This window comes from Homo sapiens, chromosome 11 (genome assembly GCF_000001405.40).
Source record: "Homo sapiens chromosome 11, GRCh38.p14 Primary Assembly".
Classification (NCBI taxonomy): Eukaryota; Metazoa; Chordata; class Mammalia; order Primates; family Hominidae; genus Homo; species Homo sapiens.
Genome location: NC_000011.10, coordinates 15,087,849 through 15,376,206, shown reverse-complemented (window position 1 = coordinate 15,376,206; position 288,358 = coordinate 15,087,849). Strand labels below are relative to the sequence as shown.

The 288,358-nt window shown below is 42.1% G+C and overlaps 1 protein-coding gene across 11 annotated transcripts, besides 9 other annotated features; it reads right to left on the bottom strand.

The window, feature by feature from the left end:
• Positions 34,135-34,730: an enhancer, noted in NCBI's record as "NANOG hESC enhancer chr11:15363023-15363618 (GRCh37/hg19 assembly coordinates)". NCBI's record gives its function as "activates a minimal SCP1, AML or CMV promoter by ChIP-STARR-seq in naive H9 embryonic stem cells {active_cell/tissue: H9 hESC(naive)}" and the evidence as "EXISTENCE:reporter gene assay evidence [ECO:0000049][PMID:30033119]".
• Positions 106,531-264,791, bottom strand: INSC (INSC spindle orientation adaptor protein). 11 transcript variants are annotated; one of them, XM_006718227.3, is made up of 14 exons: positions 264,650-264,791; positions 228,262-228,314; positions 226,977-227,077; positions 200,121-200,466; positions 199,044-199,096; positions 197,760-197,883; positions 185,393-185,506; positions 175,258-175,383; positions 154,559-154,730; positions 150,379-150,557; positions 140,539-140,605; positions 137,133-137,288; positions 135,684-135,760; positions 128,999-130,295 (listed from the first exon to the last, which is right to left on the bottom strand). In XM_006718227.3, exons 3-14 carry the CDS (start codon positions 227,030-227,032, stop codon positions 130,167-130,169), a joined length of 1,599 nt encoding a protein of 532 aa, XP_006718290.1. In that variant the 5' UTR covers positions 227,033-227,077; positions 228,262-228,314; positions 264,650-264,791; the 3' UTR covers positions 128,999-130,166. The 11 variants fall into 11 exon arrangements, with proteins under 11 accessions (XP_016873187.1, XP_006718290.1, XP_016873186.1 ...); XM_017017697.2 differs by lacking the exons at positions 228,262-228,314; positions 264,650-264,791 and adding exons at positions 241,404-241,436; positions 261,204-261,284; XM_011520086.2 differs by lacking the exons at positions 228,262-228,314; positions 264,650-264,791 and adding exons at positions 134,562-134,640; positions 261,204-261,284.
• Positions 136,709-137,208: an enhancer, noted in NCBI's record as "H3K4me1 hESC enhancer chr11:15260545-15261044 (GRCh37/hg19 assembly coordinates)". NCBI's record gives its function as "activates a minimal SCP1, AML or CMV promoter by ChIP-STARR-seq in naive and primed H9 embryonic stem cells {active_cell/tissue: H9 hESC(naive and primed)}" and the evidence as "EXISTENCE:reporter gene assay evidence [ECO:0000049][PMID:30033119]".
• Positions 137,209-137,710: an enhancer, noted in NCBI's record as "H3K4me1 hESC enhancer chr11:15260043-15260544 (GRCh37/hg19 assembly coordinates)". NCBI's record gives its function as "activates a minimal SCP1, AML or CMV promoter by ChIP-STARR-seq in naive H9 embryonic stem cells {active_cell/tissue: H9 hESC(naive)}" and the evidence as "EXISTENCE:reporter gene assay evidence [ECO:0000049][PMID:30033119]".
• Positions 167,397-167,446: a silencer, noted in NCBI's record as "silent region_3178". NCBI's record gives its function as "represses an Ori minimal core promoter by ATAC-STARR-seq in GM12878 lymphoblastoid cells {active_cell/tissue: GM12878}" and the evidence as "EXISTENCE:reporter gene assay evidence [ECO:0000049][PMID:35858748]".
• Positions 199,743-200,264: an enhancer, noted in NCBI's record as "H3K4me1 hESC enhancer chr11:15197489-15198010 (GRCh37/hg19 assembly coordinates)". NCBI's record gives its function as "activates a minimal SCP1, AML or CMV promoter by ChIP-STARR-seq in naive H9 embryonic stem cells {active_cell/tissue: H9 hESC(naive)}" and the evidence as "EXISTENCE:reporter gene assay evidence [ECO:0000049][PMID:30033119]".
• Positions 200,265-200,788: an enhancer, noted in NCBI's record as "H3K4me1 hESC enhancer chr11:15196965-15197488 (GRCh37/hg19 assembly coordinates)". NCBI's record gives its function as "activates a minimal SCP1, AML or CMV promoter by ChIP-STARR-seq in naive H9 embryonic stem cells {active_cell/tissue: H9 hESC(naive)}" and the evidence as "EXISTENCE:reporter gene assay evidence [ECO:0000049][PMID:30033119]".
• Positions 261,577-262,110: an enhancer, noted in NCBI's record as "H3K4me1 hESC enhancer chr11:15135643-15136176 (GRCh37/hg19 assembly coordinates)". NCBI's record gives its function as "activates a minimal SCP1, AML or CMV promoter by ChIP-STARR-seq in primed H9 embryonic stem cells {active_cell/tissue: H9 hESC(primed)}" and the evidence as "EXISTENCE:reporter gene assay evidence [ECO:0000049][PMID:30033119]".
• Positions 262,762-262,811: an enhancer, noted in NCBI's record as "active region_4478". NCBI's record gives its function as "activates an Ori minimal core promoter by ATAC-STARR-seq in GM12878 lymphoblastoid cells {active_cell/tissue: GM12878}" and the evidence as "EXISTENCE:reporter gene assay evidence [ECO:0000049][PMID:35858748]".
• Positions 274,951-275,000: a silencer, noted in NCBI's record as "silent region_3177". NCBI's record gives its function as "represses an Ori minimal core promoter by ATAC-STARR-seq in GM12878 lymphoblastoid cells {active_cell/tissue: GM12878}" and the evidence as "EXISTENCE:reporter gene assay evidence [ECO:0000049][PMID:35858748]".

The following is a 288,358-nucleotide window of genomic DNA, read 5'->3' as shown; positions in this document are numbered from 1 at the left end:
GGCCTCTCCTGCCACTTCCACTTTCTTATCCACTGGACCACCCTTAAAAGTGTGACTATACATACTGTCATCTTAAAATCTTCCTGTTCTTTAAGAAAATCCCCTTTTCCCATGACCATTCCCTGCCCCATTACCAGAGAGATCAGTTTGCTCAGTCAGGTACTTTTTACTTTTGGTTACTTTAATAAATGGACGTTTAAAGGAAGTACAATTAGGCTTAATGGGGGCCAGGAATTCATTTGGCAAATTTTCTCTGTCTCACTTTCTCTCTCCAGTGGTTACTCATCTCTGCTTGGATCTGCTTCTTGTTGCTTCATGGCTTCCTCTGGTTTCACACTTCCCATTCTCCCTTCACAAGGACAGATGACCTTGCCATGGCACCTGCTCTCACCTTGACCCTGTGTGACCTGTTAGCTTTACTGTTAGACCCCACCACTAATTTGTTTCCTTCTCTTAGCACAGAGTCTTACAATAGAGAATCTGATTGGCTTGACCCACTTCCTGAATTGATTAGTGCTGAACCAATCATCTATTGCTAGGGTCCTATGATACATTTACAAATGTCTAGACCCATCCCTTTGGCAGAGACCATAATGAAGCTGTAATTTCAAAGATGAAGGTATAGGAGCACAGTTTGAGACACCTATAGGAATCTCTGATGAGACTACAAGGCTTAAGGAAAACAGATTAGAAGGTGAAAGAAGGGCCAGGCAGGGTGGCTCAAGCCTGTAATCCCAGCACTTTGGGAGGCTTAGGCGGGCGGATCACGAGGTCAGGAGATTGAGACCATCCTGGCTAACACGGTGAAACCCCGTCTCTACTAAAAATACAAAAAATTAGCCGGGTGCGGTGGCGTGCGCCTGTAGTCCCAGCTACTCGGGAGGCTGAGGCAGGAGAATGGCGTGAACCCGGGAGGCGGAGCTTGCAGTGAGCCGAGATGGCGCCACTGCACTCCAGCCTGGGGACAGAGCGAGACTCCGTCTCAAAAAAAAAAAAGAAGGTGAAAGAAGGAAGAGAGAGAGGGAGGAACTAAGAAAGGGAGGAACAGAGGGAGGAAACCTAAAATGTTTTGAACCTCTGCTATGTGCTAAATACAAGTTAGGCTCCAAAACTTATTGCTGTTGAAAGTAATGGCAAAAAACACAATTACATTTGCACCAACCTAATACATCATCCTACTTTAACTACACAATAATTCTTCCAAATAACTATCATTAGCTCCTCTTTCCATATCAAGAAATTCCACTCAGAAAAGTGAAGTCATGTGCCCAGAGTCATCCTGTAGTTAGTGGAAAGACAATGATTTGCACTGGGGAATTTCTGATTTCAGAACTCAAGCCTTAGCATAGTTTCTCCAGAGGTGGAAGTTCTGTGTGATATATTTGAAGAAATAACAGCAAAAACACTTTCCTTTAAAACAATCAAAACAAAGAGAGTTTATTGAAGAATGTTAATTGATATCTCACTGCACTGGTTACTTCTGCTTGATGGTTTAATTATTAGTAGCTCAGTGAGTTTCATTAGAGACCTATTGTGCCGCTGTTGGCAAAACAACACTAGTATCTCATGTTCAATAATTAAAAGCAGGAAAAAACAAACATTCTTTTTGGAGCCCTGAGTTTATAAATAGCAGTGGTATGTGATTCCTTTAATCAATAACTAGGCTATCCAGCCTGGCTTGGACAATGGAGACGATGGGCCTTCTTGCCTCTTAGTTTTCTTTGTCCAGCTCTGGATTTATACAATCCAACTAAGCAGGGACTGGCCTTATTGCACAGCCATCTTATCCTGAACCCTGCCTTTTACCACATGGCTGTTAAAAGATAATTTTCTAAAAAAGGAAAAATCATGACTCTCATATGTTAGTAAATATACAATATAAAATAAAAGTATGTAAAAGAAAAATGGGAAAAGATGCTACAACCTGTTCAAAGGAGAAATCAAAGAACCACATGTTTATATAAAAAAATTAAAATGAATTTACAAATAGATATGAAACTGGGTAGGGGGAGAATCAATTAAACCTACACTGGACAAAATTTATTTACATCTCTATAGACAAGCATTATTTTGCATTGCTATCATTTATCTACAATTTACACTGTAAGTAGTTCAAGGACAATGAAAGGCTAAAATCAGACAAACTTCAAGTGTACGTTCTAAACAATGTATAGTTTTCCATTGAATCCATTCAGTCATCTTTCTTGCTTGTTGCAAATTTCCTTACGTGTTATGTGCTTTATGGTCAAATCTAGGCTCAAATGAACTCTACTGCTCATTTGCTGTGAGTGACCTTGCGTGGGTAACTAAATCCCTCTGAACCTGTTTCTTCCTCATAAAATAAGGGCAAAACTCTCACTCCTTAGGTTTAAGATGAGGATCAAGTTAATAACTAAGAGCTTAACATAGTATTTGACATAAAGTAGTGCTCAGTAAATGTTCATTCCCATAGGACTTTTCTACCAACTCAGTAGCCCACAGACTCCAGAAATCAGCCTCCAGTTGGTGGCTGACAGGAAAGCTGAGTTAATTAAGTGGACGCTGCTCACCCCAGTGTCCCCATGTGTCTCTGGCCCTTGGCAAAATTATACAGAACCATCACGATGAAGGGTCTTCTTCAGCCTAGGAGCTGAGCTGAAATTTATTAAATTTTAATTTAATAATCAAATGCCACTGGAGACTGCAATCCGTAAGTAACAAGAAGGAAGAGAAGCAGAAAGATCACCAACCTCTCTCCTACAGGCCTTCCAAGGCCCTCTAGGTCCTCAAAGCTAATACACAAAGGAGTCATATCTGGGGAGGAGGAACATGGAAGAGAATGGAAGCCCACCTGATGTGTTAACCTAGTGACTCTGAGAGAACTAAATGGCAGTGCTGACAGTAAATTTGTCACCAGCACCATTCCATTCAACAAATATGTATTGACCAACTACTATAAGACTAAAGTCATAGGTGTTGTGGAGGGACTGCAGCAAGTGGTCCTGACCACAGACTTTGGAAACACACAGACCTAGACCGAATCCTAATTCTGCCACTGATTGGCCTGTGATCTTAGGTGAGTTCATTCACCTCTAGCCTCAAGTTCATCATTGGTTAAAAAAAAAAAGAATGACAGTCTGGGTGCAGTGGCTCATGCCTATAATCCCAGCACTTTGGGAGGCAGAGGGAGGCAGATCACAAGGTCAGGAGTTCGAGACCAGCCTGACCAACATGGTGAAACCCAGTCTCTACTAAAAATACAAAAATTAGCCGGGCATGGTGGCACATGCCTGTAATCCCAGCTACTCAGGAGGCTGAGACGGGAGAACCGCTTGAACCTCGGAGGCAGAGATTGCAGCTGAGCTGAGATCCCTCCACTGCACTCTAGCCTGGGCGACAGAGCGAGACTCCATTGAAAGAAAGGAAGGAAGAAAGAAAGAAAAGAAAAGAAAAGAAAGAAAGAAAGGAAAGAAAGAAAGAAAGGAAAGAAAGAAAGAAAGAAAGAGAAAGAAAGAAAGAAAGAAAGAAAGAAAGAAAGAAAGAAAGAAGAGAGAGAAAGACAGAAAGAAAGAAAGAAAGAAAGAAAGAAAGAAAGAAAGAAAGAAAGAAAGAAAGAAAAGAATGACAATAGGAACTTGATTAAGGTATTATTTTCAGGATTAATGGGATAGTATTTATGATGGGCTTAGCAATTAGGGGAACAATAAACAGTAGCTAAAATAAATAAACTGGAGAGGGAAGCTTTGCTCCACACTGGTCTGTATTTACTCTCATTAAGGAGTGTTTATCCACTAAGCTGATGGCAGGACCTTAAAATCTGAGGTAGGGAGAACTAAAACAAGGAGAACCTCTGCCACCTATGCATTTACTCACCTATTCACATCCAATGAGTTGGTCTAGTGGCTAAGATACAAGCTCTCAGTTATTCAGAGGGGATGTGACCATAGATATATAGCCTATGTCAGCCCTGGGCCAACCTGGGTATTCCAAAGGTGCACACAGGAGCTGTGGGCTGCATCTTCCTTCTACAACCACTGAACAGGTATTAGTTCTTGGTCCCCACCAGAAAAGAGGTAGAGGTAGTGCAAATGCTTGTACCCATGTGTGAACCTCAAGCCATCAGTCCCCTGTGGGGAATCCTAATTTAATTTTCACTCTCCTAAGCCACCAATATTGAGAAGCATCCTGCCAAGGTATCAGCTAGCTTGGATTTTCTGTGCTCTGCTGTCAGCATTAGGGGCTTTGAGGACCTCTTCCTGTGCCTGCCTCCCCACTGCCATGTGAATCACTTGTCCTTCCTTCTGGAACTTCATATGTAGACTTCCCCCTTTTACCTAAAAGCTGTACTGCTCTCTGGCTACCCCATGATTGCTGAGGAGCTAGTCTAGGTAACAAACCCTCTGAGTGCTAATTGACTATGACCTTCTTGGCAGCTTTGCCTCTCCCTCCCCTGGACCAACCAGAGCCTATGTTCTCTTAGGGAGATTACCAGGGGCTGACTCCCCATGTATGCTGAGGGAAGATATGTGAGCCATTCCTTCCAATCCCTGCTGCTTTAACAAGCTGCAAGCGTTCTGCCTCCTCATTCTCCTTGATTATGGTCCAAGACCCTTGAATGCCAGAGTGAGGTATGTACCCCCTAATTCTGCAATTCCTGGGGAGATAGTGAAGTTTCCTCACCTGAAGATTGGTACAATTTGAATAGGGTTTTGCATGTTAGTGTAACAGACCTGTTTCAACAAAAAGAAAGGAAGAAAATTATTATAGGTATTAAAAGAGGAATTAGAAGGCTGTAAATGGGGCTTATTCTGTTATTCTGAAAAGAGACCACAGAAATTTAAATGAAGGATGTTTCGCACAATATAAAACAGGAAGTATTTTTGGAAATAGGTGGGTAAGTATGACTTATTTCTTTTTCTTATGTATTTGACAAAACGTGCCGGGAGACCCATGATAGAACAATGAACCATTTTCCTAAACCAAAACGCCAGGGAGAAAAATAGGCAACAGATTTCAGAATGGACATCTCCTCCAGGGGCTGAGCCCCAGAAACTGGTCCAAAAGGCCAGACAACTCACCTCCTTTTCCCTGAGCCCTGGTCTCCCTTTGCTGCCCAGCCCAGTGGGTGTCTGTGGATGAGTGATAAGTTAAGCAAAGCTAATGTCAGATCAGGCATGATGGAGAGTGTATATCCCTTCTTGAGACTCTTTATCACTCAGAGTGAATGTTTTATAGCCCTGCATAGAGGTTGCCATAAAACACCATTTTAAGGAGCTGGAGGCCATATTTCATCCATTAACGTCTTCTTGCCCCAAGAGGCAAAACAAACTAGCAGGTGGCTTAGGATTAACATCTTTATTACAGATGACCTCACTATTGTGTTCTCTATAAAGAAAAAATATTACAAAGCATTAACGCACTTTAACTATTAAATTAATACAGATTTACGGCTCATATCCGGATCTAAATTTCTTGGCTTTGCGGGGTCATTATTTTTCTGTGATTTTTTTTTGACAACATTGCTAATGGGGACCAGAGCAAAATTGATATGAACTGTGATGGTGAATGCATGAATTCAGGGAGGCAGCAGGTTATGTCTCCACATAAATCACTCCAATGGCAGTTTTGCACTAGAACTTACACAAGTATTTTCAATATTTGAGCAACAGCCACAGAAGGATATTTAGCCAAGAAGATGCAAGTAGTAAGATTCCAGTATTTACTTTGTTCTGACAAATGGCAAAACATGAAGACTGTGCTTTAATTACGTGGGGAAGCTTTGGTGCATAAATCCCCCTTCTCTGCCCACCCCTGCTCTTTCCAACGCGTAAAGTTGCCATTACTTATTTCATTTCAATGTGTCTCTAGTGAATGTTGCTTGTGTTTATACATGCTATGGATTAAAACTGCCTTCATTTCTACTCCCTTCTGGGGTTCCAAGTGATGGTCTGCCATGGTCACTAGTCAAACCAAACAGAAAGCAAAGTATTGGTCATATTATTAATGGACACAAGTATCTAAAGCCCTAACATTTGGTAAAAATGGATTGTAAAACAGAGCTTAAGACTAAGGCTAAACAAAAGCTTTCTCCTGCTTTCCTAATCTAAAACCTGGGGACTCCAGTCATTCATGTCTTAAGAGAGTGAAAGAGAGAAATGGTTGCCTAATACCACAATCATCACATGGTGAGGAAGAGGCAGAAAGCTTAAGAGAAGGCAAGAACTTAAGAAGGCATTTACACGAGCCCTGATCCTGAACACAGAGGTGATTTCCATGGGAAGATATGGACCCCAAATGTAAGGTTTCTACACTTGGGTTAGTGACTTCTCCTGTGTAGGGGAGATGTGAGCATGCAATGTGTGGAGGAGCAAAGGTGCCCCCTCCTGCACCCCGGGAAAGGACAGGAGAGTCCCCTTAAAAGAAAAGTCTGTACTCCCTATGGACTCAGTAAAAAACCCTAGGACAAGGTAAAAAGTTGAGTCTCTGATTATTTCAGAGGATTTGCCACGTTATTTATATCTAGTCCAAGTTTCATGTATCATTTGAGTTGAGATAATATCTTGACACATGGGCTCTGAAAATACGTAAACCATGCCTTGGCTCAGTGAATCCCACCCTGGAAAATCTTTGAAAGAAATATATGCCCAGGAAACAACAGCAAAGCATTTTAATGTGAGAGCAAATCTGTTTTTTGATACTAGCAATGGCTAGGGCCCAATGTTGAACTCTAATAGGCTAGCCTTACACGTGTATACATGTGCATGTGTACCCTAGAACTTAAAGTATAATAAAAATAATGATAATAATTGGAAGAAGTTCACCAGTAGAAATTATTTTGGCATAAGTAATTGATTTTGAAATGCCAAATTGTGAATTTAAAAAAAGGTACTAAATTTTTAAAGAATGTCTGAAAATATGGAGAAATAAAATGATCTACTTTGATTTAAAAAGAAAAAATAAGCTAGCCTTGGAGGAAGAACATTTCAGTTAACCTCAGACCAACCCCCAAACTGGCTGCCCAGAGATCAAGGTATATCCACACATCACAATGAGAGCAGAGAATATGTATCTTAGGGATGAAGTTGAGGAGGCAGCTTCCCCAGGGTCCCTCTATAAGTCATGAAACCCCTTCAAAATTGCCATACCTGAAAAACAAAAAAGGATACTTTAAAAATAAGATGTGAGAAGAAGACAGGGTTTGTTTAGCCAAAATCTAATTTATGGAAAGGAAACAAAATGTGAGGGATAGGAACAAGTGTCTAGGAAGCAGTAGGGCTTTCATCAACGCCAAAACCACCCTGGGCAGTAGCTGCCATCTAAAAAGCCTAAATCTCAACTGCAGTAGTTTCAGATCATGGAGTTCTTCTCCCTGCACTATCAAGATCTATAATCCCTCTTTTCTTTTTTTCTATCCCCATAATGAGGAGCAAAGAGACCAATCAGAAGAGAGAGCCCCAGAAAATATTTCAGCCCATCCAAAGAAAACTCAAGTCCCAGCAGGAGGACAGGTGCATATCCCTGATATGTCCCAATAGCTTTGGATCATGGTATTAGGAGGCCAAATGAAAAAGTAATAATAATAAGAGAGAAAGTAGTGATGTGAAAAACCACTGGCCTTGATATTCCTTAATCTCTTCCATGACATAATTCTAAGAAACATGAGCTAGTTCTCTTCCCTTCGTCCTCTATTACGTGGATGTTCATTGGCTTATGGTCAGCAGCCATGCTCACAGGTTTAAGTGTGCATGTATGGATGTGCATGTGTGAGCATATGCTACAGTGTATATTCTGTGCATGTATGTATAATCAGATGTATGTATGCTGTGCTTGCACATACACACTGTGAATTGTGAGACACACGTATGTATACCTGTGCATCAGTAATTAATGTATGCATGTGCATGCAGATATTTTGTGTGTATCTTGCACATGAATCTGCATGTGTACACACCCAGGTGCATTATACATGATCTGGAAAGCATGTCGTATGTATGTACAAGTGCACGTGTGAGTCCTGTGTCAGTGTGTTTGTATGAGTCTGGGCTCTTAAGCCCTACCATGCACCAGGCTGTTTGCAGCCAATGTTGAGCCGCTAATGATTTTAATGAGAGTGCCTTCTGGATTCATATTTTTTTAATAAAATACATCACACTAAAACCAAATCAATGAGAAACATTAATTAGGGCCTTTGTAGATGCCTTCTGTGGTGGTGTTTTTCTTTTGAGAAGCACCAGACGAAGAATGCTGGGCTTTATTTAAGCTAAGTTGTTTGACATTTAGATGAGAGAAAAAAGGGGAAGAAACTAGCCAGCCCAGGAACCGTTTTTGACAGCTCTTTGTCATGCAAGGGAGAAAAGAGGCGCCGGCTGTGAGATTCTACTTTGAAGCCCTGGAAATTTGTAATGAAAAATTTAAGATACAAGAGAGGCAGAAAGATGAGCTATTCACGGGGCTCTGCATATATTAACACTTGTAATGCAAACTAAAGGTTTGCTATGTGTTTTTATAATTTGGCCGCTAATAAATATCTTCCAGAAGTGCTTTGATTTTTCTAAGCTCGGGTATGGAGTTCGATTCCATTAAAAAGTAAAAGAAACAATTGGCATTGGACTCCAGTCCCTGATTAGGCACATCAATTATTACAGGCAGACCGCTGACTGATTTCAAAGAATGCTGGAAGCCCTTGCGTGCTTGGAGGAAGCCATGCATCTGCGGACAACTCCTCCACTGCCACCGTCTGCCATGCCAACCTCCAGGTCTATGCATTCCAAGTACTTGACCCCGCCTCTTCTTTGATCTCCTGGGCATAGTTACTTGACAGTTCTCCAGGGACAGGCAGATGCCAGGGATACACTGAGGAAATTCCCCAAAAGCATCATCTTCACTATTGAAAAGGTTGAGTTTCTATGATGTCAAAACGACTCTAGCAAATTTGAGATCCTAAGGCAAAATCAGTCCCATCCACCCATTGCCTCCTTGTGACCCTTGGTTACTCTTCTCCTCCCCAGCATCTTTAATGACTGATTCTTCTGCCAAGGCCAGCCCAAGGCATCTTTGGTTGTTCTCTATTTTCTAGATTTCCCAATGTCTTCCTCCTCTTTTACCCCTTTCTTCTGTGTATTTGAAACTTCTATTACCTGGTTAACAAAACCAAACATCTTCACACTCTTCTCAAAATTCTCTTCTCTTTGCCCAATGAGCAAATAAGCTACTTGAGTGGAAAAAGTGTGGGTGGGCTTGTCAGTTGGATGGTCTCATGTTCCAATCCCTAGTCTTTTATTTAATTGTGTGATTTAGGATGAGGCTTCTAACTTTTCTGATTCTTGTTCTTCACGTTTGTATAAAATGAAAATATAAGCACCCACCTCTTGACTGTAGTGCAGTTTCTATAAACTTTCTAGTATGCAGTAGGCATGCACACATGCACACACAAACACAAAGTGGTAGCAAGTATTAATATTAACTGAAACTTGGTCTTCCCTTGAAAAATACCACTTCCCTATAAACTTTGGCAATTAAGTTCTGTCTTTCTTCCACCCCACATACCTGTGGGGCCAGGAGGTAGTTTAAGCATTCCTCCAGCTTCTCATCAACACTACTAAACTATATGAAGGGTTTTGCACAGAGGCCAAGGCGTATGGTAAAAACAGAATAGCAGATTATAGTTCTGTAACCTCCATGCAAAACCCTTCATGCACTGGAGCTTATGCCATCAGACTAGATTTCTGTCCCTCCTTGTCATTACCATCAATTGCTTTGTTTCCTGGATCACATAAGTGGCCCCAATATCCATGTGGATTTCCCAGGCAAAGCCATAACTTCACAGCCTCTTGTCCTTCTTAGCTGCCTTTAGTCTTCACTGAGCCTTATCTCCACTCCCTTCATGTTAACCACTCATATTGCTGCAATATATGGTCTGTTACTGGTCCCACTCCTCAAAACCCTCAAATTAGCAAAACCCAATTTTTTTTTATCCCAATCCTCTGGCTCTCTCATGTTCTTCTTACTCTCATTTCATGGGATATTTGGACTCATAGTTACTTCAGGCCCTTGGCTGCCCAGCTTCCTCCCTGCCCATCAGTAATAATTGTTACAGCCACCATTACACTAAACACACTCTGGGCAGACAGTATGGTATTCCTTACAACATTAAGAAATAGGCATTACTACCATCCTTATTCTTTAGATTTAAAAAATGAGGCTCCAAAAGGTTACAAAACTTGCCAAAGGTCACTAAAGTAATGAGTTACAGAAATCTGAATCCAAATGTTTCTGACTTCAATACTCACTCTTTCAACTCTTGTATTTGCTGGTTCCTACAGTGTTTTTTAAAATGTACCTTGAACTTTGTGGATGAGCATCTGAACTGCTCTCTCTACATTCCTTGGTTCTGCCATACCTGCCTTACAAATCGCCCTTTGATAGATTCCCCAAATCACCTAACCTCCCACAAACAATCTTCATTTACAAGATGGTTTAAGTTATTTTAATCATGACCTATATAACTCCTTACAGCACCATCTGAGCCATCAATGGAAGAATAAACCATTTTCAATTGAGAAAACAGGCCCTTTCCACAGGCAGAGGTAAGAATGGGAGATATACCAAGCCAGAAGCTAGCCAGCATCTTCTAGAAGCGCAAATAGCTTCCATGTGTTAAAGGGAGAAAACCTGGCTTCAAGATTCCCAAGGGAGCTGTCAGACCCACCTACGTGGTAAGTGTCAGGCCTCTGAGCCCAAGCTAAGCCATCATAATCCCTGTGACCTGCACGTACACATCCAGATCGCCGGTTCCTGCCTTAACTGATGACATTCCACCACAAAAGAAGTGAAAATGGCCTGTTCCTGCCTTAACTGATAACACTGTCTGGTGAAATTCCTTCTCCTGGCTCATCCTGGCTCAAAAGCTCCCCCACTGAGTACCTTGTGACCCACACTCTGCCCGCCAGAGAATAACCCCCCCTTTGACTGTAATTTTCCTTTACCTACCCACATTCTATAAAACGGCCCTACCCCTATCTCCCTTAGCTGACTCTCTTTTCAGACTCAGCCCACCTGCACCCAGGTGAAATAAACAACCATGTTGCTCACACAAAGCCTGTTTGGTGGTCTCTTCACACGGACTCGCATGAAAGTAAGAAACTGTCTTCCATGGCAACCCTCTCCCCCATAAGAACCATTATTGATAGTATGGCCATAAAGAAACACTTGTCAATCCCCAACTTGTTCCAGAAAATGGCCATCTACAGAAAATCTCCCACTGCTAACACTGAATAATACTTCCTGTTTTGAAAGGTCCCCAGATTGTTTTTTCAACCTATTAAATCTACCGGAAGACCAGTTAAAAGGTCTTCTCTGCTTCCAAAAATCCTATTTTAATAGAATGCTTGACAATCAGAGTCCACCTCAGTCTTTTTTTTTTTTAAACTCTGTAAGTCTTGCTTTTCTTTCTAACACTAATTCTATGCTGAAATGAAAGTGACCATAAATGAATTTCCTCGCTGCAAGTTTAAGAATAAACAGCCTTGGTTAAATTGTCTCAGATTTAGTTTTGTCTTTCACAATGGACAAGTAATGTGATGAAGATGCAGAGAATCATTGTCATCTGGGGACTATGTGCACAGTATCTACATTTCCAGAAACACCACAACAGGAGACTAATCCTGCTTCAGAATCCCCATGAGAAAGGATATATGAAATGTTCAGCAAGACACTCCCATTCCATGTGTCCAGAGTGTAAATGGCAGTTGGCCTCAAGAAGCAGACCTAAAGCCTACATGTCAGGAAGCCTCCTTTCTCCTTCTCAAATCCAAATACTCTCATCTTAAATACATACATACATACATAAATACAAAATTGAGGGTGATAGGGCACAGAGGCCAAGGAGTGTGGTAAAAACAGGATATCAGGTTTTTGCATGAGCTCTAAGTTTCGGCCCCCACACCGATGTGGCTCTGGTAGCATTGACATTTGGTGCTCAGGGGCCTCATCTCTGAGGTCCGATGCTCAGGGCCACTTCCTTGGCCTCCTGCTCTGGCTACACTAATTTTGGTCTCCCTTAGAGGAATTTTCACCCAGAATACTCTGAATCACTGAATCTAACAGATCAATTCCAAAAGATACTCTCACAGGTTTCTTCTGATCCCTCAAGCAGAAACAAAACACTGTTTGGGATTTCTCAACCTTTGCTTTATTTATATTTGGAGCCAGATAATTTGTTATTGTAGGGAATTTCTCGATGCGTTGTAGGATGTTTGGCATCATCCTTGGCCTCTACCCTCTGGATGCCAGCAGCATACCCCTCAGATTGGGGCAATAAAAAATGTCTATGGACATGGCCATTTGTTCCCTTGGGGAAAAAGTCACTGCAGTTGAGAATAATTGCACTAGATAATTCACTGAGCAATTGTGAGAAAACAATGCTAATGAAAGTACTTTGTAGAGTCACTGAGATGTGAGTTATTACCACTTGTCCTACTTGAATTAGCCCACCAGCTGATTAGGTCCCCAAACTCAGGCACCTGTGTTCCAGCCTCACAACTCCAAAGACTCAGAGTGTGCCTGTCTCCACTGAAGACAAGACGTGGAAGCTTCTGTCTCTCCATGCTATTAGTTAACATGTTTTTATTGTTCCAAAATGGACAAGCCCAAGTGACTTGTGGGCCCATTCGACTGTTCCCATGAGACCCAATGTGCCTTCCCAGGAGACCTGTGCATTCAGGATTCAGGCACTGTCCTTATTAAGCATAGTCATGGTTTGTAAAGCTGGAGAAAAATGACCAAAGGGCATGACCTGGAAAGAGTGGCATCAGTCAGGGACCTAGAAGCAAAGGGACAGCACATTGCAACTGGTAACTAAAGGAGGATTTAACAAAAGAACTCTTTTTAAGGGTGTGGGCAGAGTTTAAGGAAAAGGGCTAGTGCAGTACTCTAGACCTGATAACAGCTAAGAGCCACTATCATCTCTAGGCCATAAGAGAAAAGGGAAGGGAGTGATTAATCAAAAAGCATGGCTCCATGGAGACAGTCTTTTGAGAAGAGGAATGGAAAGCAGCCCACCTACCTCCATCCAGAAGGGAGGATCAGGGAATAAATCTCTGACCCCACTCTCCTCTTGCTTCATTCCTGCCTCCAGAAGCAAGGGAGCTGTTGCAGTTTCGATGGGCCAGACCCCCAGAGAACAGAGTGGAGTGGAGGGAGAGGTGAGTAGATCAAGAAGCAATAGAAGATATTTAGGCCAGTGAAAAAAAAGAAGAGGTGAAAGGCATCCAACAGAGCTGACTGCCTTTTTTTTCTAGGCAGTCAGCTAGAGCCCTAGCACAAACTGCCTCCACCAAGTCTTTGGGGATGCCTGGAATCCCAGATTAAAAACATTCATTGTGCTTTTACCCTGATCTTAGTATGATGATGGTCACTGAGAGACCTTAGAGATAATTTATTACTTTGAAAGGATTATCATCCAGCAGAAAAGATTTAAAAATTATGTTTAAATTGGCCCAAAGCAGACAGGGACTGGTGAGGGGAGTTCAAAAGAGAGACCTCCCTTGCAGATAGGCATGAGTGACAATGAGGTGGAGGTTGGAGTGGGCAGATCCAGGAAGGAGGAGAAGGGGACCCTTAAGCCACCCTTCCCTTATGAACAGACTCTTATCAGTGGGGATGGCCTCATCTTCTGAGTCCTATTCAATGTGCAAGACTTTCTTCACTCCCCTCCTGCTATCTTTCTTCCTGTTTATGATCACCAGAACAATTTTAGGAAGAAATTGTTCTGGCAATGTTGGTTAAATAGCTCCATCTCTGGTTCTCTATTTGAAGCCGACTTCTTAATTATGCACCATTGCTTGGACATAAATGCATTTATATTAATTTTTGCTCCACTTAGCAGAGTGGTCACTTAATTAAATGTCTTCAGTTGTTTTATTGGGAAAAAAATAACCCATCCCTCCCCCCATGGCATCCCTCCTTCCCACTTAGCTCCTCTGTTGTGCCGTGAATTTAAACACACTATTTGTTGCTTTTCATTCAGCTCATTTGCAACCCTGATGCCAATGCATTTGTAGGAACTGATATTAAAAAGTAATATCCGAGACTAAAGTCGCTAGACTGTTTAGTAGATTTTCAAATTGAAACAAAAATTATACAGATTTTTCATTCTGATAATTCCACCAATTCACTAATTCTTTAATCTTTACAGGTCATTGAACAGTTCTACATTAATGAGATCTAGTTAAGAACAAATTTTTTCCTTTTTCCTTTTTTTTTCTTGAAAAATGTTTCCTATCATTTGTAAATTAGAAAGAACTTGTTCCATTTATGGTCCATTTATTTAAAATAATCGAATGCATGGGATCTGACTGAACACTGTGTGTAATGATGTTTTAAACAAATTACCACTTATTTATAAGCAAGAAATAGACTTTTAAAAAGCACCCAGACTTGGCTGCATTATTAATGGTATTCTCCAGGCCCAACAGCTCTGGGGTGTATATGTGTATGTACAGCACAAGCCCGCAGATATGGATTCTACTCCAGTGGGAAAGTTAAGGATTTGGGAGTAAAACCAAAAAACAAAAAACATTCTAGAAAAGCAGCATGCTTTTCCTTTTCAGAAAATTGCAAACATTGGTGAAATCCAGACACAACGACCCATTCATTCCAAAATCTTCACTGTAAGCATGTGACTGTCATCATGAAGCAACCAGAGCTAAACGTAGAGTCAGCCCTAACACAGTCTGTTCAGTGTGCCAGGCTGAGGATATGGAACAAACAAAAATTCATCTCAGCTAAGGCATGTGAGGATGAAACACCCACCTCTTGCACCAGTGCCCTGAGAGTTCCCACTTAAATAATAATTGCCATTTCATGCTGGAAATCCTGGAGAGTTAATGGCTTGGATGCAAGTATTATAAATTACTATTATCCTTTACTGCACACCACTACAGGGAGGGAAATGTTTATCCTATTAATTGTTATTTAAAGAGTGTGAGTTGCAGAGAACCAAGGGAAATGGCTAACTATGCTAAGAATTAATGGAGAGAGATTATTCTGGCTTCATCAGCTTTGGTCCTATCCATTTACAAGACAGTTTTCATTCCATTTTCCTATCCCTTTTTGACCAATTGAACAATAAATAAATAATAGATGGTGCCTGAGACTTCCAATATTTAATCCTAGTCCCACTTCATCCCCATTTCCAGCAAGTGTGCAATCCTCAGAGATCCCTTGCCAACTCTAGCAACGCCAACTGATTAGCCCTGTTCCCAGATATTGGGAAGGGAGTCTCCAAGCCTGAAAGGGGTTAAGGAAGAAAAGAAAGTATGGGGAAAAGAAAATGAGAGAGAAAGAAGAAAGGATGAAAAGAGATAGAAGGTGGAGGAAAGAAACCATAAGGCTATGATGCCAGAAGAATCAAAGCTGCCAACCAGAGCCAGTGATACAAAGCCTCCAAGCCTTGGAGAATATGTGGATGGAACTACTTCCTGTCAGTGTTTTTCAAGAAATCATAAAAAAAAAATAAAAATGAAAGGTGCTTAACGATAAGATGAATGAAGACAATGATAACACTTGTATTGTATTGCCAAGAACAGTACGTGACATATAACAGGCACACAATAAATATTTGTTGAGTAAATACATGCATGCACAAATGATGTTGTGCTGGTTTTATAAAAAGGCAGAAGGCAGATTTAGAAACTAGAAGCTAGTTAATCAACCACTAGTAAAGCAATAATTGATTATTAAATCAATGGTTTTGAAAGCTGAGAAAATAAGCAACAATGGCCAGGTCCCACAAAGACAACTCTTATCAAATAAATTTCATGTTTTTTTTTTTAATTGAGTTATCAATAGAACAAGTCTAGCTTATTTTCAGTCAGGTGTGTGACAAAGTATATTGTGGTATGTCTGCAATCTAGAAACAGTGGGAATTTGCTCAGTAGCTGGTTAAACATCTTTATTGATAGTGATAATGACTATCAGATAAAAATCTCTAGCTGAATGCTATGGCCGTTGACTTTTGTTCTGTACCAGTAAATGAAGATAACAGAACAGAGTATTTGTGCTTGGGACCACCATTTAAACGGACATTGAATTTTGTGGTCATTCTTAGCAATAGGGCTCTGTCCTCGGCCCTAATCTATTTAATATTTTTTTCAGTATCTTAAACACACAGACAACATGTTCATCAAGATATGTGGATGACAAAAAGTTGGGAGGGTAGCCAGATGACTGAATGAAATATAGGTCAGTATCAACTGACAGGGATAAATGTGAAGTTTTCAAAAGATTCAAAAAGTCAACTACTCATAGGTAGACGTGGGGAATGCCTAGGTAAATAGTCGCTGTGAGGAAAAAAATAAGCTTAAGCTGTTTTAGTTAACTATAAGCTTGATAGGCAACACTATATGATGTGATTGCCAAATGATCCAAGGTTGTTGGTGTTTGATCCACAGGCACTGGCACCGGCAGATGGTAACTGGTAGAAGGAAATGAGAGAGGATGTGATATTACATAGAGAAGATGAGACTTGGCAGGATATGGCTGTTGCTTTTAAATAGTGAAGGGCTGTCTTTTGGGAAAGAAAGAAGTCACGTTTTTTGCTGTCCCACAGGAAAATTTCCGAAGTAGAAATGTCTACAAATGGCAGAGGATGTGTTGTGAGAAGTAATGAGCCTCCTATTCAATAAGTAATGGGATGTCCTTTGTAGGAGCTGCTGAAGAGATGACATAGCAGAGAGATTGTGCTTAGTGGCTAAAATCTAAAAAATTCTAAGATGACTTCATTCTCTGATCCATACAAACTCAGTATAACTAGTACTGCATTGTGTTACATAGACTTGGGAGCTGTAAGTATATGTGTGCCACTAAAATAAAAAACAATTAGGTTGGAGGAACTGATGCCAGGTTTTCAACTTTTTAATTTTTTATCTTAGTACATACATTCATATTTAATAATAAAGAAAAGCCACCAAATACTAATCTATCATTTCACAGAAGAATATTTTTATCACCAATCTCTAAGATGAATACAATTTCAAAAAAAGAATAATTTTTTAATTTTTGTAATTGACAAGTAAAATTTGTATGTATTTATAGTGTACAACATGATATTTTGATATATACATACATTGTGGAATGGCTAAATCAAGCTATTTAACATATGCACCTCACATCCTTATCTTTTTGTGGTGAGAACATGTAAAATCTACTCTTACAGTGATTTTAAAGTATACAATATATTATTATTAACTATAGTCACCGTGATGTATATTCACACATATTGTACATAGATCTCTTGAGTGTATTGATCCTGTCTAACTGAAATTTTGTGTTCTTTGACCAACATCTCTCCAATCTTCCCACTCCTCAGTCTCTGATAATCACCATCTACTTTTTCTATGAGTTCATCTTTTTTAGATTCCACATAAGAGATCAATGTGGTATTTATTTTCTGTGCCTAGCTTATTTCACATCACATAATGTCCTTAAGGTTCGTTCATGTTGTCAGAAAGGATAGTATTTACTTCTTCTAAAAGCTGAATAGCATTCCATTGTGTACATATACGACATTTTAAAAATTCATTCATCCATTGATGGACACTTAGGTTGATTCTATCTCTTGGCTATAGTGAATAATGCTGCAATGGACATGGAAGTGAAGATATCTCTTCAAAATACTGATTTCATATCCTTTGGATATATACCCAGTAGTGGGATTGCTGGATCATCTGATGATTCTGTTTTTAATTTTCTGAGGAACCTCTGTACTGTTTTCCATAATAGCTGTACTAATTTACATCCCCATCAACAGCCCACCAGGGTTCACTTTTCTCCATAGCCTCACCAACACTTGTTACATTTCCTCTTTTTGGTAACAGCCATTCTAACAGATGTGAGGTGATATCTCACTGTGGTTTTAATTTGAATTTCCTTGATGATTCATGATGTTGAGCATTTTTCAAATACCTATTGGCCATTTGTATATCTTGGAGAAACATCTACTCACATCTTGAAAAATGATAATTTTTTATATTGGATAAGATTTGCATTATGACAAACACTATTTGTCCTAACTTTTCCATTTTGCCACAGAGTAAACATTCTCTCATAGCCAACACCAGCATTTGGAAACCACGAATACAGGCAACATCAGTCAGGGTACCAGTGCCATTCAGCAGCATCATTCATAAAACTAGGATAAAAATGACAGGTCATCCAGAAAGAATAAGTTTGGTTTTCTCAGTGGGTCCCCTCTGCTGCTACCAACAGACCCTTTCCATAGACTTAGTTCTTTGCCTCAGTCCTCATCAAAGCAAATCAGCAGTTTCATGCTGTGTAGGGAAAACTCTCCTCAAACCATGTTTTTCCTCTGTTTTCACACCTCATCACACATCATCGACACAGAAGAAAACATCTGTGATTAAATGTGATTAAATATGTGGTCATCTCTCCCCATCACCAAGCAGCGGACACCAGCCAGGTATCATCCAATTCAGTTCTGACACTGTCTACCCGGAGATAGTTCCAGATCCCACAGATTGAGGGTTCAGTCCCCACAGTTGCCCCTCCACCCACACACACATAACAGTTGCCAGTCTGGGCCTCTGGAACTTCTGACCAACCAGCTTCAAGTTGGTGCTCCCACAACTTTCTCTTTGGGTTGGATTAATTTGCTGGAGCAGCTCACAGAACTCAGGAAACACTTTTGTTTACCAGTTTATTACAAAGGATATTGCAAAGGATACAGATGAAGAGATGTCTAGGGCTAGGTATAGGGGAAGGGGCATAGAGCTTCCATGCCCTACCTGGGCATGCCACCCTCCAAGAACCTCCATGTGTTTAGCTATTCAGAAGCTCACCAAACCCTTCCTCTTGGATTTTAATAGAGGTTTCATCACATCAACATTCCTTCCCCCAGGGTATAGGGTGGGACCCTCTCATGGACAATCAGAAAGGCAGGGGAACTTGAGAGTGAAAGGAGGGCAGGAGAGAGTCAGGGGCCTAACACACCCAACATCATAACAAAAGACTATAACAAGGGCTATGGGAGTTATGAGCCAGGCACCATGAATGAAAAACAACATATATCATAACACCACACATGCCTTGTCAGATATTTAGATCAAGAAATGGTGTGAGTCAGAAAAAAACACAATATCCAATGGAACCCTGACATTTTTTTCTCAAAAAAATTGGCAGATATCCCAACATTTAACCCTGTACTATTTATTGAAAAATCCATCTAATTACTCAGTGATTAGAAAAATCATGTTTATCATATACTAAGTTTTACTACTTACTTGGGTACATTTCTGAGATTCTATGTGGCCATTCTTATCATGGAATAAGAACCAAACCATTGAAACTATTATGATATTATACTTATTAATGTTTGGAAATGAAAGTTTACCTTTGTCATTCAAATTTTTCAAAATTTTCCTGGTATCCATCTATATACATTCTTCCAGGTGAACTGTGAAATAATTTGGTCAAGTTTCAGAAACAGAGCCCTCTCTTTCGTATTTGAATTTGAGCTAGTTAAACTTATAGATTAATTTTTAAAAAGTTGGCTCTTTTCCTATTGAATCTTCCTATCTAAGAACATAATGCTGTTCCATTTATTCAGAGCTTCTTTTATTCTCTTTAGTAAAGTTTTGTGGTTTCATTCACATATAAGGCCTGCAAAATTATTCTTAATATCACTTCTGGTCTTTTAAAGTTTTTCTTACTCTTGTGAATGGTAGCTCTTTTCACTACACTTTGTTCTGGTACCTAAGAAATCTATTTTCTCATATTATAACTGACCTTCTGTTGAAGATCTTTGTATTAATTTGAGTGGTATTTTTCATTTTTAGTTCATGAGTTTTCCAAGAATCTTTATTCTTTACTAATATTTATACTTATTTTTCTTTTATTGCTGCATGTTAGAACTTTTCAAACAAATGGAATAAGAGTGATGATAGTGAGCATTATTTTAGTATTCCTTATTTATTGGGGTAATTGAAGTGTTTCTCAACCAAGGGCTCATAACCTTTGGGAGGCTGCATAAAAAACTTTGGGGTTAGGGACATGAAAACAGAGTTATCATACTCCTCTCTCCATGAGATCTTGATAAGCTGTTCTCCAAGCTGTGTCACTCACAGTTTAGAATCATTGCATAATGATCCTCTATCAATAAAGCTTATTGTATCTTTCAGGCATATCTAAGCAGAAAAATATTGAGAAAATGAGAAACCTGTGTTGTCGTACTTCTCTGTCCATTTGATGTTTGTTTAGGGTAGATGTTTTACATGAATGTATCACTGTATACTTCATTACTAATAGGTCTTTATTCTTTTTCTTTTTTTTTAGTCTAAAATGGTTGTGAACTTTCATTAAATGTGTTTTGGAAATCTGATACAATTATATATTAAATGTTCAAATGATTAAAGTGTAGGCTCCTGTAGTAAGCTGGTGGTAGTATCTCCACTACACTATTGATCATAATTTGCCAACATTTTGTTGAGGAGTTTTGCAGCTTCAGTCATTTCTATAACCTTAATTACCACTAATCCCTTTGTGTACCCTCAGCTTCAGTCAAACTGACTGGATTCTGTGCTTTCAAATTTCTGCACCTTTACTCATCTTTTCCCTTACTTCTTCTTTCTTCATTTCCACCTGCCTAACCCCAAATCAAATGTCACTTCTTTCATGAAAATCTCCCCAGAATCTTCAATTAGATATGATCTCTATTCACCTTCCACAATTTCTATCCATGTTATAAATGTCAATTCACGTTATCTCTTCTGCTAGATAGTGAGATTTTTGTCTCTGCCTCTTTTTTTTTTTTTTTTTTGCTTTTTTTTTTTTTTTGAGACGGAATCTCGCTCTGTCGCCCAGGCTGGAGTGCAAAGGTGTGATCTCGGCTCACTGCAAGCTCTGCCTCCCGGGTTCACGCCATTCTCCTGCCTCAGCCTCCGGAGTAGCTGGGACTACCGGCGCCTGCCACCACGCCCGGCTAATTGTGTGTGTGTGTGTGTGTGTGTGTGTGTGTGTGTGTGTGTGTTTTAGTAGAGACGGGGTTTCAGCATGTTGGCCAGGATGGTCTGGATCTCTTGACCTCATGATCCACCTGCCTCGGCCTCCCAAAGTGCTGGGATTACAGGCGTGAGCCACCGCGCCTGGCCTGTCTCTGCCTCTTTCTAGCTTGCTGATCTTGAGTATGTTACTTCACTTTTCTTGCCCTCGGTTTTCTTTGTAAAATGGAGACATCAGTAGTACTGACCTTAGGGGGTTTCCATGAGAATAGTGAGGTAATATGCCTAAAGTACTTGAATAATGCCTAGCTTAAATTTAGCCCCCCAATATCTTTTATTTATTGTAAACTACTAGAATAAAAGCTTCATGCAGACAGGTGTTTCTTCTGTTTTGTCACCTGCTGATTCCTATCACTTAGCACAGTTCTTTGTACATAGTAGTCATTCAGTAAATATTTATTTAATAAAGGCTAAATGAATCAATAGATATATGGGTGGTAAAATTGTCTTCTGAGAGTTTGCACTCTCATGTTGGTTTCACTGCCCTGTTACTTCACCCAGAGAAAGTAAATCCCATATGTCACGGAACCCCCAAAGTTCCACCTCGTAATTCCCTTTTCTTAGAAGCTGGGTGCTATCCCTGAGATAAATATGCAACTGGGACAGAAGGAGAAGCAATTGAGGAGCCTCTGATAGCCTCCCAGGCAAAGCTAGTACCTGACTTCCAACTGTCAAATGAGGCATTTCTCTGGCAATCCATATATTTGTGGTTGCAATGAAAAAAAAAAAAAACCTCTCTTTTAAAAGTGTTAGATGGTTCACGTTATTCTGCTTTCTCTAAGTGCATACAGGATAAAAATAATGGCACAAAGGGAAAGAATAAGTCACGTACTAGGAGCAGAATATAATCCGTTTGTAACAAAGCAATGGTTAGGGTAAGAGCCTTTTAACAAAGACCTTTCTACTAACCTGTGAAGAGCTATACTGTGTGCTACTTCAGGATATTGGCATATAAAGTTACTCAAGAAATGCTTAACTTTCAAATGATAAAACTGGAATTCATAGGGTTCTACTAACATGTCCAATATCGCATAGCCAATAATTAGAATGGGTATAATACTTGGTTTATTTAAATATTAAAATTTTCAATGTTATCTTTTCTTACTCCTTTCCCTAAAAAAAATTGGTCCTCCTCTATCTTGGAAGATCACTATTTTATATTATTTGAGTACTTTTCAGAAGAATTTACCTAGAATGGGAAAAAAGAATAGAATTCCTGCCTCTATGTAAGATAAGTTAATCTTAGAAGAAAAAATTTGAGATAAAATATTTTGCCTAAATAACCAGTGCTTCTGACATATCAAGTACTTTTATATATACAAAATGTCTATATAAGTTTATAATTTATAATAATGAATTTTTTTACTTATGATACGTGTTATTGCTCTATTTTCTTCTCTTGACTCTGTATTTCCACGTAAGTATTAAAAAGAGTAGTATCTGAAATTAGACCACCCTGAGATTGAATCATATATAATCTTAGAAAAGTAGTTTCTATCCTCTAAGCTTCAATTTCCTCATGTCTAAATACCTACCTAGAATTACTAAAGTGACTAAATGAGATCAGTATAATCCTGGCCCAGACCTGGCACATAGTAGGTGTTTGCTAAATGTTAAGCCTTTCTTGTGTCTACCAATGTCACATTTTACCACCTTTATGTGTGACATATGCTCATGTTTCAGAAATTTCCTATCTATTGCTGGCATTATTATGTTTAAAAGATTATTCTAATTCAAAGTACTAGCTTTCAGTTGTAGCCATGGAGTATAAACTATATAATTTACCAGAAAGTTTTGCCTACAACTTTTGGGCTTACAAAAGCAATGGGTGATTTGTATGATCATTAATTACATTGCTTCTAGATGACACACAGGATAATTTTTCAAATACCCCTGATTTTTTTAATTGGCCATATTGAAAAAGACATCAATCTTCCTTTTGAGTCAATACAGCGTATTTTGAAACAAACAAATTTTTACATCCAATATACAAAAAATGTGTGGGATACAGCTAAAGTAGCCCTTAGAGCAAAATGTATAGCATTACAACGCAAAAGTTAGAAAATAAGGATAATCTAAATCAATAATCTAAGCTTCTAGCTTAAGAAACTAGAAAAAGAAGAACAAATCAAACCTAAAGTAAGTAGAATAAAGGAAATAACAAAGATCACAGTAAAAACCAATGACCTCATACCGAAAAAAAATAGAGAAAAAGATAATCAAATGCTCACTCTTTGAAAAGGCCAATTAAACTTTAGCCAAATAATCAAAAAATAAGAGAGAAGACAAAATAAATCTAAAACAGGAATAGATAAGAAAATAATATACACATTCTATAAACATTACAAGGAATCATAAGAGAATTTTAGAAACAACTTTATACCAATAAATTCTACAGCTTAGGTGAAATTTTAAAATTCCTTGGAAGGAAAACAAACAAAAAAAGCTCATTCAAGAAGAAATAGATAATCTAAATAGCTCTATACCTATTAGATGTACTGATAATTCTATCAAATATTTAAGGTAGAAAATAACCCAATTCTTCACAAACTCTATCAGAAAATAGAAGAAAGGGGTAATGCTTTTCAGATTATTTTATGAAGTCAATGTTACCTGAAAACAAAACCTGTCAAAGAAATTACTCAAAAAAGCCCCACAGATCAATATTTCTCATAAACAAATATATAAATCCTTTACTAAATCTTATCAAATCAAATACACCAACATATAAAGAGAACAATTCATCATGTCCAAGTGAGATTTATCATGAAAATGTAAGATTAGTTTAAAATTTTTAAATTAATCAGCATAATAATAAGAAAGCAAACAACCTATATAAAATAATGGGCAAAATATTTGAACAGATACTTTGCCAGAAATGATATACAAGTGGTAAGATAAGTGCATGAAAACATGCTCAACATAGTCACAAGGGAAATGTAAAGTAAATGCAAAATAAGATACCAATACATACCCTGTTGACGAAAATTAGAAAGACTCCTAACTAAGCGTTAGGAGTTCTAACACTTAGACGTAGTAAATGTTAGCTGTTAACAACTAGAATTCTCACATACAGCTGGTAGGAATGCAGAAAAATACAGACACTTTGGAAAAGAGTTTAGCAGTTTTTTAAAACTTATATACTTACTATATGACCCACCACTACTATTCCGCATATACCCCTAAGAGAAAGTAAAATATATATATATATATATATATATACACACACAAAGCCTCTTACATTAATGTTCATAGCAGCTTGATTCATAATAGCCAACAACCTGAAATCACCATCAACTGATAGATGAATAAACAAATTGTGGTATATCCATACAATGAAATGTTACTCAGCAATGAAAAACAAAAACTAACAGCTGATAGAGGAAAGGACATAGATGAATCTCAAGATTATTATGCTAAGTGACAGAAGTCAGACACAAAAGACCTTTGTGTATGACTTAATTTATATGAAATTCTAAAAAGATAAACGTATAGTTAGTTAAAACAGATATATGATTCCCTAAGACTGGGGGTCGAAATGAGGATCTACTATAAAGGGCACAAGGAAACTTTCTGAGGTGTTGCAAATGTTCTTGATATTGATTATGTTGGTGTTTACACAACAGTATTTGTCCAAATTAATCACATTGCACACTTAAAATGGGTGAGCTTTATACATTAATAAACTGATTATCAACATAAGTTAGATCACATCCGTCACATGCTCAAAATCCTCCATCTTCCTATCACGCTTATAATAAAATCCAAAATCCTTGCCATGCCCTATAATGCTGCACATAACCTGCAAATGACCTTGCTCCTGCACACTTCTCCAGATCCCACCTACCACTTCCCTCTAAGTCTTTTCTGCCCCAGTCACACTGTACTCTCTGGGGATCTTAGAATACACCAAGCATGTTCCTGCACCAGATCATTTATATGTGCTGTCTCTGCTGTCTCCTTTATCTGAGATATCCCTCTCCTTCATATATATTTCTCACTTCTTCCAGATCTCTGTTTAAATGTCAAGTTATCACTTCATCACTCTCCTTCTTCTCTCTATCATTGCCTGACATTATTTATTGACTTGATCATTTTCTTTTCCTCACCTGAATTAGCCCCATGAAGGCAGGAATTTCTAGCGACCATATCTCCAGCCACTAGTGTAATGTCTGGTACATCGTAAGACTCAATAAACACAGATTATTCAATGAATAAGGGAGAGTGGAATCTGTACATATTGGACCCATTGTAATACAGTCAGAAGTGTGCAGGCAAAAAGACTCATAATCGTACAACCTTATATTATTAAATGAGAATAAAATGAATGAATTAAGCACTAAATTAAACAAATTAAAAATAAAGTGAAATGAATCTGAATCACAGAAAAAAGAATTAGTAAAATAAAATAATGAATTAGTAACATAAAAATAGAAAGCAATAAATTAATTTATTAATTAATTAGTAAAATTAAACTAGAAAAAAGAATTAGTAAAATAAAAAGAATTAATTAGTAAAATAAAAATAGAACACAATAAATTAGAAAATAGAGTAGGAATTGAAGTAACAAAGACAAGAGCTATTTCTTTAGGGAAAAAAATTGGTAAGTCACTGGCTTACTTACTCCTGAATAAAATAAATAAAACACAATATAATACACAAAATTAGAAATAAAAATCAGGGGAATTAAAAGAGAAGGGAAAAATTTTTAACTTAAAAGATTTGCTAACTATGTCCATGTGATCTCATTGTTCAATTCCCACCTATGAGTGAGGATATGCGGTGTTTGGTTTTTTGTTCTTGCGATAGTTTACTGAGAATGATGATTTCCAATTTCATCCATGTCCCTACAAAGGACATGAACTCATCATTTTTTATGGCTGCATAGTATTCCATGGTGTATATGTGCCACATTTTCTTAATCCAGTCTATCATTGTTGGACATTTGGGTTGGTTCCAAGTCTTTGGACACAGGAAGGGGAATATCACACTCTGGGGACTGTGGTGGGGTGGGGGGAGGGGGGAGGGATAGCATTGGGAGATATACCTAATGCTAGATGACGAGTTAGTGGGTGCAGTGCACCAGCATGGCACATGTATACATATGTAACTAACCTGCACAATGTGCACATGTACCCTAAAACTTAAAGTATAATAAAAAAAAATGGTTTAATGTTCCCAGTATTAAAAAAAAAAAAAGATTTGCTAACTATTAGGCAAACATATTTGAAAACACAGAATTTCCTTTACCTCCAAACTTTACACTTGGTTTGACATTCTTTTGACCCCTTCCTAATCACTGGCTCCACATGACTTTATTCCTCATTGTGGTCTGTGGGCCCTGTCTCTGCAATAAGAGCCCATGAGGGAGAGCAGAGGACTAGGTGCCTTTCTCTGGGTGATGCATGACTGAGGGTGTCAATACAGCTAAGTTGGTAAGAGCTCAGGCTATTGGGTCTCAGACCATCCAAGCTCTGCCACTTACATAGCTACATCTATAAATCTTGGTGTCCTTATCTGTAAGTGGAAAAATGACAGGAGTGGCTAAGTGAGGTAATATAAGGTAAAGTGTTGTGCTCGTTAAATGTTAGCTGGTATTGGGTTGCAAGTGTAATAGCTGCAACTGGGCTCCTAGTCAGGGTGGCAAGGGCAACCTCTGAACTCTGGGGAGGTCTGACCACTGAACCACCAAAGGGAGATGTTATGAAGCCTGATTCACCAAACTTTCCTGGTCCTCTGACTCTTCAGTCAGTGTTGGCCAGACTGCCACTGCAAAAACATCCTGGAACTGTTTAACAGACATGGTCCTTGGTTTTGGCTAATGGTGGCCTCATCAGCTATGGCTTCTGCTCCCTGGGGAAATCGGCCTCCACAATTTGCAGACTACATTTACAAAGATGCTTTCTGGTGTAAACAATACTACAAGCTTTCTCTCTTGAATAGAGAGGAAAAACTCTCCTGAGAAATGCCTCATGAGAAAAGCCTGCCAAGAAGGAAAGCTTCCTTCATATTTACCCCCTGGACACTTCAGCTCACCAGTCCATGTACATTGGTTTTGGGCAGACTTGGGCACTCACAGATCTGGAAGAGGCACTTAGCATCCCACAGAGCTGCACAATATTCATTTGTGGGATGCTGTGCAAAAACTAAAGAGGAAGCTGGCCAAAGCTTTTAGAGATTGTTTCCAATCATGTCCAAGGAGAAACCAGTAGTGTAAATAGGCATGTCCTAAGGCAGGCTCACAGACCCCCTGAGTCTTCCAGAGCCTGAACCAGATGAAACATGCAAGGAAAATGCTTTCTCCAAACCAGGGAATTTGCGGCTGTGATGTTCCAAGTGGAACTGAGTTGACTGCTCTCTGAGAAAAAGCAGAGCAACAGCTCCAAAAGTGACACCCATTAAATGCAGTCACTCTCTCTTGAACTTGACATGCAGATTCTCAGGGAAGTTGATCATATGTTAAAACTCAGAATTTAAATGAATGAGAAAAGAGAAAACCAGACAGCTTCCTGTAATCCTCATCAAGGAGCCAGGGATCAGTCAATTAAGAACTTCAGCCTGTCTGAGGTGGAAGAAGCCTTGGAAACCACATCCTCCATGTTCCTCATTTTGTAACAGGGTGGGTGGGGCCAGAGAAGGGCCCTATCCAAGGTGCATGACAGTCAGGGGCAGGACTAGGATGAGAAACCAGCTCCTCCAGCCCTAGCACAGTGCTTCTCAAGTGTACCACACCACAGGCCTGCACCAACACAGCCCAAAAGCTGGAAATTGTGGATTCAAATGATCAAAACTGCTTGGGTAGTTGTGGGTACCAGATGTTTTACTCTCGTCCAGACATTGTTCAGCTTGTTAGAGGAAGATCTCAGGAGATCTTGTGATTAAGGACCTTTGAGGTGAAATAGAAACAGAAACGTGAATGGGGTGAATCTGATGGCTTGTGAATTTCAGGTGGCTGTGTACCTCAAGCAATCATGCAGTTTCTGGGTTGCCTCCAACTGTTTCTCATTCCCCTGCTGCTACCACCCTGGTGTGAGCCAGTCATCTCTAGTGAGTCTGGTAGGAAACTGGCAAATCTCAGTTTCTCACCATAATACCCTGCAACTGGTCTCCCTGCTTCCAATTCCTAACACAGTAATCAGAGTGGTCCTTTTCCAACATAAGTCAGCTTATATCATCAAAATCTTCCTGGAGAAAAGGGCACTCTTCTTTGGTCATGTTTATCCCACTGCTGGATGGGTTGCCTTGGTAGGATATTCAGTGTCCAACTCCATCCCCTTTTATGTTGATGATCTGTCTAGAAACATCAGCTGGCAGAGTCATCTCTTTCCCCTTCCATCTTGTTCATTACCTGATATCTAAGAGGCCAAGCAGAGACTGCCCTCAAAGAGTTGAGCAGAGGGCAAAAAGCCTGGGTTCCTGCTTTTGTGACCACATTTAATAACACAATGCATGGAACTCATGGCATCTACAGAATGGGGAAGAATTTTTCAACAATCTCAAAACCTACATGTGATCCTTTTCTGCCTAAAAATCCAAGATAGCTTATAAAAGCTCTCACTACCTGAGAATCAAAAAGAGAAAGGCAGGCCCACACTTGGGCACAGTTCCCCCTGATCAAGAGTGAAAGGGACAGAGGGAAGGGCAGAGACATCGCTATGGTCATAATCAGCAGACATTTTTCAGAATGAGGTCCCTAAGGAAGAAGAGCTTTAAATTCTATGCAGCAGAACCATCAAGAACAGGGGTAGCCACAGCTACAGCTAGAAACATGAAGCTAGACATCAATCAAGCAGCTGAAGGGAGAAAGACTAAGACTATCTGCAGTTAATAGCCATGTCTGTTACAATGAAGAAACAAGTTCAACTAGTTCGATAGAAGACACGGAACGGGAAGGGGCTTTTGAGATAACTGGATAAGATGGAAGCTTGCTGATAAAGTCAGCTGCTGCACACAGCAGAGATGTGTTGCTTCATCTAAGAGCTGGTTAACAGTTGGCTAAGAGTTCCACCAATTCCACAACAAGTGGGGTCTGGTGCCAAAACATGAATCATCTTGAGCTTCATTAGATCCTTAATGAGCCACATCCTTCAACTTTACAGTTATAGAATATACGTATTTGAGATGCTTCATGAAATGCAGATTCCTGGGCATGCCCAGACCAACCAAATCAGAATGTCTATTTCAGTCTGTACTGTTAACAGACAAACCAGGTGTTTCAGAGGCAGCTGGGCTTCATGTGGGTTGTCAGACTTTACCTTGAGAACCTCTGCTTTTGTGTTTGTTGTCCATTATATTAATAATGTGGCCTTGTGTATTCATCTATACCCTTACACAAATAATTGCTTTGAGGGAAACACCATCGAATAAATTGTTTTCAATGATTACCTTTAAAGACGGGATAAGGGGCAGAAAGGGAAATGGAAGGCTTTGCTTCAATAATTTCTGTTTAGTTCAACTTTTCCAATCTTATTTATGTATTACTCATATGGGGCAGTAGGGGTTATCTGGGTGTGGAACTTAGGGCTCATTTTTGTTTGGTTTCTTCTTTATACCCTAAAAATGGTACTAAATTTTAGATTTAATATTTAGTCATTCAAAAAAGATATTGAGTGCCTACTCTATGCCAGGCATTGCTCTAGGTACTTGAGATACAGCATTTGTGGACTAAATACACAATTGGACCTAAACTGTTTTTTGGGTGGTTTTTGTTTTGTTTTGCTTTGTTGCCCAGGCTTGAGTGAAATGGCATGATCTCAGCTCACTGCAACCTCTGCCTCCCGCGTTCAAGTGATTCTCTTGCCTCAGCTTCCCGAGTAGCTGGGATTACAGGCACCTGCTACCAAGCCTGGCTAATTTTTGTATTTTTAGTAGAGATGGGGGTTTCACCATGCTGGCCAGGCTGGTCTCAAACTGCTGACCTCAGGTGATCTGCCCACCTCGGCCTCCCAATGTGCTGGGATTACAGCCGTGAGCCACCGTGCCCGGCCTTTTTAAATTAAATATAATTCAACCCTTGTACATAGTCATTCATCACCATTTTTATTTTCCTTCTAGAGTCCTAAGTTAAAAGAACCCCTCCAGGTAGGTGGGCTGAGCCATCAAAATGGAGCGAGGCCAGCTGACGGGTGTAATTATGACCTAGGAGCCAAAGGTGTGCATAACAGGTGAGAGACGCCTTCTCCCACCCTGCTTTAGAAAATGAGGTATAGAAAGGGCTCATTTTTTCCTGCTGTGCTACATTTTATTCATACAGTAGAACAGAGCCTGGAGAATTGGAGTTAGAGACTTTTGGCTTTGGAACATATTGCACAAGGTAAAAGGGGGCAAAAAGTAAAATTGAGATGGGATATTAAGCAACTCACTTGAGATGCAAGTCTAAATTTTTCTTCCAGGATAGGCATTATTTTCTTTTCTTTAGAGAGAGGAACGAATAATGTAAGGTCAGGGGGAATATTTCTATTTGCAAGAGGTGCTGTTTCCTCAAAGGATACCCACCTTCAAAACCATGTAGCAAATTCTTCTAAGCAAGTAGAATTTGTAATAAGTGTTTTGTATTAAAAGAAATAACTTACAAAATCTACTTACATAATGCTATACATGAGGTTCATAGAAATAAATTAAAATATAAGTTATGAGTTAACAGAATACCCAGATATTATATTTAATTACTATTACTAATGATACCAATAATTATCATTTGAGCACTTCCCATGTGCAAGGCACTGTAATAAATGCATATGTATCACCTTATTTGACACTCAGGACCTTATAAGGTGAATATTATTATTATCTCCATTTTTTGGAGGAGGAAACTGAAATACAGAGAGGTTAATAGGTCCAAGACCACACAGGATACTCACCATCAACCCAATGGCTTGTCTCCAAAATCTGCAGTATTACCTATTCTTCATCTGTGCCTAATTTCTTCTGTAGTAACGAATCCAGACCATTCACTAATGTGTGTCCCAGGGTAGAAAGGATGGGTGGATGAACCCATATTGAAAAAAGAGAACAGATCTAACCATCAGTGTCCTCTTTCCTGGTCACAGCCAATTGAGCAGATAAGGCTTCAAGCAAGTCTTTACAAGATAAATCCAGCCTGTGGGCAATTATCATCACTAGGTTCCACGAGAAGCTTCCAGCTGCCAATCATCTGCCAGTAAAGCCCAGCACAATCTGAATTTTTTCCTGCAATTCAGAGTACCACTTCTTCCATCTCAAATGGTCATTTCTCTCTGTCTCTCTCTTTGTCTTTCCTTTCTGTTTTTCCTCTCTCTCCTCCCACCCATGCTCTCTCCTCCATCCTCTTCTTCATTTTTCCTGTATTCAAAGATCAAAGAATGTAAGTCAGCAAAAAGTTGTAACAGAACCTAAATTGTGGATTAACTACCTGTACTCCCTTTTGCCTTAGATATTTTTACCTGTCCTTTTAATTTAACTCAGCATTTCCCAAACTTCTATGGAACACAGTGCCACTAGGTGTGAATAGATATGTCCTGGGGTGACCCATGTTCAAATAGGTTTGAGAAATAAGTTATGCCAGCACCTCCTCTTGGAGCTTCACTACATATATTAGCATGATAAGCCTCTGGAAAGTCCTGCAGTAAAGAAACCTGGTTAAACTAGTTTAAGGCAACATTTCATTTAATAATAAATATTTTGAGTGCCTACTATGTGTCAGGACCTGTTTTAGATGCTGGAGCTGCAGTGGTAAAAAAAGACAAAGTCCCTCTTCTCATGGAGCTTCTATTACAGTAAATGTGACTTAATGGTGCACCAAACATTTTCTGTGACATTAATATCCTGGAAAGTGTGTCCTTTGGGTCTCTAGTTCAGGAAATGCCTTTCTACAGACATGTGGTATTTATGTACATTGAGTCTTATTCTCATCTGCTGATGCTCATATGGAAAAAGACATTAATCTAAGAAATATCCTTGGTCTTGGATTATCTGGATGAATTTTTTCTGTGCTCATAGACAAATAATATATTTTACAAAATGCAAAGTTTATAAAGAGAAAATCTTATCTATAAGACCTCAGTGAAGAAAAATCTTCAAATAAAGGGCAAAAATCATGTGTAGCCTTGCTTCATTTGTCTCTCCTTATAACTGTTCTACCATATGTTATAGAGGCAACTTATAGAAGCCTTTTCTCTCTCTTTTTTTTGTTTTGTTTTTGTTTTTGTTTGTTTGAGAAGGAGTTTTGTTCTTGTTGCCCAGGCTGGAGTGTAATGGCATGATCTCAGCTCACCGCAACCTCCGCCTCCTGACTTCAAGCGATTCTCCTGCCTCAGTGCCCCAAGTAGCTGGGATTACAGACATGCACCACCATACCTGGCTAATTTTGTATTTTTAGTAGAGATGGGGTTTCTCCATGTTGGTAAGGCTGGTCTCGAACTCCCGACCTCAGGTGATCTGCCCGCCTTGGCCTCCCAAAGTGCTGAGACTACAGGCATAAGCCACCGTGCCCGGCCCAGAAGCCTTTATTCTAATGGTATTTCTTGGAGCAAAACATGACATTGAGTTCTTGCACTGTGATTCCTACAGGCTCCATGAGGTCGATGACATTTCCTAAGAGCCTTTGAATTAGATTGGCCTAAGTCTCTCTCTCCGTTTTCTTTTATCTGGAAAAGTTTTTAGTTTCTAGGTTGAATAATGGTGAAATGCTTTACTATCTGCCACTTTGTTTAGATTGGTGCAAAGCAGTAAATCTGGGACTCCAGGCAGGGGGAGATGAGTATACAGCAAATTGTCTTTGGCAGCTAGCAATAAAAGAGGGTCACTGTCTACAAGAAGAATTGCTATAAAGGGTCATCAATTGATTAAAAGGGCAGCAAACACCCTTTTTATCTCTATCTGATAGTTAACATCTGTGCAAACCTCCGCAGCCCTAGGCTGGGACTCCCATATTCTCCAATGAGGAGTAAGTAGGGGATTTTCACCATTGGCACTTGCTTTTAAGACAGATCCTTCAGTATCTCCTCGGGAGAGGGATAAAGTGAACCTTAGCTAAGGCAGTGCAGTGGAAACAGAAGTGTCAGAATAGAGGCAGATGATATTTTAGAAATACAATTAAAGGGCTTCCCTGCTAAAGGAGGCTCTCAGGAGTTTCCTGTGTTCATGGCAATCATTCATTCAGTTGGCAGAGCACAAATGTATAACTGTTGAGTGTCCACTGAGTATCTCTTTCAGAAGCTTCCTGACACCCACATCTCAAACTTGAGGATAAGAGGATACCTTTTACGGTGCAGCCCCCTGAGTTCCAAATGCCTACATGTACCTGATGCATCCTGCCTTAGCTGGCTTCTGAGCCAGATTTCCCTGACCCACATAGCACTCACTCCAACTTGATCTACCAATTGGTAGCTTCCTCCAAAGTTGTATTAGAATCCTGAAAGAAAAACTAGACCGAGGAAAGCATAGCAGATGGAGGTGGCAGCCAAATTTTATATTCACTAATTCACTCAGTCATTCAAAAATATATGGAGCACCTGTTAGTGTCCAGCTACTCTTCCAGGTGCTGGCAATGTGGTGGTGAATAAAACAAGAAGATTCCCCCTTAGGAAGCTTACACTGAGTCAGGGCAGACATTAAGCAAATGAACAAACAAGACTATTTCAGAGAGTGACAAATGCTTTGAAAACAATCCAACAAGGAAAAGTGAAACAGAGTAACTGGATGGGTGGTTTCTACTTCAGAAAGGAGGGCATGTGCAGGCAGTGGGACCAGCAGGTGGGACTAACAGGGCTCTGAGATGAGAACAGGCCCTGCATGTTTAGAGACCAGAAAGAAACAAATGAACCAGAGCATGGATGAGGCTGGCCAAAGGGAAGGCGGGAAGTGGGCAGGGCCAGGTCGTTCAGGGCCCTGTTAAGGCCAAGGTGAGCCTCAGCTTGGCATTTATTGTAAGTACAGTGGGATGTCATTGGGAGATTTTTAATGGAGGATATGATATAATCTGTTTTATGTTTTTAAAAGACCACTCTGATTGCTCTGAAGAGAAGGGATAGTAGTACTGCAAGGGGTGTAACATACGAAAAGTTAGAAAGCCAATTTTTTTCTAATCTTCTCTGATTCTCTGACAAGATAAAGGTTGCCCTGAAAATAAAGTGAATTTCTTAATAAAAGAATACTGATAAGACTTTTAAAACATATAGATTCACACACACACATATGCACATTCAAATACTATAACACAACATTCATTGTATACCCATAAAGATAATACAATCTCTATTTTCTCCAAAGCATGTTTGCTCAAATATTGGTGGGTCTGATAAAAGGCATCATTAGCTATCATTTCCCTTGGATCTTTCCTGAATACTTCACTGGTAATTGCTCAGGTCCTTTCACAACAGGAAGAGGATTACCCAGCATGACATCCATTGCTGTTAGGAACACAGAAATTGCTGATATTGAAGAGATAAACGGGGTGAAAATCACTCCCACCACTGCCCCCCTGAAGGGGTGGATGGGCTTCCTCAGCTGTGAGGGCAAAAACAGACTTGGGAAAATATTATGAGACCTTTATGAGACCTTCAAGAAGGCAAAGGCCACTGTAGGAAGTCCAGAGCCTTGCACCTTCCAGATTTCATTAATTGCCCCTTAATATCAGGGATTGCCACAGTTCTTCACTTCAGGCACAATTGGAATTACAGAAGCTGTGAGTATAAATACACAATTATTTATTCCAAAACTTAGAGGAACCCCAGACTAGGGTAACTAAGGCTTGCCTAGTTTAAGTCCTTTCAAAACCTGTTTTAATGAATAAATAGCATGTCTGATAAATTTACTGATTTCATTCCATTTTTCCTCCTTCTCTTTCAAACAATAATTTAAAGTGGCTTCCAGTATTATATTTAAGTGGAAAAAAATAGCATTTCAAAAATCATGGGATTGGATCATCTTAAGGTGGTTCTTATGCTTATTCTTGATTCCTTTCACTTTTTTCATGTGGTTGGTCAGTCTTCAGAAACAATCAAAATGTAAATTCAGCTGTATTATAGTGCAAGTTCACTCCAATTCTGAATCTTTTCGAGTTCAAATTAATGAGGCATTGTAGTACTTATATTATTATGGTTACATATAGCTCCCATAGATTAGAGGTTCAGGATCTCTTGCATGTTTAGTAAGCATTAACTAAATGTAATGAAGCTGGCACATAATCCAGGAAGAAAGACCTGCCCAATAAAAGGGACTAATCCCCAGTGAGAAGCTGGCTGAAATGACAGAAATAGAATTCAGAATATGGATAGGAATGAAGATCATTGAGATTCAGGAGGATGAAATAACCCAATCCAAGGAAATTAAGAATTACAATAAAAAAATACAGGAGCTGAAGAACAAAATAGCTGGTATAAAGAAGAATCTAATGAATCTGACAGAGCTGAATAACACAATACAAGAATTTCACGATGCAATCACAAGTATTAACAGCAGAATAAACCAAGCAGAGAAAAGAATCTCAGAACTTGTAGACTGGCTCTCTGAAATAATATAGTCAGATAAAAATAAAGAAAAAAAAAACAAAGAGAAATGAACAAAACCTCCAAAATGTATGGAATTATGTAGAGGCTGAATCTATGTATCACTGGCATCCCTGTAAGGAGGGGGAGAAAGCAAACAACTTGGGAAACATTTCAGAATACTGTGTATGAAAACTTCTCCAACCTTGCCAGAGAGGCCAACAGTCAAACTCAAGAAATACAGAAACTCCTGCAAGATTCTACAAAAGAAGATCATCCCCAAGACACATAATCATCAGATTTTCCAAGGTCAAATGAAAGAAAGAATGTTAAAGGCAGCTAGAGAGAAAGGGCAGATCACCTACAAAGGGAACTTCATCAGGTTAACAGTGGACCTCTCAGCTGAAACCCTACAAGCAAGAAGAGATTGGGGGCCTATATTCAACATTCTTAAAAAAATCTTCAACCTGTAATTTCATATCCAGCCAAATTAAGCTTCCTAAGCAAAGGAGAAATAAGATCTTTTTCAAATAGGCAAATGTTGAGGGAGTTTGTTACCACCATACCTGCCTTACAAGAGATTTTGAAAGAAGTGCTAAATATAGAAAGAAAAGACCACTACCAGTTAATAAAAAACCCACTTAAACAGACAGACCGTGACATGATACAGCAACCAAACAAAAAGCCAACATAATAACCAGCTAACAGGCCGGGCGCGGTGGCTCACGCCTGTAATCCCAGCACTTTGGGAGGCCGAGGCGGGCGGATCACGAGGTCAGGAGATCGAGACCATCCTGGCTAAAACGGTGAAACCCCGTCTCTACTAAAAATACAAAAAAAAAATTAGCCGGGCGTAGTGGCGGGCGCCTGTAGTCCCAGCTACTTGGGAGGCTGAGGCAGGAGAATGGCGTGAATCCGGGAGGCGGAGCTTGCAGTGAGCCGAGATCCCGCCACTGCACTCCAGCCTGGGCGACAGAGCGAGACTCCGTCTCAAAAAAAAAAAAAAAATAAAAAAATAAAAAATAACCAGCTAACAACACAATGACAGGACCAAATGCACACATATCAGTACTAACCTTGAATGTAAACAGGCTAAATGCCCCACTTAAAAGGAACAGCATGGCAAGTTGGATAAAAAAGCAAGACCCAATGGTATGCTGTCTGCAAGAGACCCATCTCACATGTAATGACACCCATAGGCTCAAAATAAAGAGAGGGAGGGAAATCTAGCAAGCAAATGGAAAACAGAAAAAAGCAGGGGCTGTGATCCTAACTTCAGACAAAACATAGTTCAAACCAACAAAGATCAAAAAAGACAAAGAAGGGCATTACATAGTGGTAAAGGGTCCGATTCAACAAGAAGACCTAACTATACTAAATATATACACACCCAACAAAGAAGCACCCAGATTCAAGTTCTTAGGGACCTACAAAGAGGCATAAGCTCCCACACAAATATTTACTTATTGTTGGGGTGATATTAACATTTGTTCACAAGTTGTTTGATACTCCTCCCACTAGGAGGTGAGGTTTAATTCCGCTCCTTCTAAGAGTGAGCTGGACTTAGTGACTCTATTCTAACAAATGGAGCATGGAAGGAACTGTAGTAACTTCCTAATGAAGAAACCTGGCACACACAACCCTTGCCAAGTTATCAAGATTACACACACCAGTGATAAATCATGTTGAGATTATGTACCTCTGCTGAGTTGAGAGCACTCTGCCTTTGTGATATCCTTTTAAAAAAATTCATAACCTCAGTCTAATAAAGAGAAAACATCAGATCAACTCAAGTTGAGGAACAAAACAACTGGCCAGGACATTTAAAAGTTTCGGGGTCCTAGAAGGCAAAGAAAGACCAAGAAAATGTCCCAGAGTAGAAACTAGGGAGACATGACAACTAAATGTAACGTGATATTCTGGATTGGATTCTGGAAAAGAAAAAAGGACATTAGTAGGAAAACTGGTTCAGTCCAAATAAAGTCTGTAGTCTAGTTAATAGTACTGTTCTAATGTTAGTTTCTTAGTTTTGATAAATGCACCATGGTTATGTAGGATATTAACATTAGGTACATAATCTGGTGGGCTCAGTATAAAATGGAAATGTGTAGCTACTTGTTCAAAAAGTATTAAGATTTCAAGATGGCAACAGCAGAGAGTAAAACCAGTGGGCTCCATGCTCAAAAGGACACCTGTGCATTTGTGAAGTCTCACTGGGCCCCGTGCTCAGAAGGGCACATGATCTTTATATATAAGATCATGTCATCAGCAACTGGATATCCACATGCAAAAGAATAAAATTGAAACTGTACCTCACGCTACATACAGAAATCAACTAAAAATGAATTAAAGGCTTAAATATAAGAGCAGAAACTGTAAAACTACTACACTAAAACATAGGAGAGAAACTACCTGACATTGATCTATGCAATGATTTTTAGATTTGACCCCAAAAGCACAAGCAATGAGAGCAAAATTAGACAAATGAGATTACATCAAGATAAAAAGCTTCAGCACAGCAAAGGAAACAACAGAGTAAAGAGACAACCTACACATTGGGAGAAAATATTTGTAACTCATACATCTGATAACGAATTAATATCTAAAATACACAAGGAATTCAAACAACTCTATAGAAAGAAAACAAATAATCTGAATAAGAAATGGGCAAAGGACCTGAAGAGATATTTCTCAAAAGAAGACATATAAATGGCTAACAGACAAATGAAAAACTGCTAACATAATTAATCATTAAGATGCAAATTAAAACCACAATAAAATGTCACTTCACAACCAATAAAATGGTTATTATCCAAAAGACAAAAGATAACAAGTGTTGGGGAGTAGGTGGACAAAAGAGAAAACTTGTACATTAATACAGCCATTATGAAAAACAGTATAGAGTTTTCTCAAAAAAGCTGAGGGTGGGGAGAATGGGAAGATGATAATAAAACGATTCAAAGCCTCGGTTGGATGGAAGGACTAAGTTTGATTTTTTTTTTAGATCAATTGCATAGTGTTGTTAGTAATTGAGTACTGTACATTTTAATATCACCAAGAGAATGAATTTCAAATGCTCTAACCACAAAAAGTGTTAAATATTTGAGGTGATTGATATGTTAATTAGTTTGAGTCAGTCAGTCCACACTGTATTCAAAAGTCATAACATTACACCTTAAATACATACAACTATAATCTGTCAATATATAATTTTTAAGATATTCTCTAAATAGGTATAGAGGTTTCTAAAAAAACTAAAAATAGAATCACTATATGACCCAGCAATCCCACTTCTGGGTATTTACCCAAAAATATTGAAATTGGTATGTCAAAAAATGTCTGCATGCACATGTTAATTGCAGCATTATTCACAATAGCCAAGATCAACCTAAGTATTCATCAGAGGTTGAATGAATAAAGAAAATATAGTACATATACACAAAGACTTAAAAAAGGAAGAAATTCTGTCATTTGGGACAATGTGGATGGCATTGGAGAACATTATGTTAAGTGAAATAAGCCAAACACAGAAAGGCAAATACGACAATTTCTCACTTATATGTGGAATCTAAAACAATTGGAAGTCATAGAAGCAGAGAGTAGAATGGTAGCTACCAGAAGCTGAGGGTGGGGAGAATGGGAAGATAATAATAAAATGATTCAAAGCCTCAGTTGGATGGGAGGAATAGGTTTGATTGTTTTTAGATCAATTGCATAGTGTTGTTAATAATTGAGTACTGTACATTTTAATACCACCAAGAGAATAAATTTCAAATGCTCTAACCACATAAAGTGTTAAATATTTGAGGTGATTGATACGTTAATTAGTTTGAGCCAGTCGTTCCACATTGTATTCAAAAGTCAGAACATTACCCCTTAAATACACACAACTATAACCTGTCAATATATTCTCTCTATATATATATTCTCTATATAGGTTGTGGTGGTAGTTACATGGGTGTATATATTTGCCAAAAGTCACCATGCTATACTCTTAAAGTGAGTAAATTTTATTTGATGTATATTATATACCCATAAAGTTTATTTATATTTCATTAGGTAAAATTAAAAACTCAAATAGTCTAATTTCAGAGTGCTTGTTTTTAACAACTGTGCCATCTAACAAATGTGACATATGTGTTTTTAGATATCATATCAAATATTAAAAATATATAAAATCTTGGTTTATGTCAAGATAGTTGACTAGTTTTCTCTCCTTCCTCCAAAAAATATGAACACTGAAAAAATGGTGAAAGCAAGGGGAAAATATGGGTTCCAGGAAGTAACAACAACAAAAAAAGTGAGCCCTCTGGAACAGTTCCTGGAACTGGCATGTGCCAGGGAGTAGGGCAGCTTCAAGGGGTCCAGGACAGCGAGAGATGGTGCCAGCCAATGTGCAGGAGGGAATCTTTGAAATCCTGATCTCACCTTCCTTGGGACTGCCTCAGGCAAGCCGTTGCCTGCCCTTTCACAGCTCAGCCAGGCCAACACTAGAGCAGCAGGAAATCCCTGCTGGGATTAAGAGTTGATTAAAACAAAGTGGGTCTGTTCTGCTGCCCTTAGGCTTTCACACCTTCACCCTACCCCCTCCTAAACCCAGGGCTGGGGGACACAACCTAAAGGGACCACCCTCTCCCCTTGCCACTTCACCCTACAGTTTGAAAGCGAAACTCCAACCACTGGGCTTGTGTGGTCTTGGGCTTTCCGTACTAGGATTCATCTGTTCCCCTTTCTCCTTAAACCCATGGGGCCAGACAGACCCTTGACCTTGGTTCTTTCCCCAATACAGATTACCTAAGTAATTGGTTGAAAGCCCCAGGAAAACATCATTTTATAAACCAAAATAACTAGACATGCCACATAATGTTGGCACACATTTCCTCAAAATGGAATCCCAAGTTAAGAGGAGGTACCCTGAATTCCAGGTACCCAGAGAAGAGTCCTTTTATCCAGGAGGTAGATATTATTACTTCTACCTTGTAGGTAAAGAAATAAAATCTTAGAATGCTCAAGTGACTTGCTCAAGACCCCACAGCTATTCAAAGGCAGAGCTGAGATTCAGAGGAAGAGTAGGTTGGCTTCAGAGTCTAGGAGATAGAAACGGAACAAGACTAAGTGCTGAGTGTACCCAGCATTCATTCTCACTCTTGCCATCTCAAAGCCCAGTACTCAAAGCGGGTCAGGAGATAAAGCTCTATGTGCTCAGTCCTAAGAAGCATGAGAGTTGAAGTCAGCATTTGATGGGAAAGAGCAAGCCTAGGGCTGCAAGTCAGAACTGGGTCCCAGCCTGAGCTTTGCCACAACCTACATATAACCAAGTCACCTCTTCCTCTTTATGTCCTCATTCTCTCTGCATACGGAAGTTCTCTGGAATCCCATGTCTCTGTGCCTGTCAGAAGTCTTCCCTTAGACCCCAAGCCCCAACCACAAGGGCTGGAAGCATTCATTTATTTCCTCCCAATATCTTTCCTCTTCTCCACTTATACCAACCATTCCAGCTTGGGCATCCCAGCTGAGGGCCGGGTGTGGATTGTTTGAAAAGACATATGGCATCCCAGTGTAGCTGAGAGTCCAATCTCAAGGGGAAACCATTGTTCATTCATCTGGACCGAGTGACATTCTTTATGCAAGAATAACTCTTGATTAAAGGGTGAGTTTTAATGGAAACTAATTAGGCAAACTCTTTAGCCTGGGCATAATGATCAAATGAGCTGTCACATCATACCTGATACAATGATCTCACTCACTACAAGATTTTATTCCTTAGCAATTACACTCCCACATGGCACTGTGTGCCGTTATTGCCTGGAGCACACATGTCAAATTAAAGAGCAACTTATGCACCTGATATTTAATTATTGCCTAGTACTACAGACACCCAGGGAATGTCAAAGTGAGCAGTCCTGCTTGGGAGAAACGAAAACTGAAATCTTCTTCTGCAAAGGAGAAAAAAAAATAGGGATAAAACATGTATAGGCTACTATAGTTTCTTATTCAGCCATCTTACAATTCACAGTTACAAAACCTGCTCTCCCCAATCTTGAATAATTTACCATTTTTTTTCTTCATCCAGAAAAGTCAGCAGAAGGAAAGTTGCAGGTAAAGGCACTGGGGTCCTATTGGTATTTGCTTACTTATGTGATTAATGTGGTCAAGATCTGGTCAAAGTTGAGCTCTTCCTAGAAGTTATTCTTCCCCTAACAGGATTTGACAGGAAAGAGGGTGCCTCACGTGCCTCACCAGCCCAAAGGGAAACGTTTGCCCTCAAGGCTGAGCACTGAGGAAGCCCCATCTTGCACTTCAGTCACACTTGGTAACAAATTTGAAAAGTTGACCAAAGTTTCTCCCCAATGCATTTGTCTAAAAGTTGAGAAGGTGAAAAGTCACTGAGATGTAAGGATCAGTTCAAACTTTGGCTGTATATTAGACTAATCCAGAGAGCTTTCCAAACATACTGACACTCAGAATCTTATCTAATTGAATTAAATCAGGGGAGAGAGGCTGGGTAATTTTTTTAAATCTCCTCAGATGATTCTAGTGTTCATATAGGGTAGAGAGCCACTAGTCTGGATAGAAACCAGCCAGACATAAAGGTGTGCTTGGTGTTATAGGAGGTGCTTTCTATCTTCGAACTACCAGACTCCTGTGCCTTTGCACTTGCTGTTTTCTCCTCTGGAATGCCCTTCCCCATCCTCTCTTTCTACCTGGAAAAATCTCATTTATGCTTCAACACCAAGAGTAAATGTCACTTTCCCTATGAAGTCTCCCCTGGTTTCCTCAGGAAGTGTTGCTTCAGCATCCACCAGGAGCCAGATACAAAGCTCAAAGGACCATTAAATCAAACTATTCTCCTCAATGGAGGCTCTAGAAGGGAAGCTTCATGTCTTCAGCAACCATCTGTGTTCCCCAGCTGAGCAAATTCTGAGAGTGTCTATGTCCATTTTGCTCCAGATAAAGAAATTCAATTACCCCTTATCAACATTGCAACATTGTACTGCCTAATACTAAAATGCCTTAATATGAGTGCTTTAGTATTTAGTAAACTGCACAGCTTGCGAAAACCCCTCCAAACATCTGGCAGGAGGCCCAGGAGAGGTGAGGCTGGAACCTCTAATGATGGAAACATGTAAACAAGTGTTTTGTATCAACTGATAGTCATTAACTTCCAGTGTCAGCCTTATCCCCAGAGATCTGGTTCCTTAGCTTTGCAAAGGCTTCTGGGAAACAGCAGCTGGGGTGGGGCCTGGGCACACCCTGGGGTTGAGGGAGGACAGGCCTGTCACTGCCAACCTGGAGGTGATGCCTCTGATGAAAGAGAGTGGATCTAGGGACTCTTATCTTCCTTCCAGGGCCTTGGATGCTGTGTAAGGATTGATTCTCAACTGTGCCACTGGCTGGCTGTGTGACCTTGAACAGGAAACCTCAGTTTCTCTGTCTTTCAGGTGGAGTTAGCAAAGATCTCTACTTCACAGAGCAGTTGAGCTGTATGTATGAAAATCTGTGCCAGCAAGGCTTCTAGCATAGTACTGGCTTACAGAAGGCAGTCAATAAGGGAAATTTCTTTCTCCATTCTTCCCTTTAGACCTTCCTAACTAGAACCTAGACCTGTCAGATGACCCCCTTTCCTATGTGGCAAATAAAGGCTGCTTGATCTTATGATCCCTGGGCTACAGTTTGTGGTGTTTGTGTACATGAATACTGAAATAAAAACCCATAATGGAATAGCTGGATTTTTATTTTCTCTGACCATTATTAATAAATATTTGTCCAAATATCATTTTATTCAATAAAGATGAATTGAGTAACTACTATGTTCCAGGCACAATGTACACTGAGATTATTTAGAAGTGTGTCTGCACCTTGGATTCCCCAGAAGACACTCAACTGACAGACAGTGGGAGGCATTACTAAGGAGTACATTTAAGATCCACTCCTGTTAAAGGGAGTTATTATGGAGTGAACTATGTTCCCCCAAAATTCATATGCTGAAATCTTAGCCCCCAGTGATACTGTATTTGGAGTTAGGGCCTTCAAGGAGATAATTAAGGTTAAATAGGGTCATAAGAGTGAAGCCATAATCTGATAAGACTGGAGTCCCTATAAGAAGAGGAAGAGACACCAGAAATCTCTTTTCCCCGTGAACATAGAGGAAAAGCAACATGAGGATACAGCAAGAAGGCAGCCATCTGCAAGCCAGGAAAAGAGCCCTCATCAGAAACCAACCCTGCTGGTTGGTTTCAACCAAACTTGATGTTGGACTTCTAGCCTCCAGAACTGTAAGTAAATAAATTTCTGTTGTTTAAGCCACCTAGTTGGTGATATTTTGTTATGGTAGCCTGAGCTTACTAAGACAAGAAATGAAGGAAACATGAAGGGCAGAGGGAGACACTGAGCTGTAATGCAGTCCCAATTAAGACCTCACTTGGCCCCATAGAGAGCTCTGGAGCCTGGATGGTCACTCAGAGTCATCTCTAATGGTAGTGAGAGTCTGGGTCTTTATGCTCCCAGGTCATCAGACATTGGAATCAGGTTGCCCTTAAAAAGAGGCATAACCCTGGAAGAGATAGTTTTCTTCAGTTGGGCAAAACCCAAGAAGGCTGATGGGATCCATGCAACACAGCATCCACTCACAATGTAATTCTTCATGGGGCTAGTGAGCAGGGCCCTTTATCCAGTACCTACCGTGTGCCAGAAACTTCACTCATGACATTTTATTTGATGTTCACAATGCTCTCATGAGACAATACCTGTGTCACAGAGAATGTTAAATAACCTGCCCAAAGTCACAACGGTGATAAACAACATAGCTAGAATTGAAAAAAAGGCCTATCTTCCAAAGACCCTACTCTTGCCTTGACATGATGCTGCCACTCCATAGGTAACTTTCGTCTCCTGCAAGATGTACTTCCTGTCCTTGTCTAGCAGTTTCTTGTCCCCATGGCACCTTGTACATCTCCCTTGAAAGCCTACTTCACTTTACCTTATAACAACCTTATTAGTTGGCACTTATTTGTCATTTACAATGTCCCAGACACTGTGCTAGCTCTATTCTTATATTAATTCATTTAATCTTTCCAATGGCCCTCTGAAGCATTATTTTTGTCAGTCCCATTTTACTAATGAGAAGGCTAATAAGACACATAGCTGTTAAATAAATTTTCCAAAGACACCCAGCCAGGATTTGAACTCAGGAGGTCTGTTTCCAGATATAATGGCCATGCCTGCCTCCCTTCTGATCTGCATATACTTGGAGAAAGTGGCCAAGTCTTGTTCATCTTTTCTACCCCAGTGCCTTAGCTGGAACTAATGTATAGTAAGTTCTCTGTAAGATTTTCCCAAATAACTGAATGATGCCTTGCACATGAACATTTGGAAAATGATTTCACTTGATTTATATGGAAAAAGCCTAGAAGAAAAGACACAAAATCCATTTGCTCTGTTGAAATAATATCTTTTTAAGAGCTCAAAATTTGTGGTGGCAAACTATCTCTTCACTTCCTATCCCTGTTGTAAGAGCAGACATCTATTCCATTTCTGATTGCATTGCTGGTGGGATGAAGTTTTCCCTAGGTCCATGAGGATCTAATCCAGAAATATCCCAGGCATCACAGTATGGTGCTGGCTTTCCAAGGATCCTACAACCGATTCTACGATGAAAAAATCAAAATTCCCATCCCCACTGCAACTCTGAGGTGATATTGGAATTGAGACCCAAATAACAAGAAGTAGCCAACCTTGTGACAATTTGGGAGAGCAGCATTTCAGGCAAGGGGAGAAAGTGGGTGTGAAGACCCTGAAGCAGGGGAGAAAGTGGTGTGAAGACCCTGAGGAAGGACTAAGCTTGCCAATGTTTCCAGGGATAGAAAGAAGGTCAGTGTGCTTGAAGCAGTCGAGCAGTGGTCGAAGTAGTGGAGTAGAGAAGGATGGAAGAATGGTAAGTCTTAAGACCTAAGGCCTGAGAAGCAGGAGGGAGGACACAAACTGTCCAGACCCTTACAGGCCATAGAATAATGGGGAACCATTGAAAAGCTTTAAGACAGAGAGAAATGTAGTATGATTTCACAGATCACTGTGGCTGCTGAGTGAAGAATGAACTGTAGATAACAAAACTGGAAGCAGGGAGACTTCATTCACTTTCTTTTTTTCTTTCTTTCTTTTTTTTTTTTTTTTTTTGAGACTGAGTCTTACTCTGTTTACTGGTTTACCAATTTTGGCTCCTGATTCCAACCCCAGTGTTCCTACTGAGCAATTCAGTTTCCCCAGTTCCTTCCTCCCTCATCCGAGGCTCCCCAAGAATTGACCTGCCATGTTGTTAGCTACTTGGTCACCTGCCTAGCTGGCTCTGCGCAATTCGGGATCAGATGGGTAGTCTAGATCCCAAAATGGCAGTGATTTGATTCATAATTGTCACTTATAACCCCTAAAGGTGTTGACTGCAAGATCCATGAAGGCATAGCAAGAGTTGACACTGTTCATCGAGGCTTCTGTAATGCCACACAGAATGGGTGCCCCAAAGATGATGGTTGGGTGAACGGATGGCTATAGATGTCCTGGATGCTCACTGCCAGTCTGGGATGGAGGGAGCCTCCACTGATGGAGGAATCATGGGGAGGAGTTTCAAGAAAGCTGCGGTCCAGCAAACAGTGCTTATCTTGAAGGCTTTATGCTGGCTGGGTTGAAGCAGCGCAGAGGCCCTTCCTTGGACCAGGTAGGACCCACTAGGTTGCCAGACTGGTTCATTAGTGGCCTGACATTGCACATCTGCAACTGGGTAACTTTTATTTTAACTATGGCCTCCCAGCCGTAATGAGGGCTCATAACTATGTTTTATATAACACAGATTATGCGTTGGCATAGAGCTCATAAAGGGGCACTGATTATGAACTATGCTGGGGAGTCTGGGGTACACCATCCTGCTACCCAGTACAGAACACCCATCCATGTGGGATGGATTTGAATCAAAAAAGGATGGGTAATTTGGGAGGGAAGGGTGCTGTGAGTGCAGGACTCCTGGCAGACCAGGAAGGGTTTCTGGGATATGTCTGTCTCCTAAACCATCCTGGTACCAACCTGTTAGAATTCAAGACAAACCTGGGGCCTGATGAGAACACTAGGTGCAGGAGAAAGTCATTTTTTATTTTCTTAAATGCTTTCTTACTCCTTCATATTTATATATACATGTGCAAACATATACAATATTTGATTTTGCTTTCATTGAACTTATTTTATAAAGGTGGCCACCCTTCATTCCTGGACTTGGTAATGGGACAATAAAGGATTTCAGAGGACTGGCATAAGGTCTGAATCGAGACTTGGATTTTAGCATCATACCCGCTATTTGCTAGCTGTTACTTTGAATCATATATAATACACCAACTCCTTGGATCTCAGTTTTCTCATTCATAATATGGGAGCATCCTCTCTCCCATTTGGGGCAGGGTTGTTGTAAGATTTAAAGTGTAACAGTAACAACATGTATTGAGACATTAGTGTTAGGCACTTTATGTGTGTTAATTCATTTAAGCCTATCAACAACTCTCCCTGGTAGGCACACATGACATCTCTGACTTTAAAATGTGGAATCAGAGAGGTTAGGAATTTGGCTGTAGGTCACAGAGCTAGACAGTGAGGGAGGCAGACTTCAAGCCCAGGTAGTCTGACTCCAGAACTAAAGAACCCAGCCCAGTCCTTAGAGCAGAGTAAACGCAAACAAATGGTGGGGCTCACCATCATTTTTACCAGCTGCATACCAGTTGCATGCCTAAATCTCTGTGACCATCATCAGGCCTTGGGTATAGCTCAAGGTCCTTATTAAAGGGATGGAGACATCATTGAGTTCCTTGAAAAGGCAGAGTTGAGGCCTGGTGCCCCTGAGGCCTGATCCCCTGGTTACTGAGGAGGCAGGTAGAGCCCCTCCCCAAAGGTAAGATGGAAGCAATGACAGCAGGAAAAGAACACAGGGTAGAAGACAGGAGATCTGGACTCTACTCCCAGGCTGTCACCTGCCTGCTATCCTCGAGGTTCTGCCTAGGGGATGACAGGGCCTGTCTGGGCTGGCTTTGGGATCAAGATGTGAGGAGTGAAGTGCAAGAGGGAGAAGCCAAGAAGCGCCCACTGAATGCAGGTGAGACTAAGTAATGGGTCCTCAGCCCCATCTTGCGGGGCTTGCTTCCTGGAGGTCACCCATCATATTCAGGTGGTCCAGCTCCTTGTCCTGAGGAAGCCACAAGGCTCAAACACTCAAACCTTGGTAGGCAGCGTCAGGGAGCCAGAGCTCTGGCCCAGCCCAGCAAGGGTCTATGGCATACCTGGTTAGAGCCCCCATCCAGCCTCGGTTTATCCCATGAGTAAAATGAGGGGGGTTGACTAAACAAATTTTAGTGCCTCTAACATCTTGAAAATTCCACGTCCCCAAGCCTAACTTCATCCACAGCCATATACAATATCCTTAGGGCAGAGCAATTTCATTTACGTCAAATGATTTCCCTGCACATAAATAGGAGTGAAACAAAGGCCTCCTTTCTCTGAATCGTTAGTGCTCATGCAGACACACACACACTCACACACATGCTCGTACACCCTCATAATGCTTCTACAGCCCACCCCCACCCAGTCATGCACAAAGGCACACACACACTGGCACACAGAGGCACAAACACCTGGACTCTCTAGGCTGCTCCTTCCCCCACCCCCACTCCTGCTCATTCCCCACCCCAACCCTCTTCCAACACCCTTGCTGGGAAGCAAAGAGGCCTTGCCTGCCACTGTGAGTTACCTAACCTGATGGGCTGGTGCCACCCCATGGTCAGGATCAGAAGTGCATCCTTGTTTCCAAGACCCAAAACGGATTGGGAAGGGTCCCAGGCCATTTGGTCCATCCCCCTTCTCCCTCTAAGAAGGCTGTATCCCAAGATGCCCTACACAGATTAGGTTGTCTAGGGTCTTTAAAGCCTTTCAAACAAGGGTTCCTCACATGATGCCCCTAGTTCTTTCCAAAGGTCAGAGAATTGCCACTGATACTCTGGACACCCTTGAGCTAGAGCTGAAAAATATTGGGTGCAAACTGTGTGCTCACATCATTCTAGACGCTTTAGCTGCAATATCTTTTTAATCTTCGTAACTGCTCTTTTCAGGGCACATATTGTCTTCATTTTAAAAAGCTACAGTCAAGAAGAAATGGCACTAAGATATGACCCCAGCTCTGTCTGACTCCAAAGTCAGTGTTCTTTTCAGTAGCCACTTGGCCATCCTGGACTTCAGCTTCGTCATTTGTACATGATTAGTTCCAATCATTCAATTTTTCATTCATTCCTTCAATGAGCATGTATTGATGCCAATCATTCAATCATTTATTCCTTCAGTGAGGTTTGATTGAGCACCTATTATGAACCAGTATCTTGTTAGGGGCTGAGAATTCAGCAAGCACCAAGGTGTGGCCCTTGCCTTAAGGAGCACCCCGTCTTCTAGAATCAGTGACCACTCATGTCCTCCTAGGTCCCTGATTCTATGACTTTTCTTTGCCAAGTAGGACAAAGGCCCTGAGGAGAGGCCAGGGCAAGAAAAGTGAACAAGTTCTAGTCCAGAGTGATAAGGCTCTCAGCCCACAGAGGAGAAGAGCAGTCATGTCCTTACCCAAGTGTCCCCTGGTCCACACCCTGCTAGTCTGGGATTGCCTCAAGCCTGCCCAGGGCTTAGACCCACTTGAGATGGAAGGGGAAGAAACTGTGGTTATCTGGCTTCTGAGCAGTTGTTTCTGGGGGTACTCCAGCCAGGTTAGAGCCAGAAGCAGGGAAGCATGTCAGAAGCTGGAAGATGAAGTGATGGAACGAAGCTGTAAAAATTGTGTTTCTTACTACTGCTCATGATTCTGACATTCACAGCCCCTGTTTCCTGATTCCAACCTGTGTTCCTAGTCATCTGTCTCTCCAACTGTTTCCTCACTGATTCACACTGCCCTGTGCTCACTTTCTATGTCCAAACACCCCAATGTTTGCCAGCTCCTAACCATCACTCTTTCTCTTAATAATTAATGGACAAAGAGATAGAAGAATGGAATCCTGGAATGGCAAGCACTGAAAGAAATCACCTAGTCCAAACCTTGTGGATGAGGAAAATAGGCCCAGAGAGGGATAGGGACTTGTCCATGGTCACACAGCCAGTGCGTAGTATAGTATAGTATAGTATAGTATAGTATAGTATAGTATAGTATAGTATAGTATAGCCAATAGTACAACTGGGCTTGGATTTCAGGTATCCCTCTCTAGTGTGAGGGATTTTTTTCCATTTTTCTTCTTTCCCATCCATTTGCAATTTGACACTGATGAGTCTACTTCAATCCCGAAACATCTTTCTATCCTTCTCCTCTCCACTTCCCCAATTCAACCCCTACTATAGCATAACCCCCTTGAAGATAGAAAATATCTTTCCTTTCTTCAAAATCTTAATTTCTACCACAAAAATTTGCATGTAAATGCTTAAGATTGGAGGGATGGATGGACAGATGAATGAAAGAATGGATGAAAAAATGGGCAAAAGCATAGATGGGTAAATTATCTTAATGTCTGCACTCCCACCTTACCTAATTTTCCTATCTCCAATTTCACTACAATTTGGCCTATCCTGCACAAGGATATTAGAGTGACTGTTTTTAAAAATAAAACTGAATCATTCTCTTGCATGTGCAAAAGCATTTGAAGACATTTCTATCATCTAATGGACAAGTCAAGACCAGGTGTCATACAATATTATCTAAGTGGGCCTGTTACATGCCATCCCAACCTCATATGCTACTAACCACACAAACACATAAACATACACACTCTAAACTCTTAGGAACACCTGATAAGTTGCCATGCCCTGAATAAAGCATACATGCCCTCATCTCTAGGACATTTTTGTGCCATTCCCCTATCTTCAGATTCTTTTCTTCCTAGTACTAGAGTCTGTTAAAGTCCTAACCTTTCATCAAAGTCCAATTCAAATGTCACCTCCATGAAGTCTTCCCCAGTTTTCATGATGAAATTGCAATGCTCAGAGCAGGTAGTCCTTCAGGCTTTGGTAAGCATGGCACACCTCATTCTGCTCCTTCTAGAAATGGCCTTTCAAGACCTTTATCCTGGACATTGTAGTTTATCATTGTGTGTCCATATCTTCTAACAGACTCTTGGCCACAGATCTGACACACAAAGTTAGTGCTTATTTGGCATTTGTTGAGTAGATGTTCTTCTTTCTGTTCCATATGCTTAAATTGCCCCTAACAGTTCAGCTATATTTCATTCTAAAACCACTTAAGTTACTTCCTAGACCATTATAAACAGGAGCCCCATGGGAGCTGGATACAGTGTTTCCAAAGAGCCACAGCTTTTAGGGCAGGGACAGGAAGGGATTGCAAAGCTAAAAGCAATGTGTAAGCCAAAGTAGATCTCTTAAGGAAGAATGAGGGCTCAAGGAAAAGAACTAGCTCTCCTGGGTGGAAGACCCAACAAGTCAAATTTTGAATCAACATAAAGATCTTTTTCATGATTAGAGGTGTACAGCAATAAAACAGTCAGCCTCAGCAGGCAGTGTATCTAAGCAGTGGCTGTAGACCAACCCTGAGGACAAATCTGAGGACATGGGTTATTGTAAAGGGAATCTCCTCAATGGGAGTGAGGTCAAATCCCATGACTGGTAATGCCCACTCCAGCACTGAGAATCTGCGATTCCATCAGACATCCCAAGGGTGGCCCAAGCAAAATTACCAAAAGCTAAGTTTGACTTTTGTTGCCCATTTTCATCCCTCACTTCAGTGCTTCCTCTTACCTTGATCCCCCAAGATTTCTGCCACTGTAGAGTTTATGAGGGTAGGATAAGCTCTTATTGCCCCTCTGGTATCCCCTCAGCCCATCCTGGAGGTTACCTGTGTTCTCATATACATCAACCTCCCAGACGGTCCTGGTGGGGTTTAGGCCCAAGTGCCCACAGCAGTAACGCACACACAATAATGCAACTTCCACTGGCTTTTCTGCTTACCTTGTTCACTTTCCCAGTGTCTCACTGTTTCCTAAGATCATTTGCCAAATAATCGACTTGTACCCAAATTTTTGTCTTAGGGTCTGCATTGGAAGATCCAACCCACTCTTCACAATGAGGGACAAAAACAGAGAGTCCGCAGTTACTCAGCACTGTATAGGAAATCCATTTTGACCTTGAACAAGGTAATAAACCTCTCTGAACCTATTTTAACATGTTAACAGAGGTGAATAAGATCTAGTTCCCAGACTTTATAATATTGTGACATAGCTCTCTATAGACAATAAGTTGGAGATCTCAGGATAAGAACATTCTGCATTACCCAGGTAGGTCCTAAATCCAATGACAAATGTCCTTATGAGATACAGGATAGAAAAAGACACAGAGGAGAAGGCTACGTGAAGGAGGAGGCAGAGATGGGAGTGATGCAGTCACAAGCCAAGGAATGCCTGGCGCCATCCAAAGTTGGAAGAGGCAAGGGCAGATTCTCCTCTAGAGCCTTTAGAGGAAGCTCCCTTCTGCTGACACCTTGATTTTGAGTTTCTGGCCTCCAGAACTGTAAAGGAATACATTTCTGTTGTTTTAAAGCACTAAATTTGTGGTAATTTGTTATGGCATCCCTAGGAAACTAATACAAAGGTATTATTGTCCTTGTCTTACAGATAAGACGACCAAGGCTTACAAAAAAGTAGCCTATCCAGAGTCATTCAGTCAGAATATAACAGAGCTGGGATTTGAACCCAGGTCTACCTGATACCTTAGTAGCCACTCTTAATCAGCACATCAAATGAAATAAGTGAGGCAATATGCTTAGCACTGTGTCAGGCATGTGAGAGATGCTCAGAGAGTGTTAATTTGCTCACTCCATCTAAACTTTCCCTTTCTGTTGCTCATTATACCCACTGACCATAACTAGGTGGTCAAGGTTAATCAGATAACCCCATTCCTGCTAATCCATGAGTTAACTCATCACCTCTCCTGGAGTGGGCTTCCACCTGGGATAGAGTTACACGTGCCTAGAAGATTCTTAAGAATCAACTTGTCTGGTAAGTATTTCAACTTCATGGCAGCTGGTGGAAAAGATAGATGGGGGCCTGTGTCTTGAGTTAATGTCAGTCTGAATTGAAGATGTGCCAGCATCATCAGGACAGATTCTTTAATTAACCTGCTAATCCTGTCAGAGATTGGGTTCACTCTCTTTTTCCAGAAATGTGTTATGTGTCTCTTCTTTCACCACTTTGTCATTTGCTCTATTTCAGATTTAAGGTGTCCTTTAAGCTGTGCTTAAAAAGATTCTCCATCCTCCAAGGCAACAGCTGTTGGAGAAGTGGCCCCTCAAGCAGTCTCTCATTGCTTCACCATCACAGCTTTTCTTGCAGTGCCTGCTCATAGCAGAGAGTCAGCAATTTCTATGTAATAAATATATATTGAGTAAATATTGTGTGCCTGGCTTTATGCTATGCATTGAAAAAGACAAATAAATGAATGAGACCTGAGTCCTGCCTTCAAGCACCTGCTTTCAGAGAGGCATAAAATAAAACAGGTGACTATATTGTTTTCCAATCTTTTCACTTTACGGTGGGCGCAGAAAATGATTATTTTAAGAGTCGATGGAGATTAATTTACAAGGCTGTTTGTGGTCACAGGCAATCACCCCAGGGGTTCTAGCTCCCTAGTCCCCACCAAATCATCCCACAGACTGGGGGAACCACTATCTCCACACACTAATAATCCATTAATCCTGTACCATTTGAGAAAACATGCTATAGAAAACCAAAGTTCTCATATTTCCTCTTTGCAGGCATTTCACAAATGAATTCTGAAGCTAAAATCCAACATCAGCATTCTTTTCCAATTTGTAGAACACATATTAATGAGGAAATTCCTTTAGCTACAACCTTTCCTTCCCACATTTTTTCTTTACAATTTCAGACCCAGCTACCGCTGCACTGCTAGACTGGCCTCACAGGACACAAAATGAATGGGCAAAGAACAAGTTGTTAACAGGAAAACTCAGAAACAATGGATAATGTTTAGTTCAACAGCTTGTTTTGTTTCTTGTTTTGTTGTGAGCACTTGGGAGAGGGGAAAGCTTACACTTTGTTTTCTGGTATAGGCATTTAGAGAGGGCCTTTCAAAAATCCATAAAAAGGGTCCTGATTTCCAGGCATTCTACAACCTGAACAGTTTTTGGAAACCATTGAAACAAAGCAAAAACTAATATATCTGTTCTCCAAAGAAGAACAAATTGGTGCTCTGGAGATCATAAAATTGCTGTGTGTAATGAATGAATGGATGAAGACATGCATTTTCCTCTCAAAAGTTATCTTTAGCTGTACTCATTATTAACCTGTTGTTTTCATCTACCAATAGAGTGTGTTGGGCGAGAGGAACCTGGTGAGACAACCCAGTATCAGGCATGATGCACAGGAAAGGATACAGCCAACCTTAGAGGTTTCGTGCCAGAAAGGTACAACATGGCTCCAGTCACAAGAAAGCATCTGACAAATCAAAAATGAGGACAATCCACAAAACATATGACTTGTACTGTACTCTTTAAAATATCTCAATATCTGCAGATGAAGGGATCTTTCCAGGTAAAAGCAGATTAGAGATTCATGAAAATTAAATGCAGGACATAATCTTACATTGAATCCTGAATTGGTGGGGGGAGTGCTATAAAAGACATTATTGGACTAATTGGTGAAATTTAAATAATATCTATCAGTTAATATCAATGTTAAATATCTTGATTTTGATCATTGCACTGCAGTTACATAAGGAAATAACCTCATTCTTTGGAAAGCCACACTGAAATGTTTAAGAAGAAAAGAACATACATAATGATAAAATAAATGTGGTAAAATGTGACAAATCTTGACAATTGATGAACCTGGGTGAAAGACATATGAGAGCTCTTTCACTGTTATTGCAACTTTTTTGTAGGATTAAAATTATTTCGAGTTAAAAAGCTAAAAAGTTGGAGGGTTTGTATGCAAATCATGAAGAATTATATCTTGCATTTTCCATTGCTCCCCACTTTCTATATCCTTTACTCCCTTCCCCTATTGTTTTCACAACTTCCATTAAAAAAATCACAAAAAATAGGAAAATAAATCTGACATCCTATATCACAACAAGTATTACTAAGTAGGAAAAGTTCACTGATGCACTGCAAATTTGTTGGTTGAGGGACAAGCAGGGAATCATAGAAGCAAGAGTTTGGCTTCTTGTTGCCACATGTCCTTAATCATTATATATGGTCCTTTCTTCCTAAACATTTTCTAAACATTTTAAACATTCCTAAACATCCAAGTTTAGAGTGTTCTTCAAGAGGGATCACACATGGAGGTGACTGCATGACCTCTCAAAAATAGCTGCTAGTGCTGAGAAAGATCACATTTAAGCCTGGCCAAAACCATCTACCCTCTTGCCTAACAAGCAGCCTGGGTATTTACCTAAATTTGGTCCCCAGATTGCCCATGGTATTAGGTTGCTAGAGCTGCCATAGCAAAGTACCACAGACTTGGTGGTTTAAGCAATAGTATCTTGTAGTCATAGATTTCTGGAGGTTGAAGACACAAAGTCAAGGTGTTATTAGGGCTGGTTCTTTCTTAGGGATATGAAGGAAGAATCCAGTCAACATCTCTCTCCTTGGTTTGTACATGGTCATCCTCTGTGTCTTTTTATAACGTCTACCCTCTATGCCTGTCTCTGTGTCCAAAATTTTCCTTTCTTATAAAGACATCAGGTGTATTAGATTAGGGCCTACCCTAATGACATCATTTTAAGATTTTAGCTTGATTGCCTCTGTAAAAATCTTATCTTCAAATAAGGTCACATTTTGAGGTATTAGAGGTTAGGACTTCAAAATATGAATTAGTGTAGGAGGGATACAATGTAACCCATAACATCTACCTGTGAATTTGGAGTCCTGGACTTCATTATCTCTAAGAGTCTGTCTAGCATTAACACCTCATAGTTCGAGGAATCCACAATTCCCAATGTCCAATTAATGCATGTTGGCTGGCCAAAAGCTAGCTCTAATCCAATCCAAAGAGGTGGAATTTTACATTCCCTAACCTGCAGTTAACAAATAAACCAAACTTTGGAGAAAACACATTACCATCTCAGCTCCACCATCTTTTGAATTTTCAAGGTGGTATGATGGAGATGATGAACAAGACTATTGGGGCCTGATAGCCATCAATCCTTCTAGTTGTATATCTCATGTGGCTGAAAGTTGAAGGATTAGCAAATCCTTTCAATTGTCCTTTTTCATAAATACTTACCGAGTGCCTACTATGTATCAGGCACTGTGCTAGTACTGAAACAAAGGTAAACAAGACCAACATTCCAGTGGAGCTTTCAGTCTAGTGGGAGTGGTTGAAGGTCATGCTTATTGTCAACTAAACACTTCTGTTTAAATGGGATGAAGAAGAAAGGGGAGAAGATAGGGATACAGAGAGATAATTACTTAAACATGAGGCCATTCCACCTGCAATTTAGGTGTGCCCTGGAGGGAGCCTGAAATGGAAAATTACTGTGAATCCACTACTCCTTTGGCTCAGGAGTTCCTTTGGAACTCCAATTGGCTCAGTTCCCATAGGCCTTTTGTAATGGAGCTTCTTAACTCCCTTAAATGTAATTTGATGGGATTTTCAAGAGATTTTTTGATGTAAAGATTTTTGCCTGACACATTGGAATGATACACACACATTCTCTAAGGTGAAATCAATTAATGAAATAAACTAATGTGACCAGTTTATGGATGTATAATCAATCTCAAATTTGGTGGTTAAGGGTAAGAGAGTGGACAGTTCACAAGAAAGAGATAACAAACTAATAAACTCTCTTTCTGTTCCTCAATTCCCTACTAGTAGCTTCTTGTTTACTAAAGGAAACAAAGACCTGTGCTTAGAATAGAAGCTCCAGCTATCCTAGTGCTGAAGCACTTGACATTCTCAAGTATAATTACGACGTGTATGAAATGTAACCCTAACTATAAAGCCATACAAAGTTTGGATTAAAATGAAGTCCAGCTTTTTATCTCTAAGGCATCAGGGTTCTGCCCCAGTCCTGAGTCAATAATAAGCCCCCAATCAAAATCTATTGGTTAAAATAAAAATAAATAAATAAATAAACTACCTTTCATTATGATGCATTTCCTCATTTTTCTTCCATATTGAAAGTGACAATTTCCATTTGTGATAATCAGCCACAACATAGATGCAAATGTGCTAAGGAAAATTAGGTGTATCAGAGCAACTGTCTTATAAAAGACTGTTTTACATCCTAAACCAGCAAGCAGAGAATTACTCTGCTCTATGTACTATATGCAAATGCTCAGATTATAGCTAATTATATTGTTGCAAAGCAGAGCCAAGAAACTGCTACAATACTGTTAGTCTCATTGGGGAACACACCATGAAAAGAACTTTTTTTTCCCCTCTCTTTTGTAAATTACACTATGATATAATTGGGTCTCACTGTTCATGTAACACTCCGCTCAGGGATAGCGCAAGAGAAACGAACAATGTCTTAGTAAGTCCCTGTTAAGATCATTAAATGTAGATCACAACACACAAGCAGGCGCCCAAATCTTAATGTGTCACAGTAACAAAACCAGGAAAAGAAAAAAGTGACAAGTTGCGTCATATTATTTTTGTCTTACAATGGAGTTTAAGGTAATAAAGTGTTAATGAATTCGGCCCTGTGTAGTTGGCATTGTGAGAGAACTTTTTTTTATTTTTTACTACATTGTAGGAAAAATTGTCATATTCTGTTAGGCAGCTGTTTAGAGAAAAGCTTTGACAGTGTATAATTGACTCTATTTTTACTGCGTTTTCGTACGGCATTGTTAGGATTATATACTGTACTGAGTTCTGCTTTTCAGTTTTACACAGTAAGAAAATTTCCCCTTAGACACTTTTTCACTGGGGATGAACTAGAACCCAGCTAGCCAGTCAAAAGTGGCACATCCCCAGCTTCTCCTATTCCACACCTTGACAGGAGTTATTGAATTATTGTCAGAATGCTTTCAACCAGAAGGGACCTCTAAGATCAACCTGTCACCCAACAGACAGAGGAATATATAAACATATTTCTGAAAGTATGCAGAGCCATAAAAATGGTCACAGTAGTTCCCAAGGGTTTTCCCTAAGAGATAAGAATTTGAAAATTGTGCCTGTTTTTCCTTTTTAGATTTTTGTTTCATTTTATGTTATTTGCATTTACCAAAATTCTTTTGTCAATAGCATCTTTCTCATGGAGGACAGAAGTGTTTATAAGTCAGCTCCTCTGACTCATAGCCCAGTGCTCTTTCCCGTCCACCATGCTGATCAGGTGTTGCAAACATACTTGATGATCACTTTATTCCTAAGATCTTGTGCATTTTAAAGTTTAGTTTTATTTCTCTTTAGATTCAAATCAATGTGTCATAGATTGTAAGAAGATACCCTACGTTTGCCTCCTTTTTCCCTACCACTGATTGTAACAGTGTAGTATCACCTCATTGTTGGCAAGTAGTGGTAGTGGAATTATTCAACAGCCAGTATGATGGGGCCCCACCCATCAGAAAAGATGGTGGCTACAAATAATCCGTGCTGCCGTCCTGGTCCTGGCAGGTCCTGGCTGTACATCAGCTGCAGTTAAGACCATTTCCTTTTAGAGTCAGAAAGCTTCACATTTTAGTCTTGGCTCCATCATACACTGACCATGTGACCTCAGGCCAGTTAACCTCTTAAAGCCTGTTCAAATGGTACCAGCTTCTTAGGTTATTGTGAAAATTAAATAAGATAACGCATTCATAAAGCACTTAGAAAAAAACCCATGCATGGTGAGTATTCAATAAGTGATTGCTATAGCTGTTACAATCCATGACAGACAAGGACCCAGTGCATTAATTTTTTTAATAAAAGGGAGGCATTAATACTCTTGTCTTGACAAACTGTAAATTGATTCTCTGACTCTCCCACCGCCACCCCCTTTTGTGCACCTTCCCCTTGTCTATTCATATTTTTCCATGAACTTGTGCTTGCTGCCAAATGAGTATAGCAAAATGGGAACTCAATTTATTTGAAAATGCATGTGTCAATGTCACAACGTGAGGAAAAAAAAAAAACTCCATCACTCAGGCCATCACTTCCCATCATGCACACACAGACACACACGGAAAAAAATGCACAGTGTGTTTCTGGATTATTCTGTGGATCTCCAGGAGGGAAATGCCTTATTTCTCAATGTAGAAGTGATTACATGTAGATGTGAAATGATTACTTTTATAATAGTGATATTAATAGGTACTACTTGCATATAGCACTTACATGTTTTTAATATATGTGCTACATATTATCTGTATATTATATATCTATTAATGGCTTGAGCCCTCACTGCAGCCCTACATATAGGCAGTAGCATTATGCCTGTTTTACAGATGAGGAAGCTGAGGCACGGGGAAGATAAGTAACTTGCCCAAGATCACACGGAAAGTAAGGGGCTGAGCTGGGATTCATACCCCAAAATTCTGGCTTCAGAGAGTATACTGTTGCTATTCTTTTACAATCTAACATCTATCATTTATTGAACATGACCTCTGTATAAGGCACCCTGTTTATGATGTCTCATTTATCCACATTTATTTGATACCATGGATTTAGTAGAGAATAGAACCCAGCTCCAAACCCAGGCCTATCTGATTCCAAAGTCATGCTGTCGGCCTCTGGAATACACTAGGCCTTAAGTCAATGGTAGCTTTGAAAGAAACACTCAGAGACTCAACCTAAGGGCCACCTCCTTCAGAAATGTTAGCATCATCACGCACTTATAGTAATCTCACCTTGCTGGGAGCCCACACAACATTGAGCAACTGCAGCTCAAGGTTTGATGTCTTTGGGTTCCATAATTGTGTCACATGAGTTACTTGCAGCTCTCTGAGGAAAAACTTAAGACACTTGATAGTCAGACTCATATCTTTCCCCTCTCATATCCCTAAGCACCTGGCAAAGAAATTGGCACATAATGGGCACTCTCATTTGGGAGGACTTCACATGAAATCTAAAGAATGGAGGTACCACAGAAAAAGATATGGGCAATCTTTGTACCCAAAAATCTCACCCTTTGTTCATGATCCAATTATCTCTTCAGTAAGACACAACCTTGTCACTTTGTATCAATAGCAAAATTCTCAGAGCAGCAGAGACAATGTTATCCTCAGAATAACTTCTAATGAAACAAATGCGGCCTTGGGAGGCATCTCGACAAAAGTTTCATGGTAATTTTGTTAAAGGACTCATCAAACTAGAGCATGATTATGTGATTTGTAACTTCTGGATTTGATAATAATCTCATCCAATTCTCTCTTCAAAATCTCCATGGCCAGCCGGGTGTGGTTGTTCACTCCTGTAATCCTAGCACTTTGGAAGGCTGAGGTGGGTGGAACATCTGAGGTGAGGAGTTTGAGACAAGCCTGGCCAACATGGTGAAACCCTGTTCTACTAAAAATACAAAAATTAGCTGGGTATGGTGGCAGATACCTGTAATCCCAGCTACTTGGGAGGTTGAGGCAGGAGAATCACTTGAATTCAGGAGACAGAGGTTGCAATCAGCCGAGACCGTGCCATTGCACTCCAGCCTGGGCCAAAAGAGTGAAGCTCTATCTCAAAAAATAAAAAATAAAAAAAGCCCCATGGCCAGTGCTATTATTTTAGTAGTGGTTCTCATTAATTCTTCTAGTGGTCTTCCTGTCTCAGTCTATGACCTGTCCCTTCCATCCTGTCAATGGCAAAAACAAAAGGCTCTGTGACCATCAAATTTATTTCCTTTCCCTTCTAGGTGCACATATGGATAATATTCATAGCTCTTTGCAGTTAGCTAGGGCCATATGGCGGGGTTCAGTCAATCAAATGTAGGCCATCGCCATGCACGCCACTTCCAGTGTGATCTTCAACTCTCCCATTTCACAAAATGGCAGTACAAAATCAAAGAGCCTAGGTTCTTGAGTCACCATTTGGTAGAGAGCTGCCTGACGTGCACTGAACTGGGAAGAGAGAAAAATAGAACTCTTATTGAATTATGTCACTGATCTTCTGAGGTTGTTGCTTATAGCAGTTAGTTGTTCCTAACTCTAATCCACTCTCCATGATGGCAGATGAGTCAGCCTCAAGTGGAGCTTCAGTTGTATCATGTTCAGAATTTACTTGGCATTTTCTTTATTATTATTATACTTTAAGTTCTAGGGTACATGTGCACAATGTGCAGGTTTGTTACATAGGTATACATGTGCCACATTGGTTTGCTGCACCCATCAACTCGTCATTTACATTAAGTATTTCTCCTAATGCTATCCCTCCCCCAGCCTCCCATCCCTCAACAGGCCCCAGTGTGTGATGTTCCCTTCCCTGTGTCCATGTGTTCTCATTGTTCAACTCCCACTTACGAGTGAGAACACGCGGTGTTTGGTTTTCTGTCCTTGTGATATTTTGCTGAGAATGATGGTTTCCAGCTTCATCCATGTCCCTGCAAAGGACATGAACTCATCCTTTTTTATGGCTGCATAGTATTCCATGGTGTATATGTGCCACATTTTCTTTATCCAGTCTATTACTGATAGACGTTTGGGTTGGTTCCAAGTCTTTGCTTTTGTGAATAGTGCCACGAAAAACATACGTGTGCATGTATCTTTATAGTAGCATGATTTCTAATCCTTTGGGTATATACCCAGTAATGGGATTGCTGGGTTAAATGGTATTTCTAGTTCTAGATCCTTGAGGAATTGCCACACTGTCTTCCACAATGGTTCAACTAGTTTACACTCCCACCAACAGTGTAAAAGCGTTCCTATTTCTCCATATCCTCTCCAGCATTTGTTGTTTCCTGACTTTTTAATGATCGCCATTCTAACTGCTGTGAGATGGTATCTCATTATGGTTTTGATTTGCATTTCTCTGATGACCAGTAATGATGAGCATTTTTCATATGTCTGTTGGCTGCATAAATGTCTTCTTTTGAGAAGTGTCTGTTCATATCCTTTGCCCGCTTTTTGATGGGGTTGTTTGTTTCTTTCTTATAAATTTGTAGATTCTGGATATTAGCCCTTTGTCAGATGGATAGATTGCAAAAATTCTCTCCCATTCTGTAGGCTGCCTGTTCACTCTGATGATAGTTTCTTTTGCTGTGCAGAAGCTCTTTAGTTTAATTAGATCCCATTTGCCTGTTTTGGCTTTTGTTGCCATTGCTTTTGGTGTTTTAGTCATGAAGTCTTTGCCCATGCCTATGTCCTGAACGGTATTTGCCTAGGTTTTCTTCTAGGGTTTTTATGGTTTTAGGTCTTACATTTAAGTCTTTAATTCATCTTGAGTTAATTTTTGTATAAGGTGTAACGAAGGGATCCAGTTTCAGCTTTCTACATATGGCTAGCCAGTTTTCCCAGCACTATTTATTAAATAGTGAATTCTTTCCCCATTGCTTGTTTTTGTCAGGTTTGTTACTTGGCATTTTCTATCCAACATGAAAGAGTCTTCTGGCCAGGGTACATGTCTTGTACATCTCTGAACCCTCAGTACTTAACACGGGGTCTGACGCAAAGAAGCCAGCCAGCAAACCTCTTTCAGCAAATATTTAAGAATGTCTACTGTGTACCTGACATTCTTCCACTTTCAGTAAATATTTAAGAATGTCTACTGTGTACCTGACATTCTTCCAGGCACTAGAGAGAATAGGTGATCCAGATGAATTCCCTTATTTCCCAGAGCTTATATTCTAGTAAGGGAGACAGACCATAACATACAAACAAACACATATTTTAATATAATTTCAGATCCTTATGAGTATGATGAAAGAAATGAAGTGAAGCAGTGGTGTAGAGACCAACTTAGGGTGGAGGAATTTTGCCCATGATATGGTCTGAATGAGGCTTCTCCAAGGAGAAGACATTTAAATTAAGACTGAAATTTATTCTTACATTCATTTAACAAACATTTTTTGAGCACTTAATATGTATTATTCACTGTGCTAGGAGTGAGAAATTGAGAGATGTTTGCTGAGTGAAGTAAAATAAATTTAGCATGAAATCCCATTCTTTTGCTTGGCCTTGTTGGCCTAACTTCAATGTAACCTCAAAAAAAGAGAGAGAGAAGTCAAAACAGAGAAGGGAGAAAAAGACAGAGAAGGGAGAAAAAAACAGAGAAGAAAGGTCAGAGTTTTAGTCCATTCAGGCTGCTATAACAGAATACCTTAGACTGGATCAATTATAAACAACGGATATTTATTATTCATATTTTGGAAGCTGGGAAGCCCAAGACCCAGGTACCAGCAGATTTGGTGTCTGTCGAGGGCTCGCTCTCTGCTTCAATGATGGCACCTTCTTGCTGAGTTCTCACATGGTAGAAGAAACCAACAAGCTCCCCCAGGCCTCTTTTATAAGAGTACTAATCCCATTCATGAGGGTGGAGCTCATGATATATAATTACCCCCCAAAGGCCCCACCTTTTAATACTATCACCTTGGGGGTTGGGTTTCAACATATGAATTTTGGGGGGACACACACATTCAGACCATAGCATTCCACCCAGGCCCCCCAAAATTCATACCCTTCTCACATGCAAAATACATTTATTTCATCCCAACATCCCCAAAAGTCTTAATTTCTTCCAAAATCAATTTTAAAGTCTAAGTCTCATCTAAATATCAACCTATTCCAGATATGGATGAGACTCAAGGCGTGATTCATGCTGAAGCAAACTTCTCTCCACATACTCAACAATGTGAGCCTGTGAAACCAAAGTTATGTGCTTCCAAAATATAATGGTGGAATAGGCCTAGGATAGACATTCCTATTCCAAAATGGAAAAACAGGAAGGAAGAAAGAGGTAACTTGTCCCAAATAAGTCTAAAACCAACATTACAAACAACATGACATCTTAAGTTTTGAGAGTCATCTCCTTTGACTCCGTGTCCTGCCTTACAGATACATTGGAGTGGGATTGGGCCCCCAAGACTCTGGATGACCCCATCTCCATGGCTGTTCGGCCACAGCCTATACTGGAGCTCTCACAGGTCTGAGTCTTGTGCCCATGGCTCTCCCAGGCTGGAGTTGTACATTGGTGGCTCTACAGTTCTGGGTCTCAGGGGCAGTCCTCCTCCACCCACCCTGGCTCTCACTTTTGCTCTTTGTGCTCTCTCATTTCCACATGTTTGAATCTGCTGTTTCATTTCCTGGAGGCCTGCCCACCCACATCCTTTTTCCAGTTAACTTCTCATCCTATGGACCCAACTCCGTATCTCTCTTTTTTTTTTTTTTTTTTTTTTTTTTCAGACGGAGTCTCACTCTGTCGCCCAGGCTGGAGTGCAGTGGTGCAATCTTGGCTCACTGCAAGCTCTGCCTCCCGGGTTCACACCATTCTCCTGCCTCAGCCTTCCAAGTAGGTGGGACTACAGGGGCCCGCCACCAGGCTTAGCTAATGTTTTTGTATTTTTAGTAGAGACGGGATTTCACCGTATTAGTCAGGATGGTCTCAATCTCCTAACCTCGTGATCCGCCCACCTCGGCCTCCCAAAGTGCTGGGATTACAGGCGTGAGCCACCGCACCCAGCCGGTATCTCTTCTTTTGAGAAGCTTTATATAATCCCTCTAGATCAGGGTTTCTCCACAGCAACACTATGAACATTTTGGGTCAGATAACTATCTGTTGAAGGGGATTGTCCTGCCTGTTGTAGGATGTTTAACAGCATCCTCAGCCTCTACCCTTTAGATGCTAGTAACAAACCATCACTCCAGTTGTGATAACCAAATACGTCTCCAGACACTGTCAAATGTCCCCTAGGGGTCAAAAAATCACCTGTACTTGAAATGAATGAAGAAAGATGGAGAAGGATGATACTTCCCTGGGTCACCATGACATAGGAAATTACTGTGATACTCCCCACCCTATCTTAGCATTCTTCATACTGGATTATAAAGGCCAACTTCCCCCATGATACTGTAAAAACACAAGGATCTGTACCAGCACATTGCCTATGCCTGGCACATACTGGACTTCCAATAAATGTGAATGAATGAATGACCCAACCAGAGTTAGACACTCAGGAATAGTCAATGAACTTCATCTCCCCATAATTCCCTTCAGAGTTAGTCTCCCTCATCCAGATTCTAGATTTGTTGGTCTTTCTGAGAAGTTGGACTTCCATGATTACAATTACCACAGCTCCAGTGCAGACTTCTGTGTGGACTATCAACATCCCAGTTACCAAGAAAGTCAAGGTTTTTTGTTGTTGTTGTTGTAGTTGTTTCTTTCGTTCTAGGATTTAGTGTCAAATTTAAATTCAAGCTTAAAAACTGGTCAGCCCTCTCTCCAATTCCATAATGGCATAGTGCTCTTCCTAAAATCTCAGTTCCTTGGGAGCCATTGCCCTGTTTTATTCATTTTTGTAACTCTACCCACACCCAGTTTCCCAGCACTGTCTCCTGTGTGTACAGAGACATGAAGGAGGTCAGCAGGGTGATATTTGTTGAGTATGTGGCAAGCAGGCACCCCTCTAAACTCTGTGAAGACAAGGACCTGTTCACCACTGAATATCCCAAGCTTTTATCCTTCATAATAAAGGAATGAATGAATGAGTGGGTGGGTGGATGAAGCATCATTCTTAGTGTTTCTCATATGTGGTTTCCATCAACCCTCATGGAAAGCCCATGAGTCAGGTATGATTGCCCCTTGTAAATCTGATGAAAAAGAAAAGGAGCTCTGAATAATTGTCACTTGATATTAAATCAGACAACTAAGAAATGATAGATCAGAGTCCAAACTTAGGTTTGCTTGACTCCAAAGTCCATACTTTAAATATTTGTTGAATGAATTTAGTTGAACTGATTTGAACCTTCCAGAACTGATTTGAACCTTCCAGAACTGATGGTGACTGACCATCGTGGCAGGATTTGAGGGCCCCAGTAACTTTAGGGACTCTTCTTTACAAAGATCCCACTGGGTTTAAAGGTGCTTCAAGGACACACCTGGGGCATAACAAGTCTTTCCTGAAGTGCATTTTTATCTTGGACACACCTCACTAGGGAGGATAGGTCAACTGGGAGCCACATTTGAAGAGAGAAATTCACATGCTTGATTTGTCTGAAGAGGAAAACAGGAGAGAGAGGGAGCTCAAGGTCAGGGTAGGAAGGACTGAAGCTAAAGAGTCTGGAAAATACACCACTCTGGGGGCCACTAGCACCGACTTCGCACCTCTACAGGGCTGTCCCACAAGAGAAGGTTTGTGCTTGTTTCATATTGTCCCAAGTGGTTATCAGAACAAAAGATACAGGTGGAGCGTCAGTGATAATGAAGACAGAAGGGGAAAAGAGAGGAAAAAGAAAGAGTGGAACTGAGCTTTCTTGGGTGAATCTATACTCTCTGCAGCCTATCAAGCCTGACTCCAACAACTTCCTGAAAGGCTGGTAGGTGCTCACACAGAATAGCTGTTATTATAGTTACTGTAATTACAATTAATATTATTAGAGGAAATTTGAGCATGGGGTTAGGTTGAAGCAGTTGATCTTTAAAGTTCCTTCAACCCCAGGGGTCCCTGATTTTTACTCAGAAAGCCTGCAAGCATGATGCTTTCCTTCTTTGTAGTAATCTTGCCATCTCACCTCCACTGCCCTTCACTGCTGTCTCTTCAATCTTTCCACCTCACCAATTCAAAATACTCTCCTAACACATGACAATAAAGTGCAAATAGCAGAAATCAAATCCCAAGTTTCTGTCAAACCACCTAATCATAAAACTGCCGAAGTCAAATGCAGAAAGTCTGTTGATTAACACTCCCTGTTACAACAATGTAAGCCTCACTGAGAGCTTGAGCAGGTGGCTGGGAGTTACATCAGCCATCCTGACTCTGGACCTAAGCAGTCCTTCCAGAATATCCTCCTGAAACGCAGAACTTTCCCAGGCCTCCACAGTGGCTGTCCCAGCACCACGAGAGAGCAGCTGGGTGGGCCTATGCTTTTTTCTATTGTCTTGTCAGTGGATCAAGGGTGGATGAAGCCCAGCTAAGTAGATGCCCAAGGGGTAACCTGCAAACCCAATGTGTAAACCATTTGGGAGAAGTGGAAATATGCAGATCATCCCCACCACAAGTCCAAGTACAGTCAGGATATGTTCTAGCAGACTGTTACCATGTATAAACAATCCCTCCTCCCCACACAGTTTTTTCTTAGTCATTTATTGTGCAACAAATGTGAACATTCTGTTGTAATAGAGTATATTCATTCAGAAAATGTTTATTGAATACCTATTATTTGCCAAGCAAATTTACACACATACTCGTGTTCTATAAACTAACTATATGGCTGCATATGATTAACAGGACACACATAGACACACAAGGATACACAGACACACACATTTCGCAAATGGGGGAACATACATGAATAAACAAAAGTACATGTAGAAACATAGCAGTGTTTATACACACAAGGATATAGTCATACAAGAGCATGCATATTACATTAGTCTTTGTGCAAGTGACAGAAACCTACCTAACTCACATTGGCTTTCATTAAAAGGGGAATTCAGAATCAAGGTGAGGTGCGACAATGAAGATGAGGCAAAACAAGGATGTAACTTGGCCTCAGAGTCGCCTAATTCAGAACCATGGACTTTATTGACCTCTTTACTCACTTTGGTCTCTATTTCTCTGTGTGTTAGCTTCACACAAAAAGCAAATGTGCAGTCAAATATGGAAAACATGGCATTTCTCCATGTGTGGGAAACATAGCCACACACCTGCTGATCTCCAGCCACATGTCATGGTATATAGAAGCAGATACATGGCAGATAAATACAAGTGCTTTCTGGTTCCTAGGTCAAAAATCCAAGAGAAGGGACAATTGATTCCAGTGCCCATCTGTTTTAGTTAGTTTAGGATAAGTTATGCTACAGTAACAAAATTAAAAAACAACAACAACCAAACCTTAAAATCTTCATAGCTCATTCCTACAAGGTTTATTTTTCACTTCTGCTAAGGTTTATTATGGGCTGCCTATAGCTCTGCTCCATATCACCTCCTTTCTGGGAACCAGGATGACGGAACAGGCTTTATCTGAATACCATACGTCTCATGGCAGAGGGAAAGGAGAAAAGGTGGCAAGTTATGAAAGGGCTCTTAGAAGTCATACCCAAGTGTGACATGTGTCTGGACCCTCATTCCATTGGCAAAAGTAAGTTGTTCAGGCATCCTAACTTCAACAGAGGGAAGAGGGCAATAAATGTTCTGAAGAGTAACACAATCTACCACATTGTCTCCTGACCATCTGTGACCAGGTAAGTGGGTACTAGAAGTGACTCATTCCATGATAAGTTGATTAAGCCAGGAGGCAGGATCAGATTGAACTACTATTGTAGTTTTGGCAGTAATGCTGAGAATAACGAAAGGAAAAAGAATTGCCCCAAATGGGGGTTGATGGGCAGATAATAACATTGTATTATAGAGATATCTCAAATAAATGAAAGTACAAACATGTGCTAGGCCCAACAAACTATACAACATATACACGTACACACACTGATAACTCCCACACACTAATAGAGCACACATATGCAGATGTGTATACACATGTCCGCACATATGAATCATGCACATATGCATGAATTGTGCCTGTGTGTGCACACGTTGGTGTTCAGTCTACCCTTATTTACATGTTAACCCACACACAGCACATGCCACCCTCAGGCACATATGCACACTCTAGCTCAGCGGGAAGTGGCTGCTTCTGCCGCTGGAGAGATCAAAGGCAGCTGCTCCCTCTGCATATTTAAGGAACCCCTGCTGCTTCCCTGTAGCTCTTAGCTGAGCCCCTGCCTAGCCAAAGCCCCACTCTGGGAAATGCCTCCCACCCCCCAACTCCACCCCAGGGGAAAGACTTTGGAATCGAATCACTTCCTTCCCCAAACCTTTTGGGAAAGACCCAGAGAAAGTCCCTTGGCTGGCCTGGAGGATCAGCCTGGCTCTGGCTCCAGAGCCCACTGCTGCAGTGAGGGGTGTCAGGCTGAGCAGAGAGCCTCACTGGGGCAGCAAAGATCTGTCCCAGAAAAGGAAGGACTGATGCTGCCCATTCACCCAGAACTCGTATTTCCCCTGGAGGAACACTCATGCTGCCCAGAGGCTTGCAGTAGCATTTGAGTCTTTGTGGAACAAGCCCCAAACAGGGAGCCCAGCTTTACCAAAAACTTATTTGGACCAGTCACTTCTCCCCAGTAAGTTTCTAAGAACTGTAAAAATTCCAAGCTACTTGAGACCATCCAATCCAGGAAGGGCAAATACCTGGTACCCCTACCCCGGCCCCAGTTCATATCACGCCATGGCAGGCATCACTCATCTACCCTCTCCAGCCAACTCTGGATGTGGCTCTTCAATATTTTGTACAAGATACTTTTTATAGAGATACTAATTCATCAGAATAGACACATGAAAGGAAACCTTTCATCATACCTGATGTAATCCTAGGACTTCATTGAATCCATGAGAAAAATGAGACCCAGAGGGAAAAGGACTCTTCTAACCCCCCCAGAAGTAAATCAGGGGTGGAAATAGATGAACCCTCAGCCTTTGCCTCCCCCCGCCTCCCAGATTTCAACCAGACATGCCAAGTGGGTTTCATCTTATTTGCCACCTCTGATCAATTGACAATGGCTACATGAAACATGTGTTGAGAAGAATCTCAAGACTATGCCTGGACTTGGAAGGAAAGGGCATTATGATCAATGACCAACATTTTGCCATCAGCACAGGCAAGAGTTGGCATGCAGAGTTGGGCACATGCAGAGTTGGACATCAGGCCCCATTCTAGGATAAGCCATGTTTATATGGGGACAAATGATACACTTTTCTATACATGCAAGATAATAATCCTGACCTGCCTGCCTGCAAAAGGAAATGTGCTTTTTTCAGGAGTGAAGATGCTTTGGGTTGAAGTCTGTGGGAGCCTGTTTAAAATGTCACTGCCAGGGAAGAGAGGAGTCTTGGAATCAAGCATCAACCAGCATTTCTTATTACCCTTGGGAACTTGCAGAAGCCTATTTCTATGGCTGATTTGATCTGCTCATCAGAAAATATGAGCATAGCATTCAAACTCTCTTGATCCTTTAAGTGATACTAACAATACCAAAACACCAATAATAATAATGATGACAATTTATAGAGCACCTACCTTATGTCAGGTACTATGCTTGGCTCTTTACACGCTAATTCTCTCAACATTGTTGCAAGCTAGGCTGTATATCCATGCTATAAAGACAAAGAAATGGATGCTCAGAGATGTGATATTGACTTGCTCATTATCACTACGGTAGTAAGAGGTAGGGGATGAGCCCATATCTGTGTGATGCCAAAGACTTTTTTCTTTGTACTAAATAATGGTCAGGTCTGTTTTGGATCAAAATAAGAGACATGAGCTCTGTGAGTAACAAAGGCAATAGCTTTGGGGTGAGGGTGGAAGGAATGAGGTATTGGTTCCTAAATCTTAGTAATGTTTCTCCTGTCCCTCACTTCTTAAATTCTGTAACTACCTTTCTATGGAATTTAAAACTAGACCATCAGTATCAACCAGATTTCCAGGTTTCTACAAACAGGTTTTATAAAAATTTTATTTTAAATGCTGAATGCTGTTTAATATGGCTTATTCCTCTTTTTTTTTTCAACACTAAAAGCATCACACCACTAATGAAGAAAATGGAAAAAATACAAAGAAACATACAGAAGAAAATAAGAAATATCCCTAATTTCCTAACCTCTCTACCAGAAATAGCCATTGTTAACACTTTGGCATACAATCTTCCAAAACTTTTTCCATATATATTTTGTTTACATGGTGAATTCATACCACAATATTGTTTTTCTAGTCTACATTTTCTTTTAATGATATCTCATGATACTCATCTGCAGCCTCATTTTAACTCACTGGTTAGCAATCCATTGTGTGGATATATTTTATTTACCAATACCTATTATTGGCATTTAGGTTGTTTCCAATTAAATATCATTATCATTAAAAATATTATAACCAAACCTTTGCAAATCTTCATGGTACATGATTTTCTTAGAATACATTCCTAGAATTTGGGAATCAAATATATACATATTTTGAGGATTTTGTTACCTAATCCAAATTGTCTTATGGAAAAATTTGAATCAATTTACTAATTCTATCAGCTTCTTCATATCCTCACCAAAACTGGACATTTCACTTTTAAGTCTGACTGCTTCTTAACACTTGTGAACATGAAAACAGAGTGATGCACTTTGGAGGGGTCCCAGGGAGCATGCATGGGGCACAGGCATTGACTGTGGAAATGGACATGTTGATTTATTCAAGTGGACAAGTGTTAGTATCACTTGAAAAGAAGGTGGTGATATGCCCGGTCATGTGACAATGCTCCATACAACTGCACTGCATAGACCCAGATTTACCACACTGTGGAGTGCTGTCTTCCCAGCCAGAGAGCCAACCCTGTGAGGGCAGGGACTATCCCCTGTTTGTCTCTAAAACCTACACGGGTCTAGCACAGGGTCTCGCACACTGGTAGTAGCTCTAAATCAGTTGTCTTCATCTCTGTCAATACATAAAGCTCTGGAACTTAAAGCATCCAGCCTATGGTCCCACTAGGAAACTGGAAAGAGAGATGGCCTGGCTCAAGGGAGCAGGCATGGAGCTTGGATTCAAGAGTTCTGAGCTCAAGTCCTGGTTCCCCTGCTTATGTTGGACAAGTTCCTTAACTTCTCTGAATCTACTTGCCTCGTCTAGAAAAAAGGGATAATAATACAGACTCTACAGGCCTGAGTAATTAAGTCAGATATTGCAAGTGAAAAAGCCTTGCAAATAACAGACACTGCATTGATGCTTTTTGGACTATGGTCATAGCAAACACTTGGAGTTGTTTTATGTATGCTCCTCACCTGGGGCAAAAATGCAACCTCAGAATTCATCAGTTCAAATATTTCTCCTTTTTAAGGTCTGAATAAATGATCAGGGTTGGGGTGTTCAAGCAGACACACCTGAGTTTGAATCCTGGATTTACCACTTACTAGCTCTGTGACTTTGGGCAAGAAACCTAAATATTTTGAATCTAAGTTCTTCTTAACTATAAAATGGGGATAATAATGCTTACATCACAAAGGAAATAATATATCTGTTGTGAGGACTGAAGGAGATATTATAGTATAAGTGCTCAGCCCCAGTATAGTAGAAACTCAAGAAATATCCCCTTCTCCTCCCTAACAACTACAAGGAGGGCTCCCCTATCAATCAACCTCAGCTTTCTATCATCTTTTGTTGTGTAACAAATTACCTCAACATGTATTGGCTTAAAATAACAACCATGCATTTAGTTCAGAATTCTGTGGATCAGTAATTTGGGCTGGGATCAGCTGGGTGGTTCTTCTGCTGGCCTCTACTGAGCCCATTCATGTAGCTACAGTTAGCTAGCAGTCTGTAGCCTCATCCACATGTCTGGCAGATGGCTGAGTATCAGCAAGGGCAAAGGAGGTAACTGGATCTCGGGTCTCATCATCCAGCAGGCTCTCTGGGGCTCATTCAAATAAAGGTAAGTGCAGATTTCCAACAGCAGAAAGAGGGCTAGTCACTGGGCACAAGTTTGCTGATGCCCTTCTGGCCAAAACCAGATATATAGCCAAGTCTAAATTAATATGGTGAATAGACTGTACTTCTGGATGGGAGGGGCTCCAAAGTTTCATTATAAAGGGGTATTCATATCAGGATGGGAAGAATTTGTGGATATTTTTTGCAGTCTACCTCAGAGGTGAGTGCTTCTTCCAGGGCTATCTGTACCCTATGGTCTAATCACTCCCCTAGAAAGTAAATCTCCTCTATGCATGTCAGGAAAGTCTTCCATAACTTTCCCAGGGCACCCTGAAGTCAGTGCCAAAATGGTGCCATGATCCCCAGCCTAGAAGCCTGCAGAGCTAGAGACAAAAACAAAAGAACAAATGCTTAAATTATCTGATGAATGTCAGATACATTAAACTAATTTATGTAATAATGTAAGTATAGTGATGGGAAGGTAATATGAGAGACATAAATTATACATTATTATTGTCAGCTCTAGCACTTATCTTAGTAGCATGTCAAAATACATCCTGATATGTTAACATTTATAGAAATGAACAACAAGTTCTTGTGCTCAGGGATTCGGCAGTGAGAAGCTGGATGTCATTTGCATGTGTACACTAAGCCGTCGTCTTTCCTGGGACTGACAAGGTAAGAAGTGGATGCCCTGTGTGCTTAGCTAGAGAGCCCTCGGCTAGAATCCATCCTCCTGGCATGGGCTCCAGGGTATGGTTAATGTGGGAAGCCATGAAAGTGCATCCTCTTGGGATCAGACTCACAACTTACCAGCTCTTTGATCCAATTCATTGCTCCTCTACAAACCTCAGTTTCCACACCTGTGAAATGGGATTAATAAATCTGTCTTCAAAAGATTGTAATAGGATAAAATGAAATTATTTTGTTTTTCTTCTCACTGAGGTATCTCTTGGGTAGTGACAATAGGGGTATACATAAATCAATCTTAGACATTGGAAGTCTAAAGGAAGGCTGTCCCCTCATCCCAAGTACAGCTAAAGTCTGCCTGACTATTATTTTGTTTATTTATCTCCATTCTATCCATAAGTTACTGTCTGATGTTCACCATCCCTTGTTGTGTTATGGTCAGACTATAATTCTCATGTCCAGAGTATATATAGTACTGGAGAGTTCCTAATAGCAACATCCCAGGGCTGGCAAAAGTCTGCATGGAACTGCGGGTTGATCTTGGACACATCCAGGGCCTGGCCTCTAAGGCAGGCAAGACTCAGGGTCTGAGAGACTCAGAAAGCTCTAAACACCAGAGGAATCTGTAAGTAAGACAGCTCCCTCAGGGAAGTATGAACCTGGGAAGGGAATCTGACATACAGGGTCAGGCAGGTGGGTAGCCCTCATCAGGAGGGATGACCCAAGGATGACAGGCATGACCCAGGTACAACCCTGGCATCAGGACAAGGGGTGGGCCTCCAGCAAAACCAGAGGCAAGCCCTCAGCCTAGGCAACCTGAGGGCAGGGGAGCTGAGAGGAGAGGCAGGCTCAGCAGAGCACCCCCAGAGGGATACCACGCACAGCCCCCAGAAGCAAAGCAGAAGTAGATCAAAGCTGTTTCAATCCTGCCTGCCCGGTGTACCCATTGCTATGGGCATAAGAACAGGCTGAAACTACAGGGAGGAAAAGGGAGGCTGACACCGGAAGTGGGGAGTTGGAGAAGCAGGATCCAGAGATGGGGATGGGTGGTGTCAATGGTCCTGAGGCTGGAAACTAGTCCCGTGGATTCTGGCTTCTTTCTCCTCTTTCCTTAAGTTCCCACTTTCCAGGCCTATTATTCGTTCTACAGTTTGAACTTAGACAAGTCCAGATCTCCTTCTAGACTTCTGTTTTTCCATTTTTACTACGAGCCAAAGAGGCCAAAATTGCCATTCCTCTTAGTCTGTGCCACTTCCAGGCCAGCTGCCCAGGTCACTTCTCCTGAGATATTGCACCTTGGCTAGCCTGCCTTGCTTGCTTCTCAAACTTCATTCCACCCCATCCACTCCACTTCCCAGGGTCTAGGTGAGGTGTCCTGGGTTTGCAGCAATAAGTGTATTTGAAGTTTCCAGAGATACCCTCAAGGCCACGTGTGCCCTGCTGTAATACATCGCTAGACATCTAACTCAACAAGTCAAAATGAATACACCCTAACCCTATCATAGCAGATTCCAAAGAAGGAGCTCCACCATTAGAATGTGACCTCTTCAAGGTCAGGACACATTTTATAAACCATCTGTGTATCACCATTTGTCCAGTAATGCCTAGTGCTTTAGAGGAAAGTCAGAAAATGTTTGATGACTGAGAAGTCATGGGTCATTTTGAGGAGAAAATTAGCAGAGAAGAGACTCCCTTTTGTTGAATGTATTCTGGTTGCTATGGCCAGAACAACCCATGACATTCAACTAGAGCAGGAGTCAGCAAACTATGACCCCTGGGCCACCTCCTCCTCTTTCTGTAAATAAAATTTTATTGGAGCACACCTGATGTTTTGTTTGTTTTTTTTTTTGTTTTTTGTTTTTTTGTTTTTTAGCTATGGCTGCTTTCATATTACAATGTCAGAGTAGAGTGGCTGTGACAGACTGTCTGGTCCTTTACAGAAAAAGTTTGCCGAACTCTGAACTAGAGAATCATGGAATATAACACACGGTCAGGCACAGATTGCCATGCAAACAGACCCTACAACTCTCTCCATTGCCATTGCCATTTCCTTCCTCCACAATAGACACGGTGCCTTCCTCGGCTCAGTTTTCCTAGGCACTGTGTTGGCATAGTGACCACAGGTCTCTCACCACCTGAGAGAGCAAGAAAGTGGAGGTGCCCCAGAAGCAGGCTTCAGCTGGTAGGAAGGCCAATCCCCTCTTCATCTGATCTACAACCCCCCTGACACCCAACCAGCAATATCATTTTCCCCATCTCCTTGCAAAGCCAAGCAACTTTGCCCACCCATTTGCCATTCGACAAAGTCTTTTAAACAGATGACTTTTAATAAGTTAATCCATTCATTGTCTGGAGCTCTGAAAACTGACATAAAAGCACAATGACGCCTAATTAAACTTGTTCTGTGAAAACTAATTTGTCAAACCCAGAAGCACAGTTCATAGATAAATGCTAATATTTGAAAGTCAAATTAAAGTTGAAAAGGTTTGTAATAACAGTTAATTAACTCTTGTTTTGTTTTCCTTCACTGCAAACTTGAACCAACTGCGTTGCGGGCGCCTCTTTAACATTTTGGACCACAAAGATAAAATTCAAAGCTTTGAGATACGCCTTTGATGTTGGTATTCTCTGCAGATTCGATATTATTTTAAGTCTCTTTGTTTAAAAATTCATTTTTATTATCCCTGCATGAAATGCATGGCAATTCCCCAAATAACGAGCCATCAGTGCAATTAACATCGTCGATCGACACCAGCGTCCTGATAATTAATACAGACGCGCTGCCTCCCCAGCGAGAACTGTGAGGGCTTGATTTTTCAGAGCAACTGTTCATTTACAGACTCAGCTTCAACCTAATGAAAATGGATTGTGAAACTTTAATGAACAAGACTTTGCTGTCATAATAATAAAGACTTTGAAACAACGCAGAGGCCTCCATAGCAAGCGTCTGGCGCTGTGCTTGTTGCTACGGTACATCAAACCAATTAAGCCATATGATGAATATTTACACCGAGGTTTTTTTCAACTCTATGACATAAGATAAACTCGTAAAAGTGAGCATTAATTCTGCATCAACAGTTTCTGACATTACATTGCAGCAAAGACGCATCTGCCCAGCCAAGAGGCTGTGTGTGCCCACCTCTGTTTTGTCTTAATAAATGTCAACAAAGGATTAGAACATTCTGAAAATCCAATTTGCATACACAGGTCATGAATACAAGTGAGAGGAAAATCTCTTCCTTGAGGTGCGTGCGTGTGTATTTTGCTTGTGGGTATGTGTGTAATAGCTTATATGGGCCTGTATGTGAATGTGAGCATCTCTGTACTTGGTAGAGTGTGTGCCTGCTTTGTCCCTGTGAATCTATGGGTGTGTATAACAGCGCACAAGCTCATCTCTCTGTGCACATATCATATTTGTGTATACATTTATATCTTTGTGGGTGTGTTTATGAGAGTGATTTTGTGGGTTGGTTTGAGTTAGTGTAACCATTTCTTATATTCACTCAACAATGTTTATTGAGCATCTATTATGTACTACACAATGTGGAGTTATAATCGTTGTGAAATCTTTTAAAGCATCTCTACTCAGGGAGCTATGATCTTGTGAGGTTTCTATATGTTACTTAATAGCCAATCACAGTAAAACAGGATAAGTGCTAAGATCAGGAGAGGAGAGAGTATTTTTGGCATACATAGCAGGGACATATAAATCAAGAGAAATCAGAAAAGACTTCTCAGAGGAACAGGCACTTAAGCTAGGACCTGAAAATAAGGGAGAGTTAGCCAGACAAAGGAAAGAAGTCAGGTGAAGAAGAGGCACCTAGGTGCCTTTGTGTGCATATGTGTACCTGTGTGCAGGTCGATAGATTTTGTCCAGGGCCATGTGAATGCCTATGTGTGTGCTTTGAGCAATCCATGTGTGCATGAGCCTCTGTATACCCAGGCCTCAGTGTCTGGGAATCACAACACTCTCTGGCAGGAAATATCTCAAAACTAGACACTGTATTTTAAATGATCAATTGGAGAGCAAATGAATATGTCTTTGGCATGCTCTGGATTCCAAACAATTTTTGGAATCCAGCAACTCTGGATCTAACAGTCCATTGCCCCTATTTCTAATCTAACCCAAGTTTGCAAGTGAAGCTTTCATATACCTACTATATTGTCTGTAACTCTCATTTACAAAAGCATAGAAGGTACCAAAGGTTAATTGAAGATTGATTTACTCTCTGATTTTTGAGCATGAGCTCAGTGGTTTGGGCGTTTTTAAATCAGGGATTTACAGACAATCTTCTCCTAGAAGTAAGAATGTCAGATATAGGCAAGCCAACTGAACTACACTAATCTCTGAGCTTCATTGTATCCCAACCACACACAACTGTGTGTACAAAAGAGTAAGCCCTCACAATAGTATGGTAAAAAGAAAAAGAAAAAAAAAAAGAAGAAGAAAAATAGAAGCGAAGGAAGGAAGGAAGGAAGGAAGGAAGGAAGGGAGGGAGGGAGGGAGGGAGGGAGGGAGGGAGGGAAGGGAGGGAGGGAAAGAAGGGAGTTAGTGCTGCTCCTCGGCTGCCCCTGTGCTTCTGTGCTTCTTAGGCAAGCTATATAGGAGCAATGCAGGATTCCACAGTCTGTTTTCCAGTTGGAGAATAGGTCATCACTTATACTATCTCTGTCCAGAATGCACCCAGGTACAAGTAAGGAAGCAATCGAGATATGCCAGCCAAAAGAGCTGTCACAAACCCATCTGCTTTAACCATGGGCAGCCCTTCAGGGATTTGGAAACTCATTTTACTCACAAAATTCTTGGATGTTATTTTTCCAGCCTAAAGAAGAGGAGAGGCAGTCAATTAAATTTATTGAGAAAAACTACTATTTGCAGATGCAGCAATAGCCGTGATGAGGCAGAAGTTTGCTCTGGAGCCATTTATCACAGAGGCAAACAGTCCTACCCACCTTCCCAAGGACCTTACTAAGTAGTGGCTGGTGTTAATAGTGACAACCTAAGTCACCAAGTAAAGGTTAAATTATACTCATTTTCCCCCAGTGAAGAAGAATATAAAGATCTGTAGTAAAATACTATTTAAAAAAAATCTTAATATTTATAGCGTTAGCCCTTGGCCATGCAGAGAGTTCAACTCTCCAGATGCAGATTCACTAGCAAATATTGAGTGCCACCTAGGCATTGGCTAGATGTGTCCAACAGTCATCTTGTAGAATTCTCATCAAAATCCTCAGTAGAATTTATTAGCCGCATTTTACAGATGAGGAAATCAAAGCAGAGAGAGGTAGAGTAGTAAGGGGCAGAGACACGTTTTCTGGTTTGCACTCTTTCTGCTTTCTGATTCTTCTTCCAGAACAAGTAGATGCAGGGTTCCAGAGGTGGGAGATCTTACAACAGATGCTTAAAGTCTTCCTGAACATCAGTCAGCAGGTGCTGCCATCCATTTGGGAGGCTGTTTTCTCATTGCATTTATACAAATCCTCTGTCAACATTCTAGTCCCAGCTTAGCCTCCCCTCTCACTACCAGCAGAATAGGGGCTTCTGAAAGTAAAGCTTGAGGAACAATATTAGACTACTGAGAATGACATATCAGAGGACACAGCCTCCTTAACACACGAACAGGGCTTGGGGAAAGGAAAGTGACATTTAGGCTTTGCCATTTGTTCTCTCATCTAGCCTGCACAACTGTCCCATGTTTATATACTTTTATAATGTACATACGCTGACACACATTATAGAATTCACCTATGCTGTGCCAGGTACCATGCAAGTATTATCTCTACTCTTTACATTGGGTAACTAACATGATCTCCCAAAAGATCTAAGGTTCAGAGAGGTTTAGCAAGTTGCCCAAAGTAAAAACACTGTGAGCAGTACTGGGATTTAACGCAGAATGTCTGCCTCCAAGTTCAGTGTTTTGTTTTTGTTTTGTTTGTTTGTTTGTTTTTTCACTATATTATGCTGCCTCTGAGAATAAAGCCCTGGATCCCAAAGGGGCTAAGCCTATCACATCTGCAGAAGGTCCTTCTAATTTGGGGTCATGGTACAAAAAAAGAAGTTGGAAGTTGCTTGTCTCTTATCATGGACTAACTGGGCAACCCAGCTCCCTGGCTGGCATCTCCTGAGTCCCAAACAGTGTGAGTGGAAAACCTGGTTCTATGAACGCAAAAAGGCCTCATCAACCAGCCTGGAAACTTGAAACCTGAGAGTTCCAGGGATCTAGGGGCCCCAAGCATCATCCTCTCTAAAGGGCCCCTCTTTACAACATTCCCAGGGACCTCTACAAAAACTTCTTAGTGGCTGGGAATCTATCTCGATGATGAATTCTAACTTTGTAGAGAGTTTTTGCTCTATAGAATTAAACTACTGTTAAAATCTGCCTCTCTACAGCTTCCACTCACTGGGTCAACACTGGGTCCTTCCTCCATGGGATCCCCTTTTCATTCAGATAGTGGAAGCAGTGAGGACATGTGCTTCTCCTCAGGATGTACACCTGGGGTCTGTCGGTGGCTTCCATTCTCCCCAGTGAGCTTCAGTGGGTCTCAGAACTGCAGACTGTGGGCAGTCTACTGGCGCCAACCTCTGAAGGGATCTGACCAGCCCTCGGTGCAGCAGAGCTGAGAGGAGGGCATATGCTTGGGTCAGGCTTGAGTCTCAACAGCCTCTCTGTTTAAACCCCGCAGACAGGGCCCCATCCCATTAGATCATGCCTCCTCTCCATCCTCAACATTGTGGTCCAGGACCTTAGTGAATTATCACCTTCAGGGGCCTAAAGATTTGCAAAGTGCTTAGCAAAGTACCTTGGAGGAAGTGCCCATTTGGCATATGTTATTATTTATTATTTGTAGTATTGTTGTTCCCTAGCAATAATACCAGAGAATAATTAGCAGGGAGGAGGCACTGAGGCTCACCAAAGACCCTAAACTGCTTTTGATTAACATAAGTTGTGCTGATAAAGAAATCTGGGTTCTAATTATAGTTCCATCGTTAAAGATGAGAAGGAGGAGAAGAAGGAGGAGGAGGATTTTGATAATAAGAGCCACAGCAAGAGCAATCAACCATTTCTACCATGCTTATAAGCATGGTACACATTGAATTGAATGTTTACAGCAGCCCTGTAAAGTGGATATTATTGATTGTTCCCATTTTACAGATGAAGAAGCTGAGGCTTAGAGAGATTAAGTAACTTGCCAAGGTCACATAACTGGTAAGTGACAGGATTAAAATCCTGGTGATCCCCAAATCCCTGATCCCTGGCTGTTAATCACTATGTGATATTTTCTGTCACTAACTTGCTGTGTGAGTTTGGGCAAGACAATTACCCCTTCTTAAGCCTCAATTCCCCATCTCCCAGGGCTTTTATAGCTCCAGAAAGCAAAAGAATTGACTTGAGAAAGACAGTGAAGGTTCCTGGGGAAGCCAAATTTCCCCTTCTGGACACACCACCCTCCACCTTCCTGCATATGAATTCCCTCCCGGCTGCCAGGGCAGCTCTCAGGCTCATCTGAACATGTAAATCAGAATTAATTATTCAAGACTGGGCTTACTTTGCATACCAATTCCATTTTCTTCTGTGTGGGAAGGTTCTCACCCCTTTTAACAGTTTAGAATAATGTGCATCAGACCTCAAAAATGAAAACAAAAGTTAAAAAAAGTAGAAGAAGAAGGATAAGCTGGTTTCTTTTGCTGATTGTTCTCCCTGTCTAAGGCTGGGCTGGCTGGAAACCAGGAGGGCAGAGACCCCTGCAGTCTAGGATAGCCTTTGCTATTGACAGTGAACAAGGGGTTCTTGAATTTCTAGATCATGGATATTTTTTAGCTATGGACTCTTTCTTCCAGAAAAAAAAATGCAAAATGCAAAACTTGGCAAACAATCACAGAGTGTCCCTGAGAAACTGAAGTCCAGGACATGCGCCCCTTGTTAAGAAGCCTAGAATGGTTCAAATTAGAACTATTGTGGAGATGAAGGCCCATTGGATTCCTGGGCATGCAGGTACATCAGTGAGCATTAGGGAAAATGCCTAAGGCAGTGGCCCCCAACCTAGTCAAACACAATTCACCTGAGCTGCCTGAAGACTCCCTCTGTTCTTCATTAAGGCAAAGATGAACCAGGGCCCATCTCAAGGCACCAGAGCCTTGATTGGCTCACCTGAGAGTATGTGCTTAAAGGAAGATGTCTTCAACCATATTCCTGCAATAGATATTAAAATGTTATCACTTTTTTTTTTTTTTTTTTTTTTGAGACGGAGTCTCGCTCTGTTGCCCAGGCTAGAGTGCAGTGGTGCAATCTCGGCTCACTGAAAGCTCTGCCTCCCGGGTTCACGCCATTCTCCTGCCTCAGCCTCCCAAGTAGCTGGGACTACAGGCGCCCGCCACCACGCCTGGCTAATTTTTTTTTTTTTGTATTTTTAGTAGAGATGGGGTTTCACCATGTTAGCCAGGATGGTCTCGATCTCCTGACCTTGTGATCTGCCCACCTTGGCCTTCCAAAGTGCTGGGATTACAGGCTTGAGCCACTGCACCTGGCCTAAAATGTTATTTCTAAATTATAGTATATGACCAGTGCTATAAAAATAACCACAGAGAAACAAAGATGAGAAGAAAGTAATTTAACTTTGAGTGGTGTAATGATGAGTCCTATTTTTCTTTTTGCTGATATTTTGTTTTTGTCATTTCCCATAACAAAAAATTTTGTCTTATGATGGAAAACACAGAAAATTAACATTAGAAATTAAAAAGGAAGACCACTGGGTAGCCTGTGACTAGTCTCTGAGAGCAGAGACAAATGGGCTTTATCACGATATTAAAAACAAGAACAGCAAAGCCCAATAAAGCCTGGTTTATCATTTAAGAACAGCTATGATGAGCTGAATGCAAGCAGAGAAAAAAAATTGGCCAGAGGAGAAACAAAATAAACCACAGACTCAGAGAGAGGCAGAAGCAGAAACCAGGGTGCTAGTTCATTCCTCTCCAGAAAAAGAGAGAGAAAAAAGTCACACACACCCTTATTGCTGACTCCCATCCAGAGTTCTGTGACATAGCTTTAATTTTTCCAACAAATCTCCTTTTGGCCTAAGCTGCTTTAAGTGGGCTTAGTCTCATGCAACCAAATAATACCTAAGACAGTATGAAGCCCAACAGAACCAGTGGGCCTACCCTATGATTGAGTGTCTGGGACACCTGAGTAAGTGTGGGGGACATCTGAGAAATTATGTGTAACATCTGCATGGGTGTGTTTGTGTAACAGGCTGAGTGTGTGTAACAGCCAAGCATTTGTGACATCTTGAGAGAGTGTGTGTGTGAGATCAAAGTAAGTGTATGTAGCACTGGAATAAGTATGCATAGTTAGCTGGAGTCAATAAATGTTTAAATCTGTGACCTGTCAGTTATGATTTCTATCAATTTCCCCTCCACAATCTGGTCTTTTACTTAGCCCAAGGGTCCCATTTTTTTTGCGAATATCACCTGGGACCAGGGTAGGCTTTCTCTGGAAGGTTTGCTGTCCAGGTTCACAGATCGTCAGAGAGAAGGGCAGCCAGTCCAATGAATCCCCTCGCTGTGCTTCAGATAATGTCAGCTGATTCTCTGCAACCCCCTTCAGAAAACTTAAGCCCTAGGCCAAGGGGCAGTTCACCCTTGATCTTAGCTTCAGGCCAGGATTTCATCTGCTGCTCAAAACAACCCTTGGGTGTATTCAGGGCAGAGATTTCTATTTCTGTGTCACAGATTAGTAAAACTGAGGTCCATAGTAATGAAAGGACTTGTCCAAATCCTAGGAGCAGCTAGGATCTAAACTCTGTTCTCCCAACTCCGGAGTCTGTGTCCTTCCAATCAGGTCACACTTCCCAACTAGACTCTGCAGATAGAATGGCCAGTTTTTCTCAGACCACACTTGCTGTGGCTTTGAACCCACTGGCACAGGGGCTGGCATAGGAACAAAGAACACTGAGCCTGCAAAATGGCCAGGCCTATGCCTGAGAGCTGTCAGGAAAGCAGATTCATTCTGTTGGCTTCTTGGGATTGGTGTTATTTGGAGGACCAATGGCATAGAGATTGCTGCATCTCTGTGTTTCATCAAGGCAGACAGCAGAATCCAGAAAGCCCAGGAGATAGACATATGGACTGGTCAAGTACTTATTATAGCTGATATTTGTTTCTAAAACTCTACCAGGAAAATGGGGAGACTCTGGCAGAATCTAGTGGGCACTAAGAAGGCATCTTATTTGGCTGAAGCCTAGAAGAGTGTATTGTTGCACCACATACCGAGGCCACTGTAAAGGATAGCACTGATGGCTGACGTCGTTTAGTGCTGCTTCCTTCCCTGCTGGTCTCATGAGAACTGCTCAGCCCATAGGGCTGCCTGACATCTGTGAAGGCCAACAAAATTGATGGGCTAACTCCTAATCTATCCCCCAAACTATGTCTGCCTTTCCTAGATGTGAATTCCTACAACGAGGCTTGAAACTCCAATTAAATTTGCCCTCTAAAGGGAATCCTCTGGCTGTAGCCCCATCCCCACCCAGTGATCATCTCAAACAATATTCATCCTTGACACCTCACTAAATCAAACCATCAGAGTCTTTCCTGGGAGCAAGATTTTATGGGAAGGGTCTGGGAAGCATATACGTAACCTGACTAAGGTTAGGGAGAGGTGGTGAATGTTGAAACATAAAGATAGCAAGTTGAAAGTTGAGAAGATGAACTATTCCAGCATCTCAATTTGCAGAAAGCCTATCCACTCACATTCAAAGTGGTGATTCTTGTGACTGAACACTAATGCAATGATTTCCGTGTGTTGGGCATAGTTTTACGAACTTCATATGCATTAACTCTATCTCTTTTCTCTCCATTTCTTGGACTCACTGCTTTGCACAGATTAAGTAATTCATGGGCTGAAAGATAACCAAAATGGTTAAGATGGATATATGTGATAGTAAGGCAATAAGAAAAAAGAAATAGAATCATGTAGGGGTAACCCTTTTTGTTACTGGTATTAGTTTGGAAAACATTTTCCTGCCCCATATTCTCCATAAACTATTTTCAGTGGATCTATTTAACCCTGGCTGTCTTTTTCCCACTTGGCTGGGAAACCACCGAATGAAAAATGGTAGATTTCTATTAGAAATAGAAGACAAAATCACAAGCACCACTATTAATGAGGTGATTTAAAAATATATATATATTCAATCAAAAGTAATTGAGGCTGAGCATAGTAAGTCATGGAAAATTATAAACTATGCCCACTCTAGGGCATGACTGACTATTAAAATTTTTTTCACACCATTGCCTACAGAAAGCAGCTGGGCACCATGCCACCAGGGAGGTGGCAGCAGAATGACCTCATTCTCTAAACAGGCTTGCAAAAAAGAGAACAATCAGTTGGATTACTGAATAAAATTCAACTCATTTTATGCCATGCTAGGTGGATTTTTTGACAAAGAACAGCTAAGAGTTGACTTCTCAAGAGCAAGCCACAAAATGGCTTATTTATTTGAAAAACATTGAATACATTTCTTGAATACCCACTATTCACTTTTGCATTGGTTATCCTATTTAATTTTGTTTACAAAACAACTATTTGTAGGGTTATTTTACTCTCTCTAGTCTATAAAGGCAGAAACTGGAGTTCAGATAAGTCAAAGTGATGTGCCCAATGTCCCAGAGTTGACCCATAGCAGGGCTGCCATTGTGTATTTTGAGTCCACTCCCGAGCTTTTCTCATGGCCCCACAGATGCCTGGTTTCCTTGTTCTGCATCTTTCCCTTGCCCCACATCATGGTTCAATAGGGACCAACGTATCTCAGTTAACCAGAATTTCTAATACCCAGCAAATTTCTTTAAAGTCCTTTTCCATTTTACTCAGAGTTAAAAAGAAAACCCTTCTATTTCAACCTTGGTAGTTGGTAAGTGCGGAACAATGTCTGGATCTCTTTTCTGCTACTTGTAAGTCCAGAGAACATTAGAGTATTTCTTGGGAGGAACTACTTACAGAAGTGATCTCTTTGAAAGTATTTCTTACTGTCCAGGACTGTGAGTGAATTTGGAGGGAGGTTGGGAATCTCAGGATCCCAGAATGTCCAAGTTCTCTTATCCAACGCTCATCTTCTTGCTATCCCTTCCTTTTCCCCTGCTCACCCTCCTGCTGCCACAACCACCACCCACATTATAGATTAAGACCTAGAAGGAGGCAGAGATTTAGTTTACTTGGGTATAAGCTGATCCTAGCATATATCTGTTATTTCTTTCTAATGAATCCTTAATATGAGACAACTTCATTGTGTTGTCTCACAAGTAGAGGAAAGGTAAAATTCTATTTAGGTGAAATGTTTGATTAGCTAGGACCTATTTTGTCAAGATCTGAGGTTACATTGCATGATGAAAAGGACCCTGAACCAAAGATCATTTAACAAATATTCCAGCTTCAAATTCACTATCTATTACTGGTATGACCGAGGGATGTTTATTTAACCTCTGAGTCTCAATTTATTCAATTTCGAGTGGAAGTAATGACATTTATCTACTTTACAAGATGGTTGTGAAGATCAAGTAACATAATAAGTATGAAAGTATTTGAAACTTTTTAAAGTGCTGTAAAAATTGTATGTCTTGTTCTTGCAACTTGTTCCAACAGAATCCCAATCTCTGATCCATGCAATTGAAGCATTACCAGGACCATAAGTGGAGTAGCATGAAAATAGCAAAGGCTCTAGAATCAGAGTGAGGCTAGTTCCAATGGTAAATCCACACTTACTAGTTGAGTGCCCCGGAGCAAATTGATTTTCCTCACTGAATTTCTATTTTTCACCTATAAAATGAAAATAATAAACACTTTCCTCATTGAGTTGTAGAGAGAATTACAGTTGTGTGCTGATAAATATTTAACAACCAGATTTGCAGGCAACAACAACAAATAAAATACCTGGTTTTAGTGTTTGTGGGTTTTCATGGTATAAATACACTCAGTGAGGCTGGCTTCAAGTTACCAACATGGTGTCACTGAATGACAGATTGGGAAGAGACGTAAACAATTGGCTCGCACAAGACAGCCAGAGCCAGGCCATCCCCCAGATTACATGAGTTAATGAATATGAAGATAGGTTTCCCCTTACTAGGAAATCAGTAAATGTTCATTAACTGTATTTAATGCTTGGGTCTTATCCTCCAATGCTCACAATTTAAGGCAGACACTGAAGTAAGCTGAGGGGAAAAAAAAAATCTATGAACAAATTCATTGCTGGGGTAAAGGAGGCAATAACTAAAAGGAAGAGGCATCCTAGTGCCACTATGAGGACCAGATAACTAGGGGAAGAAAATCAGCAGAAAAAGAGAAATCTTTACGCCAAGCCTGGATACAGTGAAGGACCTGGAATTCATCCCTACTCAGTATTATCCAGATCCTCTTCACTCCACCATCACCTAGGTAACTGGGGCAGTGTGGAATTAGTTGCCTGGCAACGGTGTCCACCCGTCTACTCTCTACACCCATATGCCCTAACCTCTGGTGACATTTCCTCCCCACGGGCCACCACCTGTCCCAGGAACACATCTCTCTATTGCATCCACGGGCCCCAGGCTAAGCCAGGCCCAAGGCCACTTAACCTGAGTACACCTGCCCAGAAATTCACAATTCTGCTGGCTCTCATGGAAGAAAAATGAAAGACAAAGAGCCCAGGCTAGTAGCCAGGAGATTTGGAGTTTAGTTTCAGCTCCAGGCTGGACCAGATGCTGTGGGACCTTGGGAAGCTTGCTTGACTTCTCAGATTTTGTTTCTTCTTCCGCCAAATACAGATTCCTCTCAAATCTATACAATGGGGATTTTCTTTCATCTGCAAAATGGGGAATTATAATGCCTGCTGGGCCCCTGCACAGAGTTGTCTTCAAGTCCATGTATATGACAAGTGCTCTGAAATACATCAAGTGCAAGAGGAGATGAGGTAATTATTACTATGGCCAGCAGTGCTGGCTTGAACTAGACCTCCAGCCTCTCCAGACTTCCTCGAAGCTGGGCTGAGGACTTGGCACCAGGAAGCCAAGAGATGAATGAAGCCGAGTCTCTTCCAGGACAAAGCAGGTGACATGTTCTAATGGATTCTGAAGAGGGTTTGTGTTCCTGCCCTTAACCATTGTAGCGCCATTTGTACAGGCAGCCGGAATCCTGCCCAACAGCAAGAAGAAAATTGGCAGCCCAGGGAAGTGAGCAGCTCTCAGGTTGGACTTGATTAGGGACCAATTTGGGCCTGTTAGCCGAGCCTCCAGTATCATCTCAGCCAATTACTGGCCCAGCCTGGCCTGCAGCTGGCTGCTTCCTTCCAAGCTAGACACTTTTATTTCCAGCAGAGCTCTCCCTTATGCCTGAGGCAAGAGACCAGGGTGACTGTGGCCCATTAAAAAGATGGAGAGAGAAATAACTCACTCAGTAAGGTAATGGTGTGGGTGGGGCTTGAACTGGAGCTTTAATTAAAAAAAAAAAACCCCTCAATAAACAGTCTTGTGGCTTGTGTATAAGTATGAGAATTTATAAACTCTCCCCAGCTATGGGGCTCTGATGACTATTAAACTTCACGTCTGGCAGAGAAATTTTGGCCTGATGAGCTAACTGTGCTACTCCACCTCTGCCAAGCCAAACAGGCTGGCAACCTAAGAGGGAGGCCAGCGAAGCCATGCTCAGACTGCCCCTCGCCCTGCAAGAGCTCCTTGGATTGGGTCATCCTCCAATCAGAGCTGACCCTTAGGAAAACCAGCATCTGCCAAAGGACTCTCCTTCCTGCCCCTTTTCCAGCCTCTGCAGAAACCTGGAGCTTGCTCCTGCCTCCCTACAGTCAAAGTATTGTTCCCAGGAATGCAAAGGAGAAGGGTTAAGTCTCAGAACAACCTGTTGTCTCTTCCCTGGGGTGGTGCTGCCTTTTGTATTTAATAGACCTCACTCTTCAATATGGCGTTCAATGCCTCCCACAATCCAGCCCCTTCTTACCTCACTTCTTGCCACTGTCTGCTTCCCACTTACTCCTCCGTGTACTCTTCATATAGTTTCTTGCCTGTGGGTCCTTGATTATGCTGTTTCCTCTTCATAGTATATCCACTCCCTTATTCTTGCCTTATGTAGAAGAGTCATTGAGTGTCTGGACTCTAGGGCCAACTTAAAAATTTGAATCCCAGCTCTACTACTCAACAGCTAATCAACTTTGGGCAATTTTCTTCACCTGTTAGTGTCTTCAGTTCCTCAACTATAAAATGGAGATTAGGATACTTACTTCATAGGGTCATTGTGAGGATTAAATAAGTATATGTGTTTGCATATATATGTGTGTCTGTGTCTACACCATGTTTGGTATCTAGTAGGCATTATATAGCTAGCTATTTGTTATTATTTTGCTTTAAGACAATGTCGGCAAACTATGACCTCAGGCCAAATCCATCTGCCTGAGTTCATAAATAAAGTTTTACTGGAACAGAGCTACACCCATTTGTTTATCTATTGTCTATGACCTTTCTGCTACAATGGCAGTGTTGCACATTGGTGACAGTGACTGTATGGACCCCAAAGCCTAAACTATTTCCTACCTGCCTCTTTGTGGAACAATTCTGTTGTCCCCTACTTTAAGATTCAGTTTAAAAAGAGGTCAACTCTAACACCCCCCATCCCCAGGCTGCGTGAGGCACCTGTTCTTTATGCCCCCATCCCACCTCCCCATACCTTTACCTTTTGCATGCATATCAGTATTTCAGTGACCTGATTGGGTGCCTACTTCCACCATTGGACTGTGAGTTCTTTAAGAGAAGGAACCACATTGTCTTCATTTGTTTTTCTCCCACAGGTGATAGCTGAATGAATCATGAATAATGGATGACATAGCATGGGATTATACCTTGAGCCTCTAAGAGACCTAAGCACAAACTTAGTGAACTGAGCAATGCTGCCTGATTTGGAATGGAACAGACCAGCTCACTGAGTTGGGGCTCCTGTGACATTTACAGGAAGGACCTTGGCCTTGTCTAATTCTTATCTGTTCTCCCCAAGGCAAAGCCATTTTAGAATGAAATAGCTTCAAAAACATGAGCCGATGGGGGAGAAGAAAAGACAATCTTGGCATCCACACACGAGTTTTCATTATTATTAATTCTCAGTGCTTCAAAATCTCATTTCTTCTTCACTCTCTTTCACTGACATTAGTGCAGTGCTCAGAGGTGGCTTGCCAAGCTATTCACAAGAGATTTGAGGGAATGGTGGTGAAGAGGCAGGAATGGGGCTGAAACTCAAGAAACACAACAGGAAATAACAATCCCAAGCCATGTGAAGGCTGAGAAAGTGGGAAGATGGACATGTCTGAGGTTTTCTTGAACTTTCTTCAGCCTAACCTTTGGTTAAGAAAGGCAGGACATGTAAGCTTGAAGACAAAGGTGGTAGGAGGGAGAACGCTAAGACTTCGATGTGTACCTAATGTCACATTCATATAAGTGGGGCTACTGACTTGAAACTTGAAAGAAACAACTCAATCTTGACAGTACTGTGGAAAGTTTTCTATGTGCCATAAAGGAAGGAGGATATTTGGCCATGGGCAGGTGAACAAACAGACAAAAGAAGAACCTCAGTCCATGCCTTCAGGGAGACCTTCATTGGACAGCTTAAACCAGTAGAACTGTAATTGTCCTTGTAAATCTGAGTGAAAACCCAACCAACAATGTGTACAATGAACCCTAGAGACTGGATTGGATTCTATTACTGTGAAATCTCAGTTTAACCAAAGATTCCCAGCCAGTGACGCACTTACTGTAAGCAATATTTAAAACAATAAAATCTCCTGTAACAGGAAAAGAATTCAAAGAAGCCCTTGGGGTTCTTGTAAAACGGTTTGGCCTATATAAATACATGCTGTGTAAAGTGGGTACCCAAGAACAGCAAGCAAAAGATCAGGTGAGATGTAACTTTGACAGTTACCAAGAGGACCAAGGGCAGCAGAAATCCCAGGACTGGAACACGCCACAATCTCAGCGTTTTCTGAAGTGTACTCCTTGGGATGTTTCTAGATATTTTACCTACAAGTTGTTGTTTTCTTTTTTTTTTTAATGTCTGCAGTAGAATCCTTAGTATATTGTTGTACAATGTGACTTTTAGAAAGGGATAGAATATACATCATTTCTTGTATTGTCTCACATTTATTTGAACAGGAAACATCTTTTTTATAGAGAATTGCCCACCTCTCATGTCCTGCAAAGCACAATTAGAGATAAAGGACTTGGTAATATTGTGAGGTCTTTGAGGAAAGAATGGCTTTTCTTTTTTGGTATCACCAGTGCCTAGGACAGACCTTGGCACAGACAACATACTTAGAAAATGTTAGAGGATGGAAAAGACCTAAAGTAAGATCCTGATGTCCTGAGCGTGTCATGGACTATCCTAGCCTCAGGCCTGTATAGACATTCCATAACCCAGAGAGAGTAGAGAGAAGTTCAATGAGGATGCTTCTTCAGTTTCCAGATTCTAGCTAATCTAAACTAAGAACATGGGAGTTTTCCAAAAGAAACATAGATCACCCAGGTACTTGTCCCATCGGCTTTAGATAAAGATTACTTTTCCTTGAGAGATAATTGAATCAGATTCTTCTGAAATGGCAAAGGCCTATGGACTGCCTTTCAGTATTCCAGATGACCAAGCAGCTCAAGACTCCCTCAAAGTAGCCCACACAAGGAAAATGTCATGTGTCAATTTGATCTTGAATTGGCAGGTTTTCCAAGCTGGTAGCATTTTAGAGAATATTTTAGGAGCAATGCTCATGCCAGAGACAAATAAGTTTCCAGTAATTTCCATGAACAAAATTCTATAACACTCTTGCTGTACCCTTACATACTCTTTTAAAATGCCTGAAAATTATTGAAGTTATTTTATCAGCTACATTAATTTCCTCTTCAAACATCTCAACGTATCAACTTGAAATTAAGCATCAAAATTATGCAGTTGCATTTAAATATGTTAATAATCATAGGTAAACAAACTCAAGGCTGAAACTGTCCACAAAGAATGGAGGGAAGCTTGTTGGAAGTTCACAAACACAATGTAGGATAATTATATGCTAAAACACTTAACCCTGGGAATACGCAGAAAATTTACAAAGATCAATTGCTCATAAAAAAAGAAAAAAAATTTTAATCAAATGAGAGTTATCCAGTAAATGGTTAGAAAATTGATGGGAATTCCTTTGATAACACCATTTTGATTTGATTAGTTGTACTATTTTTATATCTTTAGTAAACAGAGTTTGATTATACCACTGAGCTCCTTTGCTACCGAAATATTACAAACCCATTTGTGGCTAAGAAGAAAATGGAGAAGGAGAATTCAAAAAACCCTTTAAAGGCTGGGCAGGGTGGCTCACGCCTGTAATCCCAGCACTTTGGGAGGCTGAGGTGGGTGGATCATGAGGTCAGGAGATCGAGGCCATCCTGGCCAACATGGTGAGACCCCCGTCTCTACTAAAAATACAACAACAACAATAAAAATTAGCCAAGTGTGCTAGCATGTGCCTGTAGTCTCAGCTACCTGGGAGGCTGAGGCAGGAGAATGGTGGCAGAGCTTGCAGTGAGCTGAGATCCCGCCACTGCACTCCAGCCTGGGCAACAGAGGGAGACTCCATCTCAACAACAACGACAACAACAACAACAACAACAACAACAACAACAAAAACTTATCTCCTGCTGTTTTCTAGTTGTATTAGTTTGTTAGGGTTGCCATAACAAGCATCACAGACAAGTGGGGGTTTAACAACAGAAATTTATTTTCTCACAATTCTAGAGGGCGATCAAGATGTCAGCAGGGTTGATTTCTTCTGAGGCCTCTCCTTGGCTTGTAGATGATGCTCTTCTCCCTGTGTCTTCAACAGTCTTCTTTCTGTGTCCAACGGTGTCCAAATTTCCTCTTCTTACAAGGACATCAGCCATATTAGATTAGGGCCCATCCTATTTGGGCATGGTGGGAGAACACAAGCCCATAACACTGTTGGACACTAACTTTCTCTTCCTCCATTTTGTAAAGACTATCGCTGCCTTAAAACATTTTTTTACTGTTAAAAATTTACATTTACACTATCCAAATCTATCCCACATATCAAATTACAAACATTTCTGTTGATTTTATCTCCTAAATTTATCTTTCATTTCTCTTTCTCAAGTCCTCATCAACCCTTGAAGCAGCTCTCTTCCTGACCTCTCTAGACAACCAGCAGCCAGAGTGAGCTTTCTACATAAAAATCTTATAGTTGCTACCCTGCTTAAAACCCATCCTGGATATTTAAACATCTAAAAGTTCCAAAAAGTTGTCAATAATATTTCTATAGATTTATCCAAAGGAAAGAATCAGAAAATTACACAAGTACATACTTGCAAAGATTTTTGTTACAGCATTATTTGCAACAGAGAAAATTGAAAATCACCCAAATTTCCAATAACAGAAGTCTGGTTAAATGAACTCCAGAGGTGGACCCATGCATTAAAGTACCATGTAGCCATAAAAAGGATGAGGCCAGGGAATATGTTCATTGGCTATGAACAAATGTTAAATTTTAAAAAATCCAAATAATTAATGAGATATATAGTCAGGCCTCTGTATTAGCAGGTTCCACCAACCAGATACTGAAACTATTTGAGGAAAAAAAAATAAAAATAACAATACAATAGTAAAAAAAAAAAAAGAAAGAAAACCATACAACAACTATTTACATAGCATTTATATTTTATTAGATATTAAAAGTAATCTAGAGATGATTTCAAGTATACAGGAGGGTGTATATAGGTTATATGCAAATACTATGCCATTTTACATAAGAGACTTGAGCATCCTCAGATTTTAGTATTCTTTTGGGGGCCCTGGAACAAATCCCCTGCAGATATGGGGAGATGAGTGTATGTGTGTGGGGGCTTATATACATACAGTGTTTATGTATGTGTGAGTGTGTATGTTTTTGTGTGTATAATGTTCTTATTTGTGAAAGAGGAATAGATTGAGAGGTGATAGATGATAGATAAATAGATATAGAATTTTGAAAACATATAGATCAAATTGTTACCAGTAGTTATCTTCAAGGTGGTACAGTTAAAAGTGATTATTTTTGTTTACTTATCTGTATTACCCAATTCTTCAAAAATAAATATATATATATATAGTTCATGTCATAAATAAATTAAAGTTTAAAAAGTCAAAACTCTGCTAATTCTCCCTTCCTCACAGATATAAGTTCAAGCTTCCTGGCATGACATCCAAAGTTCTTCACCCTGGAGACAGACTACTTTTCTGGGTGCGCCTCCTGTCACTCCATCCCACCATCCCTCACCCTCACTTCACCACTCCCTATTGCCCAGCATGTCATGCCTTCTCCTATCTCTGTGCCTTTTTATGTGTCTTTCTCTCTACTAGGCTGTCTTTTCTCATGCTCTTTGACTGACAAACTCCTATTCATCCTTTAAAACCCATATCAAACATCACCTCCTCTGTAAAGTTTTTCTATCCTTCAATACATAGCTGCTCTCTCTTCTGGACCCCAGAGTTTTTTTGTTTATGCTTCTATCATAGCAAGCAGGTTCTTCGATTTTGATCATTTTCTGTTTCTTTCACTACACTGTGGGAATTTCAAAGACTATATCAGGATCTTAGAGTTAAAAATCCCATGGAATGTTGGTTCCCTCTACTAATGTGATATCCTAGCTGTAGAGCAGAGCAGGAACACTAACTGAAGCCCACCACAAAAGTGGGAATTTAGGGCCCATCAAGTCCCTCCTAGTCACCTAATCTGTAGATTTTTCAGATTGTTCTCCAAGGAAGACTCACTAACACTGCATCCACTTTCTTCCATATCCAGTGGGGGAAGGAAAACAGGGCAGAAAAGCAGCCTCCTCCTGATCCAGTTTCTCCCCCTAACTCAGGGACAGTGAGCAGCACCTTCTATCCATCATCCACTCACATCTCACTACCCTGCCTCCAAGTCATGCAGCCCCATTGGATGAGAAATACACTCCCTAGCTGCTAGAAGTCCTTCCCTGACTCCATTCCTCACCTCCTGCCACCCTGTCCAACTTGCACAAACTCATTCCTGCCTTGCAAAATGAAGGAATTTTCTCATCATTTGCTCTTAAAAAGCCATATGGTTATTTGTCTTGTTCTTTGGTTGGTTGCAAACCTTTCCACAGAAACAAATGTTAGTACAGCTCATCACCTTGTGTCAAGGTGTCTGTATCCTAAATGTGCAAGGCTTCTCTTCCTGCTGCCTTTTTAAGCCTTCTTAAAATGAAAACACAAGAAAAGGATTTACTCACTGGAAACAGCATTGCAAAATCACCTCTTTGTTTCACCTGTGGACACCAAGAGGCCCAAAAAATCACTAGATCAATCCTTTGCCATCATGAAAGAAAATGGGGAGTTTTCCTCTCCCCTGGGTCAAGCAGCCTGCAGAGGCTCCTTCCACAGGTTATGGTTCCAGCTCTTCTCTAAAATGAAACTAAGCCAAAGCATCAGACACATTGCCTTGGCACTGGTATATAGGAGGCCTATAACCCATAAGGTGGCTGGGAACCAGAGAAGGCACCCTGGTATGCATGGTTTCAGAGGCCACTGGCAGTGGCTTCAGGCATGTTTAGGGGACCCCTTGGCTGCCTTTTGCCTCTCAGAAACAAGAAAACCATTTATTCCCCCAGTTCAACCACAGCATCTCTTCCCTCCCCAATGCCAGAAAATCAGGGTTGAGAGGTGCTGGTGGAGGAGAGATGCACTAGGAGTGGATGGGGTGGGAGTCACTGCCTGCACCATGTGAACTGGAGTGTGCAGGCATGGGGTTTCAGACCTAGAGAGGCACTCCCTTTGCTTTCTTCTCACCCTATGACCCTCTCTTCTCCAAACCTCCTTTAGGAAACCCATCAAAGCTTATTCAAGTTCACTGCCCTGACTCAAGGGAGAAGAAGCAAATGGGAATGGAGAGAGAGTCACGTTGCAACAACCCACACTGTTTTCCTCTCACTCCTCAGGGATCACCTCCCACCCCAGATGGATCCATCCTCTGGAACAAGAACACACACATACACACACACACACACACACACACACACACACACACACACATAAACTACACTGAGAACAACTGAATCCTAAAGGGAATTGGATGACAGTGAGAAAAAATATAAAGAAAGCCAGTTTCATGAAAAACAAAGAAAAGAAAAATAATGTATTGAGTAGCTGGTATGAAGCAGTCTCTATGGTAGGCATTTACACATATATGATTTCATTGAATCCCAATATCAACACTGTTAAGATATTGTTATTCCATGTTAGAAGTGAGGAAGCTGAGGCTTTAAAAAGTTATATCTCGATGTCCGCCTAACCAGAGTGGGTAGATGGAGACAAAATCCAGGATAACAGACTCAAAATCTCATTCTGTTTCTAGGTCCATGTTGGTGTTCAGACCAATTGGTCCAAGCAGCCACAAAGAGACTAGGTAACTACGATGACTTTGCAGGTATTCCTTGCTGGGGTCTAGGACTGACCCAGATCTGGTTCTACTTTAAAATCCTATGGGTCTTAGTGGAACTAACTCCTTGGTGGTGCATAATATTCAGCCACACTCTCTGCATCTCCTCCTTGTCCCTGGGTAGGGTAGCCCCCAACCAAGCCCTTTATGCTGCCCTAAACAACTGACTCAAGAGACTGTTGCTATGTTAGTTGTTGTAAGATATAGGCCAGGTGGCTGGGAGAAACAGTTTCCTAAGGCCTAGAATGGAGTTGCTCTGGTGAACATCAAAAGCAATGTATATGAGTCTTCCTTCTGAAACCCCTATGAAACCAGAGCAGGTCCCTTCAATGTGTATTCAACCACAGAGAAATCACTAAATGGCTCAAACTCAGCCACTGCTTCCTCCTGAAAAGGATACAGGCCAGGAAGCCTGACTGGGCATAGTGCAATGAATAAAATGTAGACCCAAGTTCAAATCCTGATGAATTCAAACCCTTTGTGACCCCAGGAATAAAAGCATTTCACCTCTTTATGTTTAATGTTCTCAAATGGTAATGGGAATGTTAATAATAGCTCCCTCAGGGGGTTATGTAGAGGCTCCAGTGAGACAAGATGTGAAAAATACCCAGGGCACTGGTCCCAGAGTAAAGGCTCATTAATGGAGGTTGTTATCTGGATATTAGAGGATGATTGAGCTCTGCATTTGGAAGCAAAAAAAGTTAGGATTCTCTTTGGAAAGTTGCTTATAGCAGCCCTTTTCTATAGAAAAATATAAGGGTGTTCCAATTATTTCTTTATTTCTTTGCAAAGAAATGGTGAATTGGAATAGCCTACCCCTTACAAACGACATGACCTTGGATGCTTATGTCATTGGCTTAGGCCACTCAGGCTGCTATAACAAATATCCATTGACTGGGTCTAAACAATGAAGATTTATTTCTTACAATTCTGGAGGCTGAGAAGCCCAAGATCAAGGCACAGGCAGATTCCATACCTGGAATCTGCCCCATTTTATAAATGGTGTTTTCTTGCTGCCTCCTCACTTGGCAGAAGGCAAAAGACAGATCTCTGGGACCCCTTTGAAAAGGACACTAATCCCGTTCATGAAGGCAGAGCTCCTGATCTAGTCATCTCCCAAAGTCCCCACCTCTTAATACCATCACTTTAGAGGTCAGGACTTCAACATATGAATTTGAAGAGGGTCATGCAAACATTCAGACCACAGCAGTCACCATTCTAGTCTCAATTTCCTAACTTGTAAAAAGCTCACACAGAAACAAAACCAAACCAAACGTCACAGGACTCTTTATTAACTTCTCTCATCCCCCCACTTCTTCATTGCAATCCAAGCTGCATCATCCCTCACCTCCACTGGTGCTACATCACCAAGCACACTGCTAGCATTCTGTGCCAGCGAGACTTTCTCCATGAAAAAAAGTCATCCATTGATTTGCATTCTGAAGGAAGCTTGCCCACTGGTAACAAACTGCTCACAGAGCAGCATCAGCCCGTGGACTTTACTTTCAGTGGTTTATTATACATTTAAAATGTGTCTATTGTATTTTTTCATGGAGTTAGATTGTACATTTAGTAAAGTATGTCAGGTGCACTAATCTTAAGCATACAACGTGATGAAATTTTACATACATATACACTGGTGTCACCGTCACCTGGAAATAGACATTTTCTAGCACCTCATAAGGTTCCTTTGTGCCCCATCCCAGTGAATACCAGCCCCCCTCAGAGATAACCACGGTCCTGACTCTGTCACCACAGATTAGTTTTACCTGTTCTTGAACTTAGTATAAATGAATTATACACTGTGCACGCTATTGTGTCTGGCTTCTTTTACTCAAGTTTAAGTCTGTGATATTCATCCGTGTTGCTGCATGTACAATAGCTCATTCTTTTTTAGAGTCTCTAAATTTGATTGCCTCACTCCTCTGCTCCCTCTCTGCAGTCTATCTGGTCTCATTTCTTCTCCAGGAATGTGCCACCCATCCTCCAGCTAAACACTTGCATATACTCTACCTTCTTGTTGGAATGTTCTCCCTTTTCCATCTCCCCTCACCCAACTCCATTTTATTCTTTAGACCTCAGATCCAATCCCCCTTCCTTAAGGCAAGCTTTTCCCAACTATCCCACTCTTGTCTGTGTTCAGTTCCATATTATATTCTTTGGTTGTTCCCTCCACTCGTTACTCTCAGCTTTCCCCTCAACACTAGTTTCTCTCTAAGAAGAGGATCCACAGCACAACCTTTGTATTCACCACTATATCCCCAGTGGCTATCATTACAGGGACTCAGATATTTCTTGAATAAATCAATAAGTGAGTAAAGCGTCCAGTTCACTGCCTGGCCCACAAAAGATGCCAGACCTGGCCTTCTCTTCCCCTTTCCACCTCGTGCTATTATGAAGTCCAAATACTCCACACTCTGTTCTCTGCCTCGGTAATCCCAACTCTTTAGATGAGGCCCTAGAAGAAATAAAATCACTACTTTTTTTCAGAATGTTTTCTGAAATATTTTCACCGAAGACATTCTCTGGAGGCTGAAGAAGCTCTGACTCATGCTTCATAATGGACTGTGACATTTCTCTGAGTTTTTTTTTTATGGCTCTCCGGAAAGGATTCCTTTCAGAACCATTAAGAAGATTGTGGACGAGGATATATGCACAGGAAAAAAGGCCCAGGAGAAAGTATAATAAAATGTTACCACTGGCTTCCTCAGGGTGATGGGATAGTGTAAGATATTTTTTTCTGTACTTTACTATAATTTCTAAATTTTCTATATTAAATATGCATTATTTTTAAGGAAAAGATACTCCTATTATGTTTGAAGTGACTCATAAGGACATGTCAAATTGCATTTTATCACTGATACATGCAGACCTAACCCCACAGTCTGGGAAAGTAAGCCCTGGTTGAACAACCCCGTGGGAGGCAAAGGAAGCTCAAATGATTGAGGGTCAGTCTTCTTCCCAGATAATGGAATTCCTGCCAGTCTTGGGACTGATCAGGAAACCTTGGCCCAAATAAGCCACAGAGCATCCCCCTGCTCAGGAAGTGTCCATAGGCAGGGGACTATCTGTGAAAGAAAGTTGCTGAACCTCCAGAGAAAGAGAGAGGTCTCAGAGTCTCTGCAAATATTTGAGAACAATTTTTCTGGCCTCCACTCTCGGGTTCTTTTGTTTTGTTTTTGCCAGACTAAACCCCCTCACTTGAACCAAATGGTTGCAATATGACCTTATTTCTATTACCCTCATCACCTGCATACGGGCAGCTCCAAATGTCAACTATCTCTTTAAATATATGATCCTATGAGTTGAACACAACCAGATCTGATTTGACTGTGGGAGGCTGTATTAGGGTCATCACCTCCTTTGTTTTGAACACTATACACTCATTAATTTTAAGATCTAGCTACTATAGAGAGATTAAGAGCTGAAAGTCTCGACCCAGACTGCCCTCTTCAAATCCCAGCTCTGACACTAGCTGTGTGATATTGACCAAGCCCTTTGACATCTCTGTACCCTGGATTCTTCATCTGTAAAACGCTGACAATAATAGTACCAACCCCAGAGGGTAGCTAGGAGGATTAACAGAGTTCATGCGTGCAAAGCACTTAGAACAGCACCTGGCACAAGGAGAGGGCTACACAATTGTTAACTGTTAATATTAATGTGGCCAAACGGCACTGATTTCACTTAGGCTTTTCTGTTTTGTTTTTGTGAGGAGTGAGGAGCTTAACTGCAAAAACTCCCCATTGACTGATATTCAAATTAAACTTAAAGCCTCTTAGATCCTTAACTCCCTCCATCTAGAAATTGTGCAACTGATTTTTGAACCTAGAGGCAGAAAAACAAATTTGCATTTTTTTCCCAGAGAAATTCCAGCGGGAAAGTAAGAGACAAAGTGAGAGAGGGGCAGAGAAAGAATAGTGACAGAGAGAGGCGACAGAGACATAGACAGAGAAACGTAACAGATTGAAACTGCTAGCCTGCATCAGAAATGAGGGCCTCGGAAAAGCTGTTCATTTCCCAGCTGGGTTTTGTTTTTGTGTGGGTTCTTTTTCCCCCCTTTTTCATTTGTGTTCACACTTCCCCCTCTTGTGGCTCATCAGAAAATCACAGGTGGTCCTTGCTTTTCAATGGATTTCAAAATTGGTGAACACTCAATGCTGGCAGTTCTGGCTGAGAAGATTGGGTCAACCCCTACCTGATCCCAGGAAGGGGAAGAGATAAGATGGGGAGAGGAGGCCAGGTTGTATAGTAATCATCACCTGCTCCTTATCCAAGAGTCATGTGAGCAGAAAAAGCTGTCTCTTCTCTTTCATTGATAAAGGGATGAAGGGCTCCAGAAATGACCCACAGTACTAGCCCTCTCAGGGATATTTTCTAAAAGGCTTTGGTAGGGGATGGATTCATTTAGGATCAGGCCAGTCAGATAGAAAAATAATACAAACAAGTCCAAAGGAGAACTGTATCTGTCATTGCTCATATTCACTCTGCTCCAAGCCAGTTCTATGCCTTTGCTCACACTATAACCTACACCAAAAGTGCCCATTCTTCAAGGATAGGGTAACTGCTACCCTATCCTTTCGTGATTCCTTTTACCAATCTGTCCCCAGACCCTTGCCTCTAGTAGAAATGTTTCTCTTCTCTCACTCCACAGTATCTTATTATGGCTCTAATGTGGCACTGGTGAAGTTTGCTTTCTACGCAATTAACAGCGTCTTTGTCTTATCATCCCACAAGATTAGTGAAGAGGAAAGGGAAGAGGCTGGGTTTCATACATCTCCAAAGACCCAGCCTCCGGCATAAGGGGTGGGGGGGTGGATAAGAGAGGGATGAAGGGGGGAAAAGAAGGAGGAGGAGAAAAAGAACAAGGAGAAGATGGCAAATGTAACAGTTGGTGAATCTATTAATAGTTACAGGGTATGTGAATATCCATCAGAACTTTCTATTTTTCTGTAGTTTTGAAATTTTTCAAAACAAAATGTTGAAAAAAATGAAAAAAAAATCACTTAATATGGCTTGCAAGTTTAAAAATCAGGTAAATGCCAGAGTAAGAAATAAAATCGGGACACAAATCAAAATTAGGCTTCTCAACCTCTAGAGACCACAAATTAGCTTTTAGGAGTTACAAACCTCAGGAAATTTTAAGTACAAGTTTTGTGTCAGTGCATTTTTCTAGGGAGAAAGGTTTTAACTCTTTCATCAGATTTTCAAGGGGTTTGTAACACCGCTATACACCCCCCAAAGTATTAAAATAGTAACCTAAAGAGAACTTGAAACAAAATGCTATTGCCAGACATGAGGATCAATGGCCATAGAATGATGGACTGAATTGATCAAATTTCAGAGACAAAAAAATACCTTGGTGATCATGTAGCCCAGAGCTCTACATCCAGAGGGGGAAACTAGGCCCAAAGAGAGGTCAGGGAGTTTGACTCCAACAAATTTAACATGTTTCACTGGCTCATAAATGACAACCAGGCCCACAATGTTCTCCTTGTGCCATGGGGAATTCTCCCCCCAGAAAAGCCATCCTGAAAAAACGTGATCAGACAATGGTCATCTTGTCAGCCCTCACAGACAAGAACATGCATCTTTGTTCTGAACCAAATGACCACATTCTTACAGCCTGATTGAAAAGAAGCCTTTGTTTAGGGGGGTATGGGTGTCTCGATGGGATCAGGGACACTCTCAGCTATAAGGTAGAAGGAGCAGGCCACTAACTAAGATTGATGGATGGTGCCAGCCCTGGCAGGCCAAACACAATGCAGGGATGGCCAAGTGGGGGAACAAAATTAGTTTGCAAGATTAGAACGTATTAACACAAGTCAGACAACTGTCATGTCACAGTTCTTCACCGTAATGCTGATTGGCAGGCAAGCATTTCTGATTCTGATGGCCACGGAGGCGAGGCATCTGCAATCTGTTTCGCATGACATCCCGCTGCTGGTAAATCCCCGCTGCTGGAGAAGCCAGCTTTTCTTAGAAAACTATGTCCCCTGGGTCTTGTTTGGCAGGTCCCCAGGCCAAAGGTGCTTGGCAAGGTGGGAGAGGGCAGGGAGGATGTGGCAGCTGTCAAGAACTTTAGCTGAAGAGGAAAAGAAGGCTTTCTGAGCTCAACACAACAAGTACCTGAGGATCACTCACAAGCCTGTTACCAGGATGAAGATGACAGGAAGGTGCAAGAAACATCATAATCCCAGCCTCAAGGAATGTTCAACCCCACTGGGGAGCCCAGACCTACACATGTGGCCAAGTTCAATAACGATGCAAAACAGTCCAGAGTCAGCAAGGCCATTCCTTGGCTGAGCACCATAGAGCTGATTCTAATGAATGCCCACTGCTCTACTTACTTTTCTCTTGACCCAACAGGTGGTCAATAGATCATCATGGTAATTTCATTACCAATCAAGCTAGAGAAATTTGGAAGTAGTCATGACCTACTTATACCCAAGTCCTGGGTGGTGCTCTTTCCTCATTGGTTTGTATTCTTTGAAATTTTTAGTGTGAGTCTTCTAACTTGATTTTGTTAAATATTGAATAAATATAACAGAGTATTTGTAAAAATACTTGTATTAGTCCAGGTTATTATACTGCAGTGACAAACAACCCTAAAATGGCCGTGACTTGGCACAATAAACATGGACTTCTCATCTCTGCAAAATCAGCTGCTGGCCTGGACACTTCTCCAGAGTTACCTCCAAGCAATGGCTCAGCAATTCAGACTGCTATGATCCTGTGGCTCCCCCATCTCAACATGAGGCTATGGAAGAGAAGGAGTTATCTGGAGGGTTATTCACTGACTTTTTCATGCTTTGGTCCAGAAGTAACACACACACACACACATACACACACACACACACACACACACACACATCAATCCTGACTACAACTTATTAGCTTGAACAAATTCCACGGCCTCGCCTAACTTCAAGGAGGTAGAAACTGGGAGGAAATAGATGGAATGCCTTTGACATAATATTTAAGCACAGAGCCAACATCCTTGTACTCATCAACGAGTTTAAGAGAGAGAACATTTTTATTACATTTGCTCTGTATTCTCTTATCAGATGCCAGTTCTTTTTCTTATCCTTCAGACATAACTACCTTCCAGAATTTTGTATTTATCACTTCTTCATTTTTCTTTATAATTGCATTACACATTTTTGTATCCTTAAACAACATACTGTTCAGTTTTGCACTTTTCAAATTTCATGTAAATAAAATCACACTGTATGCGTTTTGTGACTTTACTCCTTTTGCTCAGCCTTGTTTTATTAAGATTTATTCATTTTTTCCTGTACAACATCAGTTCATTAATTTTCATGGTTTTATAGATTTCCACTGAAGGAATATAACAAAATATTTATCCAGTATACTGTTGAATTGATGTGTGGGTTGTCCAGGTTTGGACATTATAGGGGGTGCTGATACATACATTCTTATACTTGTCTCCTGATGGATTTGACCAAACATTTCTCTACAGAAAGTTTTCTAAGATGGAATATTCAAGAAGAAGTAAAAATGACGAGCAAGTAAATTATTGAATATGTGAATCTAAACAAATTTTGACCATGTTAAACAAAATAACAATGTCTTATAAGTTAAAAAAAGGATAAATATACCAAAACAATAATATTCTCTGGTAAGGACTGATTGAAGATAAAATATTCTAAGATCCTTGCAATGTTTGGGAGGGTGGTAAATATACAGCTTACCTTTTGACTTTGAGAAATTAACCATGCATAACACATTTCCAAGGTAACCACCAAAAAAAGAGAAGTAAAGATAAAAAATACAAAGAAGGAAAAAATGTCCAATTCAAAAATCGGCAAGAGGTAATAAAGAAAGCATTAAAAGGTGATAGAAAATGAATGGTTACAATAAATGTAAGAAGGTTGGGCCAATTTAATGACAAGTATTGTCAGATTGATTTTAAAAAATCAAACAGACATCTTTGAATAGGAGGTGCCTCCAACAAGTAGTACAGTGTCCCCAGGCATGGCTCTTGGGGACTGAGATGTGACCCAAATGGGACATCTACCCTCAGTCTGTGAATCTGAGGCTCCCAAGATTTTGTTCTGAATACCACACTTATTTCTTGAAATAAATGGGATCTTTCCTTGTTTGTCCCTGGACTGAAATAGTTTCAGTGCTGTTGGACTCATTTTTTCTTTAAATCTTAGCTCCAACCCAGGTCTCAAACCATCTGTTTTTGTTGCAATTTATAAAGTTTTCTCATGAAGGTAGTAAAGAAAAGCCATGCCCAAAATAACTAAAATATGTGTTTAAATGGAAGTTGGAGATAAGCAGATTTGCTGTTGCATTGGCTATGGGTTATTTTTAAAAGGAAGAATTGGGTGCAGGTATTAATACAAGGCTTTTGGTCTGAGTAACTGGAAGGAGGGAATTGCCTCCATCTTAGATGAAGATGACTGTAGGAGTAAAGGACAAAACCCTCCCGGAGATGAAAAAGCATCCAGGCCATTGACTATAAAGGAATTTCATCTCTTGAAAAGCTTTATATGTAAGTCCTTGGTGAAGAATTACAGACAAGAAATTCAGGCTCTAGGGAATTTGAGGATAACCTGGCCCAAGGATGTGCATGGGATAACCCCAGGGGACACCATTTAACTATACCACATTTTGTAACACAGTGGCCCTGGCCTGACCAATCCTATTTGGAAGAGTTGTGTAGAGAGAAGAGTGAATCTGTGCAGGAATTACCTGTAATTAAAAGCTTCCCATATAAACAGAATCAAAGACAAAAACCACATGATTATCTCAATAGATGCAGAAAAGGCCTTCGACAAAATTCAACAACTCTTCATGCTAAAAACTCTCAATAAATTAGGTATTGATGGGACGTATCTCAAAATAATAAGAGCTATGTATGACAAACCCACAGCCAATATCATACTGAATAGGCAAAAACTGGAAGCATTCCCTTTGAAAACTGGCACAAGACAGGGATGCCCTCTCTCACCACTCCTATTCAACATAGTGTTCAAAGTTCTGGCCAGGGCAATTAGGCAGGAGAAGGAAATAAAGGGCATTCAATTAGGAAAAGAGGAAGTCAAATTGTCCCTGTTTGCAGATGACATGATTGTATATCTAGAAAACCCCATTGTCTCAGCACAAAATCTCCTCAAGCTGATAAGCAACTTCAGCAAAGTCTCAGGATACAAAATCAATGTACAAAAATCACAAGCATTCTTACACACCAATAACAGACAGAGAGCCAAATCATGAGTGAACTCTCATTCACAATTGCTTCAAAGAGAATAAAATACCTAGGAATCCAACTTACAAGGGACGTGAAGGACCTCTTCAAGGAGATCTACAAACCACTGCTCAAGGAAATAAAAGAGGATATGAACAAATGGAAGAACATTCCATGCTCATGGGTTGGAAGAATCAATATCGTGAAAATGGCCATACTGCCCAAGGTAATTTATAGATTCAATGCCATCCCCATCAAGCTACCAATGACTTTCTTCACAGAATTGGAAAAAACTACTTTAAAGTTCATATGGAATCAAAAAAGAGCCCACATCGCCAAGTCAATCCTAAGCCAAAAGAACAAATCCGGAGGCATCATGCTACCTGACTTCAAACTATACTACAAGGCTACAGTAACCAAAAGAGCATGGTACTGGTACCAAAACAGAGATACAGATCAATGGAACACAACAGAGCCCTCAGAAATAATGTCGCATATCTACAACTATCTGATCTTTGACAAACCTGAGAAAAACAAGCAATGGGGAAAGGATTCCCTATTTAATAAATGGTGCTGGGAAAACTGGCTAGTCATATGTAGAAAGCTGAAACTGGATCCCTTCCTTACACCTTATACAAAAATTAATTCAAGATGGATTAAAGACTTACATGTTAGACCTAAAACCATAAAAACCCTAGAAGAAAACCTAGGCAATATCATTCGGGACATAGGCATGGGCAAGGACTTCATGTCTAAAACACCAAAAGCAATGGCAACAAAAGCCAAAATTGACAAATGGGATCTAATTAAACTAAAGAGCTTCTGCACAGCAAAAGAAACTACCATCAGAGTGAACAGGCAACCTACAAAATGGGAGAAAATTTTCACAACCTACTCATCTGACAAAGGGCTAATATCCAGAATCTACAATGAACTCAAACAAATTTACAAGAAAAAAACAAACAACCCCATCAAAAAGTGGGCAAAGGATATGAACAGACACTTCTCAAAAGAAGACATTTATGCAGCCAAAAAACACATGAAAAAATGCTCATCATCACTGGCCATCAGAGAAATGCAAATCAAAACCACAATGAGATACCATCTCACACCAGTTAGAATGGCAATCATTAAAAAGTCAGGAAACAACAGGTGCTGGAGAGGATGTGGAGAAATAGGAACACTTTTACACTGTTGGTGGGACGGTAAACTAGTTCAACCATTGTGGAAGTCAGTGTGGCGATTCCTCAGGGATCTAGAACTAAAAATACCATTTGACCCAGCCATCCTATTACTGGGTATATACCCAAAGGATTATAAATCATGCTGCTATAAAGACATATGCACACGTATGTTTATTGCGGCACTATTCACAATAGCAAAGACTTGGAACCAACCCAAATGTCCAACAACGATAGATTGGATTAAGAAAATGTGGCACATATACACCATGGAATATTATGCAGCCATAAAAAATGATGAGTTCATGTCCTTTGTAAGGACATGGATGAAACTGGAAATCATCGTTCTCAGCAAACTATCGCAAGGACAAAAAACCAAACACCGCATGTTCTCACTCATAGGTGGGAATTGAACAATGAGAACACATGGACACAGGAAGGGGAACATCACACTCCAGGCACTGTTGTGGGGTGGGGGTGGGGGGAGGGATAGCATTAGGAGATATACCTAATGCTATATGACCAGTTAATGGGTGCAGTACACCAACATGGCACATGTATACATACGTAACAAACCTGCACATTGTGCACATGTACCCTAAAACTTAAAGGATAATAATAATAATAAAAAGGCTTCCTTTGTGAAAAGTGAACTGCCCTGTAGTAGAACTTGCCATGGTATCAAGTCTGATACTGGCTTAGAACCCAACCTAATCAATAATGTAAAAAAGTTGCTTCTTTATTCCTGTAAAACCATAAATATTAGATTTATGGGAAAAATATTGACTCCCATGGAGCTGAGCAATAAAGACTTGAACAGAGATAGACAAGATCATGTAGGATGCTATTCAAAAGATGATCTCACTTACCTAGTTCAGATCATCTTCTTTACACATGTTCCTCCTCACCACTGCCATTGAAGAAATTTCCATGTAAGTCTGTGAAGAAAAAGAAACAAACAAAAAAAAAACCATCAGGAATTCCAGTCAGCCATGGATGGATAAAAAAAAGTACCACATCACTGCCAAGGAAGGAAAACTGTCCTCTGGAAAATGGCGAAGTTGAAAGCATTACACCATAAGTGCCTAAAGATGGTTGGGAGACGTTGGTCATTTAATTTCAGATTAGGAAAAAGAGGCAATAGTATCTCAAAAAGAGTCTTGGAACATGTAGAAGAAGCCATGAAGTCTCATAACCATGACTAATTGAATATTTAATAGGCTACTTTAATATATAATAGGCAAAGATTTAATCAAAGTACCCATTCCAAAAGGATAACAGTATCTAAATGTTTGAGCACCTGGAAGGGGAAAAGTATTACTATATTAATAAAATAATAACTATTTAATGAAATAGATATACCTTTGAAAACAAAATTGTTGACATACTGAGTAGGGTAACATTGTTTGACAAGCAGTGACTGCAAGTTAATTGGATATTTTATCATAAGGAATTCAGATTCAAATAAACGCAAAAATGTAAAAATTGCAGAATACCTTGTATTTCTCTGTATCAATAACAGATGTTACATTTTCTATACCAATTTGAAGTTAATAATGTAGGTATTTAGAGTAATTCTTACTTTCAAACAGCATTTTTTCAAGAAACTAAAGCTACAAGAAAAACTGCTATAGTATCCATATAGTCTTATGAAACTTCAGCCTTTATGACCACTGCTAAGGATTAGGTTGAGGTTACAGTACTGTTCTAAAAATGCTGTGACTGAGGAACTGAAACATACATAGACAGACTCTGAATAATCAGATAATTTGGCCAATCCTGATGTGAACAACAAGTAGCATGGGGCTTAAAGTACTTAATTTCTTGATGCCATAGCAAATTCTTTCTCAGCAGCATTGTTTCTTCCAGACAAGTGAAGGCAAACACTTTTTATAGGTCAAGGAATTGCTGATATCTCAATTCATTTGTTTTAAAATATTATTTGTCATTTTAGAGACTATAACTTCTGCCATCTTGATTTTCAGATTCTTGAATCTAATTGTTTCCAGCATGAAAACAGTTAATGATCCTTCACTGATCGAGAATCATATCTATTTAAATGGAACAGTCTGAGTCTATTTCATAGTCATCACCTAAAACATGTCAATTAGATTTTTATTATGTGTTGAAAGACAATCTGAAAGCAAGAAAGGATTTTCTGACTAAAGTAGTTTCTTTATAGTCAGTGAATATCTGAGTTTTGTAATTAATAGAAGGGCAACTTCTGCTTTGGGCCAAGATGTAGTAACAGGGACTAGACTTGATTCTCACCTGAAGCAATTGAAATCTTGGAAAAATATACAAATCAATTGTTTTCAGACACTGGACATCATCAGTGTGGGACAGTAAATTCTCTCAGAAAGAGAAAACAAATTAAGTGAGACCTCTGATTGTACCATCTGACAACCTAATGAGTGTTTCCAGGCTACAGTGCAAGGAGGTGGAATGCAGGCAGAGGTTGGTAGTCTTCCTGAATTGAGAAGATGGTATTAGGAGTCCAAGAAGCCAAGGCAGCTAGAGTTGATAGGGCAGATTATCAGTGATGAGAGAGCTGCACAGAGAGAGAGCTCTGAAGATTATCAAACTGTTTTCAAATAACTTAACTACATCCCACACAAAGTTCAAAAATATTTATATGAAGATAAAATATCTAGTACCCCTAAAGCAAATTCACAATGTCTTGCATCCAATCAATAATTAGCCTTGCAAAGAAGCATGAAACTAGAACCCATAATAAGAAAACTCCATCAATAGAAACAGATCTGAAAATGGCATAGAAGATTGAATTAGCATAGAACAATATTAAAATAGTTACTACAAATATACACTATATCTTCAAGAAGGTAGAGTATGTTAAGAAGGTAGAAGAAAGAGCATGTGAAGACATGATAGGTATATTTTTAAAAGACCCAAATTGAACATCTAGAGATATAGCCCACAAAGTCTGAGATGAGAGTATATTAGATAGCACTAACAGCAGACTAGATAGTCCAGTAGAAAGTTTTAGTGAACCTGAAGACATAGCAATATAAATTATTCAAAATAAAATAAAATTTTAACAAAAACTGGGGGGAAATGAATAGAGTATGAGTGAGCTGTGGGAAATTTTCATTCAGCCCAATAGGCATGTAATTGGAGTCCTTGAGTGAGAGAAGAATGAGTGAATCAGAAATACATAGAGCATATTATAACCTAATTGCTTAAGACAGATCATGAAGAGAAATATTTTGAAACCACAAGTGATCAAAGACACATTATATAGAGGAGCAAAGATAAGAATGACAGCAGACTTCTCATCAGAAACAATACAAGCCAGAAGGCAGTGGAGCAAAACTGGCGCTAGAGGAATGGTGGACAAAAAAACTGTTAACCAAGAATTTTACATCCTGCAAGAAATAGTTTTTCAGACTCACAGAAGCTGAAAGAATTCAACACTGGTAGATGTATATGCTACAAGAAATTTTAAAAGGTCTTCAATCAGAAGAAAAATGATACTAAATAGAAATCCGAATTTACACAAAGGAATAAAACATGCAATAATAGCTTCTATTTTCTGCTTCACTGATTAATAGAGACTGATGTAGCATATAGCCCATCATCTCTGAGTGTCTTCCTATCTTCCACTCTTCAACCCAACCATGAAATCTTTCTTTTCTAAACTTACCTGGGAAACTTGCATGAAGTGGTTGGGAAAGTGGATTGGATGTTAAAATTGGAACTTCTGAAATATATGAAGAAAAATATACCTTTCTTCAGAGACCTTTTCCACTTTATGATGAAAGCAGTGTTCAAACTTTCCACTTTGTATGTGTGCTGGAGCATTTCATTGCTCACCAATCTTGGGTACAACTACAATCTTGGGTACAACTACAACTTCTACCAAAAAGATGTGCATAATAAGATAGCTTCTAATTTGGACACAGGATTTTATATAGTCTGCTATAGTAGCCAAGGTATATAGGAAAAATATTTGCCTTTCTTACAGCACCTCATTCTACCCACTTAAGAAATGTTTTTCTTGTCTTTACTAGTCTATTCTCTGTAAAATTTAGTAATTCATTCTTCACAGATGATGGACATAACCAAGAAGTCTCTATTTAGTAATAAGTGACCTTAAAGTTGCTAATAGATCCCTATGAAGGCCAATGCAGTTCCTAAGACATCTGGAAATGTTTTTATTCTGGTGCATGTCCTTGCAATTCAAATCCTGAATAACGTGCAAAGTGTTACTTTTTTTTTTTTGAGATCACATCATATTGATCTTGATCTTATTCTAGAAAGGTCTTTATTTTAACCTATTTTATTCTCTTCTCCAAAAATACAAATATTCCCTAAAAATAAAACTAACTCTTGGTTAGATTACTTCTTCTCCACATCTAAGAAGCATTTTGAGATTTCAATCCTATATTCTGCTTCATCATCCCCTATTCCTGGAAATCATGTCAAATCTTGAGCAAATATGCATGTGGTCTCAGGCTCAATGGACTTTGTCACTATGAGTATCTGCAGAAACTCCTAGCCTGAGAGAACCACAAGACTCTTGGAAAATTTCACTGAGGCAAAGGATTTCATGTACTTTTAAGTTTTAGGAAAATTTTACTATGATGACTGAAAAAAATGCTAAAATAGAAGGATACAGAAAGATTAAAAGTAAAAAAAAAAAAAAAAGCAAGAACAATTTAAAAACATATACCTGAAAATACCTACCATACCGAAAAATAAAGTTTTTTAATGAAATATAAAATTAACATATAATAGAGAGAATGTACAAAACCAAGAATTAGTACTTTAAATAAACTAGTAAAATTTACAAGCTTCTGGCAAGCTTGATCAATATAAACAATAAAAGCCCAAAAATACCAGAAATGAGTAATAGTACATAATTCAGACTCAGTAGAATTTAAAAGGTAATAAAGGGATATTTTGAAAGTTTTATGCTAATAAGTAATTGAAACACGAATTAAAATACAATTTACCCAAGCTGACTCTAGAAAAAAAAAAGGTGAATTGTGCAATAATCCCTAAATAAATTGAATTGGTACTTCTAAAAATCTTCCCATAAAGAACACTAGATGATCTTATTGAGAAATTTTACTGATTATTCAAAATATTTCTATCTTACAAATTATTCCAGAAACTTATATAACTTTTATTAAGAAGATAGCATGACTTTATTCCAAATCATAACATATATAAAATAAGAAATTTGATTGATGACCAGCAGACACTGCAGATGTCTTCTGCCTGAAGTACATTCTTCGCAATAAGTCTATTTGCATTCAAGGAACAAATATAAAGACCTTAGAATACATTTATTCCACTCAATTAAACATTATTGTCACATATTTTAATTTAAACTTATTTTTCTTAATCTACAAAGCATTTACTACTGATCTATACAATGCACAACACTTTTACCTTTCATTCCTTGTTGCATTTCAGACCTTTTTTCTTGGGTCACATTTTTTCTGCTTAAAACACATTCTTCAGCATTTTCTTTAGTGAGAGTTGTTTTGTGACAAATTCTCTTAGTTACTGCTAATGTAAAAGTGTCATTCTCCCTTTATTCTTGAAAAATATTTCCAAATAGTTACTTTCTGTTAGTTTGTGGTCAGCAGAATAATGCTGCCACCCCAAAGTTGTCCACACCCTCATGCCTGGAACCTATCAATAGGTTACATTACACGGCAAAAGAAAACTTGCAGATGTAATTAAGGCTACTAGTAGATGTAATTAAGCCTACTGACCTTTGAAAAAGAGTACCTTGGAGTATCCAGGTGGGTCCAATCTAACTAAAGGGGCCTTTCAAAGCAGAGAACTTCCTGTGCCTTCAGTCAGACATACGCAGCAGTAGCCGCAGCAGAATAGAGATACAGCAAAAGGGAAGATCAAAAGATTCCAAGCATGAGAAGAATTTGAGGTTCTATTGCTGGCTCTAGATAGAGGACCAGAGAGAGGCCTCCAGGATCTGATGGCTATCCCCCGCTGACAGCCAGCAAAGAAACAGGAACTTCAGTCTTACAGCTGCAAGGAATAATTAAGGCTACTGGTAGATGTAATTAAGGCTACTGACCTTTGAAAAAGAGTACCTTGGAGTATCCAGGTGGGTCCAATCTAACTAAAGGGGCCTTTCAAAGCAGAGAACTTCCTGTGCCTTCAGTCAGAGATACGCAGCAGCCGCCGCAGCAGAATAGAGATACAGCAAAAGGGAAGATCAAGATTCCAAGCATGAGAAGAATTTGAGGTTCTATTGCTGGCTCTAGATAGAGGACCAGAGAGAGGCCTCCAGGATCTGATGGCTATCCCCCGCTGACAGCCAGCAAAGAAACAGGAACTTCAGTCTTACTGCTGCAAGGAATAATTAAGGCTACTGGTAGATGTAATTAAGGCTACTGACCTTTGAAAAAGAGTACCTTGGAGTATCCAGGTGGGTCCAATCTAACTAAAGGGGCCTTTCAAAGCAGAGAACTTTCTGTGCCTTCAGTCAGAGATACGCAGCAGTAGCCGCAGCAGAATAGAGATACAGCAAAAGGGAAGATCAAAAGATTCCAAGCATGAGAAGAATTTGAGGTTCTATTGCTGGCTCTAGATAGAGGACCAGAGAGAGGCCTCCAGGATCTGATGGCTATCCCCCACTGACAGCCAGCAAAGAAACAGGAACTTCAGTCTTACAGCTGCAAGGAACTGGATTATGCCAACAACCATATGAGCTTGAAAGTGAATTCTTCCCAAAGCCTTCCGATAAGAGCCCAGCTGGCTGACAGCTTGATTTCAGCTTTGTGAAACTCAGAGCAGACAAACCAGTTGAGCCCACCTGGACTTCCTACCTACAGAACTGTAAGATACTACATTTGTGTGTTTTTAAGCTGAAAATTTTGTGATAACTTATTATAACAACAATAGAAAATGAATGTACGATACATTGACAGTATTTCACTTACAGCTTTCATTTTTGCTGTTAAGAAACTGGCTGTTGTTCCAACTATCATTTCTTTTAAAGTAATCTGGTTTTTTTCCTCTGTCTACCTTTAAGATCTTGTCATTGTCTTTGATGTTTTGCAGTCTCATTTTTATATCTACACATATGGATTTCTTTTTATTTATCCTACTGAGAAATCATCAAATCATCACAGTTTCTGAATGGGATAATGATGATGATGTCATTCACCAAAGTTGGAAGTTTTTGAGCCCTTACATCTTCAGATATGATCTCTGCCTGATTCTCTCCTCCTCTTCTGGAACTCCAGTTTCATACATATTAAACCTGTTAACGCTGTGTTCAATTTTTCTTAATCTTTCTTCTATATTGCCCACAAGTACTCTCAAATGTACACCTTTTCAGATATATCTTCCAGTTCATCAGTTCACTGTTTAGCTGCTTCTAATCTGCTTTTAAAAACATCTATTGGATTCTCATTTCAATTATTTTATTTTTTATTAACTTTAGAAGTTTCGTTGTTTCTATTTTAAATCTATCTGGTCATTTTTAATAGTTTTGCCCTTTGCAAATATTGTGAATTCACTTTGTATTTCTCTAAAAATTAAATATTCTTATTCATATTCTGTATCTGATGAGTCAGATACCTATATTCAGTGTAGGTCTAGCTCTTCTGATTTTTTTCCTCTGTTTCTCAGAGTGCTGTATTTCTCTTTGTTTCTCACTGGTATTTTGGACTGAGTTCCTATGTCTTTGAGCTTTGTCTGTGGAAATGCTTTGAGGCCTTGAAATTGTTTCTTCCATAGAGAACTGTGCTTTCAACTAATTAAAGAACCACTTTAATCAAAATTCTTGGGCTGGAGATACTGTTTGTGTGTGTGTGTGTGTGTGTGTGTGTGTGTGTTTATCACCCAGATAATGTAAATTAAGTCTGAAAACTCATGTGAGGGCCATCTTATGGCACAAATTCCCCTCTCTCTATTGGTGCCAAGAATCAAGACCTGCAGTTTTCCTTTCAGCCTTCTGGGTCAGATGACTGGGTTTATTTCTAACTTACCCTTATACTGAGGACAAAATCCTTTAGAGCTCCAACTTTTTGCTGGGGGCTTCTCTTCGGACTCAGTATGTCCAGCAGTCTCTGGACTTCGTTTTCATCCAAAAGTATTATGCAAGGCTGTTTTCCACCTGATTTATCAAATGCCTTTATGGTAAAAACTTGCCTCATGGATTTTCAGTTTTGCTTGGTTCATGGTTTTTTATTCTCTTGCCAGCTCATTAAAGTCTTTAATAAGATGTTGTATATAACTTATTCACTGTTTTCCATTGTTTTCAATGTGTGTCAGTCAGGGTACCTCATCTCTGTCTTATTATTGGAAAATGGAAGCTCCAGGCACCTTGCCCTTCTGCAAGATAAATTGTCCAAGGGGAGGCCAAGCTGCCACCTGCCTATTTTACTCTCTCTGGGATACCTTTTGAGGAACTAGGACCCAGAAAGGTGGGAGCCCTGTCTTGCACTCCAGTATTTTGATAGGCTTACTTGTCTGCTTCAGCCTGCTAGCTCTACTTGTCCCCTCCCTGAGGTCCAGTTCCACTGTTCCCACTAGGCCAGATATCCTGCCATGCCTGCTCTGCAGTTCTGATCTTCCTCACCTCCATTACGTGAACCTAAATCAGTCCAGCCTGATTCTCACACCTGCACAAAAGTATACAAGTGGATTAGATCCTAAGTCCCTGAGTGCACTTGATTTTTAATTGCTAATTTCTTTTCTGAGAGCTCTACCCCATTTTCCCGCTAATTTTCCCATCTTTCTCAATATTCTTCAAAGTTCTGTATCTTAACTTGTGCTAGAACCAAGTGCTGAAAACAATAAGTTCTAGCATGCAGCATGTAGTAAGAAAGGAAGAAGCTCAAACTTTGGACTCCAAAATACCAAAGTTTACATTTCAGATCTTCCACTTAGTAGTTACCACCTAACTTCCCTAAGCCTCTATTTCCTCATTTGTAAATATAACTTTGTCAGATTGTACCAGAGATAATAAAGTGTCTAATTCAAAATAGGTGCTTAATTTAAAATGCCTGAAGCAGTAAAACAAAGATTATGGAGTTTATGTGGTCAATATTGTGTTACTTTATACTTTAAAGATTAGAATTTAAGCAATTACAGAAAGAATGAGAAGTCCTTGCTGTTACATATCAGCTCTGATATAAGAAAGTGTTATAAACTAGCAAAGGCCAAAATATAACAGCAGCTAGTATGGGGTATAGAAAGAACTGAAAACCAGCACACAAAAACTAAAGCTAAAACTCAGAATATGGCAGAAAAAAACCTGGATCAGAACCAGGCATACACATGAAGACACTTAAAGGACAAGGAAGTTGAGGAACTTGTCCAGGATCAAGCAAGCAACAGAGCAGTGTGGCTCCACAAGCCAAGTTCTCAGTCTCTTGGATATGCTGCTTCTACAATGTGAGCAAACTTCTCTGCTCAGAATTTTCACTAACAAAGTCATGCAAGAACACACTATCAATTATCAGAGTTGATGCATGAAAGGAAACCTAATTTCCACCTTTGGCCCAGAGATTCCTGGCTTAGGGCCTAACCTTTGTGAGCCACTGGTGGATGCCACAGGCACCCAATATCTTTAGACTCTATATTAATTTGTAGCTCCTATATATAATTATATTTAAGCTAACTAATAGTAAACCATAAGAGGTGCTCCCAGAGCAGCTTGCCCTTACCTCATTCACAAAACCTTTCTCATCCCATCATCATGTGTTTATGCATCTGGCTCCAGGACTAGATGTGCATGTCTCAAAGGCAGGGAAAGTTTCCTATTCTTCCATTTATTTGTCCCCCAGGTCTATTATAATCTCTATTACCTCAATATAACACAATAACTATTTTAAATATAGGAATAACAAAACAATAATAAGTTGCATCTTGTTTTGTACCTTCAAGGTACTAGGCTCTGTGTTAGACACATCCCATATATTATTTCTAATTCTTACAACAACCATGTGAGCTTGATGTTATTCTCATTTCATAGATAAAGTACAGAGATATTAAATAATAGCCTCAGGTTAAATAGTAAGTGGCTGACTGAGATTTACATCCAGATCTAGATGACCCCCATACCTGTATTCTGTCTTATGACATCAAAAAAAGACACTAAATAAACATTTACAAAATGAATAAATTAGATCATTACATTTCATCGTAAGAGTGCTTCTCAACTGCATTCTACTGTTGTCTTTTCAGGTACCCAGTCAATAGCACAATAAATGGGTGGACCCAGATGACATTTACAGCCACTATCCTGTGTCCAGGGAAAGCAGGACTGGTTGGAAACTTGCCTTCAACATCTTTAAAAAAAACAAAAAAAACAAAAAACAGAGTGAGCAGGGCTCAGGGTTTTGTGGATGTGGGTCGGCCTCCCTCAGGCAGGCTGGGTTGGGTAAGATCCTCTCCACTGCTCCATGGCTGTTGGATCCATGCCTACCTTGGATATAAAACCAAAGTTCTATCAATTTGGCCTTCACTTTTTTTTCCCACTGATCATACTGCCATTTTCACCTTCAGATTCTCTCTCACATCAGAGTACAGAGAGGTGGTTCAAGTCTAAACACTGGGATTATGTGTACTTTCAATTGTTTAGGGACGCAAAGAAAATCTAAGTAAAATCTGGTAATTTTTCTTTTAACCCAGCAATTATAATCAGATGTAGACAATATTATGTAAGGGAAAGCAAACATAGGCTTTGAAGTCAGACCAAACTGAATTCCTATCCTGAATCTGCTGCTTAATAGTCATGAAATTTGGAGAAAAACATCTAATCTCTTTGAGAAAAAGTTTTGCATCTGTAGGATGGGCATAACAATATCTTGGAATGAAATTCAAAGATGCATGTAAACTGTCTCGCACGTCAGTAAATGTTTATCTCCTTCCCTCATCCTGTTTCTTCAACAGAAAGAATATGAGAACTAACTCTCATCTAAAAGTGGACAAAAATAATGAAAGTTGCTTAAAAATCCAATTTCAACTCAAGTCATACAACTCTTTCTTATATCAGGAGAGTATGGAGTAAAAGAGAAACATTTTATTATTTTGTCATAATAGTTCCTTTTTGGGAGAAAATATTTAACTCTATTATTATCTATAGAATAGCTTTCAACATGCATACCACAATAGAATTCTTTTAATTTTTTTCAGATAGTTCCACTCTTGGAAAAATTTTTCCTGTCAAACAAACTCCAGCTATTAACAATTTGCTTTCTTGTTTTTATTAAGCAGCAACAAAATCTAATGACTGCTAGAGCTTTTGATAGGGTGTATCCAACAAGCCCCAAACAAAGGAACTTGTTATCTTAGTTATCTGAGCTTCCTCCACTGGGCTCCTGGATCTCAATTTACATCTTTACAGACTCCCCCACAGATCCAGAGAACTGAGTTGTATTGGAATTTGATTCTGGAAAGATGTCCACACAGTAACTTTGTATCTAGAGCCCAGTGGACCAGGAGCTGACAAGATTTTCTTTCCTGCTACACAAAGAACAGAGCAGTTGCTGAGTTGAGCCCTGAAAACAAAGACCTTGTTTTGTATTGTTACCACATGGTCCCTTCCTCTCTCTTTGGAATTTGACAAGCAAATTGGCATTTGTGTTGCTGAGACTATCATAGAATAGTGATTGTTAATTATACCCTAGATGTCCTGCCTCATTCTGTCATGGTTGTATTATGCTAAACGTGTGCAGTGAGCAAAAGATCTTAAATTTGATTTCAAGTTGCATATCTCAGCATGCTGACACACCCGCCCCAGGTCAGAGAGTCCCTAAAGGGGCCTATTGGGAGTTCTCCTGCTCCAGAATTTCTGGTTCTAACTTACACCAGGAAGTATTCAAAGGGTCCAGCAGATGTCAGTATGAATTCTTGAGTCTCTCCTGGTTAAGTATTAACAGATCAAATTACATCACCCACTGCCCAGGCAAGCTGTCTTTAGACAGGATATTGTAGGAGCTTTAGCTTCAGAGACAGTCTTTTCTATGAAGATCTACTCCTCTAATTGGTAAAATTCTGACCTTACATCTCAACCCCAAAGCTGGATGAGCGATGCAGTCACAATTATAAAGAACCTTCAAGGGATGAGACAAGTGAATAAAGTGGCTGTTTCTAAAAATAAATCTCTCTCTATGCCAGCTATCTGTTTTCTTCTGCATAACTGGTCTTGATAGATTCTCAGCATCTTCAGTCTCTGACCCAGCAATCTCTTTCTTTATAACGAAAGAGAGGCAGGGCTTTAGGTTGATTACAGCTTTAGAACCAACAACCAGAGACAACACTGCTGTTCTTAGCTGTGCTGAGACACTCCTCTGAATATCTTTTTGATTCATTTTGGGATAGTTTATATATTTAAAAAGTATAGAGAATAATATAACAAACACCCGTATGTCTACTACCTAATTTAGCAACTAGCAACATTTTCCCATATATACTGCAGGTCTTTTATTTTATTATTAATGAAATAAAGGTCTCATATGCTCCTCTTCAATCCTGTTCCCTTTCCTACCTCTCCAGGGGTAGACATTGTCTTGAAGTTCATGTGTATCTTTCCCATGTGTTTTAGTTTCCTGGGGTTGCCATAGCTAAGTACCATAAGCCAAGTGGCTTAAGTAACAGAAATTCATTGTCATGCAGTTCTGGAGGCTGGAAGTCACAGATCAAGGGTGGGCAGGGCTGTGCTCCCTCTGAAGGCACTAGAGACGGATGGGCTCCAGGCCTCTCTCTAGCTTCTGGTAGTTCTTTGACTCCGGGCGGCATAACTCCAGCTTCACATGGTCTTCTCCCTGTGCATGTGTCTCTATGTCCAAATCTCCTCTTATAAAAAGGACACTAGTCATACTGCATTAAGGGCCCATCCTACTCCAATATGACCTCATTTTAACTAACTATTTCTGCAATAACCCTTTTTCCAGATAAGGTCCCATTATGAGGTACTGAGGCGGGGGGGTGGTTAGGAGTTCAACATGAATTTTGGGGGCGTAAAATTCACCTCATAACACCATCCATGTATTAATACTTTAACAACATATGATTTTTCCATAAACATAATTTAGTATCTTTTATATATTCAACTTTTGTATAAATGACATTGTACTATGTACATCTTTTATCACTTTCTTTTTCTTACTCCAACAATATGTTGAGATATACTTAGATGACAAACTTTTCAAATTTATTTATAGTATTTTATTTTATGAATTTACCACTACCAATCTCTTCTCTATACTAAAATTTAAAATATATACAAGGTTCAAAATGTCTTCCAATCAGTAAATAATAATGGATACGTGCATCTTGGGCTTGGATTAAATGAGCTCTCTGTTATCCTTGCCAAGACCATGTGGCTGTTTAACTGAACTTTTTGATCTTGCAATTTTATAATTTCAGGCCTCAGCAGGTTCTATCATTAAGGAAATAGCAGGCAATAAGAGGAGAGCCACTTAAATGTTGGAAAATACCATTAAATAACAAGAGAAATAAGACATTTTAATTGATAAAGAAACTTTAAAATTTGTATCTGGTTTGGGAGAGCCCTGGAATGACAGTTGAATGTCCCAAGCTCAAGGGATAGACATTTAGGAGGAAGGCAAAGGCCATAGATCAAGTGTGTGAGTGTCCACCCCGCCACCTTTACTCTTGTGGACTGGTCTTTGGGGAGGAGACCAAGCCCATTGTCTTTTGATGGCTAGTCACAGAGAGCAGCCAACCTTGCAGGCCAGGTGCAGTGCCTCACCCGTGTAATCCCAGCACTTTGAGAGGCCGAAGTGGGTGGATCATGAGGTCAGGAGTTCAAAACCAGCCTCACCAACATGGTGAAACCCCATCTCTACTAAAAATACAAAAATTAGCTGGGCGTGGTGGTGGGCACCTGTAATCCCAGCTACTTGGTAGGCTGAGGCAAGAGAATCGCTTGAAACTGGAAGGCGGAGGTTGCGGTGAGCCAAGATCTTGCCACTGTACTCCAGCCTGGGCAACAGAGCGAAACTCCCTCTCAAAAAAAAAAAAAAAATGAAATGAAATTTTCTCCAAGAACTGCCATACGAAAGTGCCAACCTGATAAGAGGCTGTGAACTTTCTCAGTTGGATTATGTGATACATTTCTCAAGATGCACCATCTAAATGGTGAACTTTTCAATTTAGAAGTACTTTAGAAGTATAAGTAAGTTCATTATTAAATTTTAACAAGTTTGAGGTTTAAAGAATAAATTTTTCAAAAACCATTGAAAATTAGCATGTCCCTTCCCCTACCCTTGTTCCTCAAGTCATGCATGGATTCTGCTGAAAGCACAGCGCAGTTGGGAATGGTGTGAGCAGCCAAGCCTGCAAAATGGGGCTAATGCCCTGAAAGCTGCTCTTTCCCCTGCCTTCCCTGTGAGTAGAAACACACTCATTCATATGTAGTGGGACTCCCATGCTCCAGCTGTCATGCATGATCATCATGGCTTGCACCAAAGTGAGAACTGGGTCTATTTTAAGAGTTGATGGTGGGATATGTCTGCAGTGGGACTGAATCAATCTCAGGGTGGAAAAGAAAGAGACCGTGGAGTTTACAAGAGAATGCCATGTTAACCACATAGGCAAACTGAAGATTCTTGTTTCTGTATGATGCCAAAATTTGAAAATAAACAAATACCCCTTTATAGATTATCCCTTTATAGACCCCTTTATAAAAATCCCTTTAAGGGTTTATATTTGGGCTGCACAGTTTCTTTTGAGGACCTCAAGTCCGAGACTAACACACACACACACACACACACACACACATACACACACTTACATATACATACATACAAATAGCCTCTTATTTCTGTTTTTATCAGTTATTGATAGCACCAAAAGTTGTATAAGAAGCCCCAATAAAAACTGTGTTAAAGAAGACAAGATTGTAGAAATAAATAGATCTCTACAAAGGAACCATCAGAAATATCTAACAAAAAGACATGTTAAAGCATTTGTTCCCAAAGGCTGTCATTGCTTTAAAAATTGAACTGATAATTTATAGCATCCACTTTGATTTGTCTTTGATGCTTTACTCTGAAACTAGAATAAGGAGTAGTTATTTTAGAGATTTTTCTGGTGTTGGTCAGAATTGCACAGGACTTTTATTTTCATTATTTAAGTTATATTTTATTCTCATGCCTATTCTCCTTCTCCCTGAAATAATTTTCATATCTATGACTGAAATTTTAACAAGTGTTAAAATATTGTGTATCTGTGCTTAAGAATTAACTAATTAAAATGTAAACTTTTTTTCAAATAGAGTTTGGAATTTGCCGAAGTATTTTAAGATCATATATAGTGATTGGGCTTATTTATACACAAATAAAATAAAATATATGTGTACCAAGTGGAATGATCATGGGTTTTGGTTTCAGAAAGTGTTTGATCAAATCCTGCCTTCTATTATATGATCTTAGGCAAGATGTAAAGTCTTTCTAAGCCTCAGTTCCCTTATTTGTAAAAAGGAATCAATAATAACTACTTAGCAGGAATTGTTTTAGAAATTTAGTGAAGTAGTACATATACAGTGCCTGGCACAGAACAAGTGCTCAAGAAAATGGCAACTATGGTAATAGTACGTGTTATTTCTTGGATCCAAGTCCCAGCTTTTCCATTTATTTGCTCTGTAATTTTAAGCCTGTTTCTTCTTTCCTAGGTGGAGGATGTAGAGATCAGCCTAGATGGCCTCTGCATCCCTTACAGATTAATAGTCTCTGTTTCTAACACACTATGGGCCTGCATCTGAAGCACTGTCAAGCAGGACCAGGCAACCTGAATAGATGCAAAGGTGGGATGTGGTTAACTTTCACTGTAACCACGTTTATTGAGCACTTGCCATTAGGTGCTATTTTAAGTCTTTTCCATGTATTACCACATTTAATTCTCACAACAATCCTATGCCTAAGGCACTATCATTATCCCATTTTACATATGAGGCAACTGAGGCACAGGGAGGTATGTGTCTTGCCCAAGATTATATAGTTAGTAAATGGTAGAGCCAGGATTCAAGTCCACAACAGTCTACAGTTTTAACCACTATACTTTAAAGCTTTTCTGAAGGGATTGGCTTATCTACAACTTGCCACCCTCTAATCTAAAATCAGAGGTAATCCTGGCACTTACTTATATTTGTTTTTCTTTCCTGAGCCTAGAGCAGACCTTCATGATATGTTTGCTGGAGGACAATGGCTCTACAAAGATCCAGCACCACATCTAGCTGCTAAAAAGTGTCTGGTACTAAGTCCCTACTTTCTTCCTAATTAGCTTCTAAAGTCAAAGAGATATGGATTCTATCCCACAACAGTATTAACTTTCTGATTACCTGACCTCTCTAAGCCTCTTCTCCATCTGTAATGGAGAGTATATGTGGAAATATAATAATAGCACCCAACTCACAAAGGTGAAAATGAGAGGTAACACTTGGTAAAATGACTCCATGTAGGAGGCACTCAATAAATACCATCAGCATTAGCTCCATACTTTGAGGCGAATTTCAAATGGAGCCACTGAGCTGAGGAAAGGCTCCTTCAATTCTTCCCTGTTCTGAGTTCCAGAATAGGATTCTTTGCCTCAGGGTCCCTGTTATGACTTCTTACCCAGAACATAGATATGGCCAAGTTCCCAGTCTACACTCCAAATCTCTGTTAAAATCAGTTGGACTTTGAGAGGGTCTCATCAGTTGAGACTGAGTCATGTCTCCTGCCTGCCCTAAACTGCACAGCCTGGAGAGGCAGGACAGGTCATTCTCCCACCTGCTATGGGCTTTAACTGTAAATCTCATCCAGGGCTTGACGTCACCCCTTCTTTCCTCATTTAAACTTTCCCTTTCAAAGGTTCCACCTTTCTGAATATTATTAAAAAAAAAAAAGACCCTGCAAATCTTTGGCTTGAGTTTTCCATTCAGTGTCCAACTTCCTTTTCTTCCTCCTTTTCTTTTGCTTGTTAATAAAGTTTCCTTTATGTGTAACACCATCTTTCCACACTATGAGTTTGTGGGTGTTACAAAAAGATAGCGTTGAAGGGACAGTAATTATTCTGAGGTTTAATATAGCCAGAGATAAGACATGATGGAGCTGTGGGTCGTCCGAGGGCAAGTCCTCTCATGAAGGATCTTACGTCGGAAGCTTATGTAGTGTCATTTGTGTCTCAACGCCTTTGAATAGGCTCTCGATTCCCTCATTCTTTGATCTTCACTTCTTATTCTTTTCTACAACTTATATTAGAAAATTAGACTTACACACTTTCTGCTCCCAGCCCTCCTTACCCCAAGCAAAAAAATTCAAAGGGCGTGGAATATTGTTATTAAGCAAGAAAGTTTATTTTCTTCTGTTTGTTGCATTTTCCTTTTATTCCCTTTTGAACTGTTGTTTTTGAAATCAAACTTCAGTGGTAATTTTCTCTTTACCTATATTCTTCTAGCAAATGCAATTATTTCTGGCTTTGTTCTACCACAGCTGGTGGCTGGCATGGTGAGAGATGTGGAGGGGAGTAGAGGGAAAAGGAGTGGGTTTGTTTTCAGTTCTGTATGCTCATTTTGATGGCAGTGGGACACAGGGAGATGGTGGTTGGGACCTGAGAGATATTGACACATTAGACTTCCTGAAATTGAGTGAGCAGTTTAGAAAGAATTTGGAGAACATGAATGTGACTAGTAAAGTAGCATATCAGACAGAAAAGCCTTGCTAAAAATATAATCAATGTGGTGGTTTTAAAATATGTCTGAAAATTCTTTGATAATTCATCCACTCTTCAAGCAGTGGAGTTTCATTCCCCTTTCCTTGAATGAGGGCTAGATTCAGTTACATGCTTCTAACTAACAAAATGTGTCAGAAGTCATCTAAGTGACTTCTAAGACTAGCGCATAAAAAGGATAGATTCTATCGGCCTCTATCTCTCTTGGATCACTCACTCTAGAGGAAGCTAAAAGCCATATCAAGAGGACGCTGAAGCAGCCTGCGGAGAGGCTCCAATGAAGAGGAACTGAGGCCTCCCACTACTAACCAGCACCAACTTGCCAGCCAGCTGAGTGAGCAACCTTGAAAGCAGATCCTCCAATCCTATTTGTGTCTTCACATGATCGCAGCCCTGGCTGACACATTTTTTAAAGTAACAGTTTTAACTGAGATATAATTCACATATCATAAATTCATCCTTTTAAAGTGTATAATTCACTGGATTTTCAGTATATTCACAGAGTTGTGCAACATTCACCATTAATTTTCATCACACCAAAAAGAAACTCCATATTCATTAGCAGTTACTCCCCATTCCTCCTCCCCAAATCCCCTGACAACAACTAATCGACTGCCTATTCATGAAGGCTTGGCTATTCTGTACATCTCGTATATTTGGAACAATACAATATGTTGCCTTTTGTACTAGTTTCTTTCACTTAGCATAATGTGTTCAAAGTTAATCACTGTTGTAGCCTACATCAATGCTTTATTTTTTATTGCCAAATAATATTCCATTGTATGATTTATCACATTTTTAAAACTAGTTATCAGCTAATAGACATTTGAGTTGTTTCTACTTTTGGGCAACTATGAATAATGCTGTTATGAACCTTAGTGTATAAGTTTTTGTGTGAACATACATTTTCATTTCTTTTGAACATATACCATGAGTGGAATTGCTGGGCCATATGATAACTCTATGTTCAATATTTTGAGGAACTAACAGAATGTTTTCCAAAGTGACTGTACTATTTTACCATCCCACCAGCAATTTTACCATCCCACCAGCTGTACTATTTTACCATCCCACCATCCCACCATACCATCCCACCAGAATGAAGTGGTACCTCATTGCAATTTTGATTTCCATTCCCTAATGACTCATGATGTTGAGCATCTTTTACATACCTTTTTACCATTTCTATGCCTCCTTTGGAGAGATATCTATTCAAATCCTTTGTCCAGCTATTAACTGGGTTGTGTTTTTATTGTTTAATTATAAGAATTTATTGTATCTGATATCAACCCCTTATCAGACATGTGACTTGAAAATATTTTTGCCTATTCCATGAGTTGCCTTTTCACTTTCTTATTGGTGATCTTTGAAGCACAAAAGTTTTTAATTTTGGTGAAGTCCAATTTATCTATTTGTTCTTTTGTCACTTGTGCTTTAGGTATTATAGCCAAGAAACCATTGTCTAACCCAAGATTATAAAGATTTACACCTATGTTTACTTCGAAGAGTTGTATAGTGTTAGCTCTTATACTTAGGTCTATCATGCATTTTCTGTTAATTTTTGTGTTTGGCATAATGTAGCTTTCCAGTTGGATTACTTTTGCATGCGGATGTCTAGTTGGAGTTTTTACAGAAACTCCAAACTCATTTTGCTTCTTCCAGGAGCTGCTAGCTTGCTGGTTTTCACAGCTATTATAGTTTTGAGGCTGCTGGTCTTTAAGAATACCCTGGAGCTGGGGAGAGAGGTATGAGAATGAGACAGGTTAAGCACTACAAAGCTCACTGTTCTTACAGAGATTCAGGCCTTTTTCTTTAGAACTTCTTGGATTATTGCAAGCCTTTAATTAATTTTCAAAGTTCTGAAAAAATTGATTTTTACAATCTTAAACAGTGTTCTCATTGCTTTTATGGAGAAGCAGATTTTGGGAGCCCTTGCTCTGCCATTCTGTAAATGCTTTCAACATCTTCATTAGAAACTTAGGAGAAATCCTGAGCCATATCCCCTCAGCTAAGCCATTTCTGAAAATCTGACCCACAGGAAATATAAGAATAAATTTGTTGTTGTTGTTGCTGTTGTTGTAGTTGTTACTGTTTTAAGCCACTAAATTTGAGAGTAATTTCTTTTGTTGAACAGATAACATGCCAAGAGATAGACACCAACACTAGGACCAACAGATGAATTTTCAGATTATGGCTTCATATAGGGTGAAACTTCATAATCCTAAGGACTGTCAAATAATAGAGAAAGTAATGACATTCAGTGGAGATGCGTGAGCAATAATGGAGGATTCTGTTAGAAGGGATACTATCAAGGGGGCCCAGCATAAGGAAAATGAAGTACTGGGTCATCTATGGAGTCCTTTCCAAAATGATGACAGTTATGATGATGACAACAACTTACATTTGCACAGAACTTTATAGTTTACTAAGAACTTCCATACAAATGATCTCGCTTAATCTTAATCCTAAACCTAAGAGGGAGATCAGGCAGGAGTATTATCCCTACTTTACAGATGAGAGAACAGAAGCTCATAGAGGTACAAAGCCCTGTCCAAAGTCAACAACAGTAAAGTGGTAAAGCTAGGATTTTTAACTCATGGAGGAATCCTCCTGATTCCAACTAGTGGTGACTCTTTCTCCATAGCATGCTGCCTAGCTATCCTAAAGAATCTGGGTGTACGGATTTCCCCATCTAGACACAGTATATAGATGTAGACTCTACTCAACCTGTGGGCTTCCTGAGAACCCAGTCCCAGCCTTAATCCTGTCCTAGGGCCTAGAGATAAAGGAAGATTTCAGGCAATGTGTATGCTTTAGGCCAAGAAAATCCTAACTTTTAATCAATCAGCCACCCCCCATTCCAACCTGATCTGTGTGACCTGAGCTAACTTGTGCTGCACCTGACCAGTGAGGACTTTATGCCCATGGCCTCAATCATGAAGGCCTAAGGCCACATAGCTGGCCAATGCCCTGCCCAGTATAGTAGTTGTCTTGTACAGAGTGTAGGTAGAGAGTCAGCAGGGTGAAAGTTACTATGGAAAAACCATGCGGCAGAGCCAAGGGCTGGTGTAGAAGATGGAGACTCTTCTACCTTTCCCTGGAGCACACTTCTGGCCACAGCCTTTGGTCCCATCTCCAGGAACCACCAACCACGCTGACTCCTCTCTTTATGGACCTCCTGTGATTTTGACAGTCTGCTGCAGTTGATTCAGCTCTGCACCAACTTCTGAATATCTCTATCTTCCTTTCTCTAAGGCCTGGGACAGGTAGTTCCCTGAATATCTGTATCTTCCTTACTTTGAGGCCCGGGACACAATCTACTTCCCTTTCACCAGGTGCTGCCATCTCCTACTCCATCCTTCCTGGTTCTTCTTTCTGAAGCAAGGCTCCAAGGAGGGATATTATTTGCTTCTACCTATAACCCCCCTATCTTCTCCTTCTCTAAAACAAGTTTCATAAATCCTGTTACTTGATGGTTTGCTTCAGGCCCAAAGTAATACTGGTTGCTTTTCAGAGGAATAAGAAAGGATGTAGACTTTTCTACCTGTGCCTATTATTCTCAGTTTGGCCCCATCCTAACCTTACCCAGATCCAATCTCTACTCTTCTCTGCCCTGCTCTCTTCTAAAGAGGCTTGTTCCAGAGGATTTCATAACTGGCTCTTACCAGAGTACTAGCCAATGGGAGGCACTGGAAGGAGGTCAGAAGGTGAGAAGAGATGGTCTGGGTACTTCTGTCCTTCCTCCCTGCCCAGACTCCATGTCACTCACAGCGGCTGAGTCCTTATGGCTCCCACCGGATAAGCCCTTCTGCCACAACTGCAGCTGTCAGTGGACTTTGGTAACACTATTATCTCACTTGACCCTTCTGCTCTTAGGATGGTAAGGGCTTACCTTGGTGGTTAGTCTCTGGGTGACTCAGCATCCCTCAATAGCTTCCTTAACTCGGCATTCAAGTCTCCAAATAGTCTCTTTACTAAAACTTTTGTTATTTGAACCACCTGAGTTAAAGTCTGTTTCCTACTAGGCCCCTGGTTGATATACATGCACCTTCATAATAAAGGTTGCAGTGTAGAAATTTTCAACATTATATATTATCTGAAGAGCTACTCTCCTTTAATCTCTTCCAGTTCTGTGATATTAGCGACCAACTAGCCTGATATTGAGGAATGGGCAGAACTTTGACCCTGAATGCAAAAGGCTGCGATTTAGTCTTCATTCTGTATGCTTTGGGGAAAAATCATTTGCTTCCCCTCAACACCGGCCTCAGTTTCCTCACCATAAAATTAGTATTAAACTAGATCAGTGATTCTCAAAGTAGGGCCCCTGATCTCTGGGGAGTCCTAAGACACATTCAGGAGCTCTGTGAGGTCGAAACTATTTTTATAAAAATACTAAGAAGTTATTTACCTTTCTCCACTTATTGACATTTGCACTAATGGTGCAAAAGCAATGGTAAGTAAAATTGCACCTTAATATGATCAAGGCAGTGGCACCAAATTGTACTTACAGTTATTGTATTCTTCACTGCCACACACTTAAATTTTTAAAATGCCAATTCCACTTAGGAATATCCTTGATGAAGCAGTAAAAATTATTAAGTGTATTAAATTCTGACCCCTGGTACATGCCATTTTAACTATTCTGAGTGATATGAGAACTGCATTTCAGGCACTTCTACTGTATGCCAAAGCAGAATGCGTGTCAGTTTCAAGAGAAAGGCACTTATGTGATTGTTTCAATTGCAGTATCAACTAGTTGCTTTTTCTGTGGAACACTACCTTTACTTGAAAGAACAATTGACAAACTGTGGTTATTGAGACTGAGGAGTTTGGCAGATATTTTCTCAAAAATGAACAAAGCGAGTCCGTCTCTTCAAGGGAAACAGCTGACAGTATTTGTTGCCAATGACAAAATTTATGCTTTCAAGCTTGATAGTTTCCCAATATTTAAAAACTTTTCAGATGAGATCATAATGATATTAACAAAAGTTGTCTGTTGATATCATATAATGAAAGTTGCCAATATCTGAACAATCTGCACAACTCAGTGAAATATATATATATATATATATATACCTTATTTCTAAAAATGGAAGCTTTGTATAAGGACTCAGAAGACCTTGGTTTGAATCCAAGGTCTGCCATTTTCTTGCTACTTCAGCTCCATTGTTGTATCTGTAAAATGAGTTTCCTCTGTTTCTTCTCTGTAAAATGGGTATGTAGTAGTAAATGTTAATATCTATACTGAGAATAATATAAAACAAGTCCATGGCACCTGGTTAATGTTGCACAAGTGTTTTCTATCGTAATAATAATAATCATCATCACATTAGGTGGGAGGACCTAGACATTACCTTTGTATATAGCATATGACTTCAGCACAAAGGCTTTGGTAATAGCTATTGCCAGAATCAAATCCTAGCACCACTTACTAGCTACTGACCTTGTGCAAGTAATTTAATAACCTGATCATATGTAATAACATATATGAATATACTAATTAATACTCATGTGATTATTGTGAGGAATAAATTGGATAATGCAAATTAGATGCTTAGCCCAGGACTTGGTTCATTAGGTTAACTCATGTAAACTAGTAATTGGGAATTTAAGAAATGTTTATTGAAACATTATTATAATCATGATTTTACACAATTATATTATATTGTATAAATTATATCACAATATGATGGCATTTATATTTTCAAAAGGATCCCCAGATTTTTGTGATACTTTCAAGCAGTGAAATTGGTAAACCAGCTCTCTCTAAAAAAAAAAAAAGCGAAAGCTGTGCTTTATAGCATCTGTGAATTTCTGTGGTGTAAATACTCCCACTATGGCCAATTTCAACATGAGGGCTCATGAAGTAGCTCATGGCTACCAACGCAAGGTCACTGAGTGCAGAGTTAGGAAGAAATTCTCACAGTTGTCCCTTGTGAGTGGGCATGAGCTGGCTTCAGCACACCACTGCTTTCAAGTATACTTTTGAGGAGGAATCAATCATTCAATAAGCCTCATCTGAGGATTCTATTCACCAGGAGGTGAACAGGAGGTTACACAAAAGCAAAGAAGCCAAAGGAAGCAGGGTTTCTGGTGCCTTTGGGTGTATTTTTGAAAGTCACTTTGGTTTCTCACTAAGTCACTCAGAACTTAACCTATTTATACACCTATGAAAACAAGACAATTCTGTGTGTACTTTTAATGGTTGGAAAAGTTTTTGGGGAATGAAACCTGGGAAGCAAGAACCTAGTTTAAAATACAATTTAATAAGAAAATCCGGGATACATTTTATATGATTCCATTTATTAAAGAAAAAGAAACTTCTTTCCAATATATTCTACCCAATTATTAAATTCATTTTAGATTTTTGGGAAGAGCAAATCCAACTTAAAAAAAAAACTTGCTAGGCAGTTGAAATCCTCTGGTTCCAAAGTTTTAAAAAATGAGGCAAGATTGTATAGTGAGAGTAGAAAAAATAAGATGAAGTGGAATCACCCATGACAATTTGTCATATTTGTCATTACGAATTTCAACATCTGCAACTGAAAAGCTACAGAAATCAAAAAATAAAACACAAAGAAGATTCTCAAGGACCAAAGACTGTTTGATGATGTTGCTCTAAGATTTTGTCCTCCATTTATTTCACACAAAAATAAGTTAAGTATAAATAAGAAGATGAGGAGAGCTGGTATGTACTCAGATGTGTTCACTGGTGCATAGTCAGAGGGGGTGTGAGAACAGCCAAATGTATTTCTTCGCCCACACTCACTACACAAAACTCTCCTCCATGTTGCTGCAGAGTAAGAAGGAGTCCACCAGCCGAGGCTGGACCAACTGCTGAAAGTCAGAGTCCTGGAGGCCTTCAGGGCAGACCCCAGCCAATCTACGCAGAGCAGCCTGGGGAGAAGACAGAAGAGGTGACACGTGTCAGACTGGGCCATGTCAGGTACATGTATTTCCTTCACCTACCCTGAAATGTGCATTTCAGAAAGTGGTGCATTTACCAGACAATTTGGGTTGATCATCATGTTAGCCACTTGGCATCTCAGTCACCATCTTGGTCACCTGGTCAACATAGCAACCACATCTCTTGGTCAGCTAGCTTTATTTGCACCTTGATCACTAAGATAGATGTCATCTGAAAGCTGTTAATAATCTTAATAATGGTCTTTATTATTTCCAGATCCCTAGAGTAACCTTAGAACAGCAAGAACTATTCATTCATCCATAAATTCAGCAAGGTGCTATAGAAAGCACTATGGAAAAAAGAGGAAAAGAGAGGGAGAACATATTGTAAAAGTAGACAGGGATTCTGCTACTGAGAAATTCAACACCTGGCAAGGGGGATGAACAGGAAAGAGAGGTGCTGGCAGAATAAAATCACTCCCCAGCTCCCCACACAATGAGCAATGAGTATGCTATTTCTATTTTGTGTCCATGTGTCCTTGCTCATATTCTTAATCTTCAGCCCAATGCTCTACCTCTGAGCTATACCCCCTCCTCCTTGCTCATACTCTTACTTGTGACTTGAAGTGACTTCCTGCTCCTGCCTATTGTCACCTCCCCCATGAAGGCTTCCCCAATTATCCTGAAGCAGAGACAGTCCATCCCTCCCTCCCCTGTGCAACCAGGGCCCCTGGGCTGACCTCAAGCTTCTCACACTTGGCCATAACTAGCTTTTAGGTATTTATCTCCCACACTAGACTCTGAGCTCCTCGAGAGTAAGGATCTTGTTTTCTATTTCTCTGTATCTATAGCAGACAACACAGAGGTTGGCACAGGGCTCAATAAATGTTGGCTGAAAAGAAATGAATAAACGAAGTGCTTTAATATTGAGATCTGCTGATAGAGCAACCTGAAACTAAATGTGAGCTGTGCACCTACCTAGACCTGTTTACCAGTTAACTGAGACAATGCATGCTAAGTGCTTGATAAATATTAATTTCTTCCCTCTTCCTGAGCATATACACAGCAGGGAACAAGGTGCCCCTCCTCTCCCACCCCTGGAAGCAAAAAGAGTGGGGGAATATCTAGAATGGCAAAAGAAGCAAAGAAGGAGGGAATGCAAACACTGAGAATCTCCCCATAGCACCTCACTTAATCCCTACATGATGCTGCAAGCTAAGTGTCATGATCTCCCTTTTGGAAATAAGGAAACTAGGGCTCAGAGGGGGAAAGTGGCCTTCCAGACATCACACAGGAGTCTGACTCCAGGGCACTCAGACCTATGCACACAGGTAGGATGCTGCAACCCCAGGATACAAGGTTATATTGAGCACAAGGCAGGGGTACCACTCATTACCTGGACATGGCAGGTAGCCTGTTGCTGAGAAATCAGGCCAACAAAGTGAAAAGAGAGGATAGTTTGAGCTGGTTGCTGGGAGTCACAGGTGCTGTCATGTCCAGGCCAGGTCAAAGAGAAGGAGCGTGTGTCTCTGTGCATTAATGAGCAGGGTCTGTGACCCTAGCAACAGGAAGTAGACTCCCCAGAACTGCCTCTAACACACACATCTCGACTCTCATGGGGCGTGGTTTACCCCATAGACTAACAAGGGTAAACTTCACAGCACTTTCTGATTCTTCTTGGCTCCAACTGGGAAAGATAACCCCATTTTCCCTGAGTTGTCACCATGAAAACAGAACCAGGGATTTTCTGAAGATGAGGAAACAAGGCCACCAATGCATTTTTGCATCATTAGGGATAAAAATAAAGCAAGAAGGGAGACAAGGAGACAGAGCGAAATAGAACATAGACCTATCAAGAGAGCAAATAAGACAGAAAAGGGAAATAGCCAAGAAACAGAGAAAAAGAGACAACAGAGAAAAAAGAACAAGAAGGAAATATTAAAACAGACAGAGATGAACTTGGTGAAGAAAAAAGACCAAGTATAAAAAAGAGATGGAGGAAAAAAAAAAAAGAAATAGTGGCAAAGAAAATAAAAGAGAGAGCCCTTAGGGGGAGGGGAGATAATAGGAGAGAGGTAGGGTGAGGTAAGGAGGCAGAGAGAAAAAGGAAGGAGTAGAGAAGGAGAGAAAGGAGTTATGGTGATAAAAAGAGGGGAAGAAGGGAAAGAAGAAAGAGAAACTGCTAAGAGAGAAGGCAAACCCTAGAAAGAGAGCAAAGCAGAAACCAAAACACAACAGAGAGCGGCAGAGAGAGAAGAGACACCCTTACCTCCCCAGGGCCCCCAGAAAGTCTACAGGACATGAACCCTACAGTAGCTCAGAGCACCCCCTCCTCAGTGTGCAGCAGCCTCAAAGGACCCTGCACCCTTGCCAACCCTTCTCTCAGCCTCTGCTTCTCTGGGAGGGTTAAACAGCTAGTCATCCTAGAATCTCATTCCCAGACAGCCTGAAAACACCCAAGCATTAAACAAGCCTGGCAACCTACTGACAGCTGCTTCATTCAGGAAAAATCCATTCTTTTTGGGAGAGATGATCTGCACTGCCACTTTCCCAGACAGGGGAGACAATAAGTGAAACTTCCTCCCTCTACCTGAAGGGAGCCTTTGAAGCTGGGAAACGCCTTGGGGAAGAGCAGGAATGGTGGCTTCTAACTCCATCTGCCAGGCTAGGCTCCAAGTGAATCTCACCAACCAGGAGACCACACTCAAATGTTGGAACACTCCTAGGGACAAACCATGGACACCCCCAAGACTGGGAGCTAGGAAAAGAGGAAGCAAGTCTGTCAGTCCCCAAATCAATTAATACATAGTCACCAAACTCAAGGTCCCATGGATATACAAAATGCTGGAAAAAGTCCTCTGCCCTGGGAAGGTTCCAGGCTAGAGGGGGAAAAGTACAAATCCTCCTCCATGAGTCAGTGCTGGAGACCAGTGCTGTAAGAGAGTGGGAGAGAAAGAGCATGGCTTGGAACAAGATGGTCTGGTTGAAAAGTGCAGGCCTCTAGAATCAGGCAGGCCTATGTCTGAATTCCAAGAGCCTCCCCTTAAAACACCTGGGACAAAGATAATGGAACCTGCCTTGGACTTGGTCAAACAAAACCCAAGAGAGGAGGCTCAGGTTCATGCTGTGTACTCTCTGGCTTTGCACCACAGAGAGCTCCTGGAAAATTTTGTGAAGAAGAGAGATTTAGATCTAAGCTTGGAAGGATTGGCAGAATTTTAATACACAGATTTACAGAGAAAACATTTGCTGGGAGCAAGGATCACGGCACAGTTCAGGGTGTTCTGGCTTAGCCCAGGTGGACAGGGCCTGGAGAGAGTGGTAGGTCTGCAGCCCTAGGGATGGGTTGGAGCCAGACTGAGAAGGGCCGAACAGATGGACAGTGGCCCAGAGATAATGAGGAACCACAGAAAGGTTCCATGGGGGTTTCATGAAAGTGTCATGATTATAAACTGTCATTAGGAAAATTAACTCAGAAGCCACACGGAGAATGGATTAGGGAGGGAGGGGTTCTCTTCAGCATCCACCAACTCATCCACAAGATATAATCCTTTTTCGGCTTGAAAGTCCTTCAAGTGATTAAAGATAGTAGCCAAGCTCTTCTGTGTGCTCTCCTTCACACTAATAAAAATGATAGCTGTAATAATCACAAGCCTTCATATCTGAATGGAGTTTTATAGTTTCCCAAGTGCTTTCAATGCTACCAACATTTCCTCAGGGCCTATTCAGTGTCAGGCAGTGGTAGTTGGGGCCAATCATTACATGTTAATTTCCTCTCACTTCACTTGCTAGAACAGGCAGAATTAAGAGGATCTGTGAACTTGAATGAGAAAAAGTTACATCTTTATTTTCACCAACCTGTAACTGAAACTTAGCATTTCCTTCAGTTGCAATGTGAATGCAGCAACAAACCATGGCATCTTCACAAACCCTGTGATTTGTGATTTCCCAGTAGAAATTACAAATACTTTCACAGCCCGTGAAAGTTGTTGAAAATATTTTCAAATACCATTTATGGTCCACATGAGTCAAGATGACAATACTTACTAGGCTTACTGCTAGGTCTTATTTAATGATGTGTTGACTAAAAAGCAAATATATTAATATATCACATACTTAAATAGTTTAATAATTTTTAATATAATTCACTTTGGTTTTAATTCTATATATTTTACTTTTTTGCATTTAAAGGATTATTCTGAGAAGGGCTCCGTAAGCTTCACCAGAGTACCAAAGATACAAAAAGATTAAGATTACCTTGAATGTGCCAAAATAAAAACCACAGCAGGAGGGCAGAGATGTTTGTCTTTTTTACCTGCAGCTGTATCCCCATAGCCTAGAACAGTGAATGGAACGCAGAATCATTCCATAAACATTTATTGAATAAAATGTATAGCACTGAGTGACTTATCAAATGTCACACAGCTCATTAATGGTACAACCAAGACAGGTCTGATTGACTGCAATGCCCCACTGTTTCTACAACGGCACAACGCCCATCAGAAACTCCCAGAAAAGAGACAAGCTCAGCTCAAAATGGGCTGAGGAGAGGACTTTACTGTGAGACAGCTTGAAGGATCTTTAAATCCATCACTTCCCCCTTATGTTCTTTGAACACAAGAGCCAGCACTTTCTTCTGGAAGTTAAGGGTTGTGTTTATAGAGTGGCTTCCCTACTCCTAAATGTTCCTAAATGGAAGCTACTCTACTTTGGGAGTCCTTAGAGACCTAGTAGGGAAGAATATATAGACGAAGCATGCATTTTCTCTCTGGTACTATTGATTATTTCATGGTGGACCCCTAGCAAAAAGAAGTTGGGTGGGGACTTCCTAGGAGACACTTGCTTGTGTTCAAGGTGAAGATCCAGGTGGCTGCTGAATAGTCCACTCTGTCTTGTCATGTTCCTTCTCTTTCTATTCCACAAAGGAGGAGAGAGCTACAATGCTGGAAGAGCACCAGCAGATGGGCTCCCTGTAGGGACAAGTGGAGGTTTTTCTCACTTTATTCCCTTTGGAATAGGCAGGGGATATCCCTATCCTAGCTCCCATGTTCTGCAGGCACCATGACATAGACACGACCAGCTAGCGTTCCACAGGAACCTCAAAGGTTCCTGGTTCCTAAAATTGTAGTGGTAGAACAGAGGGAAGAGGGAGTTTCTCAGCCCTCATCTTTCACACATATGACCTCATATAATTTTCATCATGATTTTATGAATTAAGTGAAACAAATATTACAATGTTCACAATCCTAAAGAGAAAAGCTAAAGCCCAGAGAGGTTTTATGGCTTACTGAAGCCAGCCACAGCACAGCCGGTTCTCCTGGCCCCCTTGGCTGCATTCCGAAGGCCAGGGGAAAAGCTGGGGGAAGACTGAGAACTCACCAGGCAGGCCACAAGCACGGCGTCACTGCTGTTCCTCTCTGATGGGGATCTGCAGAGCTCGATGAGACGGGACATGCCTGTAGGAGACACAGGGAGAGCCTCAGGCCCAGGACAGGGCCCAGCCAGGCCTGACCCAGAGGTTCTGGGCCTCCCTTGCACACCCAATCTGCCAGAGAAGGGGACTGAACCCACCTCGGGGAGTCTGTGGTGGAAACTTACTACTCCCTCAGTGGTGAACAGACCCGGGTCAGGGTCAGGCCAAGCTGAAGAGTCCAAGCCAAACCCACAGATGCGGGTTAACATTTGAATCTTTACCAGACAAAATTCCTAACTGTGTCTTTTTTTTTCTCAAGTGCCAATTTCAATCAGAAAATATACTGTGGCTAAAATAAAATAAAACTACAGACTCTACTAATATTTCCTAGGGCTTTACTGAGGAGAGTTAAGTGAATGACTTAGCTTTGCAATGCAGACTGACTTCTTTTTACACTTTAAGAAAAAAAAGACACCCTCATTATACGATAGTAGTAGAAGGTATGCAAATGCAGTCTGTGTGTCCATCTTCTGTAAGGTCTTGAAGGAACAGGAACCCTCTGCTGCCCCAGGCTGTCCCTCTGGGTACCTGGATGATTGGTGACACTGCCATGCCTTTTCTCATGCTTCTTCCCGAAGAGCCCTTTCTCAGCCTTCACATAGGAGCAACTTACCCATCAAACCACAGCAGAGGACTCACCCCCTTGTTAAACCATTCTTTGACTCACCCAGATAAACATGAGCTACTTCTTGTGCATGCCAAATGCACCATGGACATGCTTTGGGTGTCACTCCCATGATACTGAAGTGAGAATATCTCTTTTTTTATCTGTCACCTCCATGAGGCTGTGAGCCCCTGGGGTCAGGACAATGTCATATCCAGTGTTACATGCCCAGCGCTCAGAACAGAGCTTAGCATAGGGTGGGTGCTCTGACAATATTTGTTGGGTAAATAAGTGACTGAATGAATGAGCATGTTAATGGGTGAATTAATGAATGAGTTAATAGTGAATAATGAAGTCATGAATGGGTTAATGAATAAATGAACTAAAGGATAAATTAATGAGTAAATGAACAAGTGAGTAGACAAGTAAATAAATGAGTATATGAATAACTGAGCAAGTGAATAAATGAATGAGTGAATGAAAGAATGGGGTTCTTATTAACAGTCTGCAGGTGAGTCACTGTTCTGGCCAACTTTCACCTCTCTAGGTCCTTTCTCCCTCTTGCTTCGGCCCCAAGTTACAAACTAGACCAGCGGCTGCACCCCTGAGCCTCCACCCCTGAGCCCCCAGAGACAGGGCTTATGCCAGCCAGCTCTTGCCCTGTGTCCACTGTTGCCACTGTGAAATCAGAGCTGCTCCCACCCCCAATACCCCCACTCCACTCCAGCCACAGCCAGAAAGCACCACTCACAGCTGAGCCGCACGGCCTCCCGTGCCACATCTGGGTCTCGGCTGAGACGAGCCAGGGTCACTGCAGCTTTCTGCTGGACTCGCTCACAGGCTGCCACTTCAGCAGGAGTCCCAGACCTTGGTTTTTCAGACAGCATGCCCATGATAAGCTGGACCCCTAGGCAGGAAGCAAGGAACAGTTGGTACCTACCCCAGCATGGAGCCTTCCCCATGGGGCCAGCTGGACAGATGGCTGCAGGGTGCAAGCAAAGGCTGTCAGGATGACTTCAGGGGTCTCACCCACAGGGAGGAAGCTGGACAAGGCTGTTCCTCCATGCCTTCTTCTCCTGAGGGTGTCTCCATGTACCAAGTCACTATACTTGGGAGGAGCATCTGAAGACATCTTTATTTTTTAATGCTATTATTGAGCTTTTACTACACACTCAGCACTGTGCTAAATGCATAGTAAATGCATAATGCCCTAAAACCTTCCAGTAGCCTCATGTATTAGGTACCATTACAATTCCATTTTGAAGCCCAGAAAGAAGTGAAGTATCTTGCCCAGTGTCACATGGTTAGCAGTTGGGGGAGCCGCTATTAAAATTCAGATGTAGCATCACATTTAGGATTAAGAAAACGAAAGAAACTCAGATAACTGGTTTCTCTACATCACCTCTTCACTTCTGATACTGGCTGCTTCTGAGACAGGTCCAGTGGTGATGAATCCCCCAGGTAAGAGGTGATCCAAACCTAAGCTGGATATTGACTAGATCAAATGTTTTAGAGTAAATTCAACCTGGAAAAGGGTGCAGTAGTTAGACTGAGAGTTTTCAACCGAATAATCTCTGCTGAGAAGCCTCCTACCTCTCCCTGAAACCAGATTTGTCTTCTGATTGTTCTAGAAACCATACCCATGTCCGCTCATACCTCCTTGCCTTTACCCACTCTTTCTTTCTACAAGGGATGCCATTTTCCCTCTTGACGCTCCATCTAAAAAACTCCACCCTGCAGGTTGTAGCAAAAGTTCATCTTCTGTGTGAGCTGTTGCCCAACTGCCCATCCCACACTCCCCTCTTCTGCACCCAGTGGCTCCTGCCAGCTTAGAACTTAAGCCAGACATGACCCAAGGATATAGTTTTGCTTTGTTTTGTTGCCCCATATAGTGTCTACAATTTTTTAGATTTTTGATAGTGTGCTAACTGGAGGATTTCTATAAAAATCTAGATTTCTGACTTCTGAAACTGCCTCCTGAATTTTAACCCTAGGACCTCATTTCTGCACAACAAATTGTTAAAGCTTATTATGAGTTCCTTCTTTAAAAGAGATTGATCCTGTCTCTGGTGAGCTCGCCTCGTCCATTTACATTACCTGTCTGAGTTTTGTAGGCATCTAAGTTTGCAACCTGTTATTTAGACCATGGACTCTCAAAGCCCAGTCTGCACAACAAGATTTGCCCTGTCCAGACCTTAGAGGCCTGTCTTCCAGTAGACACCAGTTGCATTGACACCATTGTTGATTCCTCAAATCCTGCCCTGCTTTGGAAAATAGCTCCTTCATTAAACTCTCTTCAGGTAAACCCCGTGAGACTGCCACTGTTTCCTGAAAGAGCAGGGGGGCTTAGCATAGTGCTCATTCTGTGCCAGACAATCTTCTAACGTGCTTCATGTTAATCCTCACAACATCCTTATGAGGTAGGGATTATTCTCATTTTGCAGATGAAAAAACAGAGAGGTCATATGGTTAGTAAACAACAGTGCCAGGATTCAAACCCACAGAGTATGGTTCCAGTTTTCAACCTCAACCACCATGCCAACCTCCCTCTGTTGCATTATTCTATTGTAGATGTTATATTTTTATCATATGTCACTTTTGTTAAGTTGTGCTCTCTGTCTAGACTGTGAGATCCTCTAGGACAAAGACAGGGATTTAGTTATCTCTGTTCTCATTGTCTAGCACAATGCCAGGCACATATTAGGTCTCAATAACTGTTTACTGATTCAGTCAGTCAATAGCACTTTGTGAACCATAAAACCCTCTACAGATGCCAGATATTCCAATCTCAAATTCACAGGCCTATGGAGACCCACTCCCACTGAACACTTCAACGTAAGGCTCTATAAGTACCGAAAGAACGGAGCACAGATGCAGTAGCTCAGCTTCATGGCCTCAGCTGGCTCAGCAAAGTTTCTCATTATTAGCTCAATCACATAAAATTAACACAAAATGATGTCCTTCAATTAGTAACAGAGCAATGGGGGATGGGAAAGTGTATGTTTGTTAAGACAGCAGGGAAGCCTGGGAGAAGGGGGTTTAGCAAGAGCAGAGGCAGCGGGCACAGGCTCCCAGCTCACTCCGCCTCATTAGCGTCTCTGGTTTCCAACCGGTTGCTAATTGCTCCCTTATTTCCCAGTCACAGGAAGCCCTCACCATCTCTGCTCCCAGCTGCAAGGCAGCCACCACCTTGTCCTTTGGCAGAAACAGCTTAGATCAGCTTCCAGGCCAATGAAACCTGGCCCACCCCACCTGGACCTTGGTGACATGTTCAGCACAAGATGGAACAAGGGAGCAAGTGGGAGAAGAGATGCACTCAGTGAGGGCTCAAGACATTCAGGTTGCCCTGACCTGCTCTCCCATTCTCACCCCTTCCTCAGCTTTCTACTGTGGCCAAATCCAATAAGATAGGAACAATTTAAAGTTGGAATGTATCCCTTGGTAGGAATAGATTTTTTTTATTTGAGGATCATAATGAAATATTTGCCTTCTCCTCATGACCCTATTAAAATAGCAACCACCACCCCCCCACCCTGAGACTACCTTACTCTTCTTCCCTGCTTCATTTTCCCCGGGGCACTGTCACGCTATTATTGCTGGACATTTGCTATCTTCTTATACATTATCTGTCTTCCACTAGAATTTAGGCCTCACAAAAGCAAACAAATATTCACATATATAGACCCAGTTGCACACATACAAGCACACACATATATGCTCAGGCAAGCATGGAGACACGTGTACCTATTTTTTTTTTTTTTTTTTTTTTTGAGACAGAGTCTCGCTCTGTTGCCCAGGATGGAGTGCAATGGCGTGATCTCAGCTCACTGCAACCTCCGCCTCCCAGGTTCAAGTGATTCTCCTGCCTCAGCCTCCTGAGTAGCTGAGATTACAGGCGCCCACCACCACACCCAGCTAATTTCTGTATTTTTAGTGGAGACAGGGTTTCACCATGTTGCTCAGGCTGGTCTCGAACTCCTTACCTCAGTTGATCCGCCCACCTCTGCTTCCCAAAGTGCTGGGATTACAGGCATGATTCCTGCGCCCGGCCACATGTACCTATTTACATACCTGCACAGGCATTCACACAAGCACAAAGACACAGTCCCCTACATCCAGATAATCCACATAACATGTACAATGCTGCAAAGACATACCATTTTCCTGAATGATGTCAGAGGCACACTGTTCTAGGACAGACATGTTTGCCAAGATGGTCACAATCTGGAAAAGATAATTTAGAAACCTCAGAAAATGAGCACACCTGATCCTAATAGTCCTCCCTACAGACAGGTCAGCCAGGGGCTACAAAGCTTCCTTTTATCCCGTGACTCCTTCCTGTCCACCGGGCCTATCCTTCCACGGCATTTTCTTCCATCCTTATGGGCTCCTGCCACCCAGATGTATTTCCCCGGTGACTAATGCCCATTTATCAGCCTATGGCTATAGGACGGCCCCCAAGGGCCCCAGGACACCCTGGAAAGACTAGCATAACCCTGGGTGAAGTTGGGGCCCGGTTGTCTTTCTGCTCTGGTCCCCAGTCCTGAAATGCAGACAGAACCAGCAGGTCCCTGGCCCCTGAAACTCCTCTGTGCTGGCTTGTCCTCCTGACAGCTAGCTCTTACTCTGGATTGACTTCTTCCATCCAAGCTTCTTTCCTGGATACTAACCCTCACCTACTTTCAACCTGTGATGAATGAAGGCTAAGGTCACGTTAGAGGGCATGAGTAGGAAGAGGCAGCGTTATCAAGCATTGGGTATTACATGGAATCTGATGAGAAAGTGCATACTCAGCTGCACATTGCAAGTCTGTGGTAAGCCTCGCTTATCAGTCATCACTGAAAGTCTCTGCCTGTAGGAAATGGGGTATTGACACCAGGTGGACAGTGAGTCTCAGTTACAGCTTTGTGGGTTGTAACCAGCCTCCCCTGGTACAGTCAAGGGAGAAAAGAACTCACAGCACAAACTGGATTAAGGAATGGCCTGACAGAGGACTCATTCCAGGGACCCCAAACTGCAAAAGGGTGCCAAAATGCTACTGGAATAGATTGGGAACATGGCACCTGTTAACTCAGATACCACCCACAACACTGCTCCTGACATAAATAGCAAGATGAAAATTCACCCACTTTCACAGAAATGGACAGCGCTCTCAAGTGGTAATTAAAATGAATAATAAAATAAAATTTAAAAACACTTCTCACTGGTACAAGCCTCTCTCTCGAAAGGTTTCTTCAAAGCTTGCAGGATGGTATAAGCAAAAACTGTGTCCCCCCTCCGCTGAGACAGCAGTTGACAGTCTACTGAGTAGAATTCAGGCAGCTAAAATTCTGAAACTGGATAGTAATGTTATGTCTACCAAGAAAGAGTATTATCTACATTTTAATTACTCTGGATAACACATATTACTATTTTACTCTGGATAACAAATACATTTAAAAATGTCTTCTTTTAAACAGAAAGGAAAAACTTTACCATATTAATAGAATATCTATCTCTCCCCTTTCCTTCTAAACACATATTGGAAGGGGATTCCACATTCTTTGGCTGCTGCAGCATCTGTGTGTGTGACAACCCCTCCCAGCTCAGACCCCATCAGGGGCCTGGTTGGATAAGCATGACTACAGTGGGTTGCCAGAGGAAGGACAGGAGAATACTCCAGAACCTTTATCCTGAAAGCAACTCTGTACCACCAGGTGTTTTAAGAAGGGGGTGACTAGCTCCTATTTGCAGTTAAGAAAATAATAGGACTAAAGGAGGTTTAGGACTTAGAGGCTCTTTTACGTATTTATTTACTTGTTTTTGCACTTTTTAAGATTGCGTTTGTGGGCTCAGTGGAAGGAGTTAGAGGAAAAAGCTGGGTTGGAAAGTTCCCCAAGAGGCATCGTGTGCACATTCTTATGAGGGAGGAGGTACACGGCCAAGTCCATGTCAGTTTAGAGTTTGTTTGGCTATCTCTGGGCTGTTAGCAGAAAGCATGGACTCTGTTTCCACCACACAGGGGCTGAGACATCCCACCATCACCAGGCTGGCCTTTCTGAATAAAAACACTTACTTGACATGCAGATTCATGGAGGAAGGAAGGAAGGAGGGAAGGAGGGAGGAAGGGAGGTAAAGGAAGGAAGGAAGGACAAACTAGGAAAAGAAAAGGAAATCTTTGTCTGCGGCAACGGGTTCATTACACAGTAATTATTAGCCGTGTCACAGGCACCACGTAGGTCTTTGTGTCAGACTAATTTAGATCCTGTTAATGAAAATTACTTCCTCTTTACAGAGCCTGTACCCCATGTGGTTTTCTGGAGGTGCAGATGAAGTATTCAATTAAGTACAATTTGAATAAATGCCAATTATGCCCTGCTTTGAGTCCCCCTTGTGAAACATCCTTGTGTGCACCATAACATAGAGGGGAAAGAGGTCACTGTTTATCCTCACAGTCAAGTCCATGGGTGGGATTTTAGGGACAGCTGTTTTACCTGGTTGGATACAAGTTAACAATGCTGTCAGGGGGCAGAGTGCAGGAGCCAGGCAGACAGTTTCCCCAACCCAGGCTAATTCAGTCTTGTTTGATGATGTTCAATTAAGTTCTATTCCACCTAAGTGAAAGGGCACCATTCCCCCTGCATTTGTTTGGTGAATCCAGAGGACATCACCTTGAGAAAGGCCCTAGGTGAGAGGTCAGTATAATGTGATAGCTAAGCGTGTAGCTCAACCTACATCTAAATCCTGGCTCTATCACATTTTGCTATGATCTTGGCCATGTTACCTAACCTTCTGTGGCTTGGTGTATTCATTTTCTATTGCTGCTATAACAAATTATCGCAAACTCAGTGGCTTAAAATGACACAATTTTATCTTGCAGTTCTAGAAGTCAGAAGTTCTAAATGAGTCTTACATAGCAAAAATCAAGTTGTTGACAGATCTTCATTTATTCTGGGGGCTCTAGGGGAAAATCAATTTCCTAGTTTCTATTTTCCAGCTTCTAGAGGCTGCTCTCATTCTTTGGCTCAGGGGAGTATATCCTTCTGACCTTTGCTTCCTTAATCACGTTTGAGTCTCTGACTCTGACCCTCTTCCCTCCCTCTTACAAGAACTTCTGTGATGACACTGGATTCACCTGGATAATCAAGGATAACATTCCTATGTCAAGATCTTAACTCAATCGCATCTAGAAAACCCGTGTCGCTATATAAAGTAACTTATTCACAGGTTTTGAGGATTAGGATGTGGACATCCCTGGGGGCCCTACCACAAGAAATAAAAATAACTCAGCCAGGCACCATAGCTCATGCCTTTAATCCCAGCTTCTCCACAGGCTGAGGCAGGAGGATCACTTGAAGCCAGGAGTTTGAGATCAGCCTGAGCAATATAACAAGACTCCGTCTCTAAATAAATAAGTAAATAAATAAAAGGTATCTTTTAAGTCCTGTATGAGCATTCAATGAGTTAATATCAAGCACCCTTTGTTAAATAAAATAAATATGGCTCGCTCTGGGCAGGAGAACCTGAAAGGACTCAAGCCTTGAAAGACTGTGTCAAGAAACACTAGCCAAGTAACCTGCAGCACTCGGGGGGCTGAGCATCCGTGTGGCCAAGACACGCTGCTAATGTGAGATCCCTCCCAAAGGTGAGCCTGTCCCAGAGCAAGTCAACCCTTCCCATCAGAAGAACAGCAAAGTGTGTATTCACTACCTTCTGTGGCATTTTCAAATTATTTTTTCTTTGGCCTCCAAAGACATGAAAATTGAGGCAGACAGGAAATTGATCAAGGATAGCAGGGGACCTCCCATGTCACTGGTTCGAGAAGAAATGTCCCTGTGAGGTAGGAAGGAGGTTGGCGAGGCCTTTTGATGTCAGCACACACGGAGGAGAAACACTTGTCTGCAGGCCGATGCCAAGGTGTGAACCAGGCCTGCCTCACATCCTAGCAGTGTCTCAGCAGTCAGCCCTGATCACACCCTGACTCTGCCTGTGTTCCCTTGCTGGAAACTAATACTGAAGACCAAACTGCATTCAAGGCAAGTGAAGAATACCCAGGACACCCAAGTAGAGACAGGTGCTCTGATCTAAAGAACTTTCAACAAAGAAAGCCTGGCATATATTTCATGAAAAGTTATAATTACTTTTATGCTGTGCAGAAATTAGGACCAAAAGGCCAACAGCTTGTATGACTGTAATTAGAATTATTCTTTAATTGCCAGATGAATATTTAGATTTCTATTATCACCGTGTTAACTCTGAAATTTGCAGCAACAATGTCAACTGCAGCCCTGAGAACAAAAAGCAGAATAATTTTCAGCCTCTAGCAAGCTTGTCCAACCCATGACCTACAGGCCACATGTGGCCCAGGACAGCTTTGAATGTGGCCCAACACAAATTTGTAAACTTTCTTAAAACATTATGAGATTTTTTTGTGCGTGATTTTTCTTTTTAGCTCATCAGCTGTTGTTAGTGTTAGTGTATTTTATGTGTGGCCCAAGACAATTCTTCTTCCAGTGTGGCCCAGGGAAGTCAAAAGATTGGATAGCACTGCTCTAGGGGAAGCCCAGTGCTTCTCTCCACCCTCTTCCCTCCACACCACTTCCTCTACCAAAGAGCAGAAAGAATCCAGACAAGGACATTGATCTGTAGAATTAAGGGATCTAAGGGAAGAAAGGTGGATCTCTTTGAAAATACTTTCTTTTCCAAGGCCAGAGAGGCAAGAGAGCCCAGGAGAAGGTATAGCCCTCTCCTCTTCTGCTCTCTTTTGAGCCTTTTCCTCCCTCTGGCAGACATGGCCCAGGGCCCAGGGCGCAGGACCTGAGAGGGCTGGACAGGTGTGCAGACTAGGAGAAGGGCACTGACCTAGACCCAGAGACAAGCAGATGGCTTCTTCTCTCTGGTACGTGGGTCTTCTCATTGACAGGACCAGCTTTCCCTTACTACTAAAGTGGCAAGACTGGTGGGCTAAGATTTAGGCTTAGGAGACCACATGATAAAAGCCATAGAACTGTTTTGGATGTAGGTCCCGTGCTGCTGGCAAACAGGCTGAAGGGCTCTCCTGGGTGAGGCCCAGCTCCCTCGCCCCAGGGATTACATGAATGTTGGGCTGTAAACCCACCGTATTAGAGAGCATATAAAAGTCAGACCATATTCTCTGTGCTTGGTTTGCCCTTGGCTTTGTAGGGAAGGGTTTCTGGAGCAGGTCAGGACAGGGTGTTGTGATCCTGGATTCCTCCAATACTACACAATATCCCTGATATGTTTTGGATCTGTGTCTTCACCAAAATCTCATGTTGAATTGTAATCCCCTATGTTAGAGGTGGAGCCTGGTGGGAGGTGATTGGATCATGGGGGTGGACCCTTCATGAATGATTTAGCACCATCTTCATGGTGCTATTCTTATGATAGTGAGTGAGTTCTTGTTGAAAAGGGTGAAGCACCTCCCCCTTCACTCTCTCTTGCTCCTGCTTCTGCCATGCGATGTGTCTGCTTCACCTTTGCCTTCCATCATTATTGTAAGTTTTCTAAGGCCTCTCCAGAAGCCAAACAGATTCCAGCTTCATGCTTTCTGTATAGCCTGTAGAACCATGAGCCAATTAAACCTTTTTTCTTTACAAATTACCCAGTCTTAGGTAATTTATTTTTATTTTTATTTTTGAGACAAGGTCTGGCTCTATCATCCAGGCTGGAGTACAGTGGTGCCATCTTGGCTCACTGTAACCTCCATTTCCCGGGCTCAAGCCATCCTCCCACCTCAGCTTCCCAAGTAGCTGGGACTACAGGTGTGTACCACCATGCCTGGCTTTTATATATATATATATATATATATATATTATATATATATATATATATATATATATATATATAATATATATATATATATATAAATATATATATAATATTATATATATATAATATATAAAAAATTTATATATATATAAAAATGTTTTTTATAGAGATAGGATTTTGCCACGTTGCCCAGGCTGGTCTTGAACTCATGAACACAGGCAATCTGCCTGCCTCAACCTCCCAAAGTACTGGGATTACATCAGGCATTTCTTTACAGCAATGTGAGAATAGACCAATACAATTGCCACCACATTAACTATATTTCCTGACCCTACCTTCCTGTTCCAAAGCTTACATTCCCTGTCTCCGACCCATCCCAGTCTCTGGTTCTGTTAGAGAACCCATCCCATTCATTATTGGGTATTCGCTTTGCTTCTAAGTACTTTATGAGCGTTATCCCATCTAATCATCATAATGACATGAGGGAGGGAACAAATGTTATTATCCCCATTACACAGATGAGGAAATTGTGGCTCAGAGATTAAGTGATTTGTCCAAGGTCACATAGCTGGGAAATGGCAGAACCAGAATGTGAACTCAAATCTGTCTGAACTAAAAACCTGTGCTGTTTCTAATACGTCATATATGTATATGACAGAGCTTTATAAACTATAGAGAGATTTTGAGATGTGAGACAAAAATGAAACCCCTAGTGACTGGCATTCCCTGATAAATGGTATTCACAGTGAGGTCCCAGAAATGTTACAAAATCTAGTCATTCTAAAATGCCAAACAGATGAGGTATTACTGTGGGAAGTATATACTAGCACTCCTTCCCTTATGAAAGCAGTTAATTCCTGAAGGCCACAAAAAGTCAGACTCAGTAAAAATCTCTATTATATATTAGATAAGATAATCAGGTCTCTTCCATCCTAGATTGTCCCTGCTTGACGGATAGGCCAGAAGTTCACCAACAAATTTGGAGGCAGCCCGTTTCCTACCTCCCCCTGTCAGATCTGTAGCTGGATTCTATGGGCAGTATGGCTCCTGGAAAATACCTCCTGGGCATGAAAACATAGGACTATTCAGATTGCTTGTCAGGCTTCTCAATGGCTGACCATGTCAGCTGCAGCCCGTGCCACCTTCCTGTGGATTAGCTGAAGGGTATAGAAGAGCCTAGGTCCAAGGCTGCCCTCACCAACGTCCATACCCCAAGGGTGGCGACAGGATAGGCATACCCAACGAGGCTTCTGTTGAACAAATTAAGTGGACCTGGCTTGCCAGGATGATGGAAGGGTTCTCATTGTCCAAACAGAGGTAGTCTGTATAGATCCAAGACCAAGAGGCTCCACACAGCATTGGCGTCATTGGCAGATTCATTACCGGAAGCCTCATGGGGCATTTAATCTCCTAAGTATTTTAGGGGGCAGTGAGCACTTCAAAGCCTAATTCATCTTCTTTGTCTTCATTACAGAGAGCCCTCTGATCACCTTAATCCTCCCACTGCAACAGGAAAGAGCCATTTGTTTCTTTAATGGGTGCACTTTCACTAGCTAAGTGGTTGTTCTGAGACAGGACAGAAGGTGAAGCCATCCTGAGGACAGTGGGTGACGTGCCTGGCTCAGACAGTGGAGTAACGTGAAAAGGTACCGACTCCAGGTGCAGAGAGAACTATCTGCTGGCAGCGCAACCACATTCTCTCCCTACCCTGATCTCCTTTTCCTAGGACTCAGTGAGGCTTCAAGAGGGGGCTAGTCATTCCTTGTGATAAGAAGGGGACTTCTACACATAGAGACAGAGGATGTTCAAGATGGAAGAGGTCATGCCCATTTTACAGATGAGGGGACTCCTCTCTGGAGGGTCCCATTCAATGCTGTGTGCCACACATTCAAAGGCCAATTGTAATAACATTGACAGTGGCTTCCATTGATTTAACAGTTTCTATGTGCCAGAGTCTGTACCAAGAGTTTATATTTATTTATTAATTAATTTAATTCTTATTTCAACTTTGTAAAATATGTATTATTTGTTTCCATTTTACAAATTAAGAAAGTGAGACATAGAGTGAATTGCCCAAAGTGACATGATTATTAATAGCAAAAAAGCCTCAAACTCAGGTTGTCTGAATCCAAAATTCCTTGTCTTATTGCCTCACTACTGGATCTTGTAGGAAATGACCGGAGTCAGCCACAGGAGAGGCACTTGAAGGTGAAAGAACCTAAAATTATGTCAGGTAGATGAAAGACCCAGCAACTGGAGGTATCTATCTGAAGAGAACATGAGCATGAGTAAGGCGGATCACAAAAAGTGGGCCCTCCTGTCTCCCTCTCTACTACCAAGGGTATGTCTATGGTAGGCATGGGGCATGTCCCCCTCAGGAGTCAATCAAGCCAATAGCCAACCAGGGGGTCACCACTTTATCTGTTACTGTCATACCTTCTCTCTACAGGGACCTCTCCAACTCTTAGAAGTAATAAGATCAGACTGGAAAGGAAGTCTGGAATCATACATATCATACATAGTTTGGAGGGCCAAGTTGAGGATTTTGGATAATTCACTACTCATGCTCTTCTTTGGAGCATCAGGTTTAAAAAGTAATGATATTCACCATTTATTAAGAACTTAATAGGGGCTAAGCCTTACATCAGGTCCTTGCATATCTTATTACACTCACCCTCACAATAACCCTGCAATATAGACATTCATGTCCCAATTAATAGATGCAAAAACCCAACACCCAGGAGCCTTTGACTTGCTCAGTGTCACTCAATTGATAAATGGCCCAGGCAGGACCAACACCCAGTCTGTGGTTCAACAGCTGCACTACCTCCTTTCTTCAAAGATGACAGCAGATGAGAGTCAAAGATCAAGTTCTAAGTCAGGATTTAAATTTAATCCTCATTTAAATGCTGGCTAGCTGCCTGCCAACCATTTAATTTTGGGGACATCCTCTTGAGCCAAAATATTCTTATCTATAAAATGGGGCAAATATCACCAGTGTCACAGTATTATTAGAACCCTCATACGCAAATGCTTAGATACTAGAAAATTATCTCCGAATAGGAGCTTCTACGGTCAGCTGCCCTTTCACAGGCGATTCTGAGGATAAGAAATAACTGACAAAGTTTGGGGAACTTCACCAAGGGCACCAGCTCTAGGCTAGAGGCCTTAAAAAATCCTAGGGAACATGGATCATGCCCTCAGAGGAAGAAAATCACATGAAATAATTAAGAGGAATAACCTCATTAGATAAGTCAACACTGCATTGTGAGGTATGAATTCTAAGAAAAGGAGGCAATTCCAGAGGGCTGAAACCATCAGGGAAGGCCTTCCTGCAGCTGCTGGCATGGAACAGAAACCAAAGCAGCTTCAGTTAAGAGATAAGCCTGGAAGAGGTGATGGTTTAGGGGCTAAAATGCAGACAGGGATAAGCTGAGTTGAGGACGAGAGGATCATGTAACTTAGAGCTCAGGTACTGGGAAGAATTTACAGAGACCACCTAATCTACCACCCCCACTCCTTGGTGGTGATGTGGGAGGCCAAGTGTGGCCAGAGGTGAAATGGTATAAAATTCTAGAACATCAGAGTTCAAAGAGCCTTTAAAATACCCCCATTCTATGTTTTCAAACACTTTTAGTAGTAAAACCCCCTTTCTACCAAAGAAAACCTTTCATGGAGCTCAAATATACATAGACAATTATGACTGATGTAGAAGCTGAGGCCCTGAATGAAGGTTCTGCTCCAAGCCCCTGTTTCTCATGGAGATAAAGAGGGGAGCAGTTCACTATAGGGTTCAGTGTTAGACGGCCACCAACATGACCAGGACACAGACCTTCAGAGGAGGTCTAGGCACCTTCCATGGGTCTTTCCGCCTCCCAGAATAGGCAATCTGAACAGAGATTGAGGAAGGCCCTACAGTGGTTGGGATGGGCAAAGCAGGTAGGAGATCTCGTAGGGAGGCTTCAAGGTCAATGAGAGACACAGAAAATATATTCTTTTACCTTCCTGCAGCATGTAAAGCTCATAATGGGATGGGCAAAGAGGGTAGGAGTTCTCATAGAGAGGCTACAAAGTCAATGAGAAACGTGGAGAATATTTGCCCTCCTACAGCATGCAAAACTAACAGGACTCCCATGCTCTCTCCCCTGCCTCAGAAACTACGTGCTGGCCTCCTAACTTCTGTCTCCATGGCTATGGGCCCTGTGCTCAGTGCCTTCTGGGCGTCTTACCTGGTCCCGAGTGTAAGGCGTGTCCACTCTCTGCTTGTCACTGCAGGCTTCCAGGAGAACACGGATGGCATTCAACTGCAGGAGCATCTCGCAGGCCATTGTGTCAAAGAACGTGATGTTGGCAAGGGCCGCAGAGGCCAGTAGGAAGACTTCCCCTGATGAGGCCTCTTGGCACAGTTCTGGATGGCAAAGAGAAAGAAAATAACTTCCGTGCCAAGTGTTTTCATATCACTTGTCTCATTTGGTTCACACAATACCTCTGGGAGATCGTTTGAGCAGGTGTTATAATACCCATTTTACAGATGAGGAAAGTGGCTACTAGAGAGGCAACAGTATCTGTCTACCCAGGTGGCAAATGGGATTTGAAACCTGGTATGTAATTCTACTCACTCCTTCATCCAATAAGTATTTATTGAATGAACACTATGTGTCAGGTGCCACTGGGGTCTTGGGATGGCATAGTGAACAAAACAGGTCAGGTCCTTGCCTTTGTTGAGCTCACACTTTACTAGTGGGCAAGAGAAAATAAGCTTTTAAAAATTACTATGCATAATTACAAAGTCTGATAAATATGAGGGAGAAAATAAACAAGTGCTAAGAGAATAACTAGTGTTCCGCTGAGGTGCGCAACAAAAGGTGTCCCTAAGAATGTGACTTTACAGCTGAGACCTTAAGGGAAGAAAGGGGCCAGTCATAAAAATACTTGGGGAAACAGAATATTCTAGACCAAAGGAAAAGGAGATACAAAGCCTGTGAGTCCGGAAGGAGCTCTCAGTCCATGTGTGTCTCCGGTAATGCACACTAGCCTGCTGCTAAGCTTGCCTTAAGGAAGAGACTAAAGGTGAAACAGAGAGACTATACCCCTCCAGCTGCCATCAACAGAGCCTCAGTGCTTCCTTTTGGTCCCAGGATAAGGGTTATCTGGCAGCAAGAAAGTCCTATACCAAGCTCCTGAATGTCAGGCTCTTTAATCCTAGTGGTCCTAGCTTAGCCCTAACCAAATTCCCCCATTTACCATCTGTAATTGTACTAAGGGCCTTTAAGGAGCAGAGTAACCTTATCCTTCCACCACCTGACACATCCCCCATGGGCTCCACAGAATCTGGAATGGACGCCCACCTCAGGAGGAGGCATAGATGGGCTCTATCCATGGTGCTTCCCCCATTTCAGTGGACCTGACGTCTGGCCCTCAGCTCCAACTTCACTACCAATCAAGGTACTTCTCCGGTCCAGGCCCTCTCCTACTGATAACACCTTCACAAAACCACAGGAGGCAAGGCCATACTTCAGAAAAAGAGTCCCAGGAGAGAAAGAAAGTTTGGGAGACAAAATTGAGCTGTGTTCTATCCTGGTCCCTAGTTCTTGCCTCCAGACAGTCTATACTTCCAGGTTCTGAAGCAAATGCCACCTCTTAGCACCTACCTGTGAATGCACATTCTGATCCCTACCTTTTAGTTTTAGTAGTAAAACCCTTTTTCTACCAATAACATTAGTCAAACACCTGCAGTGGGCCTTGCACTGTGCCATTAAATTCTGAATACCCTCAAAGTAGAAAATGATTGTCCACATTTACAACTAGCTGAATCTTAGAGAAGCTAGTAGTATCAGCAGCTACCATTTCTTGTTTACTCACTGCTGTACATATTTTTTACTTCATTACATAATTTAATCCTTACAACAATCCCATTTTTATCACTATTTTGTAAATAAAGAAATTGAGGATTCAAATGTTAAGTGATTTGCTCCTGGTCTTATGGCCAGTAAGTAACTGTTTGAGGCTAGAATCAAATCCAGGTCTGCCTGACTCCAAAGTTCCCATTCTTTCTACATTACAAGTTGCTTCTGGTCTCTCAGCCTCTGACTTATTCCCAGCAATGCTTCCACAGATGTGGGTTTTGGTTCTATCAGGAGGGTAATGCCTCCCTCTGGGCAATGTTGCTCCCCACAGCCCAGGTTTGACCATTAGATAATTCAAGCTCTTGATCCAACCACCCAGGACTGGAAAAACAGATTAGCCAAGGTATTAAGAACTCTGATTCCCTTTATCCAATGATTGCCTTATCCTCTGATTTTGGGAAAATCACTGGAGTCCCCAGCCCCTTCCAGGCCACCTCCCTATATCCATGGTTTTGGGTGAGTCTGCAGAGCTCAGTGGCCCACTTTGCTGTAAGATTCCTTCTAGGTCCTAACACTCCCCCTCATTCTCATTCAGTTGCTATTGCTGCCGACACAGCAATTATTAACACAACCACCTAAGTGCCTTTTAATTTTGCTGCACATTTATTTGAACTACAGTCTGAGTCACCTGGGATGTGTTAGGAAGATTAAATTGAGGATTCCAGTGACTCATTTATAAATGTTTCCAGGGAATGGCAAGAAGTTGGAGGGCTATTTCCCACCAAAGAACAGAGCTCTGGCTTCCTGCCCAGAAGATATCTGCTGAATCTCAGAGTGGACTATACAATGCATCTTCATCAGGATGAAACAAATAGGAAGACCCCTTGGCTCAGGGAGAAACCCAGCCTGGGCAGTGAAGCAGGAATGAATACATGACAATAGTGAAAGGTCACTTGGACTACATGTACTTTTGTTTATTTGATAATGTTTATAAATTGAGAAATTTTCTATGAAGTTTACAATTTTTGTCTTATCTTTAAAAGTCTATGCCTTTCCCACATGGTAACAATCAACTGAAATTTACCAGTGACCACACCTTTAGACAGTGCATGGGCTTTTCAATTTGACACAAGACTCAAACACCTTTATTCTTCCACCTGGCTCTCTTCAACTCATTTATGTTTCTTAATGGGCTCTGGTGAATGTTGAATATGAGACTCCTGGCATAAGTGAGTCATAATGCTGTTTTGTGGCCTTAGGAAAGTAACTTAACCCCTCTAGGCTTAGATTTCTTCACCTAGAGAGTATGCTTAGAACTGTAGGGTCTCTTGAGCTCCCTCGAGCCAAGACTTTCAACAATGGGCTTCCATGTTTTCTCAATTTTGAATAAATGTGGACATTGGCAAATTGATTTCTCCCAGCCTGACCTGTGAGTGCCACTGCCCCCATGACTAGAATCAGCCATAAACTCAACTTAACTGATGTCTTCTATGTGCAAAGTACTTGCAGATCTCCAAATTCTAGAGTTAGAAGGACCCTTGAGAGAAACGAGTTGCAATGTCTTGTTTATATTAGGAAAATTGTGAAGTGGGTTTTACAATGTGACATGGTAAGAAGTGAGTGGCGGGATCTCACACAGTACCGGCGCAGGCTTGCTGCACATAACCACTTGAATGGATGAGTGAAAAGCCCGAGTCCAAACCCAGGGTTCTGACTCCTTGCCCAATGTTCTGTGTTGCCCCTAAGTTCATGCTATTTCAGATATTCCCAGCCCTGGCATGGTGACTCCAAGAGCTAATCCTAAATTTTCTGATAAAATTAAATTTCATTCCATTTCAATTAGATACAAAGAGAGTGCCAGAGAAATAGAAACACAGATCACCGTTAGCACTTTTAAAAGAAAGAGGTGGGTCACAAAAAATTCCCTGGGGATTGTTATCCAGACAAGCGCTTTCAGTTTCTATAATTTAGCAAAGGAAAACTAAGAAAAGAGCATATTTTAGATACGGATCTATGATTCTCCTGCTGGGGGTACATATGTTTGAATAGGGGAACCTAGAGGAGTCAATGCTTTCAAGGCCCCATGATATGAGGCCAATGGTGGGATTTTCAGGCAGCAGGTTGTGGTGGGCTGGTGCTCTCTGAGAAACCATTTTCCCCAGTCATTGCTGCCATAGTCACTGGGCACAAGGACTGAGACTTTAGGAAAAATGCCTATCAGAGTCTCTCGATCTGAGTATCTGAACGTCAAAATTTGAGGCCCCATTCCTTTCTGGGGCTTGTCCTGGACTCCCTTCTGAAAGGCCAATGAATCCCAAACTGACAATAATTCAGGTTGCTTCTCAGAGGGCCGCACACATTTTAATAGGAAACTCTTGATAATAGAGCTCATCAAAGCCTAATTCAGATCCATTAATTGTGGGATTTCAGCAAATATGATCATCTATGCAGGAGATATTTGGGGTGCAATGAGTGGCAGATGGGAAGGCCTTCCTGGCTATTTCTGAAGACAACTGTGCCAAGGCCCTCTCTCCTAGTGGTCCCGCTGCCCAGGGTGACTCACTGACGAGGGCTGTCACGATCTCCTCCATGCTCTCCAGGAAGCTACTGAGGTGCTGGGTGACGGGCAGGTGTGGGGAGGTGACCTGGGCCACCACAGCCGCAGCCTCAGCCCGTGTGGCCTCTGAGTGGCTGTTGTCGGTCAGGATGTCGGCCAAGCACAGAACGCCATCCACCTGCAGATGGAGAGAGGGAGCTCCCCTGTGCATCCTGGGTGGACACCACTGCCCATGACATTAATGAGACAGATACAGATTCAGCCCCCACTACATGGAAGCCAGCTCTGGCTTCCCAGAACAGCCCAGGACCCCATGTGGAACCAGGGACAATCCAGTGATAAGGCCCTCATAATGACTCAAATTCTGGCACCTGGAGGCCTCTCCTTTGAGTCCAGCAGAGATCAGTAACCTTTCATGGGCCTCCTAGATAGCGGACATCAAGTCAAGTGTCTAGAGTCAGGACCCTGGTCATCCACCACAGCAAATCGTCATAGAAAGAACAGTCACTTAGAAATCTCACATCCCTGACCTCCAATCCCCTCTTCCTTGCTGTGTGACTTGGCGTTAGTCACTTACCCTCTCTGAGATTCTGTTTCCTCACCGTTCAACAGGGTGTTGTGGGATTGAAGAGATAAAGCAGGCAATGCCTGATCTAGAAGAGATGCTCAGGAAATGTTGGTTTCTTCCTCCCTTCCTCATATTTAGCAACAGGATGAGCTTAGTATTTCCTTCCCCATCTTGTCCTCCACCATTCTCCACTATAGAAATGGGGCTGCTTCCCTGGTGGCCTTGCTTTCTGTGCCCAACCAGTAAGAAGCAAACCTGAAACTGGTGGGACATTAGTGCCAGATAAGAACATGTTTCCAAGCTCTGCCCGGGTCAGATCTGCTCTTGGCATAACAGCTTCTGCTGAGCATGTGCTTACAGTGTGCCAGGTACCATTCTATAGAGTGCACATGTTATTACACAATCTATTCCTTACAATAACCCTCTGAGGTCAGTATTATTATTCCCATTTTACAGACAAGAAAGCTGAGTCACAGAAAGGTTCATTGACTTGCCCCAGATCAAGAACTTTAAAAGCAGTTGGATTGGTATTCAAACTCAAATGGTCTGGTGTCAAAGCCCAGGTTTTGAACAGGATGTGATGCTGCCTCCTAAGAAGTGGCACCTGAGCTCAGACCTCAGCCTCCATTGGGGTCAGTACACAAGATTTGCTGGAGAAAAAGAGGGCAGGAGCTTGTCAAGGTTAGCTCTGCAGTGCTACTGCAGCCCCTCAGATGCCCCGGACACCAGCCTGCCTGGGGACCATGCCACCAAGCACCAAGTCCTTCTCGGGTTGGGAGTGGGAGGTAGGGATGAGGCAGGGGAAGAACAGGAGAGGTGGGGTGAGGAGCAGCCCGTGCTCATTCCCTACACCTGCCACAGACCTGAGGCTTCTGTCCCTGCGTCTTCCTGCCACTCAGCTCCAGTGGGCCTCCAGAGGTCTGCATTTCGTTTGCCTAATTATCACCACTGAGTTCTGTGCCTCCCTTAAATGGCTCTTGGGAGCTGTAAGGTCCATTAGCTGTGAAAGCCTTTGGCAATCTCAGACTCAAAGGAGACAAATGTGGAAACAGGAGCCCAGGGAACTGTCCACAATAAAATTCACCTGGATGTGCTTAATAAAAGGGAACAAACAGCAGCCATGTGGTCCCTGGCAGAACTGGACTCATGCCAGGTGTTTAACTAACAGGCCTTCAGAGAGAGGCCTCGTTTGGGCCTAGAAAAGGGAAGGGAAGCAGGGGCTAGAAGCAGGAAGCAGCCCTATTGCCAACATAAGAAACCTCTTACTCCATCTGGCTTTCATCCCTTTCCTCCTTCCAGCACAGATCAAGCTCGTTGCTAAGAAGCTATAGGATCATTAGTGGGGAAATATCTCAATCAATCCCGTCTCCTTAATCTCAACGTGGTTGCAGATGCTATCCTGGTCCCCAGCTCAGATGTGAATACCAGTCGGACCCAAACCAGTAACTTGCCCTAATCCCCAACACATGCTTGGAGATAGGCCAATCTGAACACACCAGAGAGGCCAAGGATTTGATGGTCCCCAGGGTCTGCTGCCACCCAAGGCCTGGCTGCCAGGCCTGCTCCCTAGTCCAGACTGCTGCTCTGAAACCCCATTGAATAAAACATCCCTGACATATACTGCATGCCAAGCCTTGTGCTGGGAACAGTGTCCACTGCAGTTGGGGAGGTGATTCACATCTACAAATTACAAATGAAGATGCTCTACAGAGGGGCCTCCTGGAGGCTACCCTGACTTAATGAACACGCCTCAGTTGGGAGACGTGGCCTTCTTTGGGTCTCCCATGCCCAAGTACCTTTGCTATCATTGTCACATTTGTCACACCAACAGGCCCTGTTTCTCCAAGTGAGGTCTGTGGACCAGCTGCATCAAATTCAGTGAGAGTTTCCTAAGAGCAAGTTCCTGTATCCCACCCAGACCTATTCCACCAGAATTGCCAGAGAGGCTTGAGAATCTGCTTTTTAACAGCTCCACAGCTGACTTTCATGTGCCAGCAATTCAGAGAAGCACTAATACAGTGTGATTCTCTGCTCCTTTGTCTGTCTGCTCCCCTGTCCCCCTGCCATCTCTGCAAGCCTGGGGACCACAGCTTGTTAACTCTTGGCTGCTCAAGGTCTGGCATGTAGTAGGCTTTTAGTAAGTGGGAAATAAGTACAATAAAGTAAAATTTGACCTAACACTTAAGGACACACTTTAGACAAGCAAAGCTAAAGGAATGGCGTCGTAGATGGAGGAGCTATTGTGAGCAAAGGCAATTATAGGAAAAGATAGCATTGGAGAAACAGCCAACATGAGAACTTAAATTGATTCTTGACCCCAGGAAAGTGACCCCATCCTGATGTAGACCCCAATTTCTTCACTGTCCTTTGGTTTCCAGAGGATGTGTGGAGTTGCTTATACAATTGCCAATTGCCCATCGTCTTGCTTCCCTTGTAGTTTGTTTTATATGCTTCAGATCTCTTTTGGTAACTCATTAATTATCCCTTCAAAAGGGAAATATATATATGTACATATATATATATAGAGAGAGAGAGAGAATAAGTTTTAACAAATAATAAAATGAACACCTGTATGTTTAGATGTATATGCCTAATATCCAAAAATTCTAGTTCTAGAAATAAAATCAAGAAAATCCCCAGCACACCTTTCATGATCTCATACCTCTGATTTCTCCTGCTGGATGGGCCATTACTCTGAGTTTTATGCATATTATTCCCTTGTTTTCCTCAGAGGTTTATTGAAGGTATCCACTGTTAGTTTTACAAGATTTGTACTTGACATAAATGGTATAATGCTGAATATGGCAATTTATTTTTCTCTCCAGTCAGTATTTGTTTATGAAACCTCTTCTTGTTGTTGCATGTGGCTATGATCCATTTATTTTCACTGTTGTATGGTATTTCATTATATAAATCAATTTCAATTCATTTATGCATTCTCCCGTCGATGGGTGTCTGAGTGGCTTCCCAGCTTTTGCTATAATGGACAGTGCTGCTATAAATATTCTTCTAAATGTCTTCTGGTGAACATCTGCCAGTTTCTTCAGAGATCCCAATCTAGGAGTGGAATTCCTAGGGCAAAGTGTTTCCGCATCTTTAGGTTTATTGGTATTGCCAATTGTTTTGCGACATGATAGTAGTAACTTTTATTCCCACCAGCAATACATAATCACACTAAAAACCAGATTCTTGCCAATACTTGCTATTGGCAGATTTTTAAATTTTTTGCCAATTTTATGGCTACAAAAATTGTATTTTAACCTGCATGTCTCCACTTCCTAATGAGGTTGAAAGACTTTTAATATCATTATTTTGCTTTGATTTGGTTTGTTTTGGCTTTTGTTTTTTGCAAGTTGGATCTCCTCTACTATAAATTGCCTGTTTAGCATCTTTTCATAGGGGCCAAATTTTCCTAGCGTTTCGTTCTGATGCAGCTGACCAGCCACTTGGTCTGCTGCCAGCAAGTTGATCTTCATATTCATTACCATCTCAGCAGCTCTTGCACAGCCCAGCTCACCATAGTATGAGGCCACTCAAGCGCCCCACACCACTGGGTTCTGGGCTTCCCAGCACCTGAGGCAATTCCTGTAGCATCAGAACATGCACAGACATTAGATTTAGGCCTACCTACGTCTGAATCCTGCCTCTATCCTTTACTAGCTGAACAATTTTCTTACCTACTGATATGGTTTGGCTGTGTCCCCACCCAAATCTCACCTTGAACTGTAGTTCCCATAATCCCCATGTCATGAGAGGGACCTGGTGGGAGGTAATTGAGTCATGCTGTTCTTGTGATAGTGAGTGATTTCTCGTGAGATCTGATGATTTTATAAGGGGCTTCCCCTCCGCTTTGCTCTGCACTTCTCCTTGCTGCTGCCATGTGAACAAGGATGTATTTGCTTCCCCTTCCACCATGATTGTTAAGTTTCCTGAGACCTCCCCAGTCCTGTGGAACTGTGAGCCAATTAAACCTCTTTCCTTTATAAATTACCCAGTCTTGGATATGTCCTTACAGCAATGTGAAAAAAGACTAATACACCTACTTTGAGCTTTTATCTATAAAACAGGAATAATACCAATCTCATAGGTTGTTTTTTTCCTTCTTATAAAATAGGCCTAAAAGTAACAACTTCAGAGGACCATTGGAATTATTAAATGAGAGACTGCATGTATAGTGCCTGCCACATGGTGGCACCATCATTCCCTCCCCTCCCCACCTGGTGGCTCCTAGACTTGGGGCCCTGAATCCTAGGTTCACCCCACTTCTGCCTGTCCCAGCCTCCTCACTGGGCTTCTCTCCAGAAGTCCTTTCTGCACACTCTTTTTGGAACTGAGACCTCACCAGGAACCTCAGCTCTTTGCACTGGGGCCCAAAGTTTAACCACTTGTTTAGACATCCATCAGTCATGCAGCCCAGAACCAGGACTTTTAAAATGGGAGTGATTTCTGTTTTGATTCCTAACTAGGAACAATGCAATGAATAATTGCAACTCCTCAGAAGGGAAGAAAGAGAAAATCAGTACTATCCCTGCATTTCTATAGTTCAATAAACATTTCCTGAGCACCTACATTGTGATAGGTGCTGACCTGGGCAGTGACACAGAGATGAAGCAGAAATAAATAAGAGAGATGAAGACACAAAGACGCACAGCAACACGAAAATGGAGAGTGAGACAGAGAGAAAGTGAGATAGAGAGGGGAGAGAGAAATCATATGCTTACAAAGGATTTGAGAAATTGTCTGATGCAAATCTCAGTCAATCAATTCCTCTCTCACTTGGCCTCCCTGTAAGCTCCACTGCTCCTGAGAATTCAGTTCTCTCCATCTTGCCCTGATCTCCTGCTGAGACTTTATGACACCACACTTTTAGGCTCCTCCCTAGCTCACCACTTTTTACCATTTGCTCTGTTGGCCTCTCCTCCTTTGCATTCATCTCAACTGGCATATACCAGGTTTTGCTGCCAGCCCGCTTTACTCCATATCAGACAAAGGCACCCAAACCCAAGTTGCCTCAGTGACTCGCTACAATGACCCCTAAACCTAGCCCTCTTTTCTGAGATCCACGTCTACATTCCAAACTGCTATCTTATCATTTTATATATAATTCCAAACATAATTTGCCTGGATATTCCACGGGCACCTCAACCCCAATTCACTTAAAGCTGAAGTGGTCATTTTCCCTGTTTTCCCTCCTTACTCCCCTCTCAGAGCTGGTCAGATGTCACTTCCTCTGTGAACATGCATGCACCTCCCTCACCCAGAAGAGGTCATCTCTGTTCTCCCCATTGCCACATCACTGTGGTCTGACCTCAGCTAGAACACCTATCAAGTTAGATGGTCTCTTCTGGTAACATGCACATTCCCCAAGCAGATTTGAGCCACTCAGGGCAGTTCTTATACCAAATTTTCTCTAGATCCTCAGCATCCAGCTGAGGCCTAACACACAGCAGTTTACTGATGAAGTATGGGCTGAATGATGAGGAAATGGAGGCCCAGGGAGGAGATGAGATTACCTAGGCCACATGGCAAGTTAATGCCAGGGCCAGGACTCCAGTTCTGGCCTCCTCACTTGTTGTCCCATGCCTCCCTCATTGGGGCCTCTGGGGAGAAGAGGAAAAGCTGGTGAAAGGGCCAGGTGAGCAGGGGATGCTCAGCTTAGTTCCCATGATGGGCCCAGGAGTAGCCCACCCTGAGGCCAGCTGCCCCAAACACAAGTCCCATTTTAGGAAAGTCTGCATCCCCAAATCACCCACTTCCCATCCCTTGTTGTAAACTTAATGATGCCAAGAGAACAATCTAATCAAAGCACTTTCACATCCCTAAAGAAATTGCTGCTGGAAGCACTTATAGATAATTAGATTTTACATGGAATGGAATGGGCCTGGGCCTGAAGCCAGACTTTCCTCATGGGCGGGCATGCAAGTGGTGATGAGGATGGCCTGGCTTGGTCATCATCTGGGCAGCAGAGCTGATGCACCTGGAGTCTGGATACAGAAGGGGCTGGCGAATGCTGAGATTCTTCCCAGGGAGTGGGAGGAACAGCATGGAAATTGTCTTAGTCTATTTTATGCTGCTATAATGAAATACCTGAGACTGGGTGATTTATAAAGAATCGATTTACTTCTTACAGTTTTGGAGGCTATGAAGTCCAAGTTTGAGGAGCCCACTTGCTGCGTCATTCTGTAGTGGAAGGCAGAAGGGCAAGAGATCTTGCATAAAAGGATTGGTGGGGGGCATAAAGCTGAACTCATCTTTTTATCAAGAGCCCACACCCAAGATATCTAACCCACTCCCAAAATAACAGTGTTAACCTATTCATGGGTGCAGAGCCCTCATGACCTAATCACTTCTTAAAGGTCCCAGCTCTCAACAAAGTTGCACTGGGGATTATGTTTCCAGCATATGAACCTTGGAGGACACAATCAAACCATAGCAGAACTTTTGCAGTTAAAGAACCCAAAGTGTACAGCAAACATCATATCAGATTTATGGGCAACATTCTCCTACTGATTATTGGAAAAGCACCAGTGGTGGTTTTTATGCAAATATCTAAAGGACACAGGCTAATATACAAAGGCCCATGATATATCACTGGTGCTAGTCTGCTCTTCTTAGTTTTGTTTTTTAGGGAGGTTGTTTTTGTTTTTGTTTTATGTGTCTAATTTTAAGGAAAAGGAGGTAGAGTTGGTTTCTGGATTGTAACAATTAAACAGAATCACGGGAATGCACTGAAAACGCAGCCATAGGAGCAGGAGAGTGACCTAGAGATGCTCAAATTTTCTCTTTCTTTCTGTCCTTCCAGACATCTAAAGGCTGCAGGAAAATACATGATGAGTGGGAATCACAAAGTGACTGGCATCCTGCTCATTGATCTAGGCAGGATGGACCTGTTCATCCAGGGTATAGTTAGAGGGCAAATTCAATTATAATCAGAAAGGGGAGCAAGGGTCACATCCAAGGAAGCAAAGACAAGTGACAGACCAAGGGAAAGGGCAAAGCATTTCATGGAATAAATAAACCCATGGGTCAGAGGCAGAATGCTAATGTGGACTGTACACCAGATAGGGACAAGGTTCAGGATGACGTCTGCAACAGTCTAAGAGGTTAATTAAAGGCTCCCTTTATACAATGAGGTGTTTGTTTTATGGCGTGGTGATAGAGCTGAGAGCTCCATAGAAAGCTGCAGAAGCTAAAACAGGCCTTCAGGATGATAATATTATCCTCCTCCAAACTAATATATCCCAGCACTCAACTTCTTTTGCTACGTCAAACAAGAATCTTTAGTTAAAAGTTAAATGGAAAAATACAAATATTCATATGTAATATGGAATGAAACAATGAATGAAAGGGATTATACAACCAGTTTGGCAGGCAAGTCAGTGAGGTAGAGAGAGAGAGAGACATATAGGCAGAGAAAGCAGGGATGAGTAATTAAGGTGGAAAGCAATTATGGATTGAGTAACTTAAGAGTATATAGAGTAAATAATTTCCCTGTTAGGCAGATGATTTTCCTTATAGCTGATTTTCAAACAGATGCTCTGAAGGTGCTTTGGGGGTGGATTTCCCTTTGGGCTAGGGTTACTAGGCATGTGCTGATAAGAAAATATCAAGTTTTCAGCAAAGCACTACTGGGCACAGCTGGGATCTGAATTGTACCCAACCTGCTTCTAGATCAGTGGTCCTCAGCCTGGTTCTTAGATGATTCGAATCATCTAGGACAGTCTTAAAGACACAGATATCCAGACTTTACCACCAGAAATTTGAATTTAATTGGTCTGTGGTGGAGTCTTGGTATCATTAGGGTTTTATTTTTGTTTTTGTTTTTTTGAGACAAGGTCTCACTCTGTCGCCCAGGTTGGAGTGCAGTGATCTGCCCGCCTCGGCCTCCTAAAGTGCTGGGGGTATCATTAGTTTGTAAAACTTAAAGTATAATTAAAAAAAAAAAACTCCTCAAGTAACTCTCATGGACATCCTGAGTTGAGCAGCACTGTTCTAGAGATATCTGTAATACAAGGAAGTTGCACAACCTTCACAGCGAGAAAAGCCTGGGCTCCTTGCTGACTTGGTGAAATGAGCAAGTTATCCACCTTCTATGAGCCTCATTTTTAATCCTTAAAATAATAATGGTATCATACTTAATAATAAAATAATAAGTTAAATGTTGACAGCTTTTTCCCTGAAATCAGTAACAAGGTAAAGATACCCATTATCACTGCTCTCATTTAAAACCATACTGCCCAATGCAATCAGACAAGATATGCAAAAATAGAAGGATTGAAAAAGTAGAGGCAAAACTGTCATTATTGACAGATGACATAATTGTGTACATAGAAAACTCTAATGAATCTATACACTATTAAAAACAGTAAGTAAATATAGCAAGCAAGATTACTGGATACAATATCAAACTTGTATTTTTTATGTATTACCAACAACAGAAAATAAAAATTAAAAAACACCATTTACATTTGCATGAAATCATAACTAGGAATAAATCTAAAAAAGATGTGCAAGATGCCAGCACTAAAAACTCAAAATATTGCTGAGAGAAATTAAAGACAGTTTGTATGATGTAGAGAGATGTACTCTGTTCATTGATTAGAATATTACACATTGTTTAAGATGTCAATTTCTGGCGGGGCCCAGTGGCTCACGGCAGGGCCCAGTGGCTCACGCCTGTAATTCCAGCACTTTGGGAGGCTGAGGTGGGCGGATCACCTGAGGTCAGGGAGGCTGAGGTGGGCGGATCACCTGAGGTCAGGAGTTCAAGATCAGCCTGGCTAACACGGTGAAACCTGTCTCTACTAAAAATACAAAATTAGCTGGGCGCGGTGGCACACACCTGTAATCCTAGCTACTCAGGAGGCTGAGGCAGGAGAATCGCTTGAACCCGGGAGGCGGAGGTTGCAGTGAGCTAGAATCGTGCCACTGCACTCCAGCCTGGGCGACAGAGTGAGACTCCATCTCCAAAAAAAAAACTATGTCAATTTCCAAAAATTTAAATTTTTAAAAACCCCAATCATTTCAGCAGGTATTTTTGTGGACATTGACAAGCTGATTCTAAAATGTATATAAAACTGTAAAGAAATTAAGAATTACCAAGATAATCTTAAAGAAGAACAAAGTTGGTTAATTTATGTTACCAAATAGAAAAATGTATTAGACTATAGGGGCCCCGTGCTCTATTGGCACAAGATGAACAAAAAGGCTAATGGAACAGAAAAAAAAAATCCAGAAACAGACTCATGCATGTATCACTATTTAAAAAAAAAAGAAAAAGGTATCACTTCAATTCAGTGCTGAAAGTACAGTCTTTTCAATAAACAGTGCTGGCTCAATTGGGTATCCATATGGGAAAAAAATTGACCTTGAACACCATTTTAAAATTAGGTTGAAATATATCATAAGCCAAAATTTTAAAGGCAAAACAATAAAGCTCCTAGAAGAAAATTAGGAGAATATTTTCATAATTTTGGAAAAATCAATGATTTCTTAAATGGACGCAAGCAGCACCGACTACAAAAGAAAAGGTCAATAAATTGAATTTTAACAAAATTAAGCATTTCTATTTATCAAAAGACACCATTAAGAGAATAAAAAAACCTACCACAGGCTGATAATATGTATCTTAAGAGAATTTATATGTAGAACGTGTTTTTCAAAGTTTATACATCAATAAGAAAAGACAAACAACCCAGTGTTTTAAAAATGGGCAAAAGACTCAGCCCTACATTTCACAAAAGATGATAACCAAATGGCCAGTAAGGATGTGAACAAGTGTTCAAAACCATTACTCATCAGGAAAATAAAAATTGAAACCATAATAAGAGAGGACGGTACACTCAAGTTGGTCACAAGCAGAGCACTGTATGTCCAGCTATTACAAATCTCCAAATAACTTGGTTTGTATTTTTGAAGTAGCCCAAAGAGAGAACGAAACACTCCTTTGGAAATTGATTGTCCATTAGCTGGGCTTGTGTCTTTCCAGCTCTTCTCCCTTTCTCTTCCTCCAGTAAGTCTCTTCCCCTTTTCTTATCCTCCTTCCTTCTCCCTGTCTCTCTTTATCTCTGTGGGTGACCAGAGGACCCACCACTTGCCGGCAGCAGGTTGTGGGTGATGGTTCTAGTTCTGGGCTTTGAGGGCTGGCCTACTGTCCATGCTGCACTGTCAGTGCCAGACTGTTCCCAGAAGTGGATCCTGCCTACCAAATTCTACCCTAAACCTTCACAGTGTATCATCCTTTCAATCCTCCCTCCACCCCACCAGCCCAAGCAACCTCCTTTACCCTGCTCCCCTCCAAACTAGCACTTGCCCCACTCCAGAAGCACTCAGGGGTGGCTGAGAGTGCCACCTCTGTACCTTGTCCCATGTCCTAGGCAATCTTTGCTTCCCTGTGAGCACGGCCTCCCTTCTCCCCAGCAACAGCACTGTGTTTTCATCAGACTTCTCATTTATTTTCTGCTCTCACCAGATTCTTTGGGACCAGCTAGGAGATACACAACAACTTTACCCTGCTAAGCCTGCTGCATCCCACTCCACCACACACACACACACACACACACACACACACACACACACACAAACTCTCAAATGCAGAGCTCCATCTAAGAATTCACAGGCACCCAGCTCTCTTCTAACAACTCCTGGAAGAACACCACCCACTCAACACAACCCAAACCCACAGAACAGGCATGTCTGTAGCCCACAGAACAGGCTAGAATTCCTAGCCCTGCCAGCTAAACATCTAACTTTTGTTCATCACATTACATCTCACAAAATTACTTCATATGCCACAGGATACCAGCAGAACTAGGAATCCCATCAAATGAGAAAATTGAGGCTCATAGGGATTAGAAAACTTCCCTGTGGTCACTTAGCAAATCAGTGGCAAATGAAGAACTTGTCCCAGGATCTCTTCACTAACATCAAGCCTGCTGAACTTTACCCAGGAAACATAGCCAGCCTCAAAGGGCTTCTACTCATCTGACTTATCTCAGGCTGACTTGCAGAGCTCATCTTGGCCCACCAACCTCCCTAAGTCTCTTTGAGACCTAAGAACTTGGGCTTAGGGCCATTAGAATTAGGAGACGGGCAAAGCCGGTGCAAATTGCCAGGGCTAAGTGGTGCAAACAGGGGCTCAGGGCAAATTCCATTCTGTCCTTATTGAGGGACCCTATGATGTTTATACTCCCCCAACTCCCACCCCTCATCAGGGTCTGAAACTGATCACAGCATCCTGCCATGCTGTTTCAAGTGAAGTCAGACATTCTGCATTCTGGTCTCAGCCCTGTGGTTGATCTCGGGAATGTGGGTGTGCACATCATTTCACCTCTCTGGGCCTCTATTTTCTCATCTGCAATGAGGAAGAACGAACCAGAAATCTTCAATTGGTATTTATTTGGTTTCATAGCAAACATTATTCACCTGTGTGTGCAAACCACTTCCCTGATGGACTAAAGAAGTGGGTGAGATAGTGTCTCTTGGTGGGGAAGCCAAGGCAGAGGTTTGAGGTCAGGCAGTGTGGGATACGCTTCCAGAGCAGTACCACATACTGTGTGAGCACCAAGGAGGGAGGATCACAGTCGGGAAGGAGGTCCAGAGGAGGCCTTAGAGCGAGATGTCAACAGTGGAGGTGAAACTCTCATTGGGACACCCAGCACAGGCAGAGGCTCCAAGGCAAGGAGGCCCCAAAGACCTTTGGTGGAGAAATTTGGTGGGAAGGGGAAAATAACTCACATCTATGGAGCATTGACTTGTATCATCTTCACAACCTGCAAGGCAGGGATTGACACTTCACTTTCACCTGTGATGAAATGGGGCTCAGAGGGGTGCAAGGTCACACACACAGTGAATAAGTGGTAGAGCTGGGCACCAAACCCAGGCTTGTTTACCAAAGGGGCAATGTGCTGGAGGCAGCTTGCTCAGAGGGCACCTTCAGTGCCAGGCTGAGGGGTTTGGATTTTGTCCAGTGGGAACTAGGAGGCCTAGGAAGATTTCCACTCCAAGAACACACAGGACAGACTCTCTGGGGAAATCTGGAAGTTAGATACATGTTGGAATGAAAGATTTGCCTACATCATCGGAGGCTGGCTCAGTAGGAAAAAGCCCTCACTGCCCTGAATTTGTAAACCTCCCCTACTCCCCCACTCACTCCGCCCCACACACTGGCCCTGACTGTTGGTCCTGGAGCCCAGAGACCACCAGCCTCAACAGCCCCAGGAGAAGCCTACCCCAGGCAGCCTGATGGAGCGGCCACTGGTGTTCTTATCCACCAGGGGTCGCTGTTGCACAGCACATGGGGTCCCACCGAGCCTCTGCGGATGGAGCCTGCTCCTGCAAACCCACTGCTGCACTTAGGCACCTGGACTGCCTGGCAGCCCCATCCCTTCTCCAAACTCAGGTTGGACCTGGCGGGAAAGGCGCAGTCCCCGAGCCTTCCTTCAGTCTGGAAAGTACTGGCCCATAATCTCAGCCTAGGTCTTTGTTAGAAGGGGAGAGGGCAGGTGGGGCAGTGTGGCTAATTTAGTTCCTGCCTCTTTGCATCCTGGCCTCCTTAAGTGCCCCCACCCCAGCCATCAAGACAGACAGACAGGAGCCTTGGTATGTCGAAAGTGAACAAGCCACAGTCCCTCTGAGAAGGCTCAATCATGGGCCCTGCCCCCTTGCAAGGCTGGGAAGAGTGACAATGACAGTGCCAGCCTCAGTTCCTTTCTGCCTGTCAGCCAGAGTCACAGCACAGCTAACCTGGGACCCTGGGCCTCTCTGCAAAGCCTTAGCCCATTCCCATGGGAGTTGAAGGCTAGTGTTTGGGGGTGTGAGGAGTGGAGGAAGCTGATAATCCTAGATGGGTTGAGTGCCAAAGAGAGGTGAAGAGGCATCTGCGACCTTCATTCAGAGGCATTCTCTCTCCCTCTCTCTAAAAGCTATTCCTAGGTAAGAAGGGATTGCAAGACAAATTAAGCAAAGATTTTTTTGCCTTGCATTCACAGCCCCTCTGTCTCTATCCAGCCTGGCTTATATATTAGAACCAACTCTAGCAAGAAAGTAGTAGCTTTGCTTTGGGATCTGCACACTATGACACCATTCACCTAATGGGACCAGGGGGCACACTTAGGATTAGGAGCAAAAACGCAGGGTTCTCAGTCCAGCCTCTGTCCCTCCCAGTATCTCTATCCTTTCCAGCCTCAACTTGCTCTTCTGTAAATAAGATGGAGGTGACCATCTCTCCCTGCCTTCCTTACAAAATGACCGTGAAAAGCAAATGGGCATAATGGTGAGAAAAACTGATTAAAGTGAGGTTTTTTTGCTTGTTTGAATTTTTTATTTATTTTTTGCAAAAATTAACTATTTATGACCATCTGCAATTATACAGGGAGCAGACAGTGGAGACAGACCCCTGTAAAACAGCAGCTGGGGCCACAGAGCCTCCCCACCATTCCCGCTTGCAGCCCACTCCCTCCTGCCCAGGGCCTCTGGGATTTCAAGAGCTCAATATAGGCCTCCCTGTCTTCATCTCTCTTCCAGCCCAGCACCTCAGCTGTCAGGGCCTATTGATTCCAAGAAGCTGCCCCAGGAAATGAGGGTGGGGCGTGAAGGAGCTGCATGGAGACAGGCAGCAGTTTTCCAGCTCTTGCCCTTGGTGATTTTCTTCTTGGACTTGAAATTGAGCCGTCCTCCCCGCTCTCCCCTCATCTTTAATTTCTGTATTGATTTTCATTAAACTACCCCCTTGGCTCCAGCACAGAGTGAACTAACTCGTTATTTGAAAAAATAAAATAAAAGGGAGGAGTGAGAATAAAAGGATGCTTTTTGAAAGTGAGGCCGTCTCTGGTCTTTCAGTTCTGGAAAAGACAATGACCAGAACTGTCCTGAAGGTTGTCTGAGCCTTGGGCTTTGAGTGCCCCCCACTCCTTTTGGCCACAGACCTGTAGCTTCCTATCCCTAACATCTCCAGCCCCTCATCTGGACCATAGTCCGCAGTCCAGCTCTAGTCTCCAGCCCCCTCCAACCCCATCCTGGCCTGGCCCCATCCAACCACAATCAATCCCTGAACCAGCAGTGCCCTGACCTTCCCCTTCACCACTCAGAGTACCTGGCACCCTGCCATGGTCATTGCAAAATCCCCAATAACCAGGTCCTTTGGGGGCAATGTGAAGTTTTCCCCAGACCAGCCTGGAAAAGTAGAGACAAATGGGCATGGGAGGAGGAAAAGGAAACAGACACAGGCAGAGTGCTTTCTCCACGCAGGCACCATTGCTGCAAGACCCACCCATATTGCTTCATTGCATCACCATAGCAGCCCTATAAAGAAGGTGGGAGTCCCATTTTACAGAAGATGAAGCTGGGATTCAGACAGGAGAAGTGACTTGCTCCCTCACCTCTCTTCATTCTTCCCCAAACCCTGCAGTCCTCCCCCTTGGTAATGCCAGTTCACCTTGCCAGCTCCAGTCCTCCAGGAAGGCCACCCTCAGCAGTCCACCCTGACCAGGCTGGGTTCATCTGCTCTCGCTGGACTGTGTGGCTCTGGGGCCCTTACTCCCTCCTTGGCCCTCATTTTCTCCCTCTAGTCTTCTCCCAAGTGAGGTCCAGAGAACACTGCCTTCTCCTTGGGGCTCCCCCAATTCACTGAACACAAAGACCCTGGAAGACTTGGAGACTTGGAGCCCCATTGGGTGGCTCCCTGCTGGGGTGGCTCCCTGCTGTGGTGTCCCCTCTGCCCCTGCCCTTGTTAAGACTGCTTTCCTCTGGTCTGCCTGGGAGCTCCTCCCTGGCCCTTCTGGGCCCAGCTTCATTGCCTCTTTGGTGCTGCCTACACCGGCAACCCCACCAGAGGTGGGGCCTCCTGCTTATAGCCTCTGATGGCCATGGGACAGCCCTTACCACTGTCTGTCCTGCTGGGCCTCTCCCCCTTCAGCCATCCTGGGAAGCAGGGAGCCTGTCTCTTCTCCAGAACCCAGCATAGGGGTAGGGAATGAGGAGTGATGTCAGATGAAGACACAGGGAAGGAAGGACAGATGTCCTGAAGCTTAGGATGCAGGGAGGCTGCAGCCCAGATGAACCAGACCTCCACGTGACAGCTCTGAAAAGAAAGAATGAGGCCTCAAAACGCCTGTCAGACACTTGTGGAGAGGCCTTTGCTGTGTGTTGGCATCTTGCCTCCATCCCTGCTTGTTGGGTGTCTGTGTCCGTCCCTTGCCCAGGCCAACACAGAGAACCTGGCTCCCAGTCCTCTGCAGTCCCTGCCTCAGAAGGACCAGCTATCCCCAGGTAGCAGAGGAAAGAGCAGGAGTTTAGAACCAGCCAGACTTAGGTTTGCATCCAAGCTCTACATTCATGACTGAGGAAACACTGTCTCGGAGTCTCAGTTTCCTCGTCTGTTAAAGGGAAAGACTGTGAGGACTCATCCCCCCTGGACCACCCAACTTCTCCATGTGTGCACTTCACTGCAACTTTGACCAGGCCAGCCCCTCTCCCACATGCCAGCCCTCCCTTCCCCACCAGACCCTAACCTTCCATTCATTTTCAAAGTCCAAGTGATTAGCATTATACCTGCCACAATCACAGTAGCCACCATTTATTCGCTGTCTACTCTGTGCCAAGCATCATATTACTATACATGAGGTAGATTTTATAGGCTCATTTTACTGATCAAGGAACTGTGCTAAGCAAATCCCCCAGGATAACATATCCAAGCTCACAGTGAGAAAAATCTGTTCAAACCCAGGATTGCCTGATTCTCCAAGTTCTCAGTCTCTCCACTGTAATAGGCTGCTTCAGTGATAAAAGAAGGAATTCATAGAGTGAATTAGTGGTGGACTTCGTGAGAGAACAAATGAGTGAGTAAGTTTACTTATTTTTTATTTTATTTTACTTTTAAGAAACAGGGTCTAGCTATGTTGCCTAGGCGAGCCTGGAACCCCTGGCTTCATGCATTGCTCCTGCCTCACCCTCTTAAAGCACTGGAATTTGAGTGAGTTTAAAAGTAAGTGAATGACTGACTGGCAAACAGAAGGAATGAAGAAGCAGAGACGAAGTGACTTCCCGTGAGTGAATGAATGAGACCATGACTGAATCTATGACCACAAAAGTCCCCCAAACCCAGCAAGGCTCAGGCATGACACAGCAGCAATTGGGATGGATGCAGTGACCTGTCTAGACCCACAACTCCGCTGGGGGCTGTGCAGGATTTAATGAACCTCTTCACGGTTGAAGGAAAGGAGGGGGAAGCTGCACAACAGAGACGAATTTCACCAAATCCAGCACGTTTCCCACTGCCAATTAATTAAGCGAACCTCAGTGAGAAGGCCAGGCCAGTAAATCAGGCGGAGAAGGCTGGAACTTTGATGTGATCTAATTTGGCCACGAACCATGCCCGGTGAGTGGGTGGCTGGCAAGAGCCCCAGGGAACCACACTTCCCCACTCCACCTTCACTCACCTGTCACTCTGTGGTTTCTACAATCCGGCCTGTGCCTGGTCTTCACCATCTTCCATCCTCAACACTGACAATGGCCAACCTCACCAGAGCCTCTGTGGGCAGTGCTGAGCAGCCCAGCTCACAGAGGGTGGCAGGCATGGACAGAACCCAGGGAGGGGGTGTGGGTGGAGGGTGGGAGAGATTAAGGACCTCATGGGTGTCTCTAGAACTTCTCCCAACTTTGGAAGCAATATGATATGGAGGAAAGGAGCATGGAAACTGGCCTCACAATATCAGATTTTGAGTCCTGGGTCTGCACAATTGTTAACAGCCCAGGCTGGCTCTGGCCCAGCAGAGCTGGAATTACATTACTGCCTGGGCTACTTTTTAGCTATGCGCCCTTGAGCAAGTGGCTTCGCGTCTCTGAGTCTCCCTTTCTTCTGTAAGCAGTGGAGATATAACAGGATGGCAAGGAATAAATGACTTGATGAAAGGAGGGGCTTAGCAAAGTGCTTGCCCAAAGCAAGTATTCGATATATGTTAGTTATTGTTCCTCTCACCGTGGTCATGACATCTTCCTTACCTGCTAGAACCGGGCTCGGCAAGAATTTTCTATAGATGGCCAGAGAGTAAATATTTTTGGCTTTGAAGGCTATATGGTCTCTGTTGCAACTATTCAGTTCTGCTATTTTGGTATGAAAGCACATAGAGAACACCCAAACAAACAAGTGTAGCTGTGTTCTAATAAAACTATGGCTGAACTTCGAATTTCACAGAAGCTTTCATGGGACACAGAATTTTATTCTTCTTCTGTTTTTTTTTCTGACCATTTAAAAATGAAAAAAAAAAATCATTCTTAGCTCATGGGCCATACAAGGCAGACAGCAGGCTGAATTTAGCCCATGGACCATAACTTGCTACCTTCTAGACTAGAATGTAATCTCCATGAAGACAAGAGGTTTTGTCTGTTTTGTTCACTGTTATACTCCCAGCACCTAAAACAGTGCCTAGCAAATAGCAGATAGTAAATATTTGCTGAATGAATGAATTACATAATGTATGATTTCATGCAAGAAGTCATTTCACCTCTCTGGACGTCAGTATTTTCATCCATACTATGGGGATACTTTCAAACTTGAAGCAAGCATCAAATGAAATTAGAATCCATGTGGAGTCACTTTGCAAGCTCTACAACTGCTACACAATGTAGTTGTTATTTCTGATCACTCAGGGGCTCTTACCAGGGTAAGTCTTATTCCTCTTCAGTGCCTGGCACAGAGGAAATATTTCATGAGTGTCTGTGTATTATAAGCAATCTGGCCTGGAGAGGAGAAATGTCCAGGTAAGCTACTATCCCCTATGCCAGCTGGGGATGTGAGGGGTTAGCACAGTGGCCAGGAATAGCAAGGTGGTCTGGGATTAAGCTGCAGGGACCTTTTCAGTGCTCTCAGAGTAATCATTAAACCAGCAAGGTCGTGACACAGGGGTGCTGTACTATGGCAGATGTGGGTCCAAATTCTGGCTCTAACACTTACTATGTTATTTAGGCAAGTCACTTAAACTGTCTGAGATTCCATTTCCTTATCTTTAAGATGGAGATACTAATAGTGCTCACCTCACAAGGTTCTGGTGCATTAATGAAAGGACATATGTAGTGGACTATCTCAGCACCTGGCACAAAATAAACCCCCAGACTACGAGCATCTCTTTCTCCTTTTGCTCAACTGGGCAGGGTCTGAATCTCAGGCTAGGGCCTGGGCCGTCTATACTGCGAAAGACACATTAAAGCACTCTGGCATTTGAGCAGCATCAGATAGGTGAAAGGAAAAATGCCTCCAGCCATCCCAGCTGCACAGGTTTTCAACTCTAAACAAACAAACGAAAAGCCCTGTTGTTTTTCTTCCCTGAATTGAAAACTTCCTTCTGCACTGCAAGCTCACTAAAGCCATACAATCGGCTTTTGGAGGGCTGGTGATCCCAAGCTCCTTCTATCTTCTCCTCCCATTTTCCCTGCCAACCAGACAGGAAAGGTGAGAAACAAACCCCATTTGGTCGTTTGTACACTATCCAAGGAAGGACAAGTTTTATAGGAGAAGGGAGGGAATTATTCAGAACGTGAAGTTGAGGATGCTCAATGCATTTCCTTTATCAAGTCCACTGTCTGTCTCTCCCTCTCTCTCTCACCATCCTCTCCACTCCTCTATTTTGCCATATAAGAGAGCACACGCATAGCATGTCTGTGCTCACACAATCAGACAGTCCACTGGAATAGAGATAACTGTAATTGGTTTCAGCCTTAGAAGACTTGGATTTGGCTTTTGGTTCTCTCATTTAATAGCTATATGACCCTGAGTTAATCACTTCTCTCCTCAGAGCCTCGCTACCTAATGAGTAGCACAATGAAGGAGTAAGCATGGATTTCTCACCTCCAAATCTAGTGCTCATAGCAACTAGATATGAAGACTTCCAACCCGGTGGGAAGCGGGCACTCTGTCCAAAAAGCTGGCACTATCTCCTCTACTATCTTGCTCTGTCACCTTAGGCAAATTACTTCCCCATTCTGACCCATAGCCTTGTCATCTGTAAAATGAGCAGATTCCCTATCCACATTCCATCCTTAGCTAAGAGCATCTGTAAGTTCATGATTCTATGACCCTGTCCCAATAATCTGAGTAGGTTTGGAAGGAGACAGGGTAAAAAGTAAGATGACCATTTGTCTAGGAGTCCAGACCAAAGTGAAGAAGCTGAGGGTAGGGTGGAGTTATTTGGGCTGCCAGGACCAGACTGTGGGACATGGATGCAGAGGACAGAGAGCAGTTTGCTGGCCCCTGTCCCCATTTAGACCAGCTAACAGGAACAGACTCAGATCCCACCCCAAATCCTGCAGGTACCACCATAGTAGCAGGACGTACCAGGCCTTTCCACTTTTCTATAAGAATTTTCAGCATCTTTCCTGGAAACTTGGTTGGGAAACCCCAGATTTCAGCCCCTGCCTCCCCAGCTCTCCTGGCTGGAGTCCCTGAGAGCCTATCCGCAAGCTCAGACTCACTCATGTCTAAGTAGAGGCGCAGCCTCAGTCGCACAACCAGGGAAGGGGTCAGGGTGGCGGGAATTAGTTATGTCACCATAGATCAGGCTTGAACAGAGGCACTAGAGCCTGTCACATCACCACCTTCCTCCTCTAACCCTACCCTACTCCCACGCCATCTTGGCCCAGTGAGCACTTGGACTGGGGCTTCCACCTCCCTCACCCAAGCCCGCTGGTCTTTAGTGGAGAGGAGCCCCACCTGCTTTCCCAGACACCCAGTGCTGCCCTGCTCTTGCCCAGTCAATGCTCCCAGGATCTGGATCCTCTTCCGTCTTTAGGAGGCCTGCTGTGGGTGAAGAATCAACCACCCTGAACCCCAGCACCAACACCTGACTTGCCTGCCTCCTACCATGATCCACCCACAGGAGTCTCCCCAGTTGTCACCCCACCCAGGAAGTGCTGAGTGTCCCTTTGAGCCCTGCCTTTCCTGCTCAGGCTCATCAGTCCCCATCTCCTTCACCTCTTTGCTGACTCCCATAGTCCAGGTCCCAGCCACCCTATCCGAATGGTGCCTGGGAAAAGGACTACTCGAGGCACTTGGTCCATGAAAAGGAACAGATGGCCATCATGAGGCCTGGACCTCACCCCTACCTGGCTTGAGGACCTCAGGCACCACCCAGCCAGCTGTCCTTACCTTCTCCAGCTGGTGGACACCCTCTTCCACGCAGCAGATGGAGGCCAGCGTGCGGAGCGCCTGGGGGTACAAGCACCGGAAACTGTCCTGCCGGCAAACCTTGAAGAGTGCTACGACCCCACCCTCCTGCCAAGAGAAAGAAATGTCACATCATCTTACTGTGTGACCTTGTCTGGGGCTAACTCAAGAATAAGTGACATCCCTGATTCGCCAGATATGCTTTCGGGTCCTCCCTGCCTCCAGCAACCCCCGCCCCACACACACTTACACACACTCAAATGCTCACATGTACACTACAGAGAAATGCTGGCTCCAGAAATAATGTCACCCTTCATAGTCCAAGCTGGAGATGGGATACTATAAATGCTTCTGGGGCTCGGGAGCCAGGGGCCAAGGCAGGCATATTTGCTAGGGCTGGCGATCAGTACCCTTCAACAGGGTTCCCAAACATCTGGCAACTCCCTTGGAGCAGCCTCCCATAGAGCAGGCCTGGAGTCACAGGAAGCAGGTCCTAGAAACCAATCTGAGGCAGGTGGAAGGAACTGACTAGATGCCCAGAGCTGGTTCTCCCTCTGCCAACAGTCACCATGCTATTCCTCAGATTCTTCCAACTGCTGCAGGAGGCAGGCAAAAAAAATGTTTCATTTATATTAGTACTACCATTTCCTCCCATTTTTTGATCAAAAAAACTGAAGTCCGGATGGGTAAAATAATTCAGCCTAAATTCACATCATCATTTTCACTCGTTTACTCCTGTTTGTGTGTGTGTGTGTGTGTGTGTGTGTGTGTGTGTGTGATATAACCCTTTTAAAAACAATCATCGCAGCTCTTGAGTGTGGTGAGCATGTACTTTTCCTTTTGTGAGAGCTGTTTATGGAAACTTCTTTCCAGTAAAGTGTTTACCATCAGGCAAGAATCTGGGAGTGCAGAGCTCATTGTCCAGGTGCCCTGCTAACTAGTCAGACTTACTCATAATAATCGCTGGAGCCAACCTTAGCTCTGGGAGCAAAGTGAGCCAAGAGATCACTGGAATGACTAACCAAGGTGCCAAGCAAACCAGTGGCAGCACTAACTGGGGCATTTAGAGTGGCAGGAATTGGATATCCCACATCTCGCTTTGCCCAGATCTTTCCCTCTTTCCTTCCCTGAAAGCTGGCAGGGTGCCTAGGGTTGGCAGCAGTAAAGAATGCATGAGCAACTGATCTGAACTGGGTCCCTCAGGGCACTCGCCTTTAACCTCATCACTCCTGGGTCTAACTAACCTCATTGTACCGGTTCCCAAAACTAAGCAAAATGTTATAGGAAGAAGGCAAGTTCAGCAAAAGACCATCCTCTGTCAGGTTTTTGAGAACTCTGACAACAAAAGCACCTATTATGTGCCAGGCTCAGTTCCATGTGTGCTGAGAATGCAGCAGTGAATGACGATAAAACAACGAATGGGCAATTGGAAGAAGAAGCCCAGCACGGGTTCACCAAAATAGCTCAATTCCAGATCTTCCCTTACCCTCCACCCCAAAATGATAGGCTCATGCGCCCTTTTCATTCTAAGAGTTTTGCTGCTGGTCACTTCAGGGGTCAAGATGAAGATATCCAACTCTGGAGGAGTTCATAATTTCTGACATTTTATAATCAGCTAAGAGTAATCACAACTTATATATTCTACTTCCTTTGGGGTGGTTGAATTCCCCTCATTTCTTTTGGTGTGAAAGGGCATAACTTAGGGCTAGTACATTCATTCGTGCATTCAAAAATGTTAATGGTTTATTATAGGCCAGACGTCATGCTGGACACTGAGCAAGACTGCTTCAGTCCCGTCCACAATAAACTCATGGTCTCATAGAGAAGGCAGACAATTTTAAAAGCAGGTACAAAGCTGGGTAGAGGGGCAATGACATGTGGTTGGGGGTGCAGGGTTAAAAGAACACAGAGCAGAAGCCCTAACATGCTCGGAGGGTGGGGGGTTGTAGAAGGGTCAAGACAGAACCACTCTGATTTTAAGTGCACGTAATTACTTCAGTAAAAATGTCTGGCATGAGACAGACACTTACACCTCTGATTCCTTGTTCCACAACCTTTACTCCTGCCTTCCTACTTTCCCATAGTTCCTGGGACATCTGCTTGAAGGTTCTACATACAGACCTCACTCAGAGAGTCACTGAAGGAAAACCAAGTTACTCTTTAGAATGAGAAGAAAAGAAATAGAAGTCCTAAGCTCTCATCAGCCAGCCCTGCTGGTCATTTCTAGCCTTCTTCCAGATGTAAATATATATACATATATATGGATATATATTTATATATGTGTGTGCTTATATTTAATCATACATATTGTATAAATATTATTTCTCTATATATGTAGATAGATGAGAGAGAGAGAGATGACTGATTGAGAGACATTTACATCTGAAGCAGACAATGAAGAAACAGTGCCAACGAACACGCATGAGGCCTGAGCCAGGATGAATGTGGCAGCCTCCTTTGGCTCAGGAGGCACTGAGCCCAGCACAACTATATTTAAGCCTCTGCATGCATTTGCACTGGATTCTCATTACATCTCTCTCAAGCCTGTGAAAAATGGCCTTCTTAGCACTTTTAGCTACCAGGAGAGGGAGGGGGAAATTCCTGGATCCAAAAGAAAGAGATTCTGGTCCAAATCCTGGCTTTGCTGCTGGTTAAGTTTGGCTAAAAATGGGCTACAATAGCTATATGTCTGAGCTGTTGGGGGTGCAATTGAGTTAGTACATGTGGAAAGGCCTGGTACCTGATTCTGGAGAGTGGGTAAGGGTCAGGCTATGTGAGGCTTCCTGATTATAAGAGTGTCTTATATCCTCATGAAAGAGGTCCCGAGGGCTAGGATATGTGAGAGGAGAGAGAAGGAAGAAAGCCACAGAGGAAATAAAATGGATTGGTCTTGAGGACCACTCTGGAGCCCCCATTCAAGAACCGAGTGCAGCACTCATCCTGGAGTGAAGCTGGGAATGGCCTGACCTAGCAGAATCACACTGTTGGCTGAAGCTTGTTTAATTTTATAGAAAGCTCCGGGCTCAGAGCCCAGCCACATAACAGTATGAATTATTCAGAGAGACTTGGGATGAGCTGTCATAAAGTGGGAAGAGATCACTTGTGGGGTGTGTGGGCTGGTGGTGGAAGGAATAACAGAGGAGTTATTGGTGGGGGGGATAATTTTGATGAAGCCCAGAGGACTTTTCTGTGCCTTGCACAGGGGAAGGGATGGAGTTTGTCACCATCATCATAGAGAGGTCTGGGCTTATTCTTTAGCCTTCAGAGGAACCCAAGAAGCTGAGAGGACAAGCCTCAGACAGGTTGCCCACATTTTCTCCCAGAAGCAGCTAAGATAGATGAAGGACCCAAACAAACAGAACAGCAGGCCACAAAGAGGTGGATGAGGAAGGCTGCTAGATCACTGCCCCACACTGTTACAACACTGGGTACATCTACTGAGCATCCAAGGTGAGGATGCTGTGCAGGGCATGCCAGGGACTCCCAGCTCCTGCATCACTGTCAGAACTGGAAACCCAAACACAGTAATTCTATGGGAGGAATTAGTCTCCCATCTTCTCCCAGAGAGAAGATTCAGGAAGGACTCCCTTTTCCAGCCCGGAAAAATGGATGAAAAGATGAGCTGGAAAGATGGAAGTCCTCCCTGAATCTTTTCTCTGCTTCAACACTCTGTCTGCTCCATCCCTTGGACCTGAAATATCAGAAGGTTGAGATTAAGATTCTGGAATCTGTAGACCTGGTTAAAATCCCAGCTCTGCTTTCATGTGTGTGACCTTGAATAAATTATTTATATTCTTTCTGAAACTCTGTCTCTTCATCTTCAAAATGGGAATTATAATTATGACATATCAAAAGACTATCAGAGAATCAGATGAGATGGTGATTAGAAAGCATAGCACCATGCCTGAGTAAACAATGGGCATGGAAGGTTGGTGAGAGAAAGGAAGAGAATGGGAAGTAAGGTGGGAGGAAGAGGAAGAGGAGGGGCTGCTGAGAAGCAGTTCAGAACAGTAACCAGGCACGTAGCCTTTGCTGCCAAACAGCCAGGTTCAAATTCCAGTTCAGTCCCTTACTAGCTTTGGACTTTCTCACTGTCTTAGCTCCCTCACCTGGAAAATGGGGGTAGATCCTGCCTACCACAGAGGATCATTGAGAGGTTAAAATATGTTATTTGTATAAAGCCCTTAGAACATTATCTGGCACAAAGTGAGTGCTATAAAAATAAATTTATTATTACTACTTTACTGCAGCTGTCATCACAACCATGATCATCAGAGTTGATCACTTCAGAAAGCTCATATTCTCCCATTTGCCCCCATCTCCTGCCAATGCCTCCCAGTTTTGACCTCCACCAGCCTCATACCCAGAGCAAGCAAGCTGATTACTGTGCAGTGGACCAGGAGCAGAAAAAGAGGAAATACTGATTAGGAGGGAGACAGATTTGTTGTTAGCAGAGTTTTGCCTGGAAAGGGAAAGACTCTAGATTTTAACCAACTAGCTGGTGAAATGGAAATAGCACCTACTCCAGAGCTGGACAAATTTGGTTTCAAGTGTCAACTGCTCAAGGTATTCAACCACTGTGAGTCCTGGCGTTCTAACCTGTAAAACAGGGTCACTGATATACTTCTCAGAGGGGTCATGTGGACAAGATACAACAGTGTGAAAGTCCCTGCACAGGGCCTGCACACATAGGAAGCCACCAATAAATAGTAATTATTATCGTTGTTGTTAATATTCAGTGAGACTCAAGTATTCTCCTGGCAGGCTCTGGAGGGTGTGGCCCATGTAAATAATCAAAGGATTATTTGAAATCTTTAAACAACTCCTGGTCATGGCTCTTGAGAGCCCAGGGGAGTGTTAGGGGCATGGGAGATCCCTGAGTAGCTGAGGAAGTGATGGAACAGCTGAGAAGCCTGTGGACAGAAATGTAGGAAGTGATGACTAAACGTGGCAAATAGTTCACCTTAGCCTTTTGTTTTAAAATGGAATAGGATGAAAGTAAAATTGCACCCTTACTTTTCCCATGAAAACACTGGGAAAGTCAGGCAGCATGGTAGATTTGGAAGGTGTCTTAAATATACAGCCCAGCATCCTCAGGCCACAAAGGAGGAGTTAATCCCCAGTGGTCTGGCCAACCTCCTCCAGTGAGCTAGTGGCAGAGCTGGGATGAGAGCTGCCCTCTTGTCCCAACCCAGGCCTTTCCCCCTGCTTTCTACCACTGGAAATGTTTGGGATTAATGTTTAACTGGAGTTAAGGCCTGGTCCTGACAGGAGACTAAATCTGCAGGAGGTCAAACATCATCTTGGCTTACAACCAAATGCATGTCTCCTCTCTGCTTTCCTGAATGTGAAGCACAAATGCAGGCAGGTGGTAGGAGCTGTCTATATCAAGCGGCACATGGAAACAGACCTTGAGTGCTCAGGTCCTGAAACAGAACACCCAGAGCTTCAGAGCTCTTGCCAAGCAAAGTTTCCTTCCCAGGAAATTTCTAAGGCCCATTCTTTACAAAACATAAAATATCTTCAGAACCCATGTGCCATTCAGAAGTCCTTATCCCACCCAGACCTCAGATCCACACAGAGAGCCCAAATCCAGCATGTGTTTGCAACTCATTTTGAAAGGGAAAAATGGTAATTGTTCCAAAAGAAGTTCAGCTACTTACTGTTTGGAATTAATCATTAAACAAATGTTAAGTCAGTTTCAGCTCAGAGGTTGGAGCTGTTGGCTGTTCCCCCACAGCACCAAGACAAAAATCTCCAGTCAGCCCTCTTGACCAAGTTAAATGTTTGAGTCACAGAATCCTTGGAGAAAACAGATCCAATGCTATCTCCTCCATCCCCTTTGCTCCAACACCACTACAAGCTCTTCAGGTTAAATACATTTAAATGACTCCCAAAAGAGAGTAGAGGTCCTCAACCCACGCAGCACAGTAGAATCACTTGGAAAGCTAAAATATTCATCCCAGGACCTACTCCAGACCAATTAAGTCAGAATCCTAAAAATTTTAAAGCTCCCTAGTAGTTCGATTGTGTATCCAGGATTGAGAACTCCTGAGTCACACTTTGGCTCAAGGACCTGAAGGGCCAAAGATTGAACCAGAAGTCACCACTGTGGGGTTTAGGACCATGAACTCTGAATTAAACTTAAAGAGGCTGGGGTTCAATTCTGTCTCAACTCCTTGTCAGCTGCATGATCCTGAATAAGCTCCTTAAACCATTTCCTCAACTGTTGATGGTAACAACATGGTACTTTCTTCATAGGATGGTTTTGTGAATTAAAAGAAAGGAATTATATAATGCATTAAAGACAGAACACAGCAACACTCAAATGTTAGCTATTGCTATTACATAAAATTCACTTCTCCACTCACAAGAGTTGACAAGCATTTACCGTGCTCTAATATTAAGATTGCTTTAAGGGCTTAGATGAGTGATTCTGAGAGTCTGGCCATGCTTCAGAACTACTTGTAGGGCTTGTTAAAATGAAGATTCTCAGGTCTTACCCAAAGACCCCATGGAATCTTGGGTAGGGCACAAGTATCTGGGTTTTCCACAAACTCTCTGAGGGACTGCGATACCGAGTGGGCACTGGGAACCACTGTTGCCAGGGCATCTTCCTGTGACTAGCATCTTAAGTCTACCGAAGGACATAACTTTGCTACCAATTAGATCCCTGGTTCTGTCTCCAATGGTGATGTCATATTTCAAGTGAAAAAGGAGACTAAAAACAAGAAACAAAAGACCTTACTGAGGTCCTAGGGCTATTAGTTGCCTATATTTGCTCTAAGTGTCTTGAATCCAAATTCAGGGGCAAATTAACCATGAAGCTAATTAATTACAACTCCCATTATAATTAATGAAAACCACCATCCTTTTTGATTTAGTCTTCCTTGAATGTAGTATTGGAGTGGCTACAGGCATTTTTCAGATCCAGCCATGAAGTTGAGTGTGAGAGACATGCTTCATTTTGGTTTGGTGGGATATGTTAATGTGGTTGGCATCAGTTTCTCATGTAGGTGAACTACTGCAGACCAACCTGGTACAGAATTGCCTTCCAGAAGCAGTGTGGCGATTCCTCAAGGATCTAGAACTAGAAATACCATTTGACCCAGCCATCCCATTACTGGGTATATACCCAAAGGATTATAAATCATGCTACTATAAAGACACATACACACGTATGTTTATTGTGGCACTATTCACAATAGCAAAGACTTGGAACCAACCCAAATGTCCATCAGTGATAGACTGGATTAAGAAAATGTGGCACATATACACCATGGAATACTATGCAGCCATAAAAAGGATGAGTTCATGTCCTTTGTAGCGACATGGATGAAGCTGGAAACCATCATTCTCAGCAAACTATTGCAAGGACAGAAAACCAACACCGCATGTTCTCACTCATAGGTGGGAACAGAACAATGAGAACACTTGGACACAGGAAGGGGAACATCACACACTGAGGCCTGTTGTGGAGTGGGGGGATGGGGGAGGGATAGCATTAGGAGAAATACCTAAAGTAAATGACGAGTTAATGGGTACAGCAAACCAACATAGCACATGTATACATAGGTAACAAACCTGCACGTTGTGCACATGTACCCTAGAACTTAAAGTATAATAATAATTAAAAAGTGGTTAAAAAAATTGCCTTCCAGAAATATTCTTGAATTATTTTCTCGTTCTAAATAACTCACTTTTCTAAATAATTTGGAATTTGGAATTCTATAATCTTTTACTTAAGTAAGGCCCCAATAATTCCATAAGCTTCTGGCCTCACAAATCCTAGACCTACTCCTAGGCATATGATATAAGTGCAATGAATCCTTTGGAATCAAAGCTCACAATTTGAATACCTGCAATTCAACTTGATAGTTATATGCCCTGCAGCAAGTTATTTAATCTCTCTGTTCCTCAGCGTCTTCATTTGTATAAAATGTTAGTACCACCCTCCTCACAGAATCATGAGAATTACATGAGATCCCATTGGTGTAGTGTTAGAAATATAACAGAGTCAAATATATGTGAATTCTCTTCCAATATATATGAATCTAGTCTGAGTATAAATGTCATTAGAGAGTACCATACTAGCTTTGTAGGTCTCAAAGTGTAGTACCCTGAGAACTTGCATTAGAACTGGGGACATGAGAGATGGAGAATAAGGGAGGTTATTTAAAATACTCCACATCCAGTGAACCTGTTTCTGGACACAGGATGACCCATTGGATACTCAACAGCCCTTCAGAAACCCCTACCAAAGTTGAAGGTCGGATGAACTTCAGTTCCCTCCCAACTCTCAGAGATTTTGGATCTGTGAATTTGTAACTTTCTCATTCAACAAACTCTTTGAGTACCCACTTTGTGCAGGCATTGCACTAGGCACTAAGGACACAGAGATGACTCAGATGTTTCTGTCCTTAAAAAGCACACAGCTTAAAACACATAACAAAATAGAATATGGTAAGTGCTGAGACAGTGCCTGCTACTCTTTTTAGACACCACAGGTGGGAGCGTGTCTGGAAAGCAATAAAGAAGAATACAGAATTGAGTGTGGAATGCTGAGTAAGAGTTTTCCAAGTGGCAAAAAGAGAGGACATTCAAAACACAAAGACAAAAGGTGCAAAGGCCATGATATGCCCTTGTGCCTTCTCTGCTTTCTCCTCAGACAAGCAGCTGGGACAGACACAACCACCCCAGCCCATGGCCAGAATGTAGGACCCAATCAACAGAGGGAGCCAGAGGGAGGGAGGCTGTCTCTGGGCTCCTCTTCAGCCTGGGAGAGGGAGAAACTGATATGAAGGCTTAAAAGGAGAAATATGCCAACATAATTGAGAAGCATTAGTTAAATCAAGCCTGCTTTGCAGTTTAGCCTGCATTCTTCTCCCTTCTTGTATTCCTTGAGCAAATCCTTGCATTTTATTTTGTTCAGAGAATTGTACAGCCTCCTGTTTTGGGAGGAATAGGAAAGCTTAGGCAGAGACTGAGTTTATTTAGAGGCCATCTTGTCTTGATGCCTGCTGAACACTGGCCAATATCTTTGGTGAAAAAACAATAGAGGACCCAGATTCTCCTCCTGCTTTTCCAAGGATCATAGGCAGATGCTGAGGTTCACAAGATTCTAAGCGGACACAAAAAGAGACTAAGGGCACTGGATGGGAACCCAGAGAACAAACCTCCGAGTTGGTGGTGAAGGTCATGTTTGTAGATCTGTTCCTCCTCTTTCTCCTGATAATGCTACTGCTAATTATTATGGGGTATAGGTTGTTATGGCAGCAGCATTAAGTGATGTGGATAGAGCTTAAGCCATACACAAGTCTATATGAAAAAAAATAAAAACTTTTCTTTCAACTGGGTTTGAGACATCCCATGTCTTACAAACATGATGTCAGGGAGCCATATAAGGTCAATCGATCACCCAAAATGCCACATGCCAGATGGTCTCTTTATTCACTACATCACCACATCCCATGGACCTCAGGGACACCACAGCTGCCAGGAAGGGAAGGATGTGTGGAGATGGAGAAAGACGGTTGATATTTATAACATATACCCATAAAGAAAGATGATAGAGGCTCTGGGGGCACCAGATTTCTGTCTCAAGTGGGAAATGAAATCAGAGGGGCTAGCCACCTACTAAAAATGCAGACACCGGCCGGGCACGGTGGCTCACGCCTGTAATCCCAGCACTTTGGGAGGCCGAGGCAGGCGGATCACAAGATCAGGAGATCGAGACCATCCTGGCTAACACGGTGAAACCCCGTCTCTACTAAAAATACAAAAATTAGCCGGACGTGGTGGCAGGCGCCTGTAGTCCCAGCTACTCGGGAGGCTGAGGCAGGAGAATGGCGTGAACCCGGGAGGCAGAGCTTGCAGTGAGCCGAGATCGCGCCACTGCACTCCAGCCTGGGTGACAGAGTGAGACTCCGTCTCAAAAAAAAAAAAAAAAAAAATGCACACACCAAGTCCCAGATAGGATAAGTGACTCTCCCAAGGAGACTCAGCAGCTAATGCAGGGGCCAAGACAGACCTCGTGAGCCAGCTATTCCCATTGAACAAGTGAGCTTCCTCATACTTCCCCAGGCCTGCCATTTTGGTCCCTAACCATGAAGCTCACCTTGGCTATGATGCGGCACAAGGGAGCCCCCTCCTGGGTCAGGCTGAACAGGTTCCCTGTGGTGGACTCTGTGGTGTAGATATTGTCTGAGGCATCAATTTTTCTCACCAGTGCCTAAGAAGAGAGAGAAAAGTTAGCTAGTAGTTACTCACCACCTCTACCCTCTGCTCATCTTAGTGGAACACCAGTGGGCCCATGCTCCTAACAGCAACCATGGAATCTACTCCTGCCCCTAGCTACTGCCTCATTGTGAGTGCAATGAAGTTCTAGCTTTGGGAAAGGTATCAGTCAGGGTGAGGTCTAAGCTACATTTTAGAGATATGGGATAATATCAAACCCTTGATACATAGGCCATAACTAGCCTTGCCCTAGTCCCTCAGAAAATCAGCTCCCAACATTGATGGGCTCAGCAAATACCATTTTGTGAATCTACTGGTTCTTAATAAGAAAAGAAACCATCAGTTAAATTAGCAAACCATCAAATTGAAAACGAATGAGTGGCTACAGCTATGACCAAAGAATCTGCTCATTTTGAATGGCTATTAGCCAATGGTGAACTCCAGCTGAGTGATGGGTTCAAGGGTTAAGTCAAGAGAAGTGCTCCACAGTAGTTTACTGCTTGAGGGATATTTTTCTTGGACATTTGCTCTCCCCAATAGCTTGCTGCTTGTGGGGTAAGGCCAAGATGAAATAGCAACACTGGGAGTCCCGTCAAAGGGTGGGAAACTAGGTGAGGAATGCTATACTGATCAAGGCTGAAGAATGAACCTGAGGCTAGTGATGAGAGGGTCTGGGAATGACTGAACATAAGACCAAGAAGAGAGGTTCAGGAAGGAAAGCAAATGAAAGATTCATTAACAAAAAAGATACAAAGATTATTTCTAGAAAAGTTCAGCTAATTTCTGAGGGAAAGGTTTTTATGTAACTTGAAACCACTTCATCATCAGCCATTTGCTTTGAAGCATGTGATTCATTGAGTGTAAAGGATTCCTTCCTGCTAATTAATGCCAGTAGCTCAAGTTTTCTTCTAGAAAGAATGGAGTTAGAGACTAAGAAGAGCAACCTTCGAGGGCCTCATGCAAGAAAGTAAGACCTCCAGACCTGGGTGCTCTGAGCAGCCACTCATGTGGTTTCAGTTGCCAGGTTTATTTTAAAACATTAAAGTGAAATTTAGTTTTAATTAAATACTAGTATTATGGAAAAGACACTTAAGAGCAACACTTGGAGCACCTTAGCCTTTCTTTGCCTCAGTTTCCTCATCTATACAGTGGTGTAAAAATAAGCCATCTGCAGTGGCACGTGCCTATGAGTTCCAGCTATTTGGAAGATTGAGGCAGGGGGATTGCTCAAGTCCAGGAGTCCAAGAAATAGCCTGGGCAACATAGAAAGACTCCCATCTCAAATAAATAAATAAATAAATAAATAAATAAATAAATAAATAAATAAACAAAATGGTGTAAATAACAATTTCTATCTTTTAAGGGGGTTGTGCCCATTTTTTAAGGTTGTCAATATATATAAAGGATTTCTAAAGGTACCTGCCAGGTGGAAGCTAAATAAAATTGTAAGCAGTTACAGTTTTGTGATCTTGTACAGTTAAGCTCCCCACACTTTGGTTTCCCTGTTCGTAAAATGATTAAAATTACGAGCTTTGAGGCTCAAGGTAAGTGGCTCTCCCTTTTGTCTTCTTTATTCAAATTTATGAAATTCCTCACACACGCACAACATGCTAATCTAGATATAGCAGTCTAAGATTAATTGTGTATTTAATCAAACTACATTAAATATAAAAATTATGCTCTAAGTTTTGACAGATGCCTCTTGTTAGAGATTCAACAAAAGGTAAAATTAATAACCAAGATTTGTCACTACAAATCCCTATAAAGATCACACTTCTTAGAATTCTTCCCCACCATTACCACAAGCAGCTACACATGTGATACTAATGCTCACATGAAAATGCAGATTTCACATATTGGGGTCCTGTACCTAAATGATAATTACCTAATGTTCCTGATTAGTGTTTGCACTTGAAGCAAATTAGCATTACATTAAACAATTCGAACCCAATGTCTTTTGCAATCAGCTGCTAATATTAGACAATTTAAGTCTGAGAATAATTTCATGTTAATGTCTATACACATATATACAGTAATTACACCTCAGATATGTCTCAGTGAATCAGATCTCTGACAAAGAAAAGTTGTAAGCATCCTTTCCACAGTGTAAATCTGGAAAGATATGAGATCAAAGGCTCCACTGAAATCTTCAAGGCCCTAAATATCACCATGTGTCAGAGCCGGAAAGGACCTCGGAAATCATCTGTCCAATCTTCATTTCATAGTGGAGGAAACAGATGCAGACTTGACTAAGGTTACCTATGTGGTCTTGGGAGGAGCCGGGCCCTGACCCCTCTGAATTTGACATCCCATTTTTGAAGGTCAGGAAATCCATCTCCTTTAATGTAGGCAGGACCTCACCTGGACTAGTGGAGATTGAAGCCTCAAGGCAAGGCTGTTGTCCAGCCTCATTAGCAAGTTTTGCCAAATAGGAGAGTGGGTCTCCATCCTGGCTTCCCATTCCCTTCGCATCTAACACTATGTATTGGTAACCCGAGCTTGTGAGTGGGGGCCTTGCAAATGCCCCTCTGGATCTGCCCTGTATTCTTGCCAAGGCCACACTTCCCCTAAGCTACTCCAAGCTATAACTGAGCACAGCATGACTGTGGGACAGGGGACTCCTCAAACAGGGGACTTTGGCTTGATTCCCTGTCTGAGTCTTTTCCTTCCTCCTTTTCTTTCTCAGATGTCAGACCTACAACATGGCTTTCCATGCCTGCTTCTGCTTCCTCCTCTGCATCCATCATAGGAATTGCCTATCTACTCCTACCTTAGTATCGGCCTCAAACTGACACAGTCTCTACAAAATCAAGGTGATTTTTTTCAGGAAATCAAGAAGACATTGGAGACGTTTCAAAAATATGCCTCACTCAATATCATGAGAAGAGTGGTAAAAGACTGAAAAAAAGTAAAAGAAGACAGGCTGAAGCTGAATGACAAACATTTTCTTAAAATGCATACTAGGCAGATATGAAACAAAAAAAATAACATCTTAAAGACCAAAGAAAAGGGATTAAAAGGGGGCTAAGGAGACGCATGCAGTTTAACTTCTCTGGATAAGGAATTAGAAAAGAAAAAATGTATTTTTCATTGTCTGTCAATCTGAAAACGAGTAACTGCAACCTAGTGAAATCTATCAGAAGGGAGGTAAACTCTCAAAAAGCAAACTGGCATGAGTTCCTCAGAAGGAGCCAGGAAAATATTGTGAGACCTCTCCCTAAAGTTTTGGATGGAAAGTCCATAAGTCAGACATAGTAGAGTAGCCCATCTGTGCAAAGGGGTTACATAAAATGCAGGTAGCATTGACAGGATGCAGTAGATTAAAGATGGTTAAAAATTCTTTTCTACTTCTTTTATAGAGAGATGAGTTCTAATTCCCCTTCCCTTGAATCTGGTCTTAATGCCTTGCTTGACCAATAGAAGCAAGCATTTGGCAGAAGTAATGTCCTAAGATTTCCAAGGCCAGGTCATAAAAGGCCTTGAAGCTTCCACCCAGGCATCTTGGAACTTGGAACACTGTTTTGGGAGCCCTGAGCTTCCATATCAGAAGTTTGATAACTGTGAGAATGTGATGCTAGAAAAGCCACGTGTAGGATCCCTATCAATACTCTCAGCTAAGGTCATCCTTCCAGCCATCCCCTCCATGGCACCATACATGTGAGTGAATACCACTGTCTAGCACTCTTCAAGCCATCTGCCAGCTGAATACCACATCTGTTGTTGCTGCACAGAATGGAAGAATCACTTAGCCAAGCCCTGTCCAAATTACTGACCCTTAAAATCATGAGATATAATAAAAGCAATTGCTGGGTTTTTTTTAAAAAGTATTTTAATAGTAGAGTTCGGAACACAGGAAAAGACCACAGAGATCATCATGAACTATTCGAAAGATTACTGGATAAACCATCTCAGGTGAAAGTTTTTGGAAGTGGGGATGCAGTATTTCCTTTGTCTTAACAGAATATGCTGGAAAAATGCATGAATTAGGACTCTGAGGGAAGGCACAGAAAGATTGGATGTACTGAAGAGAAAACAGACAAAATAATAATTATATCTAGGTTTAGATGAGCTACTGGTCAGATGGGAAAATACCTCCTAAGTGGGAATATCCAATTTAGGAACATAAATGTGGATAAGATCTCTTAGAACTAAAATATTTTGACAGACCCCAAACTTAATTGATTTCGTTTCTCTCAATCAGGGAAATCCCAACATCTAGATTAGTTTGTTGGAAAAACAAAAGAATGTGTCAGAAAGCGAAGGGAAATAAAAGCAGAAAAGTAGCTCAGATCCAGATGCTGCATTCACTCTATAAGTTAGGAAAGAGACCCACATGAGAAGAAGAGTAAATCGTTAGAAATTCAAATGAGTCTCTCTAAAAGGAATGTGGGATTAACAGAGGGAAAGAGAACATTGGGGGCAGAGTTCATTACTGGAAAAAAAAAAAGTAGCAGAAAGAAATCCTATTAAAAACTGGTATATTCAAAAGCTATAGGAAGATGCTATTCTGAGAAGCCCCTGGCAGAGGTACTGACCCTCGTGGACTCAGAATTCGGGAACATCAAGAGTGGCCTCAGTTCAGGTATCTGCTGAGGATGATGTTCAAATGCAGCAAGTGTGGAAACCAAATGGAAACCCTTCCCAGCAGGTAGGGATCTTAAAGTTTAAGCAACCCTCTAGTAAGAAGAGGGAACAATAGACCTCATAATACAGAACTAGAAGCACCTGAGTATCTTATGTCAAAAGAATTTTTTTCTCATTTCACCCTAAAAACATTTTGAAAAATATATGACCCCTTGCACATTTTTAATTTGACAGCTAAATTTTTTTATCATAAGTTTAAAAAACAAAGTTGGAAAGAATGTAATTTCCAGAAAATTGCAAATGTTGACATAAAATAAAATCATTACATCACTCTTGCAAATGTATTCAATAGATTCTAAATACCAAAACAACTTAATACCATCATCATTCACTTAAAAATACATGAATAATCTCTTTTTTAACATTCTGCATCATTCATTAAATTTATATTCCCATTTCAATTTTCCTTCAGAATTTAATGTAATATATTTAAGTTTTAAAGTGTTTTATTGATCACCCTTATCACACTTATCATTGAAATTTGAAATGTTATTTCCTGTTACTATCAAGCTCCGTGTTAAAAAAAAAATCTTTTCTTGGTTGAGGATTATTATCAGCCCAATTGGTCAAATGAAATAAATACATTATAAATTTTGATAAATAATTGTAAGTTATAAAAATTTTATTTTTAAAATAAATATATCTCTAAATGAGATGAATGAGGCTTTTTATCATTTTTAGGATAATTCATTTATGTATCCGTGATTGAATATTGACTTAATGCTATATTTTAGATGTAAACTCTGAAAAATCTTGTTCCCATAAATCAATAGAGGGAAATGAGAGGAGTTTGTGTACTACATTGCTTAACCCCTTGAGTCACCTTCTAAGTTATGTAATCACATAGCAATCTATCATCAAACACTATTTTTAATAATCTGACAGCTGATAACTCCTCTAAATTGGTCCTCTTCTAAATTGACAAAAGCAAAGAATTGGAAAAGCCTTGACTTGCAGAATCATTTGTTACCCAATCTTTAGAGGTGTTCATTTACTTTCTCAATTTCTGGAAAAAATTCCAAAAGTACTTTTCCAAGACTTATCAAATAACCATTAATTGCAACCACTACTTTTTCACTTAAGAGTACCTTGAGTCACCCGAATTATTCAGAGAGGATTGGGAAAATCAAAATATTATTTATTTCATTGCCAATACAAGTTTTAATAAAATATTTTTATTCTTCAAATATGTTTTGTTGAAAGCTTGAAGCTCCAGCTTTTACTTACTTAATTTGTGAAAAATACTCACTCTATAACCTAATTGGCAAAGACAGTGCTTTCAGTCAACCCAATCAGCCAAGTCAGAGTTAACTTTTTCTCAGTAAAGACCTGACTTCATTTCTATTTAAGAAATGTTTCACTGGATGTGGCGGCTCATGCCTGTAATCCCAGCACTTGGTGAGGCCGAGGCAGGCGGATCATGACGTCAAAAGATCAAGACCACCCTGGCCAACATGGTGAAACCCCGTCTCTACTAAAAATACAAAAATTAGCTGGATGTGGTGGCGTGTGCCTGTAGTCCCAGCTACCTGGGAGGCTGAGGCAGGGGAATCACTTGAACCCAGGAGGCGGAGGTTGCATTGAGCCGAGATTGCACCACTGCACTCCAGCCTGGTGACAGAGTGAGACTCCACCTCAAAAAAAAACAAAAAGAAAAGAAATATTTCTATATGTATTTCAAGAAATGCAAAAACCTAGTGACAAACAATTGTGAAGATCATTCTCTATGGGAAAAAAAAAATCCAAAAACTGTCAATATTAAAATAAATTAGACCTAAAATAAAATCTGATTTAATTGTATACATTATAAAACCAAGATAAAATAATTTACTGAAATTTGTAATAATGCAAAGTAATATGTAGCTAACATTCTAAGTTAATAAAAAATCTAAGAATATGATTTAAAAAGCACAGTATTCCTTTAGTAAATAGGTACATATATATTAAACTTTGGTGTCTTTAGGGAATCATTAAATAAGAACTGAGAATTTAAAAAGCATATGTAATTCAATTAATTTTAGTAGCTCTCATCGTCAAATTTTTCTATGTATTTAAAGAAAAAGAAAGGTATATACTGCTTAAATCTAATTAGCATAACTGCTAGCAATTAATTTTTTCTTTTGTTAACAGGCAGTAAAAAGTAGTATAAATATTTCAGAAAATATTTTGGCAAAATAGACTTTAATTGTTATCTTAAATAATATGCACCACATTTTTTTAAAAATGTAAAACCTGTATCTGTATTTTATCCAATATATCTTGAAATTTTTGGTTGTTCTCAAAAGCATGTTACAGTTACATTTAAAAGAATCAGTGTCATTAACCTTTAGAGTCTTTGGCTCTTCAAAGATATTTTTCCCAGCTAATATCACATCCTAGGGATGAGTGTGAAAAATAGCTGAAAGGAATTGCCTGCATTTTAATGTGTGTCCTAAAAAAGCAATTTTTAGTGCTTGATGTATCCTACCAGTGCTCTCTTTGCTTTGGTCTAAGGAGAATGTCCCTCAAGAGCCACACACTGTTTGAGAATAAATGGATGGAAGGGATAAAATAAATTGAAAACTTTTATAATCATCCCTCCAACAACACACATACACACACACACACATACACACACTACAATATATCTGAATTGAGAAGCTGCTCACACTTGGAAAAATACACAATTTATTTTTTTCTGGTTTTTTTTTTTTTTTTTTTGAGATGGAGTTTTGCTCTTGTTGCCCAGGCTGGAGTGCAATGGCAAGATCTCGGCTCATGGCAACCTCCGCCTCCTGAGTTCAACCAATTCTCCTGCCTCAGGCTCCCAAATAGCTGGGATTACAAGCATGTGCCACCATGCCTGGCTAATTTTTTTTATATTTTTAGTAGAGACAGGGTTTCTTTATGTTGGTCAGGCTGGTCTCGAGCTCCCAACCTCAGGTGATCTGCCTGCCTCGGCCTCCCAAAGTGCTGAGATTACAAGCGTGAGTCGCCACACCCAGCCAAAATACACAATTTCTAATGGCATACTCAACATAAATATGTATAAAGCATGGAAATAATTCATGGAAGCTTAAGGGTCTTAATGGTTCATGAATGAAAGCTTTTCCTTTGCTTGATTCTCCACTCCCATACCAAGATTTTTGTATGGCAAGGCAATGTACTATAAGATTTGGGATGGATGAAGAGTATGCCTTTTGGAAAATAATAGAAGGCCTATAAAAAACTCAGTGAATTATTGGGAAGATCATTTTTAAGAAAGAAAACAAATGAAAATTGAAGATCTGGAAATAAGATTTCCTTAAAACTGTATGTGCTTGCATTTCTCCTGGGAAATCTTTGAGAACCTGGGGAATGCAGTGCATTTGAAATGGTTTGAAGACTACTGGTCTGTCACTTCAAGAAGCCCAAATCAATGCATGCTGGAGTGGCAGAAACACAGTGTTTTCAGGGAGCTAAAAATTAAGATGTTTTGAATATGCTGAATGGGAAAGAATGCAAATCAAGCAAGTCCTAGTAAAGAAGTTGCAAATGCCTGACTTTGCAGGAAAAGGAAAACAGTTCAAATGCCCGTCAATGAGAAAGGAGGCATTTTTTTCCCCATATATGGTAAACATAGTACCACAATTAACCTGTGGTGGATGTTTTCCCCCAGTGAGTGTATGTTCACAAATCTTTATAGACTATAGACAACTGAAATAAACTGACTGACATCCTACCAAGGCTGCAACCAAGACAGTCTCAGTCACATCCTTTTTTTTTTATTGGCTACAGATGAGCATGTATCTGTTAAGGCCTTTGGCAACCCTAAGGATGACATCCTGGGACAACAGGTTGCCTGAAGTTCCTGGAGTTCTGTAGGCATTGAGGATCAGCTTATTGTAACTTTCTCAGAATATATGTGTAGTGCTGTGATAGTATTATGTATCCAGAATTAAGGGCTTTTTGAACCCTTTTAATTATGGCTGGGAAAGACTAGTACAAATTGAGAAGTCCTGAAGGAACCCCTCCCATTATTGAAGAGACAGCCTGGACTACAGCTGCTGAAGGAAACCCAACTCCCCACACACTGGAATGAGGCCCTCCTGGCTGAGATGAACAGAGTATGAAAATTGAAGAGATTGTACTAACCTGAGAATTTGGGACTTTGGATTATTCCTAAAAGTAAAAAGATTGAAATTTGCTTCCTATTATATTTCCCACTCTCCCACTGAGCAGATTTTGCTCAGCCATGTTGCCCAATATAGGTAAGTAGAAGCTGCAACGAGAGTAAATGGCAATACAAAGATAATCCAAACATACTTGCATGATGACAAACATAAAGATTTCCAAAATTTTGATATGCTCCTATCCCATTTTAAAGTTACCTGGGAAAAAATAAAGGAAAAGAAAAAACTTAAATCCTTTTACTCTAGGAATAATCCAAAGTCCCAGATTCTTGGGTTAATACAATCACTTCAATTTTTATACTTTGTTCATCTCAGCCAGGAAGGCCTCATTCCAGTGTGTGGGGAGCTGGGTTTCTTTCAGCAGCTTTAGTCCAGGCTGTCTGTACAACAATGGGAGGTTCCTTCAGGACTTCTCAGTTTGTACCATTCTTTCCAACCATAATTGAAGGAGTCCAAAAAGCCCTTAATACTGGGGTGAAGGGGGTGGGGAGATTTGTTCCTCTGCTCAAGAGCCCACACGACTTCTTAGTGCTAAAAGAATGTTTCTCGAATTGCATTTCCTAAAACACCAGCATCTCAGAAGAAGTAAATAGGTGCTTTAATAATATTTTTAAATCTGTGACCCTGAAAGTTTGGAATATGTTGCTTAACATTCTATGCCAGATACTGTTCTAGTCACTAGAGATATATGCACGAGCAAAACAAACCAAAACCCCTGCCTATGGAAGCTGCAGGTCAGACAAGAAATACTATAAGTGCTTGAGGACCTTTTGGAAGATTTGCAAAGCAGACCGGCACATCATAAGACAAATTTTGATGTAAAGAAATAGATTTGATTTCATTTACATCAAGACGGCACAAATGTAAGATCCTGGTATAATTACTAACATCCTAAGGAACAATATTTGAGTCACTAGTTTAAGAAACACATGCTTACAACACTGAACACAAGTTACCCTGTCTTCAGTCAATATATCTCCTGATGTCACTGCTGCCCTGTATGGAAACTTTCTAATATAAAAAGAAGCCAAAGATCAGCCAAAAATATATTATGAGCATGGTAAGCTCAGCCCTTAAAAGGGCATGGAGGAAATCATGGGACTTGCTGGCAGGGAAGGGGGAAAGCACCAGGAATGGGGGTTATCAGGAAGAAAACTAATATGCAGATGAATGGAGGACAACACTCTGTGGCCACCACCCCCCCCCGCCCCCCCCCTCACTCCTACCATGAGAGGGAGGCCAATAAGGAACCCACTCTAACAGGGCAGGAGCTGGTCTACTCAGCTTCCAGGCCAGGCATCAATGAACCAGGTGGTCAGACCTGGCAATAGAGCAGGGAACAGCTGGGGAAGTAGGAGCACCAGATCAGGAATTTCACCCTGAATATGATCAGAATGAAGAAATAGCAGAATGGATTCAACTATACAGCCCAAAGGCCAGGGAAGTAGGCTCCAAGCAAGCCCAGGGAGATTTTCCCAGGCTCTTCTGACCTAAAGCATCAAAGATACCCTGCCTCTTTGCTGCCTCATAGAAAGCACTGATGACTAATTCCAAACCCAGCTGGCTTTCACTCACAGTTTAACACCTCTTTTTCAGCCCTTTTTGTTTGTTTGTTTGTTTGTTTTGTTTTGTTTGTTTTTTTTGAGACGGAGTCTCACTCTGTTGCCCAGGCTGGAGTGCAGTGGCGCGATCTCCCCTCACTGCAAGCTCCGCCTCCCAGGTTCACACCATTCTCCTGCCTCAGCCTCCTGAGTAGCTGGGACTACAGGTGCTCGCCACCATGCCCGGCTTATTTTTTTTGCATTTTCAGTACAGATGGGGTTTCACCACGTTAGCCAGGATGGTTTCGATCTCCTGACCTCGTGATCTGCCCGCCTTGGCCTCCCAAAGTGCTGGAATTACAGGCGTGAGCCACTGCGTCCAGCCATTTTCAGCCCTTTTAATTGAACCTGGCACTTTCAGGAAAGTGGTCACAAAAATGGCATAAAAAGCAACAGCCAGCACCTGTACCCCTGCTCAGAAGTTGCTCCAGGTCTCCCTCTCCACCACTAACTCCAATATTTCTTGCTCATCAGTCCCTCGACTTTTTTGTCCATTTTGGTCCTTGTGTCCCTTGGGTCCCTCTGGACTTGATGGTTGATCACCACCTGCCCCTGCATGTGATTGTCAGCACTGGCTCATCAGCTCCAAGTGCTGCCCCAGCACCCCAGCCTGTGGCCCTTCCTTCCCTTTGTCCCTGTCAAGACATGGAGAGTGGCCCTTGAGGACCTTCCTGTTGTTGGGGTCGGGGGTGATAATACCCAGGACCTGCTGCACTGACATGGGGGCCTGTGGGAGGAGTGGGGGTGAGGCAGGACCAGCATGTCAGTCAAGCCAGAAGGGCCTGCACCAAACCAACCAAACACTCAGGAAGGAGAGAAAGCAAACCCTGGGCTCGGCAGAGAGGCTGAATTTGGAGAGGAGCCGACATGGAAAGAGATTTGTTATTTGTGGTAGGCTTTTATTTGGTGGTGGGAAAAGAATGGCAAATATGTAACACAATATTTCTGTAACTATAAATAACCATAAATACCTTTCATAATGAAAACCTTATGGAATCTGCTTTACTGGGAGGTTTTTAAAATAGCAAAGGGTAAGGGAGGGAAATAACATGTATTTAACCCACACTATGTGCTAAACACCTTCCATATGCCTTTGCTTAGTCCTCTCACTTTTCTTCTGGAGAAGGTTTACCAATTTATAGAGGAGGAAAACGAGGCTGAGAGAGGTTCAGGAACTTAACTGAGGCTCCATGGTGAACCACAGATAGAAAGTAGATAGGCCAGGCTCCAAATCCCTCCCTCTTTCTGGAATCAAGCACAAGCCTGCCTAGAGGCAGGGGCTAGACTATATGATCTTTCTAGATTCTTCTCTGTTGTCAGGATTTCTAGAATTAGCTTATTCCCTGCAGGTGCCTCAATTCTTTCAGGATAGTAAGGACCCATCGGGTAAACTGTGAACATTAACTCAACAGAGAAGAGGGGGATCAGGTTCCAATTTACTCCTGTGGCCTGACAGTGTTCTACCCAGGAAAGCAAAAGACCTCAGGGAGCTCAGGTTTTATCTTCAGGACACAGGCTCTGGGAAGGGTGGGAGTAATAATGAAAGTAGAATTGGGAGATGCTGGGCTCTGCCACCATCTTGCTGTGTGACCTTGGATAAGTTTCTCCCCACTCTGGGCTCCAGTTTTCACATCTGGAAAATGCAGAGTTGGGTTAGGTGCTCAGGAAGCCTCAGCCCAGCTCTGACAGTTTTGTTTCACAAATGCTGGAGTTGACTTTGGTGGTTTGAGTAAGATGTTTCCCAATAAAGTCCACATCAGTAGCTTCCCCAAGCCTGGCTCAGCCCCTCTTTCTCTCCTTTCCTCCAAGGGTCCACACAAGCACCCCTCCCTGCAGCCCAGCCTGCACTGACCTGAACCTCCCGTGTCAGGGCCAGCTCCAGCAGCTGACCAAAGTGCTGGCCCAGCATGCTCAGGGTCTCACTCACGCAGGCCTTCATTGACTTCAGGACATGCTCATTCTCAACCTGAAGGCACCTGAAGAGAAGAAACCATGGGGTGGGCCACTGGAAAGGGCATGTGGTCAGCCCAGAAATGTTGCACGGGCCAGAACTGGACCTGCTACAAGCCTGGTGTGTGCTGAAGACATTGGCAACTGGGAGTCAGAGATGGAATATTCCACAGCTGGCTTGCCCACTGGTCTCTTAGTGTGCAGAGATGTGCTGGCCTGAGATGAGGACTACCAGTCCACATCAACAGGAAGAAAGGCCATCAGAATGTGGAAAATCTATACCTCTGGGCTTCTCCCTGCAGAATCTGCCATCATTGCAGCCAGGGTCTATCTTCTCTGTGATGTTGGGGTGGGAGATGAAGGGGCAAGAAGCTTCAAAGAGAGGTGCCAAGTGCCAGGTATTGCTAGTGAGCTCTGAAAAGGTGGATAGCAATGCCTGTGGCCCTTTAAGAAATGGCTGCCTAGAGTGTGCAGAGAGCCTTGAGAATTTTCTTCCCAGACAAGAAAAACAGAGGGGGATCAGGTTCCAATTTACTCCTGTGGCCTGACAGTGTTCTACCCAGGAAAGCAAAAGACCTCAGGGAGCTCAGGTTTTATCTTCAGGACACAGGCTCTGGGAAGGGTGAAGGAAAAAGTCAACACACACCTGGGTGTGTATACATGTGAGGCTGAGTGTGTGTACATATCTGAGTATAAACATATGTAGGTTTATGTGTGTGAAATATGGAGGAAAGGGTGTGAATGTATTTCTGTGCTGGTCCAAGCATGTGTTTATATATCTGTATATGAGAAAGTGAGTGTGGGCATTGAAGTCTATGTGTATGTGCGTGTGTAAGGGTGTGAGTGTCGGCTTTCACCTTGCCTTGACTCTTGCCTTGACTTTGGGGATCTGTGGGTCTTCCCAAAGCTGTGGGAAACCTTTTCCTTGTTACCAACTCCTAGAAAATCCTCTTTCTTCCTATGCCCAGGCCTCTCCTCTGCCTTTTACCCTATCCCTAGGGCCTGAACATGGGGCAGAAAATTTCAAGAGAATATTTTAAGATTTCTGATAAAAGTCAGAAAAAGGAAACTCTGAAACCACCACCACGCCTCCCATTCCCATTCTCCCTCTGGGAGAAGATACCAGCCCCTTCTCCTGCCAGAGGTCGGGTGGGCAGACCCTGGGAGATCTATGGTCCAAATTTACCTCTCTGTGACTGCCGAGAGCTCCGAGCATTTCTCCATTAGCAGCTTCTCAATCTGTAGAAAAATAAGTCCATTTTATTCAACTCAGTAAGCATTAACTGAGGACCAACTGCTGTGCTGAGCACACGGGGACATTAAACATGAAGAATCAATTAATGTGACTTGGGGAACAGGCAGTTAAAATATAACACAGTGTGATACAGGTGGTGAAAGAGCTCACGGTAGGCTGCTTTGGGAGTATAAGAAAATGAAACTGAGCAGTTATTTATGCTGAGGAAGCTGGGAAGCTTCAGGAAAGAAGGGGCATTTGAGCTGGGTTTTGAAGAATGAAGAGAAGTTTTAATGTCTGCAAAGCTAAGGAAGGAAAAGTTCGAGGCAAAGGGCAAAGCACTAATGTGAAATGAGAATGATGAAAGAGAATTAATAACAAGGGAGATTTTTAATGGTTCACCTTGGGCTTTGAGAAGAAGATTCAAAGTCATGGGCTGTGGACTCAGAAAAGCTTAGATTGGACCCTACTTATTACACCATTCACTGCGTAACTTTAAATAAATTATTTGGCCTCTTAGAACTTTTGTTTCCTCATCTATAAAATAAAGGTAATCCTAACATTTTTAATCAATTGCTTTAAGTGTTTTGCATATAACAATTCATCTAGTCCTCACAACAAATTTATAAAATAAATTATATTATTATACCTTTTAGGATGAAGGAACTGGGACACAGAGAAGTTAAGTAACTTGCTGAGGTCCACATAGCAGAGCTAACATTTCAACCCAAGCAGTCTGGCATTAAAGTCAATATATTCAACCACTGCACAGCTTCTCAAAGTAGTGGCACCTACCTCACAGGTTGTGCAGGTTAAATGAGATACATGTAAAAAAAAAACACCTAGCACAATGTCCACCACATAGTAGGCACTCAGTAAAGATTCCACTCTCTTTCTTTCCTCCTTTACTGGAAGGGGAGAAAGGCTTCTGGAGCAAAAAAGATTCAGACACCACATGATTCAAACCCACTCTTCTCTAAAGCACCCTGACTTCCAGTTCCCGCCCACTCCTATCCCAGGGCAGCTGACCTCGCCCATTTCCTTCAAGGAGTTCCTGCTGACAGCACTGTACTCGCTGACCATGGAGCGGGCATGGCAGGTCAGACGCACGCTCATGCTGTGCACCCGTGCCCAGCGGTCCTGGGCCAGCTTCTGCCCGATCCTGCGCAGCTCTGTGCTAATGACCCAACCCCGTTTGAGCAGCAGCTGCAGGGGGTCTCCAGGGCCAGGGCCACCTGCCAGGATGAGGTCACCCTGTGCATCCTCTTCCAGGCTGATGGGCTTGGCCTGCAGGACACACATGCACTCGCACTCGGTCATGAGCTTCAGATCTTCCATCCAGCGCTGGACTGAGTCCACCTGCATCAGGTGTAGCCTGCAACCAGGAAACAGCACCACGATAATTATCAACACCCCATGATTTCCAAAGGTCTCAATTCTAGGCCATCTGATATTTACTAAGCACCTATTATATGTTTAGCAGTGTTTCTCCCATTCATGCACCTTGATATTCTCAGTCATTTCTCATTCTCTTCATCTTATGGATAAGAAGTCTGAAGCATAAAGTTTTAAGGGCAGATGACCAGACTAACAAGCAACAGGTAATTATGTCTGACAGAGTAGCCAATGATCTTTACAATAAGGGGGAAATGGAAGGGTGAGGCAGGAATATTGCTTGAGGCCAGGAGTTCAAGACCAGCCTGGGCAACATAGCAAGATCCCATCTCTTTAAAAAAAGTTAATGGAAATAGCCTAAATATCAAATAATGGTTACACTAAGTGAGCTATGGTATAGCTATGATTATGTAGTACGCAATTATTTAAAATGATGCTTTCCAAAAGTTTATAGCTAAGAAAAATGTGTGTGCTAATATGCAAAAATGGAAATGTAAACACACAATTATTACAATAATGTTAGAAAGCTCCATCTAGGAAAAATATTTAAAGGAAACACATTACAATGCTAAAGGCTCTTAAGGAGTAATGTAACTAAAGTCTTTTTCATTTTTTTCAGCTTTTCTCTAGTTTCCAAATTTTCTATAGTGAGCATGTATATTACTTTTGTAATGGAACAAAATTAACTATATTTAGTACAACAGCATGAGAACATAGATTAGTTCCTAAGATCTTAATCAAATAAAATGCACTCTAAAATTCACTGAGTCAAGTAAAAGTCAGTAATATCAGATCATTGATAAAGCATTGTATATTTGTTGAGTCCCTTATATTTCATATAAGTGCCAGGCACTGTGGGAAAAGCAGATATGAAGATGTTAAGCCTCCACTCTCGAAAAGATTTTGATCTGCCTAAAGAATCAAGATAAACTAATGAGAAGTTAAAAGACAATTGTTATGTGTCAATTAAAAGTAAAGCTTGAAAACAAAACTAAACTAAAAAGACAATAACAAATTTCACTATCATTTCACAACAGAAGACATGCATAGCTAATGACTAAGGCTGAGTGCAAGTTCCTTTGTCTTTGGCTTGTAACAGTATTCTGATTAGTCTTTCTGCCGCTGATCTTACCTGCCTCAAACATTCTTCACCTGCCACCAGCTCATTCACTCATCTACAAATATCAGTACCTACAACATGTCAAGTATTGTTCTAAGACCTAGACTGTAGCAGCAAACAAATAATCACTTCTCTAGCCAATGTTACATTCAAGTGAGAGAACAGTCAATTTTCAAAATAAATGAGCAATGTATGTAATATGTTGCAAGTAGCAAATGCTAGGAAGGAAAAGAGAACAGAAAAAAAGACTAGAGAGTGCTAGGGGTGGGTGGGGGAGTAGACCTCACAATTTAAAATAAGAGGATCAGAGGAGACTCATTGAGAAAGAGACACTTGAGCAAAGACTTGAAGCACACGACGAAGGATGCCATGTGGCTATCTGAGGGCAAATTGCTCCAAGGAGAGAGATCAGCAAGTGCAAAGGCTCTGGGGGCAGAAGTGTCCTGAGATGTGCAAGGAATAGCAAGGAGGCCAGAGTAGCATGGGAATAGTCAGCCAAGGTGGAAGATGAGTTGAGAGCAATGAGGTGGGGGTGAGGGGAGTAGATCCTATGGGGCTGTGTTGGACAAGGTGGAGATTTGGCTTTTATTCTGAGTCAGTATAGCAAATAAAGGGCACCAATGAGGCCAGCCTGGTGAAGCAAAGGTACCAAGTAGGGTTGAAATTATAAGGCAGACTCCAGTTATCGAGGTTAAAAAATCATGTCTTCATGTTTACAGTTATTTAATGAGAAGGAGCAAGACTTTCTGAAATATGTAACCATTTGACTGTAGGCTTTTAAATGTAATTTTTAACCACACATCTTATGTTTAATTATGAAATTGAACATATGATTTCTTTTAGGAAATTGCTTTTTAAATTGTTTTTAAAAAATAACCAATGATTTCTCTGTCTCTGCCTCCCTTCATGGAAATAGCTATTACATTTTGTAAAGAATTTGAACATATACATATACATGCATATGTATGTGAACACATACATATATGTATATGTATACAGACACACAGAGAGAGAGAGAAACCCATTAAATCCAAAAATCACAGCACCCTACTGCCCATATATCCTTATGAAATCATATTTAATTTTATATTAAGTAGAATCACATCTCATGTACGGTTTGATTGCAGACAACTTCTAATCTTCTGCATCTTATTACCATTCCCTTATATTTGCCCACCCCTTCCAATCTCAGCCAACTAACTTTAACCTAGTAAGTATCATTTTATATTTTTCTCCATACTCATGCATTCTTACACAGACTTTTATCTAAGTATATATACATTTATAAGGTTTTCTGACCTATTGCTTTTTTTGTAAATATGACCATAGTATATACACATCTTGCTGCATTTTGATCTTCTTACTTAACTTTGAAATCTTTCAAGTCCTCCAGCAGAATCCTAAAACACTCTTTCCAATGTTTGAACACTATTCCATATTGCGTATATTCCACAACTTATTAAGCCATTTTCCCATTCCTGGGCATTCACTTTTTGTTCAGCTCCTGACCTCTATAAACAATGCAACATTCAACACTCTCATTCATATGTTCTGAATTGTAATTCAATAGATGTTGCCACACTGACTTTCAAAAACCCCAATGCTTCACATTCCCCCAAGAATGTATTAGGGCTTTCTACATAGATATTAAAATATGTTTCTCCCCTGCTTAAATCCTTCAGTTGCGCCCCCCATACCACCGTTCCCTGGATAAGTCAAAACTCCTGAGGCTAAGATGAGAGAGCTTCCGTGATATGGCCCCAGCCTCCCTTCTCACACATCTCCCTTGTCCATCTTCCCCAACTCCTAGCGCCCCTGCCACAAACACACTCTACACCTCAGATAAATTCAACCTCCCCATTTCCCGAACATACCACTCTCTTTCACAATCCTCTGCAGCCTTGAACATGAAGTTCTCCCTCAGATTAGAAACCTCTTTTCTTCTTCTCTACCTGGCAAGTTTCTACTCACCCTGCAAGACCTGACTCTTATATTACCTCCTCTAAAAAACTACAGCCAGAGCTCATGAGTTCCCCCTCAGGGCCTCTGCATCCTTCAGTGGGGCACTAGTAACATTCTACTGCAATTGGTGTGTGTGCCTGAACTCCCCAAGTCCTGTGAGGAACAGTCTCTTGTGCCTGGCTTATTGCCAGTGTCTGACATATATCAGTTATTCAGAAAATGTATGCCCATTGTTGAGTGGCCAAGTGTCAGGCATTTATTGCCATAGGTCTGTACCTATGCAGAGACTTCATACGCCTCCATCACACAGGCTACACAGAGAGTGCCCCGAGATTGACACGATGGAAAAGGAGTTATTAAAGATGGAAAAACTGTGATTATTGTGTTCTAAAGACATAGAAATGGGAGGAAAACTGACCTAGGGGCTTTTAAGAGGCAACAAATGAACAAATCACTTGCACACTGACTCATTCACTGCATAAGCACTTTGCAGTGGACATCTGTTACATTATCTTTCCAGCATCTTTTTCTGTCTCTTCTGTCAATCATAAAGACAAGTTTCATTAGCTACCTCTTGGGATGGCTACCCAGGCTGCAGTTTTTCCCTCTTCTTTGCTAAAGGCCCCTCCTCCCAAACACAGGGGTGATCCCCTGGCCATCTGTGGCCATGTCTAGTCTGTGTTAAAATGCCCCTGGAAACAATTGGTGCTTGATCCAGCGGTGGGCTTCTGAACTAAGCTGCACTAATCCAATTCCTTGCCCCAAATTGTGAAACGTAGAACCAAGGTTCATACAGACAGGGATTATTGTACATGGGACATGTTAACAATGGCAACTTCAGTTGTTCCATGAGAACCTCCAGGATCACTTGGGGAGTGGGGAGACAAGTCCAAGAGTTAATTTCTATTGCTTGTAACCAAAAGAACATTTTCTAAGACACAAGTGCACAGATAACTAAACATAGTTGAGTTGGTGTTCTTCTTAGAGTAAGGATCTGCTGGGAATTCCAAGAAGAGAACTCCCCCTTTCCGTTGGAGATCAGGGGCAGGTGCCTGGAGGAGGTGGTCATATCCTGGGTAGGGTTTGGACTTGTCAAGACAGTGAGAGCATATTCCAGGGTGAGGCAGTCAAAGGGACAATAAGTAAGTCCCCTGTTCTAGAGTTGTACATTCTGGAAGAGAGGGAACCATGATAAGGAAAGCCAGAAAGGTACACCAAGGCCCTGATTGTGAGAAGCCTTCGGTGCCAGATTAGGGGCTGGCCATTCACATTGAGATCCCTGAGAAGATACTGGAGGGTGGGCAGGGCAGGGGAGGTAGGGATGGCTAGGACTGGAAAACAGCCAAATTACAGCACCTGGGACCACCACCTGGCTCAAAGGAAACCTGTGTGCTGGGACTGCTCCCCAAGGAAGAGCTCTGGCATCCTCTGAATGGAGGCACTCACACCCCTTACCTCTGGCCTGGAAAGGAAAGAACCAACCCAACCCCACAGCCATGGTAGAGGTAGGAAAGGAGAACAAGGCCCTGGGAGGCCTGCTCAGATCCACAACTCACATTTTTGTCAAGCCCTCCACCCCAATGCACACAGGAGGTATATACTTAGTTATTGTTTTTAAAGCTATGTAAGAATTAAAAAGAAAGTGAGATTTCAGAAGCTGTAATTAAACTCCTAATCGATTCAGCACTCTGCTAGTAGGAGAATTGGAGTGACAGAACTATTGATTTCTTCAAGCCCTGCGTGTTTGTGCCTACCAGTGTCTGTGTTTGTGGATATGAATCCATCTGGGTGCCTGTCTATATTATCTGGATGCCTGTATCTGTCTGTGTGTCTGTATATCCCTATTTGCGCAAATAGATGACTGTATATGTGTTTACAGGACTTACCTCATATAAACTGGATGATTAAAAACTGGAGGTGGAGGAGCTTGAGCATGGGTACACTTAGTGAATCATTTCCAAAGAAAAGAGTATAGAAAAGGGAGAAATAAAGAAACTTTACAGTGGAGAAACCTGGCAGTCGCTATTTTAACCAAGTGATCAAGTTTAACCTCACCAAGGATAAGGCATGTTGCTAGCATGTACCCCTGAAAGGATATGATAAGAAGTGCACTTCATCTTGTAGCATTCTTCCCCTAGGACACGTAGCCTCAGTCTCATGATGAGGGAAGCGTCAGACAAACCCAAACTGAGGGACATTCTACAAAACACCTGACCAATACTCTTCAAAGTGGTCAAGGTCATCATAAACAAAGGCAGACTGAAAAACTGTCATAGAACAGAGGTGACTAAGGAGACATGAGGACTAAGTGTAATATGATATCCTGGGTGGAATCCTGAAACAGAGAAAGGATATTCATGAAAAAAAAACTAGTGAAATCTGAATACAGTCAGCTTTCCATATCCACAGATTTTGCATATATGGATTCAACCAACTGCAGATTGAAATTATTCAAAAAAACAAAAAATAACAATATGATAATAAAAATGTCACACACAAAAAACACAGTATAACAACTATTTACATAGTATTTACATTGTATTAGGTATTATAAGTAATCTAGAGATGATTTAAAGTATACAAGAGGATAAGTGTAGCTTATATGCAAGTATTAAGCAATTTTATATCAGGGACTGGAGGATTCACACATTTTCGTAACTGTGGGAAGTCCTGGAACCAATCTCTCATGGATGCCAAGGGACAACTGCAATGTCTAGAGTTTAGTTCATAGTAATGGACCAATGCTGGTCCCTTAGTTGTGACAAATGTGCCATGGTAATATAAGACGTCAGCAATCAGGGAAACTGAGTGTGGAGTATATGGGAACACTCTGTACTACCTTTGTAACTTTCTGTAAATCTATAACTATTCGAGACCAGCCTAGCCAACATGGTGAAACCTGTCTCTACTAAAAGTACAAAAAAAAAAAATTAGCTGGGTGTGGTGACACACGCCTGTAATCCCAGCTACTCGGGAGGTTGAGGCAGGAGAATCACTTGAACCTGGGAGGCAGAGGTTGCAGTGAGCAGAGATCATACCACTACACTCCAGCCTGGGTGACAGAGTGAGACTCCATCTAAAAAAACAAACAAACAAACAAACAAACAACAACAACAACAAAAACTGTGAGCCCAGACTAGCTGTCTCTCTGGTTTTATATCATGAGCCTCATGCAGGGAACACCTTGAGAGTCCAAGCTCCAGGATGATAGGTGAAACCTGGCTAAAGAGCCAGGAACAGAGCCTTCCTCAAAGAACTGGGAAGTGGAAAGAAAAGCGGTCACCAGTCAGGCTATGGGTGGAAGTTGTTCTCTCAGGGGAAAGGAACATAGCTACTCCCAGTAGCTTTGTCTTCCAGTCGGGCCCTCATCATCTGTCCTACAGATGAATCCCAGGTGAGCCTCGTGGACCTGTGCCTTCAATGCCTAGCTACATCGGGAACCCTCCCTCTGAGGCCCCTCATGATGGCTCATAATGACCCTGCTCCTTCCTTAACCACCTTAACAGACAGGCCTTGAGCCACAGCTTCCTTGGGACTGAGTAGCCTATTGTCTACGAGTTTGAGCATAAGGGGGATGTATCCAGACACAAGCAAACAAGGCCTGCACACTGGCATAAGGGTAGGAAGAGCTAGCTCTGCTTCTCATAATCTGTGTGACCTTAGGCAAGCTGCTGCTTCTTTTTTCCATTTTCTGAAATTTTTATCGAAATATAACATATGTACATAGAAGTGAACACATCATAATATTGAGCTACAGTTCAATACATTTTCATAAGGTCAACACATCCATGAATTCAGCAACCAGATAAAGAAACCTAACTATTACCATTGTCCCAGAACTCTCCCTTGAGCCCCTTCTAGTCACTCCCCAACCAGGATAACCAGTATCCTGACTTTTAACAACATAAGTTTGTGTTTTGAGTAAACTTCTTACCAATTTGAGCCTCAATTTCTTCATCCACAAAATAGATAATAATAGAGGTTTCCACACAGGGTTGATGGAAGAATTAAATTAAGTGATGAATGTGTAGGGCCTAGCACACTGCATGGCACAAAAGGGGACACTCAAAAATGTTAGTTCTCTGTGCTGCTCTTCCCCATATAAAACACCTTCACACGTGTCACAATAACTAGAAATATAATAATGACTGGAATTTATTGAGCATATCCCATGCATTGAGCACCATGCTAAGATCATGTCCTTTGCAGGGACATGGATGGATATGGAAGCCATTATCTTCAGCAAACTAACACAGGAACAGAAAACCAAACACTGCATTTTCTCACTTATAAGTGGGAGCTGAACAATGAGAACACATGGACACAGAGAGGGAAACAATACACACTAGGGCCTGTCAGTGGGGTAGTGGGAGGGAGAGCATCAAGATAAATAGCTAATGCATGTGGGGCTTAACACATAGGTAATGTGTTGATAGTTGCAGCAAACCACCATGGCACACGTTTACCTATATAACAAACCTGCACATCCTGCATGTGTATCCCAGCACTTAAAATAAAATGAAATAAAATAATAAAGTAGATGAGCAGAGAGAGGGATGAGGCAGCCTTAACATAGGCAGATGGGGAGGACCATTTGCCCAAGCAACAACTTGGGGCTGCTATGGGCAAAGGAAGATGAAGGGAAACTGTGAGCCCCTGACCCTGCCTACAGCTCGGGAGAGGAGAGTGGGCAAGAATCATGAGCCGCCAAGATATAATTGCTGCTTTCAGGCCAAAGCCACACAGAGCTGTCCAGCTGCAGGAGTTGCCTTTCACGGTAACAGTCCTAGAAATGAGGACAGACAAGGTGCCAGTGGGGAAAAGCAGAATCTGGTTTACTTTAAGAATGAGCTTAAGCCAGGTGTGATGTCTCATGCCTGTAATCCCAACACTTTGGGAGGTGGAGGTGGGAGGATCCCTTGAAACTAGGAGTTTGAGACCAACCTGAGCAACATAGCGATACCCCCATCTCTACAATAATAATTATTATTATTAATAATAATTAGCTGAGCATGGTGGCTCTTCCCTGTGGTCCCAGCTACTCAGGATACTCAAGAGGCTGAGGCAGGAGGATCACTTGAGCCCAGGAGGTCAAGGCTGCAGTGAGCTATTATGGTGCCACTGCACTACAGTCTGGGTGACAAAGTGAGACCCTTTCTCTTAAAAGAAGAGTTTAAAATAACTGTTATTTATAGAGATTGTTTAAACAGCAGCAACTCTTTCTCCCCAAGCAGCAACCAGACATACTGAGAAGAAAACATAGAACAAATTAGTAAGTGCGGGAATCCTTGCCTCCGCCTACCTCTACTCAGTGACCAATCCCCAGGCCCATCAAGCAGGTGCATGCCGCTTATGTCCAGGGCAGGGAAGACATTCGGAGGCTCTGGCCTATTAGCAGCTGAAGGAAAAAATGGGTTGGCTGCTCGAGAACCCCCACCCAGCCTGACTTCTCCCAGAATGCTTTGCACCCAAGCTGCTCACATTTAAACTAAACTACTGTGTTAATAATATTTTTGTGTTTAGCAAAAAAAAAAATAGACAGAATTAGACAAAAAGCAGTTCTGAAGTCACAGTGAAATAAAAAATAAAAAAAAATCCACCAGTAATAATAACTTTTATTGAACCTTTACAGTACCTCGAGAGCTGTGCACTTATCATGCATTATTTTATTCACGACAACCTTACTTGGTTTACTCTCTTATTCACTCCATGTTACAGGTGAAAATATAGAGGTGTAGAAAGGCCACATGACTTGAGAGAGCCAGAACTCCATGCAGGCAGCCTGGCTCCAGAGACTGTGTTACTGACCACACTATTCATCTTCCCATCTGTGTCTCTCCTCCACCAGACTTTGAGATATCCTCAAAAGCAGTCATTGTTTGATTCATCTCAGCGCAAGGCCTGACACACAGTAGGTATCAATAAATATGTAATCGAATCAAATAAGCCTAAGACTGCCTGGGAGACATGCATAGTATGCCTTGCCAAGCCAGATTATTTGAAAAAAATATTTTCCAAACTTGCAAGGAGTTACACAAGACAGGCAAGAGTTTCCTGGACTGGCACATAGGAACCTCCCAAACCCACCCTATCCTCTGCTCTAGAATTAATTTTAGGAGGTATGGATTTTGTCTTTGGCTAGGATGTCAGACAAAATATAGGTGAGTTCCCAGCCCTGTGGTAAAAGTTTAAGTGTTGGGCAAGTAACTAGATCCCACAAAAAGTATGATAATAAAGATTTTGAAATACTTGAAGCTGATGTCATTAGAACCAGAGAAACTTCTCATTCAAGGCATTTTTGCAAATGTTCCTGTCTTCCACTAAGCAATGCTCTGGTTGGGTAGAGCTTAGACCCTTAGAAACCATTGCCCCAATTCTCAGAGCCTGGCCTGAATGTAAAGGCAAACAGTGCTCTGGTGAGTTGTGGGTATATATTCTCAAGCCCTTGAGAAGTGTCTGTCCCCACATGACACCAGGAACCAACATAGAATATTCTCAACCAGTTCAACAAGGTTTAAAACATTAAGCAGTATCTCTCAGGCAATCCCTGGTCAACTTAATTCAATGAAACACTATTGACACTGACAATGTTCCAGGCCTTGTTCTGGTGATCCCTGCCCCCAGGAAGCTTACATAGTCGAGCAGAAGAGACAGACATAAGAAAGATAGCCCAACTTCACTCTCATCCCATCATGATGGGTCATGAGGCTCGCTCAAGTGCATCTAAGAGTCCCCAGAGTTCATCTAACATATGTTCCCCCACCACCCCCCAAAAGACTGGTTCAGCAACTACAAGGTGGAACTGAATGATTCTGACACCCTTTCTTCCTTAGCAGCCTTACACTGGGCATGATCCTAGCTGCCATGCCCTGCCATGTCCACCCAGCATGGCTGCCATTCCTTCCAGTGAATGTCATGCTCTCTGGACTCCACAGGACATCTCAGACTGTTACATTCATCACTTCTTCTCTTACTGCTACCTCTCTTAGGTACCAGGGTACCACCACCAGGCATGCCACTGGGTCTTCTAGGCATGGTGAAGACTCCTGTTGGTTACCACTGCTCCCACCAGAGCAGAAACTCTATAGCTGGTTTACCTGGATTCAAATTCCAGCTCTGCCACTGGCTAGCTACGTAACTTTGGACAAGTTATACAACCACTCAGTGCTTCAGTTTCCTCACTAGCAAATGGTGAAAGATAATAATAACTAACTTCTGGGCTTTTGGTGATTATTAAGTGAAGTGATTATATATATTATGTGTATATACACATAATATATACTGCCTGATGGGTAATACTCTAAGTGTTAGTCTCTATTAGAGAAGTTCTAATAAAGCCTGTGTATCATCAAACCTTTTTTACTTAAAAGTCAAAAACATGAAGAAAATTCTGGAAAGATGGCAGTGGTGGCGCATATTTTTCCAATCTCTTCAAACCCCCACATGAAAACTGACAGAGTAACTATATGACAACCCCTACCCCATGGATGATATTTATAATGAAACTAGATCATAAGTTATCCCCACAAACTTCGAAATACCAGCAAGTGGGGACAAACCACCAACAGCTGTAAGACCTGCTCGGTATCATGTATTAGACCATTTTCATGCTGCTGATACAGACATATCTGAGCCTGGGTAATTTATAAGGAAAAAGAGGTTTAAAGGACTTACAGTTCCACATGGATAGGGAGCCCTCACAATCATAGCAGAAGGCGAAAGGCACATCTTAACTGGTGGCAGGCATTATAAAATCATCAGATCTCGTGAGACTTATTCACTACCATGAGAACAGTATGGGGGAAACCACCCCCATGATTCAATTACCTCCCACCTGGTCCCTCCCACAACACATGGGAATTATGGGAGCCATAATTCGAGATGAGATTTGGGTGGGGACACAGCCAAACCATATCATATTATCTTATGAGACGAAGAAGAAAGAAGCAATAAGGTGGCATCTGAAGAACATGAGAAAGGAGAACCCAAAATAGCCTCTGGGTATTTACTGGAAAGCATAGTATGGGAATTTGAGAACAGTGGCTGAAACTAGAAGGAGATTTGCCTTTCCAATATAGCTGAGTATAGGGTGTTTTATGAACTCTCAAAACTGACCCACCAGGAATCTCTACCACAACAAAGCACCACATTAAGGAGAAACTCCTGAGAGTGGAATCCAAATTCAGTGGGACAGGGACAACAGAGGCACAGGAACGAGATGTTCAGATCAATGTGAGGGAAGAAAGCAGAGATAGGAACACTCAGAGAGCAGGTCATCATATTTTTGGACCCTATACTAAAACAAAAGAAGGTGGAGTTCTATAAAGTTAGAATAGGTTTCCTGAACCCTGCCTTCTTCTAAAGGTTCATGAAAACTAATTTCACTTAAAAGTGAGCAACAGAAAGTTATTGTAGTCTCATCCCATATATAGTTATTTTAAAAAGAGAATAAAGAGCAGAATAATATCTCTACAATGAGAAAATGCCAGAAAAAAAATGTACTCTTAAAACAGATAAGACTATAACAAAATAAGCTTAAAATTTTAAGGAAATTATAAAAAACAGGAACAAGAAGCATAAATTATCAGAAAGGAAATGTCCCAACTCAGGAAGGAATTAGAAATAAAGAGGGGAAAGTCATTTTAGAAACAAAGGCTAAACAAGAAGAAACACATAAGATAATGCCTTTAAAATCAAATGCAAAAATTAAGAAAACTTTGAAAATAAAAAATGAAGAAAGAGATTAAAGGAGGCCAGATATGGTGGCTCACGCCTATAATCCCAGCACTCTGGGAGGCCGAGGTGAATCATGAGGTCAGGAGATCGAGACCATCCTGGCTAATATGGTGAAACCTTGTCTCTACTAAAATACAGAAAATTAGTTGAGCGTGGTGGCAGGTACCTGTAGTCCCAGCTACTCAGGAAGCTGAGGCAGGGGAATCGCTTGAACCCAGGAAGCGGAGGTTGCAGTGAGCCAAGATCGCACCACTGCACTCACTTCAGCCTGGGCGACAGAGCAAGACTCCATCTCAAAAAAATAAATACATAAGTAAAATAAAAAGAATTTGAGAGAAAACAACAAATATTAAAGTTAGGTAAGAAGATCCAACAAACACACAATGTAAGTTCCTAAGGAAGGAATTCAAAGCACAGAAACAGGGTAAATACTAAAACTATAAATCAGAAAACTTTCAGGTGGGGGAGGGGACTTAAAACTACACATTGAAAGAATATACTACATACATAAAAGCAAACATGCAAGACATACTGTAGTAAGATAGTAAGATTATTGCACAAGGGAAAAGAATGAGAAGGAAGGCAGGGAGGCAGGGAGGGAAGAAATTGTTTGTGTATCTAAAACTAAGTGGCATGTTACCCATAAGAGACAGAAAATTCCACTATCATCAGATTCTGAGAGCAATACTTTATATCAGAAAAAGTAGAGTTACATATTTAAAATACTCAAGGAAATAAAGTGTGAGCCAGTGATTTTATATTCATTCAAAATGACTTTCAAGTGTAAGGTGAGTAGAAATTCTCAGCTCTGATGACAGAGTGATGTTGGGCAAAAATCCTTCAAGAATAATTAAGAAGACAAAATCAGTAAGACTTGGACACTGATTCATATAGATGATGAATGAGAGAGAGTGAAGAGATGAGAACCAGATTTTTTACTTGAGCAGCTGAATGGATAGGAGAAATAAATTTGGAAGACACAATGATAGGTTCAGTTTGTGACACGGTGAATCTAATAGACCTAACATCTCTTCTTTTCAAGAAGTCCAGTCCCTCTTACTGGACTGCCCTCTCATAGAACTTTATTCTAAAAACTTCCAGGCACTCCCAGCATCCATACAGAGTGCATGGCCAACATACTGTCACAAGTCTCACCCTGAATATTCTCACAAGTCTCATTCATTCAACAATATTTAATTAGGGCTAAATAGGTGCCAGGAACTGTTCTAGCTACTTGGGATATATTAGTAAGCAAAACGAACGAACATTCCAGCCCCTGTGGAGAGTACATCATAGCAGGGGAAGACAGACAACAATAATAAATACAATAAATAAAAATGAATACAGTATGTTAAAAGCAGATGATTTCTATTAACAAGTAGTGGTAGAATAAGGGGTACCACAATCGTCAAGTGGAAAGCAGGTAAGTAATTTTCATTTTAAATAAGTGGTCAGAGCAGGGCTCATTGAGAAGCTAAGATTGAGCAAACACTTCAAAGAGGTGAAAGAATTAGCTGAAATATGGGTACTGACCATTGCAGGCGGTCAGAGCCTAGTGCAAAGGCCTTGAGAGGGAGATGCCTGCTTTGTTTGAGACACAGTATGGAGATAAGTGTGGCTAGAGTAGAAAGAACAACAGAAATATTAGTAGGAGGGGAGCTCATAGAAGGGATTAGGCCAGATCACATAAAGCCATGGAAGCCATTGTAAGCACTTTGGGTTTTATTCTGAGTAAACAAAATACTTCCCAGGTCCCCCAAGAACTCTTGTCACCAGATGTCAGCTGGGTCCATCTAGCCCATATACTTCTCTATAACCCAACAGGAAGACTCTCTCAGTGAGGGCTTTATAAAAACAACACATAGATGACTTTAGAATGACTTAACCTCTGCTATGCAGTGAACTATAAACTGTTTACTAAACAGCTAATTAAACCATAATTATTTATGTAACAAGCTATAAATACTTTACAGCATGGTTAGGCTATTAACTTCCCATCCCTCTGCACCAAGGCTCTTGTGAAGCCCCAGTCAAATGTGACTAAAGGAAATGTGACTACTCTAATCTTGATCAAATTTTTCGATGTCTTCATTTCTCTGCTTCTGATCTGCCTCTGAATCCCATGCTGAGCTGCATCAGCATAGGCCTTACTGTGCATGGGGGCTTTTACGTAAGTGGCGGGCAATTCTTCTTCTCTCCACCCCTAAGCACTCCAAGTTCACATTTTAAGTGTAAATCCTGCCCCAGCATTTGGTGCTAAGCAGGTTGCAACAGGCATGTTTCTAACTTGCCACTGACCCATCTGTGCAATACCAGAAACACTGAGAAGGTTTTTTTCTCCTTCAGTGGGCTCTACAAAATGCCTCCTGTGCCCACCTATAGTGGAAATGCCCCCTTTTCCTCTGAGCTTCTCTGTGTTCTCTCCTGTCTCCATGCACTAGTCCTCTGCTCCAAGCTGTAGCAGCAGAAAAAGTTTTCAGATCAACATTACTCAGAAATCTCCATTTTCACTCTTCATCCTATTCACTTAACATTTGGTGTTCCATATCATTTTCTGACGTGTTCTATATCATTTTTTGTTAATCAAACTGTTCAGTATAATATAGTAAGAGAGTAAATCCTATGGTATAACTCCAGGGGTCCTGGGGGAGGCAAAATGAGACCCACCAACCCACCTTGAAGCTAATACTGAGAGTAATTTGTGGCATGGGCATGGATTATGGCACTGCCAACACTTTATCACATCCATTTCTCCAGGCAGTGGCCCTCTCTCAATTGGTAGAAGGGTTTGAGGGCAAAGAAGAGATTTGACTACTCTAACAAATTATTTTTAATGTAGCATAGTTCCAAGCACACTATGAAAGAAACTATCTCTTGAGTACCTTCTGCATAGCAGGCACTTATCAAGAACTTGCACATACAATATCTAACTAGTATTCAGTAAAATGCTATTTATTACCCTCATCTTACAGAGGAGGAGAAACTGAGGCTCAAAGAGGTTTCTGACAGTGCCAGATTTCAGTCCAGTGCCTGACTCCAAAGTCTGTGCTCTCACCACCTCTGCAGTTTGTCCAGCACCCTAATGGAACTTGTTGTTATTTCGGTTTCAGAAAGCCAAGGAACATGAATTTAGCTCCAGGTAACTGTTTTCACTCTTATGAGCCAATGTGTACATCTGACAGCTGCCTTCTCTTCAATGACTCAGAGCCCCATCTTGTTAACTGTCAAACTCCAGCATTGTAGATGCCCTCTGATTGAGAGAAGACATTGTTAACACTCTATGATCTTTCATTAACTCATGAATGACTTATTTTTTAACCTCTAAAAATGGTATGTGTGTGTATCTGTATTGCCAGCATGAGAGTCATTATGGTGATATAAGCCACAAGAACACCTGATTAGGAGCCATCACCTGTGCCCTCCTCCCACTCCCTCCTCTTGATAGCTGTGTGCCCCTACACATGACACTTGTCATCTCTGAGCCTCAGTTTCCTGATCTGGTCATTGCCCCCTTATTTCCAACCATTGTCCCAGCCCTGAGTTATTTCAGTCCTGCTACTGTGACTTCCAGCCTCCCAGGCTTTGCACATGCTGGTCCCTCTCTCCCACTTCCTCTTCACCTTGCTGGCTTCTACACATCATTGAGGTCTTGACCTTGATCTCTCTTCTGAAGGAGTCCTTTGTGACTCCTCAACAAATTTATGTCCCATGTGCCCCACACGTCTGTAAGCACTCTGTCTCTCCTCTGATCTATACTGGTCTCAATTGTTTAACAACTTTTAAATGTCTGCCTTACCCCCTAGATGATGCAGGGCAGATCTTGTGTCTGTCTTGTCCTACCTACAAGCCACCATGCTACATGCTACAGTATCTGCAAGGCAATGGACCTGACACACCAATGATGCAGCTGGTGTATATGTATGGAACTTAATTACATTTAAACATTTTTCAAGTGGGAATAATAATAACCTATGCTGCTGTCCTGTCTCATCGGGTTGTGAGGGTCAGGGGGATAAAATCCATAATCATTATAATAGCACTAATTGAGGACGGGCCCTATGCCAATTATCATGTGGATTGATTCACATGTATTATCTCAGTTGATTCTCACAATGACCCTGTGAGGAGGGTACTCTTATGATTTTACTTTTACAGATGAGGAAACTGAAGCTTAGCAAGGCCAAATAACATATCTGAGATCACACAGATCACAAGTGGCAAAGTTTGGCTCTGAACCCAGCTCATCAGTGTCTAGACTGTATGTTCTTAAGTGTTATGTTAAACTGCTTTAGGCTGTGCTCTGTTCCAATGTCATGTGCAGTACTGTCAGGTAAAAATTTTAAATGCATTCTTACACACACATCCAGCTATTCCCATTGTTTGTCATGAATTTTCATGGCAGTAACATGGGATTTGATGTATAGACTACAAATGGTTTAGCTTTGTTTTTTCTATTCTGTTCTTCTCCCTACTTTAAAGAGAATATTTTCATTTGCCAAAGTGGACATTTAGGATAATTCACAGACGTAATGTGCCCATTACCATCCTGATACCTCTGCATGCTTCTGTGAAATGCAGGTGAGGGTATAGAAATCACCACTAGAGGGTTTCCAAGAGCCAGTCTCTCCACCATCTACAAGGCTCCAGAACTCTCCATCAGCCTCCAGCCATCACTTGGGTACCTTGCCTCCACCATGCCCTGGCTCCACTCCCAAGCCTCAGGCTCCTAAGGAGGATTCTCTATTTTCAGTTGTAGGCAGACCCAGGGACAAAAGATCCTTCACCTGGGGCTGCACTGGCAGCTCTGCCCTCCAAACGGGCCCCCAGGTGCAAGAGGCCAGGAGAAGTTGCCTGTCTCAAGTCCTACAGCCAGTGCACACTGGGGCCAGGCCTGGAGACCTAGTCTCCTGGTGTTCTCCATGGGCCTGCTCAGAACAAGCCCTGTTCTAGGAGCTGAGGCTACAAAGTTGAACAGGAGAAAATTCCAGCCTTCATAGAGCTCAGCCAAGACCCAAACAGGCAAAAAAAAAAAAAAAAAAAAACCACCAACAATTCATCTGGTTATAATTATAAGAGCAGTTGAAGTGTTGAGTTCCAGCAAGGAGTCAGGCAGTGTCCAAGCCCTCTCTATATATTATCTCCTTTAAGCCTGCCCACAGCCATGTGAGGGAAGTAGTATTATTACCCCCGTTTACAGATGAGGAGACTTTTGTTTGGAGAGGTCACATGGTGAGTAAATAATGGAGCCATTACTCAAACCCAGGCCTCTAGAGTTCAGAGTCTCAGCTTCTATCACCTAAACACCACACTACCAAGAAGATGTGAGCAGGATAGACTACGATCACAGAAGACAGAGGGCCTGACTTCGCCTGGGAATATTTACACAAAGGAAGTGACATTTGCCCTAGTTCTTAGAGGAGAGGAGTTGCCAGGATGACAAAGGCAAAAAGACTTCCACATAGGGGAGACACCATGTACAAAGGCCCAGAGGCATATGGTCAAAAAGTCATATGGCAAGAAGTTTCACTAGACTATAACATCAGGGGCCTCTGAGGGTGGGGCCAGGAACGGGTCTGAAGAGAGAAACAGGGACTAGTTGATCAAAGATCTCGAATGCCATGATCAGGGATGTAGATTTAATCCCAAAGACAACTTGGAGCCACGAAAAGCATTTTAGAGCAGGGAAGTGACAACAATTGTGCAAAGAATCAGTAAAAAATTAATCACAGCCAGGTTAAATCCTAGGCAGGAGAGTAGCCTGTTGGGAAATGATAGTTATAAAACAGAAAGAGAAGAAAGACAGAAGCCTGAACTAAGGCAATGGCATGGGATAGGAAGATCTGGGAGGGACAGGATAGGATATGAGTGTGAAGAAAAGGAAAGAATCGAAGTTGACTCCCCTGGTTTCTCCTGAAGCTGCTGCCCTCGCTGAGATAGGAAACACATCCAGGGAGGAACTGTTTTCATTTGGTTTGATTACAGGGTGTGGCCTCTGACAAGTGGAGAGCACAGGGCCACAGCAGAAGTGGGGGTCAGGCCTTGCAGAGGGGCCCATCGAAGGGGGCCCCAGCTTTCTCAGGAAGGAGACTGGACCTGGTGAATCCCACATGGCCCCACCACAAGCCCATCTAATACCAGCCACAGTCACGGTGCCGCCACATAATAAGTGCCCTTCTCAATTTTGGGAGTCTAGGGACTGTGGCTCATTAAGGTTTGGACTGTGTTAGTGCTGAACATCCCATAATTGCATAGCTTGCCTGACTCTCTGTCATTAGCTCGCTGACTCTCTGGGCTCCACCTCTCCTACTGGATTTGCTGCTTGACCCCACTATGAAAAGTCTGATTACACAGAGCAGTTCTGGCTGTGTGGTGGGGGCTGCCTGCTGCCCCTGCCCCTTCCAACTCCCAGTGGGTCAATTGTCCTCAGCCATAAACTTCGAGCTGCCATCTCACCATGCATGAAATCCTTCCTTTGCAAGTACGAACAACTGATCCTATTACTCACACAGAGGACGGGAATTGAAAATTGAGGTAAAGGCAGATGGACTGGCAATGAGTCACATTCCCTTCATGGTGGAAAACCACCAGAGTCAGGAGCTTGTAAGGTCCCTGGCCAAGGAGCTGGAGAGGCCAGGGGCCAGGACTTGGGTTTGATTTCCTTAGTCTCCACAGTGAACTGAAATCTGAAGTTGATGCTATTAAGATTGTCCCCTTGCCTGGAGAGCAAGAAGGGCATCCAAGACAGTGAACGTGGCTCCCAGGAGTCCTACCCAGTTCCCAGAAGTTGCCTATTCCTCAAGTAGCCCTTTTCATTGCATTCTGATGGAGGCTGTCCTGAACATCTGGAATGAGGGGACCAAGTCCTAAAATTTGGGCTTTCTGAAGTCTGGCAGACTCAAACACAAAGCAAAATGCAACTACAATCATCTCCACATACCAGGTTATAGGCCAGGTAAGTTTTTTCTAAGCTGGAATTATCCAGGGTGGAATTGGGGTGGGAGAAGGGAGTAGCAAAGTCTCATACCAAGAAATTGCAGTATGAAACAGTGTTCTTCCTACTATATTTCCTCAGGGGTATTCCAAAGTCAGAAGGAATTAACCCACATAACAAAAAGGGAGGATTGCCACCTATAGTGCATCTTCGATGTACCAAGAACCTTCTGCTCCAGGCCTCACTGTGGTTTGATGATTGGAGATTGCCATCCCCATTCTACAGATGGAGAAACTGAGGCCTAGCGGCATTACATAACTTGTCTAAGACCTCATTGTTAATAGTGGCAATAAAGCTAAAATTGATTGGGTACTTATTACATTCTCGGCAGTGTGCTAAATGCTTGATTCAATCTTAATGGCTTAATTAACCCTCAAAACAATCCTATGAGATTCCCAGAACTGAGATTTGGTAGGCTGGGTGACTTGGCCAACATCACACAATGAATAAGTGGAAACAAAAATCCAGGCAATGTGAGACCAGAGCCTTGTTCTTAATTATTATGCTGTGCTCTTTGATGGTTTTCAGCAATTTAGCTAATACTGAAACCCTCAAATCCAAAGCTGGAGCTCTTTCTGCTATGCAAGACTGCCCTTAGGTGACATACAGTTGCCTTTTTATAGTTTATGATCATATAAAGACGATGGAGTGTCTGGTCTTTTTTCAAACCCTTGTCTGGTTTCTTTCTGAGGAAAATTGGGGTGCATGTTTTCAACATTCAGGACAGAACTTCTGACCCTGGCCTCAACATCACAGACCTCTGATGGATTTGTAGCAGCAGCAGGGAAGCCCAGAAGACCATGTAAGTAGTGATACAGTGGGGAGATATCCTCATGGGACCCTGACTGCCTAGAGGTCTCCTCATTCCCTCAGTGGCCTTGCCCTGCCTCTGCCCTTGCCTTGTGGACCGCCTCCTTCATTCCCCAAAGCCTACCACTTGGAGAAGGTCACTGTGCCTGACCCCTCAGAGGCCAAAGAGAACAATTTTCCCAGCTCAGAAGATCTGTACCTGGCCTCCATCTACTGGTACCAGTTCCTTATTCCCAGCTTATCCTGCTGATCTGGTGTCCAGTGTCCCCAAAACTCTAGGGTGAATAGTTTGTGGAAATCTATGCCTATTCTTTTCTTGGCTCATTTTAATTTCTTTTCATTTAGAATGGAACTTTAAAAGTCTTCAAATTCTGGAATTTGGATTTCTCTGCCTTACTTTAGTCTACCTTCTGTGTGAAGTGGGGAGTTCTCTGTAAAGGAACAATTTACTATACCTGAAACACTTGGAAGTGACCTCCAAAACGTACTAAGCACCCCAAATGGGCCAGGCACTGGGCCTGTGTGCTAGGATTACGGAGGAGAGATGTGAGAATATGGTCCGCATGAGGGCAGGATCGTTTATTGCACAGTGACATACTCCCTCTACCTACAACAGCACCCAGTACTTCATAGGCACTCTATAAAGATTTACTAAATAATTGTAAACAAACCATTATGGATCACTGTGCTGCAAATGGCATTTTGAAGTTAACACAGAGGGTTAGCAGAGCACAGAGAAGAGATATGTAACCCAAGCCAGAATATCTCAGTAGGTTTTCCAGGCTAGTCTTTAAAGGATGCCCTCAAGTTTCCCAGGAAAAGAGTTAGTATTGGAAGAGGATAGAGTTTCAAACAGAAGAAACACCATGTGCAAAGGAGTAGAACCATGGACTCATGTGTTGGGAAAATGGCAAGTTGCTAAGTGTAGCCAGAGGGGTGGAGGTAAAGTTGAAAATGACTGGCTCAAATTTTGCAGAATGTTAGAATGCTAGGATCCATGTGTTTATCTGCATTATATTCCATCAAGGCAGGGCACCCTAGGCCACCCCACAACCCCACCATAGAATACTTCTCCTGGCTATACCAAGGGGCTTCTATAAAACCTGAACAGGGCACATTTTAGATCCTAAGAGGACTCCCAAACTACTATGCCTTGAAATGTCCATCCCAGCCACAAGGCAAACACAAGACCCCTTTGCACATTTCACAGGAAAGAATGGGAAGAACTTGTTTTAGTCAATGGGTTTGCTTTCCTATCCCTGTGGCACTAACATGGGTTATTTTTGTCCAAAAAAAAAGGGACAAAAGCATTCAAAACTTATTCACAGACTTAGAATGTTAAAGCTGGAAGGGTCCCTGGGGATACTTTTGTCTACCTCCTCATCCTCAGATGAAGAAACTAAGGCTCAGAGAGAGAGAAAAATTGTCCAAGAACACACAGAATATCAGTGGAAGTCTGGCCCCTGGCTCCTAATCCATGCTCCCCACTGCACTGTGCTCTCCTGCAGGGGATTTGATGATGAGATTGCAAACTTTTTTCCAGTGAACTTAACTGCAAAGACTAAAAATACTTCTTAATTATTCTTCATTAGAAGGAAACAAAGCCTCTTCAACTCTCTGACTCCTTCAACCAATTAAATCTTTGGCTCCCACTCAAAGGGCGTATTTAAATTAATCAGGATAAATCTCTGGCTTACCCTTTCCCTCCAAACAGCAATTTTATACTAAAAAAATGAGAATAGCTTGCTGGAGACAGAAGAGTGTCTTAGAGAATAAAACACAATCCAAGCTACTTAATTTAATTTCTCACCATCACCTGAAACTCCCTAGCCAAGAGTTCATCATTCATTTATCAAACAGCTATTAAACATTTATTTACTCAACAATCACTTATTGAGATCCTACTGTGTGCATTTTATCATAGTCAGGAGCATAAATATGAACCAAATATGAATTTAGCCCTTAGGCCCTTAGAACATTTATCCTTGAGCAGAAAAGATGACATATACATAAATTGTTATTGGCCTACCCCAGGCTTGGCTCAAAGTAAGTTCTTGGTCCAAAGTAAATCTCATTCAAATGAATGAATGAAATTGATTTCTCTATTACAAATAATTGCTATGTGAGAACTCCACTAAAGTGGGGACACAGAGCTTCTAAGATTTACTGAAGGCTGAGTGACAGCATTAATTTAAGAAACACAACCCAGGGGAGGCAAGACTCCAAAAGGTGGGAAAGCAGCCTGAAGAGTATTGTGACAGTTACATTCCCCTCTCCGGGCCTCAGTTTCCCCATCTTATAATGAAGGGATGGCATAGATGAACTCTGGGGAAACTCTAGCAACAATATCCAATGCCTCTATGAACTCGGTTCCCAGCACTGTACAAAAGTATAAATCCAGCCTCTCTTCTTAAAAATAACTATTGAATCATTGTCCCTCTGCCTTCTCAGGGTCACACCCTATGTTTCTGTGGATTTCTCTTTGGAAATGGGAGAAAGGATGGAATTCAAGTCTAGCTTTGATTGGCCTTCTTTTCAGCTTAAACAACAGAAAAATATCCAATTATCCCATTCACAATTACAGTCTGCACATCTCACCACAAGCATAGAAAATGTCCCAGCAGCAGAAAACTGGCCACAGAACAGAGGTGCACATATGCAAGCCATTATCTACATGGAGACAAGCTGGCCTGCAATGGCCCCCACTGGCTCAGGGAAGCTGGTTATCTCCCCAGCTAGCCATGGGCAACCAGGAGGTTGCCTGCCACAAGCTGCAGCTGCATCCAGTCCAGGCTCATCTCATACTCCAAGCTGAATGGAAACCATGTGAAAAAGTGTTTCACTCACAGGGAGAAGTCACAGATGAAAGCCCCAAACTGTATACTTGCTACAAATCCAGGCCTGATCAGGCCAAAAGAGAAGTTACTGAATAATAACTGAGTTCCATGAGGGCAGGAAACTAGGTCACCAACTAGGTCACCAACATGTCCTCAAGTACACGGCACCATACAAGGCAGATGGCCCGCACTCCATAAATATTTATAGAAGAACTTTGTTGAAAGCTAATGAATAAACAACTACCTGCATAAATGAGTAAATGATTTGTTTATGGAAAAGACAGAGACTGGTTAGAGTACTACCCAGCACTCAGGTTTAAGCACCATATAGAAACACGTATCCTAGCTCTCTACCTGTCAGCTCTGTTCTTGAGCAAGTAACTTCACCTCCTCAAGGCTCAGTTCTCTCATGAGATAGACATTGTGATGTGGTACCGAGATTCCTCTTTTTGGCAGGATTTATTGTCCCAGCTGCTGGGAGTATCATTAGCCAACAGCCTTCAGCTTTCAGGCCCTCCAGATGTTCTCAGAGCCACCTCACCTAAGAACACATCCTTCCTAAAGATGTCTAAAAGTTTTAGACAAAATAAATTTAACAGAGTTTATTTAAGCAAAAAACAATTCATGAATCAGGCAGCACTCAGAGCCAGAAGAGGCTGGAGAGTTCCTCTGAAGCAGCATGGACGACAAGCTTTTATGGGCTGAACACAAAAGGAAAACAAGGAAAATGCATATAATGATTAAAGGGGAAAGATCCTAGTTAAAGGTTAGTTGACTTCTGATCAGTAAAGTTTCTAGTTTCATTTTACTGTTGATGTTGGGCTTCAGTTTGCTATGTAGAAACCTAAAGTGTTGGAGCAGCCCCAGCCTAATGGCTTCCCTGTTTAAAATATTTTCTAACACACTCCAATGACAGATCAAGGTGGGACATGAAGGCCCTGGACATTTTGGCCAATGGACAACAACACTGATTCCAAATCTTCCTACAAGATCAGTTGACATCACTGAGCCAGGTTTTGCAGCTCAACTTCACCTTCCAGCCAGTCCTGCTTCCTTCCTCCCCCTTCCACAGGCATTGATCCTAAAGATGGTCACTAAAAACCACTCTGAACTCTAAACCCCACCTAAAAGGCTGTTCCCATATAACTCAACCTATGACCTCTTGTTTGCAAAATATAGATAATAATAATTATACACATGGGTCATAGTGAAGACTAAATGAATAGCTGTGTGGAGTATCCATCCCATAACAAGTACTTGAAACCATAAGCCAACTTTGTTGTGGGGGTTTGCAAAGGCCTGCCTATTAATCAGTATTGCCACCCTGACTCTTCACTGGCAGGGATTCGGAGAGAAAAATTCTAAATGCCATAGATGATTTGTGGGCTAGGTAAGTTATAGAAGGAAGTGGGGAAGGAAGGGGACATCTGGACCCAGCCCTGTGTGGACCCTGGGCTCCAGCTTACACCCCAGAAGCCTTCCCATAAAGAAAGTTAAACCAAAGGACTAGGTCATCTGGATCTTGGCAGAATATGAAGGCCAGGCTGTGATGGTGGAGGGCACAACCCTGGGAGTGTAAAGCCTGGGCCCGACATGCTGACCACCATGGCTATGTTCCAGCAGCACCACCACCATGCCCAGAACCAACAAGAAGATCAGCATCCCAGATGGAAAGATAGGAGGCCAGAGGAGCAAATGAAGACCAGCCAGGGACATAGCAGCCACAGTCTCCTGCTATCCAGGAAGCTCGTCTCTGACCCCCTTCACTTCCACCAGTAAATCTTTGACCACCCCCCAGGGAGGTACTCAGACCAGAGATTGTATCGTTTTCACTACCTGGTGGGAGGGAGAGAGATTATTACTGTTATTTATACCAGCAGTCCCTAACCTTGTTGGCACCAGGGACCTTTGGCACCAGGGACTGGTTTAGTGGAAGACAATTTTTCCATGCAGGGAGGCTGTGGGTGGTGGGTATTACATTCCCATAAGGAACATACAACCTAAATCCCTCACGCAAGCAGTTCACAGTAGGGTTCGCGCTCCTATGAGAATCTACTGCCGCCTCTGATCTGACAGGAGACGGAGCTCAGGCAGTAATGCTTGCTCTTGCCGGCCACTCACCTCCTGCTGTGTGGGGGCCCAGTTCCTAACAGGCTAAGGACCAGGAGTTGGGACCACTGATTTCTATGACCTGGGAAAGTGAAGCTTGTGTACTGCAAAGCACCCTCAGGCTCTAGAGAGACCTTCTCTCCTGGACCCAAGCACTTCTACTACCCTTTAAAGCAGCTGTCACTGCCACTATGTTGAAGAAAAAACAGGTGCATAGACAGCTTAAACAGCCACTCAAGGTCACAGAGCTGGTAGGAAGTGAACTGGGCTTTGAACCCAAGTCTGATTCCAAGGTCTACATGCTTTCAACCACTTAGCCCCACATAAGAGATTCCAAGAGTAGAGTTTTGTTCTTTTGCTTATTTTATTGTTTTTAAATATGAAAGCATCCCAGGAGACTCAGATACAGAGCTGAGAACCACCACACCCTGTCAGACCACTTCCTGTCAATCATGCCAGTTCAGCAAGGGATCCCAACCCCTGGCCTAGGAGGCTGTTGCTCCTGACCTCTACTCTCGCCTAGGAATCTGCACCTAGAACAGCCCTTTGTGCTGCTATTTATTCACAAGGGTCTCAAATACCAATGGCCTCACCCATATGATTTACCCAGGCTGCTGGATGCTTCCATGCAACATGGCAGTACTTGTTTATTTATTTTTGTGCACTGAGGTGAACAATGGCACTGCAAAATGAAATTCAGTTTCAGTGGAACACAACAGAAAGAAGTCAATTATCCAGCATGAATTATTTATCTGGAGACAATAACCATGGTGTTATTCCCCACAAGAGAGGCCTTGGCAGCTTGGAACAGGAGGAAAGAAGACATGGCTGCTACTATCTGCCTATCATGCTGCTTCAGATTGCATCATAGGCAAATTAACACTTCTGACATCCTGTAACTACACATGCGCCTTCTCTGTGTATGTGGACCATGCATAAGCCCCTAGTACATACACAATTAACAGGCTGCTAGATCCAGGGATTCTATTCCCTCAGTGTTCTGGCTAGGCCTGGCAATGCTAGGCTTTGAACGTATTAAAGGAAATACCACCCTCTCTCTGTTGCTCACCTCACCCTATCAGAACTGTGAGGATGAAGACATTGTGAAAAAAAGATTTCACAAGCTACATCTTTTATGGCCAGCCATAATTCCTGATGTTAAGTCAGTCTGGAGTCTTCCTCCCAATTGATTTGCTGTGCAAGATCAGTTAGAAATCATGCCTTGCCTCCTAATAATTTGATTCCTAAATCGTTTTCATGTAATTTAATTTCTTGTGACCTTAAGACTTCTGAAGAGGTTGCAAGTGGGAGAGAGAGAGGGTTCAGGCTCCAGGACCAGCCACATCAAACCTGTACCTGCCTTACCACATCTTCCAGCTGTGTGGAGGCACCTCTGGTGGCCCCAAGTGTCTCCTTCTTCAGACAGGATGTTCTCCAGCCCCTCTCCCCTCGTTATCCGGGCTTCCCCTTCTTCTCAGTATGTGCCTTTCCCACCCTCCCTCATTGCCCAACTCAGGACAACAAGTACTTCCCAAGGATCAGCTCTATGCTCAGTTTTCTCCTTGATGCTCTGGGCAAAAGAGAAGACATCCAAGGGTAGAATGACACCTTCTAGGTTGTCACCTTCTATGACATCTTCTATGTTACTAGCACACCCATTCGATTCTTTGTTTCATGGTCAGCCTCAGCATTAGACTTCAGCTCATTAGGGACTGGGATATGCCTGATTCTTCAGTGTCCCAGGGCCCAGTTCCATTAATATTTGCTGAGTGAACATGACATCCCCAATACCTTATGCTCGGCATCCTCCCCAGAAAATTGCGTGGGAAGATGGGGTCACCTGCAGCCTCAGGATGCTGGAACTGGGCCTCAGTCACGGTTCAGATGGGGCAGGCCTGGCCTGGAGTGACAGCTGTAGGACTTACCGCTGACCCGGCAGGGTGACGGAGTCCAGGTGGCGACCTCCAGGCAGTGCCATCATGTTGATCCCAATCTGCAGCAAAGCCTGCTTGCAGCGGTCGTGACCCTGAAAATAGAGGGCAGGATGGCACAACGAGATCCTAAAAGAGGAGGCACAATCACTTTCTCTCCCAGTCCCAGGCCACAAGGAACCAAAGCAGACAAAGAGGTAAGACTTCTTAGCCCTCTTCTTCTGTTGAACCAGTTTACACTCCAGTATCCTCACACAAGTAAGGCAGAACCCAGATTTGATCTTGTTTCTAAGTCCCTAGCCCACTTTATATCTCTAAAATATTTTCTTATTCCAATTGCCAAATATTTGCCTGACTTATTTTGGTATGTATCAAATATTGGGACACACAGCCCATACGTATTGCACAGGACATACTTGTACTAAAAAGTATCTATGGTTTATCTGAGATTCACATTTAACTGGGCATCCTGTATTACTTGCTAAAACTGGCAATTCTACATTCTAATTCCCTGGCTGTTACCACTGTAGAACTCGCTTATTCACTGTGATTATGCTTAAGTGTGTCCTGGAAAATGTGACCCTGTTATCGGCATAGTGGTTGCTTTCCCAAATCCATTCCACTTCAGATGATGTAATTGCACCCAAATTGCCAGTGATTGGTTCAGAAATAGGCATGTGGCTCAATTTAGGCCAATGAGCCATGACAGGATTGCTTCTAGGAAAAGCGTTCTTTCTCCCAACAGAGAGTTGCAAGATGAGGCAGTATGTCTCCTGTTGGACCCGAACAAGGGAGCATATTCACCTCACTGTTGCTACAGACCATCTTGCAATCACGAGCAGCACTAGCTGGAGAACAAAGTTAGCATACCAAGAAAAAAATGCTGGGTCCTTGATCACTAAGCCACTGAATCAACTAATGCTGGAGTCTGGCCCAGCTCTAGGCTTCCTATTATCTAAGAAAATAAAAGCTCTTGTCGTTTAAGTCAGTCTGAGTGAGGGTTTTTATTCTACACAGCCAAAAGCATCCTAATGAATAAGAGTAACCCAGGTTCCAGGGACTCCCAATCCCAGCACTGAGGATGCAACTGGCTTCCCTGTGCCTCACATTTAAACCCAAACCAGCTACCCACCTGTTTGTATTTTTCTCCCTCGCCTTGTCCCTGCTGTGCTCCTGGAGGCCTTTTTGTACACAATCTCTCTTTTTCATTTCTCTCTCTCTGCCAACTCCCCCAAGCCCATGAATAAGCCCTCCCTGAGGAATATGCAGATTCTGTCACCTTTGCCTGGGCACATCAACAGAAGAGTCTTACTCCATGATTACACGGGAGCCCTATAGAAAAGAATGGAGGAGGAGCACTTTAATAGTGATGTGGGTGAACACAAAGCACTCCTCATAATGCTGGGAAGAAAGAAGAAAATGGTCAGTCTGAAAAGTGTGGGGAGGCAGGAGCCCAGAATAAACTAGGGTGCTAGATAATTCCAGAGACTTGCTGCCGTTGCCTGTTTCTTGGTCTGTGGAGCTTACTAGACTGTGAGCTTCTTGAGGGTAGACACCACATGTGTTTCTGGAACTGAGCCAAGGGCCAGGCACATAGCCTGCACTCTACACGTCTGTTGAAAGAATAAGAGGGATAAATTTTTAACACATTGATGTTGAGCCCCATCTCTTCATCTGTAACTGAGGATAATAATATCTATTTTAAAGAGCTAGTATAAGGATGACATGAGATTAGGAACGTGGAAGAATATGGCCAACGTAAGAGCTAAATAAATAGTTAGCTGTTATTATTGTTATGTCCTATGAGTCTGCTATGTGCTCAGCTCTCTGGTCAGCTATGCTAAGGGAGATGCAGAAAATGAGATACAGCAGGTCACACACTTAGCACAGCGAGAGGCTCAACAAGCATGTTATCACCATCGTTATTTCCATCATTACTGTCATTATTGAGAAGGTATATTTTTGGAATCTGGTGAGCCAGTAGGCTGAAAGGGATGGCGCAAAAGAAAAACTAGGAACAATAAAATGAGGCGTTTGCTCCCTTTTGATATGTTTGACTAAAGTACAAAAAAGGAAAACACCAACTTCTCAGGGTAAAACTAAGATGTGATTAGATGGCAGGGAGCAAGTAGATTTTGTTTTACTTCAACATCTTCATCATTGAGAAGAAAAGAGGCAAAGTAAAAATATTGAAGTGGGGATTAGAGTCTAAGGTAGGAGAGGAGACAGGAAAATACTAAGAAAATTCCAGGGCCATTTGAAGTTTGAACCAAGAGGAAACTGTAGGATGAGGTGAAGCATGCATACCATAGAGTATTAGAGGAAACTCTGACTCTGATTCAAGTCATCTCTGAGGGATCCAGAGAGAAAAAAAAAGAGTTGTCATAAGCAGAAGCCTGAATGCAAGAAATTGTTCTGAATTTCTAAGAGGCAGATTCCGGAAATACAGCTCTGTGACTGTACATTCAATAGCCTATTCTGGATCACCGACCTGTGAACCCTTCAGAAAGAAGCAGTGAGCACAAGAAGCCAGCTAGAACACAGCAGGAACAAGGCAAAACAATCGACTTCTTTTCCTTCAGGAGCCTCTGGGCTGTTAGCTGAGGAAACTGCAATAAGCCTAATATATCTTGATTTTTTAAAGCACCCCAGTGAGGTGCCATCATTCATCTTTTTGACCCATAGCTTCCCAGCAGTTATGCAGGGGGAGCTGCCAGCTCACAAAACCTTGCTTCATGTGATCTCTTGTGTTCCCAGAGGCTGGGGAGGCACCCTAAGGACATCTGATTGCATATGCATCACTGCCCTATTCACAGACTATGTCATTATTGGCTGCCTCTTTGCCCCAAAAGGATAAGATTCCTTAATGTCTAAAGCCAAATCTTGCTGAATGTGGGATTAGGAACAGTCCTGACCCAAAGACCTGCATGGTCAAGAGTCTGGGTTGTGAATCAGATTACCTCTCAGAGGAATCACAGCTCATTTTCACTAGGGATGAGGAAGAATATCTGGAAGGCGAGATAGGAAATACTTGTTTAGCCCACCTGATGTTTAGAAAGTGTCTGTAACAATAATAATTACAGCTAATATTTACTGAGCATGTGTTATGTGCCAGGCACTGTTCTAAATGCTTCATATAGTATTAGTTCGTTTAATGCCATCATCATCCTCTGTTACAGATGAGACCTCTTAAATTCAGTGGGAAGCACTGGTTAGTAGGTGGCAGAGGACTAGAATCCAGGTTTGATGATTGAAGGGGAGGTGCTGGAGCAGATGAAGATAAGAGCCTGTGTTCAGCCTTTGCTAACAGACACCCTGACTCCATTCCCGAATGGCAACACCCAACCCCAGGAGGCCCTTCTCAGACAGCCCAGCACTCTTCCCTCTCACCAGCACTGCCTACTGCTCCCACTTCCTTGACTGTAAATCTTCCAGCTTCACCTAGTGCCAGCCCTCAGTGACACAGCCCTCAGGAAGAAAAGCAAACACTGCAGTCATATGGAATGAGGAAGGGTGGCTTGACAATGGGGACATTTCTCTTTTGTTCCTCATTTATTGGCAGTTTTGTGAAAGTCATATGGACAGAGATAGGCCCTAAAGGGATCAGGGGAGGGGAGATCATAGTCCCAGTTAAAGCTGCAAAGAGACCTGTTTAAAGCATGCTATCCTCAGGGAAGCTCCTACTGCAAAGTTCCATCTTCAGTCTGAAGCCCTTGCACCCACCGACTCCCATAGCCCTAAGTCAGACTCATCCTGTTGAGCAGACTTGAAGAATAAACCCCTTCCAAAGCTACACAGAATGTTAGGAAACCAAAACTGAGTTCAAGACAAGCCCTTGGTCCTGTGCTGTGTCCTCACTGGTGTTGCAAAAAGAACATGAACTTTGGAATCTGATAAATTCAAACCCTGACTTGTACAGATCCTGACCTGATAAGTACATAACCTTGGGAAAATTGCCAACCCACGGAAAATGTGGTTTCCTCAATTATACCTACTTCCCAGGAGCATCATGAGGATTAAATGAGATTACTTGCAAAAGTCCCAGATATTGTGCTTGGTATATAGCAGTCTCCAAGAAGAAGTACCCTTCCTGTTGGAAGGAAGAGTTAAGAAATACATCTCAGAGCAGAGTTGCTGCTTTTCCCAGGAAGAGAGGTGAAAAGGACACATGTAGGAGTGAGCAGGGAAGAAGAAATCCCTCCATCACCTATCCCAGGGCCTTTCCTAATTCACTGAAAATCCCACCATGGATCCTGCAGCCTTGTTTCTTCAGGGCTCTGGGCTATGTAGCTCCCACCAGAAGTGACTAGTTTACAAGAAAGACTTGAAGTCTTAAGTGTCTCTGATTTAATTCAATGTTTGCTGTGACAACAGCTCCGTTTGGACAGCTCATCTCTGCGCCCACATCCCATTAGAAGCAGCCTTTGCTCACCTCCATTTGGCTAACGACACAGGGTTTGTGGAGGAAATGGAGGCTATTTACAGTAAATTATTCAATTAAAATCAGGAGCAAAGGTGGTTTCTGCCATTGTCTAATGGGCCAATCCAGGTACAGCTCCAAGCATGTCTGGGATTGCTTAATCTGCAATCCCATTAGGGCTGTCAATATTAGGGCTGTCAACATGGAAGGGACAGGGGACAGTAAGTATTGTGGAAAGTAGTCAAGCTTTGGCGGCAGCTCTAGGAACAGGGAGGAGGCTGCTGGGAGTTGAAGAGGAGTTGGACAGCACCAGACAGATATGGCTCTTTCTCAAAGACTTCAGAAAGTGCAAGAGCTGGAAGCAACAGAGCTGTCCTGTCAGCCCATCATTATGAATCTCTACATTTGGAGCTGAAAAGGCCCTTAGAGAGCACTGCTTTACTGGGGAAGAAATCAGGCCTTTTCCAGTGTTTCCATATCTGTTTCCCATCAGTAAAATGGGGCAAAAATAGACAACCTCACAAGATTGTTGTGAGCACCAAGATAATCCATGGGTAAACATTCATCTTTCTTTCTGGCCTCTAACATATGAACCCATTTCCTACATTTGAGAAATATCCCTTTGCTTAAGAGTCTTAGTGAAGTGGAAACCTGCCTCCCAACATAGAAACTTAAAAAGCCAGGCACTTGTTTCCCAGAATCCTTTGCAGCAAGAGTAAAACACATGACTTAGGTGCCACCAATCAGGCACACAGAGCAGAAGCACATGATCTAGGATTCACCAATCAGGTGCACAGGACTAGGAGCTTGAGACTGAAAGGAGATTTCTTTCTGAGGCCTTGTGGTACCTGCAGAAGAATCAAGTTCCTCTGTACCTGGCATGCAGATTACACCTTAAAATGGGACTACATTGTAGGCTTTTTTTCAATTTGACTTCCCCAGTCTATGCAAAATGCACAGGATTTAGAGCCCAGAGGCTAGATCTGGATGTCTTGCCTGAGACTTATCCTGGATACATCCCTTTCCCTCATCATATTTTTTTCATTCATGACTGCCTCCCTGGTCAAAGGCATTGGCATCTCTCACTTGGACCTCTGCAAGGGCTTCCTTTCATCACTTGCCCCTTTCCAGCCATGCCCCTCTCTAAATTGTTCCCCACACAACCACCAGGGTGATCTCAAGCACAAATCTAATCACATCAACTCACTGTTTAAAATCCTTCAATGGCTTCCTGTTGCTACTAAGACAAAGACCAAACCCTGCCATGGCCTACTTGCCTCACATGGATCTTGTCCCTGTCTGACCACCCTTCTTGTCCTTCAGCCTTGCAGCCACGCCAGCTGCTGTTCATCCCTGCAGCAAGCCACGCCTCCCCCTGCCAAACACCTTCATAGTACTCCTTCCTCTGACCCCAACAACCTCTCCTCTGTCTCCTCTCACCAAGTTATTCCTTGGTGAGAGCTCAGAACAAATGCCACTTCCTCAGGGCAGCTTCCCTGACCCATGGATTCAGTCATGTCCTTCATTATAAGATTCCCTAGTCCCCTCGGTATTTCTCCTCCATAGACTTTATCACAATTGTAATTAAATAATTAACTGTAACATTAGGGGCTTAATAAGAGCTTAATGTCTTTCTCCCCCGAAGGTGGGGAGCAGGGACTAGAGGAATGTGCCACTCACTGCCATACCCCCCGTGCCTGACATAGGCTTGTGCATAATATCAATAGACACTTGCTCACTGACTGGATGGGTTCTTGTGGAAGGAAGCTCAGCTTCCTCACAGATAAACTGGAGACAATGGTAACTATTTCAGCATGCCGTGATGAGTATTCAGTAAGATGAATACTCACGGTGGGAAGGAGGAGCCTTTGCATACCATATGCACTGTGCGTTGAAAGCGCTCTACACCAACATGGCACATGTATACATATGTAACAAACCTTTGTGCACATGTACGCTAGAACTTAAAGTATAATAAAAATATATATACAAAAAAACAAAAAAAAAAAGAAAGTGCTCTGCATCCTAATATCCACTGAGACAAAGCTGCATGTCCCTCCTGAGTTCTTGCAGTCCTCACTGCGTGGTCGTACCCAGCTAGGCAGCCTCCCTCTCCACTCCCAGCTCTGTGTTCATCAAGTTCTCCCATAGGACAGACAGACGGATCAGTGGACAGTCACACTGCTGTGCAAAAACTGCAATGACAGGTAACCAAGGGAATGTCACCCTCCCCCGAAGCGGGACAAACAAGCTTCTAAGCAGTACCAGATCAGAATGGAAGGTGGTGAGAAGGGGTCATGGGAAGTTTCTCAGGGCATCACTGCAACACTGAAACTTGAAAGAATAATGTAGAAAAAGCAGAGGATGGAAAGGAGGCTAAAAGGAAGAGCGTGCAGGGCACAAGGAAGAGCATTTGACACAGAATCATGAGCATGGTGAGATTAGGGAACTGCAAGTGTTTCAAGAAGGCTGGAGCACTCTGGCCTGGTGGTGGAGTTTATAGGAAACTATCTCAGTAGCACGGGAATGCAGAAAAAGGAGTGGTCACTTTCAGCTAGGGAAATACAGAAGACTTCTTCACCTTAGAGAAGGTGACACCTGAGCTGGCCCTCAAATGGAGGGAGGGATTTTGCCAGGGGAAGATGGGACAAGGGCATTCAGTGCCAAGAGCAGTGTGAGCCATAGCGAGGAAACCAGAAAATGGAGCAAGTATTCAGGGACCCAGATCTCTCTCAGGAGGCTGGAGGGAAGGTGCTTCTATAGCCCTGACTGTGAAAGGAACTGATTATTTAGTCTCTGTCCTGTTGGTGATAGGGAGCCATCAAAGGTGTTTGAGCAGGGGAGTGAAATGATCAGAGTGGAATTTCAGTCCTCATGGTAACCAGTGGAGTGGATGAACTCCAGAAAGTAAGACCAGCAACAAGGATTAATTTAAGAGGCAGGTGCAAGCTTTCAGTCAGAGCACTAAAGCCCTAGGGGTGGAGAGGTAGGAACCCAGGAGTGGAAAGAAGGACTGCAAAGAGCTCTAGGAGGTAATCACAACATATATCCCTCCCCACCCTACTCTGGACCTCTATGTGACCTGTGCAAGGGTGGCAATAGTCATTGGAGCTATTGCTAGCTGTGGTGGCTGGCATCCTGCAGCAATCAGATACTTTAACACCCCTCGTTCCCAGGGGAGGCACAAGAAACCAAGCAAGCTGCCACTCAGCCCTGCTGAATGAACTGAGCCTCATGAAATATAGACAGCTCTAGCTCCCTGGAGGAAGCCCCAATAGCCCCTCACAGCTGTCAGGTGTCAGAGCCCAACAAGTAGGCAGAACAGACCTCAGGACTCACAGAGCAGGGCTGAATCCTCTCCAGGACCTGAGACCCTGGCTGGATAGCCCAGAACGACTTGCATCAGGTAGAGCGGGCCCCACCCAGACCTTTGTTCCGCCCCTCAATTCTGGAGCCAAAATAGTTTCAACAAAGCTCAGACAAGGTCCCAAGCCTCCACCTGATTAATTGGATACATCTACCTTTTAGGCCTCACCTAGAAGGCAATAGGAATCTCATCTACACAAATATGTCCATCAACTTGACAGGGCTAAGACTACAGCTCCTGGGCAATGTCCAGGCAGCCTTCTTGGAGGAGCTCACATTATACTCTCAGAGTATGAGAACTAGTAGGGGGGCCTTAGAGATTACCCCCTTGTAGTAATAATAATAATGAGGAGGAGGAAGAGGAGGCAGACAGGGAGAAACACTTCTTAGGTGTTTACTGTGTATAAGGCACTGTTCTAAATGCTTTACATTTAGTCCTCAAAATAACCCCATGAGGTAGTTCACTATTGTTATCTCCATTTTTCAGATGAGGAGCCAGAAGCACAGACGGGTTAACATGGACAATGGAGAGACAAGTTCAAAAGAAGAACAGAGGCTGTGTGCAGTGGCTCACACCTGCAATCCCAGCACTTTGAGAGACCGAGGCAAGAGGGTCACCTGAAGCCAGGAGTTTGAGGCCAGCCTGGGCTACATAGCAAGACCCCATCTCTACAAAAAAAGAAAAAGAAAAATTAGATGGGGCATGGTGGTACATTCCTGTAGTCCCAGCTACAGGGGAGGCTGAGGTGGGGGGACTGCCTGAACCCAGGAATTTAAGGTTACAGTGAGCTATGATTATGCCACTGCACTTCAGCCTGAGCAAGACCCTACCTCTAAAAGAAAAAAAAAAAAAAAGAAGAAAGAAAGAAATCAAAAAAAAGAATAAGACACCAACTGAGGTCACACAGCAAGCCAAGCTACACCTGGGACATGCACACAGGCTTCCTCATTCCAACCATGGGAAATCCAAATAAGGCTTTGCCTGGCTGGAGTGAACAGGCCCACCAGCACCTCAGAGTGGTTTACCATAGGAAGTCAATGGAGCCTTAGTTCTCCACCTGTAAAACTGGGAAAGCGCAAGTACGCTTGCACTTTTTCCCTTGCTGTGGTTATCAAGTACGAGGAAATAAAGAGTGGGCAGGGAAATTAATGAGTCCTGTTCAGACTCAGCTCAGCTCTGGAATGGGACAGGCAGGTTAACTCAGAAGTGCCCATGAGTCCCCAGAGGTCAGAGAGAGAGGAGCCCAGTGTCAAGGTGTCCTCACTGATGCCCATGTGTGCCAGCACCTGGTTTATATGAATACACATCCTCTAGAGAGCTCCAGCTTGTCCAAGCAGCACCCCCGAAGGAGCTTGTGTGGCCATCTCAGAGGAAAGCTCAGGCTCCTGGAATCAGGAAAGCCATGGCTGTCTTCACCTTGTGTCTCAGGGTGGGCCATTCCTGGCTCTGGGGCTCTGGTTGACCAGCTACTCATCAGAGGAGCTCCCAGCCCTAAGCCACAGAAGAAAGCTGCACTTACTGGCATTCTGGGAGCTAGCTCTGAGCTGAAAATTATTTAATGATCAAAAGTGAGAATCTGGTGCCCAGATCTCAAGATCTTAGGCAAAATGTAGCTCCAAGGGAGGCCTGGTTGGCCCTTTTAGCCACCTTCATCCAGAGCTCTGTTGGTTAAGAATAGAGATTCAGGAGTCAACTGCCCAGGTTCAAATGTGAGCTCCATCCATTAATAGCTGTGTGACCTTGAGCATTATGTTTTTGATCTATAAAATGGGATCTATAATAAGGATAAAATAAGAATGCTAGGCACATTAGTGAGCTCACATATGTGAAGTGCCTGGCACACAGTAGGTGTTGATCTAAAGACTGGTTCCACCTCTCTTCTGGTGAGGACAGCGCCTAGCAGTTGGGAGGCAGCCAGAAAAAAGCTATCCTGTTGCCTCCTCAGCTCCAACAATTCTACTGCTTCTTATTCTAACTTTTAAATTATTCCTTCTTACTTTCTAACTTTTCCTAATGTGAATGTTTGCCAACTGCTCAAATGTTCCTTAGCTTCGATTTGCAAAAGTGAGAGACCTCTCCCACTGGGCCCAGGGCCCAGGGTGCTAAAATTAACAATCAGCATACTTTAAGCTAATGACTTACTGGTTGTGACTGCCACGAATAGACATAACTCTCAGATAAAGGCCATTAGAGAAAATTGAATCGCTCCAACGTGGTGAAAATTTGGATACATCCTGTTTCATAAATCATACTCAAAGGGCACACTGGGCAAGCTATTTCCCTTTCTGAGTCATTATGAGGACCCAGGTTGGAGGGGTCTTTATACCCTTGGGAAAATGACATAGGAGAAAGAATTGTACAATCTCTTATAGCTTCACAAATATGATTTTCTCTGAAATCTAAAGCCTTGAGCAAATGACAGCATTGCATCAACAACCATGATAATCCAATCTTCTCTGATTTTATTTCTTCCTCAAATCCTCTAAATTGGAGTTTGCTCAATAACATTTGAAGGTAGCCTGGTGAGGTCTCGAAAATCCAAAAGTTCAGGGTTGGGATTCCAATCCCAGTTTTGCCTCTTACTAAGGCCTCTCTGACCTTCAGCTTCTACATCCGTAAAATGGGAAAAAAACCTATCCTCAGGGTTGTGGTCAAAATTACACAAGATGATGTAGCCTGCATGATATTTCAGAGAAAGTGAAATAATAATACCAGAAGCTACTTTGACCCAGCAGGCTAGTTAATGGTACTCCATAAGAAGTTTTATGATATCCATCTTTGTGGCAATGAAGGATCCATTTCCTATCCAGACTTCAGATCCAAAGAGCTGCTTTCCACTAGAGAGAATTAAAAAGCAAAATATATTAAATATGTTGGAAAGAAGCAAAGCGTCCCATAGAAGAGATATGATTTAAAACCTAGCACATAGAGATTGCTGTGGCTCAGTGTTTCCCCTCCAAAGCTCATAGGTTGAAACCTAATCCCCAGTGGGGCAGTGTTGGGAGTTGGGGCACTTCACTCTATTGTGCTTTGCAGATACTGCTTTTTTATTTTCTTTTTTTTACAAATTGAAGGTTTGGGACAAACCCGCATCAAACAAATCTATCAGTGCCAATTTTCCAGTAGTATGTGCTCACTTTATGTCTCTGTGTCACACTTTAGTAATTTCTCATAATATTTCCAATTTTTCATTACTATTGTATCTGCTGTGGTGATCTGTGATCAGTGATCTTTGATATTACTATTGTAGTTGTTTTGGGGGGGTCACAAATTGCACCCCCATAAGATGGCAAACTTAACTAATAAGTTTTGTATGTGTTCTGACTACTTCACCAACCTGCTGTTCCCCTATCTTTCTCCCTCTCCTCTGGGCTCCCTGTTCCCCAAGATACAACAATATTAAAATCTGGCCAGTTACAAACCCTACAATGCCCTCTAAATGTTCAAGTGAAAGGAAGAGTCACACATCTTTCACTTTAAATCAAAAGCTAGAAATGATTAAGCTTAGTGAGGACAGCATGTCAAAAGCCCAGATAGGCCAAAATCTAGGCCTCTTGTGCCAAACGGTTAGGCAAGTTGTTAATGCAAAGGAAAAATTTTTAAAGGAAATTAAAAATGCTACTTCAGTGAACACATGAATGACAAAAAAGCAAGACAGCCTATTCTGATATGGAGGAAGTTTGAGTGGTCTGGATAGAAAATGAAACCAGACACAACATTCCCTTAAGCCAAAGCCTAATCTACAGCAAGTCCCTAACAATCTCATTCTATTAAGGCTAAGAGAGGTGAGGAAACTACAGGAGAAAAGTTGGAAGCTAGCAGAGGTTGGTTCATGAGGTTTAAGGAAAGAGGCCATCTCCATAATATACAAGTTCAAGGTGAAGCAGCAAGTGCTGATGGAGAAGTGCAGCAAGTTATCCAGAAGATCTAGCTAAAATTATTGATGAAGGTGGCTACACTTAACAACAGATCTTCAATGGAGACAAAACAGCCTTATATTTGAAGAAGATGCCATCTATGACTTTCATAGCTAGAGAGGAGAAATCAAAGCCTGGTTTCAAAGTTTCAAAGGGCAGGCTGACTCTCTTGTTAGGGACTAATATAGCTGGTGACTTTAAGTTGAAGCCAATGCTCATTTACCATTCTAAAAGTTCTAGGGCCTTTAAAAATTATGCAAAATATATTCTGCCTATTCTCTGTAAATGTAACATCAAAGCCTAGATGACAGCACATCTGTTTATAGCATGTTTTACTGAGTATTTTAAGCTCACTGCTAAGACCTACCACTCAGAAAAAAAATATTCCTTTCAAAATATTATTGCTCATTGATGATACACCTGGTTGTCAAAAGCTCTGATGGAGATGTGGAAAGAGATTAATGTTTTCACACTGCTAACATCTATTCTGCAGCCCATGAATCAAGGAGTAATTTTGACTTTCAAGTCTTATTATTTAAGAAATACATTTTGTAAGGCTGTAGCTGCCATAGATAGTGATTCCTCTGATGGATTTGGGCATAATAAATTGAAATCCTTTTAGAAAGCAATTACCATTCTAGATATCATTAAGAACATTCATGATTCATGGGAGGTGGTCAAAATATCAATATTAACAGGAATTTGGAAGAAGTTGATTCCAATCCTCATGGATGACTTTGAGAGTTTCAAAACTTCAGTGGTGGAAGTAACTGCAGATGTGGTTAAAAATAGCAAGAAAACTAGAATTAGATGTGGAGCCTGAAGACATGACTGAATTGCTACAACCTCATGACAAAACTAAATGGATGAGGAGTTGCTTCTTATGGATGAGCAAAGAAAGAAGTTTCTTGAGATGTAATCTACTCCTAGTGAAGAGACAATATTTAGAACATAGCATAAATTTAGTTAATAAAGCAGTGGCAGGATTTGAGAGGATTAACTCCAATTTTGAAAGAAGTTTTACTATAGGTAAAATGCTATCAAACACCGCATACCACCAAGAAATTTTTCATAAAAAGAAGAGTCAATTGATGTGGCAAACTTTACTGTTGCCTTATTTTAAGAAATTGCCACAGCAACCCCAACCTTAGCAACCACTACCCTGATTAGTCAGCAGACATCAACATCAGGCAAGACTCTCCACCAGCAAAAAGATTATGACTTGCTGAAGCTTCAGATGATCATTAGCATTTCAGCAATAAAGTATTTTTAATTATATATGTACATTGTTTTTAGACATAGACATAATTTTATTTCACACTTAATATACTACAGTATAGTATAAACATAACTTTTATATGCAGTGGGAAATGTAACAATTTGTGTAACTCTCTTTATTGTAATATTGGCTTTATTGCAGTGGTCTGGGATTGAATGTGCAATATCTCCAAGTTATGCCTGTAAGTTATGAGAGCAGAGCCCTCATGAATGAATTAATACCATTAGAAAAAGGCCTTACATAAGTGGATTCACTTTCTTGGCCCTTCTACCTCCGTCATGTGAGCATCTAGTCTTCCTTCCCCCAAAGAGCACAGCATGCAAGGCATCACCATGGGAGAAGAGAATGGCTTCATTAGATACCAAACCCATGGACGTCTTGATATTGGACTTCTCAGCCTCCAGAACTGTAAGCCAATAAATTTCTGTTCACTATAAACTAGCCAGTCTGTGCCATTCTATTATACATTCTGTTATAGCAGCACAAAATGGACTAAGAAATAAACCATGTTTTGAATAAACACAGACAAAAACACTAAGACATTTTCTGTGATTAGTAAAATTGACCCAGAAGAAACAATTAATATCACAGCTCACATCCTATGTGACCAAAGTAGTATGGGACATTCAAAGGAGAATCCAGACTGAACCAAAACCTTGGCTCGGCCACAAGGGTGAAGAGTTCTCACCAGCTCATTAACAGAAAGGGACAAAAGACAGAACCATCACCTATTCTACAACCACTGTATATAACAGAATATCCCAGAGTGTGAGCACAACACAATCATTCTCAGCAAATCATGTTGTCATTGTTATAACATCTTCAGTTAAAGAATCCTTTATGTTTGGAAACAGGGGGTATAAGGTACATGGGCCACATGATCCACATCTATCTGGGGCACAGAATGGATCAAACATGAAAAACAACCCATTTGCAGAATACTGTTTTATCAAGACTTGTTTAGGTCTAGTGCTTTGCACAGTGTCTAACACAGAGTAGGAGCCCAATAAATGTTAATCTTTCCACCAACAGAGTGTTCTATGATGCTCCAAAAACATCTTGCACTTCCACAATTCTATGCATTGGTCATGGCACCCCAGCACATCCTGACTGAAATCCCTCAATTCTCTTTTCTATCTCCAAGTAATTCCAATGCCTCAGGACTCATCTCTAATCTCACCTCATTTGGCAGCTCTCTTCAAACACCCTAACTTACACTAATTTCTCCCTCCAAATAGGAATAAAGAAAGTGGTAAGGTCTTAAAAAAGAATTTTAAATTATATTATAATAGAAGGTGTACCTTCTTGATGCTCCCTCTCTCTTCCCCTTTCTACCTGTTGAGTGATGCCAAAGCAACCTGAAAGCCACAATATGGCAAAGCAAAATAAATAAATAAATAAATAAATAAATAAAGGAGGAAGATGAGACTTGACTCACAGCTTGGAGTAGAGCCACCTAATCCACATCAATCTGCGGGGTAAGCAAGAAATAAACAACATGTTAAGCCACTAATATTGGGGGGTCATAGCAACTAGTCTTAATTAATGAGACTAATTGTGAGAACTAAAGTAAATGCTCTATATAAGGCACCTATGAATGTGCTACACACATGGAAGTCACTTCTTCCTCAGTGCTGGAGGAGATGGTGGAATATTTTGTTTGTCTAATGACAGCCCTCTGGACAAAGAAGTAAACTCGTGCACAATACAGCCAGAGTCCAAAAATTAATGGGATCATGGTGGAATGGAGTAAATACCTACAAACATTTAAGTCCTATCAATTCTGAGACTAAGATTCTGTTTCTCAACCACTGCCTTTTTTGCTCATATGCATCCATTCATAGTAATAGCTAAAATTTACTATAGTCAGGTCATTCTAAGATATCTTTTTTTCATATTTTAACAACCAAAGTTGGGATGTATGCTTCAGTCAATGGCATCTTGGCATTGTGTCATCGTTCAATTGGAACCATATTTTCTTTTTCATGAAGTAACAGGGATCTTACAATATATAGCATCTTAAATCCAATGAAATATGGTATTAGGCACTTAACTATGTGCCAAGAACCCTTCTAAGTGTCTTACACATATTCCTCCAAACGTCCAAAGTAATCAGTACTACTATTATCCCCATTTTAAAAAGTGGAAATGGTGACCCAGAGAGCTTCAATAATTTTCTAAGGTACACAGCTAACATGCTGGATGAGGATGAAGACTTACCTTCTCTTTTAGAGAGGCATATCAAGCCACTATTTTTAGCACCTGCTTTTTAATTGACAATTAATCCTTCTCCTTATAAAGTAAACTCATACAAGATTGTTATCTCCAACAATATGGTAGCCCAGATACTTTAAATACTTCTCCATAAGAACAATTTTAAAGGATGAATAATGATGCTTTTAATGTTTTTTAAATATATTACTGAGCTGGCAAAAGTGTAAGAAATCTGGAGAGGCCAAAAGTAAAGCAAAAGAAGAACCAGGAAACCTAAGCAAGAGTTCAAGGGAGTTTTTTGTTGTTGTGTTGTTTTGTTTTTCCTGAGAACATCTGTTGAATGTTGTATTCTCTGGACTTCTGTTTCCTATGTGTACAGGGCAAGGAGACATGTGATAAAGCCTAGGAACTTTCCAAGGGGAGGAATCAAACAGGGATCCAGAAAACCAGAAACTCAGTTTAAGAGTAAATGGAAAATAAACCGTCTATGTCAACATTGTCAACAATGAGAGTTGAGAATTAATGACCACAATATGGGCCTCAGATAGGCTTGTGGCCTGAATTTACATTATCTGTTGTGGGGACAGGGGACTTGATTAGAGAATTTAAAGAAATAAAAGAGAGTCATGGAAACATTTTCGAAGAACAAAGGCTATAAAATATGGCCAAGAAAATTTGAGAAAGAACCAAATAGAACTTTTCTACATTAAAATACAATAATTAAAATGAAAAACTCATTGGGCAGATTAATCACAGCTAAAAAATGGATGGGTATACTAAAAGACAGAACAAAAGAACTTAACCAAGACGCAGTCCAGAGAGACAAAGAGAGAAAAAATACGAGAGAACTAAAGCTAAGAAATATAGAGTGATGGGATCTAACAAGTATTTCATCATATTTGCAAAGAAAGTTAAGAGAGAGAATGGGGGAAATGGTGATATTCAAAGAATCAGTGGCTGAAATTTCAGTTCCCTGGATTTTTTGAAAGACAAAACAATATTCAAATTCAGAAATCCCAATGAATCCCCAGCAAGATAAATACAAAACATATACATACACACCCTAGACAACTCATAACATTAATGAGCACCAAAGACAAAAGATTTTGAAAGCAATCAAAGGAAAAAGGAAACTAGATTGACAGATGACCACTTAATAACAATGATGAAACTCAGCAGACAACAGGAAAATATATTATGCCAGAAAATAATTGTCCCAAAATTCCATATCCATAGAAATTATCTTTCAAGAATAAGTATGAAATATAAGCATTCTCAGACAACCAAAAATCCCACACTAAAGGAAATTCTGAAGGATTTGCTTCAGGCAGAAAGAATGTAATATCATATGGAAGGTTTGAGATACAAGAAAGAGTGATGAGCAAACTTGCTTGAAACTGTGGGTAAATCCAAAGAAACTTTAACTAAGAAACAATTACAGGGCCGGGCACGTTGACTCATGCCTGTAATTCCAGTACTTAGGAAAGCTGAGGCAGGAGGATCACTTAAGCCCAAGAGTTCAAGATCAGCCTGGGCAACATAGTGCAGGCTCCATCTCTACAAAAATTTAAAAAGTTAGCTGAGTGCAGTGACTCCTAACTGTGTTTTCAGCTACTCAGGAGGCTGAGGTGGGAGGATCATTTGAGCCCAGGAGGTTGAGGCTGCAGTGAGCTGTGATTGCCCCACTGTACCCCAGCTTGGGCAACAGAGCAAGACCCTGCCTCCAAATAAAGAAAAAAGAAACAATTATAATCCCTCATTTTTGAGATAAGAAACGATGAATCTAAAATATTGTATAGAATTTAGAAGAATATGACTAAAGCTATTTAAAGTGCTCCAAGGTTCTATTTTGGGGGAAGAAAAATAGAGATATAAATTAAATTTAGGCTTTTTAGATTATTATTAATGCTATAATATCCAAAGTAATTAACTAAAAGAACAGACATGGAGAAAGAGAAAATTCCCTCCAACTATGTAGAGGAGGAAAAAATAAATGAGTAATAAATTTTAAAAATTAATCCAAACAAAGAAAGAAAGTATGTAAAAGGGAATATCAATGTGTAATAGTAATCACATTAAGGGGAAATGAGCTAAACTATCCAGTTATAAGCAGAGATTATTAAGGGTGCATTACATGGAGGGGGTTGGAAGTTGTGCATGCTATGTGCTAGCTACAAGACATATCCCTAAAACAAAAAGACCTAAAATAGCTTAAAGTTAAAGGCCACAAAAGATATACCATAAAAATACTTACCTAAAGAAATCTGATGCTAATGTATTTATATAATACAAAACAAACTTTAAGGCAATGAAGAGATTCACTATATAAAAATTAAAAGTTCAGCCCATTAAGAAAATATAATAATGATGATATACCTAATAGCATAGTCTTAAGATATGCAAAGTAAAATTGATAAAACTTCAAGGAGAAATGAACTAGTCCTGAATCACATACACTTCAACACAATTCTGTCACTGAGTGATAGATCAAGCAGGAAAATGATCAGTAAGGATATAGGATATTTGAATGGCACATTTAAGTTAGAATTAATATTCATGAATAGAACACCCAGAATACACATTATTTTCAAGCACTCATGAATCATTCTTTTTTTTTTAATCAACTACTTTCTAGTCCTTAAAGCAAGCCTCAACAAATTTCAGAAGATTGACACTGGGGTTGCAATCTCTACCCCAACATAAATACCCCATACAGTTGTATATTTTTAAACATACAAGCAATAGGTCAAAGAAGAAATTACAGCAGAAATTAGAAAATAAACCTGAATGATGATGAAAATAGACATATTAAAAATCATGTAGTATATAGATAAAATAGAACTGAGAACAAAAATTATAGACTTAAATACTTAAATTAGAAAAAAATCTGAAAATTCAAAGAATCTCCAACTTCTCCAACATAATAATCTCCAACTTAAGAAACTTAGAAAAAGAGGAAAATAATTCTAAAGAAAGTATCAGAGGGAAAATAATTAAGATAGGAACAAACATTAAATAAAACACAAATCAAAATACAAAACAAAACAAACAAAATGACTAAAGTTGGTTTTTGAAAACATAAAATAAACTGCTGGCAAGATCTGGAAAAAATCAGAAAAAAGAGGAAACAAATAAATGATATTGGCAATAAAAGAGGTTTATTTCTACAGATGCAGCAGAGATAAGAGAATATTATGCAATGTCATTGAAAACATAAATAAGTTAGATAAATTCCTAGAAAATAAAATTTACCAAAATTGATTCAAGAAAAAATAGATCTATAACCACTGAAAGAATTCATCAATAGTTGAAAATCTTCCCGTAAGGAAAACACCAAACCCAGAGAAGCATGAGTTTATATCATTCAAAGGAAAAATAACCAAACTCTACCACAGAATAGGAAAAGAGAAAACACACTTCAAGTGATTGTATAAGGCTGAAATAACTTTGATACTAAAATTGAACAAGAACAACACAAGAAAAGAAATATACAGGCCAATCTCATATAGAAACATAGATGAAAATATACTAAACAAAATACTAGCAAGCAAAATCCACTATATGTGAAAAGGATTGTATATCATGGCTAAGTTGGATCTAGCCTAAAAATACATGGTTATTTTAACATTAGAAAACAGATCAGTGAAACTCACTACATAAAGAAGGAAAAAACCTTACGGCCATCTCAACAGATGAAGAATAATAATTTGATAAAATTCAACAGCTATTCATAAAATATTTTAGCAAACTAGAAATAGAAGAGACATCTCTTAAACTGATTATAGGTCATCTACCAAGAAAAATATATACCACAAGAAATATACTTGATGACATGTTGAATGAAAGCATTTCCTGTGAGATCAGAAACAAAATAAAGATGCCCAGTTCTCAACAATTTCTTCTCATTATAGTGCTAGAGATCTTAGCTAGTACAGAAAGAAAGAAAATGTATTAGAATGGGAAGAAAGAAAACTGTCATTATTTGCAGCTGACGTGGTTTTCCACAGGCAGCCACATCTGCCTGTGCATAACAGCACACAGCCAGAAGAGCAAGGAGTCTGAATCTGGCCTCTGCTGTGTTCATCCAGCCACCCCAACACAGGGCTGGTTCCACCAGGCACAGACCTGCAGTCCACTTGGCAAGCCAGGTGTCCATGGGTCTGTGTCCCTGCAGACACGGTACCTTTCCCTAATTCTTATGAAAACATATGAAGTAGCAATTCATCCTCATTCTCTATGTAGAAAATCCAAGGGTATCTACAAAAAAATTATTTTAATTGATATAAGGTTTTAGAAAGTTGGTCAGAAATGAATATTCAAAAGTCAAGTATAGTTCTAGATACCAGCATAAACAGAGTAAAATTTAGAAGAGAGGTCATTAACAAAGCAACAAAAATATGTGAGGGCCATAGAAATGAACCTTAGCATGTGCAAGTCCCTTCTTGAGAAAACTGTAAAACATTATTAAATGATATTAAAGAAGGCCAAGATAAGTTAATAGATAATTCATGCATATGAAATACCATATATATGATAGGGAAATGTTAATTCGCCATAAACGGATCTAAATATTCAGTCCAATTCCAATCAATTCCCTATAGGATTTTTTTCTAGAACTTGACAAGTTGAATCTGAAATGTGTAGCCAAAATATTTCTGAAAAAAATTGGAGAGACTTTTCCTGCCAGATAATAAGACTTTTTAAAAACTAATAAATACAGTGGGATATTGACCCTGGAATAAACATAGAGAACAGAACAGCAAGCCCCTAAATAGACCCAAGAAAATATGGAAACTTGATTAATGAGAAAGGAGGGGAAGATGGGGGGCAACCTATTCAGAGCTCTCACACACAGATCCCAAATTACAAATAGAAAGTGAATGGGGTTGGGGAGGCAGAAAATGTCCAGTCGTTCTTGACTGGTATGTGAGGGGAGAGCTCCTTCTTGCTCACATACTTCTACCCTTGAGGTTCCCTCTTGCCCCAAGCAAAGATCTGGCTGGATTGGCCCAGAGAGAAATAAACTAAGAGGGTTACTTTAAAAGCCCCTTTCTGCAGCCAGAAAGAGCCAGCCTAGCTCCAGGACCAAGCAGATAAAAAAGCTTCTTAAAATGAAGAAGGGAAGGTTAACTAAGAGGCACTGGCCAGATACCCACCACCCTGCTAACACAGCAGACAGCAGGGCTGGACTGTCGGTAAAAGCTGCCACAGAGGGCTTGCTGCAGCCCTAATCTTTGCATAGCTGGGCGCAGGGGCCAGCCTACCCCCTCACCTCTGGGTCCAGGTGGGTGAGGGCTACCCCAGACTAAGAACATTTCAACCTTACATGGTACAGGTATGTGGTGGCAGGTTCTCTCATCCTGATAATTCTGTCACCTGGTGAATCCCACAAGCCCTATCCCATGCAGTCCTTATGATGCCCCTTCCCAAGTCCAAAAAGTGATACAACCAAACACAGACTAGCAGAGAAGAAACCTTCAGCCTAGCCCCAGCTCTGCCAGTAACTAACTGCATAAGCTTAGTCAAGTTACTTAACTTCTCTTGGCCTCTTTTCTCATTTGCAAACTGGGGATAATAATATACATTTGATTACCTGGCACATTTGTTGTAAAAACTAAAATATAATAATGGATATGACATTATGACACCACTTTGTATCCCCATATGATTCCATGAAAATAGGAGGGATTTTGTTAGGCAATATGGTCTGTGGAAAAAAATAAATAAATAAATCTCTTAAAAGACCAAAGGAGTGAAAGATATAATTCAGGCAAAGTGAAAAATCAGCCATTTGGCGGGATAGAAATCCAGAAGACAGGGTCCTAACCAAAATTCCTATTGGCATAATGTAAGCAAGAGATCTGGAATGTTATACAAAAAAGGTTCTCAGAAATGTTTTTTTTTTCAACTCTGTACTTTGCACAAAAGGAAATTGAGGCCCAGAGAGGATAAATGACTTGTCCAAGTCACACAGCAAATTTGTGGTAGAACCCAGATTAGAACTCAAGTTCTTTCTTTCACTTTTTTTTTTTTGAGATGGAGTCTCGCCCTGTCACCCAGGCTGGAGTGCAACGGCACGATCTCGGCTCACTGCAAGCTCTGCCTCTCTGGTTCAAGCAATTCTCCTGCCTCAGCCTCCCCAGTAGCTGGGATTACAGGCGCACACCTCCACGCCCAGTTAATTTTTGCATTTCTAGTAGAGACAGGGTTTTGCTATGTTGTGAACTCAAGTTCTCTCTAGTCTCCCTCTAGAATTTCACCCATCCAAGTTCCATCCACCTTGCTTGATCCATGACTGCTACCCCGAAGGGCATAATGACCCCACAACTGAAGAAAACACCACTGCCTCCCCAGGATATTCTCTGAGGAACATGGAACGCAATGAGGGAGTATTTATTTTCCTGTGCCTACAAGTAAGCTTGCTCACAAGTATAACTCACTACTCTCCATGTGGAAGCCCTCTGCCAAGTATACAGCACAAGACAAACAGGACAGGATGCTGACCAAGAGCTTAAGAACCAATTACTCATCCAGCATTGACGCGAACCCTGGTGCCTAGGTTGGCAGGATCTACGGCCCAAATCCCTCTGACTTTTCAAGAAATCTCCAGCTTCAGCCCTCCCCACTAGGATCCTAAATGCAAAGATGGAGGTGCATCAAAAGACACTTCGGTTTGAAATCTTGTTGATGTTAAGCCATAGACTTTTGCAGACTGCACGGAGAGGCTGTTCTTAAAGAAGTGGCTTTAAGCTTCTTAGGACAGCAAGAAAACAAATATGTGAGTTTGGTGAAGTCCCTGCAGGAGCAGCCTCAGGCCAGACCAAGCACTGGCCTTAAGCCCTAAATATGTATCCTAGGTGCCTATCTGAGGCTGTTAATCTCCCTGTGGGCTGTTCTCTCTCCAGCTGGGCAGGGGCTTTTTCCTCTTGCAGTGGCCTCAGGCACAAGATATCCCCTTGCCACACCAAAACCTCCCTCTCCTCTCTCTCAGCAGGCCCCCTCATGGCAACAGCCATGATCAGGACCACCAGTGAGATGTCACCAAGGACATAGCTGAGATAGAAACTGGTCACAGGCCAAGCCTCACGAATACATAAGGGGTCCAGAGTCAGGCTCTATCCCCATCCACAGGCAGCTCTTTCTGATTCCACATCTGGCCAGCTCTGAGACAAGCCTAACACCCTGCTTTTGTCTGGGTCAAGATGGGAGACAGTTGGTCCTGGCGGTCAGGTAGAGCATCTGTTCTGTATCAAGCCTCAGCTAGATGAGAGAGGAGATGAACAGAACAATTTTCTTCTTCTTAAAATTTTATTCCCATTGAAAGAGATATGTAAATGAATAATTAAATAAAACATAGAAATTCCTCCAGCATGAGTTCAATGAGATGCTTGACCTTTCTCTGAAACAAGTGTTCTATAGTGCCTTAGACAATATATGCCCCTACTGTGGGCCTCCAGTTTCCCATCTATAAGAATAGAGGGCTGAATTAGATGAGCTCCTGCTCTGAATCTAATGTTCCTACAATCCAGTGACCCCAGAAGCTTCTAAAAGAGTCATTCATGGCCAGAGCCCAGACCTGAATATTTTTCTCCAGCTTGCTCTTCCCAGAACCCAGTCTTCTCTGTGTTCTTTGCTCAAAGGTGGCTTCGAGTTATAGGGTTTGTCCCAGGAACTGCCACTACCATATCCTGCTGTTTGTGTTAGCCATAAAGCCCCACACCATTGCATCTAGGAGCTGCCCCAGAAGTACTCCTAGCCTCAGCATTCCTGCTGGCCTAAAGGCCAAGCAGGTTCACACAAGGCCATTGTCTTCTTGCTCTCTGAGTCCCCAGCCTATTATTCCTCCATCTGATTTTCGTTTCAGCCTCTTAAAACACAGCTCTCATTGTAAAATCTCCTTGAAAACCTGTGTCTCCCCAAACTCTCTCAACTCAGATGTGAACTCCTTAGCCTGGTGCTTGTACTTCTCCAGACCCTGTTTCCAGCCCATGCCACCTCTTTTTAGCATTACAACCCAATATTCCCCAACAGGTCCCTTATGTTCAAGCTTCAGAGCAACTTTCCCGTTATTCTTCAGAACTGACTTGCCCTCCCCACCTGTCAAGACTCAGCTTAAATGTGGCTTCCACCCAGAAGCTTACTCTGACCTCCAGCCCATAGGGCTCCTAAAACACTGAAGTGTTGACACCATTCATCCTGAGCCCGAGAGACTTGCTTCGTTTTGTAGCTGACTGGTGATCTCCTATGGGTACATCTTTTCTCCCTGAGAGGGCCAAAGTCCCACAAGAATATGCCCATATTAGCCAGCATCTGGCACAACGCTCTCCAAGTAGCAGGTAAAGACTTATTGAAAGCAATAAGGATAGCTGGATAGATCATGGAAGTGGGTCGAACAGAGGAATGGATACAAAGTGCTAAGGGGCCTCATATGTAGGCAGGGTTACAGAGACATCTGTAGAATAGAAAATGAAATGAAAGATAAATGAATGAATAAGTGGACCTTGGTCCTAGCCACCATCATCTCTCACCTAAATCACTATAATAGGCTCCTAATTCATTTCTCCTCCCAGTAACAATCTACTATTTTCATAGCAGCTATAGCATGTCATTTCTCTCTTCGAAATTTTTCAATGTTCACTATACCACTCATATTAAAAGCCAACGTTCTTCAAATAACCCACAAGAGCCTTCATGAGCTGGCACCCATTATTGCATTGATCTCAACTCCTTCAACTCTCCCCATCCCTCACTTAACTCCAATCACATGGACCGGCAGGCTCTTTCTCAAGCATGCCTCAGGGACTTTGCACTTACTCTTCCTTTATTTGGCTTCTCTTCCAACAAGTATTCACATAGCTTCCTCCTGGCCTCTGCTTAAATGCCTGCTTATCAGAGAAAACCTCCTGACCCTGTATAAATATATAAACCACCTCCCACCCCTGGAGCTCCCTTATTATTCTCCGTATTTCTCCATGGTATTCACACTTTTTATGGTGTATAGTACCCTGTTTACAGTCCATCTTCCCAAACCAAATCCTCTAAGGGCATGAAATATGTGCTTTGCTCACCGTCACATCTCCAGGGCTGAGACTTAAACATGGCACCTACTAGGTAGGTGCTAAGTAGATAAATGAATGAATTCGTGAGGGAGGGAATGAGCAAATGAGTCTGTAACTTAGACCCTTGCAACCTTCAGGCATTTTTCCAAGATGCTGTTATCTAATGTGGCTGTCATTGTCCTATGCCTGCTCAATTCCAGCCCTGTCAGCCGCCAAAGCAGATGGACAGCACACATTCTAGGGAGCTCTTTGTAAATGACAAGCCTAAGAGAACTGAAAGAACAGCTTCTATGGGGATGGGGCCAGGATTAGTCTACTGCCTGGTTTCTAAATGCCACATTTTAAAATCCTACTCTCCCACCCTCCCCCAGCCTCTCTGCAAATTCCACAGGGCCAAAGTGCAATCATAGTCTAAAATGAAGAAGAAAACAAAAGCATCACCTTTTCCACCATAGGGCTCATGGGGAGCTGTGTTCCTATTTCCCCTTAAGGCCAGAGCCCCCTAACACCTCTGCAAAGCCCAGTCTATCTTATATCTACCTGAATAAGGAGCCTAATCTCTAATTTCTCATCACCAATGAAAGAGGGGAAGCCAGAAAAGCAGATAGTGAGCCAAGAGGAGTAATCAGTGTGGCCACTTCTGGTCTCCCATTCTTCCTGCTGACACCCTGCAATCATACCCAGCCCAGCCCTAGACCAGCACAGTGACATCTCCCCAACCCCTGACAGTCTCCTCACCTGGGATTCTGAGCTGTGAGGACCATAGAAAAGAGGGATACAGGAGTGGGGCTGAAGATAATGCATTAGCCTTGAGTCCTGCTATAAATCCAACATAAACTCTTGTTCACGGATGGATAGCTGGGTGACAGATGGGTGTGTGGGTGAATGAACAAGAGGAGATAGAAAGTTGAATGAGTGAGTGAGGAATGTAAGAGTAAGTGAGTCAGAGGGATGGAATGGGCTGTTCTGTCCTAGTGCTGATGACATCTTTGAAAGGATGGCTCACTGGACTTAGTAAGACCCACTTTCTGTATTCTCCTTTAAGCATATGTCTAGTGCAGTGTTAGAGGTAGGAAGGAGGTTGACAGCTCCTGACAAATGTGAATCATTTGTTCCAAGGAGTCTTCCATAGAATTGTAAAGATATTTTATACAAGTCCCCAAGGAGCCAAGTCAGGACCACCTGGGAACCCCTTCTATCTCCTGTATGGTCTACAAACCAGAGATAAGGATAGATAGAGAAGCCACAGCTCAGGGATGCCACTTGTGACTTAGCCATCTCCTCCAGGGACCTTCTTAGAATCATCCGGGAATTAGATGTACCTGTCACCAGCCTCCCAAAAGCTCCTTAGTGACATCTTAATTTGTACAGAAGATGGTAAGGTCTCTGAGGGACAGACATGGTTGGCAGGCACCCCAAATGCCAGGTGTCCCAAAATGAATGATCATTTTCCTCCTCAAATCTACTTCTCTTCTCATTTTTATTCCACTGAATGGTTCCATCATCTATCTGGTTACTCAGATGATAAATCTTCATTCATTCATTTGTTCAACATATATTTGTGGCATGTGTCAGTAACATGGTACCATGATACCTGCTAGGATAAAGTAACGAGCAAAACCAGACATGGTTCCAACACTCACAGAGCTCATCATCATATAGAGAAAGTAAGCATTAATGATTACATAAATAAATGTAAAATTGAAACTATGATAAAGGCTTGAAGGAGGCACATGTTTTAAAACTTTATAAAATGGGGTTGGACCTGGTCCTGAAGATTATGAAAGTGACAACTCAGCTGAGAACTGAGAGTAAAGCAGGAATTCGGTAGGTGGAGTCAGGAAGAACGAGCATTCTAAGCAGAGGAACAGCAAATACAAAGATTTATGGTGGGAGGGAGCCTAACAAGCCCTAGAGACTGAGACTCAGCTGAGGCCAGTGTGGCAGGGAGAGCCAGGGAGGGAGTGCTGGGTAGGGAGATGTAGGAGAGGGCAGCAGGGCCAGGCAAGCAAGACCTTGTAGGACTTATTAAGGAGTGTGGTCTTTATCTTAAGATCAATAGGAGGCAACTAATGTACTTTTAAGGAAGAAAATGATATGAACAGAGTTGTGTTTTGAAATGCGCTCTGGCTGCTGTGTGGAGAACAAATTGGAGGGGAGCCAGTGTGGATATAAGGGTACCAGGGGGCTCTTGTGGTACCCCAGAAATGTGAAGATGGTACCATGAACTAGGATGATGCTGGTGGAGATGGAAAGAAGTGAAAGATTTGAGAGATATTTACAAGCTAATATCAACAAGATATGGGGACGGATTGGATATGGGTTTTGAGGGAGAGAGGTGTTGAGGATGACTGCCAGGTCTGTCTGCCTTGTGCAGCTACCCAGACGAAGGAGTCATTCAACGAAATCTAAAATACCTGAAGAGGACCAGGTTTCAGTAGGATGAAGAACTACAGAAATTCTGTTTTGGACACATTGAGTTTGAGAGGCCTTTGAGGCATCAAACTGGGAGTCACTTAGACTCCTTCATCTCCCTCACTTTCTGCATTCACCGGTCACTGTGTCCTATTGATTCTACCTCCTCTTCATTCGAACTTAGTTCAGGCCCTGGTAATTACTGTATGAATAATTAAAACAATCTCCAGGCTCTTTCTTCTTCCAATCCATTCACCCACCTCATGCTGTCTGTCTAAATATTGCCTCCTGAAAGAGGCCATTTCTAACCACCCAATCTAAAGTATTCCTACCCCATTACTCTCTATCACAGTCTTTGGGGTTTTTTCTTCTAAAAACATGTAACAATGTATTGTATTGGTTGATTGGAGAAATAAATATACATATATGTCCTAACTCTGTTTGCTAAGAGAGCATATAAACGATGACACACCAATCACAAGGAGCACAGGTAGCCTTTAAATCTTGGTTTCTAAATACCATTTTCGACTAAAAGGATCCAGGGCTCTTCAGACAAATGGCTAATTCCAGGGCTGTAGCAAAGTAAGGAAACTAAGCCTGTAACTTCTTGCTATAGTAAATAGTAAGGAAGAGCACAGAGAATCATGGAGATGCATCAAAAACAAAGAAAGCCAGCTTGCAGAGCCTCCCACTAATCAAGTTTGGGACAATGTGAACATTGAGATAAAATAAAGATAATAATTGACTATAACCCATTGAATAAATGAAGAATTCATGAGACCCTAGTGATAGGAAGGGAGGGAGTGGGGAAAAGATTTTTTTAAAGTAGAATGCCAACTACTAAATACGGAAGAAATAATTGATTCAAAATGATCAACGATGATAAAATCAGTGGGTATAAGTTTGATAAGGAACAGGTTATACACAGTCTCAAAGTATCTCACTACAAATTACTTATTAATTCCAGAGAGAAAAAATAATAATTTTGCAGTGGAGAAACTGGCAGACATTATTCTTAAGCAAGTGATAAAAGCTCCCATCACCAGCACTGGGACAATCCCCACATCATGTGCTTGCTGATATGAAAACTGGAGAGGACATAACCTCACTGCAGTTGTATTCCTGCCCCTAATGCATTGCTTGAATCTAATCATGTAGAACCATCCACAATAACCAAATTGAGAGATATTCCACATAATAACTGACCTGTGCTATTCAAAAACACAAAGTTCAAAAAATAAATAAATAAAGCAGAACTGCTCTGGATTTGAGGAGACTAAAGAGAGATGACAATTAAATGCAATCTATGGATTGGATCCTAACTGAGGTGAGGGAGATTGGGGAGCCATAAAGACATTATTAGGACCGAATTGCACTGTGGTAAGAGATTATCCTTTTTAAGGAAATATATACTTAACGATATAGGGGCTAAAGAGGCATCATGTCTCCAATTTCTCCTCAATTAATCAGAAACATAAACATTTTCAATGTATTCATATATATAATAAAACAATAAATATATTATAAAAATATACAGTGAAATATGTTATATAAACAATAAAAATATATGCAAATAATAAAAATAATATTTTTGCATGATTGGAGAGAATGAAAGTTAATAAAGTAAATGGAAGATCATGTAAACAGTTGAAACATGAATAAAGAGAGATTTCTTATATAAGTCTTATACATTTTTATTATATTTGATATGTCAAAATTTAGAGTGACATAAAAATAGGAAGCACTCAATAAATGTTTGTTGAATGAATAAGTGAGCCCATATTCAATCATGTCCCTCCCTTCTTAAAATACCTCAGTGCTTGTCCATAAATATGACAAAAAGTCTAAACATCTCAGGACAGCAATCCAGACCAGACTCCATACAAAGCTCCTTGTAACATCTTCCATCTCATCCCCAACACTACTGACCACCCACACCATAGGCTCCAGTTATGCTAACTGCTTAAAATTCCCCAAACTTACCACGTTAGGCAACACTTGTGTGCCCTCACACGTGCTGGTCTCTCTACCTACAATGTCCTCCTCTTCCTGGCAACTTCCTGTTATCTTTCAAGATCCACACCAAGTACTTACACTTTCGGGAAGGCCTTTCTGACTGCCCCAGTTGGAGACAACACTTCCTTGCTGCTACATTAGTGCCTCTAGTACCTGATTTGATCATGCCCCACAGACAGGCCTTTATTTGTTTACAAGTCTGCCTTGCCATAAGGTCTGATTGCTACTTGAAGCCCGGGATATTCCTACTTACCTCTACCCCCAGCGCCTTGCACAGACCCTGGCACAGCAAATGATCTCAATTAATACTGAGGCATGAATAAATGAATCAGTTTTGGTTGTACTTTCTGGATCTTCCAAGAGAACCCTTAACTTTAGTCTCTTTCATCATCCTCAGAAAATGCAGAGAAGTGAGAGAAATGAGTTCTCTCATTTTATGCACCAGGAAAGGGAGGCTCAGAGAAGGTAAGTGACTTAACCCAAGATAACACAGTGTGCCCAAGGATGAGTCAGAGCTGGAATCCAGATCTTGTGCCAATTAGGCCGGTGTTCTTTCACAGAAAGTGGGTGGCATAAGAAAGAAGGATATTGCATTTTATGGTTTGCCTATTCTATGCCAGACACTGAATTTCAAATAAACTTTCCAGTTCAAGCACCACATTGCCTTATGAGGAACCCCATTTTACAGATGAGGAAACTGAGGCTCCAAGTCAGATCTGTCTGGCTGCAAAGCCCGTGCACTCTTTTCCGCACATTGCCAGTATGTACCGCCCACCTCTGACCCTCCATCAAAAGAAGTGAGATGGCCTGAGCCAATTGTTCTGTCCCTCAACAGTGTCTTTAAATCCAGCACCACACACAGGCCCACAACGTAGCTTACACCCTCCAACCACAGGCCACATTTCACATGGTTTCCAAACCCAGAATATTTGGTTTGTAAGACAAAACCTTCATTTCTCCAGCAGAAAGTGAACAGTATACACAACTACCCAGCCAAACTGCTGACGCCTACAGACACTGCATCACACCAAACAGAGTCTGATCTGCCCCAAGACATCCTCAAAGCATCCAAGACTCCCCCAGAGCTTGGCACTGAGGGGACCCTGGAGCTGGGGGAGGGGAGATCAGACCGGCCAGATCGCAGAGTCTGGGCAGAGGCTTGGTTCCCAGGACAGAGGTTGCTCCATGGAGAAGTGAAGGCACAGAAGTTCAACACTGCCCACTGCATGTTGGTGGGGGGTTGAAAGACAGAGGGAGAGATCCCCACACAACCCAGGAGGCCTTTCCCACCCCTTCAATCCCTGCTTCTCACACAGCAACAGTCTCCAGCTGAGGCTGGAAAGGCCAATGATGCTGATCACGTTGAGGTCCTGGAGACAGACAGAGAAGTCAAGCCCCTTAGCCTCATTCCCCAATTTGCCCAAAGGAGTAGTTTTTTCTGCTTTGAAAGCCTTTGAAATGAGGGAGTTGCCGGCATCTCTCGTGGTCAGTGGACATTCACTACACACTCTGGAGTTAGACAGATCTGGAAAGGAATCTTTGCTAGCTCTGACCTTGGGCTAGTTGTTTAGCCTTGCTGTGTTTCTGTTTCCTTATATTTAAAATAGTCTTCACTATTTCATAGAGTTGGTATAGAGGTTTCATGAAACAAAAGATGGAAAGAGCCTAAAAAGGAAGCTGGACAGTAGTCAATAATAAATAAAAGTGAGTTACTGTGAGTTACCTTTCCTGCACAGAAGTCCTAACTATCTCACACAATGCTCTTACTGGCTTTTAAGCCTGTTTTCACTTGGTTGAGCTTAAAGCCCAGGGGACAACCAGAGTCTAAATAGTGTGAAAATTCAGCAGAGATGTGGTCCAGTCTTAGTCTTACCTTTTTAAGATAACACTTTTCTGGGAAGGAAAAAACACCTCACCCATACCAAGCCACCAGCACATTACTCAGTACCAGGCCACAGGGGATTTCCTCTTTCCTACCTTGTGATCAAATGCTTCTGGGAGGATATATCTTGAAGGCAGGCAATGGCCACCAGCTTGGGTTGACATAAGATATAATGAGAAGCAGGACCTCAATGCAATGCCTGAAAGCCCACCATTCAAGTTATTCTAATCATTCTTTGTTGCTAAGCTTTACCCTCCAGCTTTCTCCTTTCCAAACATGAGTGGTCTTGGGCAGCATAAAATAATTTGACTTGGAGTGAATTAGAAGTTTCACCAACTTTGCAATGTGGCTAGAACCCTGCCCTGCATTCAGATGAGGTGCACCTCTGCAGATAAGAGGTGACAAATGATTCCCTGACCACTTAGCCTCACAGACCCAGGCAAGGAGGCAGTAAAGCCCTTCATGTGCTCCTCCACACTCCTAAGTCCAAGCTCCCCATCCCAAGCTCCAGTTCCACAAGGGCCATCCCTGATCAGAGATGTTGTGTTCCATACTGGGGGAGGGCTCAGATCCAAGAGACACAGAGAGCCCTGAGTTGGGCAGGGTCACATGAGGAAGGGGTGGCTGCGGGGCCAGGGCCAGGCTTAGGGCAAGGGTCAAACTCCTTCGGGCACCCAGACACTTGAGCTTTTGAGACAGGGAAGAGCTGGCAGCTGAAACACTCGGAGCAGGGGGTGTTTATCAATGGCCCAATTCATTCTCAACTATCCCCCTTGTCTGAGCCAGCACAGAGATGGGCATTATGTCCCAGAGCTACTAGGAAAAAAACCTCCAAGACATCGTCACCAATTAGAGTTCAAAGGTACAGAAGCCAAATTGAGACATATGAGTTGAAAACCAGATGACATATTTGAAATTGAGGATGTCCCAGGAAAATCCAGTGTGATTCCCATCCCCAGAGACCAATAGAATGCTTAATTGCTGGTTTTTCATTTATTTGTTCTGATTTCCTTCAACAAAGGATGTGGAAGTTTACAGTTAAAAATATGTATTCTATAAAGTTGATAAAGCAGAAATTAGAAGTCAAAGCAATGGTTCCAACTAACATAGTTATTACAACAGAGCCATATGATGGACTAAGAGCTTCCCAGCAAGCAGAGTGACAAGGGAAGCACAATGGGAAAATAATTCCTTCCCCTGCCACCTTTATTCTGCTGGACTGACCATAGCCTGCCCTTTTTTAACCATTCCCAAGGGTCAGGTGTAGGATCAGGCCAAAGAGAAGCTAGATCCCAGCATTCCCCTCAAAAAATGGTTGAACCCAACTTGCTCTCCTGCATATTAGAGGAGTTGGTGGGTGAGAGCTTAGTCACCCCTTAGACTAAACCATAAACACTAAGAAAGAAGAAACTCAGGCCAGGCATGGTGGCTCACACCTGTTATCCCAGCAGTATCGGAGGCCTAGGCAGGCAGATCACCTGAGGTCAGGAGTTCAAGACCAGCCTGACCAACATGGAAAAACCCCATCTCTACTAAAAATACAAAAATTAGCTGGGCATGGTGGTGGGGGTCTATAATCCCAGCTACTCAGGGGCTGAGGCAGGAGAATCGCTTGAATCCGGGGGGCAGAGGTTGCAATGAGCTGAGATCATGCCACTGCACTCCAGCCTGGGCGATAGAGCAAGACTCCATCAAAGAAGGAAGGAAAGAAGGAAGGAAGGAAGGAAGGAAGGAGGGAGGGAGGGAGGGAGGGAGGGAGGGAGGGAGGGAGGGAGGGGGAGAGAGAGAGAGAGAGAGAGAGAGAGAGAAAGAAAGAAAGAAAGAAAGAAAGAAAGAAAGAAAGAAAGAAAAGAAAGAAAAGAAAAGAAAGGAAGGAAGAAAAAAAGAAAGAATGGAAGGAAGGAAGGAAGGAAAAGAGAGAAAGAGAAGGAAGGAAGAAAGGAAGGGAAGGAAGGAAGCTCAATACCATCTTTCTAACTTCCCAGCTGAAAGAGCACATTTAGTCTGGGTACCTCACTGAAGTATTCAGAAGAGAATAGCCAGGATGGGACAGGTCTAGAAGCTCTACTAAGAAGAATAACACCACCACTCAGCTGGTATTTTAGGGCACCTACTCTTCCAAGCGCTGTATAGTGTGTGCCCAGTGGTCACCAGGGGGAGGAGGTCATGGAGAAGATTCTGTCCAGAAAAAAAGATAACCACTGGAAGAAAGGAAAGGAGCAGAGCAAATGCCATCCCTCCACCAGCCTGTGGGAGGGAGACTCAAAGTAGGGTTGAACGAAACCAAAGAAGAGAAAGAATCAACCCAGCTCAATTCACTGTCCTCCCTGCCAAATGGTTGCCTTGGGACCCAACCCAGAAAGGTCACTGCTTCTCTGCAGCAAGTGTAATCCAGAGTATAAACTACAGCATGGAGCAAATTATATATGCTGAGCTCCATGTCAGATCCCAGCCTGACCTGGCTTGCCTTCCAAAGGCAGTGTTTGGAAGTTTTCACTTCTAAAAGGGCGAACAGTGCTTCTAAGTCCCAGAGCTAAAGGGACAAGATGCTCTCTGGCTGAGCTCCATGGACAGCCTCAGTTTCAGATTCAATGGAACCCCTCAAAGGCACCACATCACCATCTGCCCTGACCCCCACAGCCAAAGTCCCTGACTTAAAATATTCCCCACTGAGGCCAGTTTCTTGGACCCATTGTCAGAGGTATAATATATAGATTAAAAGGGGCAAAAGTGGGAGGAGGCTAGCGGCTGAGGGTGGGGCCACACCAGGGATACATTTGCGCATATGCATTGAACAAAGTGGGTGCATGTTGCATACATGTCGTTGTCCACAGGTATACATGTTGAAAGTGTGAATGGTTGCATGGCTATCCTGAGAAGAGTGTGTGCAAGACTGGTGCACATGGACAGGAATGTGTGTATGCTGAGCATGTAAGCGTGGGTGCACTGCGAGTGTTTGTGGGTGGCCATGGCCATATGGTCCACTCATCCCCTGGCCTCCTGTCTCTTCTCCTGGTTTAAGAGTGGGGTCTCCCAAGCTGTCTCCCTGACCCTGGTCTAGCCAGATGGGGTTAGTCAGAGCCACATTCACTCCAGTGTTGTGTGAGGGCTCTGAGCTTCTGTCCTTCTCCAAGCCCTGAGAAACCAAAGCTGAATGACCCACAGAGAAGACACCCCAGCTGGGACAAGTCAGGTCACCTTAGAAAGCCTGAGTTCAGATAACACTCCCTAGCCCCAATTTCTGCCTTCCTGGGTTCACACTGGCACATCCACTCATCCACATGTGGACTGGCTCAGCCCACCTGGGGGCCTTCCTGCCACACACACAGGCATTTCCACAGGTACAGACACAGTGCACCCAGGGCAGCAGGTGCCACACAGGCAAATACCTGTGGCCCACTCCAGGCCACCACACACTCTGACACACTCGTTCACCCACACTCGCACCCTGGGGCACATGCTAGAAAATTCCACATGTGGACATCCCATCCAGACACACTCCCTCACACTGGCGCAAGCTCCCCTTCACAAGCACTCCCACTGACACACTTACACCTACTATCCAATTAGTGACAAACCTGCACTGTTCCCAACTAGGCTAGCAGAGGCATCACCAGCCCCCTGAATCCAGCTAGGGGAGCTGTCTACTTACTTAGCGTGCGAGACAGGCTGGTAGTGCGAGCGGCCAGTGGTGGCGGGGCGCAGCTGGAGCTCCAGAGGCCGCGCGCAAAGTGGCCGCTCTGCCGGCCCAGCCCGAGAGGCCGCCCCTGGCCCCCGCCCCACCCCCCGCCCCGTTCTCCCCCGCCCGCCCTCTCCGAGGCGGTCGCAGCCTCCCAAGGACCTTCCACAGCAGCGCGCTCCCTGCCAAGCCTTGGTCCCGCGTCAGCCACGGCTGCCTGCTGTCTCCGCGGGACTACGAGGCTATTTCGGTGCCCCTGGGGGGGGAAACATGGCCCTCCCTCCCATCTGCAGGAGCGCTGGAATGGGGACGCGGTCAGGCCTAATTAGAGACCGGGCTCCCCCGGGCCAGGCGGCAGGCACCAGGGTGATCGCCCGGGAGCCGCGAAGCCGTCCAGGCGGGGTCGCCCACAAGGTGCCCCGCATGCCAACATCTGGAGAGGGGAAGGGAATGTGCCGCGATCGTTTCCCTTGGAGCTGAAACAAAACAAGGAGGGATTTGGGTGCAGTTCACTTGCTAGGAAGGAGGAAGCCACCCAGCTTTGATAGACCCCAAACGCCTAGAATGAGACGGTTTATTCACCGCAGGTGCTTCCCTCTGGAACCTTGCTCACACACACCTAAGTCACCCTCCACATCTTGGACCTGCCAAAAATGACGAGGGGTTGTTGCAGAAACTCCTTCTAACTTCGGCACATAAGATCAGACCCCACCCCCCACCCCCCACCCCCGTCCTGGACTCTGTCAAATAGCTAAATCTAGAGGAACTTGATTCCTACCCAAAAGCTCGGGAATGTGGCATTTTTGACCTGGAAGAAAGCTTCCAGATCATTTCATACAACTCCCCCTCCCCCGCCTCCGCCATCTTGCTATGAGGCTCCCAGAGCCCAGAGAATCTTGACCTATTCTTGGAGGTCCTCAAGCAAAGGCAGCCCCTGGTCTCCCTTGAGCCCTGTTCCAAAGCTTGAACTCTCTTACTGACAGAAAGATCTCCTTGACATCTAACCTAAATCTCTCACATGCAAACTATGTCAATTTGCTCACAATATGTATTCAGGGAGAAGGAGCTCAACTCAGTCCCCATGACAAAACGACCACGCCGAGGTCCCACTGCAGCCTTCTCTTCCTTAATGCTAATAATCTCTATTTCTTTTTTCAGGCTCTGGCTGAAGCTAACTGCTGCTCCCTGGACTCGAACACACACAGTAGCTCTCTGATATTAACTCTCCTCCTCAGCTCTCTGGGGGCCCAGGGCTCAGAAGGTGGCCAAATCATTCCTCTCAGACAAGCCAGCTTCAACTCTACCCTCCAGTCATCCAGAACAGCCTGATTCTACTCCCCAAGTTCCCTGAGAGGGGCCTCAGTTCCTGTTTCAACAAGTGCTGTCTAGGGCTGGGGACAGGGCTTGGTGCCGCCTGGCTGGGCATTACCACTGAAACCACAGTCTTACAGACTGTTTGCAGAATCTTCTCTCTGAGTCTGTTTCCGGTAGGGCAGGTGGTATGATAAGAATAGTCTCAGCCGGGAGTGGTGGCTCACGCCTGTAATCCCAGCTCTTTGGGAGGCCAAGGTGGATAGATCACAAAGTCCGGAGATTAAGTCCATCCTGGCCGACATGGTGAAACCCCATCTCTACTAATAATACAAAAATTAACTGGGCGAGTTGTCATGTGCCTGTTACCCCAGCTACTCAGGAGGCTGAGGCAAGAGAATAGCTTGAACCAATGAGTCGGAGGTTGCAGTGAGCCAGTGAGCCAAGATTGTGCCACTGCACATCAGCCTGGCAACAGAGTGAGATTGCATCAAAAAAGAAAGAGAGAGAGAGAGAGACAGAAAGAAAGAAAGAAAGAAAGAAAGAGAGAGAGAGAAAAGAAAGAAAGAGGAAGGAAGGAAGAAAGGAAGGGAGGGAAGAGAGGGAAGGAAAGGAAGGGAAGGAAAGAAGTCTCCAATTCTTCCTCAAAGAAACCTGTTTTGCATCCTGCCTCTACTACTTTCTAGTGATGAGTCCTTGGACAAATCACTTAACCTCTCTGAGCATCAGTTTTCCCATATGTACATTGGGGAACATAAAAATCTCTGCCCAGCTCATGAGGTTGTTGAAAGTATGAAGTGAGGTCAAGGATGTAAAGCACCTGGAAAACTAAGATATTTTATTATATGCTAGAAATAGAATGAGGCTTAGATCATAAACAGATCGATGTTAGCAAAAAAGCCTCAAAGTTCTTTTATTTCCAGGCCCAAACTCTGTGTCTGGGTTTCAGGGTAAGAGAGGAACAGACTTGGTTTGTTAGATGTTCCCTGGAGGCACTTGGCATAAATGCCCCCCCCCCACTTCCCAATACACACACACACACACACACACACACACACACACACACACACACACTCACATCCACCTTCCCAGATACATACGGCACAGCACAGCCTCCTGGACTCCTGGACTCCCCATAGACCCCAGCCACCTGGACCTTCGCTGGCCGCCTCTCCATTGCCAGGGGGCCGTCTCATGGCTCCAGCCTTGGCTGCAGCGACTCCAAGTCTCCTTACAGAGGCCCCTGTGAACAGCTTCTTTCCCTTTGCCCACCCTTCTGGGCCATGGCCCTGAGAAGGCCTGTGACTCAAGGCAAAGCTTGTCCAAGGCAGTTCAGTACTGAGGCTGCCCAAGGGAGCTCAGAGTTGAAGCTTCCTCCCCCTCGACCCCCTCCCCTCTGTCTGCCTGACTTCTCAATGCTGTGCTGTCCTGCTTAATTCTTAATGGAAATTCCATCCCCGGCGCCGGCCCTAGCTGGCTCAGGGAGTCCAGGCTTGGGCCAACAGCAAACTCCACCAGAGAGACTGGGCCTGTCTGGCTATATAAACACACCTAAACACATATATACATGTGTGTATACACACACCAGCAGCAAGACATGCTCAGAGACATTTACAAACTCAGATATTCTCATCCAGACACATCCAGACACAAAGATAATATACATTCTAATCATTAACATTTATTGCATATACGAGAACTTCATAGGTATCAATTGCTCTAATCCTTAGAACAGTACTAGGTTCTGGTATTATCCCTATTTTACACATGAAGAAACTGAGGCCCAGGGAGGGCCTCAGTAAGTAACTTACCCAAGACATTGATAATAACAGCCTAACACATGAGCACCAGGAACTGTGCTAAGAAGCTTATGTGCATGTTTCATTTTGCTGCCATAGTAACCTTTTATAAAAGTTATTATTATCCCCATAATACAGACACAGAAAAGGGAGGCCAGGTGGTTTAAATCACCTGTCTGTGGCCTCACAGCTGGTGAGATGGAGACTCTACACAAATACACATGGGAATCCTTATGGATGCACAGAAAGACACACAGGTAAAGACACATGCACATGCTCAGAGGTGTACCCACAAATAGCTTATTTCACCTAAACCAAAGTAGGCGCCTCAGGACTGGTCCAGAGCTGTATCAGGCAAAGGTCCCCTCCAGCCTGACTCCACATTCTTCTCCTGTCCAGATGGCCTATCCCAGATCCACCAGCTTCACACATCACTTTAGGAAGGACAAGTTCAGACCTAAATGGAGGAAAGACTTCAGGTTTACACTGCAGTCTGCCAGGTTCATAGTCAACCCCCAGCCTCAGCTCCAAATTGTTCCCCCAGTATTCCCTAGATAGTCACTGAAAGAAGCCTCAGCTACACTCTTCTGAAGGGATCGCACTTCCAAGGAGGGAGCACCTCCGAGGCTCTGAGCACTGACCAGCCTCCAATGCTAGGATCCTGTCCTTCAGGCCCAGATGAATATAAACAGGGCCCTTGGGACAAGGCCTGGCACAGGAGCCCAAGCATTGGGTAGAGCAGAGCACGTGTTGCCCGAGGGAGTTGAAGTTATACTGTAGGAAGATGGCAAAACCCTGGTGGAACGAGAGGAGACAGGGATTGGGGCCAGGCCACTCCACCCTCTCCTGCATTTGTTCCACCACATACTTCTTGTGGCTTATTGGCCACGTAGGGGAGGGCAGAAAAGTCCTTTTCCTTTTGGGACAGGCAATGAAGTCCTGAGTCCAGAGAGTTGAGAGGACAGACATGCAGGAGAGATCCAAAGAGTTCAGTCCGCCAGGAGCTTATCCACTGCTTGAAGTTGCCATGCTATGCTAGGTATCTCCAAGGGGCAGGATGTGTGCTGGCCTCAGGCCTCCTTCTAAGCAGCCACAATAGAAAGTGCCTAAGAAGGCCTGTTATAGCCAGGGTAGTCTCTATTGTCTCTTGTGATTTCCCCTATCCCCAACCCAGAATTCCCCAACTGTTTCTGTTGTCACAAGCTCATCCACCCTGTAGTCAGAGAACATAGCCCAGCATGGCAGTCCCATGGGGCACCAGCATTGGAAGAGTTTTTTGAGGGAGGAGTGCTTAATCTCCACAAATGAATAAGGAATCATGGTGATTCAGGCAATAGCTCTAAGATGGGGAGATATTCTGAGCTGAAGAATTTGCATTTCTAAAAAGTTCCCAGGTGATGTTGATACTACTGATCTGGAGATCATGCTTTGAGAACCACTACTCTCTAGAATAAGAGAAAGTCAGGGATGATTCCAGTTCAAAACTAAATTTCCAACCTAATTACAGCATAAAGATGATCTCTTCTGAAAGCTCCTTAAATGTACAATCCTGGGCCAGGAGCAGCGGCTGACACCAGTAATCCCAGTACCACTTTGGGAGGCTGAGGTGGGAGGATAAGTGGAAGCTAAAAGTTCAAGACCAGCCTAAACAACAAAGCTATACCTCATCTTTGAAAAAAAATAAAAATAAAAAATTAGCCAGGAAAAGTGGTGTGCACCTGTGGTCCCAGCTACTCAGGAGGCTGAGGCAGGAGGATAGGAGGAAGACTGCTTGATCCCAGAAGTTCAAAGTTACAGTGAGCTATGATCACACCACTGCACTCCACCCTTGACAACAGAGTAGGACACTTTCAAAAAAAAAAAAAGAATTTTTAACCTTTTCAGTAGTTTGTACACTTTTTTGCCTAACTTTTCTCTTCCCAACTTCTGTGTCACCCCTGCCATCTATTGGTGGGTCTTTCATGGGCTCTGTCATGGCTCTCTCTGCCCCAGCACACCTCAAGACAAAAAACAGCATCCTCCACTCTGTCCTCTATCTGCACAGAGAAGTTATCAAGATGAGGGACCTGCACAAAAATAGCGATGGCCAGGCAGGCTCTCAGTTCCAGGGATGGAGATAAGAGATCAAAAGGTCATAGTGATAGCAGCTGAAATCCAGCCCCACCCTTAGAGATGAGCAATGGGCATGGGTCCCAGTATCCACAGCTGCAACCTCCAGTATCCCCCTGAGACGTGCACATCAAGATGCTGCCCTGCCCCCAGGATGGAGAGATAGGGCCCTCACAGAGGACAAGGAGACAGAGTACCAGACAGGCTGGTGCAGATGCATCATTAACTCACTTGGGCAATGGCATCTATCTCTCCAGGCCTTGCTCTGCAATTCTTACAAGAAGGAAAATGATCCCCAATTCCCAAAGCCAGTGTGAGAACTTGTAATATAATTAGAATGGAGAGACAGAAGGGACAGAAAAGCCCTCAGAGATCTCTGGATGCAGGGGTTCTGAAATTTTACGATCCACTAAAATCACCTGAAGGGGGGCAAAATGCAGAGTCCAAGGCCTCCCTCAGTGTTTCTGAGTCAGTAGGTGGGTGGTGTGCTGGAGCCCACATGCACCTCTCTTCCCGAGTGACGTTCAGTGACTTCACATTGTTAGCTTGAACTTGACCAAGGTAGAAGTATTTATTTACACTACAGAAATTGAGCAAACGCTATAAATTAGGGTGTTGTGTTTTGTTTTGTTTTGGAAAGCCTGTTGTTGATCACTTAGTAGCACACCATGGGACATTGTGGGTCTCTATTTTCTAGCATCCCAAGAAATTATGATGCAGGCCAACTTTGAGAAACACTAATCTAGTGATGAAGTTCTAACCCAAACCCCTCATGGTACAGATAAGAAAACTGAGGCCCAGGCAGGGGAAGAATCCCAGTCATGGCCTCTGTAGTAAGCTGCTCAGTTCAGGTTGGTGGGAGCTGGGGAGCAGCCCTGCCTCTTTACTTGACCCTGTCCTGTATACGTCTGCTCCACTGAATACCTGCTGAGGCTTATTGGCTACGTGGGGGAGGGTAGGAAAGTCCTGTTGCTTGTGAGCCAAATAGATTACTTCTTATCAGCATTTAGAATTTGAACTACCTGACCAGAGTGCCCTGGACAGCAGAAAATAAATTCCAAGGCTGCCTTGCCCTTCCCAAACCTTAACTATAATCTCTTCCTTGAATTTAGAGAGAGTCCCTAGTATCCTTCCAACAATGTCCATATGTGTCTTAGAGTAACAAGCAATAATCCCTTACTCACAATCAAGACCATCTTCAGAAATACAGCCACAGAGTAAATTAGTGAAAATAAGAACCCAAGATTCCTGCCCCTTTGTCTTTCCCCTACATCATGCCCTGCCCTCAGACGGGATGCCAAAGGACAAATTATTGTGCAAACATGCAACTCTCTAGGGTGGTGGTTTTCAAAGAGTGGTCCTAGACCAGCTATCTTGACAACACCTGGGATCTTATAACAACATGCAAATTCTCAGGTTTCACCCCACAGCGACTGAATCAGAAAATCTGTCACTACCGTCTAGCAAGCTGCATTTGAACAAGTCTCCTAGGAGATTCTGATGTCTGCTAAACTTTGAGAATTGCTCCAGTGGGAGGAGTCATAGCTTAGCCTCCCTAACAATGAAATAAAGGTTGTTCAGGTCAGGGAGGAAAGGCCATCAGGGTGTAAGACCAGCATGGGCTGTGTAGGGCCGGTCACACCACTTCCTCCCCAGCTTCCTTAACCCCATGTACCTGGAGAATCCCAAGAGACTAAGCAGTGGCTGTGCATCCTGAACTAAGATACAGTCCCCCTTTATGAAGCCTAAAAAGCAATACCTTTCCAAAAACAGCAGGACAACCTCAGCAAAGTCATGGCCAGGAAATGCTACTTCTGTCACTGCCTTGGTGCCTAACTGAGGAAGTGACTCACATTGGACCTTCCCTGGCTGTTTAGATTCCCAGAAGCTTGCTCTGTCTTGTCTGGAACAGCTTCTCAGGTCCTTCTGGAAGGAGGACAGCCTGGCTCCAAAAGCCATTTTGGCCTCTCCAGCTCAGAGTCCAGTGTTTCTTCCATTTCCTGTGCTCCCTTCAGGGAGAAAGATGGGTATGAAGGTAACTGAAGAAGTAAGGTCTCGGGAAGAGGGACAAAATTATAATAACAGTGACTACGTTGCCACGTATTGAGTTCTTCCTATATACCAGCCCTGCCTGTACCAAGTACTTTCCATGTTTCGTCTAATAATATGTAGTTATTACTAGCCCCACTTAGAGGGAAGGAAGCAGGCTGAGAGAGGTTAAATAGCTCTCCCAAGGTCAGGCAGCCAGTTTACAGAAGATCAGAGATTCAAACCCAATATGATATGAAAACATATCAACATATCTGCCTGACTCTAGGCTCCTCTGGTTTGTTCCCCTCTCCCCCCTTTTTTTTTCTTTCTAAGACAGGGTCTCACTTCCATCCCCCAGGCTGGAGTGCAGTAGCATGATCTCAGCTCTACAGGCTCAACTTTCTGAGCTCAGGTAGTCCTCCCACCTCTGCCTCCCCAGTAGCTGGGACTACAGACATGCGCCACCAAGCCAGGCTAATTTTTTGTATTTTTAGTAGACACAGGGATTCACCCTGTTGACCATGTTGGTCGGACTCCTGGGCTCAAGCAACCCTCCCACTTGGGCCTCCCAAAGTGCTGGGATTACAGGCATGAGCCACTGTGCCCGGCAGCCCCTCGAGTTTCAATACAAGTGCAGAGGTTCGCCTGGGACAGGAGGAAGTGCACCTGCTGCTGAGAAGGGCAGGATGGGGGCAGACACATAAGAAGGCCTTTTCCCAAAGTGGGAGGCCGGGTAATTTGTGGAGAAGAAAGGGGCATAAGTGGGGGTGGAGCCTTGAGGAATCAGGGATAGGACACACCATCTCCCATGGGAAGTACGGAAAAGAAAGGAATGGATTAGGGATGACAAAAGGAGCCCAGCTGGGGCTTGGAAAACATACATTTGAAATGAAACCAGTGAGGACAATGTGTACAAGCCGGTACTTGGTGACTCCGATCTGAGTCACAAAGTTACTGCGGGGGCAAGGGCTGATCCCAGAGACAACAAGGCCTGCAGATAGAAGTAGCCCATGGGGGCACTTGGGAGCCATCAGGAAGCTGTGGAGCCTGACAAGGAAAGAACTTGCCCCACCTGGAGAGTGCAGCAGCTCTGGGACTGCTTGTGAGTTCTCATCAAGGAAGGTCATTAAATGGCACCACCCCACCACCAGCTGATGAAAACAAAAACCTGAGCTGCCTTTGCTTCCCCTTTACCCCCACTATTTCCCTCCCTGTCTATCCAACTGGTCTGCTAGTCCTCTGCTCTGCCTCCAGGCTCTCTCTCTCCCCCTCCACCATTTCTTATCATTGCAAACCTGGACTCCTGTTTAGAGTTTCTGCGAGGACCTCGCTGCCTCCTTTTCTGCCTTCTAACCTTCATTAACCACACAGCAGCCTGAGTCATCCTTTAACAACGTAAATACGAGCTTGTCCTCCCTCACCTAAAACTCTTTAATTGCTTCTTACTACTGCACTTAGAAAAAAAAATGCAAACCTTTTCTTCTGACTCAAGAAACCCTACATAATTCTTCTCTCTTCTAGGGTCTCAAGTCACATCATCTTCTTGAGAGAAATCTTCCCTGACCTACAAAGAACCATCCCTGGTCATTCTCCTATGAATGCCACTTATCACTCTCTGAAATTCCCTTGATTGTTTATTTGTTTGATTACTGTCTGTCTCTCCCACCTTCCATACCATGAGAAAAGAGACCGTGTCTTCTAGTGCAGTAGCTAGCACACAATAGATATTAGTAAACTGCCATGGAATGGTTCAAGCATGGTAGAGGAAGTAGCTGCCCCATGTGTCAGAGCAAAGAGGGGCAGAGATCATCCAGGAACCAGGTGCAAAAAGAGAAAGAGAACCAACAGAAAACCCAGTCCTTAAAAGAAAGAGGACTTGGGTTTCCAATAATTTTCCCTGAGAAGGACATTCCCATCCCTGGTTTATGAGAACCAACAGCTTCCCTGTCCTGGGGGTCCCATGAGACACCTGTACATTCTAACAAGATTTTTCTTATTTCCCTTAAGCTGGCTTGAGCTTTCTACTTTTGCTTACCAATTTACAAGTCCTCACTTGTTCCCCCTCTGCATGTCTCCTCAGTGAAGACAGCTAAAAGAGAAGGCCCACCAGCAGAAAGCACACAGCACAGCGGATGAGGGCTTGAGGCTTATCTTTTATCTCTTTGACCTTGCACAAGTGTCTTTTCCTTCTCTGAATCTCCACACCTAAGTCCACAGCACCTGAGACCTAGTCCTTCCAGGTGTATCTGATGAGGACTCTGAGCTGACAGATGGTAAGGAAAGGGGCCATCTTTCAGGCAAAATGCATATTCTGTTCATTTTCATATTCCAGGCAGGTCCCAGTGGGAAAGAGGGCCACACGGCTGAAATTTGGACAACAATTTAATGAAGGCCTATTTATGTTCAGGGTTAAGAAAATAATAGCAAGTGGTTTGAAGCATGCGGGGACTGACAACTGCGGGAACCCATTACCACCACCAATTCTAGAGGGACAAGCAGGTAAATCACTTACTGGTGTTCCAGGGCAGCCTTGGAAGAGGCTACCCAGAAGAAACTGTGATCATAAAATCATAGCTCCAAAGAGAAATGGAGAAGAAATTCCCTAACCTGTCTCTGCTCCTTCCTCTGATCTCCAGCCAGTTCCTCTGCTGGCTGAACCCAATCAGGGAACAAGAGAGTCCAGGTGCTACGGTCTGAAGATCAGCTCTTCCAGATGCAGAGCAGAGCAGAGATGATAGAGAAGCTATGGGGGAGGATGCCCAGCTGAATGGTTTATAAGCAGAACCCAGAGAAAAACCAAGACCTACAAACTCTCTAAGTCCCCACAGACACTGCTTCATTTAAATCTCTGTATAGAAGCACTGAACTCCAGAAAGCCTCTAAATTGCCATAATGGTTTTGATAGGCCCAGATTTACAGCCCTTGGCTAAGGGCTTGCCAAAGGCAGAAGCTATGCTATCAAGCACTTGCAACAACTGAAATAGAAGCTTCCAGAAAAGTTTCACCAAGAGATGAAAAATCTGACAATTTGAATAATTGAAAAGCCTTAATGCAAACCCTCAGATAAATTATTGAGGATGTATTAGATTATTGAGGATCCATTATAAAGGATCCTTCTAATAGAAACCATGCCCAGCCCAGGACTTTGTAGGAAATAAAAAATTGATCTGTTTTAAATTCCCTACAATTAACACTACTCAAGATTTAAAACGCCGGCCCTCCAGAACCCATCTATGCCCAAGGCCCATGAGGATAGGGTAGTGAGGGTGGGGTGCAGAGAGAGACAGCTTTCAATCCAGAAGACTAAGTCCCTTCTAGGAGTAAGAACATTCCTAAAGAATGCTTCAGAACATGGTGACCTCACTACTGCCAGAGAAAGTCTAGTACAGAAAACATTAATGAATAAAGACCAATCCTATGCCTGGCACCATGCACATCACTAGGAATACAACCATGATTAAGGCAGGGTCTCTACCTTGGAGTCCTCACAACCTAGTAAATGGAGAAAGATATAAATAGACCATTCCCATAGGAGGAGTTAATTAAGGGAGAGATGAATTAAAATGTCCCAATATAATTGTGTATTTCTGCTTTATATACTGTCAGGCTATGTTATTAGGTGCATATACGTTTACAATTATTACATTCTGCTGGAAATGTTACATTTTGTTATCTTAAGATAGCCCTCATTATCTCTTAATGCTTTTTGTCTTATGGTCAATTTTAGTCAAATTAATATTAATTACACTGCCGTTATTTTAGTTAGTGTTTGCATGGTATATTGTATTTTCATTCTTTTTCTTTTGCCATTCTGTATTCTCATGTTTTAGGTAACTCCTGTAAAAAGCCTACAGTTAGATATTTTTTAAGCCTAGTCAATGTAAATGGAGGTGAAAGAGTTATGTATAATGCAAATCTGTGAGAAGAGCTTTCCCAAAAAAAGGAATCAGTGAAAGCAAATATTCTAAGGCAAGAGTATGGCTGGTATCTTTGAGCAAGAGCAGGAAGAACACTAAGGTGAAACAAAGGAGTGAGGGGAGTACGAGGTGAAGGCAGAGATAGGTAACGGCTGAAGCAATGCCTTTGAGTAGTGGAAAGGGGAGGGATCTGCTGCACAAATAAAAGAAATGGCTCCAGCTAGGGGCACAGAAAGTTAATCGATGGCAACCAAGGGAGAAGAGCACCTATGTTCAGATGCCAGTAGGTGTAGAGATGTTTTGTTAAGAGTCTGTGGAGGCTCTCTTCTGATTGATGCCATCCTTTAAGTGAAGTAACAAGCAAGGTCAGAAGCTTAGAATAAGGATGGTGGAGAGGGTGCTGGGAGTTTGAGGAAGGTATATAAAAGTGATCTAGAAGTAAATGGGAGAGTGAAAGGACTAGGGACATACAAATCCATAGCAGCAATAAGGGCCTAATTAAGTCTCTCATAATCATGGATTCAGGTATTTAAAATGAAGCAATCAATATGGTTTTGTATTTTTCTCCAGTCTTAAAGGTCCTTGATCTAGATGCCAAAGTGGTGCTGAAACTTCTCTACTACATTCTGCTGAATGGTCATCTGGCCTGTGCTTGAACACCTCAAGTGACAGGAAGCCTATAACTGCCTGAGAATCTCACACTACCTTTAGACAGATAGGGTGACAGAAAGTGCTTCCCTATATGGAGCTGACATTTCTCTTCCTGTTAGGTCCCCCTACATTTGAACCTGTGGGTCTGTTTCTGTTGTCTGTTGCTTAAGTTGTACTAGTTCCTCCTACATCTGGTCATCCAGAAATTCATCTATAAATTTGACAACATATCCAGTTGGTGAGGCTGCAAGAAAGAAGAACCGTTATATAAGATGGGTAGAAATACAAAATGCCACATTTCCTAAATCTAGCAAAATTACATATGCAGTTCCCCTTTGACTATACAATCCTATTTCTAGAAAGGATAAAAAATAGTATCGCATTGGATTAAAATTAGATTAAAGTGGTCCCAGATTATCCCCATGTGTATCCCTGCTAAGAAACAATATGAACATTTTGCAAAATTTAGCTCCAAAGATGATTATTATAGCATTTTTATGATAATTAAAATCTGGAAACAACTTACATGTATATAGGGCTTCATTGCATAAATTCTGGCACATCTATTCAATGTAATATGAAATAAGCAAAAAATAATAGAAGAACAAAGTATAGCATAGAAAGATACACACTGAAAAAGACAGACTTTAAAGAGGTTTGATGTTATACATGTTTATAAATATGTACATAAAGATGTGGTATGGTTTGAATGTATGTGTGCCTCCAAAACTCATATGTTGAAATTTAACCTCCAAGGTGATTGTATTAAGAGGCAATGCCTTTAGGAGGTGACTAAATCATGAGGGTTTCACTATTACAGCTGGAATTAGCACCTTTATAGAAGGCCTTAAGGGGGTGAGCTCCCCCCTCCATCTCTTCTGCCATGTGAGGACACAGTGTTTGTCCCCCTTTTTGCCCTTCTGCCACATGAGGATGTAGCAACAGGTGCCATCTTAGAAGCAGAGAGCAACCCTAACCAAATAGTAAATCTGCTGATGCCTTGATCTTGGACTTTCCAGCCACCAGAACTGTGAGGAATAAATTTCTATTCTTTACAAATCACCCAGTCTGTGGTATTTTGTTATAGCAGCAGGAACAAAACTAAGATAAGATGTAAAAGAAAGAACATACGCCAAACTGTTAATGGTGGGTTTATCTGAATGATGGGATAACTAAGAAACACATATATTTTTGGGGGGAGAGATGCTATATTCAAAATTTTCTGTATTGTGTATATATTATTTTATAATTAGGAAAACAAGTTATTTAAATTATTTCATTTGAAAAAACCCTACCAGCACATTCAGGTCAAGACTAACTCCTCCATAAAACCTCCCTAATTTTTTCTTCACCCACCCCCACCCCATCTCCAGCCAGGAGATCTCTAAGCCTCCTCTGAGCTCAGACAGCATTTTGAAATAATAAATCTCAGTAAGGAAGGACAGGCTCAAGAAGAGTAGTCCTGTGTCAAAATTCGGGGATCTCCATTCATGCCCGTAATGACCCCCACTCCCACCACTCTTCCATCTCTGCCCCAGCCTTTGTGCTTTGAGGGAAATCAGGAATAAAACAAAATGGGTCTCACTAGTATTCTCAGTCTCTGGATGTCTCAGCAAGGTTTCTCAGATGAGAGGAAACTTCAAGCCTCCCTCCTCCCTAACATTACCACCTGCCCCCGGAATCCCAAGTGCTTTGGAAGAATGTTACCTCACCTCTGTGAAGGAGGCACCATTAATTCAAATTTACAGGCCACAAAACCAAGGCTCAGAAAGAAGGAAGAATTAGAGATGAATCTGGGAGACCTGCTTGCGATCTGCCTGGGAGAAGGGGATCCTGGCTAAGGAAGCTGAAGCGGGGCTTAGTCCGCCCTCTGGTGGATAAGAGGCTGCTTTGCACCTAGCGGGACGGACTGAGGGAGAGACAGTATTTTAAGCTGCTGCTAGTCCTTTTATTTTGAAATTCTCACCTAATATCATAATAAGATGCATCTATATCTCATATAGAATACAATTTCTATACAACTACATAATAGTTGAGTTTAGTAGACCAACAGACATGAAGACACTTAAATAAACATTTATTTACCTGTCTTACCATATTCATATGTTGAAGCCAATAATATGCTTTGTAAACTTGAACATTTTCATGAATCCTTGAAAAAATTTTAGGCCTTCGGCTCATAGTTCTGGAAACTAAGTGATAAGAAGCCAGTCTCTTGCCTTTGCACCCTTTCTAGAGGATGCCATCCAGGTTTGGGGTGCCAAGGAGGCAGCAGAAGCAGGGACCAGCAATGTGACCATAGCCTGGCTTAGGAAGGGCACACAGAGATGGTGCGATTCTCCAGGCACCGCCTCAGTGATACACGGGGAGGCATGGAACATGTTCATGCTTTGTTCTGCATCCACACTGCAAATGCTCTAATGGCCAAAGGCAAGTGGACTATGACTTCTCCTTTATAACTCTAACTCTTATAGAACACAAGAGTCAACCTGGGTACCCTCAGAGCTTAGCTGAGACCATCCAGGTCTCATCCAGGACTTGAACAGATTTCACAAAACCCAGTTGGAGGGCAACAAGTAAATAAATACCAAAGGGAAGTGAAGTCTGGCTTTATCATCCAAGGCTGGTTTTTACCATCAGGAGCTCATTCTCAGGGCTCAAAAGTTCTATAATATTTCACTTCCATCCCAGAGAGATAATCATCAAACTAGCTTCAAAGGGTTGACTCTGTTCCCTTAGTTCCCACCTTCTCAGTCTCCAGCCTACCTCCACGGGGTCAGTGTCATCTTAACACCCATCGTCAGTGAGCCTTTTCCTACATATCTCAACAACCCTTTCCTGAAATCCAAACCGAAGAAGGGATCAATTCCCTTCTGGTGACCTAGACCTGTTCTCCCAAGTTCTAGTTTCTTATCTGAGAAGCAGGCCTATTGCCCCATATAACTGGGAAAAGTAACAAGCTTACACTAGAGGTGAGACCTTATCTCCTACAGAAGGCCCCTGGCTTTATTACTTATTGTCTCATCCTTATAAGGAGAGCTTAATCCACAATATTCATTTACTAAGAATTAAAAGTTATACAAGCAGTATATTATTCCTTCACACAAGTCATACTACACAGTGAGAATTTATCTCTGTCTGCATAGCAACTTCTATATTTCCAGAGGTTTAGATCTGAGGGCTACTGAAGAATCATCAAATGAATGCTGCAATTTAAAAAGGTTATTCTCCTCTAAAGCAAAGTATCAATCACTTTTTCTATAGCTGTTTGCTAACATCCAGGAGTGGCTTCTTCTCTTGAGCTTTTGCATGGGCAGGATAACCAACTATAGCTAGATCCCCTCCTCTTGGGCAGGTTAAAACATAGCTAAACAACTCTGAGTTATAGAGTGAAGAGAGAGGTGAATGAGACAGTCCTTGCTTGATAAGAGCTCTAGCCTATTGAGGAAGACTGCACTTTCAGACAAAAGAAAACTAAGAGACACAACAGCAGCAAGGACTTACAAGTGAATCAGTTCCTGGATGTGTTTCAAACAGTGAGAAATTAGAAAAGAGGCAGTATCCATGAGCCTGACTTTTCCTACTCTCTCAAATATTCTGTGTTCCTTCTTGCCCTCTTGTCTTGTCTCTACAAACACTCACTAGCTCTTTTGTGTATTATCATAATCTCAAATACCTCCTATTCAAATTCCAGTGACTCCTACATTTAATTATTTACATAGATCTCTCAGACTACACATCACATTAGCCACTTGGAGGTCCCTCAATTTTGTATGACTCTATTAGATACTGTCTTTTCTGGGAAAGGGCAGGTGTATCTAGCATTAAACCCTTCTTTCCAGTTAGCATCCTGACCTCTTATTTGGAGAATTCCCTGTTGTGTGTAGTCTTGGTGGAAGGTAGTGCTTGCTCCCTGTGATGGAAGCTGAATTAAATAGATATTCTCTCACAAACCCAGCATGATGGAGATGCAAGCACATGAGGTAGGCTCAGCTCTCTCCCAGGGCTCTCAATCTTGAGCAAATGTAGAATGACTAAAAGTCATAACCATTACAGTGGCAATAACAACATAAAGACTTTTGTCTCTATGTTTATGGCAATAACAACATAATGAGTTTTGTTCCTCCCCTCTGACATTTTCTGAAGTTTTGCTGTCCAGCCCTTGGAGCATCCCTAGGTTTTCTTCTTGTTTGTTTGGTGATTTTTTTATTATTTCTCAGCTTTGTCCTCCACTTAGCCATTGTAGTAGGCAGCCTCCAAGATACTCACTAATTATCCTTGTCTCCCAGTACTGTTGCCTTTGTGTAATTCCCTCCCGCATTATGCTACGGTTGGTCAATGTCACCCATAGAATATTACAAAAGTAATTTGGGAATAAAGGAGTATTCAACTTCCATCTTGTGCTTTCATTCTCTCTTCCCACTCACGTACTATACTCCAGCAATCAGTTACTCTGAGGTAAGTCATGACATAGGCAACCTTTTGAAGAAGCCCACATGGCAAGAAATTAAAACCTCTTGCCAACAGACACATTAGCAGCCTTAGAGCACATCCTCTGGCCCCATTCAAGTCTTTGAAGACTGCAGCTTTGTCTGACATCTTAGTTGCAACTTCACGAGAGTCTCTGAACCAGGACCACCCAATGAAGCCACTCCCACATTTCCAACCCTCAATAATTCAATGAAACTCTGATATGCTTCCAAAAATTTGCCTTTCTGCATAAGAGGTCCTGAATCCATTTCTATTGCTTACAGCCAAGAATCCTAACTGATACAGAGATTGATACCATGAGTGCAGTGAAGGAAAGAAATGTTTAGCAAAATATGCAAAATATGGGAAATACAGGATCATTTATCTGGCTAATGTATGACAAATAGCACAAAGGCTCATTCATGTCCCAGAATAAAGATCTAGCAGCTATGACGCTCAGCATAAAACTGATTACCTGTAATTAAGTTCTCATCAAATAGAAAAGTTTGGACACTCCAAAGATCTCAGAGTGGAGGTAAATGCTTATGTCTCTACATCCCAAAACTCTCAACTCAAGGCATGCATTGAAACTCAAGGACTTTCCATGATAGTGTTAAAAACAAATTCTCATTGCAGTAGAACTCAGTGTTGCTTGAGTAGTTGCATGAGTAGAACTCATGACAGTGTTGCTGTCATGTCGTAACATGACAGTATGAAGTTCCACTGCACTACACACAAAAAAATCACCTTCATAACAACCAAAAATTAGATGAGAGATCACAATGCCAGGTTTTAACATCATATTAAGGAAAGAGGCGCTAAAAAGTGAAGGAAAGAGGCACTAAAGAGAGTAGGAAAGACAGTCTTGAATCATCTATACCACCCCTTCTCCATCTCCTGGCATCAGCCTCATGGTGTGAAGAATCTGTGCTCTTGGGAGAGGGAGAGCACAGTCATCGTGGGGCTCGGCATTGGAACTCAGTGCTGCCCTGTCATGGCAGAAAGTAACATGGGGCAGAACTCAGCTGGTGTCCATAGATGGAGCATTTAGACCAGCCTTAGCCAAAGGTGAATCATCCATCCCTGTGGTCAGAACCTGAGCTCTGGCAAGTCTCATCACCACAGGATAAAGTACTCTGGGGTTCCAAATAAACTTGAAAGTTGGTCTAGGCCACAAGGACTACAATTCCTGGGAAAGTCCTGGTGCTGGGCTGGACTCAGAGCCAATGGATTTCAGGTGTATGCAAACTAGGGAGACACCAGCTGGAGCAATCGATGGAGTGCTTGCACCACCCTCCCCCAACCTCAGACAGTGCAGTTCACAGCTTCAAAAGAAACTCCTTCCTTCTCAAGGAGAGGAGAGGTGAGGGTAAAGAGGACTTTGTCTTGCAAATTGGATGCCAGCTCAGCCACAGCAGAATAGGGCACCAGGAAGAGTCCTAAGGCCTCCATTCCAGGTCCTAGCTCATGGATGACGTTTCTAGACACACCCTGGGCCAGAAGGGAATCTGTTGTCTTGAAGGGAAAGACCTAGTCCTGGCAAGATCCATCACATGCTGGCTAAAGAGTCCTTGGGTCCTAAATAACCAGCAGTGATATCCAGGTAGTACATCATAGGCCTTGGGTAAGACCCAGTGTTATACTGGCTTCAGGTGAGACCCAGCACATTCCCAGCTATTGTGGCTGTGAAGAGAGGCTAATGTTTGAGGAAAGGGGATGGAAGAGTAAAGGGGAGATTGTCTTGCAGCTTGGGTACCAGCTCAGCCACCATGGGGTAGAGCACCAACTGGGCTGCTGGGGTCCACAATTCTAGGCATTGGCTCCTGGATGGCATTTCTGCAGCTGGCCTGGGCAAGATGGGAGCCCATGTCCCTGAAGGGAGAGACTTGGGGCTGGTGACATTCACCGCAAGCTGACTAAAGAGACCTTGGTCCTTGAGTGAACATCAGCAGTAACCAGGTAGTACTCACCATGAGCCTGGAGCAGTGGTGACCATGGGGAAAGACTCCTTTGCTTGAGGTAAGGGAAAGGAAAAGTTGGGAAGGATTTTGTCTGTGGCTTGTGTTCCAGCTCTGCCACAGTAGAATACAGCAACAGATAGATTTCTAAGATTCCTGAATCCAGACCCTGGCTCCTAGATGACATCTCCGGAACTGCCTAGGGCAGGGGAGAGTTTGCCACCATGAATGAAAGGACACAAGCCTGGTTGGATTCACCACCTGCTGATTATAGAGCCCTTGAGCCTTGAAGGAACATAGGCAGTAGCTAGACAATGGTCACTGTGGGCCTTAGGTAAGACAGAGCTGTACCGGCTTTGTATCTGACCAAGTGCAGTTCCAGTGGTGGTGACCACGGAGGTGCTTATGTCACCCTTCCCACAGCTCCAGGCAGCTCAGTTCAGAGAAACAGACTCCATTTCCTTGGGGGAAAGTAAGGGAAGATAACAAGAGTCTCTGCCTGGTAACCCAGAGAATTCTTCCAGATCTTATTTAGACCACTAAGGCAGTACCTCTATGAGACTGGAAGAGTCACAGATTACTGGGCTTGGGGTGCCCCGTAATGCAGATATGGCTGCAATGACCAAAGACTTAGATCACAGCACTCAAGTCCCTTCAAATACTTGGAAAGCCTTCCAGAGAAGGACAGGTTCAAACAAGCCCAGACTGCGAAAACTATAACAACTACAAAGTCTTCAATGCCCAGATACCAGTGAATATCCACAAGCATCAAGACCATCCAGGAAAACATGACCTTACCAAATCAACTGAATTAGTCACCAATGACCAATCCCAGAAAGACAGAGATATGTGACCTTTCAGACAGAAAATTCAAAGGAGCTGTTTTGAGGAAGCTCAACAAAATCCAAAATAACATGAAAAGAAATTCAGAATTCTATCAGATAAACATAACAAAGAGATTGAAATAATTTAAAAGAATCAAGAAGAATTCCTGGAGCTGATAAATGCAATTGACATATTGAAGAATGCATCAGAATCTCTTTTTTTTTAATTTTATTATTATTATACTTTAAGTTTTAGGATACATCTGCACAACGTGCAGGTTTGTTACATATGTATACATGTGCCATGTTGGTGTGCTGCACCCATTAACTCGTCATTTAGCATTAGGTATATCTCCTAATGCTATCCCTCCCCCCTCCCCCCACCCCACAACAGTCCCCGGTGTGTGATGTTCCCCTTCCGCATCAGAATCTCTTAACAGCAGAATTGGCCAAGCAGAAGAAAGAATTAGTGAGCTTGAAGACAGGCTATTTGAAAATATACAGTCAGAGGAGACAAAAGAAAAAATAATTAAAAAGTATGAAACAAAACTATAAGATCTAGAAGATGGTCTCAAAGGGGCAAATCTAAGAGTTATTGGTCTTAAAGAGGGAGTAGAGAGAGAGAGGTTGGTGTAGAAAATTTATTCAAAGGGAAAATATCAGAGAACTTCCCAAACCTCCCAATACTGAAAAAGTTGTCAATATTCAAGTACAAGAAGGGTATAGAACACCAAGCATATTTAACCCAAAAAAGAATATCTCAAGACATTTAACAAACAAACTCCCAAAGATCAAGGATAAAGAAAGGGTCCTAAAAGTGGCAAGAGAAAGGAAACAAATAATATACAAAGGCGTCCCAATACATCTGGCAGACCTCTCAGTGGAAACCTTACAGGCCAGAAGAGAGTGACATGACATACTTCATCACTCTATCACAAAGACACATGCACATGAATGTTCATTTTGGCACTATACACAATAGCAAAGGCATGAAATCAACTTAATGCCCATCAGTGACAAACTGGATAAAGAAAATGTAGTACATATACACTATGGAATAGTATGCAGGCATAAAAAGAATGAAATCATGTCTTTTGTGGGAATATGGATAGAGCTGCAGCAAACTAACATGGGAACAGAAAACCAAGTACCACATGTTCTCATTTATAAATGGGAGCTAAATGATGATAACTTATTAACACAAAGAAGAAAACAACAGATACTTGAGTCTATTTGAGGGTAAAGGGTGGAAGAGGGGAGAGGAGCAGAAAAGATAATTATTGGGTACCGGGCTTACTTCCTGGGTGACTAAATAATCTGTACAACAAACCCCCATGACATGAATTTACCTATGTAACAAATCTTCACAGGTACCCCTGAACATAAAATAAAAGTTTAAAAAAAAAAAAAAAGAAATAAACTTGAATTTTTAAACAACCAAAAAAAAAACTACACATCAACTTCAAAAATTTTTGCACTAAAATAAACTTGTACTCATTTGTTGTGACATGTCTGAACAGGATCTAGTTCGAGGCATAAAGGAAGGATAAGACATCAGTTTGAAAAGAGCCCCTGTAAGAGAAATATGAGTTCTGCTAAAATTGAAGCAAGAACTAATATCAAATTTATGGTGAAACTTGGATGGAAGAAAGGTGAAATCACTGTTGCTTTACGAAAAGCTTATGGGAACAATGTCCCCAAAGAAATCAGCAGTTTACAAACTGATAACTTGTTTTAAGTAGGGAAAGGACAATGTTGAAGATGAAGCCCTCAGTGGCAGGCCATCCACATCAATTTGTGAGGAAAAAATTAATTTTATCAGTGCCCTAATTGAAAAGGACCAATGATTAACAGCAGAAACAATAGCCAATACCATGGAAATCTCAATTGGTTCAGCTTATATGATGCTGAATAAAATATTGAAGTTAAGCACACTTTTCACTAAATGAGTGCCAAAACCATTGTGCCCAAATCAGCTGCAGACAGGAGCGGAGCTTTCGATGGAAATTTTAAGCAAGTGGGATCAAAATCCTGAAGCATTTTTTAAAGAATTGTAACAGGAGATGAAACATGGCTTTACCAGTATGATCCTGAAGACAAACACAATCAAAGCAATGGCTACCAAGAATTGGAAGTGGGCTAGTCAAGGCACATGTGGACCAGTCAAGGGCAAAGATCATGGCAATAGCTTTTGGCGATGCTCAAGGCATTTTGCTCATTGATTTCTGGAGGGTGAAAGAACAAGAACATCTGCTCATTACAAGAGTGTTTTAAGGAAGTTAGTCAAAACTTCAGCTGAAAAACACCCACAAGAGCTTCACCACAAAGTCCGTCTCTACCATGACAATGCTCTTCCTCACTCCTGTCATCAAACAAGGACAATTTTGTGAGAATTTTGCTGGGAAATCATTAGGTATCCACCTTGCAATCCTGATTTGGCTCCTTCTGACTTATTTTTCTTCTCTAACCTTAAAAACGTCTTTAAAGAGCACTATTTTTTTCAGTTAATAATGTAAAAAAAGACTTCATTGACATGGTTAAATTCTCAGGACCCTCAGTTCTTGAGGATGGACTAAATGGCTGGAATCATGGCCTACCAAGTCTCTTGCCTTTCATGGAGCTTATGTTGAGAAATAAAGTTTATACTTTTTATTTTAAAAAAATAATAAATAAAGTACTGAAGGAAAAAAATTGTTTATCCAAGAACATTATATGCAGTGAAAATCTCCTTCAAACATGCAGGAGAAATAGAGACTTTCCCAAACAAATGCTGAGGAACTAAAAATATAAAAATAAAGAAAATCTAACTGGTAAAAAGACATCCTGGAGATGATGTCAGCAAGATGGCCAACTAGGTGCCACTAGCACTCATTCCTCCAAAAAAGACAGCCAAAACAATAAATAAAAAACTACCTTTTAACAAAAATAACAAAAGGTAAATGCCAGAGTACATCAAAAAAGGAACAGAAACCCTACTGAGCACAAAAACTCAGGATAGCCATATAAAGAATGGAAGGAAATGGCCGGGCACATTGGCTCACACCTGTAATCCCAGCACTTTGGGAGGCCAAGGCAGATGGATCATTTGAGCCCAGGAGTTCAAGACAAGCCTGGCCAACATGGTGAAACCACATCTCTACTGAAAATACAAAAATTAGCAGGGTGTGGTGGCACGTGCCTGTAATCCTAGCTACTCAGGAGGCTGAGGCGCAAGAATTGCTTGAACCCAGGAGGCGGAGGTTGCAATGAGCTAATATTGGGCCACTGCACTCCAGCCTGGGCAACAGAGTGAGACCCTGTCTCAAAATAAAATAAAAATAAAAATAAAATTAAAAAAATGCCAGGCCTCCACCATTCCACACCCCCACCCCCAGGATCAGTCGAAAACCAGGAGGAAATTCTCCCTACAATGAAAAGGTAGGCAAGAGGACCCCAGCATCCCCCATCAACACCACCTCAGATAGCTACAGTCCACTGGGGTCTCCTGCAGTCCTCACAGACACTAAGCCTGCCGGAGGGAGCTATCTACCTAGAGTCCACACGGCTGTACTCCCCCTAGAAAGAGCTGACACTGTGCCTTGCCCCTGTGGCCCATGCAGCTACTGCCCTATGTCATTTTGAAAAGGGAACTAATGCTGGAGAATATTGCTCTGGCGGTGAGTAGCCACAGCACCCCTTATCCCTGAGCCTAAACTACAATTAAACCACCCATACCTGATGGCTCAGCATCCCCAAACCAAGCTTCAGGCAACTGTCACACTCTTCTTGGTGGTACCAAGCAGTGATGAAACTGCTCCACCTACCCCCGCATCCCCAAACTGGCTACCTCAGGCAAGAGGTGAAGCTGCACACTCCCGCCTGGAAAATGATGCTTTGACAGAACAGCTTCATCTACCTCTGTCAACAGTGGCTGCACCCTGCCTCTAGGGCCTAAACTAAAACTACACATTATCTGCCAGGGACATAGTGCTTTGATGGAGCCCTACATAACAGAAAAATGGTGCCTGGGCTGCCTAGAACACTCAAGGCCCCAGGGCCTGAGCTGAAATGGCACTTCGTCCCCTGGGGAATTGGTGTCTTTGTCAAGCTGAGCAGCTGTGTAGTCCAAAACTGAGCTGGTATAGCACTCTGCATTGCAGGGAAACAGAGCAATGACTGAGCTGAGACACCTCACCCTACAGGCCAAACAACTCTAGTAATGGAACTGGATTACTTCCCTAGAGTCTGAGCTGCTGAGACACCCCTCTCCCTGGAGAGTACAGTCATTGCTGTGCTTTTCCCTGTCTCCTAAGGCCAAAATAACAGCTTTGCTTGGCCCTTCTGGGGTACTTGCTGCCAGTGCATCTGGCTTCACAGAGTCAGGGATACTACCAAGCCCTACCATCCCCAGAGTATAGAATCACCACTATATGGTGTTTCATCCCCAGGGAGCTGAGTTGTCACTGAACCTTATTGGTTCAGGCTCCTGCATGGCAGCTGTACCATTTGCCTTGGGCTCAAGCCTCTAGAGCACACCTTCTTTCCTAGAGTTGGGCCTGGTCTGTGCCCTGCCCCCTAAGGGTAAACTTACAGCTACAACCTTATCTCTTAGACCAGAGTTGCTAGGAGTTGCCTCAGGGCCTAAGATCCTGGTTCTATGAGCAACATGTATCCACAGAGAGTGAACTTGCACCCTAAGATCCAGATGCCACAAGAGGTTTGGGAGACACTGAGCCTATGACCCTAGCCTCACAGCCAATCTGAGCACCTGTACCTGGAATCCAGCACCACTGCAGCAGCTTATAGGACATGTCAGACCTGACACCACAAGGGATCCTGTCACCTATGTTTTTCCCATTGTAGGAAAAACAAGAATAGGAGGACCTCAAAATCCCTTGTCCCTGAGGATGTTAACAACCTATGCTGCCACCTCAGATACAACAAACTTTTATAGCCTAAGCCACTGAGGCACTCACAGTTACTGCCGATGCTGAATGCAGCCAAAGAAGCTGCACTAAGACTATACCTTTGCACTCACCTGGAAATAGTCACCACATCCTTCCAAATTGCACACAAAGATCCAACTGTAGGTGAAAGCTCTTCTCTGTGAAAGACACTCTAGAAAGTTTGAAACAGGCAGTTGTTCCACCACATACACAGACATCAATGTGGGGACACACACACATACACACACCACCACCACCACAACAACAACAAAATGAAAAAGCAAGGAAATATGACACCACTGAATGAATATAATCATTCCCTAGTAACAGACCTCAATGAAAAAAAAATCAACAAATTGCTGAAAAAGAAACTCAAAATAGTTATCTTAAGGGTACTCAACAAGATACAATAAAATACAGACAGGCAATTCAATGAAAGCAGAATGAAATCAGAAAAACAATTCATGATATGAATGAGACATCCTGTGTTCACGAATTGGACAATGTAATATTGTTAAGATGGCAATACTCCTTAAACTGACCTATGTATTCAACACAATCCCTATCAAAATTCTAGCTACCCTTTTGCAGAAACAGACAAGCTTATCCTAAAATTAATACAAAAATGCAAGAAATCCAGGATAGCCAAGATAATTTTGAAAAATAAGTAAACTTGGAGAACTCACACTTCCCAACTTCAAAACTTACTGCAATGTTACAGTATTCTTTAAAATGTGTATTAATGCCAAAAGATCGATATACATATCATTGAAATAATACCTAAATTGAGAGTCCAGAAATAAACCTAACCATCTATGGTCAACTGATTTTCAACAAAGATTCCATGACAATTCAATGCAGGAAAGAATCATATTTTCAGTAAGTTGTGCTGGGACAAATGGATTTCCACATGAAAAACAAAAGAATTTGTACCCCTACCTCACTCTATATACAAAAATCAATTCAAAATGGATCAGAGATCTAAATGTAAGAGCTAAAACTATGACGCTCTTAGAAGAAAACATAGATAAATCTTTGTGGCTTTAAATTAGTCAATGGATTCTTTTTTTTTTTTTTTGAGACGAGTCTCGCTCTGCCGCCCAGGCTGGAGTGCAGTGGCACGATCTCGGCTCACTGCAAGCTCCACCTCCTGGGTTCATGCCATTTTCACGCCTCAGCTTCCCGAGTAGCTTGGACTACAGGCACCCGCCAGCACGCCTGGCTAATTTTTTGCATTTTTTAGTAGAGACGGGGTTCCACTGTGTTAGCCAGGATGGTCTCAATCTCCTGACCTCGTGATCCGGCCACCTCGGCCTCCAAAAGTGCTGGGATTACAGGCGTGAGCCACCGCGCCCAGCCTACAGTGGATTCTTATATATACTAAAACACAAGCAAATCCTCAAAAAATATATATAAGTAAATAAATATACATAAAGTAAACTTCATCAGTATTGAAACCTTTGTGCTTTAAAAGAGGGCAAAAAAATAGCCCACGGAATGGGAAAAACTTTGCAAATCATTTATTTAATAGGAGTTTAGTATCCAAAATATATAAAGAACTCTCATAACTCTTTAATAAAAAGATAATCTAATATATGGACCTAACACTGGAGCTCCCAAACTTATAAAACAATTACTGCTAGACCTAAGAAATTAGATAGACGGCAACACAATAATAATGGAGGACTTCAATACTCCACTGATAGCACTAGACAGGTCAGCAAGACAGAATGGTCAACAAAGAAACAATAATTTAAACTATACCCTAGAATGAACGGACTTAACAGATATTTACAGAACATTCTACCTGACAACTGCAGGATATACATTCTTTTCATCAGGACATGGAACATTCTCCAATATAGACCATATGATAGGCTACAAAACAAGTCTTAATAAATTTAAGAAAATTGAAATTATATCAAGTACTCTCTCAGACCACAGAGAAATAAAATTGGAAATTAACTCCAAAAGGAACCTCAAAATTATACAAATACATGGAAATTAAATAATCTGCTCCTGCATAATCATTGAGTCAACAGTGAAATCAAGATGGAAATTTAAAAATTCTTGAACTGAATGATAATAGTGACAAAACCTAACAAAACCTCTGGGATACAGCAAAAGCAGGCTAAGAGGAAAGTTCATAGCATTAAATGGCTACATCAAAAAGTCTGAAAAAGCACAAATAGAAAATCTAAGGTCATGCCTCAAGGAACCAGCGAAATAAGAACAAATCAAACCCAAACCCAGCAGAAGAAAAGAAATAGTAAAGATCAGAGCAGAACTAAATGAAATTGAAACAAAAAAATACAAAAGATAAATTTAAAAAAAGCTGATTCTTTGGAAAGATTAAATCAATAGACTATTGGTGAGATTAGCCAAGAAAAGAAGAGAGAAGATCCAAATAAGTTCAATTAGAAACGAAATGGGAGATATTACAAATGATACCAGAGAAATACAAAAGATCATTCAAGGCTACTGTGAATACCCTTATTCACACAAACTAGGAAACCTAGAGGAAATGAATAAATTCCTGGAAATATACAAGCCTCTTAGGTTAAACCAGGAAGAAATAGAAACTCTGAACAGACCAACAGTAAGTAGTGAGACTGAAACAGCAATTAAAAAAAAAAAATTACCAACCAAAAAAAAGCCCAGGACCAGATGGATTCACAGCTGAATTCTGTCAGACATTCAAAGAATTGATACCAATTCTATTGAAACTATTCCAAAAAATAGAGAAAGAGGGAATCCTCCCTAAATCATTCTGTGAAGCCAGTATTACCCTAATACCAAAGCCAGGAAAAGACATAACAAAAAAAGGAAAAAGAAAACTACAGATCAGTATCTCTGCTGACTATAGATGCAAAAAATTTCAACAAAATACTAGCTAACCAAATTCAACAGCATATCAAAAATATAGTACATCATGATCAAGTAGGTTTCATACCAGGGATGCAAGGTTGGTTTAACATACGCAAGTCAAAAAATGTGATGCACTGCATAAGCAGAAGTAAAAACAAAAAGCATATGATTTTCTCAATAGATGCAGAACAAGCGTATAACAAAATCCAGCATCCCCTTATGACTAAAACCCTCAGCAAAATTGGCATAGAGGGGACACACTTTA

Coding starts and splice junctions, on each gene's coding strand:
- INSC (NM_001031853.5), bottom strand. CDS start 263,737: ATGAGACGGCCCCCTGGCAATGGAGAGGCGGCCAGCGAAGGTCCAGGT. Junction 154,731..175,257: donor GTGTCCACCAGCTGGAGAAG/GTAAGGACAGCT, acceptor CTCCATCTGCAG/GTGGATGGCGTTCTGTGCTT. Junction 130,296..135,683: donor CCGTGCTTGTGGCCTGCCTG/GTGAGTTCTCAG, acceptor TCTTCTCCCCAG/GCTGCTCTGCGTAGATTGGC.